Source organism: Ranitomeya variabilis, chromosome 5, assembly GCF_051348905.1.
Source record: "Ranitomeya variabilis isolate aRanVar5 chromosome 5, aRanVar5.hap1, whole genome shotgun sequence".
Classification (NCBI taxonomy): domain Eukaryota; kingdom Metazoa; phylum Chordata; class Amphibia; order Anura; family Dendrobatidae; genus Ranitomeya; species Ranitomeya variabilis.
Genome location: NC_135236.1, coordinates 404426750 through 404665918, shown reverse-complemented (window position 1 = coordinate 404665918; position 239169 = coordinate 404426750). Strand labels below are relative to the sequence as shown.

At 46.0% G+C, this 239169-nt stretch overlaps 2 protein-coding genes and 1 long non-coding RNA gene across 5 annotated transcripts; all 3 read left to right on the top strand.

Annotated features, from left to right (window-relative positions):
* Positions 1–27427: 27427 nt before the first annotated feature.
* Positions 27428–31088, top strand: LOC143773693 (uncharacterized). Its single transcript, XR_013215309.1, has 3 exons — positions 27428–27490; positions 27678–27740; positions 29912–31088. It is a non-coding gene; the product is annotated as an uncharacterized LOC143773693 (long non-coding RNA).
* Positions 31089–49107: 18019 nt separating this feature from the next.
* On the top strand, positions 49108–146720 carry GXYLT1 (glucoside xylosyltransferase 1). Of its 3 annotated transcripts, XM_077265114.1 has the most exons (9): positions 49110–49768; positions 64557–64649; positions 69867–70047; positions 73900–74025; positions 119778–120029; positions 123423–123546; positions 127970–128139; positions 141754–141906; positions 144374–146720. In XM_077265114.1, exons 1-9 carry the CDS (start codon positions 49437–49439, stop codon positions 144398–144400), a joined length of 1458 nt encoding a protein of 485 aa, XP_077121229.1. In that variant the 5' UTR covers positions 49110–49436; the 3' UTR covers positions 144401–146720. The 3 variants fall into 3 exon arrangements, with proteins under 3 accessions (XP_077121231.1, XP_077121229.1, XP_077121230.1); XM_077265116.1 differs by lacking the exons at positions 141754–141906; positions 144374–146720 and adding an exon at positions 137660–138471 and having other exon boundaries at positions 49108–49768; XM_077265115.1 differs by lacking the exon at positions 64557–64649 and having other exon boundaries at positions 49115–49768.
* On the top strand, positions 93135–96585 carry LOC143773692 (uncharacterized). Its single transcript, XM_077261068.1, has 4 exons — positions 93135–94682; positions 94764–94832; positions 95037–95229; positions 95390–96585. Exons 1-4 carry the CDS (start codon positions 94617–94619, stop codon positions 95548–95550), a joined length of 489 nt encoding a protein of 162 aa, XP_077117183.1. The 5' UTR covers positions 93135–94616; the 3' UTR covers positions 95551–96585.
* Positions 146721–239169: the final 92449 nt, after the last annotated feature.

Below are 239169 nucleotides of genomic sequence, written 5' to 3'. Positions count from 1 at the left end.
TACATTGCGAAATCTCGCGAGAAGTCGCGGTCTCATGAGACCGCGACTTCTCGCAAGATTTCGCAATGTATTGCTAGGAAGTAACGCTAGCTGCCAGGCCCAGGAGCATCGGTGACGCTGCGCGGGAACACCGGTAGGTAACATTATATCTTGTTACTATTGATGCTGCATAGGCAGCATCAATAGAAAAAAGAGAAAGAGAGCGAGCGAGAGAGAATTTCCCTGACGGGAAATTCTTCCACGCATGCTGTCTTTGAAAAGGCGGGACCCGTCGCTGGATTTTCTGCTTTTCACAGGCAGCGACGCATCCTGCACCCATAGGCTTCCATTGTAGCCAGTGACAGGCAGCGCAGGATGCGTCGCTGACCGATTTTCTGACGTACAGAAAAAACCTTCCTCTGAATGTTTTCTCTGCCCGACGGACCATTTTTTTTATGCAGGATCCAGTGAAGGACGGATGAAACGGATGGCCATCCGTCACAACGGATTGTGACGGGAGCTGAAAGACGGATGTGTGAAAGAGGCCTAAGGCTACTTTCACACTAGCGTCGGCCCGACGTACCGACGCATACTGTGCAAGCGCCGCACAACAGGGGCAGCGGATGCTGTTTTTCCACACATCCGCTGCCCCATTGTGAGGTGCAGGGAGGTGGGGGCGGAGTTCCGGCCGCGCATACGCGGTCGGAAATGGCGGACCGTCGGCACCAAAAAACGTTACATGAAACGTTTTTTGCTGCCGGCGGTCCGCCACAACACGACGCAACTGTCACACGACGGTTGCGACGTGTGTCAATACGTCACAATGCGTCGCTAATGTTAGTCTATGGGCAAAAAACGCATCCTGCAGACAACTTTGCAGGATGCGTTTTTTCGCCAAAACGACGCATTGCGACGTATGCAAAAAAACGCTAGTGTGAAAGTAGCCTAAGCCAACACCTCTGTGTGATGTGTTCATTGCTGTTATTGTCAGCGTGAAACCTTTTCCAGAAAAGGTTTCTAAGAAATGTCTCTTAAGCTGCTTTCACACTAGCGTCGGCCCGATGTGCCGACGCGCGTTGTGAAAGTGATGCCCGACGTGGGCAGCGGAAGCAGTCTTACGACGCTTCCGCTGCCCCATTGTAAGGTCTGGGGAGGAGGGGGCGGAGTTTCGGCCGCACATGCGCGGTCGAAAATGGCGGACACGACGCGCAAAAAAAGTTACATGTAACTTTTTTTGTGCCGACGGTCCGCCAAAACACAACGCACACGTCGCACGACGGTTGCGATGTGTGTCAATACGTCACAATGCGTCGCTAATGTTAGTCTATGGGGAAAAAACGCATCCTGCAGACAACTTTGCAGGATGCGTTTTTTCTCCTAAACGACGCATTGCGACGTATGCAAAACGACGCTAGTGTGAAAGTAGCCTTAGGCCTCATTCAGATGTCTTGGTGTGTTTTTTTTGTTTTGCGTCCGAGAAAAAAAATCGGACTGTACTGGGTCCAATTTTCAACCAATTTTGGTCCAAGTCTCTATTCATACCATCAATGTGGCAATGATTTTTCTGGCATACATCTTTTGATCATTTTTTGAAACATTTTTGGCCTATTTATTTTATTTTTTTAAATGGCAATCATTGTATGGGTACAGTTTTTGTATTTGTACAGTTTTTATAGCTTGGGTCATTACGGATGTAGAGTTAACAAACGTGCACTTTTTTGTTTACTTTAGTTTTTATATATGAAACAGCATTTTTAGTTGCTAAATATTTTTTCAAGCTTTATTTAGATTTTTTTTCTTTTTTACATTTTTATAAATTTGTTTCCCCCAATTTGCCACATGGAGTAATATTGTCTTACAATTAGCACCATATAGTAATTCTGGCAAAAATCTTGCAGTAATGGGCCCCATCCTTGTCCCTATCCTACAGTAACACCCCATCCAGGTTCCCTTATTGTAGTAAGGTCCCCATCTTGTAGTAATGTAACCCATCCAGGTCTCCTTCTTGTTGTAATGTCCCCTTACAGGTCCCCATATTGTAGTAAGACCCCGATCCTGGTCCTCATCTTGTAATAATGCCCCATCCTGGTCCTCATCTTGTAATAATGCCCCATCCTGGTCCTCTTCTTATAGTAATGTCCAATCCTGGTCACATTCTTATAGTAATGCCCCATACTGGTCCTCATCTTGTAGTAATGCCACATCCTGGTCCCCTTCTTATAGAAATGCTCCATCCTTGTCTCCTTATAGTAATAACCCATCCTGGTCCCCTTATAGTAATGTCCCATCCTGGTCCCCATCTTATAGTAATGCCCGCTGACATTGCTTTATTTCATCTGAATATGCTTGCTTGGACGCACATTCAATTGAAATATATTGCTGCACAGAGACAAGCTCTCTGCACAGCAATACCAATGCCAGCTGCCGGCCAATCAGAGGTCAGCAGCTGACATAGGTGTACCAGCACATGGCAGTGACATCATAATAAGCCATTGTGCTGGGATGGGGCATTACTACAAGATGAGGACCAGGATGGGGCATTACTATAAGAAGGGGACCAGGATTGGACATTACTATAAGAAGGGGACGTGTTGTTCCACCCACCTAAAGTGTGGTCCCATGTCGCGTGTGTTAAGCCGCCTGACTTGGGTCTGGCCCCGTGTCTCGTGTTTTAGGCGCCCGCTTTGGGTATGGTCCTCCTGTGTGGTGTGTTGGGCTGCCCGCCTCGAGTCTGACCCCGTGTTTCGTGTATTGGGCCGCATGACTCAGGTCTGACCCCATGCCTCCTGTGTTGGTCTGGCCCTGTGTCTGGTGTGTTGGGCCACCCGCTTCGAGTCTGATCCCTTGGCTTGCGCTTTGGGCCGCCATCCTCGGGTCTAGTCCTGTGTCTAGTGTTATAGGCCACCTGCCTCAGATCTGGCCCCGTGTTTGGTGTGTAGTGCCACCCACCTCGGGACTTGCCATGTGTCTTGTGTGTTGGGCTTTCCGGCTCAGGTCTGGCACCGTGTCTGGTGTTTTGAGTTGTCCTCCTCAGATCTTACCCTATGTCTGGTGTGTTGGGCCACCCGCCTCGGGTCTGGCTTCTTGTCTTGCGTGTTGGGCCGCCCTCCTCTGGTCTAGCACCGTGTCAGGTGTGTTGGGCCACCCGACTCTTGTCTGGCCATATGTCTAGTGTGTTGAGCTGCCTGCCTCGCCTCTGGCCCCGTGTCTTGCCCTGTGACTGGTGTTTTGAGCTACTTATCTTGGGTCTGACTCGCGTGTCTGTGTGTTGGTCTGCCTTCCTTGTGTTTGGCCTGGGTCTTGTGTTTTGGGACACTTGCCTCAGGCCTTGCCCCTGGTTATAGTGTGTTTGGTCTCCCACCTAAGGTCTTATTCCTTGTCTCGTGTGTTCTGCTGCCCCCTCTGTTCTGGCCCCGTGTCTTGTGTGTTGGGCCTCCCTCCTTCGGTCTGGCCCCGGGTCTCATGTTTTGGGCCGCCCTCCTCAGGTCTTGTCCGCCTTGATCAAATCTGGAACTGTGTTTCTTGCGTTTGGCTGCCCACCTTGGCTCCGGCCTCATGTCTGGTGTGTTGGGCCCATCAGCCTTGGGTTTGAACCCATGTCTCATGTGTTGGGCCACCGAACTTGGGTTTGGCCCTATGTCTCGTGCGTTGGGCCACCTGTTATGGACCTGGTGGTTAGGAGCACCCGGAATGACCTGATGAGTAAACTAGTAATCGGAACAAGCTCTGGGAAAGTGGGAACTCTGCTGACCGCAAACTCTACTCCTATCACACACACTAGAAATAGCCGTGGAGCGTACCTAACTCTCCCTAGACGCCTCTTCACAGCCTAAGAGCTAACTACCCCTAAAGATAGAAATAGAGCCTAACCTTGCCTCAGAGAAATTCCCCAAAGGTAAAGGCAGCCCCCCACATATATTGACTGTGAGTTAAGAGGAAAGTCACAAACACAGGAATGAAACAGGTTTTAGCAAAGGAGGCCAGACTTTCACTAAATAGTCAGAGGATAGAAAAGGGAACTATGCGGTCAGCACAAAAGACTACAAAAAACCACGCAGAGTAAGCAAAAAGACTCCCCACACCGACTCACGGTGTGGAGGTGCCACTCTGCACCCCAGAGCTTCCAGCTAGCAAGGGAATATCATGATAGCAAGCTGGACTAGAAATTAGCAGTACTAAGAAATATATTCAGGAAGCAGTAACAACAAATGAACTAGCAAAGACTTAGCTTCTGCTGGAGTAGACAGGTCCTCAGAGAAGTCCAAGAGAGATCTGAACCAATACTAATACATTGACAGCTGGCATGAAGTAACGATTTGAGTAGAGTTAAATAGGGAAGCCAGCCTAACAGTAAACGAGGTCAGCTGAGAAAGCAAACCTCAGAGACCAGCAGTTCCGCTCAAAGCCACCAGAGGGAGTCCAAGAGCAGAACTAACCAAAGTACCATTCATGACCACAGGAGGGAGTCCGAGAACGGAATTCACAACAGTACCCCCCCCTTGAGGAGGGGTCACCGAACCCTCACCAGGGCCCCCAGGCCGATCAGGATGAGCCAAATGAAAAGCACAAACTAAATCGGCAGCGTGGACATCGGAGGCAACAACCCAGGAATTATCCTCCTGACCATAGCCCTTCCACTTAACCAGGTACTGAAGCTTCCATCTCGAAATACGAGAATCCAAAATTTTTTCCACCACATACTCCAACTCCCCCTCAACCAACACCGGGGCAGGAGGATCAACTGAGGGAACCATAGGCGCCACGTACCTCCGCAACAACGACCTATGGAACACATTATGGATGACAAAAGAAGCTGGAAGGACCAAACGAAATGAGACAGGGTTGAGAATTTCAGAAATCTTATAAGGACCAATGAAACGAGGCTTAAACTTAGGAGAAGAAACCTTCATAGGAACATAACGAGAAGACAACCAAACCAAATCCCCAACACGAAGTCGGGGACCAACACAACGACGGCGGTTAGCGAAACGTTGAGCCTTCTCCTGGGACAACGTCAGATTGTCCACTACGTGAGTCCAAATTTGCTGCAACCTGTCCACCACAGAATCCACACCAGGACAGTCAGGAGGCTCAACCTGCCCCGAAGAAAAACGAGGATGAAAACCAGAATTGCAAAAAAAAGGCGAAACCAAAGTAGCCGAACTAGCCCGATTATTAAGGGCGAACTCAGCCAATGGCAAGAAGGTCACCCAATCATCCTGATCAGCAGAAACAAAGCATCTCAGATAGGTTTCCAAAGTCTGGTTGGTTCGTTCGGTTTGGCCATTTGTTTGAGGATGGAAAGCCGAAGAAAAAGACAAATCAATGCCCATCTTAGCACAAAAGGACCGCCAAAACCTAGAGACAAACTGGGAACCTCTGTCCGACACAATGTTCTCCGGAATGCCATGCAAACGAACCACATGTTGAAAAAATAATGGCACCAAATCAGAGGAGGAAGGCAATTTAGGCAAGGGTACCAAATGGACCATCTTAGAAAAGCGATCACAAACCACCCAGATGACAGACATCCTTTGAGAGACAGGAAGATCTGAAATAAAATCCATGGAAACATGCGTCCAAGGCCTTTTCGGGACTGGCACTGGCAAAAGCAACCCACTGGCACAAGAACAGCAGGGCTTAGCCCGAGCACAAGTCCCACAGGACTGCACAAAAGAACGCACATCCCGAGACAAGGAAGGCCACCAAAAGGACCTAGCCACCAAATCTCTGGTCCCAAAAATCCCAGGATGACCAGCCAACACTGAGCAATGAACCTCAGAAATAACTCTGCTAGTCCATCTATCAGGGACAAATAGTTTCTCCACTGGACAACGGTCAGGTCTATCAGCCTGAAACTCCTGCAGCACCCGCCGCAAATCAGGGGAGATGGCAGACAGAATTACCCCCTCTTTGAGAATACCAGCCGGCTCAGGGACTCCCGGAGAATCAGGCACAAAACTCCTAGAAAGGGCATCCGCCTTCACATTCTTAGAACCTGGAAGGTATGAGACCACAAAATCGAAATGGGAGAAAAACAGAGACCATCGAGCCTGTCTAGGATTCAACCGCTTGGCAGACTCGAGATAAGTCAGATTTTTGTGATCCCTCAAGACCACCACGCGGTGCTTGGCTCCCTCAAGCCAATGTCGCCACTCCTCGAATGCCCACTTCATAGCTAGCAGCTCCCGATTGCCAACATCATAATTACGCTCAGCAGGCGAAAACTTTCTAGAAAAGAAGGCACATGGCTTCATCACAGAGCCATCAGAACTTCTTTGAGACAAAACAGCCCCTGCTCCAATCTCAGAAGCATCAACCTCGACCTGAAAGGGAGCGAAACATCTGGCTGACGCAACACAGGGGCCGAAGAAAAACGGCGTTTCAGCTCCTGAAAAGCCTCAACGGCCGCAGAGGACCAATTCACCACATCAGCACCTTTCTTTGTCAAATCAGTCAAAGGTTTAACCACACTAGAAAAATTAGCGATGAAGCGACGGTAAAAATTAGCAAAGCCCAGGAATTTCTGGAGGCTCTTCACAGATGTAGGTTGAGTCCAATCATAAATGGCCTGAACTTTAACAGGGTCCATCTCGATAGTAGAAGGGGAAAAAATTAAGCCCAAAAAGGAAACCTTCTGAACTCCGAAGAGACATTTAAACCCCTTCGCAAACAAGGAATTAGCACGAAGGACCTGGAATACCATTCTGACCTGTTTCACATGAGACTCCCAATCATCCGAAAAGACCAAAATATCATCCAAATATACAATCATGAATCTATCCAGATACTTTCGGAAGATGTCATGCATAAAGGACTGAAACACAGATGGAGCATTTGAAAGCCCGAATGGCATTACCAGGTACTCAAAATGGCCCTCGGGCGTATTAAATGCTGTTTTCCATTCATCGCCCTGTTTAATACGCACAAGGTTATACGCCCCTCGAAGATCTATCTTGGTGAACCAACTAGCCCCCTTAATCCGAGCAAACAAATCAGACAGCAGAGGCAAAGGGTACTGAAATTTGACCGTGATCTTATTGAGAAGGCGGTAATCTATACAGGGTCTCAGAGAACCATCCTTCTTGGCCACAAAAAAGAACCCTGCTCCCAACGGTGATGAAGACGGGCGAATATGCCCTTTCTCCAAGGACTCCTTCATATAACTCCGCATAGCGGCGTGCTCTGGCACAGATAAATTGAAAAGTCGGCCCTTAGGAAACTTACTACCTGGAATCAAATTTATAGCACAATCACAATCCCTATGAGGGGGTAGGACACTGGATTTGGGCTCATCAAATACATCCTGGTAATCCGACAGAAACTCAGGGACTTCAGAAGGAGTGGAAGCAGAAATTGACACCAACGGAACATCGCCATGTACCCCTTGACAACCCCAACTAGACACAGACATTGATTTCCAATCCAATACTGGATTATGAACCTGTAGCCATGGCAAACCCAACACGACCACATCATGCAAATTATGCAACACCAAAAAGCGAATATCTTCCTGATGTGCAGGAGCCATGCACATGGTCAACTGAGTCCAGTACTAAGGTTTATTCTTGGCCAACGGCGTGGCATCAATTCCCCTTAATGGAATAGGATACTGCAAAGGCTCCAAGAAAAAACCACAGCGCCTGGCAAACTCCAAGTCCATCAAATTCAGGGCAGTGCCTGAATCCACAAATGCAACAACCGAGTAGGATGACAAAGAGCAAATCAGAGTAACAGACAAAAGAAATTTAGGCTGTACAGTACCAATGGTGACAGACCTAGCAAACCGCTTAGTGCGCTTAGGACAATCAGAGATAGCATGAGTGGGGTCACCACAGTAAAAACACAGCCTATTCTGACGTCTGTGTTCTTGCCGTTCAGTTCTGGTCAAAGTTCTATCACATTGCATAAGCTCAGGCCTCTGCTCAGAGGACACCGCCAAATGGTGCACAATTTTGCGCTCACGCAAACGCCGATCAATTTGGATGGCCAAGGACATTGATTCATTCAGACCAGCAGGCGTGGGGAATCCCACCATAACATCCTTAAGGGCTTCAGAAAGACCCTTTCTAAAAATTGCTGCCAGGGCACACTCATTCCATTGAGTAAGCACAGACCATTTTCTAAACTTCTGACAATATATCTCTGCTTCATCCTGACCCTGACACAAAGCTAGCAAGATTTTCTCTGCCTGATCCACTGAATTCGGTTCGTCATAAAGCAATCCAAGCGCCAGAAAAAACGCATCTACATTAAGCAATGCAGGATCTCCTGGCGCAAGGGAGAATGCCCAGTCTTGAGGGTCGCCAAGCAAAAAAGAAATAATAATTTTTACTTGCTGAATGGGGTCACCAGAGGAGCGGGGTTTCAAAGCAAGAAACAGTTTACAATTATTTTTGAAATTCAGAAACTTAGATCTATCCCCAGAAAACAAATCAGGAATTGGAATTCTAGGCTCTAACATCGGATTCTGAACTACATAATCTTGAATGCTTTGTACTCTGGCAGTGAGATGATCCACACAAGAGGACAGACCTTGAATATCCATATCTACACCTGAGTACTGAACCACCCAGAGATTAAGGGGAAAAGAGAGACAAAATACACTGCAAAGAAAAAAAAATGGGTTCAGAACTTCTCTTATCCCTCTTTTGAGATGCATTAACACTTTGTAGGCCAGCTGTACTGTTATGGACCTGGTGGTTAGGAGCACCCGGAATGACCTGATGAGTAAACTAGTAATCGGAACAAGCTCTGGGAAAGTGGGAACTCTGCTGACCGCAAACTCTACTCCTATCACACACATAAAGAGGATATTTGCAAACAAAATCAGCATGGCAAACATATAGAAAACAAGAAATATAAAGTTAAATCATACTAATATCTCGCCAGCCATATAAAAGGAACTACATAGTACGGACTAGTCGCTAAATGACAAAGGAGGACATATGGTTGTAAAACCACAAAAAAGGCGACCAAAAGACAGCCCATAAATATAAAAGTGCAAAATGCTTTATTTCATATACAGTGTAATAGAGACAGACAGCCAACAGGCAAGGGAACAGCATGCAATACAAGTATCCATCAATTGACAACGGTAAAACATGCCAGGTGTGCACACATACAGGAACCCACTCAATATAGATAATAAATATTAGTATAAAAATAGATCAAACCCTCTGCACAAAATTATGATAAGGGAACAGGTGCCTAAGAGAATTCAAAGTGGCTCACAGGGTAAATAACGCTCTGAAAAACAGAGCGACCTTACAATTAAGTGAGCAAGAAAGAATACATAATGACAACTATACCTTAATAGTAAGCGGCACCAGAGTACAGGTTTCTGAGATGTGTGCACACACCCCAACGCACGTTTCGGATTTTATCCTTCCTCAGGGGGCATGATGAGTGGTGTAAAAAGACCGGTTTAAATAGTGAGTAGCGGCGGAAATACGTCTCCCCAAGACCGGAAATGCCTAAGTAACCATGGTGACCATAATATCAACCAAAAATTGCGATGAAAAAGATAGGTGATCATAACAATATATGTATCCAGTGCCGCACCGCAAGCTCGAACACCGCATGGCACAATCATGTATATAATCCGCTATGTAATAAAAAATGTGAAAGGCGCCCCAAAAGATACAATCGTACTCATCATGCCCCCTGAGGAAGGATAAGATCCGAAACGTGCGTTGGGGTGTGTGCACACATCTCAGAAACCTGTACTCTGGTGCCGCTTACTATTAAGGTATAGTTGTCATTATGTATTCTTTCTTGCTCACTTAATTGTAAGGTCGCTCTGTTTTTCAGAGCGTTATTTACCCTGTGAGCCACTTTGAATTCTCTTAGGCACCTGTTCCCTTATCATAATTTTGTGCAGAGGGTTTGATCTATTTTTATACTAATATTTATTATCTATATTGAGTGGGTTCCTGTATGTGTGCACACCTGGCATGTTTTACCGTTGTCAATTGATGGATACTTGTATTGCATGCTGTTCCCTTGCCTGTTGGCTGTCTGTCTCTATTACACTGTATATGAAATAAAGCATTTTGCACTTTTATATTTATGGGCTGTCTTTTGGTCGCCTTTTTTGTGGTTTTACAACCATATGTCCTCCTATCACACACACTAGAAATAGCCGTGGAGCGTACCTAACTCTCCCTAGACGCCTCTTCACAGCCTAAGAGCTAACTACCCCTAAAGATAGAAATAGAGCCTAACCTTGCCTCAGAGAAATTCCCCAAAGGTAAAGGCAGCCCCCCACATATATTGACTGTGAGTTAAGAGGAAAGTCACAAACACAGGAATGAAACAGGTTTTAGCAAAGGAGGCCAGACTTTCACTAAATAGTCAGAGGATAGAAAAGGGAACTATGCGGTCAGCACAAAAGACTACAAAAAACCACGCAGAGTAAGCAAAAAGACTCCCCACACCGACTCACGGTGTGGAGGTGCCACTCTGCACCCCAGAGCTTCCAGCTAGCAAGGGAATATCATGATAGCAAGCTGGACTAGAAATTAGCAGTACTAAGAAATATATTCAGGAAGCAGTAACAACAAATGAACTAGCAAAGACTTAGCTTCTGCTGGAGTAGACAGGTCCTCAGAGAAGTCCAAGAGAGATCTGAACCAATACTGATACATTGACAGCTGGCATGAAGTAACGATCTGAGTAGAGTTAAATAGGGAAGCCAGCCTAACAGTAAACGAGGTCAGCTGAGAAAGCAAACCTCAGAGACCAGCAGTTCCGCTCAAAGTTACCAGAGGGAGTCCAAGAGCAGAACTAACCAAAGTACCATTCATGACCACAGGAGGGAGTCTGAGAACGGAATTCACAACAGCCACCCTCCTTAGGTCTGGCCCGGGGTTTCGTGTTTTGGGCCACTTGCCTTGGATCTGGCCTTGTGTATCGTGTGTTGGGCCTCCTGCCTAAGGTCTGACCCCATAATTTATCTGTTCATCCTAAGTTGTGGCCCCATGTCTCATGTGTTGGGCAGCCTGACTTGGGTCTTGCCCCGTGTCTTGTGTGTTCTTCCACCCTCCTGGGTTCTGGCCCCGTGTCTCCTGTGCTGGGCTGCCCTCTTCGGTTCTGGCCCATTGTCTCATGCGTCGGGCCACCCTCCTTAGTTGTAGCACAGTGTCTAATGTGTTGTTCCACCTCCTTGATTCTGGCCAGTGTTCCTTTTGTCTGGCCCGTTAGTAGTGTGTTGGGCTGCCCGCTTCAAGTCTGACCCCTTGTTTCATGTACTGGGCCATATTCCTCAGATTTGACCCTATGTCTCCTGTGTTGGGCCACCCACCTCGAATCTGGCCCCGTGTCTGGTGTGTTGGGCTGTCCGCCTTGGGTGTGGCCATGTGTGTCGTGTGTTGGGCTGCCCAGCTCAGGTTTAGCCCCCGTATCTGGTCTTTTGAGCCGTCCTCCTCGGGTCTGGCCCGTGTCTGGTTTGTTAGGCCACCCACCTCGTGTCTGACACCATGTCTTGCGAATTGGTCCATTCTCCTTGGGTCTGGCCATATGTCTAGTGGTTTGGACCGCCCACCTCGAGTCTGGCCCTGTGTCTAGATCTTTGAGTGGTGTGTTGGACTACTCTTCTCTGGCCTGGCCCCCATGTCTGTTTTATTGGGTCGCCCATGTCGAATCTGGCCCCATGTTTCATGTGCTAAGTCACCCGCCTCAGGTATTGCCCTTCTGTCTAGTATATTGGTCTGACCGCACTCGAGTCTGACCCCGTGTTTTGTGTGTTGGGCATCATGTCTGACCCCATGTCTCGTGTGTTGGGCTGCCCACCTCTGGTCTGGTGCCATGTCTGGGGTGTTGGGCACTCGCCTTGAGTCTGGACCCGTGTTTCTTGTGTTGGGGCGCCCACCTTGGGTCTGGACTCGCGTCTGGTGTTTTGGTCTGCCGACCTCATGTCTGACCCCGTGTCTCGTATGATGCGCCACCCGACTTGGGACTGGCCCCATGTCTTGTCTGTTGGGCCGCTTTCCTCGGTTCTGGTAATGTGTCTCATGTGTTGGGCTCTCCTTCCTCTGTTCTGGCCCCGTGTCCAATGTGTTGGGCCGCCCCCCTTGGGTCTGGCCCTGGGTCTCATGTTTTGGGCCATTTGTCTCAGGTCTGGTCCCCATGTGTGGTGTGTTGGGCCGCCTACCTCGAGTCTCACCTCGTGTTTTGTGTGTTGGGCTACCCGCCTCAATCAAATCTGCCTTTGTGTTTCTTGTGTGGGGCCACCCACCTAGAGTCTGGCCTCATAACTGCTGTATTGGACCATCGGCCTTGGGTTGACCCTAAGGGTACCGTTACACAAAACGATTTACCAACGATCACGACGGGGAGCTGTCACACAGACAGCTCTCCAGCGACCAACGATGCCGAAGTCCCCGGGTAACCAGGGTAAACATTGGGTTACTAAGCGCAGGGCCGCGCTTAGTAACCCGATGTTTACCCTGGTTACCATCGTAAATGTAAAAAAAACCAAACCGTACATACTCACATTCCGGTGTCCGTCAGGTCCCTAGCTGTCTGCTTCCCGCACTGACTGAGTGCCGGCCGTAAAGTGAAAGCACAGCACAGCGGTGACGTCACCGCTGTGCTCTGCTTTTACTTTCTGGCCGGCAGTCAGTTGTGTTTTAGGCCACCTGCCTCAGATCTGGCTCCTGTGTGTAATGTGTTGGGCTGCCTGTCTCGTGTCTGACCCCGTATATTGGGATGCCCACCTCAGGTCTAACCCCATGTCTCCTGTATTGAGCCACCCACCTCGGGTCTGACCCCATGTCTAGTGTGTTGGGCTATCCGCCTCAGGTGTGGCCATGTGTCTCATGTGTTGGGCTGCCCAGCTCGGGTCTGGACCCCGTGTCTGGTGTTTTGAGCCATCCCCCTTGTGTCTGGTCATGTGTCTGGTGTGTTGGGCTGTCCGCCTTGTGTCTGAACCCTGTCTTGCTTGTTAGGTCGCCTTCCTTAGGTCTTGCACCGTGTCTGGTGTCAGGTCCGACCATATGACTAATGTGTTGGGCCACTCGCCTCATGTCTTGCCCCGTGTTTGGCCTTATGACCGGTGTATTGGGCTACTTGCCTCGGGTTTGGTCCCCCTGTCTGGTGTGTTGGGCCACCATCGTTGAGTCTAGCCCCATGTTTCATGTGCTGAATCACCCGCCTCGGATCTTGCCCTACTATCTAGTATATTGAGCTGACCGCTTTGAGTCTGGCTCGGTGTTTTGTGTGTTTGACCTCCCTCCTCAGGTGGAACCCCATGTCTCATTTGTTGGGCCACCCACATTGGTTCTGGACCCGTGTCTGGTGTGTTGACTGCCTGCCTGGAGTCTGGCTCCGTGTTTCCTGTGTTGGGGTGCCTGCCATTGTTCTCGCCATATGTCTAGTGTGTTGGGCTGCCTGCTTCGGGTCTGGCTCCTTGTCTGGCCCTGTGACTGATGTGTTGGGCAGCTCATCTCAGGTCTAGCCCTCCATAGCTGGTGTGTTGGGCTGCCCATGTCGAGTATGGCCCCGTGTTTCATGTGTTTGGTTGCCCGCCTTAAGTCTGGTATATTTTGCTGACTGCCTTGGATCTTCCCCTTAAGTCTTGTATATTGGGCTGACCACTTCCAGTCTTGCCCCATGTCTTGTGTGATGTGTTGGGCTACCCTCCTCAGTTCTGGCCCCGTGTCTTGTTGCCCTCCTTGGGTCTGGCACCCGGTCTCATGGGTCACTTGCCTCGGGTCTGGCCCTTAAGGCTGGTATATTGGGCTGACCACCTCGAGTCTGGCTCCATGTCTCGTGTTTTGGGCCACCCACCTCAGGTCTTGACCCATGTCTGGTGTCTGCCTTGATCAAATCTGGCCCCTTGTTTTTTGTGTTGAGCTGCCCACCTTAAGTCTGAGCCCGTGTCTCGTGTGTTGTGATGCCCAACTAAGGTGTGGCCCCATGTCTCGTATGTTGGGACACCCTACTTGGGTCTGGCCCCAGGTCTCATGTTTTGAGCCACTTATCATGGGTCTGGTCTTGTGTATCATTTGTTGTGCCGCCCGCCTAATGTCTGACGCCATGATTCATCTGTTGGGACGCCTGCCTCAAATAAATCTGGCTCGTGTTTCTTTAGTTGGGCTGCCCGCCTTGGGTCTGGCCTTATGTCTGGTGTGTTGGGCCATCAGCCTTGGGTATGACCCCATCTCTTGTGTGTTGGGCTTCCTTCCTCGGTTGTGGCCCCGTGATTCGTGCGTTGGGCCGCTCTCTTTGGTTGTGACCTCATGTTTATTTTGTTGGACCGCCATCCATGTCTGATTTCTGACCCCATGTTTCGTGTGTTAGGTCGCCCACATCGGTTCTGGCCTCGTGTCTGGTGTGTTGGGCCATCCACCTCGAGTCTGACCCTGTCTCTTGTGTTGGGTCGCCCATCTCAGGTGTGGCCATGTATCTTGTATGTTGCACCGGTCGTCTTGGGACTTGCTTCATATTTTGTGTGTTGGGCCACCTTCCTCGGCTCTGGCCCCCGTGTCTTGTGTGTTGGGCCTCCCGCATCAGTTCTGACCCTGTGTCTCGTGTGTTGGGCCACCCACCTAGGGTCTGGCACAGGGTTTCTTGTTTTGGGCCACTTGACTCAGATCTGGTCACCATATGTGATGTGTTGGGCCACCCACCTCGAGTCTGACCTCATGTTTCGTGTGTTAAGCCGCCCGCCTCAGGTCTGACACCATGTCTGTTGGGTTGGGCCGCCCGTCTCAGGTCTAGCCCTGTGTTTCATGTGTTGGGCCAACCGTCTTGGGTCTGGACCCATTAGCCGGGTAGCCCAATACACCAGACACAGGGCCAGACCCCAGTCGGGCAGCCCAAGACACAAAACACAGGACCAGACTCTAGGCGGGATGACAACACACCAGGGACGGGGGGCTAGACCTCAGGCGGGTGATCCAACACACACGATACATGGCATCAGTCCCTAGGCATGCGACCAACATACCAGACACAGGGCAGGACCCGAGACGGGTGGCCCAACACACCAATCAAGGGGCCAGACATGAGGAGGTTGATTCAACACACTAAACACGGGCCAGACTTGAGGCAGGTGGTCCAAAACACAAAATACTAGGCCAGTCTCGAAGCAGGAAGCTCAACACACAAGATACGGGGACCAGGAGCAAGGCTTGTGGACAAACCTATGAGACATGGGGACCAACTCGAGGTGGGCAGACCAACACACCAGACATGAGGGCCAGACCCAAGGTTCATGACCAAACACACAAGACACGGTGTAAGCCCCTAAGAGGGCTGCCCAACATCAGACACAAGGCCAGATCTGAGATGAGTGGCCCAAAACACAAAAACCGGGCCCAGACCCGATTCGAGTGACTCAACACAAGAAACACCGGCCAGGCTTGAGGCACTTGGTCCACCACACAAAACATAGTGCCAGACCCAAGGCGGGTGGCCCAATACACGAGACAAGGGGGAAGATATGAGGAGAGCAGCGAACACACGAAGCACTGGGCCATACTCGAGGTGGGGGATCATCATACAAGACACGAGGGCCAACCCATTGGCGGATGGCCCAACCTATGAGACACGGAGCAAGACCCGTTGCGGGAGGCCCAACACACCAGACCTGGTGCCAGACCCAAAGCTGACAGCCCATCACAAAAGACAAACGGACAGACCCAAGGCAGGAGGCCGAACACCCTAGTCATGGGGGGGCAGACCCGCACAAGAGACACGTTGTGAATCCCTAGGCAGGTGGCCCAACACAAGACACTGTGCCAGAACTGAGGCAGGCGGTCCAACATGCAAAACATGGGGCCAATTCCTAGGTGGGCAGTCCAACACATGAAACACTGGGCCAAACACAAGGCAAGTGGTCCAACACACGAGACATGAGGCCCAAACCAAGGTGGGAAGCCCAACACACCAGACACTGGACCAAACTCAAGGTGGGCGGCCAAACACACAAGACATGGGGTCAGACCTGATGCGGGTGGCTCAAGACACCTTTTGCTTTGATGACTGCTTTGCACACTCTTGGCATTCTCTTGATGTGTTCCAAGAGGTAGTCACCGGGTATGGTCTTCCAACAATCTTGAAGAAGTTGCCAGAGGTGCTTAGCACTTGTTGGCCCTTTTGCCTTCACTCTGCAGTCCAGCTCACCCCAAACCATCTCGATTGGGTTCAGGTCTGGTGACTGTTGAGGCCAGTTCATCTGGCGTAGCACTCCATCACTCTCCTTGGTCAAATAGCCCTTAAACAGCCTGGAGGTGTGTTTGGGGTCATTGTCCTGGTGAAAAATAAATGATGGTCCAACTAAATGCAAACCGGATGGAATAGCATGCCGCTGCAAGATGCTGTGGTAGGCATGCTGGTTCAGTATGCCTTCAATTTTGAATAAATCCCCAACAGTGTCACCAGCAAAGCACCCCCACACATCACACCTCCTCCTCCATGCTTCTGGGTGGGAACCAGGCATGTAGAGTCCATCCGTTCACCTTTTCTGCGTCGCACAAAGACACGGTGGTTGGAACCAAAGATCTCAAATTTGGACTCGTCAGACCAAAGCACAGATTTCCACTGGTCTAATGTCCATTCCTTCTGTTCTTTAGCCCAAACAAGTCTCTTCTGCTTATTGCCTGTCCTTAGCAGTGGTTTCCTAGCAGCTATTTTACCATGAAGGCCTGCTGCACAAAGTCTCCTCTTAACAGTTGTTGTAGAGATGTGTCTGCTGCTAGAACTCTGTGTGGCATTGACCTGGTCTCTAATCTGAGCTGCTTTTAACCTGCGATTTCTGAGGCTGGTGACTCGGATAAACTTATCCTCAGAAGCAGAGGTGACTCTTGGTCTTCCTTTCCTGGGGTGGTGCTCATGTGAGCCATTTTTTTTGTAGCGCTTAATGGTTTTTGCCACTGCAATTGGGGACACTTTCAAAGTTTTCCCAATTTTTCGGACTGACTGACCTTTCTTTCTTAAAGTAATGATGGCCACTCATTTTTCTTTACTTAGCTGCTTTTTTCTTGCCATAATACAAATTCTAACAGTCTATTCAGTAGGACTATCAGCTGTGTATCCACCAGACTTCTGCACAACACAACTGATGGTCCCAACCCCATTTATAAGGCAAGAAATCCCACTTATTAAATCTGACAGGGCACACCTGTGAAGTGAAAACCATTCCGGGAGACTACCCCTTGAAGCTCATCACGAGAATGCCAAGAGTGTGCAAAGCAGTCATCAAAGCAAAAGGTGGCTACTTTGAAGAAACTAGAATATAAGACATAATTTCAGTTGTTTCACACTTTTTTGTTAAGTATATAATTCCACATGTGTTAATTCATAGTTTTGATGTCTTCAGTGTGAATGTACAATTTTCATAGTCATGAAAATACAGAAAAATCTTTAAATGAGAAGGTGTGTCCAAACTTTTGGTCTGCACTGTATATACAGTCATGGCCAAAAGTATTGACACCCCTGCAATTCTGTCAGATAATACTCAGTTTCTTCCTGAAAATGATTGCAAACACAAATTCTTTGGTATTATTATCTTCATTTAATTTGTCTTAAATGAAAAAACACAAAAGAGAATGAAAAAGCAAAACATTGATCATTTCACACAAAACTCCAAAAATGGGCCAGACAAAAGTATTGGCACCCTCAGCCTAATACTTGGTTGCACAACCTTTTAGCCAAAATAACTACGACCAACCGCTTCCGGTAACCATCAATTAGTTTCTTACAATGCTCTGCTGGAATTTTAGACCATTCTTCTTTGGCAAACTGCTCCAGGACCCTGATATTTGAAGGGTGCCTTCTCCAAACTGCCATTTTTAGATCTCTCCACAGGTGTTCCATGGGATTCAGGTCTGGACTCATTGCTGGCCACCTTAGAAGTCTCCAGTGCTTTCTCTCAAACCATTTTCTAGTGCTTTTTGAAGTTTGTTTTGGGTCATTGTCCTGCTGGAAGACCCATTACCTCTGAAGGAGACGCAGCTTTCTCACACTGGGCCCTACATTATGCTGCAAAATTTGTTGGTAGTTTTCAGACTTCATAATGCCATGCACATGGTCAAGCAGTCCAGTTCCAGAGGTAGCAAGGCAACCCCAAAAACATCAGGGAACCTCCGCCATGTTTCACTGTAGGGACCGTGTTCTTTTCTTTGAATGCCTCTTTTTTTCTCCTGTAAACTCTAAAATGTTGATGCCTTTGCCCAAAAAGCTCTACTTTTGTCTCTTCTGACCAGAGAACATTCTTCCAAAACATTTTAGGCTTTTTCAGTTAAGTTTTGGCAAACTCCAGCCTGGCTTTTTTATGTCTCAGGGTAAGAAGTGGGGTCTTCCTGGGTCTTCTACCATACAGTCCCTTTTCATTCAGACACCGATGGATAGTACGGGTTGACACTGTTGTACCCTCGGACTGCAGGGCAGCTTGAACTTCAGGTCTTTGGAGATGGACTTGTAGCCTTGAGATTGCTCATGCTTCCTCACAATTTGGTTTCTCAAGTCCTCAGACAGTTCTTTGGTCTTCTTTCTTTTCTCCATGCTCAATGTGGTACACACAAGGACACAGGACAGAGGTTGAGTCAACTTTAATCCATGTCAACTGGCTGCAAGTGTGATTTAGTTATTGCCAACACCTGTTAGGTGCCACAGGTAAGTTACAGGTGCTGTTAATTACACAAATTAGAGAAGCATCACATGATTTTTCGAACAGTGCCAATACTTTTGTCCACCCCCTTTTTTATGTTTGGTGTGGAATTATATCCGATTTGGCTTTAGGACAATTCTTTTTGTGTTTTTTCATTTAAGACAAATTAAATAAAGATAATAATAACAAAGAATTTGTGTTTGCAATCATTTTCAGGAAGAAACGGAGTATTATCTGACAGAATTGCAGGGGTGTGAATACTTTTGGCCATGACTGTAGGTACAACCAGTGATCCCCATATATAAAGTGCATGTGCCAAACAATACCAGGGCTTTTGTACCTTAAACTATACTAAAGCAGGGAGATTGCGCTCACTTAATAGGACAAAAGTGAAAATAAATATCTTTATAAATCTATATATAATTGTCTAAGGGGTACTTCCGTCTTTCTGTCCGCAACTTCCGTAACAGAAATCCTGCGTCGCTGATTGGTCTCGCCAGCTGCCTGTCATGGCTGCCGCGACCAATCAGCGACGGGCACAGTCCGATTAGTCCCTCCCTACTCCCCTGCAGTGAGTGCCCGGCGCTCACTCCATACTCCCCTCCGGTCACCGCTCACACAGGGTTAATGCTAGCGGTAACGGACCGCGTTATGCCGCGGGTAACGCACTCCGTTACCGCTGCTATTAACCTTGTGAGTCCCCAACTTTTTACTATTGATGCTGCCTATGCAACATCAATAGTAAAAAGATGCAATGTTAAAAATAATAAAAAAACAAAAAACCTGCTATTCTCACCTTCCTTAGTCCTACGATGCGCTCGCGCCTGCCACCATCTTCCGTTCCCAGAGATGCATTGCGAGACTGCTAAGTCATCTGGATAATTTCGCAATGCATCCTGGGAACGGAAGATGGCGGCAGCCACGCGCGCATCGCCAGAGCTTCGCTGGATCCCGGCGGGTGAGTATATAACTATTTTTTATTTTAATTATTTTTTTTAACAGAGATATGGTGCCCACACTGCTGTATACTACGTGGGCTGTGTTACATACTGCGTGGGCTGCGTTATATACTACATAGCTGCTATATACTACATGGGTAGTGTTATATACTACATGGCTGCTGTATACTACGTGGGCTGTGTTAGATACTGCGTGGGCTGCGTTATATACTACATGGCTGCTATATACTACGTGGGCAGTGCTATATACTACATAGCTGCTATATACTACGTGGCCAGTGTTACATACTATGTGGGCTGTGTTTTGTATTGCGTGGGCTGTGCTATATATTACGCGGCCAGCGTTATATACTGCGTGGCCTGTGTTATATACTATGTCGCCTGTGTTATATACTGCGTGGGCTGTGTTATATAGTACGTGGGCTGTGTTATATACTGTTTGGGCTGTGTTATATACTGCGTGGCCACTGTTATATACTGCATGGCCTGTATTAATGCATCGGGTATTCTACAATATGTATGTATGTATGCATGTATGTATATATAGCAGCCACATAGTATATAGCACAGGCCACGTACTATTTGTCTGCTATATACTACATGGCTCCTATATACTACAGTACGTGGCCTGTGCTATATACTATGTGGCTGCTATATACATACATACATATTCTAGAATACCCGATGTGTTACAATCGGGCCACCATCTAGTACTTACATAAAGTGCCTAGGAGCTTAAATAAAGTTGACGTGCTCAAATGTCACCACCCCGACGCCGCCGTTTCGCCATATGCTTCTTCAAAAAGAAAACCAATTCTTTACATGCTGATTTGTTTCATTCTGCCTCCTAAAGATCGCAGTAATGCTCGGCACACACTTATACTGGGCTCTATGCTGAGCGCTTACACCAGGGTTTCCATGTAAATCTCTGAAATACCTGATTGTGACAGAACACCTGACATAAGATTCCCTATAATGAGGCAGATGAAGGCATGGTGGACGCCATAAGACCTATGATCCGGCGGTGTCAGTCTTTTTAGGTGTGCATAAAAGTGCCGTTAGTCACACGGAGTCAAAAGTAACTCTGCCGCCTCATTATAGTGAATAAATCCATCAGGGGTTTCATCTGTCACATCACTTGGAGATTAAGGCCGGAGTCACACATACAGTATAAAAAAAAAAAAAAAATCGGTCCATATTTCACTGCCGAGAATCGCAGAAATGTTCCCTTAACAGTGATCTGTATGTCATCCGTGTGCAATGCGAGGATGCAATTTTCTTGCATCTAAGCATCCGTGTGACTTCCGTATGGCGAGATTTTCTCACCAGCTTGCAAAATGGACATATAATGGATACAGGCCCAGAAAATCATGAATAATTAATGTGGAAGCCTATTTTTTGGCTCCACAAGTTCCATCCCACAAGCGAAAAATATTGCGTGGTCTCCCGCGCAATTTTCTTTGCCAGAGAGAGAAAGCCAACAGCTGGGGCCGATATTTGTAGCCTGGAAAGGGGTTAATACCCGTGGGTCTTCCCAGTCTATGAATATCAGCCCGCAGCTGTATCTTTAGCCTTTACTGACTATTCTAATAGGAGGACCCTAAAAGAAAAATGACGTGGGGTCCCCCTATAATTAAGAGCCAGAAAGGCTACGCAGACAGCTGCAGGCTGATATTCATAGCCTAGGAAGGGGCCATGGATATTACCCCCCCCCCGGCTAAAAATACCCGTACCCAGTCGCCCCAGAAAAGGCGCATCTGTAAGATGCGCCAATTCTGTCACTTAGCCTCTCTCATCCCACTGCCATGTAGCGGTGGCATATGGGGTAATAAGGGGTTAATGTCTCCTTGCTATTGTAAGGTGACATTAAGTCCGATTAATAATGGAGAGGTGTCAATAAGACACATATCCATTATTAATCCAATAGTATGAAAGGGTTAAAAAAATACACACACATTAAGAATAAAGTATTTTAATACAATAATTAAACACACTGGTTTTCCATCTTTATTACACTCCCAATCCAAGCAAAGCCCTTGTTATCCTGTAAAAAATCCAAAATAAAAAAGCAACAATATCCCATACTTGTCTGCCATACAGTCATGTCCCACACGGCAATCCATCTCAAGGGGTTAAATAGTTTACAACTGGGAGCAGTGCTAAGGCAACCGCCCCGGCTGTAAACCACTGTGTAATGAATGAAAAGCTGCCTGCGCAGCCTCCCCACCTGACCGGACATGAACTCTAGTGTGGGAAAGTTTGTGAACATTTTCCCATGCTGCTAAGTTCACCTCAGGTCAGGCTCATGTTTAGTGACGTCAGCGGTAGTTACTGAGGCTGTGCAACGGCCTGAGGTGAACTCGGTAGCGTGGGAAAAATTTCAGAAACTTTCCCACGCTACAGAGTTCATATTAATATCTGCTCTCAGTCACTGGCTTTTCCTCTCTGGCAAAGAAAACTGCGCAGGCGCCCACACACTTTTTTTCCCTGAATAAATTTGTTAATTTAACACCTACATCTCCAAAATTTAACACACACATAGTACTAACATTATTAGTCAGGGACATATACCGTGCCTTGCGAAAGTATTCGGCTCCCTGGAATTGTTCAACCTTTTCCCACATATCAGACGACTTCAAACATAAAGATATCAAATGTAAATTTTTGGTGAAGAACCAAACAACAAGTGAAACACAATTGTGAAGTTGAACGAAATTTATTGGTTATTTAAAATTTTTGTGGAAATTCAAAAACTGAAAAGTGGGGCGTGCAATATTATTCGGCCCCTTTACTTTCAGTGCAGCAAACTCACTCCAGAAGTTCATTGTGGATCTCTGAATGATCCAATGTTGTCCTAAATGCCTAATGATGATAAAAATAATCCACCTGTGTGTAATCAAGTCTCCATATAAATGCACCTGCTCTGTGATAGTCTCAGGGTTCTGTTTGAAGCACAGAGAGCATCATGAAGACCAAGGAACACAACAGGCAGGCCCGTGATATTATTGTGGAAAAGTTTAAAGCTGGATTTGGATACAAAATGATTTCCAAAACTTTAAACATCCCATGGAGCACTGTGCAAGTGATCATATTGAAATGGAAGGAGTATCATACCACTGCAAATCTACCAAGACCCGGCCGTCCCTCTAAACTTTCATCTCAAACAAGGAGAAGACTGATCAGAGATGCTGCCAAGAGGCCCATGATCACTCTGGATGAACTGCAGAGATCTACAGCTGAGGTGGGACAGCCTGTCCATAGGACAACAATCAGTCGTACACTGCACAAATTTGGCCTTCTTGGAAGAGTGGCAAGAAGAAAGCCATTTCTCAAAGATATCCATAAAAAGTGTAATTTAAGGTTTGCAACAAGCCACCTCGGAGACACACCAAACATGTGGAAGAAGGTGCTCTGGTCAGATGAAACCAAAATCGAACTTTTTAGCAACAATGCCAAACGATATGTTTGGCGTAAAGGCAACACAGCTCATCACCCTGAACACACCATCTCCAATGTCAAACGTGGTGGCAGCATCATGGTTTGGGCCTGCTTTTCTTCAGCAGGGACAGGGAAGATGGTAAAAATTGATGGGAAGATGGATGGATCCAAATACAGGACCATTCTTGAAGAAAACCTGTTGGAGTATCCAAAAGACCTGAGACTGGGATGGAGATTTGTCTTCCAACAAGACAATGATCCTAAACATAAAGCAAAATCTACAATAGAATGGTTCATAAATAAACGTATCCAGGTGTTAGAATGGCCAAGTCAAAGACCAGACCTCAATCCAATCGAGAATCTGTGAAAAGAGCTGAAAACTAGTGATGAGCGAGTGTACTCGTTGCTTGGGTAACCTCCGAGTATTGGTTAGTGTTCGGAGATTTAGTTTTCATCATCGCAGTTGAATGATTTACAACTATTAGCCAGGCAGAGTATATGTGGGGGTTGCCTGGTTGCTAGGGAATCCCCACATGTAATCAACCTGGCTAATAGCTGTAAATCATGCTGCTGAGGCGATGAAAACGTAATCTCCGAGCAGTCATAAATACTCGGAGACCACCCAAGTACACTCGCTCATCACTACTGAAAACTGCTGTTCACAAACGATCTTCATCAAACCTCACTGAGCTCGAGCGGTTTGCCAAGGTAGAATGGGCAAGAATTTCAGTCTCTCGATGTACAAAACTGATAGAGACATACCCCAAGCGACTTGCAGCTGTAATCGCAGCACAAGGTGGCACAACAAAGTATTAAGTTAAAGGGGCTGAATAATATTGCACGCCCCATTTTTCAGTTTTTGAATTTCCACAAAAATTTTAAGTAACCAATAAATTTCGTTCAACTTCACAATTGTGTTCCACTTGTTGTTGATTCTTCACCAAAAATTTACATTTGGTGTCTTTATGTTTGAAGCATGATATGTGGGAAAAGGTTGAAAAGTTCCATGGAGGCGAATACTTTTTACAAAGGCACTGTATATGTGTGTCAATGACATATATACAATACAGACCAAAAGTTTGGACATACCTTCTCATTTAAAGATTTTTCTGTATTTTGATGACTATGAAAATTGTACATTCACACTGAAGGCATCAAAACTATGAATTAACAGATGTGGAATTATATACCGTACTTAACAAAAAAGTGTGAAACAACTGAAATTATGTCTTATATTCTAGGTTCCTCAAAGTAGCCACCTTTTGCTTTGATGACAGCTTTGCACATTCTTGGCATTCTCTTGATGAGCTTCAAGAAGTAGTCACCGGGAATGGTTTTCACTTCACAGGTGTGCCCTATCAGGTTTAATAAGTGGGATTTCTTGCCTTATAAATGGGGTTGGGACCATCAGTTGTGTTGTGCAGAAGTCTGGTGGATACACAGCTGATAGTCCTACTGAATAGACTGTTAGAATTTGTATTATGGCAAGAAAAAAGCAGCTAAGTAAAGAAAAATGAGTGGCCATCATTACTTTAAGAAATGAAGGTCAGTCAGTTCGAAAAATTGGGAAAACTTGAAAGTGTCCCCAAGTGCAGTTGCAAAAACCATCAAGCGCTACAAAGAAACTGGCTCACATGAGGACCACCCCAGGAAAGGAAGACCAAGAGTCACCTCTGCTTCTAAGGAGAAGTTTATCCAAGTCACCAGCCTCAGAAATCACAGGTTAACAGCAGCTCAGATTAGAGACCAGGTCAATGCCACACAGAGTTCTAGCAGCAGACACATCTCTACAACAACTGTTAAGAGGAGACTTTCTGCAGCAGGCCTTCATGGTAAAATAGCTGCTAGGAAACCACTGCTAAGGACAGGCAACAAGCAGAAGAGTCTTGTTTGGGCTAAAGAACAGAAGGAATGGACATTAGACCAGTGGAAATCTGTGCTTTGGTCTGATGAGTCCAAATTTGAGATCTTTGGTTACAACCACCGTGTCTTTGTGCGACGCAGAAAAGGTGAGCGTATGGACTCTACATGCCTGGTTCCCACCATGAAGCATGGAGGAGGTGTGATGGTGTGGGGGTGCTTTGCTGGTAACACTGTTGGGGATTTATTCAAAATTGAAGGCATACTGAACCAGCATGGCTACCACAGGATCTAGCAGCGGCATGCTATTCCATCCAGTTTGCGTTTAGTTGGACCATCATTTATTTTTCACCAGGACAATGACCCCAAACACCTCCAGGCTGTGTAAGGGCTATTTGATCAAGAAGGAGAGTGATGGGGTGCTACGCCAGATGACCTGGCCTCCACAGTCACCAGACCTGAACCCAATCGAGATGGTTTGGGGTGAGCTGGACCGCAGAGTGAAGGCAAAAGGGCCAACAAGTGCTAAGCATCTCTGGGAACTCCTTCAAGATTGTTGGAAAACCATTCCCGGTGACTACATATTGAAGCTCATCAAGAGAATGCCAAGAGTGTGCAAAGCAGTCATCAAAGCAAAAGGTGGCTACTTTGAAGAACCTAGTAGATAAGACATAATTTCAGTTGTTTCACACTTTTTTCTTAAGTATATAATTCCACATGTGTTAATTCATAGTTTTGATGCCTTCAGTGTGAATGTACAATTTTCATAGTCATGAAAATACAGAAAAATCTTTAAATGAGAAGGTGTGTCCAAACTTTTGGTCTGTACTGTATATATTGTAGCATAGCGCCTACTACGTGTCTTGGGGGACACGTGCTTGGCACGGGATTAACGCACTTCGGCACGGATTTCTATCAAAACAGAGTCTTAGGTTTATTTCTCACAACATAAACCACATCCACAGGAACTTAGTAACAGTTTGAACAGTATCTGCACGTATTCAACTTCACCACAGTTCCTCTGACCCCGGTCAGCATTACACACGGTTTTCAGACCGTTACCCGTTGGCAACCTTCACGGGTTCCTGGACACCCCTTGACCTCAGAGGTGCCCCATACACAATGTCTCTCTCTTCTAATCCCGGTTAGCATAACACGGATCCCTTTCCGTTACCTGGTAACGCACAGGTTTCTCGGATACCTCTCCTCCACAGAGGTATCCTTCAGACTTTCACACTCTATCTTTCCTTTTCTCTGATCCCGGTCAGTACAACATGAATCTCCATTCGTTACCTGCCATTGCCGCACTGGTTCTCGGATACCTCTCTTCCACAGAGGCATCCTTCAGACATTCTTTCATTCTGACCCCGGTCAGGAAGGAGCAGCGTTGCTGCTCCGAAACGCGCGTCGGGGTGGGTCCTGGGTCCCCCATCTACTGCACACACCAGGTATGGTAGATATACTTCTGTTTGCACCTATTTAGGTGTTTGATATCAGGCCTGCTCTACTCTATCAACTATTTTCTCTATTTACATGGGCTGGTATCTCAATACTACTTAGTGCTGCTGTGTGTGTTAGCTATGGGTGGTACCACAGGCCCCTATGTGTACAGTGTACTGCGGTTCAGTGTTTCACCACCCTTACCTTTGTCCTTTGTGCCTATACATTTATACTGTTTTTAAAGGTATATTAATAAAAGTGATATTTTACGGGATATAACTGCGTTCTTGTGGTGATTAGGATTTCTGTTTTGGCAGTTGTCCCTATTAAGTCCGTGACATACATATTTAGGGTAGTACACTATCTGTATATATTACATACCATGATTCTCCCCATATGAACTATGTATGCTACAACTTTATGTTTTGGTATTATTTCTGTGTTATGCACAGGTTCTTTGGTTGTGGACAAAATGGACTACCGAGCACGTGAACAGGCTTGGCTCAAACAATCTGATCAGGTCTTCGGCACGGGTGTGGGGGATGCGCAGCAGGTGGTGGATCACAGTTGGGATGACAAGTTATTACAAATGAAAACAGCTCTATTAAAAAGATCTAAGCTATGGTGGAATAGACTGTTCCTGGAAAAGTATTGCTCTAATAATATGATTCCAAGGGGACTTAGGGTACGAGTGATCCCTACTTTTCCAGTAGAGGATGAGCAGTTTATTTCTAAATGGGAGGAAGCTTGTGATGGTTGTTCTAAAGTATTTCTGAAATTACTTATTGATCAAAATACGAAAAACATAACAGACTTGGACAAATCTATAGATAGTGCCCAAGTAGAAATACGGAAAGGATGTCCAGCTGAGCGGATTGAACAATTTGAAGTGGAATTAAATAAAACCATGGATCAAGTGGTGAAAAAAATTCAGGATAATCAGTCATTGAAGTACAGTAGAGATTTGAAAGATTATCAGATGAAAAAGGTCTACCTGTGGAGAAGTAAAACGAGTTCTACTATACGTAGAACATCCTCTAATATTTCTATTGCTTCATTAAGTGGATTATCCGATACATCTGCATCATCAACTTCTACACATGGTACAAGTGAAGTCCACAGATTGCGTAACCACGCTTACCATCCTTATAAAAGAGGTCCCTTGAATTCATCTGGTGCGGATGGCAGAGACAATAAGGTGATTAACTTGAGCCATCATGTACTATCTGAGGTGGATTTGTCGGTTCTGGGTAGGGGTCTATCCTTCTCTCCCTCACCGGGGTTGGACACCTTCACCTTGGTGAAGGATTTACACATTTTTGCTAGATCGTTGCTGTTTAAACGGTATTACTATAATGATGAATTGCAACGTCTTTTTCCTACAGAGGAGGAACAAGAGGCCGTGAGAATTCTGGAAGAACTGGCACTTGAGCACAGCGGTCTAGGAGGTAAGGTTCCTCCATGCATTCGCCCACGGTCCACTAAGTTCCCCCCATTTTCCACCTGTCCCAGCATTGATTTATTTGTGCGGGTGGTGACCGAAGAATTACTAAAAATTCCGAGATATGGGGGAGGGGATAATTTGACCAGGGAGGAAAGGGTCCGGTTTAAGTTTCTTCAAAATCTTCCGGACGTTGTACTGAAGCCGGCTGACAAGGGTGGCAATGTCGTTGTTTGGCCTAAAGTAATGTACGAGAGGGAGGCATTTCACCAGCTAAATAACGCTGTATGTTATAAGAGACTTACATATAATCCCCTCTCGGCGTTCAATTCTAAATTAGAATCTATTCTTAAAAAGGCATTGGACGGCGACATTGTCACCAGGGATCTGGCTTCAGCTCTACTGGTCAAAGAACCCACCATCCCCACATTATATCTCCTACCTAAGATCCACAAGGATAGTAAGTCACCACCCGGTCGACCTATCGTGTCTGGGAGGGGGAATTTTCTGGAACAGGTCAATAAGTGGATTGACTACCACCTCCAGCCGCTGGTGCTCAATTTCCCCTCCTTTTTGAAGGATACCGGCGACCTTTTGCGCAGGGACGACGGCTTGTGCTTAGGGGGTGATACTCTTCTGGCTTCAGTTGATGTAGAATCACTCTATACGAATATTCGCCACTGCGATGGGCTTCAGGCTGTTAAATTTTTTCTCAATACATCTATGTTTTCTCCAGCCCTGAGGGATCTCATCCTGGAGCTTTTGGAGTTCACCCTCACTCACAATTTTTTTGTGTTCAAGGGATCCTTTTACCTACAGCTCCAAGGTACAGCCATGGGTGCGGCCTTCGCTCCGTCCTATGCCAACCTGTTCCTGGGGCTGTGGGAGAGGGATCTCTTCCTGTCAGACAAACAGGGGTCGATGGATCGCGTCCTTCTTTGGACGCGATACATCGACGATATCTTCTTTGTCTGGCAGGGCAATGCCGTCGACCTTGCACAATTTGTCGCCTCTTTGAACAGTAACGATCTTAACATTCGTCTCACCCCGGTGTGGGATTCCGAGAAAATTGATTTTCTGGATGTCACCATACGTAAGGATGGATTGGGCCTTATCCAGACTGACATTTTTCGTAAAAAAAAAACGGCAACAAATACCTTGTTGCACGCTTCTTCCTGCCATCCGCATCATATGATTCAAGCAATTCCTGTGGGTCAGTTCCTTCGCCTTCGCCGGATATGTTCCACTGACATCGATTTTGAGTTGCGGGCGGAGGAACTAAAACAACGTTTTATATCAAGGGGGTATAGTGGTCGGAGTGTTAAGAAGGCCTACCATCGCGCTAAATACTCCAACCGTAACAACCTGTTATATAGTACAGCCCCGAGAAAATCTGGTGGCAGTAATACGGTACGGTTTGTTACTTCCTATAACCCCCAGCATGAAAAGGTGCGTGCGGCCATAAAGAGCGCTTGGCCCATTTTGAAGGTTGACCCAATTTTTAAAAAATTCCTCCCTGCTAATCCTCCAATTGCGTTCAGACGTGCTAAAAATGTACGAGACCAATTGACGCGTACTCATTATGTTGGGCAGAGTATCCCTACTTTTCTTGATGAAATGCGGCAAGGGGGTGGGTGCGCTCCGTGCGGGAGGTGTGTCGCCTGTCCTAACATTGATAGATGTACTACTTTCTCTACTTCTGATGGTATGAAACAGTTCACCATCAGACAACATATCACATGTATATCTCGTTATGTGATATACTATGCCACGTGCCCGTGTGGCCTTATTTATGTGGGATTAACCACACGCCAACTGAAGGTCCGGGTACGTGAGCATGTGTTGGGCATAGAGGCGGCTACCTCCTGCACGGATGTGACCACTTTGAAGACTCTTCCGCGCCATTTTAGAGAGTTTCATCAATGTGAGTTCCCAATTACGCGTCCGTGGTATCGATCTTCTATATATCAATATTAGAGGGGGCAACCTCTCTAAACGTCTGGCGCAATTGGAGACGAGATGGATGTGGACATTACGGACCATCCATCCAGACGGCTTAAATGAGAACATTTCGTTTGCTCCCTTCTTGTGATCCCCCTTGTTGCGCATTTTGGTGTGACTGCTGCTCCCATGTACATTGTTTTTAATTAATTTTTTCTTATGTTTTTCATTATTTAGGTTATATATTGTACCATCATGCTTACAGTGGAAAGTAGAAGAACGGCCTGAATAATGTGTTGCTGGCGGGATATATTTGTTAGCTGTATCGTGGTCCTAATGTATTTCATCATTGGGTTGCATGTATATTGTTTTAAGGTTATTGAATATTTAGATTAGGGGGTTGTTTTATTGATGTGTCTTATTTATGTCTCCCCTTTATGTATTTGTATTTTTACACATAGTAACATTGGCCTGTTTGTTTGTTTGTATTTGTTTTGCGTTAGGAAATGTATTTACATTTATTTATTTGATATATATATATTTGGCCATGTTACTTGCTTCTTTGTTTGTTTATTGTTATTTCATTACATGTTTATGTCTGTAATATTGTTTTGATTGTTTGTCACATATGTGCGCCTTTTTCGTTGCATTTCTATTTTTCCTAAACCCTAGATTTATTCTATACTCGCCTGTGTTGCGCCGGCTTTGGCGTCCTTGCTGCCATGGGAGTCCGGATCACGTGGGCCCGCGTGTTTCCGCTTCCGGATGGCGGCGGGACTGCTGTGGTTGGCGTTGTTTGCTGGCGGCGGCTTCCTCGCTGCAGCTCGGTGCCGGATCACGTGTTTCATACGTGTTTCCGGTTCCGGCTGGCGGCGTTTTTACTGTGGTTGGCATCCTCTGCTGACGGCGGTGTCCTTGCTGCTGCCTGGGGCCGGGTCACGTGTATCTTACGTGTTTCCGGTTCCGGCTGGCGGCGATGGCGCCGTGGTTGGCGGCGAACGCAGGTGATGGTACTCTGCGGGGTTTACTGATTGTTGGCCACGTATTTAAGATGGCTGTTTTCACTTGGTCCCCCATGTCCCCTGAGGAAGGAGCAGCGTTGCCGCTCCGAAACGCGCGTCGGGGTGGGTCCTGGGTCCCCCATCTGCTGCACACACCAGGTATGGTAGATATACTTCTGTTTGCACCTATTTAGGTGTTTGATATCAGGCCTGCTCTACTCTATTAACTATTCTCTCTATTTACATGGGCTGGTATCTCAATACTACTTAGTGCTGCTGTGTGTGTTAGCTATGGGTGGTACCACAGGCCCCTATGTGTACAGTGTACTGCGGTTCAGTGTTTCACCACCCTTACCTTTGTCCTTTGTGCCTATACATTTATACTGTTTTTAAAGGTATATTAATAAAAGTGATATTTTACGGGATATAACTGCGTTCTTGTGGTGATTAGGATCCCGGTCAGTACAACACGGATCTCCATCCGTTCCACAGCCTGGTCTGTGCGAGGTCCAGAGCACCTGCCATGTGCTCTTCAGGGAGCCGCCACTCCCAACACATGGGGCTCTCTCCAGGACCTTCCAGCACAGACCATTCAAATCCACACTCAGAGCCCATGTGACCAGACCTCAGTCACATTATATACTACTAACCACTCCCACAGGTGGGAGTGTGGATGTGAGGCTAGTTTGTCCCGCCCATCTCACACAACTAGCCTAGTAAGTCTCCCTTACAACTATACAAACTCTTGAGGGACTACAGGTCCCAGGACAACAACATTGCATCAGACTTACCACACAGATTCCCTCTGCGACACATATCGGCCATTCACTACACTGCCAGTCACTGTTTTACTACCATTATCACAACAGATATGCCTCAATGCATTTCCCAAGGAGCACACACAGCGTCCCCTAGCTGCCACAGGGGTCACTATACTACAATATACATACATACCTATACTATGTGTATGCATTTATTTTATCTATCCTTATTTAACCTGTCAGTGTGATTTTACAATACAGCGCGCTGAATTGCCGGCTTTTCTAAAGGACACCACACCGGTGTGTATTTCTCGCAAGTCACACGCATGGTCTGTGTGTAATCCGTTTTTTTCTCGCACCCATAGACTTTCATTGGCAAGTCTCGGCTGTAATACGGTGCAAATCGCAGCATGCTGCGATTTCTCTCGCATGTACAGTTAAGGCAGGTTTCACATTAGCGTTTTGAGGAGCTGCAGACTTTCTCCGTGAAGCCCCACCCTTGGCCACACCTCCTCCGCTAGCTCCGCCTACTTCTGCATGCGGACTGCATGCAACCTGCGTACCTATCTTTAACATTAGGTACGCAGGTCGTGCGGCTGTATGCGGATGCTTCCGCATGCGTCGTTTTGATGATGCGGCGACCAGCGTAGGACGCAGCTTGTAGCAATTTTTTTTTCTCCGCATCGTCAAAACGACGCATGCGGAAGCATCCGCATACTGCCGCATGACCTGTGTACCTAATGTTAAAGATAGGTACGCAGGCCACATACAGGCCGCATGCAAAAGTAGGCGGAGCTAGCGGCCGAGGGTGGAGCTTCACAGAGGAAGTCCGCAGCCCTCCGCAGCTCCTCAAAACGTAAGTGTGAAACTAGCCTAAGTCCATATATATTTGGACAGAGACAACATTTTTCTAATTTTGGTTATAGACATTACCACAATGAATTTTAAACAAAACAATTCAGATGCAGTTGAAGTTCAGACTTTCAGCTTTCATTTGAGGGTATCCACATTAAAATTGGATGAAGGGTTTAGGAGTTTCAGCTCCTTAACATGTGCCACCCTGTTTTTTTTAAGGGACCAAAAGTAATTGGACAGATTAAAATAATTTCAAATAAAATGTTCATTTCTAGTACTTGGTTGAAAACCTTTTGTTGGCAATGACTGCCTGAAGTCTTGAACTCATGGACATCACCAGACGCTGTGTTTCCTCCTTTTTGATGCTCTGCCAGGCCTTCACTGCGGTGGTTTTCAGTTGCTGTTTGTGGGCCTTTCTGTCTGAAGTTTAGTCTTTAACAAGTGAAATGCATGCTCAATTGGGTTGAGATCAGGTGACTGACTTGGCCATTCAAGAATATTCCACTTCTTTGCTTTAATAAATTCCTGTGTTGTGTAACAACCCTGCTGGCATCACTGCATGCCCCACCTGCTTTTCACACAAACTCACTCACTCCTCCGGTCCATGCTCTGAGTTCTCGCTGCTGCCAACTCCATGCTGTGTGCCTGATGTCTGCTGCTTGCTCTGTGCATGCTCTGTCTGTGTGCATAGGGGGGCGGCGCCGGCAACTCCTGATCTTATTGAGACTGTATGCACCTTGCTAAGGTGTCCCCGGCCAATTGCCATGAGGCTTCCTGTATTTAAGACCTCCCCACCCATTGGTGGGGGCCTGTGCAACTTACTCCCTCAGTCAGTTCTTAGCTGCTGAGGTGCCAGGCCCTGTCTCTGTGACTCTTGTGTCTGCCACCCAGTGGCGCGTTGTACCCTGGTCTGTGTCCTGTGTTTGCCACCCAGTGGGGGCTAGTACCCTGGCTTCTGTCCTTGTGTTGTCATCCAGTGGGGCTTCGTACCCTGGCCTGTGTCTGCCACCCAGTGGGGCATCGTACCCTGGCTTGTGTCCGTGTCTCTGTGCCTTGTCCCGTTCCTGACTCTGTCTTAGTCTAGTTCTGTTCCTGTGTTCGTTTATATCCCTGTCTTGGTTAGCTTTCTCTGCTGTGCATACTCTCTCTTGTTTTACTCTGCACTCTGTGTCTTGCTTTGCTCTGCTTTCGGCTGTGCACTCTGTGTCTTGCTTTGCTCCTTGCTCTGCATTCTGTGACCTTGCTTTGCACTCTGTGGTTTTCCTCTCGGCTCTGCTCTCTGTAGCTTTGCTCTGCTCTCAGCTCTGCACTCTGTGGCTTTGCTCTGCGGCTATGCTCAGCTCTCGCTCTGCGGCTCCGCTCCTTGCGGTTCTTCCCTGCTCCACCTCCTGTGTCTCTGTTCATGGCTCTGCCTCCTGCTCTTGGCTCCGCCTCCTGCTTTTCTATTCTGGGCTCCGCCTCCTGCGTTTCTGTTCTTGGCTCTGCCTCCTGCTCTTGGCTCCGCCTCCTGCATTTCTATTTTTGGCTCTGTTTCCTGCGTTTCTGCTTTGCATCCGCTCTTGCGGTCTTTCTCTACCTATTCATAAGTCCTCCTGTCTGAACAGGTTCCTACGTGTTTTCATATATCTGCCTATATACCATTCCCTACTGGTCCTGCCAGTGTACCAGTCTTGTTTGCCTGTCCTGCCAGAGCATCAGCCGTGCCCGCCTGCCTGCCAGTGTCCTAGCCGTTCCTGCCAGTGTCTCTGTTGTACCCGTCTGCCTGCCTGTATCCCAGCCATGCCCGCCTGTCTGCCAGAGTGCCAGCCGTGCCCGCCTGCCTATCTATGTTCTTTTCCTCCGGTGGGATCAGCAGCCACAGCCAGACACCACCCTGGAGTGGTACCTGGTAGCTTCCTGCTGCACAAGCCTGACCTCACCATCAGAGGCTCCAGCGAATACCAAGGAAGCTACTTAGTTACACCCCTTCCAGGGTAGTCTGGTCTGTGGTACAGTGGGGCCACACCCCCGCACGCCCGCGCCAACCAGTCTGGGCGCGAGCATGACAGGTTGCTTTGGATTTATGTTTTGGGTCATTGCCATCTGTAGTATGAAACGACGACCAATCAGTTTGGCTGCATTTGGCTGGATCTGAGCACACAGTATGTCTCTGAATACCTCAGAATTAGTGTTGAGCATTCCGATACCGCAAGTATCGGGTATCGGCCGATACTTGCGGTATCGGAATTCCGATACCGAGTTCCGATATTTTTGTGATATCGGAAATCGGAAGTTCCCAGTGTATGGTTCCCAGGGTCTTGAGGAGAGGAGACTCTCCTTCAGGCCCTGGGATCCATATTCATGTAAAAAATAAAGAATTAAAATAAAAAATATGGATATACTCACTCGTCCGGCGGCCCCTGGACCTTACCGCTGTTAACCGGCAGCCTCTGTTCCTAAGAATGAGGAGTTTAGGACCTGCGATGACGTTGCAGCTTGTGATTGGTCGCGTGAGCGGTCACATGAGCGGTCACGTGACCAATCACAAGCCGCGACGTCAGCCGCGACGTCATCTAAGGTCCTAAACTCCTCATTCTTAGGAACGGAGGCTGCCGGTTAACAGCGGTAAGGTCTAGGGGCCGCCGGACGGGTGAGTATATCCATATTTTTTATTTTAATTCTTTATTATTTACATGAATATGGATCCCAGGGCCTGAAGGAGAGTTTCCTCTCCTTCAGACCCTGGGAACCATCCAGGATACCTTCCGATACTTGAGTCCCATTGACTTGTATTGGTATCGGGTATCGGTATCGGCGATATCCGATATTTTTCGGGTATCGGCCGATACTATCCGATACCGATACTTTCAAGTATCGGAAGGTATCGCTCAACACTACTCAGAATTCATTCGGCTGCTTTTGTCCTGTGTCACATCAACAATAAACACTAGTGACCCAGTGCCACTGGCAGCCATGCATGCCCAAGCCATCACACTGCCTCCGCCGTGTTTTACAGATGATGTGGTATGCTTTGGATCATGAGCTGTACCACACCTTTGCCATACTTTTGTCTTTCCATCATTCCGGTAGAGGTTGATCTTGTTTTCATCTGTCCAAAGAATGTTCTTCCAGAACTGTGCTGGCTTTTTTAGATGTTTTTTAGCAAAGTCCAGTCTAGCCTTTTTACTCTTTGATGCTTATGAGTGGCTTGCACCGTGCAGTGAACCCTCTGCATTTACTTTCATGCAGTCTTCTCTTTATGGTAGATTTGGATATTGATACGCCTACCTCCTGGAGAGTGTTGTTCACTTGGTTGGCTGTTGTGAAGGGGTTTCTCTTCACCATGGAGATTATTCTGCGATCATCCACCACTGTTGTCTTCCGTGGGCGCCCAGGTCTTTTTGCATTGATGAGTTCACCAGTGCTCTCTTTTTTTCTCAGGATGTATTAAACTGTAGATTTTGCCACTCCTAATATTGTAGCAATTTCTCGGATGGGTTTTTTCTGTTTTCACAGCTTAAGGATGGCTTGTTTCACCTGCATGGAGAGTTCCTTTGACCGCAGGTTTACTTCACAGCAAAACCTTCCAAATGCAAGCACTACATCTCAGATCAACTCCAGGCCTTTTATCTGCTTAATTGAGAATGACATAACGAAGGGATTGCCCACACCTGTCCATGAAACAGCCTTGGAGTCAATTGTCCAATTACTTTTGGTTCCTTTAAAAACAGGGTGGCACATGTTAAGGAGCTGAAACTCCTAAACCCTTCATCCAATTTTAATGTGGATACCCTCAAATGAAAGCTGAAAGTCTGAACTTCAACTGCATCTGAATTGTTTTGTTTAAAATTCATTGTGGTAATGTCTATAACCAAGATTAGAAAAATGTTGTCTCTGTACAAATATATATGGACTTAACTGTATAATACAGCCGAGAAAAAAAGGGATGATGGGAGCTGCCCCATAGATTTACATTGGGCCAAGTGCTATGTGATTTTTTTCTCGCATAGCATTCGTCCTTTCTTCTCTGTAGTGTGACGCCGGCCTTAGATGGAAACCCCGATGTAAGTGCTCAGCGTAGAGCGCCAGATAAATGTGATCATAAACGTTATGTAAAATGTTCCCAATAAAAGCTTCAACTCAATCCACAAAAAAAGCAAGCCCTCACTCAGGTCCATCATCTGTTAACATAAATATAGTGGGCTTCCATGTTACTGGTAGCACAAAGGCTCTGGAAAAGCAAGATGGCTCCTCGCCCCCCAAAAGAAATTCAGCAAATTTTCCTCTCCCAAATCTAAATGCCCCTTCCCTTCTGAGCCCGAGTGTGCCTAAACCACATTTAGCACCCACATGTTTGGCATTTCTATAGTGATGAGAGCACGTATAATTTACATGTGCATGTCTCCAGAACCATGAGCTGGGCATAATGTACTGGTCACTACAATGTACTGGTCACTACAAATGCAGTTTGCAATTTTCACTCAGCAATATCCACTGTTGCCTGTTTCTTGAAAACTCCCATGGAGTCATAATCGTCACTACACCTGTAGATACATTCCCAAAGGGCTATAATTTCCAAAATGGGGTCACTTGAGGGTAATTCTGATTTTCTAGCACTTAGGGGCTCTTTATATGGAAACTAGTCTAGGAAAATCTGCGCTCCAGTAGGCAAATAGCGCTCCCTCTCTCCGTATGGCTAAGTAGTACTGCACCTCCACATATGGGGTATTGCCACGTTCAGTAGAAATTGTGGGACAGATTTGGTGCCATTTTTACCCATTTCTCAGTATGGAAATGTAAAACTTGGGGCTAACACACAATCTTGGTGGTAAAAATGTAAATTATTCTATTTTCAGTGCCCAATGGAATAAAAGTCTGTGATACACCTGTGGTGTCAATACGATCACTGCACCACTAAATGAATTCATTGAGAGGTTTAGTTTGTAAAATGGAGTCACTCATGGGGGGTTCTGCTGTGTTGGCACCTCAGGGGCTCTGTCAATGTAATATGGCACCCTCAAACAAGTGCAGCAAAATCTGCACTGTAAGGGTAAGTTCACACAGGGCGTTTTTGCTGTGTTTTTTTTTTCTGCAGCAAAACCTGATCATCTTGGCAGGAAAGAACCTGTGCCAAAAACACAGGTTTAGGTGCGTTTTTGGTGCGTTTTTGGTGCGTTTATTGCTGCGTTTTGGCGTGTTTTTTTTCATGTGTTTTTTTTTCTCTTTGTACATGCCAATAAAGTTGAGTGCACACAGAGAAAAAAAACAACTTGCTGTAGATAGATTGAATAGATAGAATAGTTAGATTGATAGAATGAATAGATAGAATGGATACATAGAATGATAGAATAGATAGAATGAATAGATAGAATGAATAGATAGATTGATAGAATAGATAGAATGAATAGGTAGAATGGATAGATAGATAGAATGATAGAATAGATAGAATGAATAGATAGATTGATAGAATGAATAGATAGAATGGATAAATAGATAGATAGAATGAATAGATAGATTGATAGAATAGATAGAATGAATAGATAGATTGATAGAATAGAATAGACAGAATAGATACATTACCTGCGGTATCCTCTTCCCCAGCATTTTCCCACAGTGTAGAGGTTACCTCAGGTCAGTCTGTGAGGGAGTGCAGGCTCGGTGACGTCACCGCTAGTTACTGAGCCTGCGCCCGCTCTGCCAGCTTTATCTCCCCCAGATATTGCGTGGGACACTCGTTATATCGGACTACGACGGATCAGGGAGTATACTTTTGCTTTTTTATTTTATTTTTATTTCAGAAGATCGAGGGCTTCGCTTTGTAATGGCAGAATAATAAAAAGATGGTAAAACTATGTGGTGTTTTATTTAATTAAAATACTTTTTTCTGCGTGTGTTTATTTAACCCTTTAATTATTGACGCCTCTCCATTACTAAGCCAGCTTAATGTCACCTTACAATAGCAAGGTGACATTAACCCCTTATTGCCCTGCTTGCCAAGGCTACAGGGCAAGTGGGAAGAGTCGGGCAAAGCGGCTAAGCAGACCAGTACACCTAATAGATGCGCCTTTTCTAGGCAGCTGCGGGCTGCTATTTTTATGCTGGGGGCCTATATCAATGGCCCCTTACCAGCCTAAGAATACCAGCCCCCAGCTGTGAGCTTTAGCAAGGCTGGTTGTCAAAAATGGGGGGGGACCGCACGTCGTTTTTTTAACTATTTATTTAAATAATTTTTTAAAAACAGCGTGGGGACCCCTCTAGTTTTGATAACTAGCCTTGCTGAAGCTGACAGCTGGGGGTTGCAGCCCACAGCTGTGAGTTTTGGCTGGCTGGTTAGCAAAATTAGGGGGGAACCCATCTCAATTTTTTTTTAAATTATTTATTTACTAGATGGTGGCCCGATTCTAACGCATCGGGTATTCTAGAATAGTTTATTTATGAAGTTTTCAGAATAATGCAATTTATACACAGGATTCGGCCGGCCGGGCGCGACCAATTAGCAAAGCGTGGTTCAAATTCTGCGCCAATTCGTGGCCGGACTGCGCCTGTCGCTGATTGGTCACACCCAGCCGCGAACAATCAGTGAAGCCAGGGCCAGCTCCAGGTTTTTGAGGGCCCCGGGCAAAAGAGTCTCAGTGGGCCCTCCTCTTTAACACATACCACGATTCATGATGCACAGATACAGCAGAGAAATATAGCATGGCCAAGTAGCATACAGCCCACGTAGTATATAACACAGCCCACGTAGCATATAACACAGCCCACGTAGTATATAGCACAGCCCACGTAGTATATTGCCCAGCCACGTAGTATATAGCACAGCCCCCGTAGTATATAGCACAGACACGTAGTATATTGCCCAGCCACGTAATATATAGCACAGCAACGTAATATATTGCACAGCCACGTAATATATTGCAAAGCCACGTAGTATATAGCAAAGCCACGTAGTATATAGCACAGAGACGTAGTATATAACACAGCCCACGTAGTATATTGCCCAGCCACGTAATATATTGCCCAGACACGTAATATATTGCACAGCCACTTAATATATTGCACAGCCACGTAGTATATAGCACAGCCCATGCAGTATATAACACAGGCCACGTAGTATAGAGCAATGTGGGCACCATGTCCCTGTTAAAAAAAAGAATTAAAATAAAAAATAGTTATATACTTACCTTCCGTCAGCCCCCAGATCCAGGCGAGGCGTTTACCGATGCTCCTCGTGACGCTCCGGTCCCAAGAATGCATTGCGGTCTTGCGAGATGATGACATAGCGGTCTCGCGAGACCGCTACATCATCATCTCGCGAGACCGCAATGCATGGACCGGAGCATCGCGAGGAGCAGCGGGAAAGGCGATGGAAGGTGAGAATATGATTTTTTATTTTATTATTTTTAACATTAGATCTTTTTACTATTGATGCTGCTGGCCGCGACCAATCAGCGACGTGGGATTTCCGTGACAGACAGACAAACAGACGGAAGTGACCCTTAGACGATTATATAGATAGCGCAGGAGCAGGAGATGAAAACTTCCATCCACTGCTCCTGCTCTCTCTGTAATTAGCGGCTGTAGGTGTCAGATGATGGGTGCAGTAGCGCCATCAGCTGATACCAGTGATCGGAGGTGAAGTTTATACCTACGATCACAGCTGAGCGCTCCCGCTGTCTTCTGACAGCGGGGAGAGGGCTCTCTGACCGGCGGGGAGGATTTCCCCGCCGATAAGAAGCGTGTCAAACACTGGATGACATGCTGCATGAACGCATCATGCAGCCTGCCATCTAGATGTAGCAGAACCGAATGTGATGTCACATCCGACTGTCCTTGACTTTTCTGCAGCAAATACGACGCAATAAAAGTTAACCTAGTGCATTTGCAGTGTTTTTTTCACCACCCATTCAAGTCAATGGGTGAAAAATACTGAAAAAACGCTGAAAGAAGTGACATGCCCTATGTAAAAAAAAACGCAGCAAAGCACAAAATACTGACCACACAAAAACCCAATGTGTGTTCATAAGATTTCTGAAATCTCATAGGCTTTGCTGGTACTGTAAAAAGCTGCTGAAAATTAGCAGAAAAAAAAACGCAGCAAAAACACCCGGTGTGGAGCTACCCTAATAGGGTGTTTCTTCCCTACTAAGCTTTGCACTGTGCCTCAAAAGTAGTTTTCGACAACATATGGGGTATCGGTGATGTCACGATATGGTATGAAGTATCATATAGGTTTAGTTCTGTTGCTAGCAAGCTGTGGGTTAAAAAACCCCCCTTCCCTTTCACTCAGCCAAGAGCTGCCTTGCCAATGTATGTGAGAGGGGAGTTTTACTGAAGAAAGGCATTTACGACCGGCATTTCCTGCCGTGTAAGCTCGTGTCCAGGTATCACTGGACTAGAAGCTTCTAGAATCATGAAAGTCTTTTGTTCTGTTTTTGGAAGATATTAGGCAAATCGTTTAAGTTAAGACCACAAAAACATATATTTGTAATCTCCATCGAAGGAGCTACCCATCACTCTAAACATGAGCTTTTAACTCCATCAGGGGAAGAAGTAGGGATTTCTCTGTAAATATACATCCCAAATAGGACATATTTGATCTCACTAGAATGCCAGCGATAATACGAGATGAATGAGAGGTATGGTGCGATGATGATATGTTCAGCAGTGGAATTACAAGTCTTAGAAAGATTTAGCTTATACTTAGTCAGAATGCAGAGAGAGGAGGGACTGGGATAGCCAGCCTTTTTGGTGATGTCACCAGGTTAAACTATAACTGTTTTGGCCGGACTCCAGCAGTGAGTCTGTTGCTGGAAGAACATGGGGGTCTGACCTGAAGAGCTGTACCTCATGCATTGGGATTTTTGGGAGCCCCTCCCCCCTAGCATGGTGTTTGCCTGAACTGATATGAACTAAGAACATGTGAGTTATCTTTTCTTCCTTTAATCCCTTTATTTTCATAATTACCTTGTACATATTTGCAATTGTCTCACTTGTAACATCTTTGTAAAATATTTTGATAAACACTGCATAAACTTTATGGGTATATTATTTCATGCCAGTTATTTCTCCATGCTCTAAAAACGTACCCTGTCTCTTGAAGGGAAAGTACGCTACTGTTTTGGGGTTTGCTTCGGACCCGTTTAATCGAGGCTGGTGGCAGTGATACCGTGTACTGTGCAGGCCTTTGGGTTTCACTGTAGCGACTGCACCTTGATAATTATTGTTCCTGCCTGAGTGGGAGTAGTTATCGCGTCGCTGCAGCGCGCCCAATAGCCAGTACATAGCAGGCAGCCTTTCTGGCGACCAATTACCCTAGGTGCAGTACCTAATCTGACCTGAGAGTAAGGGGGGCGCCAGAGAGCTGCAAGTGTTAAGTGGAACTGTAAGCGGGATAGACACAAATCCCTGCAGTTCATGGTATATTGAAGAGCAGTGGGATACTTAAAATAAGCCCCTGCTGTAAACTAAGAGGTCAATAACCTTGTGTGTGTTCTTTTCATCACATTGTGGCAGTGGAGGAAAACTAGGATAAGCCCCTCTGCACATGTGATAGCCGTCTGCTGGTCTAAAGTTACCCCGATCCGTGACATATTGTGGGCAGCGGCTAAGGGATCTTGACAGTCACGGTGTGAATCGTGACATATTGGTGGCAAGGCGGTGGGATATTAGAGCATTAGTGATTTGGTTTGAGCAATCATTCCTCTCACTAAAAACTTGCAGAAAGTTCTTGCGAGAACTCTGCGCAAATAAGTTTGGAGAACGAACTCAGTGTTTATTAGTCTTGAGACAATTGTGTGTACTGGTGATTATCCCTTCCCTTTTTCTTCGTTTTTCTATCCTATCTTTTATTTGGCAACCATGGTTGGGCTGGGAGAAGCCTTTTATGAGCAGCAGACCAGAGACACCCTTGTTGCCTTATGCAAGTCACAGCACATTGACTATGCAAGCAAAAACAAAAGCGAACTGGTCGCAGCCCTGATGCAATGGGAAGCCGCTCTAGACCACTCACAGAGCCCAGAGGCCGCAGATGCCAGCACCAGCGAACGTGGTGCTGCAGCAGAGGTTCAACCACTGAATACGGGCCCTACTGGCAACCAGGGGGGTGCAGACCACCTCCTGCAGCTGGCTCTGCAACAATGCTCTGCAGATGACCTGGACCGACGTCTGCAGCTGATCCAGCAATACCAAGAGAGAGCTGAGCGAGAGGCCCAGGCCCAGCGAGCCGAGCGAGAGGCCCGAGCCGAGCGAGAGGCCCAGCGAGCCGAGCGAGAGGCCCAAGCGGAGAGGGAGTACCAGCTGCAGATGGCCCAACTACAAATGCAGGGGTCGTCCCAGTCCAGTCGTGAGCCCAGCAGCGCTCAGATACCGAAGCCCCGGCCTGACCACTTTCCTGTTATGGAAAAGGATGGGGACTTGGACACGTTTCTGCGGGCCTTTGAGAAAGCCTGCAGACAGTACCAGCTGCCTACACCAGAATGGGCACGATACCTGACACCAGGGCTGAGAGGCAAAGCTCTGGAGGCGTTTGCTGCCCTCCCTCAAGAACAAGATGGTGACTATGAGGCCATCAAGCAGGCTCTGATAGCCAAGTACCAGCTTACACCCGAGGTGTACCGTAAAACGTTTCGGACCCTCCAACGTGGCCCACATGACAGTTACAGTGATGTGGTGCATGGACTGGGGACCCACTTTGACCAGTGGACCCAAGGACTGTCAGTGACCACCTTTGCACAGCTGCGAGACCTGATGATCAAAGACCAGTTCTTCCATCTTTGCCCAACTGAGGTGCGACAGTTCGTGATGACCGAGAACCCAAAGACGTGACGAAAGCAGCGCAGATTGCCGATGCCTATGAGGCCAACCGTAGATCGGAAGTGCGGAAGCCAGTCACCTCCAGCTGGAGAGGGGGTAAGCCTGCATCCAACGCCAGTACCCCTGCCAGCCAACATACCAGAGGTCCTGTCCCCGTCGCCAACAGCACCAGACCTACCACCGAACTTCGCCAGTGTTACCACTGCAGGCAGACTGGTCATATCAGTCCCCGATGTCCAGCCAAGCAGAAGAACCCCTCATCCCAGGCCCCAGGGCCTAATGCAGCAGTTCTTTTGGTGGGTGGTGTGGCTGGGAGGGGGTGTGATAACGTACAGCCTGTCATTGTGGGAGGTTGTGTTGCTACAGGCCTCAAGGACACCGGGGCTGAACGAACCCTCATCCGACCCGAACTGGCGGCCCCTGAAGAAATCATTCCGGGGAAAACCCTAACTGTCACTGGGATTGGGGGCATCAGCTGTCCCTTGCCAATGGCCCGGGTTTTTATTAATTGGGGTGCCGGGAGCGGGGTGAAGGAAGTGGGGCTGTCTGATAATTTGCCCACTGATGTTTTGTTGGGGACTGATTTGGGGAGGTTGGTTGCATACTTCGTGGATGACCCTCCTCCCCAATCTACTAATGAGGGTAAAGTTAACCCTGATGATGATGATGATGGGAAATCGCATGTGTTACCTGACCATGCTTTATCTTGTAATGTTGCATCTGATAACCATTTTTTCCCTAAGATTGATGGTGGAAATGTTGTACCTGTGCCAACTGTATCTGATAATGATGTTTCTGTGAAAGTTGATGTGTCCATAGGTACAGGAGTGCTCAGCCACGTCGCTCTGCGGAGTGAGACGGCTGAGGAACCCCTAGCAGGGGCAAGTGTCGGTGCTACAAGAAATGGGGAGATACATGGGAACCGTGAGGAAGGTGATGCCATGCAATTGACCAGTGCCACCGAGGAAGGTAACTGGCCCATAAGTAGCAATGCTCCTGAGGTAATGGGGGTGGATGGGGAGGTAGAGCCCATAGCAGCATCGGCTGATGGGTCTGTGGAAACCCCCGGGGAGACAGCCTACGTAGCTGCTGTCACCCGCAGTCAGAGTGCCCGGAACGCAGATAACTGTCTGCCTCCCGGACCCTCCTCAGTCATCAGTGTGACTGAACCAGAGGTGGACCCAGAGCAGGTCCCAGAGGGTTCCCGTGGGGAAGGGACCCTGATGTCACTTCTGGCTTCCCCAAGCCAGGAGTTTCAGGCCGCTCTGCACACAGATGCGAGCCTAGAGAGTTTGAGACAACTCGCCGGGACGCGCTTCTCCGAGACTGATAAGGAGAAGGTGTTCTGGGAAGGAGGAAGGTTGTACCGGGAGACAGTACCCGGAGAATCACAAAAGGAGTGGTTGAGGGAAAGACAGCTGGTCGTCCCGCACCAATTCCGGGGTGAGTTGTTGCGGATTGCCCATGAGATCCCGCTAGCTGGACACTTGAGGATCAGCAAAACTAAGGCCCGGCTGTCTCAACACTTCTATTGGCCTAAGATGGGGACAGATGTGTCAAACTACTGCCGCTCCTGTGTCACCTGTCAAAGAGTGGGGAAGGCGGGGCCTGCTCTTAAGGCTCCCCTGATCCCTTTGCCAGTGATAGAGGAGCCTTTCCAGAGGATTGCGGTGGACATTGTGGGCCCGCTGGCCGTCTCCAGCAGCTCTGGAAAGCGATTTATTCTTACTGTGGTAGACTACGCTACTTGGTACCCAGAGGCAGTAGCTGTCTTCAACTAGGGCAGATAAGGTGGCGGATGCCCTGTTGGCTATCTTTGCACGGGTAGGATTTCCCAGGGAAATGCTTACTGATCGAGGGACCCAATTTATGTCTCACCTAATGGAGGCTCTCTGTAAGAAAATGCAGGTGAAGCACCTGGTATCGAGTGCGTATCACTCACAGACCAATGGCTTGTGTGAACGGTACCCTCAAACAGATGCTACGCATGCTGGTTGAGACACAAGGGCGCGACTGGGAGCGGTACCTCCCACACCTGCTATTTGCTTACCGAGAGGTTCCGCAGGCCTCGACGGGGTTCTCCCCCTTCGAGCTCCTGTACGGCAGGCGAGTCCGGGGACCCCTTGGGTTGGTAAGAGAATCCTGGGAAGAGGAGCCGAACCCTTCTGAAGTGTCCATAGTGGAGTATGTCCTGCGCTTCCGTGACAAGATGCAGACCTTGACGCAGTTGGTGCATGACAACATGACGCAGGCTCAGGCTGATCAGAAGCACTGGTACGACCAGAACGCCCGGGAGCGGACCTACCACGTGGGTCAAAAGGTGTGGGTGCTGGTTCCTGTACCAACGGATAAGCTTCAGGCAGCCTGGGAGGGCCCGTACGTCGTCCACCAACAGCTCAACCCGGTCACCTACGTGGTCACGCTTGACCACGCTCGGGGTAGGCGAAAGGCCTTTCACGTCAACATGATGAAGGCTCATCACGAACGTGACCCTTTCGTCCTACCGGTCTGCAGCGCACCCGAAGACGGGGAGGAAGACACCCTCCTGGACATGCTGGCCCAAGCCAAGGCCCGTGGGTCCATTGAGGACGTGGAGGTGAGCGCCTCGCTAGATGAACCACAGCGGTTGCAGTTGCAAACCACACTGGAACCCTTCCGGGTCGTGTTCTCCAACCGGCCTGGAAGGACTGAGTTAGCGGTCCACGAGGTGGACACCGGGAATCACGCCCCACTACGGCGAACACCCTATCGAATCTCTGACCAGGTGCAGCAGATTATGCGCCAGGAGATCGATGAGATGTTACAGCTGGGGGTGATTCGACGGTCAAAGAGCGCGTGGGCCTCACCTGTAGTTCTCGTGCCAAAGAAGGACCGGACCACCCGGTTCTGCGTGGACTACAGGGGGCTCAACGCCATTACAGCCTCTGACGCGCACCCAATGCCGTGCATCGAGGAACTGCTTGAGAAGTTAGCTGGCGCAAAATACCTGACAATAATGGATCTGAGTCGCGGATACTGGCAGATTCCCCTGAGCCCCGAGGCGCAGGAGAAGTCCGCCTTTATCACACCCTTTGGACTGTACGAGTCCACGGTCATGCCCTTCGGCATGAAGAATGCCCCTGCCACTTTCCAGCGGATGGTCAATCTCCTGCTTCAGGGACTGGAGAAGTACGCTGTGGCGTACTTAGATGACATTGCCATCCTCAGTCCCTCCTGGGATGAACACCTGCAGCATCTCGAGGAGGTGCTCGGGCGAATTCACCAAGCAGGCCTGACTATCAAGCCGGGAAAGTGCCAGATGGGCATGAGGGAGGTCCACTACCTGGGACACCGGGTAGGCGGAGGCACCCTGAAACCGGAGCCTGACAAAGTGGGCGTGATCGTGAACTGGCCCACTCCCAGGAACAAGAAACAGGTGATGTCCTTCCTGGGCACTGCAGGGTACTATAGGCGCTTCGTGCAGCACTATAGTAGCCTGGCAAAACCTTTGACGGACCTCACCAGGAAGAAGCTACCCCACATCGTCAACTGGACAGATGGCTGTGAGGGGGCCTTCCAGGCGTTGAAGACAGCACTGTGCAACGCCCCTGTGTTGAAAGCAGTCGACAGCAGTCGACCATTCTTGGTACAGACCGACGCCAGCGAGTTTGGCCTTGGTGCTGTGCTCAGCCAGGTGGACTCGGAGGACCAAGAGCACCCCGTGTTGTACCTGAGCCGGAAACTTTTGCCGAGGGAAGTGGCCTACTCCACCATCGAGAAGGAGTGCCTGGCCATAGTCTGGGCCCTGCAGCGCTTGCAGCCCTACTTGTACGGTCGCACCTTCACGGTGGTGACCGACCACAACCCTCTGCGCTGGCTAAGCACCATGTGTGGAACCAACGGCAGGTTGCTACGCTGGAGCCTTGCCCTTCAGCAATTTGACTTCACCATTGAACACAAAGCGGGCAGGGAGCATGGGAATGCAGATGGACTGTCCCGCCAGGGTGAACCCACGGAGGTGCGCATGGAGGCATACCGAGAGGTTCTGCCGCCGTAGTGCACGCTAAAAGGGGGAGGTGTCACGATATGGTATGAAGTATCATATAGGTTTAGTTCTGTTGCTAGCAAGCTGTGGGTTAAAAAAAACCCCTTCCCTTTCACTCAGCCAAGAGCTGCCTTGCCAATGTATGTGAGAGGGGAGTTTTATTGAAGAAAGGCATTTACGACCGGCATTTCCTGCCGTGTAAGCTCGTGTCCAGGTATCACTGGACTAGAAGCTTCTAGAATCATGAAAGTCTTTTGTTCTGTTTTTGGAAGATATTAGGCAAATCGTTTAAGTTAAGACCACGAAAACATATATTTGTAATCTCCATCGAAGGAGCTACCCATCACTCTAAACATGAGCTTTTAACTCCATCAGGGGAAGAAGTAGGGATTTCTCTGTAAATATACATCCCAAATAGGACATATTTGATCTCACTAGAATGCCAGCGATAATACGAGATGAATGAGGGGTATGGTGCGATGATGATATGTTCAGCAGCGGAATTACAAGTCTTAGAAAGATTTAGCTTATACTTAGTCAGAATGCAGAGAGAGGAGGGACTGGGATAGCCAGCCTTTTTGGTGATGTCACCAGGTTAAACTATAACTGTTTTGGCCGGACTCCAGCAGTGAGTCTGTTGCTGGAAGAACATGGGGGTCTGACCTGAAGAGCTGTACCTCATGCATTGGGATTTTTGGGAGCCCCTCCCCCCTAGCATGGTGTTTGCCTGAACTGATATGAACTAAGAACATGCGAGTTATCTTTTCTTCCTTTAATCCCTTTATTTTCATAATTACCTTGTACATATTTGCAATTGTCTCACTTGTAACATCTTTGTAAAATATTTTGATAAACACTGCATAAACTTTATGGGTATATTATTTCATGCCAGTTATTTCTCCATGCTCTAAAAACGTACCCTGTCTCTTGAAGGGAAAGTACGCTACTGTTTTGGGGTTTGCTTCGGACCCGTTTAATCGAGGCTGGTGGCAGTGATACCGTGTACTGTGCAGGCCTTTGGGTTTCACTGTAGCGACTGCGGCTTGATAATTATTGTTCCTGCCTGAGTGGGAGTAGTTATCGCGTCGCTGCAGCGCGCCCAATAGCCAGTACATAGCAGGCAGCCTTTCTGGCGACCAATTACCCTAGGTGCAGTACCTAATCTGACCTGAGAGTAAGGGGGGCGCCAGAGAGCTGCAAGTGTTAAGTGGAACTGTAAGCGGGATAGACACAAATCCCTGCAGTTCATGGTATATTGAAGAGCAGTGGGATACCTAAAATAAGCCCCTGCTGTAAACTAAGAGGTCAATAACCTTGTGTGTGTTCTTTTCATCACATTGTGGCAGTGGAGGAAAACTAGGATAAGCCCCTCTGCACATGTGATAGCCATCTGCTGGTCTAAAGTTACCCCGATCCGTGACATATTGTGGGCAGCGGCTAAGGGATCTTGACAGTCACGGTGTGAATCGTGACAGGTGAACTCATGAGAAATTGCACAACAAATTTTGGGGTCCATTTGCTCCTGTTACCCTTGTGAAAATACAACATTTTGAGCTAAAAAGGATTATTGTGGGAAAATTTTTTTTTTTTTTTTTTATTTCCACGTCTTAACGTTATAAACTTCTGTGAAGAACCTGGGGGTTCAAGGTGCTCACCACACATCTAGATGTTCTCAAAGGAGTCTAGTTTCCAAAATGGTGTCACTTGTGGGGGGTTTCCACTGTTTAGGCACACCAGGGGCTCTGCAAATGGGACATGGCGTCCGCTAATTATGCACGCAAATTTTACATTCAAAATGTTAAACGGTGCCCCTTCCCGTCTGAGCCCTGCCGTGCGCCCAAACAGTAGATTTCCCCCATATATGAAGTGTTGCCGTACTCAGAAGAAATTGCACAACAACATGTATGGTCCACTTTCTCCTGTTACCCTTATGCAAGTAAAAGAAAATAGGTCTAAAGGAAAATTTTTGTGAAAGAAAAGTAAATGTTTATTCCACATTCCAGATTCCACTAACATGAAGTACAATATGTCACGAAAAGAAGTCTCAGAATCACCGGGACCTGTTGCGTTCCAGAGTTATTACCTCATAACGGGACAGTGGACAGAATTGTAGAAATTGACCTGGTCAGGAAGGTGGAAACAGGCTTGGGGGGAGGGACATTCCATTTGCAGAGAATAAATAAATCCGTGGGGTGTAGTCCCGGGTCACGGTGTGGGTGTCCCCGGTCACGGTGTGGGTGTCCCCGATCACGGTGTGGGTGTCCCCGGTCACGGTGTGGGTGTCCCCGCAGGACGGTGCAGCATTACGTCCCGTGTCACCCCTCAGTACAATGTTGTATTTAGTATTAGCTCATTATTTAGGCTCTTCCTTACGTCTCCGCCCACCAGTTACAGCCACGCCCCCGGATCCAGAGCTCGCCTCGGACCGAGGTCCCGGAAGGAAACGGCTGTGTAGCAGCCAGCAGCAGCCGACGAGCTGGCCCTGGCCGGGGGACGGTGTGATGAGGCGGCCGCCATGGCGGCTGGTGCTGCTGTGCCTGGCCTGTGGCTTCTGCTCTGTGCTGTACGCCATAACGCAGAGAGGCAGCGGGAGCACAGAGGTGCAGGAGCCGGCAGCCACCTCCTCGGTGTGGTGGAGGGGGGCAGCGGACGAGCGGCTCAGGTAAGTGCCGGAGTCACATGACAGATTATGGGAGGGGCACTGGTCATAATGTAGCCATAGCCCGGTTACCATGAGCCTCTGTGTGCTGGCCCTGGGTGTACAGTGTGCAGGCCGAGTATACCATCGTACCATACAGTGTGCTGGGTGTGCAGGCAGAGTATACCACCGTACCATACAGTGTGCTGGGTATACAGTGTGCAGGCAGAGTATACCACCGTACCATACAGTGTGCTGAGTGTGCAGGCCGAGTATACCACCGTACCATACAGTGTGCTGGGTGTGCAGGCCGAGTATACCACCGTACCATACAGTGTGCTGGGTATACAGTGTGCAGGCAGAGTATACCACCGTACCATACAGTGTGCTGAGTGTGCAGGCAGAGTATACCACCGTACCATACAGTGTGCTGGGTGTACAGTGTGCAGGCAGAGTATACCACCGTACCATACAGTGTGCTGGGTGTGCAGGCCGAGTATACCACCGTACCATACAGTGTGCTGGGTATACAGTGTGCAGGCAGAGTATACCACCGTACCATACAGTGTGCTGAGTGTGCAGGCAGAGTATACCACCGTACCATACAGTGTGCTGAGTGTGCAGGCAGAGTATACCACCGTACCATACAGTGTGCTGGGTGTGCAGGCCGAGTATACCACCGTACCATACAGTGTGCTGGGTATACAGTGTGCAGGCAGAGTATACCACCGTACCATACAGTGTGCTGAGTGTGCAGGCAGAGTATACCACCGTACCATACAGTGTGCTGGGTGTACAGTGTGCAGGCCGAGTATACCACCGTACCATACAGTGTGCTGGGTATACAGTGTGCAGGCCGAGTATACCACCGTACCATACAGTGTGCTGGGTGTGCAGGCCGAGTATACCACCGTACCATACAGTGTGCTGGGTGTGCAGGCCGAGTATACCACCGTACCATACAGTGTGCTGGGTGTGCAGGCCGAGTATACCACCGTACCATACAGTGTGCTGGGTGTGCAGGCCGAGTATACCACCGTACCATACAGTGTGCTGGGTGTGCAGGCCGAGTATACCACCGTACCATACAGTGTGCTGGGTGTGCAGGCCGAGTATACCACCGTACCATACAGTGTGCTGGGTGTGCAGGCCGAGTATACCACCGTACCATACAGTGTGCTGGGTGTGCAGGCCGAGTATACCACCGTACCATACAGTGTGCTGGGTGTGCAGGCCGAGTATACCACCGTACCATACAGTGTGCTGGGTGTGCAGGCCGAGTATACCACCGTACCATACAGTGTGCTGGGTGTGCAGGCCGAGTATACCACCGTACCATACAGTGTGCTGGGTGTGCAGGCCGAGTATACCACCGTACCATACAGTGTGCTGGGTGTGCAGGCCGAGTATACCACCGTACCATACAGTGTGCTGGGTGTGCAGGCCGAGTATACCACCGTACCATACAGTGTGCTGGGTGTGCAGGCCGAGTATACCACCGTACCATACAGTGTGCTGGGTGTGCAGGCCGAGTATACCACCGTACCATACAGTGTGCTGGGTGTGCAGGCCGAGTATACCACCGTACCATACAGTGTGCTGGGTGTGCAGGCCGAGTATACCACCGTACCATACAGTGTGCTGGGTGTACGGTGTGCAGGCCGAGTATACCACCGTACCATACAGTGTGCTGGGTGTGCGGTGTGCAGGCCGAGTATACCACCGTACCATACAGTGTGCTGGGTGTGCAGTGTGCAGGCCGAGTATACCACCGTACCATATAGTGTGCTGGGTGTGCAGTGTGCAGGCCGAGTATACCACCGTACCATACAGTGTGCTGGGTGTACAGTGTGCAGGCCGAGTATACCACCGTACCATACAGTGTGCTGGGTGTGCAGGCCGAGTATACCACCGTACCATACAGTGTGCTGGGTGTGCAGGCCGAGTATACCACCGTACCATACAGTGTGCTGGGTGTGCGGTGTGCAGGCCGAGTATACCACCGTACCATACAGTGTGCTGGGTGTGCAGTGTGCAGGCCGAGTATACCACCGTACCATATAGTGTGCTGGGTGTGCAGTGTGCAGGCCGAGTATACCACCGTACCATACAGTGTGCTGGGTGTACAGTGTGCAGGCCGAGTATACCACCGTACCATACAGTGTGCTGGGTGTGCAGGCCGAGTATACCACCGTACCATACAGTGTGCTGGGTGTGCAGGCCGAGTATACCACCGTACCATACAGTGTGCTGGGTGTGCAGGCCGAGTATACCACCGTACCATACAGTGTGCTGGGTGTACAGTGTGCAGGCCGAGTATACCACCGTACCATACAGTGTGCTGGGTGTGCAGGCAGAGTATACCACCGTACCATACAGTGTGCTGGGTGTGCAGGCAGAGTATACCACCGTACCATACAGTGTGCTGGGTGTGCAGGCCGAGTATACCACCGTACCATACAGTGTGCTGGGTGTGCAGGCAGCGTATACCACCGTATCGTACAGCGTGCTGGGTGTACAGTGTGCAGGCAGAGTATACCACCGTACCGTACAGTGTGCTGGTTGTACAGGTGTGCCAGGCAGAATATACCACCGTATAGTGTGCTGGGTATACAGTGTGCAGGCAGACTATACCACTCTACCGTGTGCTGGTTGTACAGGTGTGCCAGGCAGAATATACCACCGTATAGTGTGCTGGGTATACAGTGTGCAGGCAGAGTATACCACCGTACAGTGTGCTGGGTGTACAGGGTGCAGGCAGAGTATACCACTGTACCATACAGTGTGCTGGGTGTACAGTGTGCAGGCAGAGTATACCACCGTACCATACAGCGTGCTGGGTATACAGTGTGCAGGCAGAGTATACAACCGTACCATGCAGCGTGCTGGGTGTACAGTGCCTGACAGAGTATACCACCGTACCATACAGTGTGCTGGGTGTACAGTGTGCAGGCAGAGTATACCACCGTACCATACAGTGTGCTGGGTGTACAGTGTGCAGGCAGAGTATACCACCGTACCATACAGTGTGCTGGGTGTGCAGGCAGAGTATACCACTGTACCATACAGTGTGCTGGGTGTACAGTGTGCAGGCAGAGTATACCACCGTACCATACAGTGTGCTGTATACAGGGTGCAGGCCGAGTATACCACCGTACCGTACAGTGTGCTGGGTATACAGTGTGCAGGCAGAGTATACAACCGTACCATGCAGCGTGCTGGGTGTACAGTGTGCAGGCAGACTATACCACTCTACCGTGTGCTGGGTGTACAGTGTGCTGGCAGAATATACCACCGTACAGTGTGCTGGGTATACAGTGTGCAGGCAGAATACATGACTGTACAGTGTGCTGGTTGTACAGGTGTGCCAGGCAGAATATACCACCGTATAGTGTGCTGGGTATACAGTGTGCAGGCAGACTATACCACTCTACCGTGTGCTGGTTGTACAGGTGTGTCAGGCAGAATATACCACCGTATAGTGTGCTGGGTATACAGTGTGCAGGCAGAGTATACCACCGTACAGTGTGCTGGGTGTACAGGGTGCAGGCAGAGTATATTACTGTCACGATTCACACCGTGACTGTCACCAATATGCCACGATCGGGGTGACCTTTGGCCAGCCCACGGCTATCACATGTGCAGGGGGGGGCTTATCTTAGTTATCCCTCCACTGCTCCAATGTGATGAAAACACACACAAGGCTATTGACCTCTTACTTTACCGCAGGGGCTTATTTTAGTTATCCCACTGCTCTGCAATATAACACGAACTGCGGGGATTTATGTATATCCCGCTTTACAGTTCCGCTTGAAAACCTGCAGCTCTCTGGTGCCCCCCTTATCCTCAGGTCAGATTAGGTACTGCACCTAGGGTAATTAGTCGCCAGAAAGACTGCCTGCTATCTGGCTATTGGGCATGCTGCAGCGAGGCGATATAACTACTCCCACTCAGGCAGGAACAATAATTATCAACGCTGCCATCGCTACAACGACTCCCAAAGGCACAGAACAAGGTATGCTGCCACCAGCTTCGATTAACGGGTCCGAAGCTAACCCACAACAGTAGCATAATTCCCTTCAGAAGGCTTAGGGTACGTTTTAGAGCAGGAGAACGAAGCTAGTATTTTAAATATTTTACTCCATAAAAGAACAGGCAGTGTTTATAAAAAGGTATATAAAGTTGTTAAAATATGAGACAAAGTATGTACAAAGCAATTATAAAATAACATGGATTAAAGAAGAAAGATAAAACTCACATGTTCTCAGATCATTTCAGGAAAACCATGCTGGCAGGCGGAGCCCCAAATGTCTCAGTGCATCACCTTTAACCCCTTAGTGATGGAGCCAATTTTGTACTTAATGACCAAGTCAATTTTTACAATTCTGACCACTGTCACTTTGAGGTTATAGCTCTGGAATTCTTCAACGGATCCCACTGATTCTGAGATTGACTTTTGTGACATATTGTACTTCATGTTAGTGTTAAAATTTATTTGATATAACTTGACTTTGTTTATGGAAAACAGAAATTTTGCAAATATTTTGAAAATTTTGCAATTTCCAAACTTTTAATTTTTGTTCCCTTAAATCAGAGAGAAATGGCACACAGAGTTGTTACTAAATAACATTAACCCCTTAACGACCTTTGACGCATACGCTGCGTCATGAAAGTCGGTGCCAAAACGACCTATGACGCAGCGTATGCGTCATGGAATGATCGCGTCCCTGCAGATCGGGTGAAGGGGTTAACTCCTATTTTACCCGATCTGCAGGGAGAGGGGGAGTGGTGCTTCAGCCCAGGGGGGGTGGCTTCACCCCCCCGTGGCTACGATCGCTCTGATTGGCTGTTGAAAGTGAAACTGCCAATCAGAGCGATTTGTAATATTTCACCTAAAAAACTGGTGAAATATTACAATCCAGCCATGGCCGATGCTGCAATAACATCGGCCATGGCTGGAAATACTAAAGTGCCCCCCCCCACACCCACCGATCGCCCCCCCAGTGCTCCGTTAGTCCTCCGGTCCCCTCCGTCCGCCTGCCGGCTCCCCCGTCCTGCTGTCCGCTCCCTCCTTGCTCAGATCCCCCCCCCCTGTGCTCCGATCACCCCCCCTGTGCTCCGATCCACCCCCCCACCACCCCTTCATACTTACCGATCCTCCCGGTGTCCGGCCGTCTCCTCCCTGGGCGCCGCCATCTTGGAAAATGGCGGGCGCATGCTCAGTGCGCCCGCCGAATCTGCCAGTCGGCAGATTCCTTACAGGTACATTTTGATCGCTGTGGTAGGTTCTATCACAGCGATCAAAATAAAAAAAATAATAAATAACCCCCCCCTTTATCACCCCCATAGGGACAATAATAAAATAAAGAATTTTTTTTTTTTTTTTTTTTTCCCACTAGGGTTAGGGTTAGAACTAGGGGTAGGGTTAGGGGTAGGGTTAGGGGTAGGGTTAGGGTTACGGGTAGGGTTAGGGGTAGGGTTATGGCATGTGCACACAGAGCGGATCGGCCGCGGATCCGCAGCGGATCGGCCGCGGATCCGCAGCGGATCGGCAGCGGATCGGCCGCGGATCCACAGCGGATTGGCCGCGGATCCGCAGCGGATTGGCAGCGGACCCGCAGCGGATCGGCCGCGGATCGGCCGCGGATCCGCAGCGGATCCGCAGCGGATCCCAGCGGATCGGCCGCGGATCCGCAGCGGATTGGCAGCGGATCCGCAGCGGATTGGCAGCGGATCCGCAGCGGATTGGCCGCGGATCCGCAGCGGATTGGCAGCGGATTGGCCGCGGATCCGCAGCGGATTGGCAGCGGATCCGCAGCGGATTGGCAGCGGATCCGCAGCGGATTGGCCGCGGATCCGCAGCGGATTGGCAGCGGATTGGCCGCGGATCCGCAGCGGATTGGCCGCTGCGAATTCGAAGCAGTTTTCCATCAGGTTTACAGTACCATGTACACCTAAGGAAAACCAAATCCGCTGTGCCCATGGTGCGGAAAATTCCGTGCAGAAACGCTGCGTTGTATTTTCCGCAGCATGTCAATTCTTTGTGCGGATTCCGCAGCGTTTTACACCTGTTCCTCAATAGGAATCCGCAGGTGAAATCCGCACAAAAAAACACTGGAAATCTGCTGTAAATCCGCAGGTAAAACGCAGTGCCTTTTACCTGCAGATTTTTCAAAAATCGTGCGGAAAAATCTCACACGAATCCGCAACGTGGGCACATAGCCTTAGTGTTAGGGTTGGAATTAGAGTTAGGGTTGGAATTAGGGCTAGGGTTTGAAATAGGGTTAAGATTAGGCTTGTGGTTAGGGTTACGGATAGGGTTAGGGGTGTGTTGGGGTTACAGTTGTGGTTAGGGTTGGGATTAGGGTTACGGTTGGGATTAGGGTTAGGATTAGGGTTGGAATTAGGGTTACGGGTGTGTTGCGGTTAGGGTTGTGGTTAGGGGTGTGTTGGGGTTAGGGTTGTGATTAGGGTTATGGCTACAGTTGGGATTAGGATTAGGGGTGTGTTGGGGTTAGTGTTGAAGTTAGAATTGAGGGGTTTCCACTGTTTAGGCACATCAGGGGTCTCCAAACGCAACATGGCGCCACCATTGATTCCAGCCAATCTTGCGTTCAAAAAGTCAAATGGTGCTCCCGCCCTTCCAAGCCCCGACGTGCGCCCAAACAGTGGTTTACCCCCACATTTGGGGTACCAGCGTACTCAGGACAAACTGGGCAACAACTGTTGGGGTCCAATTTCTCCTGTTACCCTTGCAAAAATAAAAAATTACTTGCTAAAACATAATTTTTGAGGAAAGAACAATTATTTTTTATTTTCACGGCTCTGCGTTATAAACTTCTGTGAAGCACTTGGGGGTTGAACGTGCTCACCACACATCTAGATAAGTTCCTTGGGGGGTCTAGTTTCCAAAATGGAGTCACTTGTGGGGAGTTCCTACTGTTTAGGCACATCAGGGGCTCTGCAAACGCAACATGATGCCCGCAGAGCATTCCATCAAAGTCTGCATTTCAAAACGTCACTACTTCCCTTCCGAACCCCGACGTGTGCCAAAACAGTGGTTTACCCCCACATATGGGGTATCAGCGTACTCAGGAGAAACTGGACAACAACTTTTGGGGTCCAATTTCTCCTGTTACTCTTGCAAAAATAAAAAAATTCTGGGCTAAAAAAATATTTTTGAGGAAAGGAAACACATTTTTTATTTTCACGGCTCTGCGTTATAAACTTCTGTGAAGCACTTGGGGGTTCAAAGTGCTCACCACACATCTAGATTAGTTCCTTGGGAGGTCTAGTTTCCAAAATGGGGTCACTTGTGCGGGAGCTCCAATGTTTAGGCACACAGGGGCTCTCCAAACGCGACATGGTGTCCGCTAATGATTGGAGCTAATTTTCCATTCAAAAAGCCAAATGGCGTGCCTTCCCTTCCGAGCCCTGCCGTGCGCCCAAACAGTGGTTTACCCCCACATATGGGGTATCATCGTACTCAGGACAAACTGGACAACAACATTTGGGATCCAATTTCTCCTATTACCCTTGGGAAAATAAAAAATTCTGGGCTAAAAATCATTTTTGAGGAAAGAAAAATTATTTTTTTATTTTCACGGCTCTGCGTTATAAACTTCTGTGAAGCACCTGGAGGTTATAAGTGCTCACTATGCATCTAGATAAGTTCCTTGGGGGGTCTAGTTTCCAAAATGGGGTCACTTGTAGGGGAGCTCCAATGTTTAGGCACACAGGGGCTCTCCAAACGCGACATGGTGTCCGCTAACGATTGGAGCTAATTTTCTATTCAAAAAGTCAAATGGCACGCCTCCCTTTCCGAGCCTTGCCGTGCACCCAAACAGTGGTTTACCCCCACATATGAGGTATCGGCATACTCAGGAGAAATTGCCCAACAAATTTTAGGATCCATTTTATCCTGTTGCCCATGTGAAAATGAAAGAATTGAGGCTAAAAGAAATTTTGTGTGAAAAAAAAGTACTTTTTCATTTTTGCGGATCAATTTGTGAAGCACCTGGGGGTTTAAAGTGCTCACTATGCCTCTAGATGAGTTCCTTGGGGGGTCTAGTTTCCAAAATGGGGTCACTTGTGGAGGAGCTCCAATGTTTAGGCACACAGGGGCTTTCCAAACGCGACATGGTGTCCGCTAACGATGGAGATAATTTTTCATTCAAAAAGTCAAATGGCGCTCCTTCCCTTCCGAGCCTTACCATGTGCCCAAACAGTGGTTTACCCCCACATGTGAGGTATTGGTGTACTCAGGAGAAATTGCCCAACAAAATTTAGGATCCATTTTATCCTGTTGCCCATGTGAAAATGAAAAAATTGAGGCTAAAATAATTTTTTTGTGAAAAAAAAGTACTTTTTCATTTTTTCGGATCAATTTGTGAAGCACCTGGGGGTTTAAAGTGCTCACTATGCTTCTAGATAAGTTCCTTGGGGGGTCTAGTTTCCAAAATGGGGTCACTTGTGGGGGAGCTCCAATGTTTAGGCACACAGGGGCTCTCCAAACGTGACATGGTGTGGGCTAAAGATTGGAGCCAATTTTTCATTCAAAAAGTCAAATGGCGCTCCTTCCCTTCCGAGCCCTGCCGTGCGCCCAAACAGTGGTTTACCCCCACATATGAGGTATCAGCGTACTCAGGACAAATTGGACAACAACGTCCGTGGTCCAGTTTCTCCTTTTACCACTGGGAAAATAAAAAAATTGTTGCTAAAAGATCATTTTTGTGACTAAAAAGTTAAATGTTCATTTTTTACTTCCATGTTGCTTCTGCTGCTGTGAAACACCTGAAGGGTTAATAAACTTCTTGAATGTGGTTTTGAGCACCTTGAGGGGTGCAGTTTTTAGAATGGTGTCACTTTTGGGTATTTTCAGCCATATAGAACCCTCAAAATGACTTCAAATGTGAGGTGGTCCCTAAAAAAAATGGTTTTGTAAATTTTGTTGTAAAAATAAGAAATCACTGGTCAAATTTTAACCCTTATAACTTCCTAGCAAAAAAAAAAAATGTTTCCAAAATTGTGCTGATGTAAAGTAGACATGTGGGAAACGTTATTTATTAACTATTTTGTGTCACATAACTCTCTGGTTTAACAGAATAAAAATTAAAAATGTGAAAATTGCGAAATTTTCAAAATTTTTGCCAAATTTCCGTTTTTTTCACAAATAAACTCAGAAATTATCGACCTAAATTTACCACTAACATGAAGCCCAATATGTCACGAAAAAACAATCTCAGAATCGCTAGGATCCGTTGAAGCGTTCCTGAGTTATTACCTCATAAAGGGACACTGGTCAGAATTTCAAAAAACGGCAAGGTCATTAAGGCCAAAATAGGCTGGGTCATGAAGGGGTTAAATAACATTTCCCACATGTCTACTTTTACATCAGCACAATTTTGGAAACATTATATTTTTTTTTTTGTTAGGAAGTTATAAGGGTTAAAAGTTGACCAACGATTTCTTATTTTTCCAACAAAATTTACTAAACCATTTTTTTTAGGGATCACCTCACATTTGAAGTGAGTTTGGGGTGTCAATCTAACAGAAAATACCCAAAAGTGACACCATTCTAAAAACTGCACCCCTCAAGGTGCTCAAAACCACATTCAAGAAGTTGAGTAACCCTTCAGATGCTTCACGAGAACTAAAGCAATGTGGAAGGAAAGAATGAACATTTTACTTTTTTCACAAAAAATTTACTTTAGACCCAAGCTTTTTTATTTTCAAAAGGGCAACAAGAGAAAATGGACCATAAAATTTGTTCTGCAATTTATCCTGAGTACACAGATACCCTGAATGTGGAGGAAAACCACTGTTTCGGCGGATTGCAGGGCTCAGAAGGGAGGGAGCACCATTTGACTTTTTGAACCCAAAATTAGCTGGTATCATTGGTGTGCGCCATTTCGAGGTTGGCGACCCCCTCATTTACCTAAACAGTGGAACCCCAACCCCCCCCAGTTCTAAATCCAACTTTAACACAGCTCTACCCCTGACCCCAACTCTTACACCCCAACCGTAACTCCTACACCAGCCCCTTCTGTACAATAGAAGTCAATGAGAAGCCTACAAAAATGCCACAAATGCTTCTGAGCTTGTAGAGATCTTGTCGGCACAATTCTGTAATGTACAGTAAAGACATGGCTGTACTGGCGCTGTCATACTGATTACATAGATGCCTTTGTTGTTCTTCTTTAATCACCATTTGAATTTTCCTGCTGATTAGATTTTGGTGCACTGGGTCTCCTCCCTGTCTGTGATTGCCCTGCTCCTCTGCCTGCCTCTGGTCTGTGAGTACCAGGGCACTACCTTTTCAGTGAGTTGCCCGCTATGTTTGAAATCTCCTCTTCAAACAGATGAAGCAGCGGAGGGGCCGCGGCCGTGGACTCACAGACAGGGAGGAGAAGAACCAGCATGCAGTCCAGCCCCTGTGCACCGACATCTAATCAGCAGGAAACTTCAAATGGTGATTATAGTGAATCTTTTAGCAGGTTTTGCTATGTAACCTGAAGACAGCCTGAGGTAGGGGATAAAACACAGCAATGCCTCTCCTATCAGGCTCTGTGCTGTTGTTTACTTGTAATAATTGTTTTAGCACCAGGAGCTTATTTCTGGACTACAGCAGCTTGTGCCTGGTAGTCTGACTCCGCCCCTTCTGTGATAAGCAGCTCACTCTCTATAGATATTGTACATACAGATCCTGGTGTGGGCGGGTTTAGCTTCCTCAGCTCTGGTGCATTGCTGAACCTAAAAACTCTTATTGTGTTTGGCTGCATCCAGAAAAGTATTTCTTCACCAAAAATGGAAAATTAATCAGTATTCTAGTGCCACTACAGCCATATCTTTACTCTACATTACAACATCGTGCTGACAGGCTATCATGATGGAATTCAAAACACAAGAGAAAATCGCCCATGTACATAATTAACAAAGCTTTAAATGTTTTAGGAAATGTTAAAAAAACAAACAAACAAAAAAAAAAAACAACCAATAAAAACAAAAACAGAAAAAACTTCCTGAAGCAGATTCAGATGGAAAATCTCATCGTTTTTGATTGCTTCACAAAAACTTTGGGGCTTATTCATCAAGATCGGTGTTAATCACATCTCCTGTGCTCTTGGCAATGGAAGTTCTATAATTCCGTCCCATCGTGTGCGGAAACTGTCAGCATTTCATTGCACCATGTGACCACATCAGTCTCGCTGCCCGCTCCACCCCGAGTTCTGCCTCTTCAGTACGACAACTCCTTATGGACATGTGCACATAGTTTCTTGAGGAGTCTTGTCTTCTCCAATAAACACCTGACAAATCCTTCAGACAAACACTTTAAAGACTCTTGTTCTTTTTTTTTTTTTTTTTTTTTATTGTGAAACCTTTCCTGTTAATATGTTCAGGCTTTTCAGCATTTTTCTTTCACTACAGGTTTTGAAAAACTCCTGGTGGTAGAAAAGAGAGTGCATGTCACTTTGGTGCGGCTCTTGATGAGATATGCACCAAGGCACTGTCCCATCAGAAAGACGCAAAAGCACTCTTCCGTCCTCTTCAGAAATGATAAAGCCCTTGAAATGCCACAGGACGCCTGGTATGGCATGCCTCATGCCACCATACTATGTTCTGTGGGATGCCACCTGTAGGGGGCAATTTATTTTCTAAAAGAAAAGAGCTCTGAAACTTTCTGATCATATTTGCACTGAAAACTTTTGGGATTTCCATGGAGGTTTCTGTCTCTCTTGACTGCAATAGTAACACAGTCCACCCCATTATTGGCATCAAAATGATAAAACCTCAAGGAAACTCTGACCAACCATGTTATTGGCATCTGTTGGGTCTGTTTATTGCATTAGTTAAATATTGTAACTATGGTGGTAGTGTGAACAGACCCTTGTATGATAGTGGGGCACTGAAGCATGGCAAAACTTCTATTTTTTCTGTTTGTGCTGCAGTAACGCCCCATTCATTTTTACGAGACCCCACAAAATAATTGTTCTCCTGAGGCTTGGGACCCAACTGAATATGGCTGAAGCTAACAAAGTTTTCCCGTATATACTCGAGTATAAGCTGACCTGAGTATAAGCAGATACCCCTAATTTTGCCACAAAAAACTGGGGAAACGTATTGACTCGAGTATAAGCCTAGGGTGGGAAATGCAGCAGCTACTGGTAAATTTGAAAAATAAAAATAGATACCAATAAAAGTAAAATTGATTGAGACATCAGTAGGTTAATTGTTTTTCAATATCCATATTGAATCAGGAGCCCCATATAATGCTCCATACAGTTCATGATGGGCCCCATAGGATGCTCCATACAAAAAATATGCCCAATATAATGCTGCACAAAGGTTAATAATTGCCCCATAAGATGCTCCATAAAGGTTGATGGCCCCATAAGATGCTCCATATTAAAATATGCCCCATATAATGCTGCATAAAAGGTTATTGATGGCCCCATAAGATGCTCCATAGAATATTATGCCCCATATAATGCTGCATAAAGGTTGATGGCCCCATAAGATGCTCCATAGAATATTATGCCCTATATAATGCTGCACAAAGGTTGATGGCCCCATAAGATGCTCCATAGAATATTATGCCCCAAATAATGCTGCACAAAGGTTGATGGCCCCATAAGATGCTCCATAGAATATTATGCCCCATATAATGCTGCAAAAAGGTTAATGATGGCCCCATAAGATGCTCCATAGAATATTATGCCCCATATAATGCTGCACAAAGGTTGATGGTCCCATAAGATGCTCCATAGAATAATATGCCCCATATGCTGCTGCGATAAAAAAAGACATTCTCACCTTTCGTTGTTGGGTGCCAGGTGCCGGTGTCCTGAGCAGGCAGGGACACTGGTGCGCTATGGGGGCCTGGTGTCGCCGCTGGCTCAGGCCCCCGGCACTTGCGATATTCACCTGTCCCCGTTCCACCACAGTGTGCTGCTGTGTCTTCCGGGTCTCTGTAGTGACTGTTCAGGCAGAGGGCCCCCACTAAACACGTCATCGTGCCCTCTGACCTGAACATCATAGCCAGAGGACACGGAAGACAGAGCGCGGTGGTGGAACGGGAACAGGTGAATATCGCATGGCTCACCCTCCCCCCATCATACTAACCCCCTCCTGGCGCGGTCTCTGCTTCTCAGTTCTCTGGTGCCGGCAGCTTGTTACTGTGTTCAGCGGTCACATGGTACCGCTCATTAAAGTAATGAATATGCTCTCAGCTCCTATGGGAGTGGTGTTGTGTCCTTATTCATAACTTTAATGAGCGGTACCATGTGACCGATGAACACAGGAAGAGCTGCGGGCGCCGGGAGACCATCGGAGAAGCAGGGAAGTGCAATGATTGCGCCGGGAGCAGGTAAGTATGATGTGACAGCCGCCACTCCTGCCCCTCCCCCGCCGACCCCCTGGGATAATGACTCTAGTGTAAGCCGAGAGGGACACTATTAGCCTAGAAAAATGAGCTGAAAATCTCGGCTTATACTCGAGTAGAAACTGTAAATATTTCTATCCAAGATATGATGAATAAAGGTATATAAACTTTATTAAAAACTAATATCAATACCAATTATGGCGTAAAAAGTTGTTAAATTACTGGAAATATGGAATAAACCAGGAGGACAATGGCAGTATCCAATCAGCCCCACAGTCCAAGTATAAAGTTACTAGCCCTGGTGTACAGGAGATTTCAAGCCTCCAGGGAAAAGAAAGCTATAGGACTCCAATCTAAAACTTACTGCCTGTAAATGAAGAAATGGGCAGCATGGTGGCTCAGTGGTTAGCACTGGAGCTTTGCAGCTTTGGGGTCCTGGATTCAAATCCCACCAAGGACAACATCTACAAGGAGTTTGTATGTTCTCACGTGTTTGTGTGGGTTTCCTCTGGGTTCTTCAGTTAAGCCCTACACTCCAGACATACTGCTAGGGAATCTAGATTGTGAGCCCCATCGGGGACAGTGATGATGATGTCTGCATAGCGCTGTTGGATTAATGGCACTATATAAGCGAGTACAATGAATAAATAAAATCCAAGAAAAGGTAAGTTAAGTGAAAAAAAAAAAAAAAAAGTTGGTTAACAAACTCATTGCTTGGATAAAGCTGCCATATTGCTGCGTACCTTTTGTCTCACGCTACTTTCACACTAGCGTTAACTGCAATACGTCGCAAATGCGTTGTTTTGCCGAAAAAACGCATCCTGCAAAAGTGCTTGCAGGATGCGTTTTTTCAGCCTTGACTAACATTAGCGACGCATTTGCGACGCATTGCCACACGTCGCAACCGTCGTGCGACGGTTGCACCGTGCTGTGGCGGACCGTCGGGACCAAAAAACGCTACATGTAACGCACTTCCCCGCACCTCACAATGGGGCAGCGGATGCGCTGGAAAAATGCATCCGCTGCCCCCGTTGTGCGGCGGAGACAACGCTAGCGTCGGGGACCTCGGCCCGACGTACTGCGACGGACCGAGCCCGACGCTAGTGTGAAAGTAGCCTCACCTGTTTGCAGATGAATCTGGAGCCTTTACCAGTGTGTTTTTTTTTTTTTTTTTTTTTTTTAAATGCTCTCATTAAAGTAATCTGAGGGTGGAATTGGGAATATTAACTGGAGTAAGCAGGCCGGGATCAGGTCAGACATTGTGATTCTGTGTCTGTGTGGCCCCAAGCCTTGATGTTTAGCATAGTGCCGGTACTTCATAATGTAAGGATGAGCCAGTCTTTTAATTGTGGAGAAGTTCTGTATCTGTGTAATTGTACGTTTCTGACTGTTTCTCTAATAGCTGGACACTTTTGTATCTCATTCTGTCAGGTGTAAGGATTTCTCTGTCTCTTTCTGGAATCCCTATTGGATGCTGCCCACTGGTGTTTGTGGAAAAGACTGCTTTTGGGAGGCTGCTCTTCGGTAGGACTTGTCTTTATGGATTTGTTAAAGGAATAGATGCCTTCTTTTGGGATTCTGTTCAGTTATTTACTTGAGTCTAACCTCAATTTTCTTTTTCAATATCTGTAGTCTTTGATTAAAGGAATTAATGACATTGAGGGTGTTGTCTTGTCTGGAAAATATCTTTTCAATCTCTGGATTATGGGTTAGATTCATCAGCTTGGGTGCTGCCAAGAATGACTATTTGGAAGGAGAGTGTAACCTTTTTGTATCTAGTCTCTAGATTGTATAGAGAAAAATTCTTGCCAGGGAACTGTCCAATTTTGGTTCAACAAGCCCTAATTTGGTCCTTTGTCATCAGAAGTTAACAGCCATTTTATCATTGTGCAATAAAAGTAATATTTACTCCTCATGCACGTTACCTTTAAAGGGAACCTGTCCTCACGATTTAGTATGTTGAAATAAAGGTATATACCAATTTAATAGATACCTGTAGTGATGAGATCTGTGTTTGTACGAGACATTTTTTTTAAAAAAAGCTTGTGCTAGCGCCGCCCTTGCTACTGTCGGCGCCTGTTTACATTCATCTCCCGGTGGTCTGGTGGCGTAGATTGAGAACTTGGCTCATCATTGAGCCGAGGTCTGAACCTGCTCATGCTCCGCCACCGGCCTCATTTTGGTCAAAACATTCAAATGTCAATCTGTGCATGCGTTGCAACTGGCGCCATTTTTCTGAAGACCACTGGGAAATTATTGTGTGTAAGTGCCACCAGCGGCAAGGGGGGCACTGTAGAGATCTTTAACCCCTTCACGACCTATGACGAATATGTAAAGAGAATGAATTTTTTTTTTCTTAGCTGTTCAGGAATCCATTATTTCCAGTGGTATTGTTCTGGTACCTGAACTTTTTAAAAACTTCAGGTCAGGTACCAAAACCCGAACTTCCATCAGTCTGCCCTCCCTAAACATGGTAAATAAAAAAACAATTGTGGAATTGCACTTTTTTTTGCAATTTCACCGCTCTTGGATTTTTTTTTTTCCCCCGTTCTTTCAGTGCACTGTATGGTAAAATCAATGATGTGTTTCTAAAGTACAACTCATTCCGCAAATAGCGAGCTCTCAAAAAAGGAAAATCCCAAGGTCGTGAAAAGGGTTAATGGAGGCTTCTACAAACCTAGAGGGGCCGCGGAAGAACCGAAAAGCCTATCTACCGTCCCCCCCCCCCCCCCCGCCTATGCACGAAGAGGATATTAGTGGAATGTGTTGAGAACAATAAATCCTAAAAATGATCAACGTAAATCACAGCTAATATCCCTCGGAGGTCTGGAGTTGGAATGATGCTCAAAATCAAAGTGGAAAATGAAGTTACAGGCTAATCCAACCTCAGTGGAAATGCCTCAAGGAAATTATGCTCAGTAGTGTGTGTGGCCTCCACGTGCCTGTATGCTCTCCCTACAATGCCTGGGCATGCTCCTGATGAGGTGGCGGATGGTCTCCTGAGGGATCTCCTCCCAGACCTGGACTAAAGCATCCGCCAACTCCTGGACAGTCTGTGGTGCAGCGTGACGTTGGTGGATGGTGCGAGACATGCTGTCCCAGATGTGTTCAATCGGATTCAGATCTGGGGAACGGCCGGGCCAGTCCATAGCTTCAATGCCTTAATTTTGCAGGAACTGCTGACACACTCCAGCCACATGAGGTCTGGCATTGTCCTGCATTAGGAGGAACCCAGGCCCAACCGCACTAGAATATGGTCTCACAAGGGGTGTGAAGATCTCATCTCGGTACCTAATGGCAGTCAGGCTACCTCTGGCGAGCATATGGAGGGCTGTGCGGCCCTCCAAAGAAATGCCACCCCATACCATTACTGACCCACTGCCAAACCAGTCATGTTGAAGAATGTTGCAAGCAGCAGATTGCTCTCCACGGCATCTCCAGACTGTCACGTCTGTCACATGTGCTCAGTGTGAACCTGCTGTCATCTGTGAAGAGCACAGGGTGCCAGTGGCAAATTGGTCAATCCTGGTGTTCTGTGGCAAATGCCAAGCGTCCTGCACTGTGTTGGGCTGTGAGAACAACCCCTATCTGTGGCAATCGGACCATCCTCATGGAGTCGGTTTCTAACCGTTTGTGCAGACACATGTACATTTGTGGCCTGCTGGAGGTCATTTTCCAGGGCTCTGGCAGTGCTCCTCCTGTTCCTCCTTGCACAATGGCTGAGGTAGCGGTCCTGCTGCTGTTGCCCTCCTACGGCCCCCTCCACCTCTCCTGGTGTACTGGCCTGTCTCCTGATAGCGCCTCCAGCCTCTGGACACTACGCTGATAGACACAGCAAACCTTGCCACAGCTCGCATTGATGTGCCATCCTGGATGAGCTGCACTACCTGAACCACTTGTGTGGGTTGTAGAGTCCGTCTTATGCTACCACGAGTGTGAAAGCACAACCAACATTCAAAAGGTACCAAAACATCAGCCAGAAAGCATTGGTACTGAGATGTGGTCCCCACCTGCAGAACCACTCCTTTTATTGAGGGTGTCTTGATAATTGCCAATAATTTCCATCTGTTCTCTGTTCCATTTGCACAACAGCATGTGAAATTAATTGTCAAACAGTGTTGCTTCCTAAGTGGATAGTTTGATTTCACAGAAGTTTGATTTACTTGGAGTTATATTCTGTTGTTTAATTGTTCCCTTTATTTTTTTGAGCAGTGTATTTACGTGAGTAAAAAAGCGCCATTATGGCTAGATCTCTATTTTAATATCCTAAATTGGGATGACATGTTCCCTTTTACCTCTTCACACAAGTGGATGCAGCACAATTGATTATTTGCTATCTTATAATTCAAAAGTTGACACAGACACGAGTCGGCTTACTTTTCAACGGGAGGTATCCGAGAGTCCTTACCTGGCCACATACCCCTTAGATGTCATAGTCATTGTAGACTGTGGCACCAAAGTGGTTGACAAGGCACCACGCTGATAGGTACAGTACCCTGCAGAACTGAAGTATCGCAGTGTATGAGTGATTACATTCTAAATGTTGGAAAAATATAAATACATCTTTTCCCGTTATTTTATTTATTTTTCTTTCTTACGTATCATCATTAATTCCGCAGCGCTTTACAGACCTCATTAACACGGTCCCTGATGGGGCTCACAATCTATAATCCAGTAGGTCTTTGGAATGTGGGAGGAAAGCGGAGAACCAGGAGGAAACCCACGCAAACATGGGGAGAGCATACAAACTCCTTGCAGATGTTGTCTTTTAGATTTGAACCCAGGACCCCAACGCTGCAAGGCTGCGGTGCTAACCACTGAGCCACCGTACTACCCAAAAATGCTTTGTATATATATATATATATATATATATATATATATATATATATATATATAAAAAAAAAAAAAGCATTATTGGTTTTGTAATTTTAATTTCAATATATTAATGGAAAAAAAATTGAATGAAAAACTGTACCAAAATTACTGTTGTTGTTAGTGCAGACTCAAACTCCACAACACTCCAGAAAAAAATCATCAAAATGTCAGGACTCCCCAAATATTGCCAATATAAACCTTCAGTTCATCCCACAGTCACAGCTCCACTGACAGATAAAACAGTTATGGAGACATAAATGTAAGTGTTCATAAGTGTTCTTGCTGCCGAGTCTTTGATGTTCATGATTGGCGGATTTCCCCACCAACTTGTCACTGATTGACGGATTTCTCCTTTGTTCATTATAGGAATACTCCTCAATGATTGGAGAGGTTGGGGGGGGGCCGCTGCTCAGGAATACCAGAAATATGCAGCAAAATGATGACAGTCCTGTACTGTCACACAGCCATTACACACTGCACAGCAGGGGCACATTTATTAGATTATCTCAGCACAGGAACATTTTTTATTTAAACCCTTCCAATTGTGGGACTTATTATTATTCCACGATTTAATTATTAAAATACATTTTGTTTGTGAAAAAAACCCTTTAAAGCTTTTCTCAATGAGAACACCGGAGTGCTCGACTAAAGGTACCTTCACACTGAACAACTTTCCAACGAGAACGACAACGATCCGTGACGTTGCAGCGTCCTGGATAGCGATATCGTTGTGTTTGACACGCAGCAGCGATCTGGATCCCGCTGTGATATCGTTGGTCGGAGCTAGAAGGCCAGCACTTTATTTCGTCGTTAGGTCGGTGTGTATCGTCGTGTTTGACAGCGAAAGCAACGATGCCAGCAATGTTTTACAATGGTAACCAGGGTAAATATCGGGTTACTAAGCGCAGGGCCACGCTTAGTAACCCGATATTTACCCTGGTTACCATTGTAAAAGTAAAAAAAAAACAGTACATACTCACCTTCTGATGTTTGTCACGTCCCCCGGCGTCCGCGCTGCTGCTCAGAGCTTCCTGCACTGAATGTGTCAGTGCTGGCCGTAAAGCCAAGCACAGTGGTGATGTCACCGCTGTGCTCTGCCGGCCCTGACACATTCAGAGAAGGAAGCTCTGAGCAGCAGCGCGGACGCCGGGGGACGTGACAGACATCAGAAGGTGAGTATGTAGTGTTTTTTTTTTAACTTTTACATTGGTAACCAGGGTAAATATTGGGTTACTAAGCGCGGCCCTGCACTTAGTAACCCGATGTTTACCCTGGTTACCCGGGTGCTGCAGGGGGACTTCGGCATCGTTGAAGACAGTTTCAACGATGCCGAAGTCGTTCCCCTGATCGTTGGTCGCTGGAGAGAGCTGTCTGTGTGACAGCTCCCCAGCGACCTAAACAGCGACGCTGCAGCGATCGGCTCGTTGTCTATATCGCTGCAGCGTCGCTGAGTGTGACGGTACCTTAAGCCAAGCATCCCTGTGTATGGGGAAGTTTGAAAGTTAATGGTTGGCCAAACAATTGATGGACTGATGGCTATCTAATGTGTATTGGGTCCTAAAACAAATTCCAGACTCCTAAGATTGTCTTTAGCTGTGCTACATGTGCATACGGAGCTGTCAGGAATCCATGCACATAGGGAGTACAATATTAGTCATAAACATTTCAGGGGCATATCTATCACTTGATGTTGTTTTATTCATTTGTGTATGTAACTAATCACTGGTTAATTATTGTATTTTTTCTAGAAAGGATTGTATGGAAAACCATTAGAACATGCCAGCCTACACGTTGCATGAATTCCACTCTGAAATATACCTGCTTATAGGTGTGATTTTATTTATTTTTATTTATTTTTTCTTGCAGTTACACTCTTCTTAAGAAACAAGAACTGGATCTGGGTCCCATGCACTTGGCAGTCGTGGCTTGTGGGGATCGGCTGGAAGAGACCGTTACCATGCTGAAGTCTGCAGTTCTTTTCAGCATAAAGCCTCTTGAGTTTCATATCTTTGCTGAAGACCAGCTGCACAAGGACTTCAGCACAATTGTGAGTAATTCTGTAGAACCCAGATTAAGTTTGACAATCTAGCATTTCCTAAGACGGTGGTTTTGTTATTTTTAGCTTGTACTCTCGCTTAGGGCATCAACGTGCGTCTGGGCAAGATCAGCTGTGTATATGTAGCTTGCCAATGCTGTCTTAGGCCACATACACCCGTTCTGTATTTATCACCCACTCCTGGTTTTGAAATACTGACCAAATGCTGAAGTGGTGACGTGTTTCTGCTATACTTTCCTCTGACTGTCCCACTCCTGGTTTTGGCTTACAAATACTGAGGTAAAATACTGACCAAATGCTGAAGTGGTGACGTGTTTCTGCTATACTTTCCTCTGACTTTTCCACTTCTGGTTTTGGCTTACAAATACTGAGGTAAAAAACTGACTAAATACTGAACGTGTGCATGTGGTCTTAAAGGACTACTTTTGGCCTTCAGCTGATGATTTTGAACTAATTAAGAAGCACCATTGGAGGAAGACCATGGTAGTGTCCTTCCGGCTTGATAACTACCAGAAATCTATAGACTTACCGTATATACTCGAGTATAAGCCGACCCGAGTATAAGCCGACCCCCCTAATTTTGCCACAAAAAACTGGGAAAACTTATTGACTCGAGTATAAGCCTAGGGTGGAAAATGCAGCAGCTACCGGTGAATTTCAAAAATAAAAATAGATGCTCCATACCATTCATTATTGCCCCATAGATGCTCCATATAAAGCTGTGCCATATATAATGCTCCATACCATTGATTATTGCCCCATATATTATCCATATAAAGCTGTGCCATATATGCTCTGCACCGTTCATTATGGCCCCATAGATGCTCCTTATAAAGCTGTGCCCCATATACAATGCTCTGCACCGTTCATTATGGCCCTATAGATGCTCCATATAAAGCTGTGCCATATATGCTCTGCACCGTTCATTATGGCCCCATAGATGCTCCACATAAAGCTGTGCCATATATGTTCTGCACCGTTCATTATGGCCCTATAGATGCTCCATATAAAGCTGTGCCATATATGCTCTGCACCGTTCATTATGGCCCCATAGATGCTCCTTATAAAGCTGTGCCCTATATGCTCTGCACCGTTCATTATGGCCCTATAGATGCTCCACATAAAGCTGTGCCCTATATGCTCTGCACCGTTCAGTTTGGCCCCATAGATGCTCATTATAAAGCTGTGCCCTATATTCTCTGCACCGTTCAGTTTGGCCCCATAGATGCTCCTTATATAGCTGTGCCCTATATGCTCTGCACCGTTCAGAATGGCCCCATAGATGCTCCTTATAAAGCTGTGCCCTATATGCTCTGCACCATTCAGTTTGGCCCCATAGATGCTCCTTATAAAGCTGTGCCCTATATGCTCTGCACCGTTCAGTTTGGCCCCATAGATGCTCCTTATATAGCTGTGCCCTATATGCTCTGCACCGTTCAGTTTGGCCCCATAGATGCTCCTTATATAGCTGTGCCCTATATGCTCTGCACCGTTCAGAATGGCCCCATAGATGCTCCTTATAAAGCTGTGCCCTATATGCTCTGCACCATTCAGTTTGGCCCCATAGATGCTCCTTATAAAGCTGTGCCCTATATGCTCTGCACCGTTCAGTTTGGCCCCATAGATGCTCCTTATATAGCTGTGCCCTATATGCTCTGCACCGTTCAGTTTGGCCCCATAGATGCTCCTTATATAGCTGTGCCCTATATGCTCTGCACCGTTCAGAATGGCCCCATAGATGCTCCATATAAAGCTGTGCCATATATGCTCTGCACCGTTCAGTTTGGCCCCATAGATGCTCATTATAAAGCTGTGCCCTATATGCTCTGCACCGTTCAGTTTGGCCCCATAGATGCTCCTTATATAGCTGTGCCCTATATGCTCTGCACCGTTCAGTTTGGCCCCATAGATGCTCATTATAAAGCTGTGCCCTATATGCTCTGCACCGTTCAGTTTGGCCCCATAGATGCTCCACATAAAGCTGTGCCATATATGCTCTGCACCGTTCATTATGGCCCCATAGATGCTCATTATAAAGCTGTGCCATATATGCTCTGCACCGTTCATTATGGCCCCATAGATGCTCCACATAAAGCTGTGCCATATATGCTCTGCACCGTTCATTATGGCCCCATAGATGCTCATTATAAATCTGTGCCCTATATGCTCTGCAGCGTTCAGTTTGGCCCCATAGATGCTCCTTATATAGCTGTGCCCTATATGCTCTGCACCGTTCAGTTTGGCCCCATAGATGCTCCTTATATAGCTGTGCCCTATATGCTCTGCAGCGTTCAGTTTGGCCCCATAGATGCTCCTTATATAGCTGTGCCCTATATGCTCTGCACCGTTCAGTTTGGCCCCATAGATGCTCCTTATATAGCTGTGCCCTATATGCTCTGCAGCGTTCAGTTTGGCCCCATAGATGCTCCTTATATAGCTGTGCCCTATATGCTCTGCAGCGTTCAGTTTGGCCCCATAGATGCTCCATATATAGCTGTGCCATATATAACGCTGGTGCTGCTGCTGCAATAAAAAAAAACCACTCCCCTTTCTTGCTTGCAGCTCCTCAGCGTCCCGTCCCGGCGTCTCTCCGCACTGACTGATCAGGCAGAGGGCGGCGCGCGCACTATATGCGTCTTCGCGCCCTCTGACCTGAACAGTCAGAGCGGAGAGACGCCGGGAAGTCGGAGCGGCGCCCGGCGTGTGGAACGAGGACAGGTAAATATGCGATACTTACCTGCTCCCGGCGTCCCGCTCCTTCCCCCGGACAGCTGGTCTCCGGGGGCGCAGCCTCTTCCTCTATCAGCGGTCACCGGCACCGCTGATTAGAGAAATGACTATGGGGCTCCACCCCTATGGGAGTGGAGTACATATTCATAAGTTTAATGAGCGGTCCCACGTGACCGCTGTACAGGGGAAGAGCTGCGGCACCCGGAGACAGTGTGACGGGCAGGGGGAGCGTCAGGAGCGCCGGGACTAGGTAAGTATGTCTCAGCGCCCTCTCCCCCACACCCGCCGACCCTGCCACAGACCGTGACTCGAGTATAAGCCGAGAGGGGCACTTTCAGCCCAAAAATTTGGGCTGAAAATCTCGGCTTATACTCTAGTATATACGGTACTTTACTTTGTAAGCCAAAAACAGGATTTACATTAATTCATGGCACACATCTCTTGAACTACACCATCTAGTAAAGTACACCAGTTTGTATGTTCTTCCTGTGTTTGCTTAAGTTTCCTTCAGTTTCCTCCCACACTCCAAAGACATACTGATAGAGATTTTAGATTGTGAGCTCCAATAGGGACAGCCGTGATGTCCATAAAGCGCTGTGGAATATAATGGTGGTAAGCCAGTAAAATAATGTCTTCCCACTGAGGTGGCTCATGTCTTCCGGTTTGCTCAAAGAGATGTGAGCATGTTTAGCCAGTTGGGAGGACGCTCTAGTACCCGTTGGCTTCTATGCTTATTTTGGGACATATGGAAGTAGGATGGGATTGCCCCAATTGGTCCCTTCTCCATGAATGAAAGCCACTGTGGCAGAGCTGCATGATCAGCATCCATTTGATTAGCCACAATTAAATGCCCTATTTCTCCAGCGGCAGCTGCTGGAAGGGACGTGGGTCACTGGTTGTGGTTTCTTCCTGAGGGAATGTCATTTCATACAAAGTCCTATCCCATCAAATCTGAGAATAATCAAGTGTCTTAAGAATAAATACTTCGCATTGGGCATGGATTAAGGCCAGAATAGAGGGATTAATAAAGTCAATAGCAGTTATGATAAAAGGATGACTTTTTATTTGGATGATAAAAATGGGGACAGACAGTAATGCCGCCATGTTTTACAGCTCAACACTTGGGGATTTCCAGAAAGGTTTAAGTATACATTATACCCCATATCCTTTCCATCAGAAAATGCAGCAGAATGGAGGAAGCTTTTTAAGCCGTGTGCATCTCAGCGATTGTTCTTGCCGGTAAGATTTGTTACATTATATATCTACTGTGTTTTTCCTCTATAAAATGCTTTTTCTTCTATCCATATAATTTTTATGCCTTGCTGCATAGGTGGCCAGCAGAGGAGTTGGGGAAAATTGTTCTCTACAAGGTCTTGTATTCTGCATATGCTTTAGGTGTATGATGTGTTATGGTCCCGGCAGCATTTCAGCAGAACCAAACACAGCGCCTCCTAAATGTGACGGGTACCGTGCTCCCTCCCTTTATGTGCCTACACTGCTCCCTGTCTTCTGGGAGGAAATGACAATAAAATGCCAGTCAGTTGTCCTCCCCTGCCAGTGCCCTTCCATCAGTATGGTAACTAGTTGGGAGCAGGTACAGTACAGACCAAAAGTTTGGACACACCTTCTCATTTAAAGATTTTTCTGTATTTTCATGACTATGAAAATTGTACATTCACACTGAAGGCATCAAAACTATGAATTAACACATGTGGAATTATATACTTAATAAAAAAAGTGTGAAACAACTGAAATGATGTCTTATATTCTAGGTTCTTCAAAGTAGCCACCTTTTGCTTTGATGACTGCTTTGCACACTCTTGGCATTCTCTTAATGAGCTTCAAGAGGTAGTCAACGGGAATGGTCTTCCAACAATCTTGAAGCAGTTCCCAGAGATGCTTAGCACTTGTTGGCCCTTTTGCCTTCACTCTGCGGTCCAACTCACCCCAAACCATCTCGATTGGGTTCAGGTCTGGTGACTGGAGGCCAGGTCATCTGGCGTAGCACCCCATCACTCTCCTTCTTGGTCAAATAGCCCTTACACAGCCTGGAGGTGTGTTTGGGGTCATTGTCCTGTTGAAAAATAAATGATGGTCCAACTAAACGCAAACCGGATGGAATAGCATGCTGCTGCAAGATGCTGTGGTAACCATGCTAGTTCAGCATGCCTTAAATTTTGAAAAAAATCCCCAACAGTGTCACCAGCAAAGCACCCCCACACCTTCACACCTCCTCCTCCATGCTTCACGGTGGGAACAAGGCATGTAGGGTCCATCCATTCACCATGTCTGCGTCGCACAAAGACACGGTGGTTGGAACCAAAGATCTCAAATTTGGACTCATCAGACCAAAGCACAGATTTCCACTGGTCTAATGTCCATTCCTTGTGTTCTTTAGCCCAAACAAATCTCTTCTGCTTGTTGCCTGTCCTTAGCAGTGGTTTCCTAGCAGCTATTTTACCATGAAGGCCTGCTGCACAAAGTCTCCTCTTAACAGTTGTTGTAGAGATGTGTCTGCTGTTAGAGCTCTGTGTGGCATTGACCTGGTCTCTAATCTGATCTGCTGTTAACCTGCGATTTCTGAGGCTGGTGACTCGGATAATCTTCTCCTTAGAAGCAGAGGTAACTCTTGGTCTTCCTTTCCTGGGGCGGTCCTCATATGAGCCAGTTTCTTTGTAGCGCTTGATGGTTTTTGCCACTGCACTTGGGGACACTTTCAAAGTTTTCCCAATTTTTCGGACTGACTGACCTTAATTTCTTAAAGTAATGATGGCCACTCCTTTTTCTTTACTTTTTTTTTAATCAGATATTTTTTATTACAGTTTTCAGAACATAACAAAATTTTCACCAAACTACCCCACAATCTTTCCCCCATTCCCAACCGCTCACCTCCCCCCCCCCCCCCCCCCTCCCTACCCATCCCTGGTCCAATGATAAAATATATCACAAGAAAAAATACAGACATAGATAAGGCACATATCCCAAAGCACCAGTCATGGATTACAACTAAATCACTTTCAGGGTGATATAAACATGGTATCACGAGAATAAACTTACAGATGGTAAGCCCGGAACATTCAACCATCCTGCCCAAATTTTCTCAAACACTGCCGGTCTACCCCGTTTAACCCCTTCCCGACATTTGACGTACTATCCCGTCGAGGTGGGGTGGGCCCGTATGACCGCCGACGGGATAGTACGTCATAGCCGATCGGCCGCGCTCACGGGGGGAGCGCGGCCGATCGCGGCCGGGTGTCGGCTGCATATCGCAGCTGACATCCGGCACTATGTGCCAGGAGCGGTCACGGACCGCCCCCGGCACATTAACCCCCGGCACACCGCGATCAAACATGATCGCGATGTGCCGGCGGTGCAGGGAAGCATCGCGCAGGGAGAGGGCTCCCTGCGGGCTTCCCTGAGCCCCCCGCAGCAACGCGATGTGATCGCGTTGCTGCGAGGGTCTTACCTCCCTCCCTGCCTGCTCCAGACCCGGATCCAAGATGGCCGCGGATCCGGGTCCTGCAGGGAGGGAGGTGGCTTCACAGACGCCTGCTCAGAGCAGGCACTGTGAAGCAGCCTGCACTTTCCTCAGATCGGTGATCTGTCAGAGTGCTATGCAAACTGACAGATCACCGATCTGTATTGTCCCCCCCTGGGGCAAAGTAAAAAAGTAAAAAAAAAATTTTCCAAATGTGTAAAAAAAAATTAAAAAAAATATTCCAAAATAATGAAAAAAAAAAAAAAATATTATTCCCATAAATACATTTCTTTATCTAAATTAAAAAAAAAAAACAATAAAAGTACACATATTTAGTATCGCCACGTCCGTAACGACCCAACCTATAAAACTGCCACACTAGTTAACCCCTTCAGTAAACACCGTAAGAAAAAAAAAAAAAAAACGAGGCAAAAAACAACGCTTTATTACCATACCGCCGAACAAAAAGTGGAATAACACGCGATCAAAAAGACTGATATAAATATCCATGGTACCGCTGAAAACGTCATCTTGTCCCGCAAAAAACAAGCCGCCATACAGCATCATCAGCAAAAAAATAAAAAAGTTATAGTCCTGAGAATAAAGCGATACCAAAATAATTATTTTTTCTATAAAATAGTTTTTATCGTATAAAAGCGCCAAAACATAAAAAAATGATATAAATGAGGTATCGCTGTAATCGTACTGACCCGACGAATAAAACTGCTTTATCAATTTTACCAAACGCGGAACGGTATAAACGCCTCTCCCAAAAGAAATTCATGAATAGCAGGTTTTTGGTCATTCTGCCTCACAAAAATCGGAATAAAAAGCGATCAAAAACGGTCACGTGTCCGAAAATGTTACCAATAAAAACGTCAACTCGTCCCGCAAAAAACAAGACCTCACATGACTCTGTGGAGCAAATGTGGAAAAATTATAGGTCTCAAAATGTGGAGACGCAAAAACTTTTTTGCTATAAAAAGCGTCGCTGGTTTCACAGTTGCGTTTTTGTCTGCAGCGTTTTTTGCACAAAAAAACGCATGCGTTTTTTCCCTATATTTAACATTGAAAACGCATGCGGTTTTTTTGTACGCGTTTGGTCGCGTTTTCAAACGCATGCGGTTTTTTTCTGCATGCGTTCATTTTCAGAAATACAACCTGCAGTATTTTCTTGCGTTTTTAAGCACATGCGTTTGTTTGCGTTAAAAACGCATGCATTTTTATCGAAAAAAACAGAAAACACACTGAAAAGCCACCCACCACCATCAAGGTGATAAAGGGATCCAAACCCTAACCCTAACTCTACCCCTAACCTCACCCCTAACCGTTTAATGAACATTTTCTGACAGTCATAGTGCCACGTATTTCAGTGCCACGTATTTCAGTGCCACGTATTTCAGTGCCACGTATTTCAGTGCCACGTATTTCAGTGCCATGTATTTCAGTGCCACGTATCACGTATTTCAGTGCCACGTGTTTCAGTGCCACGTATTTCAGTGCCACGTATCACGTATTTCAGTGCCACATATTTTAGTACCACGTATTTCAGTTGCACGTATTTCAGTTGCACGTATTTCAGTGCCACGTATTTCAGTGCCACGTATCACGTATTTCAGTGCCACGTATTTAAGTGCCACGTATCACATATTTCAGTGCCACGTATTTCAGTGCCACGTATTTCAGTGCCACGTATTTCAGTGCCACGTATTTCAGTGCCACGTATTTCAGTGCCACGTATTTCAGTGCCACGTATTTCAGTGCCACGTATTTCAGTGCCACGTATTTAAGTGCCACATATCACATATTTCAGTGCCACTTATTTCAGTGCCACGTATTTCAGTGCCACGTATTTCAGTGCCACGTATTTCAGTGCCACGTATTTCAGTGCCACGTGTTTCAGTGCCACGTATTTAAGTGCCACGTATCACGTATTTCAGTGCCACGTATTTCAGTGCCACGTATTTCAGTGCCACGTATTTCAGTCACGTTTAGGGTTAGGGTTAGGGGTAGGGTTAGGGTTAGGGCTAGGGTTGGAGGTAAAGTTAGGGTTGGGGCTAAAGGTAGGGTTGGGGCTAAAGTTAGGGTTAGGGTTTGGATTACATTTACGTTTGGATTAGGGTTGGGATTAGAATTATGGGTGTGTCAGGGCTAGGGGTGTGGTTAGGGTTACCGTTGGGATTAGGGTTAGGGGTGTGTTTGGGTTAGGGTTTCAGGTAGAATTGGGGGGTTTCCACTGTCCAGGCACATCAGGGGCTCTCCAAGCGCGACATGGCGTCCAATCTCAATTCCAGCCAATTCTGCGTTGAAAAAGTAAAACAGTGCTCCTTCCCTTCCGAGCTCTCCCGTGCGCCCAAAAAGGGGTTTACCCCAACATATGTGTTATCAGCGTACTCGGGACAAATTGAACAACAACTTCTGGGGTCCAAGTTCTCTTGTTATGCTTAGGAAAATAAAAATTTGGGGGGCTAAAAATCATTTTTGTGGGAAAAAAAAGATGTTTTATTTTCACGGCTCTGCATTATAAACTGTAGTGAAACACTTGGGGGTTCAAAGTTCTCACAACACATCTAGATAAGTTCCTTGGGAGGTCTAGTTTCCAATATGGGGTCACTTGTGGGGGGTTTGTACTGTTTGGGTACACCAGGGGCTCTGCAAATGCAACGTGACGGCTGCTGACCAATCCATTTAAGTCTGCATTCCAAATGGCGCTCCTTCCCTTCCGAGCTCTGCCATGCGCCCAAACAGTGGTTCCCCCCGACATATGGGGTATCAGCGTACTCAGGACAAATTGGACAACAACTTTTGGGGTCTAATTTATCCTGTTACCCTTGTGAAAATACAAAACTGGGGGCTAAAAAATCATTTTTGTGAAAAAAAAAAAAAGAATTTTTATTTTCACGGCTTTGCGCTATAAACTTTAGTGAAACACTTGGGGGTTCAAAGTTCTCAAAACACATCTAGATAAGTTCCTTGGGAGGTCTAGTTTCCAATATGGGGTCACTTGTGGGGGGTTTGTACTGTTTGGGTACATCAGGGGCTCTGCAAATGCAACGTGACGGCTGCTGACCAATCCATTTAAGTCTGCATTCCAAATGGCGCTCCTTCCCTTCCGAGCTCTGTCATGCGCCCAAACAGTGGTTCCCCCCCACATATGGGGTATCAGCGTACTCAGGACAAATTGGAAAACAAATTTTGGGGTCCAATTTATTCTATTACCCTTGTAAAAATACAAAGCTGGGGGCTAAAAAATCATTTTTGAGAAAAAAAAAAAAAATTATTTGCACGGCTCTGCGTTATAATCTGTAGTGAAACACTTGGGGGTTCAAAGCTCTCAAAACACATCTAGATAAGTTCCTTAGGGGGTCTACTTTCCAAAATGGTGTCACTTGTAGGGAGTTTCAATGTTTAGGCACATCAGGGGCTCTCCAAACGCAACATGGCGTCCCATCTCAATTCCAGTCAATTTTGCATTGAAAAGTCAAATGGCGCTCCTTCCCTTCCAAGCTCTGCCATGCGCCCAAACAATGGTTTACACCCACATATGGGGTATCAGCGTACTCAGGACAAATTGCACAACATTTTTTGGGGTCCAATTTCTTCTCTTACCCTTGGGAAAATAAAAAATTGGGGGCAAAAAGATCATTTTTGTGAAAAAATATGATTTTTTATTTTTACGGCTCTGCATTATAAACTTCTGTGAAGCACTTGGTGGGTCAAAGTGCTCACCACACATCTAGATAAGTTCCTTAGGGGGGTCTACTTTCCAAAATGGTGTCATTTGTAGGGAGTTTCAATGTTTAGGCACATCAGGGGCTCTCCAAACGCAACATGGCGTCCCATCTCAATTCCAGTCAATTTTGCATTGAAAAGTCAAATGGCGCTCCTTCCCTTCCAAGCTCTGCCATGCGCCCAAACAATGGTTTACACCCACATATGGGGTATCAGCGTACTCAGGACAAATTGCACAACATTTTTTGGGGTCCAATTTCTTCTCTTACCCTTGGGAAAATAAAAAATTGGGGGCGAAAAGATCATTTTTGTGAAAAAATATGATTTTTTATTTTTACGGCTCTGCATTATAAACTTCTGTGAAGCACTTGGTGGGTCAAAGTGCTCACCACACATCTAGATAAGTTCCTTAGGGGGTCTACTTTCCAAAATGGTGTCACTTGTAGGGAGTTTCAATGTTTAGGCACATCAGGGGCTCTCCAAACGCAACATGGCGTCCCATCTCAATTCCAGTCAATTTTGCATTGAAAAGTCAAATGGCGCTCCTTCCCTTCCAAGCTCTGCCATGCGCCCAAACAATGGTTTACACCCACATATGGGGTATCAGCGTACTCAGGACAAATTGCACAACATTTTTTGGGGTCCAATTTCTTCTCTTACCCTTGGGAAAATAAAAAATTGGGGGCGAAAAGATCATTTTTGTGAAAAAATATGATTTTTTATTTTTACGGCTCTGCATTATAAACTTCTGTGAAGCACTTGGTGGGTCAAAGTGCTCACCACACATCTAGATAAGTTCCTTAGGGGGTCTACTTTCCAAAATGGTGTCACTTGTAGGGAGTTTCAATGTTTAGGCACATCAGGGGCTCTCCAAACGCAACATGGCGTCCCATCTCAATTCCAGTCAATTTTGCATTGAAAAGTCAAATGGCGCTCCTTCCCTTCCAAGCTCTGCCATGCGCCCAAACAATGGTTTACACCCACATATGGGGTATCAGCGTACTCAGGACAAATTGCACAACATTTTTTGGGGTCCAATTTCTTCTCTTACCCTTGGGAAAATAAAAAATTGGGGGCGAAAAGATCATTTTTGTGAAAAAATATGATTTTTTATTTTTACGGCTCTGCATTATAAACTTCTGTGAAGCACTTGGTGGGTCAAAGTGCTCACCACACATCTAGATAAGTTCCTTAGGGGGTCTACTTTCCAAAATGGTGTCACTTGTAGGGAGTTTCAATGTTTAGGCACATCAGGGGCTCTCCAAACGCAACATGGCGTCCCATCTCAATTCCAGTCAATTTTGCATTGAAAAGTCAAATGGCGCTCCTTCCCTTCCAAGCTCTGCCATGCGCCCAAACAATGGTTTACACCCACATATGGGGTATCAGCGTACTCAGGACAAATTGCACAACATTTTTTGGGGTCCAATTTCTTCTCTTACCCTTGGGAAAATAAAAAATTGGGGGCAAAAAGATCATTTTTGTGAAAAAATATGATTTTTTATTTTTACGGCTCTGCATTATAAACTTCTGTGAAGCACTTGGTGGGTCAAAGTGCTCACCACACATCTAGATAAGTTCCTTAGGGGGGTCTACTTTCCAAAATGGTGTCATTTGTAGGGAGTTTCAATGTTTAGGCACATCAGGGGCTCTCCAAACGCAACATGGCGTCCCATCTCAATTCCAGTCAATTTTGCATTGAAAAGTCAAATGGCGCTCCTTCCCTTCCAAGCTCTGCCATGCGCCCAAACAATGGTTTACACCCACATATGGGGTATCAGCGTACTCAGGACAAATTGCACAACATTTTTTGGGGTCCAATTTCTTCTCTTACCCTTGGGAAAATAAAAAATTGGGGGCGAAAAGATCATTTTTGTGAAAAAATATGATTTTTTATTTTTACGGCTCTGCATTATAAACTTCTGTGAAGCACTTGGTGGGTCAAAGTGCTCACCACACATCTAGATAAGTTCCTTAGGGGGTCTACTTTCCAAAATGGTGTCACTTGTAGGGAGTTTCAATGTTTAGGCACATCAGGGGCTCTCCAAACGCAACATGGCGTCCCATCTCAATTCCAGTCAATTTTGCATTGAAAAGTCAAATGGCGCTCCTTCCCTTCCAAGCTCTGCCATGCGCCCAAACAATGGTTTACACCCACATATGGGGTATCAGCGTACTCAGGACAAATTGCACAACATTTTTTGGGGTCCAATTTCTTCTCTTACCCTTGGGAAAATAAAAAATTGGGGGCGAAAAGATCATTTTTGTGAAAAAATATGATTTTTTATTTTTACGGCTCTGCATTATAAACTTCTGTGAAGCACTTGGTGGGTCAAAGTGCTCACCACACATCTAGATAAGTTCCTTAGGGGGTCTACTTTCCAAAATGGTGTCACTTGTAGGGAGTTTCAATGTTTAGGCACATCAGGGGCTCTCCAAACGCAACATGGCGTCCCATCTCAATTCCAGTCAATTTTGCATTGAAAAGTCAAATGGCGCTCCTTCCCTTCCAAGCTCTGCCATGCGCCCAAACAATGGTTTACACCCACATATGGGGTATCAGCGTACTCAGGACAAATTGCACAACATTTTTTGGGGTCCAATTTCTTCTCTTACCCTTGGGAAAATAAAAAATTGGGGGCGAAAAGATCATTTTTGTGAAAAAATATGATTTTTTATTTTTACGGCTCTGCATTATAAACTTCTGTGAAGCACTTGGTGGGTCAAAGTGCTCACCACACATCTAGATAAGTTCCTTAGGGGGTCTACTTTCCAAAATGGTGTCACTTGTAGGGAGTTTCAATGTTTAGGCACATCAGGGGCTCTCCAAACGCAACATGGCGTCCCATCTCAATTCCAGTCAATTTTGCATTGAAAAGTCAAATGGCGCTCCTTCCCTTCCAAGCTCTGCCATGCGCCCAAACAATGGTTTACACCCACATATGGGGTATCAGCGTACTCAGGACAAATTGCACAACATTTTTTGGGGTCCAATTTCTTCTCTTACCCTTGGGAAAATAAAAAATTGGGGGCGAAAAGATCATTTTTGTGAAAAAATATGATTTTTTATTTTTACGGCTCTGCATTATAAACTTCTGTGAAGCACTTGGTGGGTCAAAGTGCTCACCACACATCTAGATAAGTTCCTTAGGGGGTCTACTTTCCAAAATGGTGTCACTTGTAGGGAGTTTCAATGTTTAGGCACATCAGGGGCTCTCCAAACGCAACATGGCGTCCCATCTCAATTCCAGTCAATTTTGCATTGAAAAGTCAAATGGCGCTCCTTCCCTTCCAAGCTCTGCCATGCGCCCAAACAATGGTTTACACCCACATATGGGGTATCAGCGTACTCAGGACAAATTGCACAACATTTTTTGGGGTCCAATTTCTTCTCTTACCCTTGGGAAAATAAAAAATTGGGGGCAAAAAGATCATTTTTGTGAAAAAATATGATTTTTTATTTTTACGGCTCTGCATTATAAACTTCTGTGAAGCACTTGGTGGGTCAAAGTGCTCACCACACATCTAGATAAGTTCCTTAGGGGGGTCTACTTTCCAAAATGGTGTCATTTGTAGGGAGTTTCAATGTTTAGGCACATCAGGGGCTCTCCAAACGCAACATGGCGTCCCATCTCAATTCCAGTCAATTTTGCATTGAAAAGTCAAATGGCGCTCCTTCCCTTCCAAGCTCTGCCATGCGCCCAAACAATGGTTTACACCCACATATGGGGTATCAGCGTACTCAGGACAAATTGCACAACATTTTTTGGGGTCCAATTTCTTCTCTTACCCTTGGGAAAATAAAAAATTGGGGGCGAAAAGATCATTTTTGTGAAAAAATATGATTTTTTATTTTTACGGCTCTGCATTATAAACTTCTGTGAAGCACTTGGTGGGTCAAAGTGCTCACCACACATCTAGATAAGTTCCTTAGGGGGTCTACTTTCCAAAATGGTGTCACTTGTAGGGAGTTTCAATGTTTAGGCACATCAGGGGCTCTCCAAACGCAACATGGCGTCCCATCTCAATTCCAGTCAATTTTGCATTGAAAAGTCAAATGGCGCTCCTTCCCTTCCAAGCTCTGCCATGCGCCCAAACAATGGTTTACACCCACATATGGGGTATCAGCGTACTCAGGACAAATTGCACAACATTTTTTGGGGTCCAATTTCTTCTCTTACCCTTGGGAAAATAAAAAATTGGGGGCGAAAAGATCATTTTTGTGAAAAAATATGATTTTTTATTTTTACGGCTCTGCATTATAAACTTCTGTGAAGCACTTGGTGGGTCAAAGTGCTCACCACACATCTAGATAAGTTCCTTAGGGGGTCTACTTTCCAAAATGGTGTCACTTGTAGGGAGTTTCAATGTTTAGGCACATCAGGGGCTCTCCAAACGCAACATGGCGTCCCATCTCAATTCCAGTCAATTTTGCATTGAAAAGTCAAATGGCGCTCCTTCCCTTCCAAGCTCTGCCATGCGCCCAAACAATGGTTTACACCCACATATGGGGTATCAGCGTACTCAGGACAAATTGCACAACATTTTTTGGGGTCCAATTTCTTCTCTTACCCTTGGGAAAATAAAAAATTGGGGGCGAAAAGATCATTTTTGTGAAAAAATATGATTTTTTATTTTTACGGCTCTGCATTATAAACTTCTGTGAAGCACTTGGTGGGTCAAAGTGCTCACCACACATCTAGATAAGTTCCTTAGGGGGTCTACTTTCCAAAATGGTGTCACTTGTAGGGAGTTTCAATGTTTAGGCACATCAGGGGCTCTCCAAACGCAACATGGCGTCCCATCTCAATTCCAGTCAATTTTGCATTGAAAAGTCAAATGGCGCTCCTTCCCTTCCAAGCTCTGCCATGCGCCCAAACAATGGTTTACACCCACATATGGGGTATCAGCGTACTCAGGACAAATTGCACAACATTTTTTGGGGTCCAATTTCTTCTCTTACCCTTGGGAAAATAAAAAATTGGGGGCAAAAAGATCATTTTTGTGAAAAAATATGATTTTTTATTTTTACGGCTCTGCATTATAAACTTCTGTGAAGCACTTGGTGGGTCAAAGTGCTCACCACACATCTAGATAAGTTCCTTAGGGGGTCTACTTTCCAAAATGGTGTCACTTGTAGGGAGTTTCAATGTTTAGGCACATCAGGGGCTCTCCAAACGCAACATGGCGTCCCATCTCAATTCCAGTCAATTTTGCATTGAAAAGTCAAATGGCGCTCCTTCCCTTCCAAGCTCTGCCATGCGCCTAAACAATGGTTTACACCCACATATGGGGTATCATCGTACTCAGGACAAATTGTACAACAACTTTGGGGGTCCATTTTCTCCTGTTACCCTTGGTAAAATAAAACAAATTGGAGCTGAAATAAATTTTGTGTGAAAAAAAGTTAAATGTTCATTTTTATTTAAACATTCCAAAAATTCCTGTGAAACACCTGAAGGGTTAATAAACTTCTTGAATGTGGTTTTGAGCACCTTGAGGGGTGCAGTTTTTAGAATGGTGTCACACTTGAGTATTTTCTATCATATAGACCCCTCAAAATGACTTCAAATGAGATGTGGTCCCTAAAAAAAAATGGTGTTGTAAAAATGAGAAATTGCTGGTCAACTTTTAACCCTTATAACTCCGTCACAAAAAAAAATTTTGGTTCCAAAATTGTACTGATGTAAAGTAGACACGTGGGAAATGTTACTTATTAAGTATTTTGCGTGACATATGTCTGTGATTTAAGGGCACAAAAATTCAAAGTTGGAAAATTGCAAAATTTTCAAAATTTTCGCCAAATTTCCATTTTTTTCACAAATAAACGCAAGTTATATCGAATAAATTTTACCTTTAACATGAAGTACAATATGTCACGAGAAAACAATGTCAGAATCGCCAAGATCCGTCAAAGCGTTCCAGAGTTATAGCCTCATAAAGGGACAGTGGTCAGAATTGTAAAAATTGGCCCGGTCATTAACGTGCAAACCACCCTTGGGGGTGAAGGGGTTAAGATAAATGGCCTTCTCTCTGCATAGTATGAGGTTTAGCTTATTTACATATTCTTTCCTCGTGGGAACTTTATCTGAGATCCAGTGATATGCTATTAATTTTTTAGCAGTAAAAAGCATTCTGGCAACAGCTATTTGTGAATAATCATCTCCTCCCGCCTCCTCAACATATCCAAGCACACAGACAATAGGGTCTCTGGGAATATCCTGCTCTGTGGCCATATATATTAAATTGAGCACCATAATCCAGAATATTTGTATACAGGGACATGTCCAGAACATATGTAGAATATCTGCATTATCAAGCGTACACTTGGGACACTTTGAATTTGGCCTTGGACCCAAATCAAACAGCCACTTAGGAGTCCTATAAACCCTTTAAAGGATATATAGTTGAGACACACGGTTACGCTCACTGAGGGACAGCTTAGGGATCATTTGCATTATTGACTCCCATTGATCTACCGAAATCCCCCCCCCACTTATTCCCATTTGGCTAATGCCGTCATCGGGTGACCCAATAGCGCCCTCGAGAGGAGCTCACCATACACAAATGAAATTAGTCCCCTTGTAGATACCTGTAAACCGAGCCTATTAATAACAGTATCACAATGTATAATAATAGGGTGTATATGAGTCTGCATTATATAAGCGTGTCTTACTTGTAAATACTGATAAAATACAGAATGCTGAAGTGAGAACTCCTTTCGTAAGTCCTCAAATGATTTAAAGACACCCCCATCTATCAGCTGTGAGAGCCACCAGATACCCACTCGTCACCATTGCGCAAACCCCTTCAATGTCCTCAATTGTGGCAGGTATGGATTATCCCATATAGGGGTATACCTCGTGAACCCAGTAATCCCTCTTAAACTTTTAATTTTACCCCACATTTTGACCATAAGCATTACCGTCGGAAATTTAGACACCCACGGTTTAAATTTATTCGCCTCTAACTTAGACAATAGGGGACCCCGACCCCCCAGAAACTGAAGAATCCCTCGACCTCCCCCCATTTCCACAGATGTGTCCTCCATTCTACTTGCCAGATGTTGACACTGGGAAGATAAAAAATATAGCCAAGGGTTAAGGTACCTTCACACTAAACGACTTTGCAACGATAACGATAGCGATCCGTGACGTTGCAGCGTCCTGGATAGCGATATCGATGTGTTTGACACGCAGCAGCGATCTGGATCCCGCTGTGATATCGCTGGTCGTTGCTGAAAGTCCAGAACTTTATTTGGTCGTCAGATCGGCGTGTATCGTCGTGTTTGACAGCAAAAGCAATGATGTCAGCAATGTTTTACAATGGTAACCAGGGTAAATATCGGGTTACTAAGCGCAGGGCCGCGCTTAGTAACCCGATATTTACCCTGGTTACCATTGTAAAAGTAAAAACAAAACCACTACATAATCACCTTCTGATGTCTGTCACGTCCCCCGGCGTCCGCGCTGCTGCTCAAAGCTTCCTGCACTGACGGTGTCAGTGCCGGCCGTAAAGCAAAGCACAGCGGTGACGTCACCGCTGTGCTTAGGGCCGGCGCTTACACAGTGCAGGGAAGCTGAAGGCGAGGGACGCGACAGACACGGCAATGTAAGTATGTAGTGTTTGTTTTTTTACATTTACACTGGTAACCACGGTAAACATCGGGTTACTAAGCGCGGCCCTGTGCTTAGTAACCCGATGTTTACCCTGGTTACCCGGGGACTTCGGCATCGTTGGTCAGCTGTCTGTGTGACAGCTCTCCAGCGACCACACAGCGACGCTGCAGCGATCGGCATCGTTGTCGATATCGCTGCAGCGTCGCTTAATGTGACGGTACCTTTAGGCAATGCCAACCCTCCCTCCTCCTTACTCCTTTGTAAGTGCTCTAACTTAATTCTCGCACCCTTTTTCAACCATATAAGTTCCCTAAACAGTGCATTATTTTTAAACCCTTCCTGACATCAGACATACTATCCCGTCGAGGTGGGGTGGGCCCGTATGACCACCGACGGGATAGTACGTCATACGCGATCGGCCGCGCTCCCCCCGTGAGCAGCTGACATCCGGCACTATGTGCCAGGAGCGGTCATGGACCGCCCCCGGCACATTAACCCCCGGCACACCGCGATCAAACATGATCGCAGTGTACCGGCGGTATAGGGAAGCATCGCGCAGGGAGGGGGCTCCCTGCGGGCTTCCCTGAGACCCCCGGAGCAACGCGATGTGATCGCGTTGCTGCGAGGGTCTCCTACCTCCTTCCTGGCTGCAGGTCCCGGATCCAAGATGGCCGCGGCATCCGGGTCCTGCAGGGAAGGAGGTGGCTTACCGAGTGTCTGCTCAGAGCAGACACTTGGTAAGCCTGCAGCCCTGCACAGCAGATCGTCGATCTGGCAGAGTGCTGTGCACACTGCCAGATCAATGATCTGTGATGTCCCCCCCTGGGACAAAGTAAAAAAGTAAAAAAAAAATTTTTCCACATGTGTAAAAATAAATAAAAAATTCCTAAATAAATAATAATAAAAAAATATATTATTCCCATAAATACATTTCTTTATCTAAATAAAAAAAACAAAACAATAAAAGTACACATATTTAGTATCGCCGCGTCCGTAACGACCCAACCTATAAAACTGCCCCACTAGTTAACCCCTTCAGTAAACACCGTAAGAAAAAAAAAAAACGAGGCAAAAAACAACGCTTTATTACCATACCGCCGAACAAAAAGTGGAATAACACGCGATCAAAAAGACTGATATAAATATCCATGGTACCGCTGAAAACGTCATCTTGTCCCGCAAAAAACAAGCCGCCATACAGCATCATCAGCAAAAAAATAAAAAAGTTAGTCCTGAGAATAAATCGATACCAAAATAATTATTTTTTCTATAAAATAGTTTTTATCGTATAAAAGCGCCAAAACATAAAAAAATTATATAAATGAGATATCGCTGTAATCGTACTGACCCGACGAATAAAACTGCTTTATCAATTTTACCAAACGCGGAACGGTATAAACGCCTCTCCCAAAAGAAATTCATGAATAGCAGGTTTTTGGTCATTCTGCCTCACAAAAATCGGAATAAAAAGCGATCAAAAACGGTCACGTGTCCGAAAATGTTACCAATAAAAACGTCAACTCGTCCCGCAAAAAACAAGACCTCACATGACTCTGTGGAGCAAAATGTGGAAAAATTATAGGTCTCAAAATGTGGAGACGCAAAAACTTTTATGCTATAAAAAGCGTCGCTGGTTTCACACTTGCGTTTTTGTCTGCAGCGTTTTTTGCACAAAAAAACGCATGCGTTTTTTTCCCTATATTTAACATTGAAAACGCATGCGGTTTTTTTGTACGCGTTTGGTCGCGTTTTCAAACGCATGCGGTTTTTTTCTGCATGCGTTCATTTTCAGAAATACAACCTGCAGTATTTTCTTGCGTTTTTAAGCACATGCGTTTGCGTTAAAAACGCATGCATTTTTATCGAAAAAAAACAGAAAACACACTGAAAAGCCACCCACCACCATCAAGGTGATAAAGGGATCCAAACCCTAACCCTAACTCTACCCCTAACCTCACCCCTAACCGTTTAATGAACATTTTCTGACAGTCATAGTGCCACGTATTTCAGTGCCACGTATTTCAGTGCCACGTATTTCAGTGCCACGTATTTCAGTGCCACGTATTTCAGTGCCACGTATTTCAGTGCCACGTATTTCAGTGCCACGTATTTCAGTGCCACGTATTTCAGTGCCACGTATTTCAGTGCCACGTATTTCAGTGCCACGTATTTCAGTGCCACGTATCACGTATTTCAGTGCCACGTATCACGTATTTCAGTGCCACGTATTTCAGTGCCACGTATTTCAGTGCCACGTATTTCAGTGCCACGTATTTCAGTGCCACGTATTTCAGTGCCACGTATTTCAGTGCCACGTATTTCAGTGCCACGTATTTCAGTGCCACGTATTTCAGTGCCACGTATTTCAGTGCCACGTATTTCAGTGCCACGTATTTCAGTGCCACGTATTTCAGTGCCACGTATTTCAGTGCCACGTATTTCAGTGCCACGTATTTAAGTGCCACGTATTTAAGTGCCACGTATTTAAGTGCCACGTATTTAAGTGCCACGTATTTAAGTGCCACGTATTTAAGTGCCACGTATTTAAGTGCCACGTATTTAAGTGCCACGTATTTAAGTGCCACGTATTTAAGTGCCACGTATTTAAGTGCCACGTATTTAAGTGCCACGTATTTAAGTGCCACGTATTTAAGTGCCACGTATTTAAGTGCCACGTATTTAAGTGCCACGTATTTAAGTGCCACGTATTTAAGTGCCACGTATTTAAGTGCCACGTATTTAAGTGCCACGTATTTCAGTGCCACGTATTTCAGTGCCACATATCACGTATTTCAGTGCCACGTGTTTCAGTGCCACGTATTTAAGTGCCACGTATCACGTATTTCAGTGCCACGTATTCAGTGCCACGTATTCAGTGCCACGTATTCAGTGCCACGTATTCAGTGCCACGTATTCAGTGCCACGTATTCAGTGCCACGTATTTCAGTGCCACGTATTTCAGTGCCACGTATTTCAGTCACGGTTAGGGGTAGGGTTAGGGTTAGGGTTGGAGGTAAAGTTAGGGTTGGGGCTAAAGTTAGGGTTGGGGCTAAAGTTAGGGTTGGGGTTTGGATTACATTTACGTTTGGATTAGGGTTGGGATTAGAATTATGGGTGTGTCAGGGCTAGGGGTGTGGTTAGGGTTACCGTTGGGATTAGGGTTAGGGGTGTGTTTGGATTAGGGTTTCAGGTAGAATTGAGGGGTTTCCACTGTTCAGGCACATCAGGGGCTCTCCAATCGCGACATGGCGTCCAATCTCAATTCCAGCCAATTCTGCGTTGAAAAAGTAAAACAGTGCTCCTTCCCTTCCGAGCTCTCCCGTGCGCCCAAAAAGGGGTTTACCCCAACATGTGTTATCAGCGTACTCGGGACAAATTGAACAACAACTTCTGGGGTCCAAGTTCTCTTGTTATCCTTAGGAAAATAAAAATTTGGGGGGCTAAAAATCATTTTTGTGGGAAAAAAAAAGATGTTTTATTTTCACGGCTCTGCCTTATAAACTGTAGTGAAACACTTGGGGGTTCAAAGTTCTCACCACATGGCGTCCCATCTCAATTCCAGTCAATTTTGCATTGAAAAGTCAAATGGCGCTCCTTCCCTTCCAAGCTCTGCCATGCGCCCAAACAATGGTTTACCCCCACATATGGGGTATCAGCGTACTCAGGACAAATTGTACAACAACTTTGGGGGTCCATTTTCTCCTGTTACCCTTGGTAAAATAAAACAAATTGGAGCTGAAATAAATTTTGTGTGAAAAAAAGTTAAATGTTCATTTTTATTTAAACATTCCAAAAATTCCTGTGAAACACCTGAAGGGTTAATAAACTTCTTGAATGTGGTTTTGAGCACCTTGAGGGGTGCAGTTTTTAGAATGGTGTCACACTTGGGTATTTTCTATCATATAGACCCCTCAAAATGACTTCAAATGAGATGTGGTCCCTAAAAAAAAATGGTGTTGTAAAAATGAGAAATTGCTGGTCAACTTTTAACCCTTATAACTCCGTCACAAAAAAAAATTTTGGTTCCAAAATTGTACTGATGTAAAGTAGACATGTGGGAAATGTTACTTATTAAGTATTTTGCGTGACATATGTCTGTGATTTAAGGGCATAAAAATTCAAAGTTGGAAAATTGCAAAATTTTCAAAATTTTCGCCAAATTTCCATTTTTTTCACAAACGCAAGTTATATCGAATAAATTTTACCACTAACATGAAGTACAATATGTCACGAGAAAACAATGTCAGAATCGCCAAGATCCGTCAAAGCGTTCCAGAGTTATAGCCTCATAAAGGGACAGTGGTCAGAATTGTAAAAATTGGCCCGGTCATTAACGTGCAAACCACCCTTGGGGGTGAAGGGGTTAAAGAACCTATTCTGGGGAAGCCAAATTGGGGAGTTATGAAGAACATATAAAAGCTGAGGCATAATCACCATTTTCAACAGGTTCACTCTCCCAACTATTGACAAATGTAACTTAGTCCAGGCCTTAATCTTCTGTTTCATCCTAGCCACAAGCTGGGAAAGATTTAAGCGTTCATAATCTAATATGTTGTTTGATCCATTGATGCCCAGGTATTTAAAACATGACACTACTGGCACCTGTGGAGCTCTAACCACAGTTGGGTCTAATGGTAAAATAGCAGACTTTTCCCAGTTTATGGCCAAACCCGATATAGCCCCAAACGCAGCAAAAAGTGACATTACTCCATTATGCGATCCGTCAGTCAGCCAAAAACAGGAGAATGTCATCGGCGTAGAGAGCCACTTTCTCCTCTAATGTCCCGTACCTAAACCCCTGAATTCCTGGGCTAAGTCTTATCCTCGAAGCCAAAGGCTCCACCTCCAGGGCGAAAAGCAGCGGAGACAGAGGGCAACCCTGTCTCATACCCCTATACAGATTGAAGGGCTCAGATAACAGTCCATTCGCTCGTATTCTTGCCGATGGTTCTGAGTACAAAAGCTTAATCCAACCAATAAAGCCTGGACCAAAACCCATGCACTGAAGCGTAGCAAATAGGTATTTCCATTCCACGCTGTCGAATGCCTTAGTGGCATCAAGGGACAGAACTGCCCTCCTCCCCACATTGTCCGCCCCCACTTGCATATTGAGACATAGTCTTCTAACATTCTCTTCTTAAATGTTGTTCATTCAGATCCAACCAATCAGCTGCCTCCATAGCGTCCAGAAAAAAATGAGATTTATTCCCAGCCTCGACCCTCAATTTGGCCGGGAACATCATTGAGTATTTCAGGCCAATAGCCCTCAGCCGTTTTTTGATGTCAACAAATTTTGCTCTCATTTTCTGCACTGTCGGTGAGAAATCCGGATAAAATGAAACTCTAGAACCATCAATAGTTAGTTCAGGGTGATCTCTTGAGAACAGAAGAATGTTGTCTCTGTCTTTGTAGTGAAGTATTTTGGCCAAAATAGGCCTTGGTGGATGGCCGGGGGGAGGGGGACGGGCCGGGATCCTATGAGCGTGCTCCACCGTGTATAAGTGGGTCAGAATGTCCGGTCCAACTTTCTCCTTTATCCAGGCCTTAATAAAAGTAGTAGGATTTTTGCCCTCGCATCGTTCTGGCACACCGACAATGCGAACATTATTGCGCCTGGACCTGTTCTCCAAATCATCTGTTTTGTTCCAAATCGCAGCAATATCTTTCATGAGCTCCTTATTGTGCTGCGCCGACGCAGAAACCGTATTTTCAACCACACCAACTCTTTTTTCCAATTGCCCAGTTCTGTCCTTAACTGTGTGGCGATCATGTTTTACATTTTGCATTGTTTCCTGTAGAAAGCCCAACTGAGTGAGCACATTAGTAATGGCTGATCCACTCTGCATAACAGCCACCAGAGCACGTCCTTTATAGTGAGCTCAGCAGGAATCTGCAGCTTCAACGCTGCAAGCTGCTTCTTATTTTGTTCCACCAGCTCTCCCCAGCTAGCCAGAGCCTCCTGGTTCCTCTGCCCTCCAGCACTTAGTCTCCTCCTCCCTCTCTTCACTCATCCCCCGCTCTGTACCTTTTCCTCCTGTTTCTGGATCTTTTCCAGCTGCTTGGGGAGATTCCTTCTCCAATTCCTCCACTCGGGCACATCGCTGCAGACGAGCTGCTGCTTCTCTGTTTCTGGCTGCACTATCGGTCTCTGCATCTGCCAGAGCATGTGCTGAAGCGGCGGCTCCGTCTTGGGAACCAGAAGCCATCTCTCGTAATCCTCTTTTGACTTTTTTTTGGCATGTTGCACGCCTAGAATGCTCCCACGACGACCTCCACCAGTCCCCAGGGCCTCTCCACAGATAATTACCGGCTGTGCTGTGGGGATTTAGCAGCGGTAATTAACTAGGACATGCGGGAGCTCTGCAGGCACACGTCTTCCTCACATGCTGCTAGGCCAGGCCCCCCCGAATTAGGTGCCCATTTTTCTTTACTTAGGCCGGTTTCACATTTGCGGTTGTGTCCGCAGCGTTTCTTCCGCAAATATCCGCATGCGTTGTGTATTCCTATCTTTAACATTAGGGACGCATGCGTCTGCGATCGTTCGCGTTTGACGACGCATGCGTCGTTTCGTCGTCTGCGGCTTGTCGCGGAAATGCTACACGTAGTAATTTTTAGAGGCGTCAATTTGTCGCCTGGAAACGTATGCGGTAGATTGCGCAAGGAATGCGCCAAAAAAAACGCATTGCTGTCTATATGAACGCATGCGTTCACAAGCACATTCGTTTGCTTGCGTTCATGAACGCATGCGTTCCACAAGAGAAAAACATGTCTAGACACTGATAAGCCACCCCCCACATACAAGGTGATAAAGGGAGGGAGTGGACATTTGCAGGTCACTACTCAGCAGACACTGAAGCAGACGAGACGCAGGCTACATCCTTGGAGGAAAACAAGACCCTGAACAATGTGAGTATATCCTATCCAATGCCTTTATTTTCTATTTTCTGTCTGTACATGTCCTAATTTCTGCCATTTCTTTCTTTCTTTCTTCATGCATCAGAATGTCGTCTTCTTCTTCTGATGAGGAGCAACGTCCTGGGCCTTCTGAAGTAGAACATGTCAGTGAGGTGAGTACTTGCCTCCTCAGATTGGTAAGTATTCACTGTCACATCTACGCATATGACAATTTTTGTTTTTCATTTTTTTAGAGCTCTTCTACTGCGGCAGAGACTGGGCAGGAGCAGCGGAGTCACGGTGGGGTGGCAAGGCGGCAGCGTGTACGTATACAAGGCTGACTGTTTACTGTATCCTCACTTTAGTATTCTTGAATCTTCCTTTCTTTACATTCCTATTTCTTAACATTTTTCTTCTGGAATCCTTTTGTATCTTGACTTTCCTATTCATGCCATTTCTCAGCCTCTGTTTTCTTTCTTTTCCTTATGTTAATTGACCCAACATTAATGTCTTTATTTAATTTTTAGGTTCCAGAATGGGATGAAGACCTCATAGAAAATGACCTCCTCATCTCCCTGGTCCAGGAACAAGTCCCGTTGTGGGACACCCGGGATCCACTGCACTCAAACAACGTGACGATCCAGCGCCTATGGAATGAGGTGGCCAAAGCGATGTGGGACGGCTGGGACAACGCCCCGAATCGGGTCCGAACTGCATTTGGTAAGTATTGCAATGCAGTGTGAAGCAGCAGAGACCTTGGCCGTGCTCACACAACTGTGTGTGATGAAATAAACTCTCAGGAGTTTCTCTCATCACACACAGTTGTGTGAGCACGGCCAAAAGTCCATTTTCTGACCATAATGTTTTTTTTTCTTAACAGTGGCCAAAGTCAAAACACGTTGGCGTTCGATGAAGGACCGCTTCAACAAGGACCTGCATCAAGAGAGCCGTGTTCCCAGTGGTTCAGGAGCAAGGATCAGAAAATACAAATACCATCGCGTTCTGGCATTTTTAAGACCGGTCCTTGCCCAGAGAACTTAAGTATTTTTCCCTTGCATTAGGTTGTATTGTAGTGCCATAATCTGTATATTTCTATTCCACAGGATTTTGCGTCCTTTTAATTTTTGGTATTAATTTTCTTTTTACCTTTTTCACAGCACATGGAGCACTACTGTTGGCCCAGGTTCTGGGGCGGTCCTCATCAGACAGCCATGGATCCGTCCCAGCTATCCAGCAGCGCTGCAGCAAGTGGGCCTGCCACACTAATTGAAGACCAGGAAGCTGGTCCATCAGGTGTTCCCCTTTCCAAGTCCTCTGCCACTGCCGCTTTTTTTTGGGGGGGCTCCTCCCGGCAGCGGCAGAGGGCAACGGACAGGTCCCTCATGCCCGAGTTTTTGCACTTGAGCTCGGTTTTTCACGAAGGACTCAAGGCTTTGGGTGACCGAATGGATATTTCACTTAGCCACATGAATACACGTATCCAGGAGGTCGCCAAAAGCCTTGACCAAGTAAAAGCCGACCTCCAGAGGCCAGCACATCATTTTTTTTTTAAACCAAATTGAGCAGGGCATGTCAGAACACCTTACTCCTGATCTCCAGCTGAGTGTCATGCAGGCCTGCAATGCTGCTTACGTGCAGGCTATGCAGCAGAGTCGGTATTTTCAGCAGACAGTGGCGGCATATCTACCTGTGCCTTCACTGTCACGATTAACCACAATGCCGACCTCTGCTGCATGCCACTGCACGACCACCTCTATTCCTAGCACTGCCAGACACCAGTACAGCACCACCACCATGCTGAGTGCTGTTGGACAGCCCACTGCCACCACCATGACAACTGCTGCTCCTGCTTGTACCTCCTCCACTGACACCACGATGCAGCAGGACCCTGGCATGGCCTTCCGTACCGCCACCACCACGATGCAGCAGGACCCTGGCATGGCCTTCCGCTCTACGAGCGCTATGGACTCTGGCATGGCTGCATGCTCTACGAGCACTATGGACTCTGGCATGGCTGCACGCTCTACGAGCACTATGGACTCTGGCGTGGCTGCACGCTCTACGAGCACTATGGACTCTGGCGTGGCTGCACGCTCTACGAGCACTATGGACTCTGGCGTGGCTGCACGCTCTACGAGCACTATGGACTCTGGCGTGGCTGCACGCTCTACGAGCACTATGGACTCTGGCGTGGCTGCACGCTCTACGAGCACTATGGACTCTGGCGTGGCTGCACGCTCTACGAGCACTATGGACTCTGGCGTGGCTGCACGCTCTACGAGCACTATGGACTGTGGCGTGGCTGCACGCTCTACGAGCACTATGGACTGTGGCGTGGCTGCACGCTCTACGAGCACTATGGACTGTGGCGTGGCTGCACGCTCTACGAGCACTATGGACTCTGGCGTGGCTGCACGCTCTACGAGCACTATGGACTCTGGCATGGCTGCACGCTCTACGAGCACTATGGACTCTGGCATGGCTGCACGCTCTACGAGCACTATGGACTCTGGCATGGCTGCACGCTCTACGAGCACTATGGACTCTGACCCACTGCAGCCGGACCCTGACAGGTCACCCACCACGACCATGCCACGACATATGAGCCCACCGAGGCTTCCCAGAACCCGGCAATCACAAAAAAAACCAAAAAAGCAAACAAACAGCGGACTCTTAGTATTCCTCCCCCTTCACCTCCCAGTGTGTCTGTAATGTCAGGTTTGTCTCACCCTTCCAGTGCATATAACATACCCAGCTATTGGTGCCTGGTTGCTATGGATACATGAACGGGTTTGTAGGTAGTCTGTTTTGGGGGGTTTTGTACAATATAGTGCCATTTGTGAAATGATTTTTTTGATTCTGCCCTGATAGCTGTTACGTATATAAGATATATTATGTGTAGATGTATTGTTGCGTTATTTTAAAAGATATTTACTATGTAGGTGGTCACTTTGTGGGGATTGGTGGATGGTAATCCACTCCCTATAAAAACCCACCATTTTTCATGTTTTTATGCTTGACAAAGACCCATGTGGGTTGAAACGTTGCACTTTGGCAAATAAAGGAATCCGTTTTTGAACACTTTCACCTGGATTGGATGCTGTCCTTCATTTTTTACCTGGTATGTACACTCTCCATGGGGGTCCAGTGGAACTAGGACGTGCATCCACTCATCCTATGTGCTGTCGGCCAGTTGCTTTTTTGTTCACCCTTCCAGTGCGTCTCAAGCCTCTCATGTGTCAAGCCCTATCCCCGAACTACCAGACCCCACTGGTTTCATTGCCCCTCTACGTCGTCCACGGTTAGCCAGGCCTCAGTGCTTCACACCCCCCGTTTACATCACTCTACCCCAAGCCGGCACAGTTAAAGAAAGATTTTGGTTGTTAAAAAATAAATACAAGTTTTTTTGCCCCAATTATGTTTGGTTTATTGTGTCTTTCGCCGCCGGCAACACACACCGTGCGCCAAATAAGAAACTTCGCCACACACTATTTTTTGGCCACATCATATCTCCAGTAGTTAGCAAATAAAAGACTGCAGCTTTGTGTGTCTTTAGTATAGAGATATGAGGTTGGCCAAAAAATTAATTCATGTATTATCTCCATAATCTCTTCCTTCTGCTTAGTCTGTGACTAGTGTTGCAGTCTGAAGAGAAAATGGCGGAAATACAATGCAGAACTATACTCAACAGGTCAGGTGTCCAAAAACTCATTAGTTAGGACACCTGACCTGGTAAGTAGAGAACTGCCTTGTATAACCTCCATTTTCTCTTCTGTGTACGTAATCTATTCCACACAAAGTGAAGGGACGATGGTGGTCATACACGGCATATCTATGCTCACCTGCACAGGTGTCAGAAATAGTGAATTCATGAGGCTGTTATATGTGCATCATGAATTGATTATTTCTGACACCTGACTTGATGAGTATAGATCTCTTTAGTATGACAGTCATTGTCTCTTCAGTCTGTGTCCAATGGATACTGCAGAACAGAATCAGGACGCAATGACGTCAACAAGCTTACCACTAAAGCAACATAGCTGCTGTCACACTAGCAGTATGTGGTCAGTGTTTATATCAGTATTTGTATGCCAAAACAAGGAGTGGAACAATTAGAGGTAAATTATGATATTAACATAATAACTAGCACCTCTGCCTTTATCACCCACTCCTGGTTTTGGATTACAAATACTGATATTAAATACAGACCAAATACTGCTAGTTTTAGGACAGCCTTAGTTTGTAGAGGAAATACATAAGAGACATGGTCAACATAACCAAAAATAAAGTTTATTAATGAAAAATATTAACATTTAAGAAAATACTGGTACAGATAAAATTACAACAGGACATTTACACAACATTGTCCTGCCATGGCACACGTCCAATATCAGAATAAAAAAAGGCAGCAAATTGGTCCCGCATGTGACCAACTTCAGCAGTTGACCGCAGCGGGTGATGCTGGTAATCGGGCAGTGGGTGTGCAACTGGTTCATCCAGTTCAATGTTGGGCCGCTCCTTAGCCATAATGTAATTGTGCAGAACCTCACAGGCTTTGACCACCTCGTCAACTGTCTCCATTTTTAGATTTATGGCTGATGCAAGAATGCGCCATTTTGAGACTAGAATCCCAAAGGTACACTCTACAGTTCTTCGTGCCCTGGTCAGTCTGTAGTTAAAGATCCTTTTAGTGTGGTTCAAGTCACGACTGGAATATGGCTTCAGTAGGTTTTCGCACATCTGAAAGGCCTCATCACCAACCATAACAAATTGCATCGGTGGACCTTGACTGTTGGGGAGTGGTTGTGGCCGTGCAAAATTAAAATTTTTGCCATACACATGGCGGCCCATATCAGAGTCCTTAAAAGTCTGGGAATTGTTGCCACGGCCAAAAGCTCCAAAGTCCACAGCGAAGAAGTGACAGTCCGCATCGGCTATTGCCATGAGCACAACAGAAAAAGGGAAATTAGACTTACCGGTAATTCCATTTACAGGTAGTCCCTCAGGACAGCACCATGGAGAACGTCCTTCCTTGACCTATAGCGGGACAGGATCATAGAGAGGTTAAAAGGACCCTCCCACCTCCACCCTCCAGTGTTCATTCAAAGTACCACCGAAGGATGGAAATAAATGGTCTAAACGTGCCTTACAAACCTGTCTGTAATAACCATTAAACTGCTTCATCGTAATTTCGAGCCATGGTGACCCGAAGAACGAACGATCTGCCGGTAGATTAATCCCGAACAATCCTAAAAACAGAAACATAAGGGAGGGAACTATGGGTGCTGTCCTGAGGGACTACCTGGAAATGGAATGGAATTTCCCTTTTTCCATTATGTCCCTCAGGACAGCACCATGGAGAATACCAAAGCAACTCTCCCAGGGTGGGTAGAGAAGCCCAGGAATCAAAGTCCCAGGCAAAAAACAGACTAAATATATAAAGGATCTGAAAGATCAGAAAAAACATATATATCTAAAGAGATACGCAAAGAAAATCACCGTAGTGAGTGCCTGGTATACATCTATAATGGCCAATTTCAGTATGAATGTGGTAAATGAAATAAGCATCAGGAGCAGAGAGTGAAATTCACCCATTGTACTCCAATACCAATAATGAACCACAGCAAGTTATTTATTGTGATAGATACTTGTAGACATCGCAGCCCCAGAATAGGGTTAGAAAACCTTATTGCCACCACACAATGAGGACTGTACCGACCAATAATAAGCTGCATGTGCTTATAACCCAGGACTGTTCCTTCATCGGACCTTCTGGGCTCAGGTTAAGCCTTGGTTACAGACCAGCTTACTTTACTACAAGGAGACCTGCAGGACAGAGGTCCTGGACTGGGAAAGATCAAACCAATAACAGTTAGTACATGGATAATGGCAGAGCATTGGAATGTACGCACATTACTCATCCAGGAGATCACGTCTATTCCAAATCCTTAGATGTCCAACCCCAAGAAGGGTTATATATTATTGAAACTAAGGAACCCCATCCGGCAGGTAATATCTCCTGCCATTACTAACGTCGGGCTTCTCATTAGAAGCGCTAAAAGAGAAACGTGGATCATCACTCCTGTTTTAATTGATGTTAGAGACAGGGTGTCCGGACTCTGAATCAATGAAGGTTGTGGTGGTAGTGCTAGTAAAAGTCTTCCGACACTTGAAATTATTCGGAACTGCATTTATACGAGTCATTAGTCCAGACATTATAAGTATGTCAACTTATTTGTCCATATATGCATATTACGCACATACATATCCCAAGAGGCAATCTTCTCAGGGATCTTTATACACCCAGACTGCCATTGTGGGAGTAACCATATTCCATGGCTAGAGAAAAAGTAGATTTCTTCCTCATTACGGAGGGAGATTATCTACTGTGAGGCAGTGAGACTATGGGGTCTTAACAGTAAGAGCCCTGGATACAGTTTAATTTATCTTAGGAGCCGTGACTGCTGTAAGAGCAGCGAGTATGGGATCATCTGCCACACGACACAGTGCTGCTGCTTCTCCACAAGGTATAGAAGGCAGTGCTGATGTCCCTGGAAAACAAACCTCAACAGACTTATGGGACAAGAATCTCTCTGATTGCTGAATGTGGAGTTTGGGATGGATTAATAATAACAACAATAATAAACTTCCATCCATATAGTGTCCACATATTCCGCAGCACTTTACAGTTTGACAGTCTCAAACACAACAGTCATAAGTAACAACCATATAATAATTAAAGCAAAATAAACCCACCTTGCTCCTGAGAGCTTACACTCTACAATGAGGCAGGGAAGATACAAAGTACAGGTGTGTATCAACAATGTTTTATTTACAATGATGGCACAGCCATCTTCAGGGGGTGGGGATAGATGAAGATAGTGAATGGGCTACACACCCACACAAACATAAAATGACTGATTAGGGAACGTGATAGGCCGCTCTGAACAAATGTGCCCTGAGGGTGCCCCCAAAACTATGCAAATTGTAGATAGTCCTAATATCTTAAGGCAAAGCATTCCAAGGCTGAAGGAGTCCCTTTTTCAAATCGCGGGATTTTCTGCTCCCAGGACAGTAGTACGTCCTTTTATAGGATGTACCAAAATGACGTATGTCATCTTTTAAAGCTAATTATGTAATAGACTTGCCTTTAGCACTCAAAGTAGAACCTACCTGAGAGATCTGTTCCAAACAGAAGAAATGCAGATTTTACTAAGCCAATTCAAGCCTGTTTGCTTGACTAGGGCTACGTTCACATTTGCTTTGTTGGGCGTTGCGTCGGCGACGCATCGGCGACGCAACGCACAACGCATGCAAAACGTATTGTTTTGTGACGCATGCGTCCTTTTTTGGCATGTTTTTTGACGCACAAAGAATGCAACTTGCTGCGTCCTCTGCGCCCTGACGCTTGCGCCAAAAAAACGCATGCGTCACAAAACGCAACACAACGCATGACCATGCGCCCCCCATGTTAAATATAGGGGCGCATGACGCATGCGTCGCCGTGGCTGCGCCCGACGCAATGCAAATGTGAACGTAGCCTTAGCCCTGTTGTAAAGAATGAAGTAGCAGAAGCTGGATCTGGGTCCAAAAGACAAGGACTCCATATCCAGAGTTGAGGCCCAAGACAAAAATGTGAAGTGGTAGGCCGATGATACAATGTGCGGCCACACAACAAGGCACCAGACAGAAGGTCTGACCCAGTGGCTCACAGCCAGAGGCGAAAAAGGCATCAAGCCCGACACACTAATAATACCCCCTGAGGCAAAGGGCACCGAAACCCTATGATCCAATATGATGCATATAGGAACTATGAAGCAATATAATGCAATATGATGTCCAAAGGCACTATTAGTCTGATTCAATATGATGCAATATGATGCACATAGGAATAATGAAGCAGTATGATGCAATATGATGCATGAAGTAACTATGAAGCGCTATGGTGCATATAGGAACAATGAAGCACTCTGATGCATATAGGAGCTATGAAGCAATATGCTGTAATATAATGCACAAAGGCAATATGAAGCACTATGATGCATATATGAACCTTGAAGCAATATGATGCATAAAGGCAATATGAGCACTATGATGCCTTTAGGAACCATGAAGCAATATGATGCAATATGATACATGAAGTCACTATGAAGCGCTATGATGCATATAGGAACCATAAAGCATTATGATGCAATAAGATGCAGAAAGGCAATATGAAGCACTCGATGCATAAATGAACCATGATGCAATATGATGCACAAAGGCAATATGAAGCACTATAATGCATATAGGAACAATGAAGCACTATGATGCATATGGGAACCATGAAGCAATACAATGCAATATGATACATGAAGCAACTTATGAAGCGCTATGATGCATATACAGGTCCTTCTCAAAAAATTAGCATATAGTGTTAAATTTCATTATTTACCATAATGTAATGATTACAATTAAACTTTCATATACTATAGATTCATTATCCACCAACTGAAATTTGTCAGGTCTTTTATTGTTTTAATACTGATGATTTTGGCATACAACTCCTGATAACCCAAAAAACCTGTCTCAATAAATTAGCATATTTCACCCGACCAATCAAATAAAAGTGTTTTTTAATACCAAACAAAAAAACCATCAAATAATAATGTTCAGTTATGCACTCAATACTTGGTCGGGAATCCTTTGGCAGAAATGACTGCTTCAATGCGGCGTGGCATGGAGGCAATCAGCCTGTGACACTGCTGAGATGTTATGGAGGCCCAGGATGCTTCAATAGCGGCCTTAAGCTCATCCAGAGTGTTGGGTCTTGCGTCTCTCAACTTTCTCTTCACAATATCCCACAGATTCTCTATGGGGTTCAGGTCAGGAGAGTTGGCAGGCCAATTGAGCACAGTAATACCATGGTCAGTAAACCATTTACCAGTGGTTTTGGCACTGTGAGCAGGTGCCAGGTCGTGCTGAAAAATGAAATCTTCATCTCCATAAAGCATTTCAGCCGATGGAAGCATGAAGTGCTCCAAAATCTCCTGATAGCTAGCTGCATTGACCCTGCCCTTGATGAAACACAGTGGACCAACACCAGCAGCTGACATGGCACCCCACACCATCACTGACTGTGGGTACTTGACACTGGACTTCAGGCATTTTGGCATTTCCTTCTCCCCAGTCTTCCTCCAGACTCTGGCACCTTGATTTCCGAATGACATGCAAAATTTGCTTTCATCAGAAAAAAGTACTTGGGACCACTTAGCAACAGTCCAGTGCTGCTTCTCTGTAGCCCAGGTCAGGCGCTTCTGCCGCTGTTTATGGTTCAAAAGTGGCTTTACCTGGGGAATGCGGCACCTGTAGCCCATTTCCTGCACACGCCTGTGCACGGTGGCTCTGGATGTTTCCACACCAGACTCAGTCCACTGCTTCCTCAGGTTCCGGTCACCTCTTCTCGTTGTACAGCGTTTTCTGCCACATTGTTTCCTTCCAGCAGACTTACCATTGAGGTGCCTTGATACAGCACTCTGGGAACAGCCTATTTGTTGAGAAATTTCTTTCTGGGTCTTACCCTCTTGCTTGAGGGTGTCAATGATGGCCTTCTTGACATCTGTCAGGTCGCTAGTCTTACCCATGATGGGGGTTTTGAGTAATGAACCAGGCAGGGAGTTTTTAAAAGCCTCAGGTATCTTTTGCATGTGTTTAGAGTTAATTAGTTGATTCAGAAGATTAGGGTAATAGGTCATTTAGAGAACCTTTTCTTGATATGCTAATTTATTGAGACAGGTTTTTTGGGTTATCAGGAGTTGTATGCCAAAATCATCAGTATTAAAACAATAAAAGACCTGACAAATTTCAGTTGGTGGATAATGAATCTATAGTATATGAAAGTTTAATTGTAATCATTACATTATGGTAAATAATGAAATTTAACACTATATGCTAATTTTTTGAGAAGGACCTGTAGGAACTATGAAGCAATATGATGCACAAAGGCAATATGAAACAGTATGATGCCACAGAGGCCCTCAATATGATGCATAGAAGCACTATGATGCAGTATCATGCATAGAGGCACTCAATATGATGCATAGAGGTACTATGATGCAGTATGATGCACGGAGGCACTCAATACTGCATCATAGTGCCTCTATGTATCATATCATGCACAGAGGCACTCAATATGATGCATAGAGGTACAATGATGCAGTATCATGCACAGAGGCACTCAATATGATGCATAGAAGTACTATGATGCACGGAGGCACGCAATATGATGCATAAGCAGTATGATGCAGTATTATGCACGGAGGCACTCAATATAATGCATAGAGGCACTATGATGCAGTATTATGCACGGAGGCACTCAATATGATGCATAGAGGCGCTATGATGCAGTATTATGCACAGAGGCACTCAATATGATGCATAGAGGCACTATGATGCAGTATTATGCACGGAGGCATAGAGGCGCTATGATGCAGTATTATGCACGGAGGCACTCAATATGATGCATAGAGGCACTATGATGCAGTATTATGCACGGAGGCACTCAATCTGATGCATAGAAGCAGTATGACTTACACTTTTAAGCAAAAGAGCAATCTATCAGAGTTCCAGATAAATCTCCACTCTGAACAGTACATCTCATTTGTCAGACTGACTCCACCCGAAGGGGCTAATTAATGAGCAGCAGCTGGAGGTCAGTCTTCATTGAGACAATGTGCTGAATTAACACCTTGTGTCCTACTCTGGATGGAGTAGTTAGGTTGCAAAGAAAAGTGAAACACTTGCTTATTGAACCAGAAAATGAAAAGCATGCTTCCAAAAAGTCACTCTGAAGCCCAATCATAAGGCTCTGTGCAGACAAGACCTGCAACTAACTGAAGTCCAGTCATGAGATGTAGCCTGGACATATGGCCCTACCATAGCCTAGAGGTCCAAGGCCTAGCTGCAAATGGGTTCCAGGTACAGCTTTGGCACAAAGGCATGAGACTAGAGTCAGCCCAGAGGCCCAGGCCATCAATGCAACATTAAACCATGCACTCACCTGTGCTGGCTCCATACCTGCTAGAAGACGGGGAGCTGGTAACGCCGAGAGCCTACCGTGGAAGGAAGCGGCGTCCTGTTAGGAATGCTGCATTACTGCCTGTGCCCCCTTCCGTGTTCCATCGAAGAACGCACGCCGATCCTATGTGCCGGCGCCCCTTTCTGACGTCACCGGAAGCACAATGGACTTCTCCACCACACAACTTTCGGGAGTAGCGGTGTTTTGCCGGTCGGCGTCCGAGCCGAAAGCCCCCCCACCGGGAGGAAGCGGCTCTACCCAGGAGCCCGTCCGCTCGACTGGTCTCTGGGGCTGAGGGACTCCTCACCGGGGAGTTTCCACCCTGGGCTACTTGACAGGGTGAAGGATTGGACCTGCCGCACGATCCTCCTAAGCCCATTGCTCAGGCTGACTGTTGGCTGAGGGACCTCTCAAAGAGGAGTCGGCCATGGTCCGTCTGACCAGGAAAATCGAGGGTTGAGACCCCCAAACTCTGAGTCCATCTGGTACAGCACTGGTAGCTGAGGGACCTGTACCCAGTTAGGTGTCGGCCACGGACCACTTGATAGGGGGAAGAGAATCCACAGGCTATCTTCGCTCTAGGAGCAACCTCTCATACGTTCGTCCCTGTAGGGACAGGAAAAAACACACTGGAGGGTGGAGGTGGGAGGGTCCTTTTAACCTCTCTATGATCCTGTCCCGCTATAGGTCAAGGAAGGATGTCCTCCATGGTGCTGTCCTGAGGGACGTAATGGAAAAATATTTTTTGTAATTGAAGTACTCCAATCCTGTTCTGGCTGGTTTGATAATACGAATGTGCTTACCATCAACCGCTCCCAAACAGTTTGGGAAATCACACACACTCCAGAATTTTTCTGCAATTTCAAGCCACATGTCCAAGGTGAGTAGGGGTATAAACTCATCCCGGAGTACATTCCACAAAGCCCGGCAGGTGTCCGCAACTATTCCGGACAGGGTGGATATTCCAAGCCGGTATTGGAAGTGGAGGGATTATAAACTCTCTCCGGTTGCAAGAAATCTGTAGGAAAAACAAACAAACAAAAAATTACAATCTATTCTATTTATGGTGTGGTTACGCTAAAGACAGAAAGGAAAATACCCAAAAAATACATGTCAGAAAACCCAAAATTTGGACTGTCATTGGTTTAGATTTGGAACGTGCCTTAATGTAACCAGCAGATGTTCCTCGGGTGGAATCGCTCTACGGAGCTGGGTGTCCTGTCTCCGTATGGCTCCTTGGACACGAGCAAGCAAATCCCGGAACGAGTCTTGCGACATCCTTGTATATTCATGGAATTTCTCTGGGTTGGCATTAAGCTCGCCATACAGCATGTGATAGGCTCCACGGCTCTCACGTAGTTCGATAAATGGTGTGTCTGCAAAAACGCCTACGCCGTCTCCTCCATCTTTCGCGATTTCTGTCTTGCTCCCAAGCAAACGCACAGGCAAGAAACAGCTTGATGCTTAAATCCAGGTTGAAATAAAAGCTCTCCATGCGAAGATCCATTCTGACACCGCATACAGGAGCAAAATCTGAAGATTTCAGCTGTTCAAGGGTCTATATATACAGGTCCTTCTCAAAAAATTAGCATATAGTGTTAAATTTCATTATTTACCATAATGTAATGATTACAATTAAACTTTCATATATTATAGATTCATTATCCACCAACTGAAATTTGTCAGGTCTTTTATTGTTTTAATACTGATGATTTTGGCATACAACTCCTGATAACCCAAAAAACCTGTCTCAATAAATTAGCATATCAAGAAAAGGTTCTCTAAATGACCTATTACCCTAATCTTCTGAATCAACTAATTAACTCTAAACACATGCAAAAGATACCTGAGGCTTTTAAAAACTCCCTGCCTGGTTCATTACTCAAAACCCCCATCATGGGTAAGACTAGCGACCTGACAGATGTCAAGAAGGCCATCATTGACACCCTCAAGCAAGAGGGTAAGACCCAGAAAGAAATTTCTCAACAAATAGGCTGTTCCCAGAGTGCTGCATCAAGGCACCTCAATGGTAAGTCTGTTGGAAGGAAACAATGTGGCAGAAAACGCTGTACAACGAGAAGAGGTGACCGGACCCTGAGGAAGATTGTGGAGAAGGACCGATTCCAGACCTTGGGGAACCTGAGGAAGCAGTGGACTGAGTCTGGTGTGGAAACATCCAGAGCCACCGTGCACAGGCGTGTGCAGGAAATGGGCTACATGTGCCGCATTCCCCAGGTAAAGCCACTTTTGAACCATAAACAGTGGCAGAAGCGCCTGACCTGGGCTACAGAGAAGCAGCACTGGACTGTTGCTAAGTGGTCCCAAGTACTTTTTTCTGATGAAAGCAAATTTTGCATGTCATTCGGAAATCAAGGTGCCAGAGTCTGGAGGAAGACTGGGGAGAAGGAAATGCCAAAATGCCTGAAGTCCAGTGTCAAGTACCCACAGTCAGTGATGGTGTGGGGTGCCATGTCAGCTGCTGGTGTTGGTCCACTGTGTTTCATCAAGGGCAGGGTCAATGCAGCTAGCTATCAGGAGATTTTGGAGCACTTCATGCTTCCATCGGCTGAAATGCTTTATGGAGATGAAGATTTCATTTTTCAGCACGACCTGGCACCTGCTCACAGTGCCAAAACCACTGGTAAATGGTTTACTGACCATGGTATTACTGTGCTCAATTGGCCTGCCAACTCTCCTGACCTGAACCCCATAGAGAATCTGTGGGATATTGTGAAGAGAAAGTTGAGAGACGCAAGACCCAACACTCTGGATGAGCTTAAGGCCGCTATTGAAGCATCCTGGGCCTCCATAACATCTCAGCAGTGTCACAGGCTGATTGCCTCCATGCCACGCCGCATTGAAGCAGTCATTTCTGCCAAAGGATTCCCGACCAAGTATTGAGTGCATAACTGAACATTATTATTTGATGTTTTTTTTGTTTGGTATTAAAAAACACTTTTATTTGATTGGTCGGGTGAAATATGCTAATTTATTGAGACAGGTTTTTTGGGTTATCAGGAGTTGTATGCCAAAATCATCAGTATTAAAACAATAAAAGACCTGACAAATTTCAGTTGGTGGATAATGAATCTATAATATATGAAAGTTTAATTGTAATCATTACATTATGGTAAATAATGAAATTTAACACTATATGCTAATTTTTTGAGAAGGACCTGTAGAGATCCCATAATACACGCCCTCTGTAGTCCCATTGGCATTTTCTGGTTATCTCGATTTTTCTCCTGTAAAATTTGTCACCATGCGCACCAAAAACGCAAACGCAGGAAAAAATGCATAGAAAAGCGTGCAAACGTGGCGTTTTTTTAACCGCATGCGTTCCCGCATGCGTCTAAAAAACGCCGCGTTTGTACATGTTTCCATGCGTTTTTTCCTGTACTTGCGGATGCGGATTAAACACTGCGGATTCGAACTCTAATGTGAAACTAGCCTTAGCTGCTTTTTTCTTGCCAAAATACAAATTCTAATAGTCTATTCAGTAGGACTATCAGCTGTGTATCCACCAGACTTCTGCACAACACAACTGATGTTCCCAACCCTATTTATGAGGCAAGAAATCCCACTTATTAAACCTGACAGGGCACACCTGTAAAGTGAAAACCATTTCCGGTGACTACCTCTTGAAGCTCATCAAGAGAATGCCAAGAGTGTGCAAAGTAGTCATCAAAGCAAAAGGTAGCTACTTTGAAGAACCTAGAATATCTAATATATAATTGCCTAGAATACTACTTCCTGCAATTTGTGCCAACTTCCGTGGCTTTGTCCGGAGCTATTGTCCGGAGCTATTGTCCGGAGCTAATGTCCGGAGCTAATGTCCGGAGATAAGTGACGTCACCAGTGTCCTACACCCAGGCAGAGCACAGTGGCCCCAGGCAGAGCACAGGGGCCCCAGGCAGAACATGGGGCCCCAGGCAGAGCACAGGGGCCCCAGGCAGAGCACAGGGGCCCCAGGCAGCATATGGGGCCCCAGGCAGAGCACAGGGGCCCCAGGCAGCATATGGGGCCCCAGGCAGAGCACAGTGGCCCCAGGCAGAGCACACACCAAATCGGAGGCCGAGGGGCCCCGCCAACCAAATCGGAGGCCGAGGAGCCCCGCCCACCAAATCGAAGGCCGAGTGGCCCCGCCCACCAAAGCGGAGGCCGAGGGGCCCGGCCCCGCCCACCAAAGCGGAGGCCGAGGGGCCCCGACCACCAAATCGGAGGCCGAGGGGCCCCGCCCACCAAATCGGAGGCCGAGGGTCCCCGCCCACCAAATCGGAGGCCGAGGGTCCCCGCCCACCAAAGCGGAGGCCGAGGGTCCCCGCACACCAAATCGGAGGCAGAGGGACCCCGCCACCAAATCGGAGGCCGAGGGGCCCCGCCCACCAAAGCGGAGGCCGAGGGTCCCCGACCACCAAATCGGAGGCCGAGGGTCCCTGCCCACCAAATCGGAGGCCGAGGGTCCCCGCCCACCAAATCGGAGGCCGAGAGTCCCCGCCCACCAAATCGGAGGCCGAGGGGCCCCGCCAACCAAATCGGAGGCCGAGGGGCCCCACCAACCAAATCGGAGGCCGAGGAGCCCCGCCCACCAAATCGAAGGCCGAGCGGCCCCGCCCACCAAAGCGGAGGCCGAGGGGCCCGGCCCCGCCCACCAAATCGGAGGCCGAGGGTCCCCGCCCACCAAATCGGAGGCCGAGAGTCCCCACCCACCAAATCGGAGGATAAGGGGCCCCGCCAACCAAATCGGAGGCCGAGGGGCCCCACCAACCAAATCGAAGGCCGAGCGGCCCCGCCCACCAAAGCGGAGGCCAAGGGGCCCCGACCACCACATCGGAAGCCGAGGGGCCCCGCCCACCAAATCGGAGGCCGAGGGTCCCCGCCCACCAAATCGGAGGCCGAGGGTCCCCGCCCACCAAATCGGAGGCCGAGGGTCCCCGCCCACCAAATCGGAGGCCGAGGGTCCCCGCCCACCAAATCGGAGGCCGAGGGGCCACGCCCACCAAATAGGAGGCCGAGGGTCCTCGCCCACCAAATAGGAGGCCGAGGGTCCCCGCCCACCAAATCGGAGGCCGAGGGTCCCCGCCCACCAAATCGGAGGCCGAGGGTCCCCGCCCACCAAATCGGAGGCCGAGGGGCCCCGCCCACCAAATCGGAGGCCAGGGGTCCCCGCCCACCAAATTGGAGACCGAGGGGCCCCGCCCACCACATCGGAGGCCGAGTGGCCCCGCCCACCAAATCGGAGGCCAGGGGTCCCCGCCCACCAAATCGGAGGCCGAGGGGCCCCGCCCACCAAATCGAAGGCCGAGCGGCCCCGCCCACCAAATCGAAGGCCGAGCGGCCCCGCCCACCAAAGCGGAGGCCGAAGGGCCCGGCCCCGCCCACCAAAGCGGAGGCCGAGGGGCCCCGCCCACCAAATCGGAGGCCGAGGGGCCCCGCCCACCAAATCGGAGGCCGAGGGTCCCCGCCCACCAAATCGGAGGCCGAGGGTCCCCGCCCACCAAATCGGAGGCCGAGGGTCCCCGCCCACCAAATCGGAGGCCGAGGGTCCCCGCCCACCAAATCGGAGGTCGAGGGTCCCCGCCCACCAAATCGGAGGCCGAGGGTCCCCGCCCACCAAATCGGAGGCCGGTCCCCGCCCACCAAATCGGAGGCCGAGGGTCCCCACCCACCAAATCGGAGGACGAGGGGCCCCACCAACCAAATCGGAGGCCGAGGAGCCCCGCCCACCAAAAGTAAGTGCGGCCCCAAAAGTAAGTGCGCCCCCGGGTGCAAAAGTAAGTGCGCCCCCGGGTGCAAAAGTAAGTGCGCCCCCGGGTGCAAAAGTAAGTGCGCCCCCGGGTGCAAAAGTAAGTGCGCCCCTGGGTGCAAAAGTAAGTGCGCCCCCGGGTGCAAAAGTAAGTGCGCCCCCGGGTGCAAAAGTAAGTGCGCCTCCGGGTGCAAAAGTAAGTGCGCCCCCGGGTGCAAAAGTAAGCGCGCCCCCGGCCCCGGGTGCAAAAGTAAGCGCGCCCCCCAGTCCCGTGTGTGAAAAGTGCTGCTGCAAAGCTGGTAGCGCTGTTCAAGCACCATGTATTTCCTTCAGGAAATGCCCATCTAATATATAATTGCCTAGAATACTACTTCCTGCAATTTGTGCCAACTTCCGTGGCTTTGTCCGGAGCTAATGTCCGGAGCTAATGTCCGGAGATAATGTCCGGAGCTAATGTCCGGAGCTAATGTCCGGAGATAAGTGACGTCACCAGTGTCCTACACCCAGGCAGAGCACAGGGGCCCCAGGCAGCATATGGGGCCCCAGGCAGAGCACAGGGACCCCAGGCAGCATATGGGGCCCCAGGCAGAGCACAGTGGTCCCAGGCAGAGCACAGGGGCCCCAGGCAGCCTATGGGGCCCCAGGCAGAGCACAGTGGCCCCAGGAAGAGCACAGGGGCCCCAGGCAGCATATGGGGCCCCAGGCAGAGCACAGGGGCCCCAGGCAGCATATGGGGCCCCAGGCAGAGCACAGTGGCCCCAGGCAGAGCACAGGGGCCCCAGGCAGAACATGGGGCCCCAGGCAGAGCACAGGGGCCCCAGGCAGAGCACAGGGGCCCCAGGCAGCATATGGGGCCCCAGGCAGAGCACAGGGGCCTCAGGCAGAGCACAGGGGCCCCAGGCAGCATATGGGGCCCCAGGCAGAGCACAGGGGCCCCAGGCCGCATATGGGGCCCCAGGCAGAGCACAGGGGCCCCAGGCAGAACATGGGGCCCCAGGCAGAGCACAGGGGCCCCAGGCAGAGCACAGGGGCCCCAGGCAGCATATGGGGCCCCAGGCAGAGCACAGGGGCCTCAGGCAGAGCACAGGGGCCCCAGGCAGCATATGGGGCCCCAGGCAGAGCACAGGGGCCCCAGGCAGCATATGGGGCCCCAGGCAGAGCACAGTGGCCCCAGGCAGAGCACAGGGGTCCCAGGCAGAACATGGGGCCCCAGGCAGAGCACAGGGGCCCCAGGCAGAGCACAGGGGCCCCAGGCAGCATATGGGGCCCCAGGCAGATCACATGGGCCCCAGGCAGCATATGGGGCCCCAGGCAGCATATGGGGCCCCAGGCAGAGCACAGTGGCCCCAGGCAGAGCACAGGGGCCCCAGGCAGCATATGGGGCCCCAGGCAGAGCACAGTGGTCCCAGGCAGAGCACAGGGGCCCCAGGCAGCTTATGGGGCCCCAGGCAGAGCACAGTGGCCCCAGGCAGAACATGGGGCCCCAGGCAGAGCACAGTGGCCCCAGGCAGAGCACAGGGGCCCCAGGCAGAACATGGGGCCCCAGGCAGAGCACAGGGGCCCCAGGCAGAGCACAGGGGCCCCAGGCAGCATATGGGGCCCCAGGCAGAGCACAGGGGCCCCAGGCAGCATATGGGGCCCCAGGCAGAGCACAGTGGCCCCAGGCAGAGCACAGGGGCCCCAGGCAGAGCACAGGGGCCCCAGGCAGCATATGGGGCCCCAGGCAGAGCACAGTGGCCCCAGGCAGAGCACAGGGGCCCCAGGCAGAACATGGGGCCCCAGGCAGAGCACAGGGGCCCCAGGCAGCATATGGGGCCCCAGGCAGAGCACAGGGGCCCCAGGCAGCATATGGGGCCCCAGGCAGAGCACAGTGGCCCCAGGCAGAGCACAGGGGCCCCAGGCAGCATATGGGGCCCCAGGCAGAGCACAGTGGTCCCAGGCAGAGCACAGGGGCCCCAGGCAGCCTATGGGGCCCCAGGCAGAGCACAGTGGCCCCAGGCAGAACATGGGGCCCCAGGCAGAGCACAGGGGCCCCAGGCAGAGCACAGGGGCCCCAGGCAGCATATGGGGCCCCAGGCAGAGCACAGTGGTCCCAGGTAGAGCACAGGGGCCCCAGGCAGCCTATGGGGCCCCAGGCAGCATATGGGGCCCCAGGCAGAGCACAGGGGCCCCAGGCAGCATATGGGGCCCCAGGCAGAGCACAGTGGCCCCAGGCAGAGCACAGGGGCCCCAGGCAGAACATGGGGCCCCAGGCAGAGCACAGCGGCCCCAGGCAGAGCACAGGGGCCCCAGGCAGATCACAGGGGCCCCAGGCAGCATATGGGGCCCCAGGCAGAGCACAGTGGCCCCAGGCAGAGCACAGGGGCCCCAGGCAGCATATGGGGCCCCAGGCAGAGCACAGTGGTCCCAGGCAGAGCACAGGGGCCCCAGGCAGCTTATGGGGCCCCAGGCAGAGCACAGTGGCCCCAGGCAGAACATGGGGCACCAGGCAGAGCACAGTTGCCCCAGGCAGAGCACAGGGGCCCCAGGCAGAACATGGGGCCCCAGGCAGAGCACAGGGGCCCCAGGCAGAGCACAGGGGCCCCAGGCAGCATATGGGGCCCCAGGCAGAGCACAGGGGCCCCAGGCAGCATATGGGGCCCCAGGCAGAGCACAGTGGCCCCAGGCAGAGCACACACCAAATCGGAGGCCGAGGGGCCCCGCCAACCAAATCGGAGGCCGAGGAGCCCCGCCCACCAAATCGAAGGCCGAGTGGCCCCGCCCACCAAAGCGGAGGCCGAGGGGCCCGGCCCCGCCCACCAAAGCGGAGGCCGAGGGGCCCCGACCACCAAATCGGAGGCCGAGGGGCCCCGCCCACCAAATCGGAGGCCGAGGGTCCCCGCCCACCAAATCGGAGGCCGAGGGTCCCCGCCCACCAAAGCGGAGGCCGAGGGTCCCCGCACACCAAATCGGAGGCAGAGGGACCCCGCCCACCAAATCGGAGGCCGAGGGGCCCCGCCCACCAAAGCGGAGGCCGAGGGTCCCCGACCACCAAATCGGAGGCCGAGGGTCCCTGCCCACCAAATCGGAGGCCGAGGGTCCCCGCCCACCAAATCGGAGGCCGAGAGTCCCCGCCCACCAAATCGGAGGCCGAGGGGCCCCAGGCAGAACATGGGGCCCCAGGCAGAGCACAGGGGCCCCAGGCAGAGCACAGGGGCCCCAGGCAGCATATGGGGCCCCAGGCAGAGCACAGGGGCCCCAGGCAGCATATGGGGCCCCAGGCAGAGCACAGCGATATTTTGGACCACTGTGCGGTGTTTCAGACCCCCTGTGTGATGTCTGGGGCCCTGTTCTTAAGTATATTAAAGATTAAAGTAACGTATATTAAAGTATATTATAGATCAAATTTGACACGTTTATGAGCACCATTGAGTGATATTCTCAAGAATGACATAATTTTTCAACATTTTATGGTTTCAAACTGTAAACACTCAGAGTTTTTTTTTACTTCAACCAGAAAACCTTAACGGTTCATAAAAAACTTGACTGTTCAGGATATGATAAAAGTCATAGTATTCTGAATCTTTAACTTATAAAGATACCTTTACATGGGGTGATTATTGGTTCCAGAGAGGCTTTCGGCCGATAATCGTACACATGGCTGGTGACAGGACAATACAATATAAACGTTCAAAGGTAAACACTGATAACATTAAAATCTAATATATAATCGCCTAGAATACTACTTCCGGCAATTTGTGCCAACTTCCGTGGCTTTGTCCGGAGATAATGTCCGGAGATAAGTGACGTCACCAGCGTCCTACACCCGCTCAGGGTGGACAAAGATATATGCCTTCGTGGTGCGCGGCACTTTTCTGATTGGTTGCCGCCTGCCGCGAGCGACCAATCAGAAATGTGCCGTACTGTCAAGAATTGTCAAGAGCTGGTGAGTGCAGCCATTTTTTGTTCTTTCTTACTATTATTTATTAATTGTATTATTCTTACATTTGAATAAATAAAGTATATATGGATTCTAGACTCCCGATTCTTTAGAATCGGGCTGCCATCTAGTAAGACATATTTTCAGTTGTTTCACTCTTTTTTGTTAAGTATATAATTCCACATGTGTTAATTCATAGTTTTGATGCCTTCAGTGTGAATGTACAATTTTCATAGTCATGAAAATACAGAAAAATCTTAAAATGAGAAGGTGTGTCCAAACTTTTGGTCTGTACTGTATATGGTAATATAACTTTATAATTTGACCATACAGGGTAGTCTGTAGTCATTGAAACAGATCGCATGGGAGCTGTGAACAATAAAATCAGTTGTAGACCTGGACCTTCCCTTTTTATCCCCTTAAAGACCAGCAAATTCTGTTTTTTTGTACTTTTTTTTTTTTTCCACCTCCTTCCAAAAGCAAAAACTTTTTATTTTTTTCTCAGTCATAGTCATATGATTACTTGTTTTTTGCAGGATTAGACTCAGTTTTGATTGACTCCATTTTGCCCAATAATGTACTGAAAAATGAGAAAAAAATTCCAAGCAAGATGAAATGGTGAAAAAGTGCAATTCTGCCGTGTTTTTTTGAGTTTAGTTTTTCATTCAGCTCCAAAAATGACCTAATGGCCTAGTTCTCCAGGTTAGAATGGTTATGACGATCCCAAACTTGTGTAATTTTTTTTTTATTGGAGAACAAAATTGTTGCCTTTTTCTAAGACCTTAACATTTTTATTTATCCATTGAGTAAGCTGTCTGAAGGCTTGTGTTTTTTTTGTTTTTTTTGCATTTGCTGATTGTTTTATTGATACCAGTTTGGGATTTTTTGATTGTATTCTTCATTGCATTTTTTTTTGTTTAGGGACTCGTGGTGACAGAAAAACCACAATTTTACATTTTTTTTTCTTCTTTCCAACATTTACCAATTGGTTTAATTTTAAACTTCTATAGACCAGACGTTTATGGATGCATTGCCAAATATGTCTAATTTTCTTTTTGTCTAAAGGGGAGGTGATTACATTTTTTTTTTTAATTGGCTTACTTGAACCTGCAATCGTCCAATCACTTATGATATACAGCTTTGGCAAAAATTAAGAGCCCACCACATCAAATTCCTGTCATGGGCAGCCCCAATCTCCAGACCTGAACCCCCTTGAAAACCTCTGGAATGTAATCTAGAGCATGCAAAAGCAGTGTGAAAGACTGGTGGAAAGCATGCCAAGACGCATGAAAGCTGTGAATTAAAATCATGGTTATTCCACAAAATATTGATTTCTGAACTCTTCCTGAGTTAAAACGTTAGTATTGTTGTTTCTAAATGATTAGGAACTTGTTTTCTTTTCAGTATTTTGAGGTCTGAAAGCATTGTTTTTTTGTTTTTTTTTAATTTTGACCATTTCTCCTTTTCAGAAATAAATACAAAATTTATTGCTTGGAACTTCGGAGACATGTTGTCAGAAGTTTATAGAATAAATGAACAATTTACATTTTACTCAAAAATATACCTATAACGAGAAAAATCAGACAAACTAAACATTTTGCAGTGGTCTTGCCAGACCTGTATATTGCAGTACCACTGAATTGCAGTATATAGTGAAAATCTCGGACTCCTTTGGGGCTCAGCCTGAGCAAGATGGTAGCGATGGGGGCTTTCAGCAGGCCCCTGGCTGCCATTAACCTGTTGGTGACCTGCCCTTTTGGGGGGGTTATTGGGAGTCAGTGTGGGAGAGCATCGGTGGGCGTACAGAGATAAACAGCTGTACTTAAATGGCTAACAGCGGCGATTGGAGCTTAGCACTGACCGCTGCCATTTAACCCAAAGCTGGCTTGTAACATAATGTGCATCTACCACGTGTGGAGAGAACTCCTCACTTGAGCCCTCTCCACTCTCTGTAAGCCCCCAATCACATACATGTACGTCATTTTGCAATAAGTGATGAAAGGGGATATGTTGTCAGAAAATGACCTGCTGTTCAAATCGGGTTTTTAAGTTAAAAAAATATTGGTAATATTTCTTGATACTTTTCACATTACAATGTGTATTAAGTAAAATGTAAGGAATCTTGCGGTTTTCACACTGGTTACTGGGCTATTCTAGACTCCTACAAATCCACATATAAGTTAATAGCAGTAGTATGCTTCAGACCCAATCGTTTGTACTGAAAGCTCTAGTGAGCATGTGCAAAGTTCATTGTGATTAGCTGTACATAGAGGTGTCATTTATCATTGTAATCATGCCTGTGATGATAATGAGACAGAAGTAAGAGTCTAAACGCCCCAGAACCAATTGAAGACAACGCTCCTTAGGAAGATTCATATATAAATTGTTTATTCCTTCATGTAATGACAGCAGCAATGTTGAGACCAGTCTGGTGTTTCTCAAGCTAACAAATACACCATACACAGACACTTATACACTCATATACGTATAGCGACATAGAAGGAGCAGCACAATCAGATATAGTAAAATATAACCATTTTATTAAATAATCCTGATAAAATGTAGTGAACAGTATACAATAGAAAAATAACAGGAGTAGTACACTCTGTCATACAATGAACATAACAGTGACAGAAATCACAAGAAAACAGACCATTGCGTCCTAAAGAAATAATTGCTGAAATAGCAATATGAACATGAGTGTCAGTATAAAGTAATAATAAATCAATGAAAAAGCTATGCATTTTATTGATAACTGTTACTGATATAGATGCTCATATATAGATTAGAGGCCCATTGAAATGGCAGTGTGTGCAAGAATATGTATAATTGCAGTGACCTAGTAGTCACACTAAACTAGCACCCAAAATCAAAGTAGCATACTATCATTAGATCCTAAGATCTATTACCTATGGCCATGATTAGGATGGTAAATGATCTGTATCCGCACCTCAACGCGCGTTTCACCACCTCTGCAGTTTCGTCAGAGGATCACTGCATTCCGCTATATGCCAGGTATTCAGCAAAACAGACTTGGTTCCTCCCTGTGAACAGAAGTAAGTATTATCCCATAGCAACATCTACAACTCCATCCAGCTACACCCGGCCATGGGCTCGGATCATGCAGTCACAGTGCACCAAAAATACAGTTGGCCACAAACGACGCAAAAACTGGGCAGCTGGCTCACTGCAACACAATCCAATCATCAAAATAATCACCAGTTATACAAAATGCCAAGAGCACATTACAGGCAATGCCTAGAGCATATTACAAGTTCTGTCCCCCCAATCCATCCCTATATAACAGACTGGATCTAGGAGACACTCCTTGGTGCAAACACATTATGCTCAGTTCTCATACAAACCGTCATGTGCGCCCCATATCGCTTATGCCTATAATTAAGAACGCATCTAGGTTCACCATGAACATTGTTACTTCGTATCCATCTGGGTGCAAATAATGGGAATTTGTGTCTACATTTATACATAAAGTAGTCCAAAAAAGCCTCCATTTATTTGGCCAAACACTTTAAAAGGAATCTGTCAGCAGGTTTTTGCCAAGTAATGTGAAGCGTGATGTAGGGGTTAAAACACAGATTACAGAAATGCCTCTGTTACCAAGCTCCTTGGTTTTGTTTGCTTGCAATCATTGTTTTAGCACCAGGAGCTTATCAATGTTAGAAGACCGCAGCCCTTGCATGCTGGTCCGACACGCTCTCTCCTCTGATAGGCAGCTCACTGTCTATGGATATTGTATATACTGAGTCTGGTGTGGGCGGGGTTAGCTTCCTCAGCTCTGCTTCATTGCAAAATCTATAAAAACGCTGTGAGAACAACTGCACCCAGTCATCTAAGTGATGTAGCCAAAGAGAAGCTGAATCCATCAGGCTGCTCTCAGATGAAGTAGCAAAATCCTGCTGACAGATTCCTTTTATCCCCCAAAGTTGAGCCCATAATCAGATGAAAAAGGTGTAAGAGCAAGATAACGGAGAGACCTAGAAACCATAAAAATCCAATTGATTTATATTTATTAATGTATATCAATAAACTGCAGCGGAAGCACAAGGGTCTCAGTTTCCATGTATCGCTTCCCAAATTATATTAGTGATTTATTCTTCATATCATACTTCTCCACGTGTAGATTTGAACTAGTGTATCTCCCCCTAAAGTGACGAACAAACGGCATTAAAAACAAATAAAAAATGTACTTAAAAACAGACTAATAATAATTGATGTAGATCATCATAACACCATTATACACATAATCTAAGTAGTATATTTTCACCATGACGCTCCCTTATGCCTAATGCGCGCTGCAGACATGCTTATTTAAAATCCCCAGTCACTATTGTAAGACTTGTAAGATTTGTATGTATAAAGAAACTAGTAGTTGAGCACGCCGAATACATGCAGTCCGCACACAAGCATGCTCAGATGACATTCGCTCCCCACTAGAAGGAACTGAAGCTGTTCACCATGGGTGACCCAGATGAAATGGCTGTTACTTTAATGGCTGGCAGCATAACTGTTTGTTTTTTTCTTTCCAGCTTATACTCAAAGATGTGGACTCCTTGCTGTATGTTGACACCGACATTCTTTTCTTGCGTCCTGTGGATGATATTTGGTCCTTTTTACATGAGTTTAATACTACTCAGATTGCTGCTATGGCCCCAGAGCATGAAGAGCCACGTATAGGCTGGTATAACCGATTTGCACGCCACCCTTTTTACGGAAAGACTGGCATTAATTCTGGAGTAATGTTAATGAACATGACCCGTATGAGAAGAAAACACTTTAAGGTAAGGAATGATTGCTTCAGATAAAGAGCAATAGCCAGCGATTCCCTGCACTATTTTACCATTTCAGTACACGTAAACTTGCACTTACGTGTCTAATTCTAATTTATAGAATGGGTAACCTCAGCAGAGTTCATTACCAATGCTGAATGAAAGGAATCCTAAGGTGTATAATTGGCGGTACTTATCTGTTTTAACCCCTTCCTGACATTGCATTTTTTTTTGCGCTTCCATTTTGCTAGCTTCCAACTTTTTTCTTTAGACACCAAGAAAAACCCTATATTTATGGAATTGAGGCAAAAACTCAATGCACAATATTAAAGACCACCACCCCTGCAAGCATTCACAACAACACTATCATGCACTTTGATTTTTAATAATTTTCCTCACTCCCCTTATGGGAATGGCTTAAGTCTCACATGGGTATACTAGGTACTCGGTCCTAGTTCATGCACAGGCCCGAGGTCACCCCGACCTTTCCGAAGTGCTCATGCGGTCCAATAGTGTCCCCTGCTGCTTAGTAGTGGTGGACCACTTGCGTTCCAGGAGCATGACGGGAAGTGCTCTGGCTGGAGCATGCGCCGGATCAACGTCACCACCCGGGTCGCTCACGGTAGGTCCATGGCACTATATAAGCCTACCTCGTTTCCAAGATTAGCCACAGCTCCTGAAGAAGATACTTCGAAACGCGTGTAAAAGGGGCGGCAGGTTGGGGTCCACATTACTACACACTGCCAGTAAGTAATTGCTTGTGCATTACCCTTGTATTGTGTGCATATGACTTCCATTGCAGCTTTTCCACTGTTGGCATTTTTTTCCTGAATAGACTAATAAATTACATGCTGCTATATTTATATATACTATTGATTACATGCTTCTATTACCATCCCTTATGGGAATTAAGCTTCTTTACATCAGTAAATAATTCCACATACTTTTGAATGAGTCATTTGCATTAAGCATAGCCCCTTTTGTTCACATAGTCCCTGATTTTTGTGATTGGTCTTGATTAATTCCATATTTTGAATGCAGATCTATTTACACATAGGGGGCTATTGCAGTTTAGTGCTTTTACTACTGGTTAACAATAAAGCTATATTGGATTCCCTATTCCTGCTTTGGCAGTGTAAGGGTATGTGTCCACGGGCCGTATTACATCCAGGTTAGCTGCGGATTGAACGCTTCGTAGAGCCGCAGCGTCAAACACGCAGCGTCCAGATGTTACAGCATAGTGGAGGGGATATTATCAAATCCCGTCTCCACTATGCGTGGTAACACGCACCCGGCGGCCCTGCAATTCCAGACATGTGGCACGTCTTTTTAGATCGCAGCATGTCCGTTTACCTTGCGTCGCCACTGCGCAGCCGCAAGGTAAAACACAGGGCTCTATCTGTGGGGTGCGATGATTCCGGATGTGTGCAATGAGCACATCCGGCATCATCGCGTCTACAGAAGGGGGCGGTGCGAGTTTTCCTCTCCGTCCAAAGCGCCGGCCATCCGGAACGTGGACACATACCCTTATTCTGTATAATATTTTAAATATTTATGAATAAAATTGATTTATTTGGCACAAGATGCTCATTTTCTCCCCTTTTTCTTCCTTTAGCTTGAGGGGGTGGTGGTTATTAATATTTTTTTATTTATTTTTTTGTCCACATATGAGGGCTTGTTTTATGCAGGAAGAATTATAGTTTTGAAACCATACAATGTACTAGAACACAGTGAAAAAATGTAAGTGGTGAATTTGTGCAAAAAAAAGCAATTCTGCAGGGTTTTTGTTTTTTTTTTTCTGTTTTTATGGCGTTCATTGTGTGGTAAATATGATTCTCCAGTTCATGGCAATTATGACTATATCAAAATTGAATTTTTTTTTCTGCTGCAAAAATTTTACATTTCTCTATCAATGGAGCTGTGTGAAGACTTGTTTTCTTGTGTGGCAAGTTGACATTTTTATTGACAATCTATTGACTTCATTTTGGGGGTAGATGCAATGTTTTGTTCTCTTCTCATTACTTTTATTTTTTTTGCGGTGTTGCAGCAACCAAAAAATAAAAAAAACTGTAATTCTGACATTTTGATTATTTTTTTTCGGTGTTACATTATTTAGCAATTAATTTTATATTTTGATCAAAGGAGTGGGCCTGATTTATGATGTAATAGTACAGGAAGGGACTAATCAGTCCAAAGACATTAATTGGAGCAATAGAGCACATGCTTGACTGCTTTTTTCCAAATGGCTCCTCACTACGGTTTTGCAGTGAACAGCAGGACCTGGGGGGCTCCGAACCCCATTCTGTTCTCAGCGTACAGCTATATCTAGGATGGGTGCTAAATTCCCTTTGTTGGAGAATCCTTTTAATAAAACGTGTGAGCCTGCTTAGACCTTGGATCACATGGATATCCTCTATTTTCATCTTCTAGTGTATGAATATATGAATGTATGTGTTGTGCAAACATAGGCATGCGCTGTGATCTTTGCATAGATCATTGTGCAGGGAGGGGGAGGAGGTGAGCTGTGCTCTTCAGCTGGTAATGGTGAATCCTGTGTTATTGGCAGCTAGAAGTAACAGTGTGAGGGCTCCTTACCGTCCACCATGTGTAGACTGTATAGGCACCCCAATAGACAAGCACTCTTGTGAGTTATGTCAGAACTATGATCAGTAGAAAACATGGCCCGTCTGTATATTGTGAGGGCCTGTGGTCAGTCTGAAAACGGTAATTTTGTATTCTTTGTTGTAAATTGCATAGAAAATAAAATAAAAAAGACCAAAAAATTAATATAAAAAACTTAGAATTACATTCATTCCTCTTAATGATCACTATAGTCTATTCCTAAGGCTACATTCGCACATTCAGTATTTGGTCAGTATTTTACCTCAGTATCTTTAAGCCAAAACCAGGAGTGGAACAATCAGAGGAAAAGTATAATAGAAACATATGCACCACTTCTGCATTTATCACCCTCTCCTGGTTTTGGCTACAAATACTGATGTAAAATCCTGACCAAATACTGATAGTGTGACGGCAGCCTAACACTGATGGTTTGTACCAAAGATGCTGACAAAAGTATGTACAGTATATGTAAGGTTGTATTACTGCACTTCCAGTAGTTCACTAAGGTGTCCACAAGGTGGCGCTATAAGATTTTCAAATTTCTCAAGCTTCTGCCTTGCATCTTGTAACATTCACCCGTTCGAAATGTCTCAATGTGTCTTTAACATGAAATTACGGTGTTGCGTCCTTGCCCCGTCAGTAATCAGTCCCCTATAATCAGGGTGGGTGTTTTGCTGGTTTGACAATGTGTACTTAAAGAATTCTGTACATTGTAATTTAGAATATAAATCAAAACTAAATACGAGAATAACTTTAATATAAATGTTTTTGTTTTTCAACTAGAATGACATGACGACTGTTCGCCTGCACTGGGGGGAAATCCTTATGCCGTTGCTGAAAAAGTACAAGCTAAACATAACTTGGGGGGACCAAGATCTATTAAATATTATTTTCTCCCACAACCCAGGTAAGTCTTAAAGCGGTCCTGTCACCAGGGCAAAAATGGCCAGTCTCGGCTCTTATTTTATTCTTTGAAATCCGCCATATGGTTCTAGAGTTCTGAGCCTTTTTATTTAGTGCTGATTTGTATGATCTTCATCAAGGGGGCATGGCTCATAAAATAATTTTAGAGCATCTTAAAGACCCAAAGAATCCTTTGAGACATGCCCCCTTGTAAAGACTAAAAGACTAGCGCTAAATATGAAGGTTTCACTACTCTGGAACTGTGTTGCTGATAAAAGAAACTGAGCAAATACTGGTCACTTTTGATCTGGTGACATTTTTTTTTTTTTTTGTTTAAGGGAACCTGTCAGCAGGCTTTTGCTTTATAATCTGACAGTCGCATGAGGTAGGGACAGAGACCCTGATTCTAGCTATGTATCACTCAGTTTACTGGATGCAGCAAGCAATAAATTACTTGGCACTCAGGAGAATTTTTTCATGATAAGAGGTGAACAATTCGTTTATTTGGTGCATCCAGTTCAAACTTTAAACGTTTTCGGTCTAATCACAAGACCTTCATCAGAAATCGTTTTTTTGAATACTGGAAGACACAGTGGTCATGTATGGGCCCACAAGGGTGCCGGCGTCGGACAGGGTCCGGAGAGAGAGAGTGCCTGGGAGTCCGAAGGTGCGGGAGATGAGCGCTATGGAGAGGCGAGTTACTCGCAGGAGCAGTAGCGCTGGAACCTTGGAGCGCGCGGCGCCGTGCTGCAGAGGTGGCGCTCATCTCCCGCACCTTCGGACTCCCAGGCACTCTCTCCGGACCCTGTCCGACGCCGGCACCCTTGTGGGCCCATACATGACCACTGTGTCTTCCAGTATTCAAAAAAACGATTTCTGATGAAGGTCTTGTGATTAGACCGAAAACGTTTAAAGTTTGAACTGGATGCACCAAATAAACGAATTGTTCACCTCTTATCATGAAAAAATTCTCCTGAGTGCCAAGTAATTTATTGCTTACAGTTGACGGGTTGGATACCTAACTTGTGCACCTTCAAGAAGCCCTGAGTGCCGTGTCTTCTATTACTACTGGATGCAGCAGTTATGATAGAATCACAGTTTTCTCTGTTGCAGTTTTAGCAGAGCTCCAATGTTGAGATGTGTATGACCTGCCCACCCCCCGATTAGCAGCTTTCTGTCAATATACAGGTTCTTCTCACAAAATTAGAATATCATCAAATAGTTTATTTCAGTTCTTCAATACAGAAAAGTGAAACTCGTATATTATATCGTCTTTACAGACAGTGATCTATTTCAAGTGTTTATTTATGTTAATGTTGATGATTTGGGTTTTCATTGGCTGTAAGCCATAAAGTCATTATCTCAGTAAATTAACAAAGAACACCTGCAAAGGCTTCCTAAGTGTTTAAAAACTTCTGCTTCAGTAGGCTCCACAATCATGGGGAAGACTGCTGACCTGACAGATGTCCAGAAGGCAGTCACTGACACACTCCACAAGAAGGGTAAGCCACAAAAGGTCATTGCTAAAGAAGCTGGCTGTTCAGAGTGCTGTATACAAGCATATTAATGGAACGTTGAGTGGAAGAAAAAAGGGTGGTAGAAAAAGTGCACAAGCAACTGGGAAAACCGCAGCCTTGAAAGGATTGTTAAGAAAAGGCCATTCAAAAATTTGGGGGAGAATCACAAGGAGTGGACTGCTGCTGGGGTCATTGCTTCAAGAGCCACCACACACAGACGTATCCAGAACATGGGCTACAAGTGTCACATTCCTTGTGTCAAGCCACTCATGACCAATAAACAACACCAGAAGCATCTTACCTGGGCCAGAGAGAAAAAGAACTGGACTGTTGCTGAGTGGTCCAAGGTGTTGTTTTCAGATGAAAGTAAATTTGCATTTCAGTTGGAAATCAAGGTCCCAGAGTCTGGAGGAAGAGTGTAGAGGCACACAATCCAAGCTGCTGGAGGTCTAGTGTGAAATTTCCACAATCAGTGATGGTTTGGGGAGCCATGTCATCTGCTGGTGTAGGTCCACTGTGTTTTATCAAGACCAAAGTCAGCACAGCCGTCTACCAGGAAATTGTAGAGCAATTCATGCTTCCCTCTGCTGAGAAGCTTTTTGCATAATTTCATTTTCCAGCAGGACTTGGCACCTGTCCACACTGCCAAAATTACCAATATGTGGTTTAAAAACAACAGTATCACTGTGCTTGATTGGCACAAACTCGTCTGACCTTAACCCCATAGAGAATCTATGGAGTATTGTCAAGAGGAAGATGAGACATCAGACCCAACAATGCAGACAAGCTGAAGGCTTCTATCAAAGCAACCTGGGCTTCCATAACACCTCAGCAGTGCCACAGGCTGATCGCCTCCATACTACGCCGCATTGATGCAAAGGGAGCCCCGACCAAGTATTCAGTGCATTTACTGAACATACATTTCAGTAGGCCAACATTTCAGATTTTAAAATTATTTTTCAAGCTGGTGTTATAAAATATTCTAATTTACTGAGATAATGACTTTTGGGTTTTCCTTGGCAGTACTTGTTCAGTCCATTTGGGACACTTACCAGGACTATCCTTGTCTTACCAATAAAAGCCCCACAGGTTACAGTTGCACACAGGAAAAATGAGAATTGTGTCCTTCCCCATGTGAAGACCTGATTGAGCTGCTTTCTCCTGCATAGTGTATACTCAGGGGATTCTAACCCCATAAAGGTACCGTCACATTAAGCGACGCTGCAGCGATAGCGACAGCGATGCCGATCGCTGCAGCGTCGCTGTTTGGTCGCTGGAGAGCTGTCACACAGACCGCTCTCCAGCGACCAACGATGCCGAGGTCCCCGGGTAACCAGGGTAAGCATCGGGTTGCTAAGCGCAGAGCCGCGCTTAGTAACCCGATGTTTACCCTGGTTACCAGCGTAAAAGTTAAAAAAACAAACAGTACATACTCACCAGCGCGTCCCCCAGCCTCTGCTTCCTGACACTGACTGAGCTCCGGCCCTAACAGCAGAGCGGTGACGTCACCGCTGTGCTTTCACTTTCAGTTTAGGGCCGGCGCTCAGTCAGTGTCAGGAAGCAGAGGCTGGGGGACGCGCTGGTGAGTATGTGCTGTTTGTTTTTTTAACTTTTACGCTGGTAACCAGGGTAAACATCGGGTTACTAAGCGCGGCCCTGCGCTTAGTAACCCGATGTTTACCCTGGTTACCAGTGTAAAATATCGCTGGTATCCTTGCTTTTGCTGTCAAACACGGCGATACACGGCGACCTAGCGACCAAATAAAGTGCAGACCTTCTAGCAGCGACCAGCAATTTCACAGCGGGATCCAGATCGCTGCTGCGTGTCAAATACAGCGATATCGCTATCCAGGTCGCTGCAACGTCACGGATCGCTGGCGATATCGCCTAGTGTGACGGTACCTTTAGTCAGTACACTCTCCCACAGCCAGGTTGTGATGATCACTGAGGAGGATATCCGATCCTACAGAAGGCGGTGTCCTAACTGTGAGTGGTATCCATATGTACGGCAAGCAGTGAGGGTAGTGTAGAATGCATGTGCTGTACTTCATCCATCTTAGGCTCCGGAGAAATCCTATCCAGGGGTGCCGCAGTAAAACGTCTCACGTGTGCAACTGTACAGGGACCCGATACATAAATCTGCCGCACAGAACGTGATGTCCACTGATGGTGAAAGGCAGAGTAATATACAGGCTTCAGTGCACAATAAAACATACTACCAAATGTATGTCAGAAGAATAATTTGGCATTTATTTGGCAATGATAGTGGGTATATGTAAAATAGCAGGTACTCTCATTACGTATAGCATAATCTTCAGTCCTCCATCACAAATGACCATAACTCTAACCCAAATATCAAATTATGTTGTTCTGCAATGTCTGTAAGGTACTTATACACAACAATTTGTTTGGTCACTATTTTGCGGCAGTGTTCGTAAACCAAAAGCGGAAATGTAAGACCCAGACTACCTATATTTCTATCTCTGTCCTACATATTATGTTGCTGTAGTGATCTATAATTTTTGAGTTCCAGCCTGTCGTATAGCCCATCATTCTATATTTGACCTGTCCTTTCCTCCCCATTAACTAAACAGATATAATACAGCGGACTAATCTCTGCTGAATTCTGGAAGATTTGTCCAGTGGGCTATATAAAACTGTCACATCTAAAATGGCATGCCGCAGACCAGTCTCTGTACAGACACTGCACCAGCAAGGGGTGCTAACATAGGTTCCAGCAGAATGCAGGCTATTACAGTGTCTGTAGAAGTGACACTTGCCAGTGATCATGCCATGTAACTTCATTGTAGTTTTATATCAATCTTAGATATGTATACGTTTTTGTTTTGTCATTGGTATCCATGTAGAAATAACTTTTTTTTTTTTTTTTTTTTTATTCCTTTGCAACAGAAAGTCTGTATGTCTTCCCTTGCCAGTGGAATTATCGCCCTGATCACTGCATTTATGGAAGCAATTGTAATGAGGCTGAAGATGGAATTTTCATTCTTCATGGGAATAGAGGTGTATACCATGACAATAAGCAGCCAGCATTTAGAGCTGTATATGAAGCCCTACGCAATGTAAGGTTCAGCATTTTATTGTGTTTTTGATTATTTCAGTACAAAGCCAAGATTACCATAGTACATGTTTAGTTTAACCAATTCCCATTATCGAGGTATGGAACGTGTCCGTTTTCATAAAGATTAGTGATGAGCGAATATGCTCGGATACGGTGTTATCTGTGCATGCTCGTGTGCGAGCCAAATGATTTTGGCATGCTCGAAACAGATGTTTGAGTCCCCACGGCTGCATGTCTTGCAGCTGTTAGACAGCTGCAACACATACAGTGATGGCCTGTTTATTAGGCAATCCTTGTATGTGTTGCAGTTTTCTTAACAGCCGCGAGACATGCAACCGCGGGGACTCGAAAAAAAAAAAGATGTTTTAAGCGCGCCGGAGACACCCGATGATAAAAACTAATACACTAAACTTTGATGAAAAGGGTGAAAAACACTGGTGACACTTGTACCTTTTTATTGCATACATAAGAAGTTAGTGATATTTTTTTTTTAATTATTATTATGAGTTTTTAGTCTGCATAACAGTTTAGCATTGATAATGCACTGCACTATGTGGGCAGTGCAGTGTATTATCTATGCAATCAAAGGAGCACAGGTTCAATCCCCTTGTGAGACTGGCAAAGATTCCATCATGTGATGGAATTCATCATGCCCGAGATCCCGCCCTGCAGTGTGAATAAATCAGAACACACTGCGGGGTGGGGCCTCGGGTACACGCAGGCACGAGATGAATTCCATCAGATGATGTGAGTCGAAGGGCACCGCAAACGGCGCATGCCCGAAAAAGAAAAGCACTGCGCACGCGCCAGGTACGTTACTGAAGATAGAGGAGGCGGCGCCAGGCACCCAGAGGGGATGGCTGGAAGGCGGTTGTGTCCGGGGGAAAAGACGTGCCCCCCAGACAGATTAAAGGTATGGCGCCAAAATTATAAAAATTAATATTGCTGCGTTGGAAGGGAGCACAAAAAGAAGAGCCACCTTGACAGAATGCAGCCTTAGTGCTGCACAAGGTGGCTCTTTTAGTTAAAAGCGCCAGAGGGGGGTGACAGGTTCCCTTTAAAAAGCTTTGAAAATGTTGTAAAAGCTTTGATGCATCTGGCCCAAAGACTGCACTAATGAAATAGAGCAGAATGCTTCAGCATAACCTGGTGAGTGGATGTAGTTTCTCTGGGAGTAATGATGCCAGAGGATATAGTCTCTCTGGTAGTAATAATGCCAGTAGGTTTGGTCTTTCTGGGAGTAATGGTGCCAGTCGGTTTGGTCTTTCTGGGAATAATGATACTGGTGGATATAGTCTCTCTGATGGTAATGATGCCAGTAGATGTAGTCACTTTGACAGTAATGATGCCAGTGGATGTAGTCTCTCTGATAGTAATAATGCCAGTGGATGTAGTCTCTTTGATAGTAATGATGCCAGTGGATGTGGTCTCCCTGGAAGTAATGGTGCCAGTGGATGTAGTGTCCAAGGGAGTAATGATGCCAGTGGATGTGGTCTCTCTGATAGTAATGATGCCATTGGATGTGGTCTCTCTGATAGTAATGATGCCAGTAGATGTAGTCTCTTTGGGAGTAATGATGCCAGTGGATGTAGTCTCTTTGATAGTAATGATGCCAGTGGATGTAGTCTCCCTGGGAGTAATGATGCCAGTGGATGTGGTCTCTCTGATAGTAATGGTGCCATTGGATGTAGTCTCTCTGATAGTAATGATGCCAGTAGATGTAGTCTCTTTGGGAGTAATGATGCCAGTGGATGTGGTGTCTCTGGGAGTAATGATGCCAGTGGATGTGATCTCTGGGAGTAATGATACCACTGGATGTGGTCTCCCTGGGAGTAATGATGCCAGTGGATGTGGTCTCTCTGATAGTAATGGTGCCATTGGATGTAGTCTCTCTGATAGTAATGATGCCAGTAGATGTAGTCTCTTTGGGAGTAATGATGCCAGTGGATGTGGTGTCTCTGGGAGTAATGATGCCAGTGGATGTGATCTCTGGGAGTAATGATGCCACTGGATGTGGTCTCCCTGGGAGTAATGATACCAGTGGATGTAGTCTCTTTGATAGTAATGATGCCAGTGGATGTAGTCTCCCTGGGAGTAATGATGCCAGTGGATGTGGTCTCTCTGGGAGTAATGATGCCAGTGGGTGTAGCCTCTCTGAGAGTAATGACCAATAAAAGGACTAAAATTAGATCAGTGTATATGGACACATTCAGATAGGGGAATCTAAACCACACCAGCCTAAACATGCAATAAACCTATAGCAACAGGTTAAGAAAAAGGGCATGGTCTATGGAAACAACAATAGTCCTATACCACATAATTAATCAGAATGCAAGAATAATCTCATTAATTTGAGTGCACTAATAAAGGTAACAGTGACCTAATGAGGAATGATGTAAAGTACCAGCCATGGAAAAAGTCAGGTCAGGACACGCTAGGTAAATCATTCAGCTGCGGCGAAGAAAACAATCTCCGAGCACTAAAAAACTCGGAGGACACCCGAGCATGCTCGGGAAATCTCGAGTAACGAGTATATTCGCTCATCACTAGTAGAAACCAAAGGCTTTCAAAAATAATCCACTACGTCGGAGATGACCTCACACAGCCCACCATTTCTCGTAACAATGGGAAGTCCATGGGGATTAATTGGATTCTTGTTCAGCTTTGGAATGAAGTAGAACGTGTGTAATCTTGGATGGCAATCCTGAATATTAGTTTTTTAGTTATAATGCTGTCCTGATGGGCCTTCTAAAGTATGACAACAAGTTCAGTCTGAAATGAAGTAAGAGGGTTAAACGTGAGTTTACGAAAACACTTATTGTCTCCTATCAACTTATATGCCTGTTTTTCGTACATTTGGGTAGGCCAAATGACCAAGTTACGTCATTTATCCACAGGCTTATGAAAAACATCAGACCATGATTTCAATACTTATAGTGCTGTTAATTTGCTTTGGGTCAAATTAAAGCGGTTACTGTAGTTGAAGGCTAGATAGTCAATGTCAGCCCTAACTATAGTAATTTGGTAAAAATTTTCACCACTGGACTAATTCCTAACGCAGGAATCTTTTGGACTTGGTGAACAGGTGGGCAGGTATCGCGCTGACGTTACTTGATTCATTTTCCTTCTCCATGGACTGGAGCGTTTGCAGAGCTTTTTTTCCTCATTATTAGTAAACATCTGCAGGTCCAGTTTAAAATGTAAATGCATGTAGAAAAGCCGAGGAGACACAATCACGTGTTTCTCAACGCAAGCAATGAATAGCCAGGTTTTTCACCGGGAAGGAACAACCACGGGAAGGGCAGCATCCAATAAAGGAAAACCACCTATGCCAAAACATGGTATCCATCCACAGACAGCTGTTTTGGGGTATTTGCCCCTCATCAGTGTGGAGTAGGAAACTGGCTACTAGGAGCAGTGCCTAGTGAAAAGACTATAAACATAAGGATGAATGACCTCGGGGAGATCAAAACATCCAACACTGCGGAGACACCATCACGTGTTTCTCAACGCAGTGATCCAGAACACTGCCCCATCCCTAAAGGGAAATATGCAAATGCATGTAGAAAAGCCGCGGAGACACCATCACGTGTTTTCTCTTCGCCACGACAGCACCCACTGAGAGAGGGGATCCGCCCCTAGGAACAGGAAACCCTACGGAGAAATAAAAGGGGCGGTCTCCCTCGCTCCCACAGTTTGGTTTCCTGTTCCTACGGGAATCCATGGAGAGAAGAGGATACCCAGCCTGGATGCCGCTTGCGCAGTTTACCTTTGAGGACGGCAAGGGCTCCAGAGCTGGAAGCAGCGTCGGGGGTCCTGGCTCAGTTTCCCCCCTCTGCTGGCAGACGCCGTGAGGCCAGGACGGGCGGTTGCTGGCTCACGAGGTGCCATCCGGAATCGTCTGCGGGAGCAAGCGCTGTGGTACGGTCAGCGTCGCGCCGTCCTCGGCAGGCGCATAGACAGCGTGGAGCCCCAGTGTATTCCCCCGGAAGTACAGGTAAGCTTCCGGGGTTATGGAGGAGGAGGACGGCGCCTGCGCTGATACCGGTGGCAGCGCAGGCGCATAGAGTATGGCCGTGACCCGGAAGTGATTAGCACTTCCGGGTACAACCGGAAGAAGATGGCGTCCCCCATGTGAAAAGACGCCGGCAATATCGCTCCGGCGTCCACTATGGATTCTGCGCAGGACCCTGTGATGTCTTCTATTGAAGCCACCGCATCCACTCCACGCAGCCATGCCAGCACCAGCCGCTCTAAACAGAGCGGATCTTCTAGGAAGAGCAAGTCGGATCGAGCTGTTCCTCAACCTGTGCCTCAGTCTCCTCCTCATCAGCCGGTACCTCCACAGACAGCTTCACTGGGGTGAGTGTATATCTACCCTATTAGGCTGATTATTGTTCCCTCTCCCTCTATACACCCTAGGCCAAAAGGACTGAAAAAACGAAACACAGGCAGTGTGTGTTATGTCTCCAGCCCCTTCCGGATAGTCACAAAAAGAGGCTTTGTAAACCGTGTATTGACTCTACCTTACGGGAAGAAGCCTCGGTTAAATCAGAAGACATTAGAGTCATGATCAGGGAGGAATTACGAGCCCTACGTGGTTCTGACAAAGAGCCGCGTACTAAGGGAAGAAAGGGGTATGTTTCCCCTATGTCTGACCAGTCGTCTGATAGAGAAAATGCATACTCTGATATCTCCCGCGAATACGTTTCCTCAGATGAGGATCAAGATACATGCTTTCCCACCGATAGCATCGATAACCTGGTAAAATCCGTTTGCAACACCATGGGCATTGAAGATTCTAAGGTCCCTAGAACGCAGCAAGATATTATGTTCGCTGGTCTGTCAGAAAGGAAAAGGCCCTCCTTTCCTGTAATAGCAGCGGTAAAGGATCTAATCAAAAAAGAGTGGGAAAGCCAGGGGCAAAGGGGTTTACCACCAACCTCAAAAAGGCGTTATCCCTTCAATGATGAAGAATTCTCATCATGGTCAAAAGCCCCGAAGGTGGATGCAGCAGTGGCATCCACATCCAAAAAATCCTCACTGCCTGTGGAGGATTCGGGCTCATTGCAAGACCCACTGGACCGTAAAACCGACTCTTTTAAAAAGAGCCTGGGAGTCATGTACGGGAGCCTTTAGGCCGGCAATATCGGCTACATGCACCGCTAGGTCCATGCTAGTCTGGCTGAATGACTTGGAGGAAAGACTAAAAAGCGGTCTCTCTAGAGACAAATTAATGTCCTCTATACCCCTGATCAGAGGGGCTACAGCCTTCCTGGCGGACTCATCTGCTGACTCCATACGCTTGGCAGCCAAGTCAGCGGGCCTCACGAACGCAGGATGTAGAGCCCTGTGGCTTAAAGGATGGAAGGGTGATCCCCAGACAAAATCCAAATTGTGTGGCCTCCCATGTCAGGGTGAGTACCTGTTTGGTACTAAGCTGGACGAGATCTTAACCAAAGCGGGAGAGAGAAAGAAGGGCTTCCCTAATGTTAATTACCTTCCGTCCTATAGGAGAGCGTTCCGGAAGCCCGTGTTTAATAGGAGGAAAGATTTTAAGAACCAAGACCGCTGGGCCACTGGAGACACCAAACAAAGAGGTGCATTCTTTGGGAAGCGCCCTTTCAAACCTGAGGACAAACCCCGTTAGAGCGGATCTACCTGTGGGAGGTAGATTGTCCTCCTTCTCAGATAAATGGCGGCAGATAACCTCAAATAGTTGGGCAAATAATCTCGTCACCTCTGGCTTAAAATTAAAATTTTCCCGAGTCCCTCCGGACTCATTTCTATTGACTTCATTAAAATCACAATCGCAACAGGAGGCGTTGGAGCAAGAAGTAATGAATCTTCTATCCAAGGGGGTTTTGGTGGAAGTTCCATTTCTTCAGGAGGGTAAAGGGTTTTATTCCCCTTTATTTTTAATACCAAAACCGGATGGATCATTCAGAACCATTATAAACCTTAGAAAGTTAAACACCTTCTTAGAAAATCAAACCTTTAAAATGGAGTCTATCCGATCCACCATAAAACTCCTGTTTCCCCATTGCTTTATGACGGTTCTTGACCTTAAAGATGCGTATTATCATCTACCAATCTTTATGGAACACCAACAATATCTCCGCGTGGCAATTGTATTGAAGGGATGTATTCGGCACTTTCAGTATACAGCAATGCCCTTTGGACTATCAATAGCCCCAAGAGTATTCACTAAACTAATGTCGGAGGTAATGTCATATCTAAGACTAAAAGACACCCTAATAATCCCATACCTAGACGACCTTTTGGTAGTGGGAAATTCCCCTTCTCAATGTCGGCAACGATTGAGTGATATGATTTCAACTCTACAGAGATTAGGGTGGCTAATAAATTGGGAAAAATCTAGGCTATTTCCAACAACTCGGCAAACATTTCTGGGGATTATATTAGACTCTATAAGCCAGAGATGTTTTCTCCCAGAAACTAAACAAATAACGGTTAGAAATAAAGTCCAGTCGGTAATAAATAAACCTTTAATTTCCTTGCGGGAAGGCATGTCCCTTCTTGGCTTCTTCACATCGTGTATCCCAGCTGTACCTTGGGCTCAGTTCCATTCGAGGCGTTTACAGTATGCAATTTTACATGAAGAGGTAAAATTACAAGGGCATTTGGACGGTAAAATCTCCCTTTCTAGTGAAGTAATCCAATCTCTAAACTGGTGGCTAGAACCAAATCATCTGGTTACTGGAGTTCCCTGGGTAATTAAACCCTCGAACACAATATTTACGGACGCCAGTCCTAGTGGTTGGGGAGCACACTTAGGAGACCAGTTAGTCCAAGGACTATGGTCAATTGCGGAGTCAGACGACTCATCTAATAAAAGAGGGCTAAAAGCGATCTATCATGCCATATGTGAATTCCTTCCGCAGCTACACGGAACACATACCAGAATTCTATCAGACAACATGACATCAGTAGCTTATATCAATCATCAAGGAGGAACAAGATCAGGCTCTCTCATGTCTATAGCCGAAGACATCCTAACTATGGCCGAAGAACATCTTCCGTCCCTATCAGCGCTTCATGTCAGAGGAGTGGACAACTCAAAAGCAGACTTCCTCAGTCGTCATACCCTCCACCAGGGCGAGTGGGTTCTAAATCATCGGATTTTCAAAATGATAGCCATGAAATGGGGCATACCCGAAATAGATCTCTTCGCTACGAGAGACAACAGGCAGTTAAAAAGATTCGCTTCAATGTTCCAAACCGACAATCCCGATATTCTCGATGCTCTCCAGGTTCCATGGACATTTCAGAAAGCATATGCCTTTCCTCCGCTGATACTTCTTCCAACAGTGATCAGGAAGATAAGGGAGGACAGAGCGAATATAATCCTTATTGCTCCGTTTTGGCCAAAAAGACCATGGTTCTCCCTGCTCAGAGCCATGTCCATCTCAGATCCATGGATTCTCCCAGAGGATCAGGATCTTCTCTTCCAGGGGCCCTTCAACCACCCTCAGGTGAAGGGTCTACGATTGACAGCCTGGAATTTGAGAGGCAGCTGTTAAAATTAAGAGGCTTCTCTGATAACGTGATCAATACCTTATTATTAAGTAGGAAAAAATCCACTACATCTATCTATGTAAGAGTGTGGAGAAAATTCCTAAGCCTCTATCCATCGGCCCTGTCGAATGAAATTCCAGTCTCTACTATTTTAGAGTTTCTCCAGAAAGGACGTGATTTAGGCCTTTCAGTTAGTACCTTAAAGGTACAAGTCTCTGCACTAGGGGCCCTGTATAGTCACAACGTTGCGGGTGATAGGTGGATAGCCAGATTTATTTCAGCCTGCCAAAGATCAGAACCAGTTCAAATTCCCCACTTACCTCCTTGGGATGTTAATTTAGTCCTTGAAGCCTTGACAGATCACCCTTTCGAGCCTCTACACTCGGCTCACATTAAACACGTTTCCCTCAAGACTGCTCTTCTTGTCGCTTTAGTATCGGCAAGAAGAGTAAGTGACATGCAGGCACTATCAGTAGATCCTCCCTTTATGTCAATATTTCCAGATAGAATTGTCCTGAAAACAGACCCTTCCTACCTACCTAAAATGTGTACTAAATTCCATAGATCTCAAGAAATTCTTCTTCCTACCTTCTATAATAACCCTACAAATCAGGAAGAAGAAAAGTACCATACTTTAGATGTGAGAAGGGCTGTAATAACTTATCTAGACAGGACTAGTCCCTGGAGGAAGAGCAGGGCTCTCTTTGTTTCCTTCCAGGGTTAAAGGAAAGGAGCTGGTGTTACAAAAGGCACATTATCCCGATGGATTCGGGAAGCGATATACCTGGCCTATTCGTCTAAAGGGGAGAATCCACCTGAGACTGTAAAGGCACATTCCACCCGGGCGATAGCATCATCTTGGGCTGAACGAGCAGAGGTTCCAATAGAACTCATATGTAAGGCCGCAACCTGGTCTTCTCCTACTACCTTCTATAGTCACTATAGACTAGATTTATCTGCCTCCACTGACTTGTGTTTCGGTAGATCAGTTCTTAACACGATAATCCCCCCCAAATAACTATCTCTGAAAGTCTCTCAGTGGGTGCTGTCGTGGCGAAGAGAAAACACCGGATTACGTACCGGTAATGCTCTTTTATAGAGCCACGACCGCACCCCTTCACTTCCCTCCCATATATATTAGTTTGCATATGAGCACTGTTAAGGGTGATTGGTTCTTGTAAATATACGTAATTACGTTAAGATAAATGATGGTATAAGAATTACCTACTAAAACTGTTGGGCGGTTCCTCGCAATCTCTGTAACCCAAACTGTGGGAGCGAGGGGGACCGCCCCTTTTATCTCTCCGTAGGGTTTCCTGTTCCTAGGGGCGGATCCCCTCTCTCAGTGGGTGCTGTCGTGGCTCTATAAAAGAGCATTACCGGTACGTAATCCGGTGTTTCTCAACGCAAGCAATGAATAGCCAGGTCTTTCACCGGGAAGGAACAACCATAGGAAGGGCAGCATCCAATAAAGGAAAACCACCTATGCCAAAACATGGTATCCATCCACAGACAGCTGTTTCGGGGTATTTGCCCCTTATCAGTTCCCTACTCCACATTGATTTTCCTTTATTGGATGCTGCCCTTCCCGTGGTTGTTCCTTCACGGTGAAAGACCTGGCTATTCATTGCTTGTGTTGAGAAACACGTGATGGTGTCTCCGCGGCTTTTCTACATGCATTTGCATATTTCCCATCAGGGATGGGGGCAGTGTTCTGGATCACTGTGTTGAGAAACACGTGATGGTGTCTCCGCAGTGTTGGATGTTTTGATCTCCCCGAGGTCATTCACCCTTATGTTTACAGTTTAAAATGTAGTCTCTTCAGAATGTTTCCTCGCGAACAAATAGGAATCCTTTACCGATATAAATGCATCTAAGCGGGAAGACGGAGACAAAATTAGGCCTTGTTCAAGAAAATGTAACTGTGCTGTGTTACATAACATATGTTTACTACCTTAAATTGATCACTATTTTTTTCGCAGCACTACGAGGCTACGAATCCCTAGAGTGTTTGGAGTCACTAGTTGATATTCTGGTTTCATTCCCTGAAACGGTAGAGGTTTCAGAGGGGTCGCTTGACCTAGAGTGGTGGGCAGCGGACTTCTTTTATTGCCACCTAGAAATTGTATTTGTTTCACAATCAGAGCCATCTCGGAGGTATTTTTTCAATTTTCCTTGATTAAAATCTTCCTCCCATTTGTCTGTCCTTATTTAATTCCCTCAACCATGCATCCAGTTGGTCACCTGGCGTGGTTTTATGTTCCATATTTTTCGGACTATAGGACGCACTGGACCATAAGACGCACCTAGGTTTCAGAGGAGGAAATAAGAAAAAAAAATTTAATTAGAAAAATGGTCAATTCTGTACTCCATATCCTCCTGGTATATATGGTCTCATCATCCCTATCCTGGTATACATGGCCCCCTCATCCCTATCCTGGTATGCACGGCCGCCTCATCCCTATCCTGGTATGCAAGGCCGCTTCATCCCTATCCTGGTTTGCACGGCCCCCTGATCCCCATATACTTGTATGCACGGCCCCCTGATCCCCATCCTGGCATGCACGGCCCCCTGATCCCCATCCTGGCATGCACGGCCCTCTCATCCCCATCCTGGCATGCATGGCCCCCATCTCTGGCCTGGTATGATTGGCCCCCATCAGGAGAAGAAAAACAAATATAAACCATTTATACTTGCCTTTCTGTGCTGAATGAATATTCACTGCATTCCACGCCTATGGGAGTGGAGCGCAGTGAATTTTCATTGCCTTAAAGAGTAGGCACACGTGAACGCCCGGCAGCTGCAGGAAGCTGGCTGCTGAGGCTATCTGCGTGTGCGCTATTAAAGAGCAATAAATATTCACTGCCCTCCACGCCCATGGGTGTGGAATGCCGTGAATATTCACTGCTCTTTAGCAGTGGGCATAGGAGTTGACCGTAGCCGCCGGCTCCTGCCTCCTCCCCACTGCTCTGCCACTCCACACCACAGCCAGAGAAGGATCATGCGGACTATAAGATGCACCCCCCATTTTCCTCGACATTTTTGGAAGGAAAAAAGTGCATCTTATAGGCCGAAAAATACGGTAATGATTTTTGTAGGAGGTGGTGTTAATTATCTATTTCCATCAAAGAGGAGGTCTTTTTGTATGATAATTTTAAGAAACTCCATTAAACAGGTAGGTGCTGGCAGTTCTACTCCACCTTTTTTTAAAAGGCCTTCGTCTTCCAATTCAAAAGTAGAATATAGTTGGACCACAAGTCCTCAGGGAATTATACTTTTACTGAGATGTCTAAAGATGTTTTGTTCCATCAGACTTTTGTTTTACGTTGGAGAGCATTTTTGTAACCGTACAAAAGATCTTTATTGCTAAGAGAGGTATCCTGTAAAACTACTGAGGCACTTTGATGCTTTATTACACCAAGAAACTTCATATCAAATCCATATCAAAAGAGGGACAATCTGTTGTAAAACAGCACCACATGTAGTAAAGTTCAAAAGTCCAAACAATCATGCTAATGGCACTTCCTATGCATTATACATAATACATTTTAGGAATGGATAGCCAAAAAAAGATGAAGAGAACTATATTTGAAAATAAGTAAATCTTTATTACCAATTAGACAATTAAAGTTACCGTAATATAAAGCCACAAAGTGCATCATATGAGGGACATCTTTGGGTAACTGACTGTATGAACACAATGTAATGTATCCAATGCTGAAACTATCATTCAATACAACCAAGTAACTTATGATATTAATAATGTGACCAGTTAAAGAAAAATGCCCATAAATCTGATTAGTGTTTCTCAAATACCGATAAGGGCCTCCATACACATTATAGATACCTTAGGTGTTGGATGAAATATTGTTTGGCTGACAACTATTTCTCCCGACTCCTCTATACAAAAAGATTGCATGGCTTAGCTGAATTCTTCTATGTTGTCCTGAGAGAGGCACTACTAGACTGTTCTGGTGGTGGCTTGTGTCTCGTAGAGCAAAATAATTGGTCATAGGAAAGCCAATGTGTGGCTACTAGCGAAAGTCTAGTGTAATCGTGCCCTCAAGAAGAACTACCTCTGTCACTGAATATAATGCTTCAGTGTAAGAACACCATTAAACCTTGGCCTGGTTATTTGACAACTTTCCCGAGGTTATTACATTAAATGTATGCATGGTTTTCAGCCAAGCAGATCTAATTTCTTTTCTTTCAAGCTACAAATAAGCCTTCTAATAAACAATTTATTACTTGTAAACCCACTGATGAGTTGTAAAATTGGTTGGCACTCATTGTAGTATAAGAGGCTGCCTTGTATATAACCTTCAAAAATCAATACTATATTTTAATGGTGCTATATAACTTCTGTCATGTGGAAGTAAAAATGAAAAAGTGCACTTTTGGGGATGTGAGGTTGTTCTTCCTTCACTAAAACGGTTTCCATGAAATTCTTTTCTTAATGGTTAGCGAAATCTGCCCTTTTTTCTTGGAACATGACCTCTATTTCAGCTAAAGCTTTTCCATACAGTCATTAAGGCTTTTTGTTAATGTAGCATTGTAGTCGATACTTGCTTACATTTTGCAAGCGTTAAATAGCATGATGTTGACTTGTAGAAAATGAATTTTTAATGCTGATTGGTATTGGCATACTTAGTGATTTTTCAGCCAACACACTAACAATTTACCGTACCTGCAACTTGTGATAAATTGCATGTTTAATGATCAGTTTCAAACAAGCGTTTCTTGACACAAATTCTGTTGTTTTTTTTTTGGTTGAAAACCTGTAGAAGCCACCTTAAATGTGTGAATGAGCTGTTTCAGGCTATGGGCCGGACCCTGATCTGTATGAGAATCTGCCCCCCAAACTTAATTTAAATGAAAGCGGGACTTTAAAATTGAGACATGTAATGACTGACAGTCTGATCTCCTGCTCTACAAGGTCCTCACTGGTAATACCCCTTTTTGTTTATTATAATCCCTGGAGGCAGATTGTTTGGGAGATCTTAACAGCTTATTTACATATTCAGACAATTGTGGATTTCTTTGGTGTAAGACATCGGATCGCAGATATTAAGTTATCATTTTCTCCAGTTTCCTATGACCTACATGCCCATAAAGGTGGATTAGGAGCGTTGAGCCTACTGACAGTCGCCCTTTAAAACAGCGGCTGGATTTTTAATTTATAATTTGCTGCTTATTGATTGGCCACCTCTGTCATCTGTCAGAGATGCCTGTCTTTGTTTTAGAGCTTGTCACATTGTCACTGGTCTAAACTGTCAGTCATAAAGAACTCACTGTCACCTGGCAAAAATAAGGCTGGGGAGCGATTTGCTCCTGAATAGCAACGATAGGAAAAAACCCCAAAAGCAGTTTTTGTGTCTGTTGTGGAAAAATCCATTTTCCTATTAATGGCAGCACAGACCTCTTACTAAACCCAATGGATTTTCATACAGATTTTAGCAATGAAATGAAAAAAAACCTTGTGAACGTACCCGAAGTATGTATTTATTTTTTCAAGTGCTTAATGAGAAAATTGGTTTCAGAATAAGAGCTTAAAGCCGCATTTATACAAGCAGATGTTTGTTCTCAGCCAAAATGAGTGCTAATAGTGACCTACTAACCATTCTAGACCAGCATTTACATAGTCATTGAATATTCATGTGAAATTGTTTGCCTAGTTAGGTAATATCGCATATCTGTTTTTATCAACCAATTCGTGTTTACAGTCCATGATCTCCTCACAATCGGTGAATGTTTCCGTTGACATACACGATCATTCACACAATCTCCGGCATTTTACTACTAATCATTGGTTATCTATGTGGATTAAGCTTGATGGCTTTAGAATCAGACCGGTTATTTGCTCGCCTTAATAAACTACAGATGTGGCCGATCAAATTGGAGCTTATCTTTACATCTGAAGAGAGAGAGCTTCGACAGGTATAAATGTCATTTCTAGTCACCAGCATAGATATTTGTCATTTATGTCCTGCTGTTCACCTGTCTTTTCTGGAAGCAGTTATGATTTTCTATGTTGTCATGATTCAAAATAGTAATCCTTTTTTTTTATCCCCATAGTTCTCATTTGGAGATGACCTCATTCATTCTTTGTTGCATCCTTTAGAACTGGAATTGCAGAAAACTGAACACACCTACTGTGGCAGGATACATAAACTGTTCACAAAACAGCTTACTAAAAGCATTGATGACTTTTCGACAAGGCAATTAAATGTAAGGTGATGCTGTCGGCTGAGCCGCATTACATGTGAGCGAAATGGAAACGTACAAAGAACAGAACCACAGTTGATCATACGCTTCTGTTCATAGGAAGCACTACATGCTGTGTACTTTTACTGGAAACCTTTGTGGCCAATTGTCAGAAATGAGCAAATGCTTTCAAAATCTCCCGCTGTGCTTACATAATACCGCACAAGGATCAGAGTTTGTTGTAGGTTTTATACAATTTAAATGCTTTTTTTTTAGACAATGTTGCATAGCGTGTATTCAAGTCAAATGAAAGCATGCATACTATGTTCCGGAGCAGTAACAGTTGGAATATTGTATCGTATTCTGTATGATCAAGCCATTCAGTTGACTGAACTTAATCCAGTCATAGAGAGTTATATGTATCATCAGACCACTACTTATTCTCAGACCCCAAAATATTTGCTATCCCTTACTACCCTCAGTTTACAGTACTACCTCTTGATCAATATCTGAGCCTGACTGTGGTGGGCTATCTAACAGCAGATGAAAAAGCAATCACTAAATGCTAATGTCCTCTTTAGAGTGTTGCCTACAGTATCGCGTGTGTGTGTGTGTGTGCGTGTGTGCGTGTGCGTGCGCGCGCGCGTATATATGAGTTTTTTTTTTCTTTATAGTGTACAGCTGGTTTCCATGGAGCTTGGCCTTTAGTGCCTGGCCGAGAATGCACAGTAGTTACACTCCAGGAGAGGGTTATCTCTTGGCATCCCTTCAGTTCTCTCCAGTCCATTGATTTCTATACAGTAGTTAGTCTCCTCTCCCTCTCAGTTTCTGAAGAGATACAGTTATAAATCACCAGGATTGCAGCTTGAAAAAGCAAGTCTACTGACTGCAAATTGCTTATTTTCAATCTGTCCAATTAAAGAAATGTGGAATATCCCTTTAAAATCAATATCAACCATTCAACAAACCTTGCCACATGATTTCAGGTAAGAAGCCAAACCTAGCACTCCATTTGCAGGCATATTTGGGTGTGTTTGCCACTTTCTAGTGCAAAGCAGGACGTCTGATTCACCTGGGTGAGAGGCTTCTGACAGTGGTAACATTTCTGCTTGTTGAGAGTACCATGTCAATGTATGGAGACTTATAGGCCATGCAATGCTATTCTGGCAATTTAAATATGCGAATAGCCTTTTCTTAGAAGAATAGGAGAAGAACTTTAGTGCCACTTACTGTAGTAATCCTTAAAGTCAATATAAATCAGATACTGTGGGCAATACTCCAAAGGTGACAATAGCACAGATACATCTTTTCCATCTCTAGCAACCAGTCAGTCTTAGATGAGGTTTTCATCAATGGTAGTATTGCTACTAAATTTGCATTGGTATTATGATAATCAAAGGATCGATTAGTATTTGATGTACATGTTAATTATATGCAAATGATGAGAGAATTGAAACATAGTTTTCAAAACCCTTACATTTTTTCATTGAGTACGAGTGTCACGTGCAGAAATTCATGCGCTTGCCATGCCATCAGTGAGGTTAAGGGTTGTCTGAAGAATGTTCTGCCACGCCGTGTACACTTAGGCACGCGAATGGCGAAGATCCACTGTCGGTTCTCTTTATGATTCACAACCAATTACGTCCAAGATGTGCTCGATGGAACACAAGTCCGGAAATGATTCAGGCCACAGTACTACGTATCGAAGCATGCATGTTCATCATCGTTTTTATTTTGTGGCCGTTTTAAGATTTGAAAAAGAGTTCTGGGGTACACAAATAACTTTAGAAACACAAAAGAAGCAAGTATTGATGAACTATTGATCACCTATACATAGGATAAATCATCTGTGGCAGCTGATCTCCACCAAATCTCATATTAACGTGTACTATGGATAGGTTCTCAGTAGTTTAGTCTTAAAAAAAACCCTTTCAAAAAGGAGGAAGAACAGTAGCAGGTTACATTTAAAGAAAAGACTGGTTTGTAGGCAATCAGCCTCTCTGCTCGCCCACCACTAACCGGTTAGTGACTCCAGTATTCTGTTGCACTAATACTCTTTGCACTAGGGCCTCTTTGGATAACACTACTGTTCCTTAGTACCCTACTTCAAGCTACAAAGGGTATAATTGAGGGGACATCAATAACTTGAGGAAGGTTTCTGAATTCTATCACTTTGTAAAGATTACAGAATGGGTATTGTCTTTAGTTAGCTTCAGTATTCCCCTGCAGTAGCTGTGACGTGATAATGCATAAACCAAGCTTTCTGGCCAACAGTGTTAAACCTGTCGAACTGTGTCCATTCCTCCTTGTATTATTGACTGAATATGCCTAGTAATAAATAGTGATTTTATTTGTTGAGTTTTATAGATGTATCGATCATCGAAGTCTGGACACATAATTTTTTTTATGTATAGTTCTGCTTTCAATTGTTTTAAAGCTAATTTGTCAGTTTGGACATATTGTTTAACCTGCGTTTTATATTCTACTTTAGATTATACAAAGTTTAAAGGGGTTATAGAAAAAAACAAATACTGCAGCAACGGCGGTAAAATGACAAAATATGGATACCCTTCTCTGCCCAGGCAATTGAGATCCGGCAAGCAACCATTCTTGTGCTAAAAGTACTGTATTCAGTTCAGCTGGAGTTCACTTGTTTTTGGACTCTTCGTGGTCTCTTATGGTTGTTTTGAGATGTTTTACAATCCGAGATTTTGTAAAATTCCACTGGGAATAATTTTAAACATTTAGATCTTCCCATAGATGGAATTATTTGGTCTCACAAGTAGTACTCAGTTCTGCAGCAAATCCTAAATCTGCATTAATACCTTGGACACTGGACTAACTACAGTTTATATACTGACAAATAAGACGACTTTAACATCTGCTCTGTGAATTTCATACTTCTATTCCAAGAACAGAACTATGGAAATAAAAGTAGGGATGGTACCTGCAAATGAGACCCCAACACTGATCCTATATAATTATAATGCACTCCGTCAGGTTTCTGTAGTGACCGTTTTTTTTAGGAGGCAGCATAGCTTGGCCCATTGAGTCATTCTGTTTAACATTTTTAGTAAAATCTGTGACAGAATCTCCTAAAAGTGTTTGAACAATGCTAACACATCTAAGTACCGTATTCCTGTATAATACGGGAGCCTAAGGGTATGTTCCCACGGTCAGTAAACGCTGCGGGTTGGACGCTGTGTACATCCGCAGCATCCAACCCGCAGCAGCCAGATGTTACAGCATAGTGGGTGGGATTTCAAGAAATCAACACATACCATAAGATACGGCCTTCCCAAAACCCTGTCTGATGACAAATGCACATCTAGCAGGATACAGCAGGGCTCCACTGATAAAGGCATGGGGCAGCACAGGTGCAAACTATTGATAAAAACAGCCACCTGCACACATACCAGACCATGGAGGGGTTGGCTGCCTAGTAGAAAAAAATTTCAAGAAATCTCCCATCTCCACTATACGTGTACGGACGCCTCTGGCTTCCCTGTGGAGACTGACATGCGGCACATCTTTCCAGACTGCAGCATGTCTATTTATCTTGCGGAGATGCTCAGTTTCCACAAGATAAATATCACCAATGTATTGGGTGCGGTGATTCCGCACGGTTCAGTGAACACATGCGGAATCACGTGTGTTCAAAAGCCGGCAGCACTTTGGACAGAGCGGACATGTGCTGCGTCCAAAGCGCTGCCAATTACTGACTATGGAGATGTAGCTTTAAAGCTTTTTTTAAATTAACACTGTTCATCTACTGGATGTTTTGAGCAACCTAGGCCAAATGGCTGTATTTAGTTTAGCTAGAAATGCATAAAATTTACAAGACCAAAAACTTTCCTCTTTTAATAATGACAAGGTGTCTGTAAAAATCGGTCGCCAAGTTGATATACATATTTTTTTTGTGCCATTATAAACCTGAATAGTCAAGTCTCATCAGAAATACAGAAGACTAGTGAATAGTGCAATTTTCCTTAACGCAGAAGAGAAATGATCAACTGTAGAGCCCAATTGAATAACATTGGTCCAAGTGCTGTCCAATTTTTCCCAAAATACGGTCGTGTGAATGTAGCTATAGATATAAAGATTAAGAACACCTTTCACATAACAATTGTTTTTACATGTTAGTGGTTACCTTTTAGTTAATAAAATTGCACTAAGTTTTAATCTAAAAAAACAATGGCGTTTACCATAACTTGTAACTTTTTACACCAAAAGACTGGTGTAACCGTTATACTAAATCCCCCTGAGTGTGTTCGGTTAGCAGTCATGTAAAATATAAAGAAAAAATGATTCACCAAAGTTGGGAGTAAGTGTATGCTACATGTACGTTTTGTTGTTTGAAATTCTTCGACTGATCATCAGACTGGGTTTATATCACCCTTCCCCTCATAAAAAATCCATTTGCTTATATTTCTAATTTCTGCAACAATTTTCTTCTACGTGTTTATGTAATGCATTCCTCTTTTTAATGCGTGTATCAAATGTGAAAAGATCAGTTTACATTATTGTCTGATACTTTTAGCGATTCCGTGCCTTACTTTATGTTGCTGTTGTATTTTGTGTATGTGAGTCTTGACAATCATTTGTAATGAAAATTAATCAATTTTAAAAAAATTTTTAACATTTTTATTTTGCTTGACAAAAATATATATATGTTCCTTTGTTTAATTCTTTGCGTGTTGTGTTGACTTGTCATAGCTGAATTGCAATTTTGCCGTATCTGCCTCTCAGGTTTACTTAATTGTTTTTCCTGGGCTTTCTGGAATGGAAAAAGTGTTGCTCATTTTTATGAAAATACTCAATAAATATATAAAACTCTCCATTGGTTATCCTCATTGTGAGAAATTTAAAATCTCTCCATAGGGAAACTGTTATGAAAATTTAAGAAACATTTCTTTGGAATCGTAAATGGGGGTGCGTGAAAATTTCAGAGTTTGAAAAAGAGCTGAATAAAAAGAGTTATGAACCTCTTGCTGAGATTTAATATAAATCATGATCTGAATGGAGTTATCACAATTTGATGTTCAGGCACAGTGCCAGCTCAATCACCAGTATGTAAATATTATTGTTATAGCGCCATTTATTCCATAGCGCTTTACATGTGATTGACAGCCAAGCACTTGTAACAGCCAAGGTTGATGCCAACCTGATCCTGGCTGTTTATCCCAATGTTCCCCAACTCCAGTCCTCAAGGCCAACCAGCAGATTATGTTTTCAGCATTTCCTTAGTATTGCATAATTCACCTGTATAATATGAGGAAATACTGAAAACATGATCTGTTGGCTGACCTTGAGCAGTGCAATTGACTAACACTGGTTTAACACATTAGTGAATAGTTTGGTTTGTGGTGCTGTCTGAATTCTGTTTTTCTCAGATTTAGGCAGGGGTCACATGAGTGTATAACACGGCTGAGTGCTATGCGATAAAACATCGGATAGCACTCGGATCAGTGTTATTCTATGGGGAAGCTCAGATCTGAGATTGTTCTTGCATGCCGAATCCGCATGATAAAATAATCATGGCATGCTGCGATCGGCAGCAAGACTTGAACTCTTCCTGCATTAACAGTCCCACAGGGGTTCATCATTTGTCAACTGAAAAATAGGGAGTTTCCACATTTCTGGCAGCACAAAGGCTTTGGAAAAGCATCATGGCATCACAAATTTTGAGAAATTTACACTCTATATATTGCCCCCTCTTTTCTGACTCTTGCAGTGTGCCAAAACCGCAGTTAGCACCCAAATATGTGGCATATGTGTAGTTTAAAGCAAATCTGTCAGCAGGATTTTGCTAAGTAAATTACAGACACTGTCAGGTTGGCACCGTTATACTGATTAACCCCTTAGTGACAGAGCCAATTTGGTACTTAATGACCGAGCCAATTTTTACAATTCTGACCAGTGTCACTTTATGAGGTTATAACTCTGGAACGCTTTATCGGATCCCGCTGATTCTGAGATTGTTTTTTCGTGACATGTTGTACTTCAAGTTAGTGGTAACATTTCTTCGATATTACTTGCGATTATTTATGAAAAAAATGGAAATATGGCGAAAATTTTTAAAATTTTGCAATTTTCAAACTTTGTATTTTTATGCCCTTAAATCAGAGAGATATGTCACAAAAAATAGTTAATAAATAACATTTCTCACATGTCTACTTTACATCAGCACAATTTTGGAAACAATTTTTTTTTTTGTTAGGGAGTTATAAGGGTTAAAAGTTGACCAGCAATTTCTCATTTTTACAACACAATGTTTTTTTTAGGGACCACATCACCTTTGAAGTGATTTTGAGGGGTCTATATGATAGAAAATAACCAAGTGTGACACCATTCTAAAAACTGCACCCCTCAAGCTGCTCAAAACCACATTCAAGAAGTTTATTAACCCTTTACGTACTTCACAGGAACTAAAACAATGTGGAAGAAAAAAATGAACATTTTACTTTTTTTTGCAAACATTTTACTTCAGAACCATTTTTTTTAATTTTCACAAGTGTAAAAACAGAAATTTAACCACAAATTTTGTTGTGCAATTTTTCCTGAGTACGCCGATACCCCATATGTGGAGGTAAACCACTGTTTGGGCGCACCGCAGAGCTTGGAAGTGAAGGAGCACCGTTTGACTGTTTCAATGCAGAATTGGCTGGAATTGAGATCGGACGCCATGTCGCGTTTGGAGAGCCCCTAATGTGCCTAAACAGTGGAAACCCCCCACAAGTGACACCATTTTGGAAACTAGACCCCCCAAGGAACTTATCTAGATGTGTGGTGAGCACTTTGAACCCCCAAGTGCTTCACAGAAGTTTATAACGTAGAGCCGTGAAAATAAAAAATCGCATTTGTTTTCACAAAAATGATTTTTTCGCCCACAAATTCTTATTTTCACAAGGGTAACAGGAGAAATTAGACCACAAAAGTTGTTGTGCAATTTCTCCTGAGTACGTCGATACCCCATATGTGGAGGTAAACCACTGTTTGGGCGCACCGCAGAGCTTGGAAGTGAAGGAGCACCGTTTGACTTTTTCAATGCAGAATTGGCTGGAATTGAGATCGGATGCCATGTCGCGTTTGGAGAGTCCCTGATGTGCCTAAACAGTGGAAACCCCCCACAAGTGATACCATTTTGGAAACTAGACCCCCCAAGGAACTTATCTAGATGTGTGGTGAGCACTTTGAACCCCCAAGTGCTTCACAGAAGTTTATAACGTAGAGCCGTGAAAATAAAAAATCTCATTTTTTCTACAAAAATGATCTTTTTGCCCCCAAATTTTTATTTTCACAAGGGTAACAGGAGAAATTAGACCACAAAAGTTGTTGTGCAATTTCTCCTGAGTACGTCGATACCCCATATGTGGAGGTAAACCACTGTTTGGGCGCACCGCAGAGCTTGGAAGTGAAGGAGCACCGTTTGACTTTTTCAATGCAGAATTGGCTGGAATTGAGATCGGATGCCATGTCGCGTTTGGAGAGTCCCTGATGTGCCTAAACAGTGGAAACCCCCCACAAGTGATACCATTTTGGAAACTAGACCCCCCAAGGAACTTATCTAGATGTGTGGTGAGCACTTTGAACCCCCAAGTGCTTCACAGAAGTTTATAACGTAGAGCCGTGAAAATAAAAAATCTCATTTTTTCTACAAAAATGATCTTTTTGCCCCCAAATTTTTATTTTCACAAGGGTAACAGGAGAAATTAGACCACAAAAGTTGTTGTGCAATTTCTCCTGAGTACGTCGATACCCCATATATGGGGGTAAACCACTGTTTGGGCGCACCGCAGAGCTTGGAAGAGAAGGAGTGTCGTTTTACTTTTTCAATGTAGAATTGGCTGGAATTGAGATCGGACGCCATGTCACGTTTGGAGAGCCGCTGATGTGCCTAAACAGTAGAGACCCCCCACATATGACACCATTTTGGAAACTAGACCCCTTAAGGAACTTATCTAGATGTGTGGTGAGCACTTTAAACCCCCAGGTGCTTCACAGAAGTTTATAACGTAGAGCCGTGAAAATAAAAAAATCGCATTTTTTCTACAAAAATGATCTTTTTGCCTCCAAATTTTTATTTTACCAAGGGTAACAGGAGAAAATGGACCCCAGAAGCTGTTGTACAATTTGTCTTGAGTACGCCGACACCCCATATGTGGGGGTAAACCACTGTTTGGGCGCATGGCTGAGCTCGGAAGCAAAGGAGCGCCATTTGACTTTTCAATGCAAAATTGACTGGAATTGAGATCGGACGCCATGTCGCGTTTGGAGAGCCCCTGATGTGCCTAAACAGCAGAAACCCCCCAAAAGTGACCCCATTTTGGAAACTAGACCCCCCATGGAACTTATCTAGATGTGTAGTGAGAACTTTGAATGCCCAAGTGCATCACAGAAGTTTATAATGCAGAGTCGTGAAAATAAAAAATATATATTTTTTAACAATAAAGATTTTTTAGCCCCCAAGTTTTTATTTTCACAAGGGTAACAAGAGAAATTGGACCCCAAAAGTTGTTGTCCAATTTGTCCTGAGTATGCTGGTACCCCATATGTGGGGGTAAACCACTGTTTGGGCGCATGGCAGAGCTCGGAAGGGAAGGAGTGCCATTTTGGAATGCAGACTTTGATAGAATTGTCTGCGGGCGTTATGTTGCCTTTGCAGACCCCTAATGTACCTAAACAGTAGAAACCCCCAACAAGTGACCCCATTTTGGAAAATAGACCCCCCAAGGAACTTATCTAGATATGTGGTGAGAACTTTGAATGCCCAAGTGCTTCACAGAAGTTTATAATGCAGAGTAGTGAAAATAAAAAATATTTTTTTTCCCACAAAAAAGATTTTTTTAGCCCCCAAATTTTTATTTTCACAAGGGTAACAAGAGAAATTGGACCCCAAAAGTTGTTGTCCAATTTGTCCTGAGTATGCTGGTACCCCATATGTGGGGGTAAACCACTGTTTGGGCGCACGGCAGAGCTCGGAAGGGAAGGAGCGCCATTTTGCAATGCAGACTTTGATAGAATTGTCTGCGGGCGTTATGTTGCGTTTGCAGACCCCTAATGTACCTAAACAGTAGAAACCCCCACAAGTGACCAAATTTTGGAAACTAGACCCCCTAAGGAACTTATCTAGATATGTGGTGAGAACTTTGAAAGCTCAAGTGCTTCACAGAAATTTATAATGCAGAGTAGTGAAAATAAAAAAATATATTTTTTTCCAACAAAAAAGATTTTTAGCCCCCAAGTTTTTATTTTCACAAGGGTAACAGGAGAAATTGGACCCCAAAAGTTGTTGTCCAATTTATCCCGAGTACGCTGATGCCCCATATGTGGGGGTAAACCACTGTTTGGGCGCACGGCAGAGCTCAGAAGGGAGGGAGTACCATTTGACTTTTTTAGCGCAAAATTGGCTGTCGTGTTTGGAGACCCCCTGATGTACCTAAACAGTGGAAACCCCCCAATTCTAACTCCAACCCTAACCCCAACACAGCCCTAACCCTAATCTCAACCCGATCCATAATCCTAATCACAACCCTAACGATAATCACAACCCTAACCCCAAAACAGCCCTAATCTCAACCCTAACCATAACCCTAATCAAAACCCTAAATCCAACACACCCCTAACCCTAATCCCAACCCTAACCCTAATCCCAACCCTAATCCCAAACGTAACACTAATCCCAACCCTAATCCAAACCCTAACCCTAATCCCAACTCTAACCCTAACTTTAGCCCCAACCCTAACTTTAGCCCCAACCCTAACCATAACTTTAGCCCCCGTCGTCACAAAAAAAGTTCAATGTAACCTTTTTTTTGTACGTCGCGTCCGCCATTTCCGCGGATGCGTGGCCGTAACTCTGCCCCCTCCTCCCCAGGACATAGACTGGGCAGCGGATGCGTTGAAAAACTGCATCCGCTGCCCACGTTGTGCACAATTTTCACAACGTGCGTCGGTACATCGGGCCGACGCATTGCGACCGCCCCGTACCGACGCAAGTGTGAAAGAAGCCTTAGGCTACTGTGTCCGGCGACTTAGCACAATTGTAAAGTTACACAAAACACCTACACACAATACACATACATGACACACAGTACATACAACATATAACACAGAGTATATACTCACCAACAGCACACTTGTAGGCGAAGCCCTCGATCCTCCAGGAAAAAATCCAAAAATAATAAACCAAATTCATACTCCCTGTCCGCAGAATCCATAAAACGAGTGTCCCACGCCGATCGGCTGCTCTCCGGCGATACACTGCCAGGAGCGAAGCTCCTAGCAGTGTATCGCGTACTGTTCCGGAGTTCAATGACTCCGGCGTCTCGGTTAACAGCAGTACAGCTGCGTTGAACTTTCCCACGCAGCACTGCCGCTAAGCGAGAGTGCCGGGGTCAATGACCGCCGGTAAACTCGCTCGCGCATGCGCAGTGACACACCGACAGGAACTATGGCTCCTGTCAGTGTGTTGCTGCAGCCGTGGAGAGCAGACATATCTCTAGATGTGTCTGTTCTCCATGGAAAATCTTGATACGTGGCACTTAAATATGTGGCAATTAAATACGTGACACGTGGCACTTATACGTGATACGTGTCACTTAAATACGTGGCACTGAAATACGTGATACGTGGCACTTTGATACGTGGCACGTGTCACTTAAATACGTGGCACGTGGCACTGAAAGATGTGGCACGTGGCACTTTGATACGTGGCACGTGGCACTTTGATACGTGGCACTGAAATATGTGGCACGTGGCACTTTGATACGTGGCACTTTGATACGTGGCACTTTGATACGTGGCACGTGGCACTTTGATACGTGGCACGTGGCACTTTGATACGTGGCACTGAAATATGTGGCACGTGGCACTTTGATACGTGGCACGTGTCTCTTAAATACGTGGCACGTGGCACTGAAAGATGTGGCACGTGGCACTTTGATACGTGGCACGTGGCACTTTGATACGTGGCACGTGGCACTGAAATATGTGGCACGTGGCACTTTGATACGTGGCACGTGGCACTTTGATACGTGGCACGTGGCACTTTGATACGTGGCACGTGGCACTTTGATACGTGGCACTGAAATATGTGGCACGTGGCACTTTGATACGTGGCACGTGTCACTTAAATACGTGGCACGTGGCACTGAAATATGTGGGACACGTCGCACAAAAAAATTACATGTAGTTTTTTTGTGTCGACGGTCCGCCGAAGCACGACGCATCCGTCGCACGACGGATGCGACATGTGGCAATCCGTCGCAATGCGTCGCTAATGCAAGCCAATGGAGAAAAAACGCATCCTGCAAGCACTTTTGCAGGATGCGTTTTTTCTCCAACGACGCATTGCGACGGAAGCCAAAAAACGCTAGTGTGAAAGTAGCCTAACCCTAACCCTAAATTTAGCCCCAACCCTAACCCTAACTCTAACCCTAACCCTAACTCTAACCCTAACCCTAACCCTAATTTTAGCCCCAACTTGTCTTCTCCTGCCGGCCGGCAGATGGCAGCAGATGGCGGGCGCACTGCGCATGCGCCCGCCATGATGAAAAAGCCGGCTGGCAGGAGAAGACAGAAGAGGACCCAGGGACCCCGGGTGAGTATGATAGGGTCCCCGAATCCCCCTATTTCTCTGTCCTCTGATGTGCGATCACATCAGAGGACAGAGAAATAACTGATCGCTTTTTTTTTTTTTTTTTTTTGCGGTCGCCGGTAAACTGTTAATTACCGGCGATCGCAAAGCAGGGGTCGGTGCAAATCGACCCCGATCATGTTCTTTGGGGTCTCGGCTACCCCCGGCAGCCGAGACCCCAAAGAACATCCGGGTGCCGGGCGGCGGGCGCACTGCGCGTGCGCCCGCCATTTTTTCCCGGAAAAAAGATGGCGGCGCCCATGGGGAGACACGAGGAGCACCGGGGGAGGTAGGTAAGTATTGGGGGGCTATTGGGGGCCATCGGGGACCACATTTCTCTGTCCTCCGATGTGCGATCACATCGGAGGACAGAGAAATTAAACGGCAAATCGCGTTTTTTTTTTTTTGTTGCGACCGCCGGTAAACGGTTAATTACCGGCGATCGCAACTCGGGGGTCGGTAAAAAACCCCCGAATCATGTTCTCTGGGGTCTCGGCTACCCTCGGCAACCGAGACCCCAGAGAAAATCCGACTCTGGGGGGCGCTATTCACTTTTTCCACAGCGCCGTTAATTAACGGCGCTGTGGTTTAAGTACCCTTAGCGGCCGCCGTTAAAAGGCGTATCGGCGGTCGTTAAGGGGTTAAAATGATACCTGGGGTGAAGAAATCCATCTTGTAGTTCTTGTGTAATCCGTGTTAGAAGTTTTCAGTTAATGAGATGCTCGTGCTTCGTGACTGTAGGCAGTCTTCTCTTCCTGCTTTAAGCCAAAGAAGCCAAGGGAAAGACCTGTCCACAGGCTGCCCCAAAGCACAAACAGTCTGTCTCTCTGTCTCTATGATGATGAACATGTTTTTTCATCTTGGCGGCCTGTGGGCAGGTCTCTCCTTGTTTCTCTGGTTTAGAGCAGGAAGATAAGACTCTGCCTACAGTCACGGAGCATGGGCATCTCATTAACTGAAAACTTTTAACACTGACTATACAAGAACTACAAGACAGATTTCTTCACAGCAGGTGTCATTTTAATCAGTTTAACATTGCCAACCCCGACAGTGTTTGTAGTTTACTTAGCAAATCCTGATGACAGGTTTGCTTTAAGGGTACTGTCACACAGTGGCACTTTGATCGCTCCGATGGCACGATCCGTGACGTTGCAGCGTCACTTGATTATCGCTCCAGCGTCGTAGACTGCGGTCACACTTTGCAATGCACGGCGCTGGAGCGATAATTTCATGACGTAGTTGCGATGTAGAAGTCATACGGGACATTGGGAATATCGTGCACACCTTTGTTACACGCTGCGATCATGCCGCCACAGCGGGACACTTGACGACGAATTAAAGTTTCAAACGATCTGCTACGACGTACGATTCTCAGCGGGGTCCCTGATCGCAGTAGCGTGTCAGACACAGCGATATCGTAACTATATTGCTGGAACGTCACGGATCGTGCCGTTGTAGCGACCAAAGTGCCACTGTGTGACAGTACCCTTAGGGAAGTGTATCTCCAGAATCAGAAACCTGGCACAGTGTGTTTACAATTTTCACTCTGCCTCACCTACTGCTTGCTTATTTCTGTAAAACTCTTCTGGGATTAAAAAAAAAAAAAAAGCCATGAACTAAAAAAATATTACTGCATCTTTCTTGAAGAAGTGCTGTATATTCTTTGCTTAATTCATGTGCTTAAAAACCACAAGTATGACGCAGATTATGAAATATCTGAGAGCGCAATTTGGAATTGAACTTCCTTATTCATGAGCTAAAAAAAATAAAATTATGGCTCTTGGAAAAAGGAGGTGAAAAAAGTGTAAAAACGAAAAATGGCTGTAAGATAAGGGGTTAGTTAAATTTTTCTGGATGTTTCTATGCATTCACTTTTATGTATTTGACCCTGGCTCTAGCCGAGTTATGTTCTCCTGTGAAGTATTCTAAATTCTAATCCTAAATTACCATTTTATATTCAAACTAGTTTTATTTTGAGGACCTTGTTTATTATAACTTTTTAAATCGCTGGCACGTTAATTGGTTCCAGTTTTGGACACTGATCTACAATGTGTAACTTTTTGAAGAATAATAAGAAGCTTAGAGAGATCTTCCAGCAGGCGTACTACATATCGCGCTGTGAAATCAACCACCTGAAGTCTTTATAATCACTTGTACACTTGGTAAATTATATGTCCGTGGTTACCCATAAAACATCACGACTAGCTATTATCATCCCGCAGAAGTATATGCAGCTGTTCGGGGTGTAATTAGCTTTGTAATCCAATGGATTTGCTGATTGACTTCAGTCAAGATTAGTATGTCAATTATTCTAAATTATTTTCTGTGTTGCCTTTCTGTCTAAAAACAATAAACCACTTGTCTTCTTGGATTCTGACTAATGTAATAAAAAGAGTTTAATGTGCAAAAGAATTAACCCCTTCATATTCATTACCATTCTGGCATTGATACTGTTATTACAGTTCCATCTAATCAGTTAGAGCTATAAAGTACGGTACCTCTTTAAGGTGATATTTCAAAGATGTCGGAACTGCTCAGTGTAGCAGTGGTTTATACTCAAATTTTGCAGGGTGATGAATTGTGACTGTGTAATGTGTATACTGTCAGGATTCCTTTTTCCAGCATGAGTGGGCAGACACATGACCACAAGTATGTGATTTGTACTCTAGTAGTCACATGTCGCCTGGATTTTAATCCTCAATAATTTTATAGAATTAATGAAAGCTTACTTCCAGTGCAGAAGGAAAACTTGCCGTTGATTTAGAGAACATTCCCCTATATCATCCATATCCATATCGTCCAGCTTCTCTTCAGAGAGGAGCAGTCACCAGATCAAACAGTTTAACCTATATACATCCTGGAATAGATTAGCCCTGATGAAAACTCAGCATTTTATCAACCAAACTAAAGTATATAATGGCAGATTTTATGAGTCCACGTGTATTCAGGCTGAAAACTCTTATGTTCATCCATCTAGCTTGATTTACAGGTACTTTTCTCTGTCTTCACTATTCCTATTTAGAAGAAGCTGCAGACTTCACATCCTCCAATATGAAAACACCCATTTCCTAACAGGACTTTCTTTGTGTAACCGTTTGTAATACAATCTGCAGCAAGAACCATGTTCATCAAGGGTAAATCTGCATGTAAGTACATTAGTAATATCAGAGAACCCGAAAGCATAATGAGCCAAACCCGGGAACAAACACTAGTGTGATATATAATAATAATCACCCGGGCGCTTAAATCATTGCTCCAGCAACATTATATAAAAAGGAGAAATAGGAGCCTAGAGTACAAATGTAACCAATACTTTATTAATGAAAAAGTTAAAAATGTCGGACAGAAGACTGTGCAAAAATAAGAGTACCAAAACAATACATGGAGGGGAACAAGAAAAAGGAACAACTCTACCTGTCCACTCCCTGGCACTAGATGAAATGAACATTAATTGGCGCCAATGTGTGATGGAAAATAGTAGGTGCCAAAATAGTGCATAGTACTAGAAAAATGGGAAGCGCAAAAAGCATGTAAAAAGGAGCTGCCGTGTGACTGTACAGCGCATGGTCTCAGGGCCCGTGCCCTGTGTAGTAACATGCAAAAACCTGAAGCACACCGGCAGTGAACAAGTATGGTATGCTTACCCAAGTGAGGGGAGACAGACAGGAGAGGGTCCCACCGGTGGAGAGGCCCCAACGCATGTTTCGTAGCGCTAAAACGCTACTTTTTCAAGGGGATGTGGTGTCTGGTCGGTACAGGACCTGCCTTTAACCCCCCTGACCCCAGTCACATGACCGGCGGCCACCAATCATGTTGGCGCTGTCGGCTCATGCGCACTGCGGCGGAGCAGCGCCGCACAAGGACCTGGCGTCAAGCCAGATGCGCAGACCAGGAGAAAAATCTCCGGGCCAGCACAGCAGGCTAGTGAGACACCCGTCCCAGCGCAGCAGCCGCCCGCACACAGGGCGATGCTCACGGCCACATGGGGGCCCACGCAGTAGTGAGGACAGTGAAGATGATTATGTGTGATATATAGATAGATCAAACCCACATTATAATTAAAACAGGAATGGTAATCAGAAGGCTGTGGATATAGCTGGGCATCAACAGAAAACATATCATAACAAACCCATGTAAACATTGCTGACACTAATGTACAGTAAAGTCCATCTCCGTATAAATGCACATCAACAGCAAAACGGGAAAATAAGAATGTCTTCTTATGTAGGGCAGATGTCCAAATCACCATTCGAAGATTCGTTGATGTGGTGAAATCAGCAATCACAAAAAAGTCAGATGACATAAGACGGGGAGGGAAGGGCCAAGGCAGGGCCCAGAAGAAGATACTGGTGATAAGAGAGAAAGATAAAAAAGTTAAAAACAATTAAAAACACCAACACAAAAACCACCGGAGGAGATGGTGAAGACCACTGATGACGAGAACGCGACAAAATACAGCAAGGCGAACATATCAGAGGTAGGGGGCGAAACTAAGGGATTCGTTGAGGCCCTTAGGAGTCATTGTATCGAGCAAAACGATCCACTTAGTTTCGATCTGTGCTAGTCGCTTTTTGTTATCCCCACCCCTGATACCCAGATGAAGCACATCAATCCCCCTCACTTTAAGCAGTTTCTCATTGCAATGATGGTATGCCCTAAAGTGACGGGGGATTGTTTTGATCCCCACCCCCGGGGACACCGTCCTGGCCGCGCCAATGTCCCGCACATGCTCCCTAACCCGAACCCTAAGTTCTCGGGTGGTAAGACCAACGTATATCCTGGGGCACGGACAGGTGGCATAATATATCACGTTCGTGGTGCCACAGGATATACGTTCTTTGATCTGGAATGTTTTAGTACCATCACTAGAAGTAAAGTCAGAGCAGCGCAGGACATTGGCGCAGGCAAGACAATGCCCACAGGGGGTGCAGCCCACCCGGGGACCACCTGTGCCAAAAAAATTCCGTACCGGAGCTGGAATGTAATGACTCCTCACAAGCATATTACTAAGATTGGTGCCTCTTCTGGGAGTCATGAGGGGAGTGGTGCCCAGGGTGGCACACAGGGACGGCTCGGCCTGAAGAACCGGCCAGTGTTTTTTCAAGATAGACCGCATACTCTCCCATTCATGGTTGTAGGTGGAGATGAATCTGATATGTCCATCTCCACCCACAGTATGACGTCGGGCCCTCGAATGCAATAGATCACTGCGTTGTGTGAAACGAGCCCGATCATATCCGGCCTTGATAGATCTACGACTATATCCACGGACAGCAAATCTGTCCTTTAGGTCCAAGGCCTGCGACTCAAATCGGGCCTCAGTGGAGCAAATCCGCCGCACCCTGAGGAACTGTCCGACCGGGACGGCCCCAATGGTGGCTGGATAATGGGCAGATGAGGCATGCAGTAGAGAGTTGACAGCGGTCGGCTTCCGATAGACGTCCGTCTGAATGTGCCGGTCGGAATCGACCTCCAGACGGACATCCAGGAAGTCGACCGCAGCCACACTGCACTGATGGGTAAGACGTATGTTGAGTGAATTTTCATTAAGATACCTCATAAACTCCTCGAGCTGGCGGGCAGATCCACCCCACAAAAACAGAATGTCATCAATGTAACGATGCCAGCACAGCACATGGGCAGCCAGCGGTGGGCCCCCGTCGCCAAAAAGTTCCCTCTCCCAGGCGCCCAGGAAGAGGTTGGCGTACGAGGGCGCACACGCCGCGCCCATGGCTGTGCCGCGCTTCTGAAGGTAGAAATTGTCTTTGAAGAGAAAGAAGTTGTGAGAGAGGATATATCCCACCAGCTTGAGGATCAGCCCACACAAAGGGCCGTCCAGGTCGGAGGCCCCCAGGAAGCGGCGGACAGCCGCCAAGCCATGCGAGTGATCTATGCATGTATAAAGGCTCTCGACGTCAGCCGTAACAAAAATGGTACCCTGGTCCACAAGGATGCCGTCGACCCTAGATAGGACGTCAGTCGTGTCTTTAACAAAAGACGGTAGAGTCTCAACTAAGGGTTTGAGATAATCAATAAAACGGCATACCGGATCACAAATGCTGTCAATCCCCGACACGATGGGACGCCCCGGAGGGTCGAGGGCATCCTTATGGACCTTGGGCAGTAAATAAAAAGTTGGGACCCTCGGAGTCCTCACAAGCAGCCCATCAGATACCTGCTTGGAGATGATATTATCATCAAGGGCACCAACTAAAATGTTTTGTAATTCTTGTAGAAAGGGAGCCGTGGGGTTGGAGGAAAGCCTGAGGTAGGTGTTTGAATCTCTGAGCTGCCGAAAGGCTTCCTGCTCATACTTGACGCACGGCCAGATCACCACGTTCCCCCCCAGTATCTTCTTCTGGGCCCTGCCTTGACCCTTCCCTCCCCGTCTTATGTCATCTGACTTTTTTGTGATTGCTGATTTCACCACATCAACGAATCTTCGAATGGTGATTTGGACATCTTCCCTACATAAGAAGACATTCTTATTTTCCCCTGTTTTGCTGTTGATGTGCATTTATACGGAGATGGACTTTACTGTACATTAGTGTCAGCAATGTTTACATGGGTTTGTTATGATATGTTTTCTATTCGCCACGACAGCACCCACTGAGAGAGGGGATCCGCCCCTAGGAACAGGAAACCTACAGAGAGATAGGCCCCCCCTCGCTCCTCAGTTGGTTTCCTGTTCTTAGAAGGAAGCCCACAGAGAAGATCTCTGTAGACACTGTACAGCGGTGTCTGAGAAAAAAAAAAAAAAACTCGCCTGGATGCCGCCTGTACGTCTCTGCTGAGCGGCAGGGGCTCCAGAGTGAGTAAAGGCAGAGTTGGGGATTCCTGATGGTTCCCTCCTCGTCTGCACCGGCCGAATAGTGGGGCCTGGAAGGTTCCAACGATCTCCCTGCTGGGACATCGTTGTTGAGAGACGGCCATGGCATACCTGGTTGATCCCGGTCTGGAACGATGTGGCGCTGGACAGCGGTGGCTCCCCCCGGTCCCTCAGGTACGATGCGTGGGGTTGCAGTGCCGGAAAAATGCGGCAGACGCCGGCGCATGCGCAGTGCGTCCGGAATCCCGGATGTAGTATGGCCGACCCCCTGAGGTCGGCATTGCATTTCCGGGGTAACCGCCATGTTGGATTCCTCCTGGCGGTGTTCGCAGGTTTTCCTGATGCAGGTAATTAAAAAAAAAAAAAAAAAAGGGGGATTGCAGCTGCGGGGGCTGAGATTGATAGTCCGCACTATAAAAGTCCGATAGGAAGGGAAAACAGTGCGCATTATGTCGTCCCACGAGGAAGTCAGTGAGCACCCTGTAGAAGAGCCACTAATGCAAAGTGGTGATGCTGCAAAAAGGAATAGTGGACACTCCAGGAAGAGTGATTCCACTGATAAATCGGGAAGGAAATCATCCCGTTCCACATCCCAGACCGGACGATCCACCCAACAATCGGTATAGTATGCTTCAGAATGTTTGGGTATTCAGCTCCTTCAGAGCTTATATTGGTCTCCTCTGCTCATGTCCCTCTAGGCAAAAAGCAAGGAGAAGACCAAGCACAAGCAGTGTGCTATATGTATTGAGCCCCTGCCTGACTCTTATTCTAAAACGTTATGTCAGGCATGCATAGATAACACCCTGCGGCAGGAGGAGTCCGTTAAAATGGACGAAATACGGCTCATGATTCGGGAGGAACTCCAATCGTTGAGTGGTGGTCCTCAGGCAGTGTTGAGAAGAGGAGTAGGAGAAGATCCTCACCTAATGCTGACACGTCAGTGGAAAGTGGGGAGATTGATTCAGACGTCTCCCACTTGTCTGGTTCCTCAGATGAGGAGGAACATGTCTGTTTCCCGACTGAGGGAGTAAATAGTCTAGTCAAATCAGTGAGGAAAACGATGGGGGTGTCGGAGGTTAAAGAACCCCAAACGGCCCAGGAGGTTATGTTCGCAGGTCTATCTCAGCGAAAGGGCCACGTATTCCCAGTAAACCAGACTATAAAAGACCTCATTAAAAAAGAGTGGAGCAAGGGGCAGAAGGGGTTTACACCAGTATCCTGTAAGAGACGTTACCCCTTTGAGGACGAAGATTTAAATACCTGGACTAAAGTTCCAAAGGTCGATGCGGCTGTCGCATCCACTTCCCGCCGTTCTTCCCTACCAGTGGAAGATGCAGGCTCCTTATCTGATCCCATGGATAGGAAATCGGATGCACTTTTGAAAAAATCGTGGGAGGCCTGTGTCACTGCGTTTAGGCCGGCAATCTCCACCACATGTACCAGTAGATCTATGCTGGTTTGGTTTGACCAGCTGGACCAGAATATGCAGAGTGGTATATCTAGGGAGAAATTGCGGGCATCCATCCCCTTAATTAGGAGCGCTGCGGCATTTATATCCGATGCCTCCGTGGATTCTCTCCGCCTGGCGGCCAGGACAGCCAGCCTCGCAAATACTGCCCGCCGAGCCTTATGGTTAAAGAACTGGAAGGGGGATGCCCAGTCCAGATCCAAGTTGTGTGCCATACCCTGTCAGGGTGAGTACCTCTTTGGAACTATTCTGGATGAGATACTCACTAAGGCGGGTGAACGTAAAAAAGGTTTTCCTAATCCCTTTGTTCCTGCTTACAGAAGGGCATTTAGGAGGCCAGCATTTGGCAGAAAGGGAAGCTTTAAAGAGCAATGGAGGAACAAAGACTTCAGGCAGAAAGGCAATTTGTTTAACAAACGTCCCTTCAAACCAGCCGAAAAATCCCGGGAACCCTATTCCACCAGTGGGCGGTAGACTACTGGGATTTATCAATCAGTGGAGAGAAATAACTGTCAACCCATGGGCCATAAAATTAATATCCTCAGGCCTCACCCTAGACTTCATCCGAAAACCTCCGGATTCCTTTCGGCTCACCTCCCTAAAATCCAAACTACAACAAGAAGCATTGGAAGTAGAAATTAAGTCCCTTCTTGCAAAACGGGTCTTAATAGAGGTTCCGTCATCTCAAACGGGGCAGGGGTTCTACTCCCCCTTGTTTCTGATTACAAAACCTGACGGATCCTATAGAACTATATTTAATTTGAGAAAACTAAATATGTTCATAAAACCCACAACATTTAAAATGGAATCCATTCGATCAGCCATTAAAAATTTGTTCCCTAACTGTTACATGGTAGTACTTGATCTCAAAGATGCTTATTATCATCTTCCTATACACCAGTCACACCAGCAGTTTCTTCGGGTAGCAGTAGTTATAGACGGTCAGGTTCGTCATTTTCAATATAGAGCAATGTCCTTTGGTCTATCTATGGCTCCTAGGGTCTTTACTAAGTTACTTTTGGAAGTAATGTCCTTTCTACGATTAAAGGACACGTTGGTCATCCCATATCTGGATGACCTACTAATTGTGGGGAAAGATTTCTTACAGTGTGAGCAAAGGTTAGAGGAGGTGGTATCCTCTTTACAAAGGCTGGGATGGATTGTTAACTGGGAAAAATCCAGACTCCAACCCGTCACTTGTCAGAGATTTTTAGGTCTCCTCCTGGATTCAGTAGACCAAAAATGTTGGTTGCCTGATGATAAAAAGTTTTCGATCATTAGTAAAGTGGATTTAGCTATCAAAAAGCGTAATATGTCACTGAGAAATGCCATGTCATTGTTAGGTTCACTATCATCATGTATCCCTGCGGTTAAATGGGCTCAATTCCATACCAGGCAGCTACAAAAATTGGTATTACAGGAGGACACTAAAAATAGGGTACATTTAGATCGAACAATTTTCTTAACGGCAGAGGTAGTACACTCCCTTACATGGTGGTTAGATTGGGGAAATCTATCAGAGGGGGTACCATGGGTCATTACCCCTTCTACCGTAGTAACCACAGATGCTAGTCCGGAGGGCTGGGGAGCACATTTTGGTGATCAGGTAGTTCAGGGCCTTTGGTCCAGGTCAGAATTAGCTAATTCCTCTAATGTAAAAGAATTAAGAGCCATATATTATTCCCTACTCCACTTTCTTCCCCAGCTACGAGGCTCTCACACAAGGGTCCTCTCAGACAACACCTCGGCAGTAGCCTATTTAAATCATCAAGGAGGTACACGGTCAGAAAATCTTATGAAAATCTCATCGGACATCATGACGTTAGCCGAAAGTCATCTGTTGTCCTTATCAGCGGTGCACATCAGAGGTATAGACAACATTCGTGCCGATTTCCTCAGTCGCCATACCCTTCATCAAGGGGAATGGATGCTCAGCAGAGATATTTTCCGGCTGATAACAGACCGATGGGGCGTGCTACAAATAGACCTATTCGCAACAAGGTCCAACCGTCAGGTCAAAACATTTGCTTCCCTTTGCAGACTGGACAACCCCGACATATTCGATGCCCTTCAGGTGCCATGGACTTTCGACCTGGCCTACGCATTCCCTTCATGGAATCTATTACCTATAGTAATAAGAAAAATAAGGGAGGAGGGGGCAAGAGTTCTGTTGGTAGCCCCATTCTGGCCCAAAAGGCCATGGTTCTCCTGGCTCAGGGCGATGTCGACTACAGACCCTTGGATCCTGCCTCAGACCAAGGACCTGTTGTCTCAGGGACCGTTTTTCCATCCTCGGGTAAAAGGCATGAATCTGACGGTATGGAATTTGAGAGGCACTTACTAACTCTAAGGGGTTTTTCCAGTGGGCTTATAGATACTCTTATGAAGAGTAGAAAGCCTTCCACTACGCAAATCTATGTCAGGGTTTGGAAAAAATTCCTTCAATTTCATACTGCACAACTTTCCGCTGAAGTACCTATATTTTCAATATTGGAGTTCTTGCAAAAAGGACTTGAATTGGGACTGTCTGTAAATACTCTAAGAGTCCAGGTTTCAGCTCTAGGAGCCCTCTTTAGTTATGATGTGGCGGGAGATAGATGGGTTTCTCGTTTTATATCAGCATGTGAACGATCAAAACCTATTCATATACCACAGGTGCCTCAGTGGGATCTATCTCTGGTCCTAGATGCCTTGACACAAAGCCCGTTTGAGCCTCTACATGAGGCCTCATTAAAGAACATGTCGCTAAAAACAATACTGTTAGTAGCGTTAGTATCCGCTAGGAGAGTGAGTGATCTCCATGCCTTGTCAATTGACCCTCCTTATCTATCCGTGACATCTGATAGAATAATTTTAAAAACGGACCCTTGTTATCTCCCTAAGGTAGCCACTAGTTTTCATAGATCCCAGGAGATCTTGTTACCTACCTTCTATAAAGACCACTCGACTCCAGAAGAAGCCAGGCTTCATACCCTAGATGTTAAGAGAACTATTCTAGCCTACTTAGAGAGGACTAGGGACTGGAGGAAGAGTAGGGCTCTCTTTGTCTCTTTCCAGGGAAAAACCAAAGGTTCCAGAGTTACAAAGAACACGCTATCACGCTGGATTAGAGATGCCATAGTCCTGGCGTATAAAGCTGGAGGAAGAGATCCTCCAATGCATGTGGGAGCACACTCCACAAGAGCCGTGTCGACCTCCTGGGCAGAGAGGGCGAATGTGCCGATAGACCTTATATGTAAGGCTGCAACTTGGTCTTCACCAAACACCTTTTATAGACACTATAGATTAAATCTATCTGCTGCTTCTGACCTAACCTTTGGGGTTTCGGTTCTTGATTCAGTTAACCCACCCAGTATATAGTCTCTGAAAATCTCTCAGTGGGTGCTGTCATGGCGAATAGAAAATATCGGATTACTCACCGGTAATGCTCTTTTATAGAGCCCACGACAGCACCCATTCGAATCCCTCCCTTTTCTTTATTTAGTTGCACGTGGTGTCTTAATAGGGAGATGTATATAATAGAGTAATATGGTATGAAGTTGTAAATATGTATATATGCCTAAACCTGGTAAAACTAAAAAACCTGGCGGCGGTTCCTCCTTTTTCTCTGTAAAACAACTGAGGAGCGAGGGGGGGCCGCCCCTTTTATCTCTCTGTAGGTTTCCTGTTCCTAGGGGCGGATCCCCTCTCTCAGTGGGTGCTGTCGTGGGCTCTATAAAAGAGCATTACCGGTGAGTAATCCGATATTTTCTGTTGATGCCCAGCTATATCCACAGCCTTCTGATTACCATTCCTGTTTTAATTATAATGTGGGTTTGATCTATCTATATATCACACATAATCATCTTCACTGTCCTCACTACTGCGTGGGCCCCCATGTGGCCGTGCGCATCGCCCTGTGTGCGGGCGGCTGCCGCGCTGGGACGGGTGTCTCACTAGCCTGCTGCGCTGGCCCGGAGATTTTTCTCCTGGTCTGCGCATCTGGCTTGACGCCAGGTCCTTGTGCGGCGCTGCTCCGCCGCAGTGCGCATGCGCCGACAGCGCCAACATGATTGGTGGCCGCCGGTCATGTGACTGGGGTCAGGGGGGTTAAAGGCAGGTCCTGTACCGACCAGACACCACATCTCCTTGAAAAGGTAGCCTTTTAGCGCTACGAAACGTGCGTTGGGGCCTCTCCACCGGTGGGACCCTCTCCTGTCTGTCTCCCCTCACTTGGGTAAGCATACCATACTTGTTCACTGCCGGTGTGCTTCAGGTTTTTGCATGTTACTACACAGGGCACGGGCCCTGAGACCATGCGCTGTACAGTCACACGGCAGCTCCTTTTTACATGCTTTTTGCGCTTCCCATTTTTCTAGTACTATGCACTATTTTGGCACCTACTATTTTCCATCACACATTGGCGCCAATTAATGTTCATTTCATCTAGTGCCAGGGAGTGGACAGGTAGAGTTGTTCCTTTTTCTTGTTCCCCTCCATGTATTGTTGTGGTACTCTCATTTTTGCACAGTCTTCTGTCCGACATTTTTAACTTTTTCATTAAAAAAGTATTGGTTACATTTGTACTCTAGGCTCCTGTTTCTCCTTTTTATATAATGTTGCTGGAGCAATGATTTAAGCGCCCGGGTGATTATTATTATATATCACACTAGTGTTTGTTCCCGGGTTTGGCTCATTATGCTTTCGGGTTCTCTGATATTACTAATTGTTTCTGTGTGGTTCACAGTTCTTTCCGTAGTCAGCATGGACTTTCGTGCACGTGACCGCACCTGGCGTGCACAACTCAATGAGGTACTTCACGACAACACTGAAGGGGACACTAACGGGCCCACTAGAGAGCTACAGGAGGTCATCACACGGTTCAAAGACCTATTACGCAAAAGAACACGTACATGTTGGAACTTTGAATTTCTTGATCGCTATATCCAAAAAGATCTCATCCCAAGGGGACTTCGTATTCAGGTGTTTCCCTCCTTCCCTATTGAGGATGAGGAGTTCAGGGGTAAATGGGAGGATCTCACTAACACCTGCTCCAAGGGATTTATGATCCTCCTTAAACAGTTAAATCAGAAGTCCCTTGATATCATTGAAACTGAAATTGATGGCCTACAAGCCATTCTGCTTAAAGACATGCCAGGCGATGCTTTGAAAAAATTCAATGATGAAATTGATGGGGACCTTCAGAGGTGGGCCAAAGAGATACAGGCCACCAAAGCTAAAAAATTCCAGCGGGATATACAGGACAAGCAGCAGTCCAGAATGTATAGGTGGCAGAACCCGTCTGGACGTTCCCGTAATAGGTCAAGAAGTGCCTTTCAATCGAGGTCCAGATCTACCTCCACTCGATCTAATCAATCTATCCGTGATGATGACCCCACAATTATTTGTCAATCTAGCGGCTCTGCTCCATTGGGCCCCGGTGATGGTAGAATGACCACAAGACAGTACAGCAAGGCCCACATGTCTGGAGGGAGGGCTGCCCAGGTTGGTACACAGGGTCGACTGCAAGTGTTAAATTTATCTGCCCATACTCTCACTGAAGACCAAATACATGTCCTCAGTATGGGTCTTACTTTTTCTCCCACCAATTCTTTTAATTATTTTGCAGCATTGAAAGACTTACATTTATTCTCCCGAAAACTTATTTTGAAGAAATTACATTCCAGCAGGGATCACATGGCTGGTTTGAGCGAAGTAGAGAGGGAGACTCTTCGTGATTTGGAGGATTTACTTGAGGAACAACAGACACCTGATGTAAGTAAATTTCCCCCCTTCGCCCGGCCTAGATCAACCAGGTTTCCCCCCTTGTCCCTGTCACCAGCCATAGAAGTGTTCACCAAATTGGTGACTGAGGACTTCAAAAAGCTGTCAACACGGCGGACCTATGATAATTTGACCTTCAGGCACCGCCAGGCAACACAACAACTTAAATCCTTAAAAGATGTTGTCATTAAACAGGCGGACAAGGGGGGGAACGTGGTGATCTGGCCGTGCGTCAAGTATGAGCGGGAAGCCTTTCGGCAGCTCAGAGATTCAAACACCTACCTCAGGCTATCCTCCAACCCCACGGCTCCCTTTCTACAAGAATTACAAAACATTTTAGTTGGTGCCCTTGATGATAATATCATCTCCAAGCAGGTATTTGATGGGCTGCTTGTGAGGACTCCGAGGGTCCCAACTTTTTATTTACTGCCCAAGGTCCATAAGGATGCCCTCGACCCTCCGGGGCATCCCATCGTGTCGGTGATTGACGGCATTTGTGATCCGGTATGCCGTTTTATTGACTATTATCTCAAACCCTTAGTTGAGACTCTACCGTCTTTTGTTAAAGACACGACTGACGTCCTATCTAGGGTCGACGGCATCCTTGTGGACCAGGGTACCATTTTTGTTACGGCTGACGTCGAGAGCCTTTATACATGCATAGATCACTCGCATGGCTTGGCGGCTGTCCGCCGCTTCCTGGGGGCCTCCGACCTGGACGGCCCTTTGTGTGGGCTGATCCTCGAGCTGGTGGGATATATCCTCTCTCACAACTTCTTTGTCTTCAAAGACAATTTCTACCTTCAGAAGCGCGGCACAGCCATGGGCGCGGCGTGTGCGCCCTCGTACGCCAACCTCTTCCTGGGCGCCTGGGAGAGGGAACTTTTTGGCGACGGGGGCCCACCGCTGGCTGCCCATGTGCTGTGCTGGCATCGTTACATTGATGACATTCTGTTTTTGTGGGGTGGATCTGCCCGCCAGCTCGAGGAGTTTATGAGGTATCTTAATGAAAATTCACTTAACATACGTCTTACCCATCAGTGCAGTGTGGCTGCGGTCGACTTCCTGGATGTCTGTCTGGAGGTCGATTCCGACCGGCGCATTCAGACGGACGTCTATCGGAAGCCGACCGCTGTCAACTCTCTACTGCATGCCTCATCTGCCCATTATCCAGCCACCATTGGGGCCGTCCCGGTCGGACAGTTCCTCAGGGTGCGGCGGATTTGCGCCACTGAGGCCCGATTTGAGTCGCAGGCCTTGGACCTAAAGGACAGATTTGCTGTCCGTGGATATAGTCGTAGATCTATCAAGGCCGGATATGATCGGGCTCGTTTCACACAACGCAGTGATCTATTGCATTCGAGGGCCCGACATCATACTGTGGGTGGAGATGGACATATCAGATTCATCTCCACCTACAACCATGAATGGGAGAGTATGCAGTCTATCTTGAAAAAACACTGGCCGGTTCTTCAGGCCGAGCCGTCCCTGTGTGCCACCCTGGGCACCACTCCCCTCATGACTCCCAGAAGAGGCACCAATCTTAGTAATATGCTTGTGAGGAGTCATTACATTCCAGCTCCGGTACGGAATTTTTTTGGCACAGGTGGTCCCCGGGTGGGCTGCACCCCCTGTGGGCATTGTCTTACCTGCGCCAATGTCCTGCGCTGCTCTGACTTTACTTCTAGTGATGGTACTAAAACATTCCAGATCAAAGAACGTATATCCTGTGGCACCACGAACGTGATATATTATGCCACCTGTCCGTGCCCCAGGATATACGTTGGTCTTACCACCCGAGAACTTAGGGTTCGGGTTAGGGAGCATGTGCGGGACATTGGCGCGGCCAGGACGGTGTCCCCGGGGGTGGAGATCAAAACAATCCCCCATCACTTTAGGGCATACCATCATTGCAATGAGAAACTGCTTAAAGTGAGGGGGATTGATGTGCTTCATCTGGGTATCAGGGGTGGGGATAACAAAAAGCGACTAGCACAGATCGAAACTAAGTGGATCGTTTTGCTCGATACAATGACTCCTAAGGGCCTCAACGAATCCCTTAGTTTCGCCCCCTACCTCTGATATGTTCGCCTTGCTGTATTTTGTCGCGTTCTCGTCATCAGTGGTCTTCACCATCTCCTCCGGTGGTTTTTGTGTTGGTGTTTTTAATTGTTTTTAACTTTTTTATCTTTCTCTCTTATCACCAGTATCTTCTTCTGGGCCCTGCCTTGACCCTTCCCTCCCCGTCTTATGTCATCTGACTTTTTTGTGATTGCTGATTTCACCACATCAACGAATCTTCGAATGGTGATTTGGACATCTGCCCTACATAAGAAGACATTCTTATTTTCCCCTGTTTTGCTGTTGATGTGCATTTATACGGAGATGGACTTTACTGTACATTAGTGTCAGCAATGTTTACATGGGTTTGTTATGATGTTTTCTGTTGATGCCCAGCTATATCCACAGCCTTCTGATTACCATTCCTGTTTTAATTATAATGTGGGTTTGATCTATCTATATATCACACATAATCATCTTCACTGTCCTCACTACTGCGTGGGCCCCCATGTGGCCGTGCGCATCGCCCTGTGTGCGGGCGGCTGCCACGCTGGGACGGGTGTCTCACTAGCCTGCTGCGCTGGCCCGGAGATGTTTCTCCTGGTCTGCGCATCTGGCTTGACGCCAGGTCCTTGTGCGGCGCTGCTCCGCCGCAGTGCGCATGCGCCGACAGCGTCAACATGATTGGTGGCCGCCGGTCATGTGACTGGGGTCAGGGGGTTAAAGGCAGGTCCTGTACCGACCAGACACCACATCCCCTTGAAAAAGTAGCGTTTTAGCGCTACGAAACGTGTGTTGGGGCCTCTCCACCGGTGGGACCCTCTCCTTTCTGTCTCCCCTCACTTGGGTAAGCATACCATACTTGTTCACTGCCGGTGTGCTTCAGGTTTTTGCATGTTACTACACAGGGCACGGGCCCTGAGACCATGCGCTGTACAGTCACACGGCAGCTCCTTTTTACATGCTTTTTGCGCTTCCCATTTTTCTAGTACTATGCACTATTTTGGCACCTACTATTTTCCATCACACATTGGCGCCAATTAATGTTCATTTCATCTAGTGCCAGGGAGTGGACAGGTAGAGTTGTTCCTTTTTCTTGTTCCCCTCCATGTATTGTTGTGGTACTCTCATTTTTGCACAGTCTTCTGTCCGACATTTTTAACTTTTTCATTAATAAAGTATTGGTTACATTTGTACTCTAGGCTCCTGTTTCTCCTTTTTATATAATGTAAGTACATTACTAGGGAAAATTATCATCCCATATACGGTACGTCAAAAAATGCAAAGTCTAAAAATTTGTCGCAAATTGTTATCACCACAAATGTTGCAATGACTTGCCCTGGCCCCATCGTTTTTCTAAAAGTGAGTGGGGCTTGATTACACAGCAGGGCCTGCCACCATGCAATTGATTTACTGTAATGTATGCCAGAAATCTGGCCTACATAGTATAGAAATCTACTCTAGCTTATGTCTACACTTAGATTTCATATACAGGCACACGGACAGTCCAAAAAAACATTCTAAATTTAATAATGAACCAACAACCCGCTGGAGTAGTGTGTGCCAAATGTAATAATTCAAGACTGGAGTGAAAAACGCAAGTCTTGATAAATGCGCTATCTATATGTATGGTAGTTTTACCCAGACGTCTAGAGGTTTTGACTCTCAATCACTGAAGGCAAGAGAGAGGAGTTGGAACTGAATTCTGGTAAAGCACATACTGCTTGAACCACCCCCTTAAAATGATTTATGTTTTGCAGGAATAAACAGGTTGTAAAGGACAGAGAATCTAGAGATGTTCCCATAAGCACTGTAAGTAGAATCTAATGAGCCTGGTACTGTAGTGATATTAGCTAGGCTTTAAATGGGTTGCCCGGTCTGAAATGACAAGTCTACTTGTGAAAACTAAAAACATTTGAGCTACAACAACATTCTTGTGGGAAAAATATAGATTTTTTTATTTTCAAAGATCAACGTTGTGGAATTCTGTGAAACACCTGGGGGTTCAAGGTGCTCACCACAAATCTAGATAAATTCCTTGAGATGTATAGTTTACAAAATGGAGTCACTTGTGGGGAGAAGGGGATTTCACTGTTTAAGCACATCAGGGGCTCTCCAAGCGTGACATGACACCCGCAGACCATTGCATTCCAAAACGTCACTCTTCTCTGAGCCCTGCCATGCGCCGAAATGGTAGTTTTCTCCCACATATGGGGTATCTGTATACTCAGGAGAAATTGCTCAACAAATTTTAAGTTCCATTTTCTCCTTTTACTCTTGTGAAAATAAATGTTATTTTAGTCCCAGATTTTTTTTTTGTGGGAAAAATGTAATTTTATTTTCACATCTCAACATTGTAAACTTCTGTGAAGCACTTGGGGGATCAAGATGCTCACCACATCTAGATACATTCCTTAAGGGGTCTACTTTCCAAAATGATGTCACGTGGGGGTGGTTCCACTGTTTAGTCACATCAGGGGCTCTCCAAATGGGACATGGGATCCACTAATGACTCCAGCAAATTTTGAGTTTAAAAAGTAAAACTGGGTGCAGTTACGGGGTTAATCATGTGATGTCATAGACCTAATGGAAACAGGAAGAATTATAGCAACTAGGTAGAAAGGCAAAATGAGCAATTGTAAGTACACAGTGGTATATAATATGATTGCAATTTTTTTAGAGAAAATTTTTGATAGGAGTGCTTCTTTAAAAACAATCATACGTGAATCCGTACCCCTTTATCTATAATGGGGTTGTTGTAGTTTCCATTAGGGCATCTGCCAAATGCTGGTCACTTTAATTGAAACCAAACAGCCCCCATTAAGTCATATTAGTGTCTATGATCATCCTTGGGTCTGATATTTAAAATATAGAAAGTCAGGGATGAATATTGCTATTTATCCCTTGTGTTGTGTAAATGGTCCACAAACAATGACCGATTCCATATCTAACTTTATAAACACACTCCCTGTTGAGTCTGTTTTTTATTTTTGCTGGTATTTTTGTTGAAAAAGTTGTCTTTTTTACCCTAGTCTCTGACCCATTCCATTACATTGTTACTGAGGGTTCATCGGGGTTAGGGATGGGGGGCACTGTTAGCTTTATCTGCCCAGGACACCAAAATACCTTGTCCCGGCCCTGACTACGTTAATATTATTGTGTACATGACTTTCAATAGGGTAGTCTCGTGTCCAGTTGAGAAACTTTAATGCTGCAGGGTCATTAAACACAAATGTGAAGAAACCAGATTGTATCTTAATTTCCCAGACAACCATGTTTTTGCAAACCAAGAAGAATTGACTTTTTATCTGTATATTGGCTTGTGGATTTAAGTGTTTGGTGGGTCAAGAATACAAACTTGTAAACTGATATACCATTTAAAATACTGTGTAAGGCTGCCGTCACACTAGCAGTATTTGGTCAGTATTTTACATCAGTATTTGTAAGCCAAAACCAAGACTGAGTGATAAATCCAGATGTTGTGCATATGTTTCTATTATACTTTTCCTCTAATTGTTCCACTCCTGGTTTTGGCTTACAAATACTGTTGTAAAATACTGACCAAATACTGCTAGTGTGATGGCAGCCTAAATCTGTAATAGTGACTTATACATAGTGTGTGTTTATTTTTGTTTGTGTGCTGATATACTAATTGTGTATTGTATTCTGTAACCAGTTTGTTGACTTCTAAGGTATATAGAGAAAGGCTGTGAGTGTTGACTGAACGATACTGAGTAAATCTAAAAATGGATCACATGCCTCTGGTATAAAATATACTACTTTTCTTCTGGTTGGTGTCACTCTTGAGGATCTTACCTGAGGGTACATCGGACCCAGCTGAAAAACACAGGACTGCTCTTGGTTATCTCCCTACACTTGTCATTACCTCCTCTCTGCGTGCTTATCACAGGAGGAGTAGGGACCCTGGGAGCTTGGACATAAAATCTACCATTATCCCGGCGAGTCAGCGGAAGGCTGAGACCCTGTAATGTGCACCATCTTGGGGTAATTGCTGGGATTGTTCTGTTGCTTTTGGGTGTTGTGGTTTAATAAAGTTCAATAAAGTATTGCCACACTGTTTTACCCTAACCCTGTGTTGTCTGTGTAGTGTATTGCCCTCCGGGAGATAGAGCGGACATTCAGTGGTATTAGCCCTGTTCCATGCAGTCTTGCTAAAGGCAGCCGGGCAAGCAGACGAGAGCACCCACTGACCCAGTTTCTCCACAATTGGTGGCAGCGGTGGGGCACTACTCAGCCTGGGGGAGCTGCAGGAGAATGGTGTTCGTAGACACCGTCCAGGGCTTCATAACCAGGGAGGTATACAGGCAGACTCAGCAGACCCGTGATGAGGCATGCACAGCAGGTTTCGGACGCTACTATGTCCAATCCCGCCAACTCTGCCTTGGGAAGAAGACCAGAGTAGATATACGACCTCAACAAGAAATGGAAACTACAGGAGATGTGCCAGCTTTAGCGGATTGAATGGGATTTAATCCAGGAACTATGGAATGCGGAGGAAACCATGCGTGGACCCAATGGATACCAGTTCTTACTCTTCAATTACGTGTGGAGGACATGGAATATGCTCTAAGGAAACTGGATGATCGGAATCCTATCACGTCTGGCTAATTAAGATGGGGGAGCAATGTGAAGAAACCAGAGCATATCTTAATTACCAAGACAACTATGTTTTTGCAAACCAAGAAGAATTGACTTTTTATCTGTATATTGGCTTGTGGATTTAAGTGTTTGTCTGGTGGGTCAAGAAGACAGACTTGCAAACTGATATACTATTTAACATACTGTGTAAGTCTGTATTAGTGACTTGTACATAGTATGTGTTTATATTTGTTTATTGTGTGCCGATATGCTAATTGTGTATTGTGTTCAGTAGCCAGGTTGTTGACTTTGAAGGTAGATTGGGAAAGGCTGTGAGGGTGGACTGAACGACACTGGGCAATTCTTAAAATAGCTTACATGCCTCGGGTATAAAAAGACACAAAGAGCAGATTTCAAACAGAGCTACCAGCCGGACTCTGCAAAACACCCAACGGACGAGAGACAGGACTGCAGCCAATTTATCATGGCACCATCACGAGGGACACGGATCTATGATTCTATAGGGAACAACCTAGGGATTTTTGGCTCCAGTTGGAAGGACACAGATCTGATCCAGTGACAGTCTTTGAACCATTGATATGTTTGGAGAAAGCCAGGTTTTGGGACCTGCTGGTCACCTGGTTCCATAAAGATGGTCGGATAAGCCAGGTGGTAACTCATGTCAACTGGCCTTGGACCTTGTATGGACTCTAAGGACTGTTCTCTGTCATCTCTCTACGCTTGTCATTACCTCTTCTCTGTGTGTGTATCACAGGTGGAATAGCGACCCAGGGAGCTCTGACGTAACATCTACCATTAGCCGGGTGCATCAGCGGAAGGGTGAGACCCTGTAATGTGCATCATCTTGGGTATTTACTGGGACTGTTCTGTTTGCTATTGTGTTGTAGTTCAGTAATGTATTGCCACACTGTTTTTACCCTCACCCTGTGTTGTCTGAGTAGTGTATTGGCCACGGGGAGCGAGAGCAGGCATTCAGTGGTATGAGCCCTGGTCCATGCAGTCTTGCTAAAGACAGCCAGGCCAGCGGATGAGAGCACACACTGACCCCGTTTCTCCACGATTGGTGGCAGCGGTGGGACGCTACTCAGCCTGGCAGAACCGGGGGCGCTGCAGGGGACTGGTGTTCGTAGACACCGTCTAGGGCTTCAGACGGCTTCGTACAGTACCAATATTACATCTTAAATGTGAATAATTAAATTTTTTGTCATAATGTTGCTCCTTAGGGGCTTTTTCTCTGTGAAGCAAAAAGCAGCTTGGCTTTAGCAGCAGCCCATGTGGGCAGCAGACTACAGATGGCTTTATGCATTGCTGATATCTTTTCTATGCTATTTTTCTCCTCCAGTTTTTCTTTATGACGTTGTGAGCAGAGGCATCTTTCCCTTTGCGGCTCTGGCACAGCATAGTGACAGTTTTCTATTGGAAGGAGCTTGTTTCTCCTTGCAAAGTACACTAGATAACTTAGGCAACAAGTAGTGAGCAATAAAACTAAAAGTCCCTTCATTCTTGGAAACGGGATGTGAAACCCCTTCCCAAAATGCTCTGTACATATACTTTGAATGTTAGGTGGGGCTGTATTGAGCAGGCTTAGAATCTGAGCAGCACTATATCCGGCAATATCTATGAGAAGAAAATAGATGACACTCAGCTTTCCTTAAAAATCATTTAATTCATATTCTTAAAACATGGAGACAATGTGAACACTGGATGGATGGCCGTTTCGCGCCTCCTGCACTTCAATGGGTCCTATGGTGTCCTTAGAGGCATATTTATACTAGCGGAGGCTGATTGTTGGTGTTTTTTTTTTTTTAATTCTTGTTTTATATCTGGCAATATGTTTGTATCCCCTCTGATTGCCACTGTTAAACAATGAAATGCTGCATTGAACAGTGATAGCAGCATTTAAGGTGCAGAGCCCATTCTGGGAGTTCTTTGCCCTATCCTTCTCTATGTGATCACAGGTGCCAATGAGTTGCCAGAGCAGCCAGGGGCCTGCCTTATAGAAGTATCAGAAGTACCATATTGGTACTTCTGGTACCTCTAAAGGAGACCTTAATTTTATCCACATACTGAAATACAGTTATATACCTTGTCTCCTTAAGGGGATAAAAAAAAAATAAATGAGAAAAGTTTTGAAAAATAACAAAAGTAAAAAAAACCTAAAACTTTCCCCATTAAAAATAAAGATGAAAAAAAAAAAACATTCAGTATTGTCACATTTATAAAAAGTCCAGTCAATCAAACTATTAAATAATTTACTCCAGACAGTAAAAAACAAAATACAAGAACTGCTGGTTTTCGTCTGTTGCAAAAAAATACAATAAAAAGTGTTCAAAACATCATATGTACTCCAAAATGGTATCAATACAAACTAATTTGGCATGCAAAAAAACAGCCCCCCACACAGCTCAATTAATGGAAAAATAGATAACAATTATCAAGTATCACGAAATGGTAACACTTTTTTTTTTTTTTTTAATACAGATTTTAGTTTCTTTTGTTCACCAATAACATAAAAATAAATACAGGAATCACATTGTGATTATGGAGTACCGTTGATCCCCTGGTTTCAATCTTGTTTCTCCTGGGAATGTTGTCATTCAAAACTACAACTTGTCTCCTAAAAACAAGCTCTCATAAAGCCATGTTTTATGCAGAATTTAAAAAAAGTTATGGTTCTTGGAAGAAGGCGAAAAATAAACCAAAGAATAAAAATGAATAATCAGCTGATCCTTGAAGGGTACTCTCATGTTATTAAAAGGAGTCTAACACTCCCAAAAATGCACTTTAAATTGGCTGTACAGTGTTGTAGGGGACATAGCCCTATATTGCCACCATACTTTGTACCTGATACAGTGCCTGAGAAAATAACTTTTAATTTTTATGTAAATGACGTTTTGGTGCACCCTTGGTGTGGCCAAGAGTTTGGTACAACATTATGCCTCCTTATTTGCATATGTGGACCCTTCACCTCACTCCCAGTGTGAGAACTGTCTAAATGCTGCCGGCGTGAGTGGTTGTGAGCATTCTCTTCCCTCTCCCCTGTCTCCGTTCTTCAGATACTGCTCGCTACACTAGCAAGTGGCATAAAAACATGTTTCTTCAAACATATGCTCTACTTTTCACAAAGCATTCCTAAAGCTTGGAGGGGAGGTAGTCCTAAAGCTTGGGGTGGGGTAGTTACATGTGTAAACTTACCAAAAAGGAGTTTGGGAAAATGTAAAGTCAATGCAAATAATTTCCCGGTCAAACTCTAAATTGTGGCCCAGTAGATACATTCCCGCATCAGACAAAGAAGCCCAACGCATGAATAATGTGAGAAGTTGTATCTGTGTACTGCAACTACCATTCCACAGGTATGCTGAGCCTTTCAGTGCAGAAGCAAATAATCTGCAAACATTTAATTTTTCAGATAACGTCTCATACTGGATATTATATACTTTCTTCTTTAGAATTCTCAGAAGGCAATGATAAAAGCCGCACAAATCCAAAAGAAATATGTCTGTACGTTGTTGTCTATCAACGCACAAATTCTAGAGAAGTATCTTATTGATTTTTAGTGAATATTGTGTGAGGTGAAGAGAAAAATGCAACAAGGAGTAGGAAATATTGATTTAAGAGCATCGATTTAGAACTGCAGGCTACCTAGTGATTACTTACTTTGAGAACGGCTCTCACAGGTGACTCGCCAACATTTCTCTATCGACTTCCAAAGACACGAAAGATACCTCAATTTCATCCAAGGTGCAGAAAGCACATTACGGAGGACAGGTCATTATTTATTAGGATGACTGCTGGAGGTAAGGGAACTTTTGGAGCCGATATCTCCTCATGATTTGGCTTTCATGTCTATAGAGTATTATTGTAAATTACTATAGAGAGCAATAACTTTGTTTTCTTTGTGTACAGTGAAGAAAATAATTATTTGATCCCTTGCTGATTTTGTAAGTTTGCCCATTGACAGTCTATAATTTTAAGGGTAGGTTAATTTTAATATTGAGAGACAGAATATCAAAAGTAGAATCCAGAAAATCACAATGTATAAATTATATAAATATACTAGCTGAAGAGCCCGGCGTTGCCTGGGCATAGTAAATATCTGTGGTTAGTTATAGCACCTCACTTCTCTTATTTTCCCCCTCACATCTCATTTTCTCCCTTACACCTCTCATTTTCCCCCTCACTCCTCTCATTCCCCCCTAACACTTGTCATTTCGACCTCACATCTGTCATTTTCCGATCACTCCACTATTTTCCCTCACTCCTCTCATTTTGCACTCACACCTTTTCATTTTCACCTCACATCCCTCATTTTCACCTCCCACCTCTCATTTTCCCCTCAGTATATACGTGTTTGTCATCTCCCTTATATATAGTACTAGACTGTGGCCCGATTCTAACGCATCGGGTATTCTAGAATATGCATGTCCCCGTAGTATATGGACAATGATGATTCCAGAATTCGCGGCAGACTGTGCCCGTCGCTGATTGGTCGAGGCAACCTTTATGACATCATCGTCGCCATGGCAACCATTATGACATTTACGTCGATACTGTGCCCGTCGCTGATTGGTTGAGGCGAATTCGCGGCAGACTGTGCCCGTCGCTGATTGGTCGAGGCAACCTTTATGACATCATCGTCGCCATGGCAACCATTATGACATCTACGTCGATACTGTGCCCGTCGCTGATTGGTTGAGGCGAATTCGCGGCAGACTGTGCCCGTCGCTGATTGGTCGAGGCAACCTTTATGACATCATCGTCGCCATGGCAACCATTATGACATCTACGTCGATACTGTGCCCGTCGCTGATTGGTTGAGGCGAATTCGCGGCAGACTGTGCCCGTCGCTGATTGGTCGAGGCAACCTTTATGACATCATCGTCGCCATGGCAACCATTATGACATCTACGTCGATACTGTGCCCGTCGCTGATTGGTTGAGGCGAATTCGCGGCAGACTGTGCCCGTCGCTGATTGGTCGAGGCAACCTTTATGACATCATCGTCGCCATGGCAACCATTATGACATCTACGTCGATACTGTGCCCGTCGCTGATTGGTTGAGGCGAATTCGCGGCAGACTGTGCCCGTCGCTGATTGGTCGAGGCCTAGCGGCCTCGACCAATCAGAGACGCGGGATTTCCAGGACAAGACAGACAGACAGAAAAACCCTTAGACAATTATATATATAGATACACCTGTATGTTATCTCTTGTATATAGTATATACCTGCATGTCATCTCCCCTGTAAATAGTATATACCTGCTGTATGTCATCTCCTTCTGTATATTATATATATACCTATGTGTCATCTCCTCCTGTATATAGTATATACCTATATGTCATCTCTTCTGTATATACAATATACCTGTATGTCATCTCCTATATAAAGTATATACCTGTATGTCATCTCCTGTATATAGTATATACCTGTATGTCATCTCCCCTGTATATAGTATATACCTGCTGTATGTCATCTCTATATACCTGTGTCATCTCCTTTTTTATATAGTATATACCTGTATGTCATCTCCTCCTATATATAGTATATACGTGTGTCATCTCCTGTATATAGTATATACCTGTAAGTCATCTCCTGTATATAGTATATACGTGTCATCTGCTCCTGTATATAGTATATACCTGTCATCTCCTGTATATAGTATGTACCTGTATGTCATCTCCTCCTGTATATAGTATATATCTGTGTCATCTCCTGTATATAGTATATACGTGTGTCATCTCCCCTGTATATAGTATATACGTGTCATCTTCTCCTGTATAGTAGTATAGTATATACCTGTGTCATCTCCTCCTGTATATGGTATATATCTGTGTGTCATCTCCCCTGTATATAGTATGTACCTGTATGTCATCTCCTCCTGTATATAGTATATACCTGTGTCATCTCCTCCTGTATATAGTATATACCTATGTGTCATCTCCCCTGTATATAGTATATACCTGTGTCATCTCCCCTGTATATAGTATATACCTGTGTGTCATCTCCCCTGTATATAGTATATACCTGTGTGTCATCTCCCCTGTATATAGTATATACCTGTGTCATCTCCTGTATATAGTATATATCTGCGTGTCATCTCCTCCTGTATTAGACCTCGTTCACACGTTATTTGCTCAGAATTTTTACTTCAGTATTTGTAAGCTAAATTGGCAGCCTGATAAATCCCCAGCCAACAGGAAGCCCTCCCCCCTGGCAGTATACAGTGGGGCAAAAAAGTATTTAGTCAGTCAGCAATAGTGCAAGTTCCACCACTTAAAAAGATGAGAGGCGTCTGTAATTTACATCATAGGTAGACCTCAACTATGGGAGACAAACTGAGAAAAAAAAATCCAGAAAATCACATTGTCTGTTTTTTTATCATTTTATTTGCATATTATGGTGGAAAATAAGTATTTGGTCAGAAACAAACAATCAAGATTTCTGGCTCTCACAGACCTGTAACTTCTTCTTTAAGAGTCTCCTCTTTCCTCCACTCATTACCTGTAGTAATGGCACCTGTTTAAACTTGTTATCAGTATAAAAAGACACCTGTGCACACCCTCAAACAGTCTGACTCCAAACTCCACTATGGTGAAGACCAAAGAGCTGTCAAAGGACACCAGAAACAAAATTGTAGCCCTGCACCAGGCTGGGAAGACTGAATCTGCAATAGCCAACCAGCTTGGAGTGAAGAAATCAACAGTGGGAGCTATAATTAGAAAATGGAAGACATTCAAGACCACTGATAATCTTCCTCGATCTGGGGCTCCACGCAAAATCCCACCCCGTGGGGTCAGAATGATCACAAGAACGGTGAGCAAAAATCCCAGAACCACGCGGGGGGACCTAGTGAATGAACTGCAGAGAGCTGGGACCAATGTAACAAGGCCTACCATAAGTAACACACTATGCTACCATGGACTCAGATCCTGCAGTGCCAGACGTGTCCCACTGCTTAAGCCAGTACATGTCCGGGCCCGTCTGAAGTTTGCTAGAGAGCATTTGGATGATCCAGAGGAGTTTTGGGAGAATGTCCTATGGTCTGATGAAACCAAACTGGAACTGTTTGGTAGAAACACAACTTGTCCTGTTTGGAGGAAAAAGAATACTGAGTTGCATCCATCCAACACCATACCTACTGTAAAGCATGGTGGTGGAAACATCATGCTTTGGGGCTGTTTCTCTGCAAAGGGGCCAGGACGACTGATCCGGGTACATGAAAGAATGAATGGGGCCATGTATCGTGAGATTTTGAGTGCAAACCTCCTTCCATCAGCAAGGGCATTGAAGATGAAACGTGGCTGGGTCTTTCAACATGACAATGATCCAAAGCACACCGCCAAGGCAACGAAGGAGTGGCTTCGTAAGAAGCATTTCAAGGTCCTGGAGTGGCCTAGCCAGGCTCCAGATCTCAACGCTATAGAAAACCTTTGGAGGGAGTTGAAAGTCCGTGTTGCCAAGCGAAAAGCCAAAAACATCACTGCTCTAGAGGAGATCTGCATGGAGGAATGGGCCAACATACCAACAACAGTGTGTGGCAACCTTGTGAAGACTTACAGAAAACATTTGACCTCTGTCATTGCCAACAAAGGATATATTACAAAGTATTGAGATGAAATTTTGTTTCTGACCAAATACTTATTTTCCACCATAATATGCAAATAAAATGATAAAAAAAACAGACAATGTAATTTTCTGGATTTTTTTTTCTCAGTTTGTCTCCGATAGTTGAGGTCTACCTATGATGTAAATTAAAGACGCCTCTCATCTTTTTAAGTGGTGGAACTTGCACTATTGCTGACTGACTAAATACTTTTTTGCCCCACTGTATATTAGCTCACACATACACATAATAGGTCATGTGACTGGCAGCTGCCGTATTTCCTATATGGTACATTTGTTGCTCTTGTAGTTTGCTTATTAATCAGATTTTTATTTTTGAAGGATAATACCAGACTTGTGTGTGTTTTAGGGTGAGTTTCATGTGTCAAGTTGTGTGTTGAGTTGCGTGTGGCGACATGTGTGTAGCAACTTTTTGTGTGTCGAGTTGCATGTGACAGGTTAGTGTAGCAAGTTGTGTGCAGCAAGTTTTGCGCATAGCGAGTTTTGCGCATGGTGAGTTTTATGTGGTGCGTTTTGAGTATGTCCCCTTTTCCTCATAGTTTGTAAGCTTGCGAGCAGGGCCCTCATTCCTACTGGTATCTGTTTTGAACTGTGATTTCTGTTATGCTGTAATGTCTATTGTCTGTACAAGTCCCCTCTATAATTTGTAAAGCGCTGCGGAATATGTTGGCGCTATTTAAATAAAAATTATTATTATATTATTATTATGTGCAAGTTTTGTCTGAGGCAACTTTTGCATGTGTTGCAACTTTTTGTGCATGTGGCAATTTTTCCGCGTGTGCAAATTTTGCGTGTGGCGAGTTTTCCATGAGGTGAGTTTTGCACATGTGGCGAGTTTTGAGCGGCGACTTTCGTGTTTCGACTTTTATGTGGCGAGGTTGGTGTATGTGTGGTGAAATGTGTGCTGAGGGTGATATGTGTTCAAGCACGTGGTAGTGTGTGGCGCATTTTGTGTGTTTGTTCATATCCCCGTGTGTGGTGAGTATCCCTTGTCGGGGCCCCACCTTAGCAACTGTACGGTATATACTCTTTGGCGCCATTGCTCTCACTCTTTAAGTCCCCATTTTTCACATCTGGCAGCTGTCAATTTGCCTCCAACACTTTTCCTTTGACTTTTTCCCCATTATGTAGATAGGGGCAAAATTTTTGGTTAATTGGAACGCGCGGGGTTAAAATTTCGCCTCACAACATAGCCTATGACGCTCTCAGGGTCCCGATGTGTGACTATGCAAAATTTTGTGGCTGTAGCTGCGACGGTGCAGATGCCAGTCCCGGACATACACACACACACACACACACACACATTCAGCTTTATATATTAGATATACCTGTGAGTCATCTCCCCTGTATATAGTATATACCTGTGAGTCATCTCCCCTGTATATAGTATATACCTGTATGTCATCTCCCCTGTATATAGTATATACCTGTATGTCATCTCCCCTGTATATAGTATATACCTGTATGTCATCTCCCCTGTATATAGTATATACCTGTATGTCATCTCCCCTGTATATAGTATATACCTGTATGTCATCTCCCCTGTATAGAGTATATACCTGTATGTCATCTCCTCCTGTATATAATATATAGCTGCATGTCATCTCCTCCTGTATATAGTATATACGTGTATGTCATCTCCCCTGTATATAGTATATACCTGTTTGTCATCTCCTGTATATAATATATAGCTGTATATCATCTCCCCTGTATATAGCATATACCTGTATGCCATCTCCTCTTGGCTGTCAATTTGCCTCTAACACTTTTCCTTTCACTTTTTCCCCATTATGTAGATATGGGCAAAATTGTTTGGTGAATTGGAACGCGTGGGGTTAAAATTTTGCCTCACAACATAGCCTATGATGCTCTTGGGGTCCAGACGTGTGACTGTGCAAAATTTTGTGGCTGTAGCTGTGACGGTGCAGATGCCAATCCCGGACATACACACATACACACACACATTCAGCTTTATATATTAGATTTGCATTTTGCAGTGAGAAATAAGTATTTGATCCCCTACCAACCATTAAGAGTTCTGGCTCCTACAGACCAGTTAGACTCCCCTAATCAACTCGTTACCTGCTTTAAAGACAGCTGTCTTACATAATCACCTTTATAAAAGTCTCCTGTCCACAGACTCAATTAGTCAGTCAGACTCTAACCTCTACAACATGGACAAGACCAAAGATCTTTCTAAGGATGTCAGGGACAAGATCATAGACATACACAAAGCTGGAATAGGCTGCAAAGCCATAAGTAAGACGCTGGGTGAGAAGGAGACAGCTGTTGGTGCAATAGTAAGAAAATGGAAGAAATACAAAATGACTGTCGAATGACATCGATCTGGGGCACCATGCAAAACACACCTTGTGGGGTATCCTTGATCATGAGGAAGGTGAGAGATCAGCCTAAAACTACATGTCGCTGGGTCTTCCATCAAGACAATGACCCAAAACATACAGCCAAGGCAACAAAAGAGTGGCTCAAAAAGAAGCACATTAAGGTCATGGAGTGGCCTAGCCAGTCTCCAGACCTTAATCCAATAGAAAACTTATGGAGGGAGTTGAAGCTCCGAGTTGCCAAGCAACAGCCTCAAAATCTTAATGATTTAAAGATCTGCAAGGGGGAGTGGACCAAAATTCCTCCTGATGTGCGCAAACCTCATCATCAGCTACAAAAAATGTCTGACTGCTGTGCTTGCCAACAAGGGTTTTGCCAACAAGTATTAAGTCTTGTTTGCCGATCAAATTCTTGACAGCACAATACTTCTTCACAGCAAAATTCTTCACAGCAAAATACAAATAAATTTATATAATTTCTACAATATGATTTTCTGGATTTTATTTTTGATATTTAATCTCTCAATATTAAAATTAACCTACCCTTAAAATTATTGACTGTTAATGTCTGTCAGTGGGCAAACTTACAAAATCAGCAAGGGATCAAATAATTATTTCCTTCACTGTATTTATGACTGAAGAGACTTATTTTGCCATGCACTGTCTACAAGGCTAGATAGGCGGCAAACAGATGTACATTTACATCTACAGTATATGTACCTTAATTCTGTGTTCCTTTTCATTGGCTAATCATTTACATAGTTTTTATTAATATAATCAGTGTAATTAGTGATGAGTGAGCATGCTCACCACTACTCAGTGCTCGCCCGAGCTTCGCAGTACTCACTATGCTCGGAGCTTTGCGAGTATTTCCAGCTTTGCTCGGCATGAGTTCGGGTCCCCGCCCTACATGTTTGGCTCTCTTTAGAACACCAATCAACATGCAGGGATTGTCTGCCACACTCTAATGCCGCAGCCATGTTGGTTGTGACATTACATTGATTGGCTGGCCGCACTGCGTCATCAGGTTTATAGTAGACCGGACGCCACCCTGCTTGTCTGTCTGCTCCAGACTCAGGAAGTGTATGGAAAGTTGCTGCAGAGATAGGGAGAGATTTTCAATTTTATTAGCGTGGGAATACCATCTGTAAATAAACAAAAAGAAAAGAACTTAATTCAACTTGTGCAAAAAGACCAACATTTCTTAAAAACATTTAAAACCAGAAGAAATCCCCAATAGATGGATTCTGCCCCATGGACCCACAATGTTATAACAGTCGTGTATCACAATGCCATGACAAATATAAATCTTTTGGATATACAATGGACAAAGGCAAGTAGCCAACAATGATACTTATTTGTTTTGGCACCTGGTAGGGAAGGTTGTTTACAGGTACAATAACTAGTAGAACAAATTATATAAGAAGCCCATTGTTATGGGTTCATAAGTAACCACGTCCCTGTATCCTGTACTAAGATTACCAGGCAACTACAGCTCAAATGTGTATGTGTGAGAGGGTGGTGCTGTTATGGACAGTAAGGAACACGCTGTCACTTTAAGAGGCTGCACCCCCTTGTCTGGTGTGATGGAATGTTCTGCTTCTCCCCTGCTCTAATCCTTGTAATGAACTGGTCGGTGCAGAGTGCAGGTGTGGAGCTGGAGCAGCGTGTGTGAGCTGGAGCTGCTAGAGAGAACTTTGTGCTGTTTGCTGCAAGAAAGGTCCCACAGCTTGGGACGTAGTGCATTTTGTGAAATTTGCAAGACTTTTCCGGGTACCGCAAAGGTGGCTGTCCTGTGCTAGTTTGTGAAGCCACAAAGATACTGAGAAGGGGACTTAGTTTCCAGGAGCATCCCTAGGATCCAGAAGCAAGGAGAAGACCACGCTTCGCAGAGCTGACAGGAAGCCATGCGCACCACCGTGTTGGACTTCTGGGGGCCCCCCTGGGACTGTACCAGAGTCCCCAACATCACCGTGAGTCTGTTCCTGTTTGGTGCACCTGTTGGGGCCTAGTGCAGGCTTCAGTAGTCAGTACACGGGAGCCGTGTGGCCTGTTTAGCAAAGGCCAGGGATGTTATACATAGAGTAGAATCGTTATTTGTTTATTGTTTAAAGTTGCTTGTGAGACAAATTCTGAGTCTGTAATTGTTGGAGCACCGCGCTATTTTACGGACAAGATAACTCATGTACATTGTCTCTTGCTATTGTAAACCCCTGTTTGCATCTTCCTCGTTCCTTTCATTCCTTGCCTCCCAATAAATCTACCCTTTGCTGTTTGCACCTCATCTTGTGTACAGTAGTCTTCCTGCACAGTGGTGGTCCCCCAGCCATCGCTTCAAGTGGCGCTGCGAGCAGGGTACTGTCACCAAGATGGAGGCAGCAGACAGCAATGGCGGGAATGCTAATGTTAATGGAGATGCTGTGGGCATTGGTGGAACCCCTGCAAGGACACTCCCTATGGGCACCATATTTAGTGTGCTACCAAAGTTTGACGGCAAGAATATGCCACTGTCCGACTGGGTGTCCCGGCTGCAAAGCACCCTGAGGATTTATAACATCAGCCCAGACCTTGAAGTGGACATTGCGTTAACTGCCCTAGAGGGGGAAGCCCGTAGAAACATCTGCCTACAACCAGAACTCACCCGCAGTACCCTGAAGGAACTAGTGAAGTTCCTGGAAGAGATCTACGGCGAGACTGCTAGCGCCGGACACCTTCGCGCCAAATTTTTCTCTAGGCTGCAGCGGGAAGAAGAAGGAATTTCTCAGTATGCAACAGCACTGCAAGAAGTGTTAGCAGAGGTGCAGAGAAAGGAGGCGGACGGACTTGGCGGCATGGGCTCTAAAGACCGGATACTCCGGGAGCAATTAATTCTGGGACTACACAGCACATCCTTGAGGCGAGCACTGTCAGAACGGGTCCGGGCAGATCCGGCTCTTATATTTCGTCAAATCCTGGTGGAAACAGTGGCCCGAAGTAAAGAAGAGAGCTATGCATCTGGGGTGATGCGTGTCCAGGGCACCAATACCAGAGTGGACCCAAACCATCAGGAGGTGCTGGTCCAGGTGGTGCAAGACTTGCAGCGGTCCCTTGTCAACGTGCAAGAGAAACACCCAGGTGGAGCGAAGAGTGGGGGAACTACAACAGTCTGACCCACCGTGCTCATGCAACCATTTTTCAGCCCGACCGATAAGGGATCAGTGGGAGCAAGCCCCCTCCCGTCAGGCATCGGAGGCACGAGGACAAGCTTGAAGTACCCCCGGCGAGGAGTAGGCATCCAATGCTGGGAATGTGGAGGACAGGGGCACCTTTCCAGAGACTGTCAGAACTATACTCAAGGCCAGCAGAAGCCGCTGTTAAACTACCATCCCCAGCAGTAGTGCGGCACTCTGCGGGGGAGGCGAGAAGAGAGAGGCCGCTCCATATCATAACGAACACTTGATTCCTGGGAGCCCCATCCTACGTGCTGAATTCGAAGGAGTTCTAGTGGATTGTCTGATAGATACCGGGTCACAAGTGACAACGATGCCAGAAGCGTACTTTAAGCAGCATTTCCAGGACCTGGCCAAGCCATAAAAAGAGACATTGATCCAGTTGTTTGCTACCAACCAACAACCAATCCCAGTCACAGGGGTCGTGTAGATGAATATTCAAATCTGTGGGCAAGAAGTTGGGAGAAAAGGGATCCTGCTAGTCCCTGAGCCTATCAAGGAAGATGTGCCTGTAGTACTGGGAATGAATATCCTACGTGAACTCGATCAGATTATGTTAACCAAACGGGGACCTGGATATTGGAAGAAGGCTACTACACATAAGCCTACTCAAGAAGCCCTTCAACGACTGATCCGCGTCTGTGGGACGCAGAAGAGTGTGCCATCTTATCAGACGGTAGGGGTCATCCTTCCTCCTAGTAAAGAACCTGTAATCCTACCTCCCGAGCGAGAAACTATAGTATACCTTCCAGTGGGGACTCACCGCAACCTTGATGGGTTGGAAGTGGTTGTTCAGCCTGTGGTAGGCAGAGGAGTGGACCAAGAAGTCATGATAGCTCGTACGATAGCTGTGGTCCAGCGAGGACATGTCCCCATAAGGGCTTTGAATGTGGGCCCCGGGGAGGTCACCTTGCCACGGGGGACGGATCTGGCCCTGGTGTACCTACGTAAGGGTGGTGGTGAGATAGTAGGAGATGTCTTTATCATCGAGAGAAGGCGTGGGGTGGACCCTAGCAGTTGCTGCGGGGGACGAAGAGACGCCATCCCCGGAGTGGAGTGGACAGGTCATCCTTGATCAAATGGAAGTGGATGTGAAGGTTCTGGGCCCTGAGCATGTGCAAGCAATAGAAACTATGCTGTGGGAAAATCAGGCCGCATTCGCCCGTCATGAGGAAGATTTCGGCTGTACTGAAGCCATCACGCATGAGATACCGACTGGGGAAGCTCGTCCAATTCGAGAACGATACCGGCAGATCCCGCCCAAGATGAATCAAGAGGTAAAAACATTACTGAGGCAGATGCTGGATTCAGGAGTGGTGCAGAGAAGTCAGAGCCCTTGGGCAGCCCCGGTGGTGCTCATCAAGAAAAAGGATGGGACCATCCGGTTCTGTGTAGATTACAGGAAACTCAATGCCTGCACTGTTCGAGACTCATATCCGTTGCCCCGCATCGAGGAATCCTTGACAGCATTGGGGAAAGCCAAGTACTTCTCCACCCTGGACCTAGCAAGCGGATACTGGCAAGTAGCCGTGGCAGAGAAAGACAGAGAGAAAACTGCCTTCATCCTCCCTATGGGGCTGTTCGAGTTTAACCGGATGCCCTTCGGGCTCTCCAATGCTCCAGGTACCTTTCAACGGCTGATGGAAAAGTTTGGGAGATTTAAATTTTGAGGCTACCCTGATCTATCTGGATGACATCATTGTGTTTTCAGCCTCATTCGAAGAACACCTTGCCTGGCTTGGACAGGTACTCGGAAGACTGCGGGCCCATAACCTGAAGGTAAAGCCAAAAAAGTGCCACCTCTTCAAGAGATAGATCGAGTACCTAGGCCACATAGTGTCACAAGATGGAGTTCTACACTCGCCAGAAAAAGTGGCTGCTATCCAGAAGTGGCCAGTCCCTCGAACAGTGAGAGAACTCCAGGCCTTCCTGGGACTCGTTGGGTACTACCGCCGGTTTGTTAAAGACTTTGCGAAGGTGGCAGGTCCTCTCAATGAGTTGCTGAGGGGGACCACAACCATTCCTGTTGTACACAGATGGTAGCCTTCATGGACTCGGTGCAGTACTTTCTCAGATACAGGATGGACATGAGAGAGTCATCGGGTATGCCAGCAGGTCCCAGCGAGACAGCGAAAGAAACCCTCACAATTACAGCTCCTTCCGGTTAGAGCTCCTGGCCCTGGTGTGGGCCATGACAGAAAAGTTTGCAGGCTTCCTGACAGGTACCAAGATTCAAGTTCGAACAGACAATAATCCCCTGGCCCACCTTGAGAATGCTAAATTGGGGGCCTTAGAACAACAGTGGATGGCTCACCTAGCCAAGTTCGACTTTACCATCCGTTATCGCTCTGCTACCGAAAACGCAACTGCTGATGGGCTGTCAAGAGTGCCTGTGGAGACTCCAGTGGGGGATCTTGATGAGCAACTCGAAGAGGAGGAAACCCCAGACTTTAATAAGTTTAAGCCCCCAATGGTTGTGGCCCAGTCAAGAAGGGAGGCCTGCGCATTACCCCGGTCCCTGGGGAGAACCAATGAGGAATGGGGACACGTTCAGGATGAAGACGAAGGGCTGAGACAGATGAAATGGTGGGTAATGCAAAAGCGGAAGCCTGGCAAACAAGAGAGATAATCTGGACTCTGAAATGAGGAGTGTGTTGCACCAGTGGGATAGACTGGAAGTGCGAGAGTCAGTACTATATCGTAAGAGGCAACAGCCAAAAGATATGGAAGTAAGGTGGTAAGTGGTCATCCCAGGAAGAATGGCTCAAGAAGTAGCTAAAGAAGCCCACGAATTCGGAGCGCACTTCGGCCCCACAAAAACCTACCAATGGTTACAGCGGTATGTGTATTGCCCCCGGTTGGAGTTTGTGGTGGAAGAGCTTTGCCGGCAATGTGGAGTATGTGACCTCATTAAGAGTACTGAACAGAGGGCACCCATCCAGACCATACAAACTAAGGAACCGCTAGAAGTCTTGATGATCGACTATCTCCTCGTGGGACACTCGGCCCGGGGGCTGCAATACTGTTTGGTGATGACCGATCATTTCTCTAAGTTCGCAGTAGTCACTCCGACTAGAGACCAGACTGCGGAATCGTTGGCGCTAGCCATCTGTCAAGACTTCATCCGGGTGTATGGCTGCCCAAAGTGCATCCACTCCGACCAAGGCGCATGTTTCCAAGGCAAGGTGACTTGTATCGCATGTATGGCATCGAGCGGTCCCGGACCACCCCTTACCATCCTCAAGGCAATGGAGCTTGTGAACGCTTCAACAGAACCTTACTTCAAATGCTGAGAACGTTGGAGGAGGATAAGAAGGCGTGTTGGCCAGACTATCTGCCAGAATTGGTCTGGACCTACAACAATCGGGTCCACTCCACCACGGGTTATACCCCCTATCTACTGTTGTTTGGAAGAGCTGGACGAGAGATCATTGAGCTGAATTTGGAACAGCCAGAGGAGCTGATGGAGCGAACTGTCACCTCATGGGTGAAAGAGCATCGACAATGATTGCAAACGATACGGTGGTTGGCGGGTCAGCAACTGCAAGAAAAAGAACATACGGGCCGCAAACCGACTCAAGAGTTACCGCTCCAACCTGGAGACCGAGTATTAGTCAGAGAGAAATGCCCTAAGGGAAAACTAAGTGAGAGATGGGAAGTACAGCCGTACAAGGTTATCGAGCGAGTGTATGCTAACGGCCCTGTCTACAAGGTACAGATTGAGAATGGGGCATCCGCCCCTAAAGTACTTCACAGAAATATGCTGCGGCCTTGCCGGTCTGAGGTCTGTTCTATGCCATTGTCGCCTGAAGGCGCCACTCCACTTCCTGAGTCTGTCATGCCTGATGGCCAAATCGGTGATGAGTGGTGGACCATCCCTGACACAGTAGGGGGTCCTCAGCCGCACAGAGACGGTAATCCCATGGATGTACCAATACTGCCATGCGAGGATGAGACCAGACAAGAGCTCACAATGTCTCCTGCAACAAGTGTTCCTCTGGAAGATAGTCAAGCCTTGCCTGACAGCCAAGAGCTTCGGAGATCCCAGAGGTCTAATGCAGGGGTTCCACCAGTCCGATATGTAGAACAGTGTGCTCTGTCTGTTTTTACACCTTTGTTGCCTCCTCTATAGGTGCTGTTTCCGCATTGCACGTTCCTCCATTACACTTTGACCCTGATGCTGTGATGGCCGAGGACGACCATCATTAAGAAGGGAGGCATGTAAGAGGGTGGTGCTGTTATGGACAGTAAGGAACACGCTGTCACTTTAAGAGGCTGCACCCCCTTGTCTGCACCAAATTCCCCCTGGTGGAGAAGCTATATTTGACCATCAAAGAGTATTGTTTGATAAGATGAATATCACATATCTTCTAATGCACCAACCATCATAATGCCAGTCATACAAAAAAATCCCTCAGTCTTCCCTCACAGTGAGGTGGGTGCAACGAGCTGAATGAGCACAAAACAATTGCCAATAAAGTCCAAGATGGCTCATTTGCACCCACCTCACTGTGAGGGAAGACTGAGGTTTTTTTTTGCCGCTATGGGAATTCCTCTCCCATCCATCTGCGTCCTGGCTGGTCGTGTTCAATGGGTAGTATCTGCAGCACATGCGTTTATATTCTTTGCAAGGGTGGGATTAATTTGTATCTTCTCCCCTCTTGTGATATATGGATATACACTCACCGGCCACTTTATTAGGTACACCATGCTAGTAACGGGTTGGACCCCCTTTTGCCTTTAGAACTGCCTCAATTCTTCGTGGCATAGATTCAACAAGGTGCTGGAAGCATTCCTCAGAGATTTTGGTCCATATTGACATGATGGCATCACACAGTTGCCGCAGATTTGTCGGCTGCACATCCCAAAGATGCTCCATACAAGGCAGGATGGATCCATGCTTTCATGTTGTTTACGCCAAATTCTGACCCTACCATCCGAATGTCGCAGCAGAAATCGAGACTCATCAGACCAAGCAACGTTTTTCCAATCTTCTACTGTCCAATTTCGATGAGCTTGTACAAATTGTAGCCTCAGTTTCCTGTTCTTAGCTGAAAGGAGTGGTACCCGGTGTGGTCTTCTGCTGCTGTAGCCCATCTGCCTCAAAGTTCGACGCACTGTGCGTTCAGAGATGCTCTTAGGCCTACCTTGGTTGTAACGGGTGGCGATTTGAGTCACTGTTGCCTTTCTATCAGCTCGAACCAGTCTGCCCATTCTCCTCTGACCTCTGGCATCAACAAGGCATTTCCGCCCACAGAACTGCCGCTCACTGGATTTTTTTTCTTTTTCGGACCATTCTCTGTAAACCCTAGAGATGGTTGTGCGTGAAAATCCCAGTAGATCAGCAGTTTCTGAAATACTCAGACCAGCCCTTCTGGCACCAACAACCATGCCACGTTCAAAGGCACTCAAATCACCTTTCTTCCCCATACTGATGCTCGGTTTGAACTGCAGGAGATTGTCTTGACCATGTCTACATGCCTAAATGCACTGAGTTGCCGCCATGTGATTGGCTGATTAGAAATTAAGTGTTAACAAGAAGTTGGACAGGTGTACCTAATAAAGTGGCCGGTGAGTGTATATTATTTATTAGTATTTTTTTGTATGACTGGCATTATGATGGTTGGTGCATTAGAGGATATGTGATATTCATCTTATCAAACAATACTCTTTGATGGTCAAATACAGCTTCTCCACCAGGGGGAATTTGGTGAATACACATTTGAGCTGTAGTTGCCTGGTAATCTTAGTACAGGATACAGGGATGTGGTTACTTATGAACCCATAACAATGGGCTTTTTATATAATTTGTTCTACTAGTTATTGTACCTGTGAACAACCTTCCCTAGCAGGTGCCAAAACAAATAAGTGTATCATTGTTGGCTATTTGCCTTTGTCCATTGTATATCCAAAAGATTTATATTTGTCATGGCATTGTGATACACAACTGTTATAACATTGTGGGTCCATGGGGCAGAATCCATCTATTGGGGATTTCTTCTGGTTTTAAATGTTTTTAAGAAGTTTTGGTCTTTTCTATTAGATTGAAAAGAATAATTATTTTTGAGTCTCTATATTCTGAGAGCTATAACTTTTTTATTTTTCCGCCAATGTATCATGACTTGTTTTTTGCGGGACAAGATAATGTTTTTAGTGGTACCATGTTTATTTATATCTTCTTTTTTTTTGTTGCATTTTATTCCACTTTTTGTTCGGCGGTATGATGATAAAGCATTGTTTTTTCCTTGTTTTTTAATTATTTTATTTGTTTTTTACTAAAGGTGTAATTAGCAGGACAGCTTTATAGGTCGGGTCCTTCCGGATGTGGCAATACCAAATATGTGTACTTTTATTGTTTAGATTTTTTTTTTCACACAAATATTTATATATGGGTACACTCTTAATTTTTTTTTATTATTTTTTGTAAAATATTTGTATAAATATATGAAACAAAATTTGTTTACTTTTTTTTTTTTACTTGGTCCCACTATGGAACTATCATTTTTTGCAGGCTGATCGCTTGTGTAGCATGAGGATGCAGCAGAATGATCTAGCAACTTTCCTAGTCCTGGTGACCCGGATGTTGTCATGATGACATCGGGTCACCATGGTAACGATCGGGACCATGTGATGACCCCGCGGGGTCTTTGATCCAAGGGCAGAGGGGCTACGTTCCCTCTGCCTGCTCCCAGAATGCTGCTATCAAGTTCGATCACAGCATTTAGGAGGTTAAAGTGTCGGGAGCGGTGCGGGACCGCTCCTGTCAATTAGTGCCGGGTGTCAGCTGTCGAAATCAGCTGACACTCAGCATTGACTGCGCGCGCACAGCCTGTATGCAATCACGTGTATGCAATAATCCCTCCCGCATCAGTAAGTACCAGGGTACATGCACGTATTATTGCGGACCACGTCGGAAAGGGGTTAAAGAGCCTGGTTGATTTTCCTATTCTTTACATTTATAGTATTATACATGAACCAAAAGCAAATATGTTCACACAAACATATGTAAGGGGTATACCAGGACCGTGTGATACCTCCCCCTTTCATGTAAATGTTATGTTTTTGTCTATGTTTTGTTTACATATAATAATGAGCATAGGGAAAATGTAGTACCCTTTTCGGCCCACAAGATGGGGCCCATGACACTGTATTATAATAAGTGGTGTAAATAGTTAACCATAGGAGGAGCTAGCTGAGGTAAGGTAGGAACAGTTTCCTAGTTAGTCAGTATGGGCCAGGGTGACCAGGCAGCTTGGATGGGGGCCAGAGCCCAAGCTACCCAGTAACTCCACAAGGTTAAGGTCCAGGACCCATCCATCCAGGGCCCACTGGGCCAGAAGTATAGCTGAGCAGCAGGCTTACAGCAGTGTTGGAACGAAGCAGGGCCAGGACAGTACGGGGACGCAGGTGGCTCCATAGTGTGGCAACTTATCACATGGGCTGATGCCTTCTGATCCGGGGTGAAATACTGAGGGAATCCCAAGCGCAGTGAGTGTGTACAGGGAGGACACTGCGTTACCGCGAGAGGCGGTACGAACTGGGAACGTACTGAAGGCTGTAATAGGAGAAGCAGGGAAAGGGGAGGATGTGGACTGTTTGGAATCCGATGCTGTAGATGTAACTGGGAAGGATGTGCTGAAAACAGATGCAAGTAAAGTTTTGTGTTTGAAGTTAAAGCAAGACTGTGTCTTAATTTGTGTGCAGTCGTATGAAAAGGGTCTGCAGCAGCTCAGAAGAGACCTATAGAGTACGGATAACAGAGGCAAGCACCCTCATAGAAGTACGTTCTTTGCATGTGACGGGAGGCCAGGGTGTGCAAAGGCCTCTAACCTCAGCCATGACTACTGCCCTGGCCTTCCCCCACACATACATACACAAACACACACATACATACACTGTGTTCCAAATTATTATGCAAATAATATTTCTTCATATTTTCTCTAAATTACCTATCTGAATTGCAGTCATTGTTATTTTCCAGTCATCTACTATTCTAGTATAATTGCAATGTTTTGGAACAAACTGCCTATGAAAACAGAATCTTTTGAAAAAATAAACACTCAAAATGCATGTTCCAAATTATTATGCACAGCAGAGTTTTCAACCTTTTTTTTTTATTTTGATCAAAAAAATGGTCAATTGTGAAGTTATAAGCATTATCAGCTTATTACAAAATGAAATCAAACAGTTTTCAAGTGAATACTTTATTCTAGGTGATGTTACATTTGCACATAGGACCCCTTGTTCAAAATAAGCTTATGAACTCTCTCGTCCATTGAATTTGTCAGTTTTTGGATGGTTTCTGCTTCAATTGTTTTGCATGTGGACAGAATACCCTCCCACAGCTGTTGCTTAGATGTGAACTGCCTCCCGCCATCATAGACACTCCTTTTGATGATGCTCCAGAGGTTCTCAATGGGGTTGAGGTCAGGGGAAGATGGTGGCCACACCATAAGTTTGTCCTCTTTCATGCCCATAGCAGCCAGAGATGCAGATGTGTTTTTTGCAGCATGAGACGGTGCATTATGATGCATGAAAATGATCTTGCTGCGGAAAGCACGGTTCTTCCTCTTGAACCATGGCAGGAAGTGTTGTTTTAGAAACTCCACATAGATTATGGAGTTCATCTTTACCCCTTCAGGGATCATAAAGGGGCCGACAATCTCTCTCCCCATGATTCCAGCCCAAAACATTACTCCACCTCCTCCTTGTTGGCGCCTTAGCTGTGTTTTCATGGGGTGTCCATCCTCCACTCCATCCATCTGGACCATCGAGCGTTGCACGGCACTCATCGGTGAACAAAACAGTTTGGAAGTCAGTCTTCATGTATCGTTTGGCCCACTGGAGCCGTTTCTGCTTGTTGCAGTGGATAGAGGTGGTCGACAGGATGGCTTACGCACAGCTGCAAACCTCTGAAGGACCCTGCATCTTGTTGTTCTGGGGACGTTGGAGGCACCAGCGGCTTCAAAAACTTGTCTGCTGCTATGACAAGGCATTTTTGCAGCTGCTCTTTTAACCTTACGCAATTGCCTGTTGGAAAGAGTCCTCAATTTTTCCTTATCAGCACGCACACGTGTGTGCTGGGAATCAGCTACATACTTCTTGATTGTGCGATGATCACGATGAAGTGTCTTGGCAATGTTGATTGTAGTCATGCCTTGACCTAAATACTCCACAATTTGTTGCTTCTCAGCAGCCGACACATCCTTTTTCTTTCCCATTTTGGCAAAAAATGTAGGCTGCTTAATAATGTGGAACAGCCTTCTTAAGTAGTCTTGCCTTTATTTGGACACACCTGCCAAACTAATTTGCACAGGTATCTGCAATTGCTTTCAGTGATATAAAGAGCCCTGACACACATCACCATCAATGAGTTTAAATGACAAACAAAAAAATTCCAACCTTATCACTCCTAAACTCTATGTGCATAATAATTTGGAACACAGTGTATATACATACAAATATGCCCACACTCATATACAAATTGATACACACACACGCACACATATACATACATACATACACATGCATAAACACATACTGTACATACACACAAATGCATACATACACATTCATACACACATGCATAAATACATACATACACACACATGCATACACACATGCATAAACACACATGTACTGTATAAACAGACACAGTGCCGGTTTCAAATTTCGTGGTCCTTGCGTGAAAGACTCAATGGGCTCCTTTAACACATGCCACAATTCATGATGCACAGATATGGCAGAGAAATATAGGTATTGTAATTTCTACAATACCATACATCAGAGGGGATTCAGGTGATCGAGGGTCCACGGGTTTCAAGGTTTCAGTACCTGTAGCATTAGAAGTAGACAGGATATTGATAATTGTACTCTACCAGTAGAAACTGTCCTCAGCAGTACTCAGTGTACCCTTTACAAAAGTTAGTTTCCTCCTATAAAGTGCTCCATACAGTATAATGGGCCCCATATAATGCTCCATACAGTATTATGGGCAGCACATAGTGCTCAATACAGTATTATGGGCACGACAGTCGTCCATACAGTATAGTGTACCCCATATATTGCTCCATTCAGTATAATGGGCCCCATAAAGTGCTCCATTCAGTGTAATGGGCCCCATACAGTATAGTGCTCCATACAAAATAATAGGCTCCATACAGAATAATGGACCCCATATAATGCTCCATACAGAATAATGGGCACCATAGAATGCTCCATACAGCATAACCCCGCTCCCCTCCTTCCCAGAGCCATAACTTAATTTATTTTTTCGTCAATATGGCCATGTGAGGGCTTGTTTTTTGCAGGACAAGTTGTACTTTTGAACGACATCATTGGTTTTAGCATGTCATGTACTAGAAAACGGGAAACAAATTCTAAGTGCGGTGAAATTGCAAAAAAAAGTGCAATCCCACACTTGTTTTTTGTTTGGCTTTTTTGCTAGGTTAACTAAATGCTAAAAGTGACCTGCCATTTTGATTCTCCGGGTCATTACGAGTTCATAGACACCAAACATATCTAGGTTACGTTTTATCTAAGTGGTAAAAAAAAGTGCAAACTTTGCTAAAAAAAAAAAAAAAAGCGCAATTCTCCAATACCCGTATCATCTCCAATTTTCGTGATCTGGGGTCAGATGAGGGCTTATTTTTTGCGTGCCGAGCTGACATTTTTAGTGGTACCATTTTGGTACAGATACGTTCTTTTGACTGCCCGTTATTGCATTTTAATGCAATGCCGCAGCGACCAAAAAAACTGTAATTCTGGCGTTTCGAATTTTTTTCTCGCTACGCTGTTTAGCGATCAGGTTAATGCTTTTTTTTATTGATAAATCGGGCGATTCTGAACGCGGCGATACCAAATATGTGTAGGTTCGATTTTTTTTTAATTGTTTTATTTTGAATGGAGCGAAAGGGGGGTGATTTAAACTTATATTTTTTTAATTTTTTTCATATTTTTTAAAGGTTTTTTTTTTACTTTTGCCATGCTTCAATAGCCTCCATGGAACGCTAGAAGATGGCATAGCCTGATCAGCTCTGCTACATAGCAGCGATCATCAGTTCGCTCCTATGTAGCTGAATTACAGGCTTGCTATGAGCACCGACCACAGGGTGGCGCTCATAGCAAGACAGCATCAGCAACCATAGAGGTCTCAAGGAGACCTCTGGTGCTATGCTGATGCATCACTGACCCCCGATCATGTGACGGGGGTCGGCGATGCGCTCATTTCCGGCCCAATGGCCGGAAGCACTGGTTAAATGCTGCTGTCAGCATTTGACAGCGGCATTTAACTAGTTAATAGTGGCAGGTGAATCGCGATTTCACCCACCGCTATTGCGGGCACATGTCAGCTGTTCAAAACAGCTGACATGTCCCGGCTTTGATGTTGGTTCACCGCCGCAGCCCGCATCAAAGCGGGGGTACATACCCTCCGCTGTAATAGTACGGTGGAGGTCGGTAAGGGGATAATGAGGCCCATATAATGCTCCATACAGTATAATGAGCCCATATAGTGTTCGATACAGTATAATGAGCTTTAATGCCTCATATAATACTCCATACAATATAGTGGGCCCCATATAATGCTCCATACAGAATGGGCCCCATATAATGCTCCATACATAATGATCGGCCTCATATAATACTATATACAGAATAATGGGGCCATATAATGTTCCATGCAGAATAATGGACCCCATATAATGCTCCATGCAGAATAATGGGCCCCATTTAATGCTCTATTCAGAATAATGGCCCCCATATAATGCTCTGTTCATAATAATGGGCCCCATATAATGCTCTATTTAGAATAATGGACCCCATATAATGCTCCATACAGAATAATGGGCCCCAATGCCTCATATAATACTCCATGCAGAATATGCACAATATAATGCTCCATACAGAATGTGCCCAATATCATTTCTTTACAGAATAATGGGCCCCATATATTGCTCCATACAGTATAATGGGCCCCAGTGCCTCATATAATACTCCATACAGTATATAACGGCCCCCCGAAGAAGCCTACGTGAAACTTATAGGCATATTATAGTGCAGAGTAAGGCCTGATTACTTTAGGAACTTGATCCTACCGGTCACCTATTGGCAATCAGTGATGTTTTCCTGACTTTTTTCTTGTGTCTTTCACTTTAGTGTACCTGCAATAGCTTTATAATGATTTATTTTATAGGATATTTTGTGATTTCCATCATGTCTTTGTACAAATAAAAATAATTTTTGTACATACTTTGACAGACTTTATGACTCCAATTTTTTTGAATTTTTAAAAAACGAAAAAAGATGACTGCTCAAAAAGTGGTCTTAAAGATGACTGATGTTCTCAAAGATCGGCAGCGTCCATTCTACATGATGGAACTTGAATATCTGGTCTGAATGAAGGTTGAACATCTCATAGAAAGTTTCCTTTGGAGATGTTTCACTGTATATATTTATTGCAACCACTGTAGAATAGGTTTAAAAAGAATTGAATTATGTATACAATAAGGATAAAATTGGTAAAAACAGAAAATAGGTTGGTTGTTTTGACTGCATACATATGGCTAAGGATGAAACTGCATTTCCAATGTCACTAGAGTAGGAAAAAAAAACTTTAAAGGCTTTTGAGAGAAAACACTTCTATATCTGCAGGTTATACAGAAATAATTTGAGAGCTTTTTGATTTTTATCAAAAGTGCACTTCAAACAAGACTCAGGATTCACCAGGGAATATGAAGAGCTCCCGCTTTTAAACACTAAGTTTCCAGGCAACGTTAATGTATTTTTGGAACTCAAGACCACCGGTATCCGCTAAATAAAAGGAATAAACTATTAACAGACAGAGGCTGATAAAAAGAGTGTCCCAAAACAGAGAAACACAGGAAAATGTGTACAATAGAGGTCCTCTTCTGCTAGAGGCTCGGCATTCATCATGACAGTAGAGTTAAGGTTGCCAGCACATTCCGCAAAAATCAATACAATACATCAGCACTGACTTGAAAATATTGCTTTGCTTGTAGCTAACTGTCTTCATTGATATATTGGAAAAACATTTCTCTGATGCGAAGGAAAAAAAAATGAAAGAAACGTGCCATCCCTTTAACAGCTGGAAAGACCTTGCTCACATGCACCGGTCACATAGGAGAAGAGCAGATCGCAGGGCGGATTTACTGCCCTATTCCTGACACTGTGACCACAACATCAATCTCAAATTCTACGTGCGCCGATGCAACTAGTACCGGAAAAAAGAAAATGTGTACAGTATTGCATAGTGGTAAATTGCATGTATTCGAAGGGGGACATCATAAGTAAATGTGTAGCTGCTCCTCGTTGACTGATGAATACATTTCCCTTTTGTCGGGACTAGTTGCGTCAGCGTATGTAGAATTTAGCTGTTTAGTGCACATTGACATTCACTTGGCTAGACCAGATGTCTCTGAAGGCCCCGTGATTTGGGCTGCTGCGACTATCAAAGGCTTAGATATTTTGAAGTCATTTATATGAGCTGCAGTTTTAATCACGGTAGGATATTAATTTGTCCCAGAGCCACCATTGCAAAGGGAAATCATTGTAAATTGATCCCATAATGCTACGGAAATGTGTTAATTTATTCCAAAGTCCCCAAACTGTTAAAACAAAGTCTACATGTAATACAGTACAATTCTTTAAAGGTAAAAAGAACTTATGTTTTTCTCTGTAGTTACGGGGAAAAGGGATTATCGTAAAATAGATCTGTCCCCAAATTTCATAACGCAATCTCCATACGTTATTAAACAGATCTTAACCTTGATGCAACTAGTGTATTTACTTTGAAAAAAACAGGTCAGGCTGGTTGTATAATCTTGACATTAAAATGCTTACATTAATATCAGGCCGTAAAACTTTCATAAAGGATTGTACAGCCAATCAGACAAAAGAAAGCACTCTAGCCTCATTAGGTCTAAGAGATCTGTGTAATAATATATGCAGCTTGTATCAAATCCACTTTTGAGATGTTCAGCACAATATAATGCCATTATTTTAAAGATTGTACTTTAAAGAGAACCTGTCAGCAGGATTGTGCACAGTAACCTACAGACAGTGTCAGGGATCAGTGACCTATCAGCAGTCTTCATTATGAATAGCTAAGCAGAGCACCACATGAAGATCCCGCCCCGAAGCACGAGCATATAATTAACTAAAAACTACAAATAAAGATCAAACAACAACCACAAGATGGATTTCATCACCCAAGTATCACTTTAATCAGTATAACGGCGCCAACCTGACACTGTAGGTTACTGAGCACAATCGTGCTGACAGGCTCCCTTTAAAGAGGTTGCCAGACTTAAAAAATAAAACTGCCAAAGCCAATAAATGTTTGCATAGCAAAATGCTTCATAAGTTTAATGCCCCATCCCTCCAGCTTTCTTGCTGAAGTGGCCTCAGTAGGGGCTGGAAGAGAGAGTGTTCAATTCTTGACTACTTGAGTATCACAGTGTAATAATTATAGGGGATAATTCAGTAGACTCTTTGCGTGGAACAAGACAACAGGACACAGTTTTATAAGTGGTAAAGTTTATATTATCACACGGTGATTCAAACAGGTGCAGAGAGAAACTCAAGTCCACAACACTTGGTGCAAATAATAAACGCAGCTTAGCAGTCAATAGGAAACTTCAGAGGTAGATGCAAACAAACAGAAAGTCTATGAAGCACAGTTATTCTTGAGGAAACTTGACACAAATAGATCCTTGACTTAGTCCAGACACAGATAGATAAGCTATAGAACCAGAAACACATGGGCCACTTGCACATTGAACAAGTCTGTAGGAACCTGTTCACACCACCAGAAAACTTGAAGACACAAAAGAGCACAGTGAGGTCAAAAATACTCTGTTGTAAAAAAAAATCACCGTAATCAGCAAGTGCTAGTCAAAAGATGTAAAGAAAACAGGGTATTTAGTTGATACGCTTTTTTGCAAAAAAATGTATACTAAGCTGCTCCACCAAATCGTCAAGGTATACCCTTATAGAGCAGTCCTAACTAATGTATAGAATCCCTATCTGATGTATTTAAAACCTGATCATCTGTATAATACCTGTATAAGCAGGGTTCAGAGAAGGACTATCCATGTGGACATGCAGGATGGAGCAGTTAAATGCAAATGACCCACAGAGGAGTGGTGGACTCCCCAGTCTTGTAGAAACAAGAGAACAATTATAGAACCAGAAACACATGGGCCACTTGCACATTGAACAAGTCTGTAGGAACCTGTTCACACCACCAGAAAACTTGAAGACACAAAAGAGCACAGTGAGGTCAAAAATACTCTGTTGTAAAAAAAATCACAGTAATCAGCAAGTGCTAGTCAAAAGATGTAAAGAAAACAGGGTATTTAGTTGATACGTTTTTTTGCAAAAAAATGTATACTAAGCTGCTCCACCAAATCGTCAAGGTATACCCTTATAGAGCAGTCCTAACTAATGTATAGAATCCCTATCTGATGTATTTAAAACCTGATCATCTGTATAATACCTGTATAAGCAGGGTTCAGAGAAGGACTATCCATGTGGACATGCAGGATGGAGCAGTTAAATGCAAATGACCCACAGAGGAGTGGTGGAGTCCCCAGTCTTGTAGAAACAAGAGAACAATTATAGAACCAGAAACACATGGGCCACATGTGCAAGGGCCCATGTGTTTCTGGTTCTATAATTGTTCTCTTGTTTCTACAAGACTGGGGAGTCCACCACTCCTCTGTGGGTCATTTGCATTTAACTGCTCCATCCTGCATGTCCACATGGATAGTCCTTCTCTGAACCCTGCTTATACAGGTATTATACAGATGATCAGGTTTTAAATACATCAGATAGGGATTCTATACATTAGTTAGGACTGCTCTATAAGGGTATACCTTGACGATTTGGTGGAGCAGCTTAGTATACATTTTTTTGCAAAAAAACGTATCAACTAAATACCCTGTTTTCTTTACATCTTTTGACTAGCACTTGCTGATTACTGTGATTTTTTTTACAACAGAGTATTTTTGACCTCACTGTGCTCTTTTGTGTCTTCAAGTTTTCTGGTGGTGTGAACAGGTTCCTACAGACTTGTTCAATGTGCAAGTGGCCCATGTGTTTCTGGTTCTATAATTGTTCTCTTGTTTCTACAAGACTGGGGAGTCCACCACTCCTCTGTGGGTCATTTGCATTTAACTGCTCCATCCTGCATGTCCACATGGATAGTCCTTCTCTGAACCCTGCTTATACAGGTATTATACAGATGATCAGGTTTTAAATACATCAGATAGGGATTCTATACATTAGTTAGGACTGCTCTATAAGGGTATACCTTGACGATTTGGTGGAGCAGCTTAGTATACATTTTTTTGCAAAAAAAACGTATCAACTAAATACCCTGTTTTCTTTACATCTTTTGACTAGCACTTGCTGATTACTGTGATTTTTTTACAACAGAGTATTTTTGACCTCACTGTGCTCTTTTGTGTCTTACAGATAGATAAGCTTATAAGGCAGTTCAAATCATATCTTAGCTCAACCAGGGAGGCCTGGTTAATAGTCTCAGGTTATTGCAGAGCAGCACAGGCACAGCTTACATGTCCAGCAAATGCAGATGGAAGTAACACGAGCAGCAGATGAAGAAGGATTACTGAACACTAGTGTATGCAGCAGTAACTCAGAGCAGAGTGGCAGGATCTCCAACACAGGTTCACAGGAGCAGGTGCAGGTGCAAGGCCAGGGAGTAATCAGGAGCTGGATGCAAAGCAGAATAATCTAGCACAGACTGAAGGCTGGGGTTGAGTTTTATAGCAGGAAGACAAGTGCACATGAGACCAAAGACGCTATGTTGGAAAAGGGCAGTAATGCACAAAAGGTAAAAAATGTTCAGAGTCCTGACACAGAGGGTACTTGAGTGAAGTGTTTGCGCCCCCACACCCTCATGTTTTGCATCTGTTAGACACTACAAAAAAATACAGACAATCCTCACATGTTTTGTGGCTGTCTAACATCCGCAAAACATGTTGGCACAGGGAAGCAAACATCACTCAAGCACACACGATACTTGTTCCATAGCAGAACAACCTAGGCAAACTCGAGTAACGAGCACTTGCACTCATCACAATTCTTTAGTGAAGTTTTCAAGTGTTTTATGAATGTAACATCGTTCCACCAGAAGTGATGATGCCCCAGCCATGTTCTAGCCACCATACGCCAATTAACAGTCTTCGTGGTCAGGTTACTGAAGCATCATGACAGATTATCACTTCTGGCCACAGCAACTGTGGAGTGACAAGGTATTGTAGTGGTGAATATAGATTTATTTGCTATAATGCTGTCTTTTCCACAACCGGAGATTTATTTAGAATTGCATCTTGTTTTTCAGCTTAAAGGGCTTGTTCGGTCTAAAACACCAAATCTGCAGTCAGTCTGCTTGACTGCAGACTTGTGAATTCACACACCATGTACACTGCAAAAATTCTCACATGACCATGATTATGGAATTTGCATACTCCCAGGCAGAATTTGACTTGACTGTTTCCGGCCTCGCTCGGTTCACTTTCATGGAGCACACCATAAGCAGTTTAGTCAGATTCTGGCCAGGAGGATGCAAATCACAAACTTGCGGTCACATGAGTGCTGTTCCTGGCGCTGACAGTGGAGAATCGTTGCAGAGTGCAGTGCCTGTTACATGAGGATTTACAAGTCTGCAGTCACAGGACCCCAACATTTGTTGTGCAATTTTTCCTGGGAACACCGATATCCCATACGTGGTTGAAAACTACTTTTGAGACACAGTGCAACGCTCAGAAGGGAAGAAGCGCCATCTTGAATTTCAGATTTTGCTGGAATGGTTTGAGGGTGCCATGTCGGTGTAGGATGCTGGCAGGTGTGTAGGATGCAGTGACACACAGGAGGCAGAGCAAGAGTTAACAGGTTCTTTATATATAGAAATGGTAATGGTACAAGCAGGGGGGTAAAGGATGTGATTGGAGGATGGGGAAAGACAAATGCAATAGAATATAACAGGTTTACTTATCAGTCTCTGTGCGCTGGAGGAAGGTGTCTGGAAGATTCCTCTGATCCGGTCCCGCAGATGAGGGATGCACTTTCTCCTTGTGACGATGAATCCTCCGGGTTATTTGGCACGTGATCTCCTCATCCGTGCCCACGGTGAAGTAGAGGTGATGGTCAGCGATACAGAAGAAGAAGCAGAAAGTTCAGTAGGCAAGGCTGCAGTAGAAGCACACAGTCCGGCGGACACAGCCACAGGCACGAGCCAGTCCTTAGCAGGCACCACAAGGATGGGATTAAAGGGACTCTGTCACTCGAATTTGGCGGGCTCTGTTTACGGTCCGATGGGCGGTGTTTTCTGTTCTTTCATGCACCCCTTCCTTTCCTGCTGGCCGCAATATTGTCTTGAATTTGATTTGGTTTCCTCCATAGTACACGCGTGCGCAATGCAAACTTGCCTTGCGCACGCGCAGTATGCTTTGTCCAACTGCGGGCAAAGCCGAAAAGCATTAATGCGCATGCGCCGGTGCACTATGTCCCGGAAGTATTTCGCAAGACAATATTGCGGACAGCGGGAAAGGAAGGGGTGCATGAAAGAACAGAAAACACCGCCCATCGGACCGTAAACAGAGCCCGCCAAATTCAGGTGACAGAGTCCCTTTAAGTAGTGCCTCCCCGATGGTGAGCAGAGCAATGGTACGTACTCTATCCTGGTCACTACCCGGCACAGAAGTCTCTTTGGGTGATTGTAGTATGTGTCGGCAGTCTGGCTAGCTGAGGGTATAAGCACAGCTAGCGGGCGTGGGTCCATGGAGAGGGAGTAAACCGTCTCACTACTCACAAGCTCGTTCCCCGCCAAGTGTCTTCCCACTCAAACTACTATTTATGTCGGACCCGTCCCATCAGTCAGGTGTCCTGAACTGCTCCTGTCAGCAATCTCTTCCCCCTGAAACACCGGTGACAGCCCTGACGGTTCCGGCCCAGACACGCAGGAGAGACTGTTAGCTTGGCTCTCCTCCCTACATCACATTGGCAGTGCCCCTGAGGTGCCAGAATAGCAGAAACCCCCCCAAAAGTGATGTTATTTTACAAACTACATCCCCCAATGAATTCATCTAGGGGTGCAGTGATAATATTGACGCCACATATGCCTCACAGAATTTTATACCATTGGACAGTAAATAGTCCATGAGCCAAGAACCAAATTTGACGATATCGGTACCAAGCGGAGTGACTAATTCTCTTTGGTATTTTTAGGTAGATGCATGTCTGTAGTTTATTTTTTGATATGATAGCCCTTACATATACGTAGCTTATTAACCCCTTCAGCCCTAGGCCTATTTGTACCCAAGTGCCTAAGCCAATCTGACCTGTGCCACTTCATGGGCTAATAACTTTGGAACGCTTTCACCTATCCAAGCCATTCTGAGATTGTTTTCTCGTGACATATTGTACTTCACGTCAGTGCTAAATGGGAGTCAATATATTTTACCTTTCTATATAAAAAAATGCTAAATATTCGGAAATTTTGGAAAAATCGGCAATTTTTTAACTTTGAAATTCTCTGCTTTTTACAAAAATACTGATACCCCCCATAATAGTTATTAATTTACACTCCCCACATGTTTACTTCATATTGGCATCATTTTGAAAATGAAACCTTATTGTTTTACGACGTAATAGGGCTTATAGTTTTATGCGCAATTTTTCACATTTACAGCAAAACCCACTTTTCAAAGGACCAAGTCACTTCTGAAGTCACTTTAAGGGGCTTACATAACAGAAACCACCCATAAATTACCCCATTTTGCAAACTACACCCCTCAAGCTGTTCAAAACTCATTTTTAAAAACTGTTAACCCTTTAGGTGTTCCACAGGAATTTTAGCAGAATGAAGGCGAAATTTCAAAATTTCATTTTTTTTCCAGATATTACATTGTAATCCAATTTTACCTGCAACCTAGCAAGGGTTAACGGCAAACCCAAACTTGGTTACCCTAATTCTGCAGTTTATAGAAACACCCCACATGTACTCGTAAACTAAAGTATGGGCACACAGCACAGCTCAACACGGAAGGAGCGCTATGTGGTTTTTGGGTGGCGGATTCACTGGAAGAAATCTAGGGGGCCATGTCACATTTGAAGGCTGCCTGAGGTACCCCCACAGTGGAAACCCCAAAAAGTGACCCTATTTTGGAAACTACACCCCCAAGGAATCTTTTAGGGGGTATAGTGACCACTTTGCACTCTATGCCAAAGCTGCCGAGGTTATCTGGAAACAGGAGAAGTTCAAGAACATTATAATTAGAATGGGTGTCTTCCACACAATCTGTAATCTCCTCTCTATCATAGGGAACAGATTTCAGGATGCAGGCCTTAGAGATCTGTGTGTTGAATCCGGTGTAATCGCTGAAGGATCAGTGTCTGGAGTGATGGACGGCCGGAGGTACAACAGAGCAGTGAGACTACACAAGCTGGTCTATGAAGCACTTATGAGGCTTGCATGGAAAAACTTCCTTCCATGGCTAGAAGAAAACCATGCAAGGGACCTTCACCATCTGGATGAAACACTGAAGAACATCACAAACTTTCGCATCAGTGTGTCGCAGGGATCCTTCGAAAAGCTCTTGGATAATGAATCTTGCACACTTACCCTGAAGCTCTTTCAAGTTTATCTTGAGACCCTCAGAAATGAACAACTCTCAGCATTCTGGATGTCATACTTGGACATGGTCGAGACCATGCTGGCCCTGGTTCGAGCTTCAAGAGAAGGCAACTGGATGCTTCACCTAGGAGCAATCCGACAGATGATACCATGGTGTTTTGCCTATGACAAGGTCAACTATGCCCGATACCTAACCTATTACTATGCCACAATGTCTCGGCTGCCCATAGAACACCCAGAGGTCCATGAATACTTCATGCAAGGTGGCTTTTCGGTCCAGATCGGTAGCAAGAATCCTTTTGGACGAATTCCTGTGGACCAGACCATTGAAGAGACAATCAACAAAGACACCCAGACACCAGGGGGCACAAAAGGCTTCAGCCTCAAAGTTGGAGCTGTTTCCAGGTTCTACCTGACATCAGAGTACCGCAGTATGTACTTGAGGCAGCTGAGGGCCCTGGTAGGCCAACAATATACTGACTTCAGCCATTCAGACCTACAGGTGTCTAGGATTAGAAGAGATGAAGCCGATGTCCAATCTTTCGTTCAACTGCTGGAGACAGGTTGGGTGAACCCCTTCAACAAAGAGCATAATGGTGAACTTATCAGTTTGTCAACAGCGACTGTAGCACCACCAGATGTAGCCAAAGACCTTCAAGGGGCATACAGTATAGGAGAGGATGCATATCAAACATTCAAGGATGAGCGTTTGGGTACCGATAAGCCAACTACATTGTTTCATGACAAGATGACGAAGAACAAACTTAAAACGTTCTCTAACATCCAAATGAAGACACGCAGACAAGGTCTTGGCAAGGAGGTAATTTTGAAGGCTGACAGAAACCTATTTGGCCAGATGATACTTGTAGCTGAGAACAGAAAGCTACAAATGAGTGATGTCTTGACTCATCCCCTGGGTCCATTGCCATGGGCACTTGCCAATGGTGATGGGTCTATCCGCAAGACCAACAAGGCTGCCCTCGCAAGGGAGTTGGAGAGGAATGCTCGTCCTGCAGAAGTGATCCCCGAGCCCTCTGCAACCATCATTGATGGGATGAGCCTGGTTCAGAAACTGAAGGGAAACAATGCAACATTTGGCCAGCTAGCAGGCACAGCAATGAGTCGCGCTATCCATGAGGGTGCTAAGAGCAAGCGCATTGATATTGTCTTTGACGTCTACAAGGAGACATCCATCAAAGATACAGAAAGAGTCAACAGATATGAAGGCACAGGGATCCATTTCAAGAACATTCAACATGGGCACAACATCCAGCAGTGGAAAAAGCTTCTAAGTAGTTCCTCCAACAAGGCAAGTCTCATAAAGTTTCTGGTAGAAGAATGGAAGGCGAAACACCACAGGGAGAAGCTTGAGGAGAAGGAGCTGTATGTCACATGTGAGCAGCTCTGCTTTAAGATCACCAAAGAACAGTGGGAAGAGGCTGCTGACCTTAAGTCAAATCAAGAAGAAGCAGACACACGCCTCCTTCTCCATGCTCTTCATGCAGCAGAATCTGGTTACAAGTCGGTCATCATCACTTCGGAGGATACTGATGTCATGGTCCTGTGTCTGGGCATGTGCCACAAAATCCCATCCCACCTGTTCCAGAAATGCGGTACACAGAACCGGACAAGATTCCTGGATATCACCACTCTGAGCCGAACATTGGGAGGCAGCGTATGTGATTCATTGATTGGTATGCATGCATTTACAGGCTGTGACACCGTCAGTGCATTCGCTGGCCGTGGGAAGATGACGACACTCAAGCAGTTGAAGATGAACAAGACATACCAGGATGCCTTTCAGGAAGTTGGTCGTTCATGGGAAGTGTCTACCGAACTTTTTGAGAAGTTACAGGAAATCACCTGCCACATGTACCTGCCAACTACCCAAACAACTGAGGTAAACAGGCTCCGTTATCAGCTGTTCTGTGCCAGACGTGGAGTGGTAGAGTCAAGTCAACTCCCTCCTTGCCAGGACTGCCTTTTCATGCATGCACTGCGTGCAAACTACCAGGCTGCGATCTGGAGGAGAAGTCTGCAGAGCCAGCCATGGGTTGCAAACCCAACAGACTGCGGTTGGATGATAGATAACGACGGAAAGCTTGTTGTCAAGTGGATGCAAGGGGCACCAGCACCAGAAGCTATTATACAGCTACTGTCCTGCAAGTGTGTGCGGTCATGTGAACTTCCTCAGTGTACTTGCCTCAGCAATGGCCTGAAGTGCACAGACATGTGCAGATTACAGACATGCCAGAACAAGGGTACTGAAGACGAGCCAGTAGAACAACAGTCAGATTCAGAGTCCGATGTTGAAGATATTATGGAGTAACATATATATATATATATATATATATATATATATATATATATATATATGCACATGACATGTTCAGTGTGTATTTACATAACTTGGATTAAATTTTGTTACAAATACTACATCTAGTCACTCCGGGTGGTACCGATATCGTCATATTTGGTTCTTGGCTCATGCTAAAATTCCTGTGGAACACCTAAAGGGTTAACAGTTTTTAAAAATGAGTTTTGAACAGCTTGAGGGGTGTAGTTTGCAAAATGGGGTAATTTATGGGTGGTTTCTGTTATGTAAGCCCCTTAAAGTGACTTCAGAAGTGACTTGGTCCTTTGAAAAGTGGGTTTTGCTGTAAATGTGAAAAATTGCGCATAAAACTATAAGCCCTATTACGTCGTAAAACAATAAGGTTTCATTTTCAAAATGATGCCAATATGAAGTAAACATGTGGGGAGTGTAAATTAATAACTATTATGGGGGGTATCAGTATTTTTGTAAAAAGCAGAGAATTTCAAAGTTAAAAAATTGCCGATTTTTCCAAAATTTCCGAATATTTAGCATTTTTTTATATAGAAAGGTAAAATATATTGACTCCCATTTAGCACTGACGTGAAGTACAATATGTCACGAGAAAACAATCTCAGAATGGCTTGGATAGGTGAAAGCGTTCCAAAGTTATTAGCCCATGAAGTGGCACAGGTCAGATTGGCTTAGGCACTTGGGTACAAATAGGCCTAGGGCTGAAGGGGTTAATAAGCTACGTATATGTAAGGGCTATCATATCAAAAAATAAACTACAGACATGCATCTACCTAAAAATACCAAAGAAAATTAGTCACTCCGGGTGGTACCGATATCTGGCCCGGCTCATGGACTAAAAGAAAGAATAATCACATTCGTGCCACTAAAATGTTTAGGACCAAGTTTTTAATTTTTGTAAGGGCTAATAGGAAAAAATGGACCTCAGTTTGTTTGTAAACATTTCTCCTGATTGTGCCAATACCCTACATGTAATCAGGAAATACTTTTCATGCACAGTGCAAAGCTCCGAAGGGAAAGAGTGCCATATTATAATGCAGATTTTACTGTTCTGATTTGTGAGTGCCATGACCCACTGGGAGAGCCCTTGAGGTTCCAGAACGTTTCCCAACTTTACAACCTACACCTTTCAATTAATTCATTTTGGGGTTTAGTGATCATATTGACACCACTAATGTGTCACAGAATTTTATACCATTGGGCAGTGAAGAAATTTTTTGACATTTCATACTGGGAAACGGGTAAAAATGGCACAAAAATTTGCTGCACAATCTCTGGTGAGCATGGAAATACCCCATATGTGGCTGTACAGTACTGCTTAGCCCTACAGCGAGACTCGGGAGAGACTGAGCGCTATTTGCCTCCTGGAATGCAGATTTTGCTAGAATAGTTTGAGGTCTCCATATATAGAGCCCCTAAGTGCTGGAAGAGCAGAATCCCACCGTTGTAGTGACCAGTACGTTGTAGTGCCCAGTTTGTTCGTTATTTATTAACTATCTTTTGTGGCATATTTCTGTGATTTAAGGGTATGAAAACTCAGAGTTTGGAAATTGCTAAGTTTTACCAAATTTTCACCAAATTTCTGTTTCTTTTTCACAAATAAACACAAGTCATATCAAAGAAATGTTACCACTATCATGAAATACAATATGTCACGAAAAAACAATCTCAGAATCACCAGGATCCATTGAAGTGTTCCAGAGTTATAAACACATTAAGTGACAGTGGTCAGAATTGTAAAAATTGGCCTGGTCATTAACGTGCAAACCACTTTGGGGGTTAAAGGGGTTAATGGATGCGCTGATTTTCTGAATGAAGCCTATGATGGCAATGAGAACTGTTCAGTCTTTCCAGTGGGATGAACTAAAAGTTCTGGCTTTGCACAATAGTAAAGAATTTGTTTATTTGTTGAATGGTATTTTTCGCATGTTATTTTAATTATTGAAGGACATATATTCTGATACACCACACTATATATATATATATACAGCTCTGGCAAAAATTAAGAGACCACCACATCAAAACCCTGTCATGGGCAGCCCAATCTCCAGACCTGAACCCCATTGAAAACCTCTGGAATGTAATCACGAGGATGATGGATAGTCACAAGCCATCAAACAAAGAAGAACTGCTTACATTTTTGTGCCAGAATCAGTGTGAAAGACTGGTGGAAAGCATGCCAAGACGCATGGAAGCTGTGATTAACAATCATGGTTATTCCACAAAATATTGATTTCTGAACTCTTCCTGAGTTACAACATTAGTATTGTTGTTTCTAAATGATTATGAACTTGTTTTCTTTGCATAATTTGAGGTCTGAAAGCACTGTTTGTTTGTTTTAATTTTGACCAGTTCTCCTTTTCAGAAAAAAAAAAATACAAAATGTATTGCTTGGAAATTCGGAGACATGTTTTTGGAAGTTTATAGAATCAAAGAACAATTTACATTTTACTCAGACAAACTGAACGTTTTGCAGTGGTCTCTTAATTTTTGCCAGAGCTGTATAGACCAATTGTTTTCTACAGTACAAAGCTGGAAACTTTACTTTAACCATTTGAACTGGACATATATATGGTATGTTTTCCATTTGTTTTCTCATTATCTTCTTTATGAAATGTACTAAACCCTCAGCAAATGTACCCATGTACCCTGTAATAAAATGCATTTGATTTGACAGCACATAGAAGCTGAACTCCTGAACCTAACTGATGGTGTTTTAGCTTTGAGCTGTCTGCGTATCTGACACATGACTGTTTCCTGTCTTATTTCATATTTTTTACTTTCTCAGGTTTTGTTGTACGTGTTTAATATGTAGAATGAACTTGTAGTCTTGCAAAATAGAACTGACTCTAAATCAACAGTAGGTGGCGCTGTTATTCCCCTTTTTAAAATGTCTGTTCTTACACAAATGCAAGGGAATCAATCCACTTACATTTTAGGCGATTTTTATTTTTGTCCCGTATGTATGTGCTAAAAAGAGAAAACGGAAAAACAACCTAATATTCCCAAAAATCTAAAGAACACAAAATATTTGTGATTATTCTATACTGTACTTATGTAAAATTAAGCAACCACAACGTATTCTAACTGACTGCTGATAGTACCATACGTGAGCCGATTAGCCAGGATTCCCAAATACCTTCTACTTTATTGATCAGGCACAGACAAAAAATGCCTGCTGTTTGAAGTGCTTTGAGCCTATGCTCCCATGTAACATAAATGCTGCATTTTGTTTCTGCTTTTTTTTTGTTCAGAAAATCTGCTATTTTTAAAAGTTCAAACAAAGTGGAGGTGATTTCATGAAAATCTATGCCCACCTATGCTTAAACACACTGTTCAATTGTGCACTTTTTTTTTTTTTTAAACCTTACAAGTGTCTATGGGGAGATTGAAAAACGCAGGTAGAAAATGCAGTTGCATTTTAAGTGCAGGATCTCAGATTTCATACACTAAAAACTGCATTAGAAAAACACTGATTCAAATCTGCACCAAACTGAGTCTAAAAACGGAAATGCATTAAAAGTGCAATAACCGGAGAAGATTGCTATTGCCAATTTTGGGTGCGTGCACCTGCAGGAATAACACAGCTAAATAAAGCAGCAGTTCTGCATATGGGGTCATGGCTAGTGTTGAGCGATACCTTCCGATATCGGAAAGTATCGGTATCGGAAAGTATCGGCCGATACCGTCAAAGTATCGGATCTAATCCGATACCGATACCCGATCCCAATGCAAGTCAATGGGACGAAAATATCGGAATTAAAATAAACCCTTTATAAACTTGTAGGTTCATTCTACATGAAGGAAAACAACTAAGAATAATGTAGGATGTATTGGGGGAGGTGGCGGAGACATTAAAGGCACAGAGGTTTAGCCCAATCAAATAGAATAGCAGGATTTTGTTTTGTTTTTTTTGACGTTCGGCGTTAGAAAGATTTTGACTATGTTAATTTTTTTTTTATTTTGTCAGATATTGATGTTTCACTACTTCCACGCCCTTCACCTTCTTTTTTACTTCTCCCACACTTTCTTCTTCATTATCCTCATCATCAGCTTCTTTGACATCAACTTCTTCACCTTATTCATCTTCTTCTTCATCTTCTACCTATTATTTTTTTTGTTACATTGTTCATATTCTTTTTATTTTACTATTATCTTCTTCATATTCTACTTCTTCATCATATTCTTATTTGTGACAGGCATTCCCGTAGTTGTTATCTATAAAAGTTTGAAGATTACACCTTCCGTTCTGCCTGTCACAAAACAGTTACATTTGTCCGCGTTCAGTTTGGCCTGCAGCATCAGGCTTTATCCAGGGGCACCACGAGGAGGAACGGACTCACCCCCATACACTGCTTAGTCTTCTTCTGCTTATAATTTAGATAATATCTTTTGCTCTGATATTTAGTGTTATGCTTAATGTTCTTCTGCTCTTTGTTCTGCAGCCTCTTGTTCTTCTGCTTCTCGGTCTTCCAGGTCGTCGTCGTCTCCAGGGTCGTCGTCTCCGGGGTCGTCGTCATCGGGGTGGTCTTCAGGGTCATCGTCTCCAGGGTCGTCGTCATCACGGTGGTTGTCGTCTCTGGTGTCGTCGTCATCTTAGGGGTGGTCTTCCGGGTCATCGTGTTTAGTCTCTTGAACTTGGAAATGTAGCAGAAGGTACAAGAAGGCTGAGAAAATGCCGAGAAACAGCTGATGGAACTGGAACTCGGATGGCTACCCGAAGGTCCAAGAGCCAATGGAACTACCGAGGACCAGCTGACGTTACTGGAACCCGGTTACTAAGCAGGAGGTACCCGTGCCTGAAAGCACTACCAAGGACCACCTGACGTTGGTGGAACTCGGACACCCAGAGGGAGGCACCTAAGCCAAAGGCTCTGCCCGGAACCAGCTGACGGTACTGGAACCAGGATGGGGAGCAGAAGGTACAAGAGCAAAAGACACTGCCGAGAACCAGCTGACGGTGCTGGAACCCGGATGGGTAGCCGAAGGTCCAAGAGCGAATGGAACTACCGAGGACCAGCTGATGTTACTGGAACCCGGTTACTAAGCAGGAGGTACCCGTGCCTGAAAGCACTACCAAGGACCACCTGACGTTGGTGGAACTCGGATACCCAGAGGGAGGCACCTAAGCCAAAGGCTCTGCCCGGAACCAGCTGACGGTACTGGAACCAGGATGGGGAGCAGAAGGTACAAGAGCAAAAGACACTGCCGAGAACCAGCTGACGGTACTGGAACCCGGATGGGTAGCCGAAGGTCCAAGAGCCAATGGAACGACCGAGGACCAGCTGACGTTACTGGAACCCGGTTACTAAGCAGGAGGTACCCGTGCCTGAAAGCACTACCAAGGACCACCTGACGTTGGTGGAACTCGGATACCCAGAGGGAGGCACCTAAGCCAAAGGCTCTGCCCGGAACCAGCTGACGGTGCTGGAACCAGGATGGGGACCTATTCAAGCTTGTCTTCCTAGAGCCCCAACTAGCAGTGTTGGAGCAAAGGGTCAGCAGGAGGAGGAGAGGGAGCAGAGTGTAGGCCGAAGCCTGCACTGGCGGCAGCTTTGGGTCTGTTGTGTCTGCGTGGCAGTTGCAGGACACGTTGCCGGCTGCACAGCAGGGGAACAGCTGGCGGTGCTGAACCCCACTGACACATTGGCTGGTGTTTTTCTCTGTGCAGCTAGCAGTACCGGGCCCCAACTGGCGGTGTTGGAGCCCGGGCTCTGCAGGGGGAGCAGAGTGTAGGCCGAAGCCTAATTGAACCAATTTCAAAGGTAACCTTTAACCCCCCCTCAGGGGTTACAAAGTAGAAGAGCCACAGCTTATGCAGCAGTAGTGCTGCACAAGTCAAAGGTTGCTCTTTTAATTTTTCTCCTTGCACACGCTGAATGAAACACGTATAACATTTAGCCCTTTATACAGTCAAACTGTGTTGGAGGCGCGAGTTCCCTTCGTAATGAGACGCAGCACAGATGTCAAGAATCCCACCTTGGTGCTGGGTGCAGCCTCCTGAGCGTTGTTATTTGCTGTACAGGAGTCTGCGCTGTCGTGTTATCCCCTGGCCTAGCGCTGTTAGCGCTGCCCATCTTCTGACATCATTTAATGTCGGCCGGTGCGGTTCGCGATGACCATGAATCCCAGCCCCGCAGTGTCTTAACATTGTTAAAACACTGCGGGGCTGGGATTCATGGCCTGGCGCAGCACATATGTTCGCCTCTCACACTCGGGTCCTTACACCCGCTTCAGACTGTGCGGCGTCAGCTGATCCCTTATCGCATGCCACGGCCATGAAGCCGCACAGTCTGAAGAAGGCGGAAGGAGATGAGGGACAGGCGAACTGATGCACTGCTCATGCCCATCAATCACACCCTCGCAGTCCCAAAAAATAAGACACCGAGGGGCGTTGTGTGGGTCAGGGCGGCCGCAGAGGCGCAGGCAGCCAAACAATGATGCCAGAAGACGGGCAGCGCTACCAAGGGGGTTGCAGCGTGTCATTACAAAGGAAAGTCACACCTCCGGGACGGTTAAATGGTCACACAGAGGACACATTTTAGACGTGTTTTCAGTTCCACATGTGCGAGGAGAATACGTTTATGAGCCACCTTGCACACATGCAGCATTACTGCTGTACAAGGTGGCTGTAAAACATACAAACGCCTGGGGGAGGGGGGACAGGTTCCCTTCAATTTCAGTTCTTGTGTCTGCGTGGCTTTTGCAGGACACGATGCCGGCTACACAGCAGGGGAACGGCTGGCGGTGCTGAACCCCACTGACACATTGGCTGGTGTTTTTCTCTGTGCAGCTAGCAGTACCGGGCCCCAACTGGCGGTGTTAGAGCCCAGGGTCAGCAGGAGGAGGAGAGGGAGCAGAGTGTAGGCCGAAGCCTGCACTGGCGGCAGCTTTGGGTCTGTTGTGTCTGCGTGGCAGTTGCAGGACACGTTGCCGGCTGCACAGCAGGGGAACAGCTGGCGGTGCTGAACCCCACTGACACATTGGCTGGTGTTTTTCTCTGTGCAGCTAGCAGTACCGGGCCCCAACTGGCGGTGTTGGAGCCCGGGCTCTGCAGGGGGAGCAGAGTGTAGGCCGAAGCCTAATTGAACCAATTTCAAAGGTAACCTTTAACCCCCCCCTCAGGGGTTACAAACTAGAAGAGCCACAGCTTATGCAGCAGTAATGCTGCACAAGGTAAAGGTTGCTCTTTTAATTTTTCTCCTTGCACACGCTGAAAGGAACACGTAGAACATTTTGGCCCTTACACAGTCAAACTGATTTTGAGGCGTGAGTTCCCTTCGTAAAGAGACGCAGTACAGCTGGCAAAAATGCCACCTTGGTGCTTTGCGCGGCCTCCTGAGCATCGTTATTTGTTGCACAGGAGTCTGCGCTTTTGTGTTATCCCTTGGCCTTGCGCTGTTAGCGCTGCCCATCCTCTGACATCATGTTATGTCGGCCGTTGCGGTTTGCGATGACCATGAATCCCAGCCCCCCAGTGTCTTAACATTGTTAAAACACTGCGGGGCTGGGATTCATGGCCTGGCGCAGTACATATGTTCGCCTCTCGCTTGGGTTCTTACACCCGCTTCAGACTATGCGGCGTCAGCTGATCCCTTATCGCATGCCACGGCCATGAAGACGCACAGTCCGAAGAAGGCGGAAGGAGATGAGGGACAGGCGAAGAAATGCACCGTTCATGCCCATCAATCACACCCTCGCAGTCCAAATAAATAAGACACCGAGGGGCGTTGTGTGGGGCAAGGCGGCCGCAGAGGCGCAGGCAGCCAAACAATGATGCCAGAAGACGGGCAGCGCTACCAAGGAGCTTGTTGCGTGTCAATACAAAGGAAAATCACACCTGAGGGACGTTTTAATGGTCGCAGAGGACTCATTTTAGACGTGTTCAGTTCAACATGGGCAATTAGAATAAGTTTCTGAGCCACCTTGCACACATGCAGCATTACTGTCGTACAAGGTGGCTGTAAAACGTAAAAACGCCTGGGGGAGGGGGGACAGATTTCCTTCAATTTCAGTTCTTGTGCCTGCGTGGCTGTTGCAGGACACGTTGCCGGCTACACAGCAGGGGAACAGCTGGCGGTGCTGAACCCCACTGACACATTGGCTGGTGTTTGGCTCTGTGCAGCTAGCACATCTGGGCCCCAACTGGCGGTGTTAGAGCCCAGGGTCAGCAGGAGGAGGAGAGGGAGCAGAGTGTAGGCCGAAGCCTGCACTGGTGCAAGTTGAAAGGGAAACTTTAACCCCCCCCCCAGGCGTTTGTAGCTGAAAGAGCCATCGTGTACAGCACTAATGCTGGAAAAGGTAAATTTAGCTCCTTTAATTATGGTCCTTGCACATGCTGAACCTAACACTTATGAAAAGTGTCCCCTCCTACCGTGATACTGTCCGGTTGGTGGAACTTTCCTTTGTGATGTGACGCAGCACAGCCGTCATTCTTACCCCCTTGGCGCCGTGCGCCGCCTCCTCAGCGTTGTTTGAATCAGTCCCGGAGCCTGCGCTGTTAGGTTAGCCCTTGGCCATGCACACATTTTGCGCTGCCCGTCTTCTGACATCATTTGGTGTCAGGCTGGCTGCGCCTGTGCGGCCGCGCTGGACGAGATCCCGCCTCGCAGTGTCGTCTAATGTAATCCCACCGCGGGCCTGGGATCCGTGGCCATGCGCGGTGCATATCCTCACCTCTCACTCCCCTCCCTACGGCTTCTTCAGACTGTGCGTTGTCACGGCCGTGGCATGCTATTAGGGACCAGCTGACACCGCACAGTCTGAAGAAGCCGTAGGGAGATTAGTGAGAGGTGGAGGTTCAGATATGCACTGCGCATGTCCATGGATCTCAGGCCCCCAGTGGGATTAAATCAGAAGACACTACGAGGCGGGATCTCGTCCAGCGCGGCCGCACAGGCGCAGCCAGCCTGACACCAAATGATGTCAGAAGACGGGCAGCGCAAAATGTATGCATGGCCAAGGGCTAACCTAACAGCGCAGGCTCCGGGACAGATTCAAACAACGCTGAGGAGGCGGCGCACGGCGCCAAGGGGGTAAGAATGACGGCTGTGCTGCGTCACATCACAAAGGAAAGTTCCACCAACCGGACGGTATCACGGTAGGAGGGGACACTTTTCATAAGTGTTAGGTTCAGCATGTGCAAGGACCACCACGAAAAGAGGCACTTTTTCCCTTTGCATCATTACTGCTGCAGAAGGTGGTTCCTTCAGTAACAAACGCCTGGGGGGGGGGACAGGTTCCCTTAAATTTAACTTGTTGTGCCTGCGTGGCGGTCGCAGTACACGTTGCCGTATACACAGCAGGGGAACAGCTGACGGTGCTGAACCCCACTAACACATTGGCGAGGTGTTTGGCTCTGTGCGGACAGCACTTCTGGACAGCAACTAGCGGTGTTGGAGCCCAGGGACAGGAGGGGGAGGAGGAGGTGGAGGAGATAGGAGGGATTGCCACACACACAGCTGGGGAACAGCTGACGTTACTGAACCCCAATAACAGAGGAGGGACTGTTGGGACTGTGCGGACAGCACTTCTGGATGGCAACTAGCGGTGTTGGAGCCCAGGGACAGGAGGGGGAGGAGGAGGTGGAGGAGATAGGAGGGATTGCCACACACACAGCAGGGGAACAGCTGACGTTACTGAACCCCAATAACAGAGGAGGGACTGTTGGGACTGTGCGGACAGCACTTCTGGACGGCAACTAGCGGTGTTGGAGCCCAGGGACAGGAGGGGGAGGAGGAGGTGGAGGAGATAGGAGGGATTGCCACACACACAGCAGGGGAACAGCTGACGTTACTGAACCCCAATAACAGAGGAGGGACTGTTGGGACTGTGCGGACAGCACTTCTGGATGGCAACTAGTGGTGTTGGAGCCTGTTGTGTATCCGCTTTTTGGGCTCCCCTGGTGGTTGCTGGTGGTATTGGTGACTTGTTTGCACTTTGCTGCTTCTGTTCACCTGCTTCCATCAGCGTTTGGGAGTTTCCTATTTAGCCTTGCTCTCCAGTCATTTCCTTGCCGGTCATCATTGTAACCAGAGCCTTCGGTTGCATGTTCCTGCTACTAGTCTGCTGATCAGCTAAGTGGACTTTGTCCTTTTGTTTTGTACCTTTTGTCCAGTTTGCAGTTTTTGTAATTCTCTGTAGCTGGAAGCTCTTGCGGGCTGAAATTGCCACTCCTGTGTCATGAGTTGACACAGGAGTCTTAAAGTAATTTCAGGATGGTTTTTGAAAGGGTTTTCAGTTGACCGTGAAGTCCTCTTTTGTATCCTTCTGCTATCTAGTAAGTGGACCTCTCTTTGCTAAATCTACTTTCATACTGTGTATGTCTTTTCCTCTTAATTCACCGTTATTACATGTGGGGGGCTGCTATCATCTTTTGGGGTATTTCCCTAGAGGTAAGCCAGGTCTGTTTCTTCCTCTACCAGGCATAGTTAGTCCTCCGGCTGGCGCGTGGCATATAGGAAGCCGTAGGTATGCTCCCTGGCTACTATTAGTTGTGTGGTAGATTTAGCTCACGGTCAACTCGAGTTTCCATCACCCGAGAGCTCGTTCGTTATTTATATGTTTCTTACGTTCCCTTGCCATTGGGAACCATGACAGTATGACCGGCCAGTGTTAAACTTATTGGCAGAAGAAAGGAGAGAAAAAAGAAGTCTGTAAATTTTTTTTTTTTTTCTCTTTTTCCCCTATGCTTGCTCCATAGTTGGATCAGTTGTATTTCAGCTCTAATTACAGCCTTTGCCTTTCTCTCCTTATAATCCTTGAATGGCTCTGAGCTCACCTGTTTAAAGATGGATCCTCAGAGTTTGGCTGCAGGTTTAAATAATCTTCCTACGAAGGTTCAAAATTTACAAGATTTTGTTATACATGCTCCTATTTCTGAACCTAAAATCCCTACACCAGAGGTGTTTTCCGGAGATAGATCTCGGTTTTTGAATTTCAAATATAATTGTAAATTATTCCTTTCTCTCAGACCTCACTCCTCAGGAGATCCTGTCCAGCAGGTTAAGATTGTAATCTCTTTGCTGCGAGGTGACCCTCAAAATTGGGCATTTTCATTGGCACCAGGGGATCCTGCGTTGCTCAATGTGGATGCGTTTTTCCTGGCTTTAGGGTTGCTTTATGAGGAACCTAATTTGGAGATTCAAGCTGAAAAAGCTTTGATAGCCCTATCTCAAGGGCAAGATGAAGCGGAGATATACTGCCAAAAATTTCGTAAATGGTCTGTGCTTACTCAGTGGAATGAGTGCGCCTTAGCGGCAAATTTCAGAGAGGGTCTTTCTGATGCCGTTAAAGATGTTATGGTCGGGTTCCCTGCGCCTACAGGTCTGAATGAGTCCATGACAATGGCAATTCAGATTGATCGGCGTTTGCGGGAGCGCAAACCCGTGCACCATTTGGCGGTATCTTCTGAAGAGACGCCAGAGAAAATGCAATGTGACAGAGTTATGTCCAGAAGCGAGCGGCAGAATTATAGGCGTAAAAATGGGTTATGCTTCTATTGTGGTGATTCTGCTCATGTTATATCGGCATGCTCTAAACGTACTAGGAAGGTTGACAAGTCCATTTCAATTGGCACTTTACAGTCCAAATTTATTTTGTCTGTAACCTTGATTTGTTCATTATCAGTTATTACCGTGGATGCCTATGTGGACTCTGGCACCGCTCTGAGTCTTATGGACTGGTCCTTTGCCAGGCGCTGTGGGTTTGATTTAGAGCCTCTGGAAGTCCCTATACCTCTGAAGGGTATTGATTCTACACCTTTGGCTTGTAATAAACCACAGTTCTGGACGCAAGTGACTATGCGTATGACTCCAGACCATCAGGAGGTGATTCGCTTCCTTGTGTTGTACAATTTACATGATGTTTTTTTGCTTGGATTACCATGGCTACAGTCTCATAACCCAGTCCTTGACTGGAAAGCTATGTCTGTGTTAAGCTGGGGATGTCGGGGGGCTCATGGGGACACTCCTATGGTGTCCATTTCGTCATCTATTCCATCTGAGATTCCGGCATTTTTGTCTGATTATCGTGATATTTTTGAAGAGCCTAAAATTGGTTCACTCCCTCCTCACAGGGATTGTGATTGCGCCATAGATCTGATTCCTGGCAGTAAATTTCCAAAGGGTCGTTTGTTTAACCTATCTGTACCTGAACATGCTGCTATGCGCGAGTATATTAAGGAGTCCCTGGAAAAGGGACATATTCGTCCTTCTTCATCACCTTTAGGAGCCGGTTTTTTCTTTGTCTCTAAAAAGGATGGCTCTCTGAGGCCTTGTATTGATTATCGACTCCTGAATAAAATTACAGTCAAATATCAGTATCCATTGCCTTTGCTGACTGATTTGTTTGCTCGCATAAGGGGGGCTAAGTGGTTCTCTAAGATTGATCTTCGTGGGGCGTATAATTTGGTGCGAATTAAGCAGGGGGATGAGTGGAAAACCGCATTTAATACGCCTGAGGGCCATTTTGAGTATTTGGTAATGCCTTTCGGCCTTTCTAATGCTCCTTCGGTCTTTCAGTCCTTAATGCATGATATTTTCCGTGAATATTTGGATAAATTTTTGATTGTTTACTTGGATGATATTTTGATTTTTTCTGATGCCTGGGAGTCTCATGTTCAGCAGGTCAGGAGGGTTTTTCAGGTTTTGCGGGAGAATTCTTTGTGTGTAAAGGGTTCAAAGTGTGTTTTTGGGGTTCCAAAAATTTCCTTTTTGGGGTACATTTTTTCCCCTTCTTCTATTGAGATTCTTAACCCTGTTTCCTTTCGTTTGGACCTCCCGGCATCTTTCGCTATCCATAATGTGTTCCATCGGTCGTTGTTGCGGAGATATGAGGTACCGGTGGTTCCTTCTACTGAACCTCCTGCTCCTGTGCTGGTGGAGGGTGAATTGGAGTACGTGGTAGAAAAGATCTTGGACTCCCGTATTTCCAGACGGAGACTTCAGTATCTGGTTAAATGGAAGGGCTATGGTCAGGAAGATAATTCTTGGGTAACTGCCTCTGATGTTCATGCCTCGGATTTGGTTCGTGCCTTTCATAGGGCTCATCCAGATCGCCCTGGCGGTTCTTGTGAGGGTTCGGTGCCCCCTCCTTAAGGGGAGGGTACTGTTGTGTATCCGCTTTTTGGGCTCCCCTGGTGGTTGCTGGTGGTATTGGTGACTTGTTTGCACTTTGCTGCTTCTGTTCACCTGCTTCCATCAGCGTTTGGGAGTTTCCTATTTAGCCTTGCTCTCCAGTCATTTCCTTGCCGGTCATCATTGTAACCAGAGCCTTCGGTTGCATGTTCCTGCTACTAGTCTGCTGATCAGCTAAGTGGACTTTGTCCTTTTGTTTTGTACCTTTTGTCCAGTTTGCAGTTTTTGTAATTCTCTGTAGCTGGAAGCTCTTGCGGGCTGAAATTGCCACTCCTGTGTCATGAGTTGACACAGGAGTCTTAAAGTAATTTCAGGATGGTTTTTGAAAGGGTTTTCAGTTGACCGTGAAGTCCTCTTTTGTATCCTTCTGCTATCTAGTAAGTGGACCTCTCTTTGCTAAATTTACTTTCATACTGTGTATGTCTTTTCCTCTTAATTCACCGTTATTACATGTGGGGGGCTGCTATCATCTTTTGGGGTATTTCCCTAGAGGTAAGCCAGGTCTGTTTCTTCCTCTACCAGGCGTAGTTAGTCCTCCGGCTGGCGCGTGGCATATAGGAAGCCGTAGGTATGCTCCCTGGCTACTATTAGTTGTGTGGTAGATTTAGCTCACGGTCAACTCGAGTTTCCATCACCCGAGAGCTCGTTCGTTATTTATATGTTTCTTACGTTCCCTTGCCATTGGGAACCATGACAGGAGCCCAGGGACAGGAGAGGGAGGAGGAGGTGGAGGAGATAGGAGGGATTGCCACACACACAGCAGGGGAACAGCTGACGTTACTAAACCCCAATAACAGAGGAGGGACTGTTGGGACTGTGCGGACAGCACTTCTGGACGGCAACTAGCGGTGTTGGAGCCCAGGGACAGGAGGGGGAGGAGGAGGTGGAGGAGATAGGAGGGATTGCCACACACACAGCAGGGGAACAGCTGACGTTACTGAACCCCAATAACAGAGGAGGGACTGTTGGGACTGTGCGGACAGCACTTCTGGACGGCAACTAGCGGTGTTGGAGCCCAGGGACAGGAGGGGGAGGAGGAGGTGGAGGAGATAGGAGGGATTGCCACACACACAGCTGGGGAACAGCTGACGTTACTGAACCCCAATAACAGAGGAGGGACTGTTGGGACTGTGCGGACAGCACTTCTGGACGGCAACTAGCGGTGTTGGAGCCCAGGGACAGGAGGAGGAGGTGGAGGAGATAGGAGGGATTGCCACACACACAGCTGGGGAACAGCTGACGTTACTGAACCCCAATAACAGAGGAGGGACTGTTGGGACTGTGCGGACAGCACTTCTGGACGGCAACTAGCGGTGTTGGAGCCCAGGGACAGGAGGGGGAGGAGGAGGTGGAGGAGATAGGAGGGATTGCCACACACACAGCAGGGGAACAGCTGACGTTACTGAACCCCAAAAACAGAGGAGGGACTGTTGGGACTGTGCGGACAGCACTTCTGGACGGCAATTAGCGGTGTTGGAGCCCAGGGACAGGAGGGGGAGGAGGAGGTGGAGGAGATAGGAGGGATTGCCACACACACAGCTGGGGAACAGCTGACGTTACTGAACCCCAATAACAGAGGAGGGACTGTTGGGACTGTGCGGACAGCACTTCTGGACGGCAACTAGCAGTGTTGGAGCCCAGGGACAGGAGGAGGAGGAGGAGGTGGAGGAGATAGGAGGGATTGCCACACACACAGCTGGGGAACAGCTGACGTTACTGAACCCCAATAACAGAGGAGGGACTGTTGGGACTGTGCGGACAGCACTTCTGGACGGCAACTAGCGGTGTTGGAGCCCAGGGACAGGAGGAGGAGGAGGAGGTGGAGGAGATAGGAGGGATTGCCACACACACAGCTGGGGAACAGCTGACGTTACTGAACCCCAATAACAGAGGAGGGACTGTTGGGACTGTGCGGACAGCACTTCTGGACGGCAACTAGCGGTGTTGGAGCCCAGGGACAGGAGGGGGAGGAGGAGGTGGAGGAGATAGGAGGGATTGCCACACACACAGCAGGGGAACAGCTGACGTTACTGAACCCTAATAACAGAGGAGGGACTGTTGGGACTGTGCGGACAGCACTTCTGGACGGCAACTAGCGGTGTTGGAGCCCAGGGACAGGAGGGGGAGGAGGAGGTGGAGGAGATAGGAGGGATTGCCACACACACAGCTGGGGAACAGCTGACGTTACTGAACCCCAATAACAGAGGAGGGACTGTTGGGACTGTGCGGACAGCACTTCTGGACGGCAACTAGCGGTGTTGGAGCCCAGGGACAGGAGGAGGAGGAGGAGGTGGAGGAGATAGGAGGGATTGCCACACACACAGCTGGGGAACAGCAGACATTACTGAACCCCAATAACAAAGGAGCGACTGTTGGGACTGTGCGGACAGCACTACCAGGCAACAACTAGCGGTGTTGGAGCCCAGGGACAGCAGGAGAAGCAGAGGAACACAATGTAGTAAGGGAACCTGTCCCCCCCCCCAAGGCGTTTGTTACTGAAAGAGCCACCTTGTGCAGCAGTAATGCTGCACAAGGAAAAGGTAGCTATTTTTGTTTAGCTCCTTGCACACGCAGAACTTAACACTTATAAAATGTGTCCCCTGAAACCGTGAGACCGTCCCGGAGGTGGGACTTTCCTTCATAATATGACGCAGCACAGCTGTCATTCCTACCTCCTTGGCGCCGTTCCCCGGCTCCTCAGCGTTGTTTGATTCCGTCCCGGAGCATGCGCTGTTATGTTATCCCTTGGCCAGGCACACTTAGCGCTGCCCATCTTCTGACATCATTTGGTGTCAGGCTGGCTGCGCCTGTGCGGCCGCGCTGGCCGAGAGCCCGCCTCGCAGTGTCGTCTAATGTAATCCCACCGCGGGCCTGGGATCCGTGGCCATGCGCAGTGCATATCCTCGCCTCTCACTCCCCTCCCTACAGCTTCTTCAGACTGTGCGGCGTCACGGCCGTGGCATGCTATTAGGGATCAGCTGACGGCGCACAGTCTGAAGAAGGCATAGGGAGATGAGTGAGAGGCGGAGGTTCAGATATGCACTGCGCATGTCCATGGATCTCAGGCCCCCAGTGGGATTAAATCAGAAGACACTGCGAGGCGGGCTCTCGGCCAGCGCGGACGCACAGGCGCAGCCAGCCTGACACCAAATGATGTCAGAAGATGGGCAGCGTTAAGTGTGCCTGGCCAAGGGATAACATAACAGCGCAGGCTCCGGGACGGAATCAAACAACACTGAGGAGCCGGGGCACGGCGCCAAGGTGGTAGGAATGACGGCTGTGCTGCGTCATATTACGAAGGAAAGTCCCACCTCCGGGACGGTTTTACGGTATCAGTGGACACATTTTATAAGTGTTAAGTTCTGCGTGTGCAAGGAGCTAAACAAAAATAGCTACCTTTTCCTTGTGCAGCATTACTGCTGCACAAGGTGGCTCTTTCAGTAACAAACGCCTTGGGGGGGGGGGACAGGTTCCCTTACATTTCAGTTGTTGTGTCAGCGTGGCGGTCGCAGGACACATTGCCGGCTACACAGCTGGGGATCAGCTGACGTTACTGAAACCCAATAACACTGGGTCGTATGTTTTGACTGTGCAGACGGCACTTCTGAGCCTCAACTGGCGGTGTTGGAGCCCAGGAATTAAAGTTCAGGTGGTAGAAAGATGAACACAACAGGAGACCTGGATACTGTAGACAGTCACCTAATTATTTAATCAGGAAGAGGAGTGGCAAATTCCTGCGAGATCCAGGCCTTGTTCATTTTCAAGAAAGTAAGCCGGTCAACGTTATCGGAGGATAGTCGCATGCGACGGTCAGTTAGTACACCACCTGCAGCACTAAAGACACGTTCCGATAATACACTGGCTGCAGGGCAAGACAGCACCTCCAATGCATACTGGCTTAGCTCTGGCCATGTATCCAGCTTTGAGACCCAAAACTTGAAAGGTGAAGAGCCGTCTGGGAGTACAGCAAGAGGGCAAGACATGTAGTCTGTCACCATCTGACGGAACCGTTGCCTCCTGCTGACTGGAGCCGTCTGTGATGGTGTAGACTTTTGTGGCGGGCACAGAAAACTGTGCCACAGTTGGGCCATACTGGTCTTGCCTTGGGCAGAGGCACTGCTTCTGCTCCCTCTTTGTGCAGAGCCTCCACCACTGCCTGGATGCACTGAGCTGCTTTGGAATGCACTAGCAGCACTTCTCTCAGTTGGAATGGAGAAGATGATGGAATTCACCAGTGTGTCTTGGTACTCCCGCATTTTTCGCTCCCGGTTCAATGGTGTGATGAGGCTTTCTACGTTGTCCCGGTAGCGAGGATCGAGGAGGGTGAACACCCAATAATCAGACATGTTGAGAATGTGGGCGATGCGGCGGTCGTTTCTCAGGCACTGCAGCATGTAATCCACCATGTGCTGCAGACTGCCAACTGCCCAAGAAACGCTGTCCCCTGCTGGAGGCGTGATCTCTGCCCGCTCGTCATCACCCCACCCTCGCTGTACACACTGAGTACTGGACAATTGTGTAACTCCCTCCTCTGGACGGATGTCTTCCTCCTCCATTGACTCCTCCTCATCCTCCTCACAAACTGTCCCCTGCCTACGCGTTTGTGAGGAACCACGTGGCGCTGACTGTCCAGAAGATGATGGAAATGCTGAATCCTCATCCTCCACCTCTTCCACAACATCATCCCTTAGCGCTTGCAGTGATTTTTCAAGCAGGCAGATAAGGGGGACAGTCATGCTGACTAGTGCATCATCTGCACTCGCCATCCGCGTGGAATAATCAAAGGGACGCAAAACCTGGCAGACGTCATTCATAGTGGCCCACTCTGTGGTTGTGAAGTCTGTACGGCGCTGAGTGCGACTTCTTTGCGCCTGAAGCAGCTGGTACTCCATTACAGCTTGCTGCTGCTCACACAACCGCTCCAACATATGTAACGTGGAATTCCACCTGGTAGGTAGGTCACATATGATGCGATGTTCCGGCAGGCGGTTTCGGCGCTGCAGAGCCGCAATGCGCGCTTTTGCCGTGCTGGAACGCCGCAAGTGAGCACACTCTAGGCGGACCTTGTGCAGCAGTGCATAAAGATCCGGATAGTCCCTCAAAAAACTCTGCACGACCAAATTGAGCACATATGCCAGACATGGGATGTGAGTGAGGTTGCCGAGGCCCAGAGCTGCCACCAGATTTCGGCCATTATCACACACTACCATGCCTGGCTGGAGATTCGCTGGCACAAACCACACATCGCTCTCCTGCTTGATGGCATTCCAGAGCTCCTGCGCTGTGTGGCTTCGATTCCCCAAATAAATTAATTTCAAGACGGCCTGTTGACGTTTGGCCACGGCTGTGCTCATGTCGGTCGTAACAGGTAAACGTTCATCACGGGTCCATGTTGAGGTGGACTGTGACGGCTCCTGCAGCGATGATTCTGAGGAACTGGTGTAAGAGGAGGAGTCAATGCGTACAGAATGGATTCCTGCAATCCTTGGAGTGGGCAGGACACGTCCTGCGCCACTCGCACGATCTGTACCCGGCTCAACGACATTAACCCAATGGGCAGTGAGGGAAAGGTATCGCCCCTGTCCATGTTGACTGGTCCACGCATCGGTGGTGAGGTGGACCTTGCTACTGACGGCGTTCAGTAGCGCGTGTTTTATGTGTCCCTCCACATGCTTGTGCAGGGCAGGGACGGCTTGCCTGCTGAAGTAAAAGCGGCTGGGCACATTGTACTGTGGGACTGCCAATGACATCAAGTCACGGAAGCTGTCAGTGTCCACCAGCCTGAATGACAGCATTTCCAGTGACAGAAGTTTGGCAATGCCTGCAGTCAGAGCCTGTGCTCGTGGGTGGTTTGACGAGAAAGGCCGCCTTTTCTCCCATGCCTGTACTACCGATGGCTGTAGACTGGGCTGGGAGTGTGTGGATGACTGGGAAAGTGGTGCTGCGGGTGGAATTACAGCGGGTCTCTGGACAACAGGGCCAGAGGTTCTTCCACGGTGATCCTGGGAGGAAGCCGAACCAGCTGCGTGTGAGCTGGAGGAAGAGGCAACACGAGCTGAAGAGGTGGTAGCTGCCGCTGTTGGTTGGCCTAGCTCTTCAGTGTGTTTTTCTAACTCCGCCACTTGCCTGGTGCGCACATGTTTCCACATGTTGGAGGTATTGAGGTTGCTGACATTTTTCCCTCTTTTGACTTTTTGATGACACACCTTGCATTTGACATAGCAAATGTCATCTGCAACTGTGTCAAAAAAGGACCAGGCACTGCAAGTCTTGGGAGCGCCCTTTTTGGCTTTTGGAAGAGACATGCTCCTAACGGGTGCCAAAGCGGAGGCTGCAGGATCCGCAGTCTTCCCCCTCCCTCTCCCTCTTTGGGCCGTACGGGGAATCTCTTCCTCAGAGCTGCTCCCACCACCTTCCTGTCCCTCACGCCAAGATGGGTCAAGGACCTCATCATCTACACTACCCTCTGCCCCCAACTGCTCCTCCTGGGTAGTCTCAGCAGCAGAGCACGCACCAGTAAGTGGCACCTGAGTGTCATCATCAGCTGATGCGGCCTGCGATGTGGTGAACGGAGCCACTGGCCCACCCGCCTCTTCAGAGGAAGAGAGAAAAAGCTGTTGGGCATCACTGCACCCTGCCTCTTCTTCCATTTCTCCAATGCTGTTTGGCTGGCCCCCTGTTTCCAAGCCAAGAGATTCAGAGAACAGAAGTAGAGACGGCTCCTGTCCTGGGCTCTCTGTCTGCCTGGGCAATTTGGCAGGTGGTGAAGAGACAGATGGCTGCTCTCCAGTGCTCTGTGTCTGAGAGGATGTGGCACTAATTGAAGTTGATGCATTAGCTGCCATCCATCCGACAACGGCTTCAATTTGTTCTTCACGCAGCAGCGGTGTACGGCGCTCTGCGACAAAGCTGCGCATGAATGACTGTTCCCTGGTGAAAGTGGGTGCTGATGAGTCACCGGTGCCCGCAGCAGGCACAGAATCCCCACGTCCCCTCCTTGCTCCGCGCCCACGCCCACGCCCACGTGCCTTACTCACTGCCTTCTTCATCTTGGTTGACTGATAAAGATAAGCAGAAAAGTACTAACGGCTTTGTGTGCTTATTCCTGAACAACTCCTCCTAACAGGTATAAGAAACACTAATTTTCTAAAGTGTGGACTAGACTTTAATATGAGCTAATGTGGCCTACACAAATGTAAAGTGGTGTCACTGGTGTGTTTGGTGAACTTTATTATTTATTTATTTTTTGGGGGCTGAACTGACAACAGATAGAGCTGCAGTCACACGGAGACCGTGCAGACAGCCGTAAACGGCGCTGCAAGGCCCAAAAACCCTCCTCTACGTTATCCTATGTAGTGTTTTTCCACAAATTAGCTGGAGACGGGTGGAAAGACACTAATAGGAATTTTTTGAAAAAATGTGCAGCAGCCTGCACTACTTAAAACAAAATGAAAATTGATTTTGCGGGTATGACGCAGTGAAGAACCCTGAGCTGGAGACAACCAGGCTATGGCTGCTCACAGACTACAGGGCGAGCTGCAGTCACACGGAGACCGTGCAGACAGCCGTAAACGGCGCTGCAAGGCCCAAAAACCCTCCTCTACGTTATCCTATGTAGTGTTTTTCCACAAATTAGCTGGAGACGGGTGGAAAGACACTAATAGGATTTTTTTGAAAAAATTAGCAGCAGACTACACTACTTGGAAAAAAAAAAAAAAAGAACAGTATGAGGCAATGAACCACCCTCCCTGAACTGAATACAACCAGCTATGGATGGCCTATGTGGCTGCACTCAGACTAGAGAGTGGGCTGCACTCACACACACACACACACAGACCTTGCAGATCGCTGTGAAAACAGCGCTACAAGGCAAAAGCAAGGTGAATAGTAGGTGAACACAGCGGTTGCTAAATTAGCCTTTGGAAAGCACAAAGAAGCAAATCGCTATCTCTAAACTGGCCCTCAGTCAGCAAACAGCGTCCTGTCACTAACTGAATTCACAGCAGAGTGAGCGCAAAATGGCGCCAGCGACTTTTAAACTGCATCATGACATCATTTCAGCAGCCAATCACAGCCATGCCAGTAGTTTCATGCTCTCCATGCTGAACAGGATGTGCCCACACTTGGAATCATTCTCATTGGCTGAATTTGTGCAGTTTGAATCTGTGAACTTCCGATTCCGGTATCCGATACGCGGCAAGTATCGGAATCCCGGTATCGGAATTCCGATACCGCAAGTATCGGCCGATACCCGATACTTGCGGTATCGGAATGCTCAACACTAGTCATGGCCAAATGCCGTTTTAACTGTCTGCTAGAGGGCTGATATGATTGACAGCTTATTCTGCACAATCAAATCAATCAATATGGTTGTCAATCAAAGAGCTGGGGCATGCTAACAGCTGCTGCTCACGGTGAACGGTGACTCTGGCTGCTTTGTGCACCGTCTCTATGACTGAAAGCCGGTGAGTCCTGGGAGGGAATAAGTTAATTTTCTCCCAGTAGCCGGACTTTCAGTAAGGAAACTGTGTAGCATTGTAACACTATTTACCTGAAGAAAAACCCTAAATCTGCAGGTAAATAGCGTTTTCTGAGGTGACAGGTCCCCTTTAATCTAATGTTGATGGAGCTGTGTGAGAATTTGTTATTGAAGGTCAAAGTTAATTTTCTAAAATTTCCATTTTGGGGTGCACATGTTTTTTTTTTTTTTAAATTTGTTCAATTTTATTTTTGGGGAGGGAGTAGTAAGATAAGCAAAAAGAGCAATTGTGCCATTATTTTTTGTAATTCATTTTCTTACGCCATTCACTGTGTGGGTTAGCATAATAACTATGGTGTAAGTTGTTGAGAACATGGTAATAATTACCGTATATTCTCGAGTATAAGCCGACCTGAGTATAAGCCGAGGCCCCTAATTTTGCCACAAAAAACTGTGAAAACTTATTGACTTGAGTATAAGCCTAAGGTGGGAAATGCAGCAGCTACTGATACATTTCAAAAATAAAAATAGATACCAATAAAAGTAAAATTAATTGAGACATCAGTAGGTTAAATGTTTTTGAATATCCATATTAAATCAGGAGTACCATAAGATGCTCCATACAAAATATGCCCCATATAATGCTCCATAAAGTTCATGATGGGCCCCATAAGATGCTCCATACAAAAATATGCCCCATATATTGCTGCACAAAGGTTAATGATGGCCCCATAAGTAGAGATGAGTGGTGTTCGAGTTGAACTGTTCGCCAATTTCAAATTCGAGCTGTTTTGGGCGGTGTTCGAGTCGTTCGTCGAACTTTAACAATTTGCTTAAAATTCGGCTATTCAAGTTTCTGTTAACTGTTCGTTCACCAAAAGCCTAGCTTGATTTTGCAAATTAAAACTGTTTATCATTGTTAATAGACTGTTTCAGTGTATAGTGGGCGGGGGATAGATCTGTGCTGAAATAACGCCGATCTCCTTTTTTTCTTTCTTTCCTGCATTTACAGAGGGGCGGTGCAGTCTCTCTGCCTATCAGCAGTGCACACACACACAGCAATGTGCATGTGATGCAGACAAGCAAGGGCATGTGTCATTGGCTGTGTATGTCACATGTCCTTGCCCTATAAGAACCAGCCATTTGCCCCGTCGCCACCATTTCCTCACCGCTGCAGCTTAGTGTTAGACGGCACCGCTGCTGCTGTGGGCGCTATACAGTCAAAGAGTCTTTTTTTGCAAGCAAATTTTAGGTTTAGGGAGTTGGGAGTTGGGACTAGTTGTAATATCAGCCCTTTTCAGGGTAGGTTACAGCAGTTCATAGCACTTTTTGCCAGGCAGGTCTGAGCCAGTGCTGTGCAAGTGTTAGTCACAGCATTTGGTGCAATCTAGCTCAGCCAATCCTTTTGGGCTAGTAGCATTGTCTGGTAGTCATCTGAGTAGCCCGCCTTTGAAGCTAGCTACACCGCCTGTGTATCTAAATTTTTACTGTATCTAACCCAGGAAATCTTTTTGGGCTTAGTAGCAGTGTCTTCACGTCAGCGGAGTAGCCCCCCTGTGAAGCTAACTACACTGCCTGTGTATCTAAATTTTTACTGCATCTAACCCAGTAAATTGTTTTGGGCCTAGGAGCAGTGTCTGCACGTCAGCGGAGTAGCCCGCCTGTGAAGCTACACTGTCTATGTATCTACATTTTTACTGCATCTAACCCACTAAATCGTTTTGGGCCTAGGAGCAGTGTTTTGCCATCAGCGGAGTAGCCCACCTGTGAAGCTAACTACACCGCCTGTGTATCTAAATTTTTACTGCATCTAACCCAGTAAATCGTTTTGGGCCTAGGAGCAGTGTCTGGTAGTCATCTGAGTAGCCCGCCTGTGAAGCTAGCTACACCGCCTGTGTATCTAAATTTTTACTGCATCTAACCCAGGAAATCGTTTTGGGCTTAGTAGCAGTGTCTACACGTCAGTGGAGTAGCCTGCCTGTGAAGCTAGCTACATCGCCTGTGTATCTAAATTTTTACTGCATCTAACCCAGTAAATCTTTTTGGGCTTAGTAGCAGTGTCTGCACGTCAGCGGAGTAGCCCCCCTGTGAAGCGAACTACACCGCCTGTGTATCTAAATTTTTACTGCATCTAGCCCAGTAAATAGTTTGGGGCCTAGGAGCAGTGTCTGCACATCAGTGGAGTAGCCCGCCTGTGAAGCTAACTACACCGCCTGTGTATCTAATTTTTTACTGCATCTAACCCAGTAAATCGTTTTGGGCCTAGGAGCAGTGTCTGCACGTCAGCAGAGTAGCCTGTCTGTGAAGCTACACCGCCTGTGTATCTAAATTTTTACTGCATCTAACCCAGTAAATCATTTTGGGCCTAGGAGCAGTGTCTGCACGTCAGTGGAGTAGCCCGCCTGTGAAGCTAACTACACCACCTGTGTATCTAAATTTTTACTGCATCTATCCCAGTAAACCGTTTTGGGCCTAGGAGCAGTGTCTGCACGTCAGAGGAGTAGCCTGCCTGTGAAGCTAGCTACACCACCTGTGCATCTAAATTTTTACTGCATCTAACCCAGTAAATCGTTTTGGGCCTAGGAGCAGTGTTTGCACATCAGCGGAGTAGCCCGCCTGTGAAGCTAACTACACTGCCTGTGTATCTAAATTTTTACTGCATCTAACCCAGTAAATCGTTTTGGGCCTAGTACCACAGTTTGGCCACTCAACTTTGCTCGGTTTCCATCCTTCGTTTTTTGTGCCAACAACTACAGAGTTGCCAATTTGTAAAGCACCAAAATGAGTGGCAAAAGGCCTGCTGCTGGTGGAAAGGGGAATAGGCTTGTTGGAAAGGGAAAAAAAGTTTGTGTCCGTGGGGTAGGTGGTAAAGCAACAGTAACATCTGCAGAAGAAAGACCATCTTCCAGCCAAAGTAAGATGTCTACTTCTTTTCATGGACAATCTGATATGATCCCTTTCTTACGACCATCGCTACGAGCATCGCTAAAAATTCCAGATGAGGCACAAAAACAGCAGGTGCTTGAACGGATATCAAGTGCTTGTTCAAGTGGGCTCTCCTCCATGTCAACTTCAACATCACAACTACTCCAGTCCTCAGAGGTGTCACCCGAATCGCACTTGCTTCCTCACAGCTCCCAAGTCTACAGCCGCCCATCTGAGTATGGGGTAACACAGATGGTTGAGTCTGCAGAGCTGTTTACTCATACTATAGCCTGGGAATCAGAGGTCTGCTCCAGAGCTTCTGTGAATCCAGACGAGGAAATGATCTGCACTGATGCCCAGAATCTTTGTGAGTCGGATCCAGGCCCAGATGAAGAAGGTTAGGTTCTGAGAATAATGTAGACCCTCGTTCCCAAACTGTAACTCCTATTGGTGGAGACAATGAGGAAGAAGATGATGAGACTGAGATACCTGATTGGAACGAAAACTTGACTTTTCGGTCAGGGCAGGAAGAGGTTGGCTCTGAGGACGACAGGTGTGAGAACACACAGCATTATGATGACGAGGTTGGAGACCCCTCTTACTGTCAACCCACAGTCTGCCAGTCCATGAGGTCAGCAGATGAGGTGGAGGAGGATGCTAGTGATGAGTCTGACGACGAGGTTAGGTTGCGCCTTCCTGGACAGAGACGGAGTACTGGAAGCACGTCAACAACTGCAACCTCAACCTCAACTGTGCCTCTGAGCAGAAGTCGTGGTGGCTCTTCAGGTCACACGGGTTCTAAGCCTTGCATAGCCTGGGCATTTTTTGAGACTGCAAAGGATGACCCAACTAATGTTTGTAAGATTTGTCACCAAAATCTCAGTAGAGGCCAAAAAATGACTAGTTTGAGTACTTCATGCATGAACCGTCACATGGATATGAGGCATAAGTTGCAGTGGGAAGCTCACTGTGCTACAATGCGGCCTAGTGGGCCGGGTCAACCACCGTCTGCCCCATCAAGTGCATCCACGTCCTCTTTATCCTCTGTGACTGTGGGGACAGCAGTCGCACATGGTTTTGGACTCAGACCTTCCACCTCTTTACCCGCAACAGCCAGTGTGATTGGCAGGTGGTCAGGACATTTGCAAGTGGAAACACCTGCTGTTGTTGAGTGCTCTCTGACATGGAGACCACATTTTGCTCAAGGCAACATAACATCTCCTCCTGCACCTTCCTCACAGACCAGCAGTTTGCCGGGGACACCCTACTCAACCCCGTCTTAGCACAGCAGCCAGCCCTCAGTCACTCAGATGTGGACAAGTAAAAGACCATTTCCTCCTAGCCATGACAAAGCTAAGAGGTTGAATTTCACCATCTGCAAGCTGTTGGCTGCAGAAATGCTGCCTTTCCGCCTGGTGGACACAGAGGATTTTCGAGACCTTATGTCCATTGCAGTGCCCCAGTACCAGATGCCCAGTCGCCACTACTTCTCAAAGAAAGCTGTGTCTGCGCTACACCAGCATGTCGCACACAACATCACCGCTTCTTTGAGAAACTCTGTGTGTGACAGGGTGCATTTCACCACAGACACTTGGATGAGTAGACATGGACGGGGGCGTTACATGTCGGTGACTGGGCACTGGGTAACTATGGTGACATCAGGAGAAGGGGCTGCTGTCCAAGTCTTACCATCCCCACGAGTTGCTCGTCAATCCTCTGTATCTAGAAGTTCCTCCACTGCTTCTGCCTCCTCAACCTCCTCTCGGTCCTCCACCTGCACCCAAATCCTGTCTGGTAATGCCACCCGCATTCTAACTGCGCAGAAGGAATCCTGCACCCCTCCTTACTATGATGTCACCAGGGCTCAACGGCATCAGGCGGTGTTTACATTGAAATGTCTGGGAAATGTGAGTCACACAGCTGAGGAGTTGTGGTCAGCTCTGGAGACCGAGTTCCATCAATGGTTGTCTCCACTCAACCTGCAGCCAGGGAAGGCTGTGTGCGACAATGCTGCAAACCTGAGTGCGGCCCTTTGCCGGGGCAATGTCACACACGTGCCTTGTATGGCTCACATTTTGAACCTGGTTGTCCAGCAATTTTTATCCCACTATCCCGGACTAGATGGGCTCCTGCAGAGGGCATTGGTTGCTGTGTGCTCACTTCCACCGTTCGCATCCCGCAGCTCAACGACTTACATCTCTACAGAAGTTGTTGGGCCTGCCAGTTTACCGGCTGAAATGCGATGTGCCCACACGGTGGAATTCAACTCTGCACATGTTGCAGCGACTGTGGCAGCACCGAAGTGCCCTGGTGCAATGCGTTATGACGTATAGCCCGGGCCAACGAGATCCAGAGGTGGGGCAAATCACGCTGCAGGAGTGGTCTCAGATCAGGGACCTATGCACCCTTCTGCACAGTTTTGAAATAGCGACGAAGATGTTTAGTGCTGACGATGCCATTATTAGCATGACTATTCCGGTGATTTATATGCTGGAGCACACCTTAAACAGTATTCGGAGACAGGTGGTGGAACAAGAGGAGAAGGAGGAACAGGAGGAGTCGTATGCAGAAGGGATGATATCTTCAAGGTCCAGACGGTCGGCAGCACCAAGGCGGCTGGCATTGGAGGCTGGGGGAGAGGGATTGCTGAGGGCGCATGGTAGCAGCCAAACTGTTGAGGAAGGTGCAGGAGGCGAGGAAAAAGTGGAGGGCAAACTCTTTGGGCATGGATGATTCATCAGATGAGGGAGACCTTGATCAAATTTCTGTTGTGCGAGGTTGGGGTGAGAGGGCAGAGGAAGGAAGCATGATTCTCACCTCGCCGCCACCAAAACAACAAGGACTTGGTCCTCCTGGATGCGCAAGACACATGAGTGCCTTCTTGCTGCACTACCTGCAACATGACCCTCGGATTGTCAGAATCCGAAGTAATGCTGACTACTGGGTTGCCACACTCTTAGATCCACGGTACAAAAGTAAATTTGCTGAAATAATTCCTGCCATAGAAAGGGATCCACGCATGCAGGAGTATCAGCAGAGACTGTTATAGAATCTTAAATGTGCTTTTCCACAAAACACCAGTGTTGCACGTAGTGAATCTATGAGTTCTAACTTGCCAACCGTGGGACTATCGAGTCATCACTCAAACCGTAACAGTAACATCGTATCTGGTGGTAACAGCAATTTTTTCCAATCGTTTCAAGATTTTTTTAGACCATCCTTTGCAAGGCCACAGGGGACAAGAAGTCTGACGCATAGCCAATGCCTAGAGAGGATGGTACAGGTGTATCTCCAAGTTAACATCGATGCCATGACTGTGGAACTGGACCCTTTCTCATTTTGGGCTTCCAATCTTGAAAAATGGCCTGAGCTCGCCACTCACGCCTTGGAGATCTTGTTGTGCCCCGCAGCCAGCGTTCTCTCTGAACGTGTGTTCAGCGCTGCTGGTGGTGTGCTGACAGATAAGCGCACGCGGCTGTCCAGTGACAATGTAGACAGACTAACGTTCATCAAGATGAACAAATCCTGGATCCGCAAGGACTTTTCTACCCCTGTGTCATCCTGGGGAGACTAAAAGCTTGATGATTTTTGAAAATCACCTCACCAACCGTTTAAAAAAACTCTGGCGAATATGATGCCACTTAAATGGTGTCTGTGGCCGAATTTTTTTTAAAAATGGAGACTCTTTTTGGAGTCCTCTTGCTGTGTTTTACATGACGTTGCCATCGTCAATTCCAGGTGGGTGGGGTCGTCTGCAGAGTTGTTTACTCATACTATGGCCTGGGATTCAGAGGTCTGCTCCAAAGCTTCAGTGTCTGCTAGTCGGCAGAGTAGCCCACCCACGAAGCAAGCTACACTGCCTGTTTACCTAAGTACCATTTTTTAACGGCATCTAGCCCAGGAAATCCTTTAGGGCCTAGTAGAATATTGTGCTACTCAGCAGAGTACCCCACCCATGAAGCAAGCTACACCGCCTGTTTATCTAATTACTAATTTTAACTGCATCTAGCCCAGGAAATCCTTTTGGGCCTAGTAGCATTTTGTGCTACTCAGCAGAGTACCTCACCCATGAAGCAAGCTACACCGCCTGTTTATCTAATCACTAATTTTTAACTGCATCTAGCCCAGGCAATACTTTGGGCCTAGTAGTAATTTCTGCTAGTCA

Coding starts and splice junctions, on each gene's coding strand:
- LOC143773692 (XM_077261068.1), top strand. CDS start 94,617: ATGTCGTCTTCTTCTTCTGATGAGGAGCAACGTCCTGGGCCTTCTGAA. Junction 94,833..95,036: donor GGGTGGCAAGGCGGCAGCGT/GTACGTATACAA, acceptor TTTAATTTTTAG/GTTCCAGAATGGGATGAAGA. Junction 95,230..95,389: donor TCGGGTCCGAACTGCATTTG/GTAAGTATTGCA, acceptor TTTTCTTAACAG/TGGCCAAAGTCAAAACACGT.
- GXYLT1 (XM_077265114.1), top strand. CDS start 49,437: ATGTTGTATTTAGTATTAGCTCATTATTTAGGCTCTTCCTTACGTCTC. Junction 70,048..73,899: donor ACAAGGACTTCAGCACAATT/GTGAGTAATTCT, acceptor CATGTTTTACAG/CTCAACACTTGGGGATTTCC. Junction 128,140..141,753: donor TATATGAAGCCCTACGCAAT/GTAAGGTTCAGC, acceptor TTATCCCCATAG/TTCTCATTTGGAGATGACCT.